Source organism: Misgurnus anguillicaudatus, chromosome 10 (assembly GCF_027580225.2).
Source record: "Misgurnus anguillicaudatus chromosome 10, ASM2758022v2, whole genome shotgun sequence".
Taxonomy (NCBI): domain Eukaryota; kingdom Metazoa; phylum Chordata; class Actinopteri; order Cypriniformes; family Cobitidae; genus Misgurnus; species Misgurnus anguillicaudatus.
The window spans coordinates 21,465,797-21,722,634 of NC_073346.2; the positions used below are offsets into that span (position 1 = coordinate 21,465,797).

Sequence of the window (256,838 nt, forward strand, 5' to 3'; positions counted from 1 at the left end):
GCATGTGAAAAAATATAGCATTGAAATTTGGCTCCCCTTGTGATGTCAGAAGGGGATAATATAGCCCCTTAATGTGCTCTATCCAACCACTGCACTGCCATTTAGTGCAGAGATCAGCTCATTTGCATTTTAAAGGACACAACCAAAATGGCACATTTTTGCTCACACCTAAGTGGCAATTTTAACATGTTATAATAAATTATCTATATGATATTTTGAGCTAGAACTTCACACATGTACTCTGGGAACACCAAAGATTTATTTGACATCTTAAAAAAGTCTTGTGAAATGCCCCCCTTTAAGTCAGGTGTGCATTTTAAAAATAATCGGCACCCGTGGAACATTTCTCAATCAGAGAAAATCAGAATAAAGCATCCCACAATATTAAGTAATTATTTATAAAGGGCATCAGCCTTAGACAACCAGTTTAAAGTAACCCAAAAAATTGTCATCTCAGCTATTCTTCTAAGATTTTTAGAAGAAGATAAAAGTTTGGGGAAGTTGGAGAATGTGAAAATGTTAGAGAGAAGCACAAACGCCAACCCTCACACACACACACCTTTGGAATCACACATCCCTGAAGCATTCCTATACTACAAACAGCATGTTTTAACTGAGATGGGCACAGGAGGAAAGTAGAAGAGAGTGCAGAAGTGGGAAAACTTTGCTACAAGTCAAAGAAACGGAGGGCTGCATTCAACTAAAGCCAGAAGAAGGCTGCAAGACTATCATACCACTAACCATAACAGCTGCCATAAATAATAATCTATCATTCCTGCCATTCTAGAGAATACACTTGTTCTGATAAACCCTACTTGTGCGTGCCTGGTCTAGTTGTCTTCACTAACTGCAGGGATGTGGACTGTCACATGAGACTTAACAAACAACTGTAGGTATGCGCATGGCTAGTGTTCACATTCTCCTGGACACTGTTGGAGTAAATATTTAATACCAGGATGTTGCAAAATTCATATTTCTGCGCCAAGGAATGGAAAGGTGGACGTGTATTGTCTGCAGAGTACAGATTGAATGAAGAATGGGTTGATGGGTATAAACCAGAGTGAGATGCTGATAAAACAGCAAAGCTGAGAACTTATAGTGAACTGTGACTTGATAAAGAGAGAAAGAGAGAGAGGTAAAGTAACTGCATATAGAGCTCATAGCGAGTGAAGGAAGCAGATAAATACTTCAGAAATGGAAGAAGTGTCTGGTTATCAGTTCGTATGATTAGATTATGAGGAGTTGTTTAAGAGGAAACACAGAGACAGCCTCTTAAAAACATCAAACAAGCTTGTGTGTGACTGTTATTTAGGGTACCAAAACAGAGGTGGGCAGGGCAGATAATCCATCATACTGTAGATGTTTTTGATAAAGCCATGTTACATATGGAGGTGTCATCATTTCACACCCTGCAATATGATTCACTTTTCATTTGCCTCTGAACCTCTGGATTGACCAGATGCTTATAAACGTGTCAATCCAACTCATTCTCATTAAGTGCGTATAAATAGCATGCAGTGGGAAAAATTGTGCAATACATACACCAAATTCCAATTTTGCGTATGATACGCCAGACTTTCCCATTCACTTAGTACAACACATCGTGTTATTTTATGTATTGTTTTTCAGTTTTTGAAATTATTGTTTGGGATTAGATTTGGTATTTGCTTTAGGATGTCATTTAATATACAGGGGTGATTCTTGCGAATTTAGACTTATGAGGTGTCATGAAACATTTTGATAATAAAAGTAAATGCTATCAAAATAAGAAGCATACAGTTACAAACATCTCTTCATGTACTATTTTACACATAATTTCAAATGACATCATACAAACCAATTTTTTTTACACATTTAAGAGGCAAATTCTCATTACCGTAACGTGTCCATGACTGGATTTGGGTTCTTTGACATGGAAATATTTATAATTAAAAAATCTAAAAAATTCAAAGCTTTAGTGCATGTTATACTATAAACATTTACAATAAAGAAACATGTGGTATTTGGTGATCTTTGGTAAATGAAGAGTCAATAATAAGAAATATAAATGTGTCCAAGAACAATTTTCTCATCCTCTGCAACAATTTCCAATCATTATTTAAACCCTTAAGGAACTAACACTTTCAAAAAAAAAATTGTTGACATAAATTGACACTCAAGATGGCTACCAGCTAAGCAGTTCTTATTTTATCTCTCCAGATAAAAGTTAAAATTTTGTTTGTCATAGTACCTAGACAATTTTTTAGTTCTCATTACCGAAACATGAGTTTGTAAATGCGTATATTTAATGTAATATCATATTGCGGTAATGATCATTTTTGATAATGATAATCTAAAAAATTTAAATAATTGTATTATTATTATTATTATTATTTATTTATTTATAATCCTCTAAAAATAATGGTTATAAGTTCAGACCTTAAAAGAACAGTATGTAGGATTGTGGCCAAAACTGGTATTGCAATCACACAACTGGTGGCCAATACACAAAATGACAACATAAACATCAGTTGAGGGCTTTAACTCCACTTTTAAAATGACAATATCCTGGCCAGACCACTGTTGTCAGTATTTGACAAGTATTTGAAATGAAAATTATTTCTTAATGTCTAGTGACATATCAGGGCCATTTTATGATTAATTGATATTAATTTCTTGCATACTGTTCCTTTAATCTTATATATGCAAAAAATAAAAATTGGCTTTAAAGGCTTTTTAAAAATTCTGATGCTGGACACCTTCTAAATCTGGATTTCGTGAGAATCACCCATATGCTGCTTCATGTTTTTGTCTATTTTTAAACCATGGTCACTTGGAGTTGGGGTTAGAATTGGGTTAGGATGTCATTTTATGTATTAAAAAGTTGTTCTAAATCCAAACCCAAGTGACAATGGTAAAAAAACAGGAAAAAGAACGAAAAACCAATACATAAAACGCACAAAAAGATGGACTAGTGTATCATATGCCTGTAAATTTGTATTGCACGACTTTTCACATTGCGTGCTATTTATATGCATGAGAATGGGCTGGCCAATCTTGTGAATCAGCTCTGCATCCACTGCAAAAAAAGTTTAAAATGTCGTGAATTCTGTAAGGAAATCTAAATATTCTTAAAGCATGTTCAAGCTAACAAAAGAACTCATAGAATAAAAAAAAAACTTTTTGTCAGTGCGCTTAAGAAGATATACTTTTGGATAAAACATCTTACTTTGCACATGTTATCCTAAAATGATCCTCTCTTCATATTTTTTCACAGAACTGGAACAAAAAACGAATCCCATGAAGACAAAAAGGATTTTTCTTTGACAGGTGTTACACTTGGCAAATGTGTGAACCCAGATCATGTGCCAAGCAAACACACTCAAACACAGTCTATCTAACCTGCATCTGTTCCCTGCTCGCCTTTTGCCCCCAAAACAGGTGTTATGTTTTAGAGAGCAGGCCGTGCCATGTGCCTGTTGAGTAAAGACAACACGGGCTTGTCCGCCCCAAGGCTGTGCCACACACACACAAGGAATCATCACAGCCACACTCGCACACACAGACAAGATTAATGCACAAACCACCAGGATTTACCACACCACCTGCCCAAAACAAAAACAAAGCACGATGGGAAGATTAGCAATGACGCCATGAAGAAGCTGTAAGTGTCAGGGACGGTCTGAGGGAGAAAAACAAGCTAGAAAGAATGACTATGAGGGTCGGAGGTGGGCGGCACACAATGAAACTCTACCAACTGCAAGTGTTTGTTTAGATAATGAGTTCTGCAAGTGCTTCTACTTTGTGTGTTTATTTTCTCTTTACACAACCAACCAACAAAACCAACAGCGACAACTCTGTGCTCAGTTCAGATAGTGGACCGTGAGATTAGATCAGGAATGGCGAGAACAGAGGAAAAGAGAGAGGAAAAATATTTACAGACACTTCAGCACTGTGTGAAAAGAAAAAGCTGGGTATGAATAGATACACAATGGAACACAATGGTGTTTGCGTGTGCCTGGAGAAGGAGAATGCAAAATGAAAGATTTATTTAAACAGAAACATTAAAAATAATCAATCGTATTACCTCATTCCATCATTGCCTTTTGAATCACATCGACATTTTGCCCTAATCTCTATATCCTCCAGGTAAAAACAGACTGGTGGAGACAAGACTAGTGTGTCAGGATATGAAGGGTGATGAGTGGCATCACTGATTATACCGCTATTTTAAAAGCAGATGCACAAAATCCTCAAATCAACACATATGCAATGGAAAATTACAGACACCTGACAGCTTTTTAGTGCCGGAGTCATTTTTGCTGGTATTTAACAGGTTTAGGGATTACCTGAGAGCACAGTCATTTAATTATCTAATCTCAATAATGCAATACAGTAATTATCGCTTTAATCTACTTTATATAAACCCACATGCTCCATTATGGAAACAATGCCTTGAAAGGTTAAAAGACGAAACATCAAGGCTGCAGGGCTTGGAGCCGCCAGCGACGGTGGAGGCCAGACAAAATCTACACAGTAGCAAGTGAACAAACAGCGACACCTCCTCAACCAGCATTCTTTACATTCTCCTCCATCATCCAAAGACATGTTTATCTTTCTCCCATGCTTTCAAATTACAGGGTAGAGAAAAGGAGAAGGGGGAGGAGCTCAGGTGTTCTGCAACAGCTGTTGCTCTAAAAAACAGAAACGGAACAAGGATGAGAGAAAATGAGGGAGAGGGGGGGGGGGGGTGTTATAAAAGAATAACTTTGATGAAGGATAAATGCGGAAACTGCTGACTGATTTTGTAAACACTATTGTTTGTACACACATTTACAAATAAATTGGCAGAGTGGGCAGTGTGGACACAGAAAATGACACAGACTCCGCCGCTTGTATATCAGGGATCATCTGAACACACATTTGGTGCAGAAAACAAATTACCTCCCAAACACAAATCCTCTGTGGTGCATTCACACGATGACATACAAAATTGAAACAGATTTTTTTTAAGTTATATTCATAAGACATATTCCCACAATTTGGTAGTAGTTTAAAAATAAATCATGATCTTTGCTTCCCTCTGCTGTTTAACAACAGTAGTAGCCTGGAAGTCGTATTCAGCAATAACGCCTGCTAATGGCTGATAAATGTATTACATTAAGCTTACAGAACTGTACATGAACTGTAGGCCAATTTAACCCTGCTGAAAAAAACAATAAAACCATTACAGAAAATTCTAACGGTTTTATTGCTTTTATTGGGAATTTCATTGGTTATTATGGAATATGGCCCAAAACACACTACAGTATTTTGGTTTTTGTTGGTCTCTTACGGCAGTGGTTCTCAAACTGGGGGCCGGGGCCCCCAGGGGGGCCGCGAGATGGTGCCAGGGGGGCCCCAGTTTTATGACATTTTATAAAATACATTAATTTATCATGAATTCTGTGTAGTTACACCTAAAAAATAAGGCTACTAAACAACAGCAATACTTTGTATAATTTAAAATGTTTTGTTTAATTAAAATGTTAAGTTTTAGAACTGGTTTTGTCATAAATTTTCTTTGGGGGGTCGCGATGGAATGTGCCGTACACAAGGGGGGCCGCATGCTGAAAAAGTTTGAGAACCACTGTCTTACGGTATGTATTGGTTCTATTGGTTCTATGTATTTGGTTCTAATGGAATATGTATTGGTTCTAATGGAATAGTGCCAAAACACACTACACTGTAGTGGTTTTAATAGTAAAATCTAATGGTTCCTATTGGTATTTTAATGGAAACCATTAGATTTTAATTAGATTTAATTTTCTGTAATGGTTTTATTGTTTTTTTTCAGCAGGGAACACAACGACCGTGTCACTTTTGCCCTTTCATTTGTATTCCTTGAAAATCAACCATTGTTGCTAAAGTGTATTAAATAAAGTTTTTGGTGCGTTAATTGTATAACCACGGTACAATTGCGTGGTTTAACTACTTGTACTTGGTCAACTGTAGCAAAACGTCTCGGTTACGTATGTAACCCTCGTTCCCTGAAGGAAGGGAACGGAGACGTCACGTCGTGACCGACGAATTGGGAACCGCTTCGCGGGTGACCTATCTACTTCGAGAACTATCAAAAACGCCAATGAACTTGGCATGCAGGTATTTGCATAATGCCGGCGCCGCCCCGCCAGGTGCGTATATAAGGCACAGGTGCATAATACCAAATCAGCTATATTATTGCTGAGAAGCCGAGCAACAGTGCCCGGCCTGAACAGCACTGGAACAGCAAACTGTGGCGACGGGACGTGACGTCTCCGTTCCCTTCCTTCAGGGAACGAGGGTTACATACGTAACCGAGACGTTCCCTTTCAGTCGGTCACTACGACGTCACGTCGTGACCGACGAATTGGGAATCCCTACCAAAACGCCACTGCAGCTGAACCCTTCCAGTGCCTGCAAAAGCCCTCCGCCCTCCACATAAGGGGCGGAACCTAAGGCGAAATGCAGAAGGCCGGTCACTACCTGTTCCTTAACCCACGATAGTGAAGCAGCGAACTGGGAGAAGCGTCTAAACTGAGCGGAGCTAGAACACTGCGGAAGCCATCCCCTAAGAAGGTTAAATGGATGACATAAAAATATATGAAACAACCGACAGGTTGCTCAAATAAGTCTCTGAACAATACATGGTATGTTGAGAGATGCAGAGCAGGCTCTGCTAAGGAAAAACGTGGAGGATTAGAACCCCACGGACTATACACACAAATGAACCCCACGTAGGGGACAAATGTGGATGCCTAGCCTACACAGGTTTACAGAGAATACATCAGTGATAGGTTGACAGCGGATGCTCCGCAACACCAGCTATCAGGGCGGTGGAGGAGAGGCAAAAACAGTTTTTTAGACGTTTTTGCCCCAATGGCCTTCCATAATGGTGCAAATGTGCAGCACCAAAATAGAGGCTCCAAGCCGACACACGAGCCGACCCTCGGCATTCTTAACTAGTTAGTAGAAAGAACCCGAGTGGAAACCGGTTCGACACGAACACTATAGAATCTTGTGAACGTATTAGGTGTCGCCCAGCCTGCAGCTCTACAAATATCTGTTAGCGAGGAACCGCGAGCCAGTGCCCAAGATGATGCCACACTGCGAGTAGAGTGGGCACGTAAATTAAATGGACAAGGCACATTCTGCTTTTGATATGCAAGGGCTATAGTATCCACAATCCAATGGGACATCCTCTGCTTGGTGACAGCTTTTCCTTTCTGCTGACCACCGTAACAAACAAAGAGCTGATCTGAGGTCCTAAAACTTTGCGTCCTGTCTATATACACACGTAGTGCACGAACAGGACATAACAAAGCCATGGCTGGTTCTGCCTCCTCCAAAGGCAGTGCTTGGAGATTCACCACTTGATCTCTAAAAGGAGTGGTGGGAACTTTGGGCACAAAGCCGGGCCGGGGTCTCAGTGTTACGCTGGATGCAGCCGGCCCGAACTGAAGCACGATTCATCGACCAAAAAAATGCATGAATATCCCCTATCCTCTTAACAGAAGCCAAAGCAAGGAGAGTTAAAGTTTTCATTGTAAGAAACTTAACACTCACACTATGCAGAGGCTCGAATGGGGCTTCCTGGAGTGATTTCAGCACCAAGGACAGGTCCCAAGGAGGAATAGAGGGGGGACGCGAAGGATTCAGTCTTCGAGCGCCTCTGAGAAATCTAATGACTAGGTCGTGCTGACCCACTGTTCTACCGTTTACGGGTGAATGGTGAGCTGATATCGCAGCGATATCGACTTTAATAGTGGATGGTGACAGCCTATTCTCCAAGCGACGCTGGAGATATAAAAGCACAACACTAATCGGGCATTCTCGGGGGTTTTCACTTCGGGAAGAACACCAGACGACAAACAGGTTCCATTTAAGCGCGTAAGCCTGTCTCGTAGACGGCGCTCGCGCAGCAGCAATAGTGTTAGATACCTCTTGCGGTAAATCACTCATATCCTCCGTGCCCCGTCCAGAGACCACACATGGAGGTTCCACAGGTCGGGGCGCGGGTGCCATAATGTGCCCTCTTGTTGAGAAAGAAGGTCCTTCCTCAGGGGAATCTTCCACGGAGGGGCTGTCGCGAGGAGAGAGAGTTCTGGAAACCAGCTCCTGGTTGTCCAATACGGTGCCACCAACAGCACGCTCTCCTCGTCCTCCCGGATTTTGCATAAGGTTTGCGCAATGAGGCTCACCGGAGGGAACGCGTATTTGCGCATGTTTCGCGGCCAGCTGTGTGCCAATGCATCCACGCCGAGCGAGTCGTCGGCTAGTGAATAGAACAGGCGACAATGGGTCGTCTCTGGGGAAGCAAACAGATCTATCTGCGCTTTGCCGAAACGTCTCCAAATTTGCTGAACCGCAATGGGGTGGAGTCGCCATTCGCCGGGACGCGCAGCCCGAGAGAGCGCATCCGCCTCTACATTGAGCGTGCCCGGGATGTAAATGGCACGAAGAGACCTCAAATTCTTCTGACTCCAAGTGAGGAGGTGACGGGCGAGATGCGACAGGTGACGCGAGCGTAAACCGCCTTGACGATTGATGTACGCCACGGTCGCAGTGTTGTCTGTACGAACTAATACATCTTTGCCCCGTAACTCGGTGCTGAAACGGACGAGCGCAAGATATACAGCCCACATTTCCCGGCAGTTTATGTGCCAATGCAGCTGGGGTGTCGTCCAGACCCCCGAAGCCGCAAGCCCATCGTACGTGGCCCCCCACCCCGTGTCTGACGCATCTGTGCATACTATCGCGTGCCTGGAGACCTGTCTCAGAGGCACACCGGCTCGGAGAAACGCACGGTCTGACCACGGAGTGAAAGTGCGACGACACGCAGGTGTAATGATAACACGGTGAATGCCGTGCAACCACGCTCTCCTCGGGACTCGATCGTGAAGCCAACGCTGAAGCGGTCGCATATGAAGCAGTCCGAGCGGAGTTACAGCTGCGGCTGCTGCCATATGCCCCAAAAGCTTCTGAAATTGTTTCAGCGGGACCGCGCTCTTGCTCTTGAATGTATTCAGGCAAGTCAGAATCGACTGTACACGCGCTTCTGTTAGACGAGCTGTCAAATCGATCGAGTCCAGTTCCATACCGAGAAAAGAGATTCTCTGCACGGGGCAAAGCTTGCTCTTTTCCCAGTTGACCCGAAGACCCAAACGAGCGAGGTGTTTTAAAGTTAAATCTCTGTGATCGCACAGCGTCTGACTTGTTTGAGCTATTATTAGCCAATCGTCCAGATACGCGAGAATGCGCACACCTCTCTCTCTCAGGGGTTGTAAAGCCCCCTCCACTACTTTGGTGAATACACGGGGCGACAGAGAGAGCCCGAATGGGAGGACTTTGTACTGGTATGCTCGCCCCTCGAACGCAAAGCGGAGAAACGGCCTGTGTCGGGGGAGAATCGATACGTGAAAGTACGCGTCCTTCAGGTCGATAGATGCGAACCAATCGTTTGGACGAATGCATGGAAATATGCGTTTGGGCGTCAGCATTTTGAACGGCATTCTGTGAAGTGCACGGTTCAGCGAACGCAGGTCCAGGATCGGTCGCAAGCCGCCGCTTTTCTTGGGTACAATAAAGTAAGGGCTGTAAAACCCCGACCTCATCTCGGCTGGAGGGACCGGCTGAATCGCGTCTTTCGCCAATAAGACAGCGATCTCCGCACGGAGGACGTGCGCATCGGCAGCTCTCACCGTAGTGAACCGAACGCCGGAGAATTTGGGGGGACGCCGGGCAAATTGGATCGCATAGCCGAGACGAATCGTGCGTAAAAGCCAACGCGACGGGCTGGGAAGCTGTTCCCACGCCCCCAGATACCGTGCGAGAGGGACTAAAGGCACGATCGGTGTACCCGCGGCGGGCGCAACGGAGGTGATCGCCGGTGTGTGCGTAACGGCCGCACCGACAGCAGTGTTGTGTGTGATAACACTCACCTGAGTCCGTTGCTGGGTGGTTGAGTAAGGGAGGCTCTGCTGAAGACACCTCACACCACTCGATGCACCCTCTGGCGAAGGAGGAGGGAGACGATGGGTTATGAGCCCGTAGCTGTCTCCTACCGGCTGAGAGCGCGGTGGGGTTATGAGCCCGTGCGTCGCTCTCGTTCTCCTCTGATGAGTCGGAGAACGAGGGGGGGTTATGAGCCCTCTCGTATCTCCGGAGCTCATCTGAAGACCTAGAGATGGAAGTGGAATTCGCTCTTTTTGTGGATTTGTGGGTGCCGACTGAAAAGTCGGCGGAACAGAAAAATGAAACAAAAGATTCCCCAACCGGCCCTCCTCCGGTGGGGGGAGTGGTGCCTTCACCATCTCCCGAAGAGCGATCCCCTCCATCTCTAGGTCGCCCGTCTCAGGGCCGCTTTGATCTTCTTTTACCACCCTTTGCAGCGGGCTGAGCGGGCGGGGCGGGCTGCTGACGACCGGTTCCTCGCTTCTTAGAAGAGCCCCGGGGAGGAACGGGGGCGGCCGCCGCAGGACGCCCTCGGCGAGGAGCAGGCTGAGGCGCCGACGTGGATGGGGCAGGCGCAGGACGCTTCCGACGTGGCATGATCTGAGCGATGGCCTCAGTCTGCTTCTTGGCCGCGGAGAATTGCTGGGCAAACTCCTCGACCGTCTCGCCGAACAGGCCGGTCTGGGAAACCGGAGCATTCAGGAGCCGGGTTTTATCAGCGTCCTTCATGTCCGCCAGACACAGCCAGAGATGGCGTTCCTGGACTACCAGGGTAGACATCGCACGCCCGACGGCGCGTGCGGTGACCTTGGTCGCACGAAGCGCCAGATCAGTAGCCGCACGTAGTTCCGAGAACTCCGCCGAGTCGTGACCTCCCGCGTGCAGATCCCTCAGAGCCTTAGCCTGATGGACCTGCAGCAATGCCATGGCATGCAGGGCAGAGGCTGCCTCCCCACAAGCCTTGTAAGCAGCACCGGACAGCGCCGAAGACTGCTTACAGGCCCGTGAGGGGAGAGTAGGCTGGTCCCGCCAGGAGGAAGCGACACCGGCCGGACACAACTGCATCGCGACCGGGCGCTCCACTGACGGGATACCAGTGTACCCCTTGGCATCTCCACCCTCGAGAGAGGTGAGAGGTGAAGGCTGATACGGCCGGTTCCGGGCGGAAAACGGGGTTTTCCACGACCGCGTCAGCTCTTCATGCACCTCGGGGAAGAAAGGCACCGGGGGCGAGGACTGAGAAGCCCTGGCACCCCCGAAGAACCAATCATCGAGGCGGGACGGTTCAGGTGGGGGAGGTTTAGTCCACTCCAAGCCGACCGCCTCCGCCGCCCGAGCGAGCATGGCTGCCATCTCCGGGTCGAACGCAGAAGCCGCAACCTGGCCCGAAGGCGGGAGCGGATCCGGATCGACGTCTGAGGCTGACAACCCCCCCTCCGACGTTACGGTGGATATCGCGTCAGGTGGAGGCTCGACAGAGCGCGAGGACACCGTAGAACACGGGCCACTCGTCTCCATCGGGACCTCCGCTGGCAACGGATCAGGGCGCTGGGAGCTACTGGACGAACCAGCAGACCGACCCAGCACCGTTATACGGAGGTCATCCTTCGCAAGTCTGGTAGCTGCGCCCTTAGCAGCACCAGACTGGGAAGGCGGGGGCCGTTGCCGGAGGAACGACACCCGTCTCCGCAAATCCGCCATAGTCATACCCTCACAGATGGGGCATGAGCTATCACGCAACGCTGCCTCTGCGTGCTGGAGCCCCAGACACGAAAGACAACGCTTGTGGCCATCCTGGGGGGCGATAAACACACCGCATCCAGAAACGGAACACGGACGGAAATCCATCTTTAAAAAGACGACCCCGACCGTGACACGAATGAGTGGCTGTCTTTAAAAAGACACAAAGCTCAAACGTGCTGCTCTTTCAGGGAAATCACTCTTTTGTGCGAGCTGGTGAAACACACAGGGAGAGGCAAACGCACTCACTCGAACTCAAGTCCTAAATTAAGAGACAGAGAGAGAGAGAAAGGGTGGAAAAAAACACTGCGAGCCTCCGCTGAGGTGTCGTTGCCCAACCAACTTCAGCAAGCTGAGACTTTTCTTCCCAGAACAGGATCTACGAAGATCAGATTTGGAATAGCTTCTCGTGAGCAGATGTCTGCCGGCTTCGAAGCAATAAAGCTGATTTGGTATTATGCACCTGTGCCTTATATACGCACCTGGCGGGGCGGCGCCGGCATTATGCAAATACCTGCATGCCAAGTTCATTGGCGTTTTTGATAGTTCTCGAAGTAGATAGGTCACCCGCGAAGCGGTTCCCAATTCGTCGGTCACGACGTGACGTCGTAGTGACCGACTGAAAGGGAACCATGGTTTACTTGATTATTATGTTGGCTACTGCAGTCATGTGTGAAAATCAATTATGGGCAGTTTCCCAGACAGGGATTAGATTAAACCAGTCATCGTTATATAAGGACATTAAGTAGTTAATAAAAAAAATTCTCAAAACAATGACATTACCCTACTGAAAAATCCAGCTAAAACCAGCATAAGCTGGTATCTGGTTTTAGCTGGTTTAAGGTGGTTTATGCTGGTCCTCCCAGCCTGACAAAGCTGGTCATGCTGGTGGGTCAGCTGGTATTCCAGCATGACCAGCTAAGTCCAGCTAGACCAGCTTAAATTGTGACCAAAACACAGCTAGACCAGCTTGCTACACCAGCAAAACTAGCTTAAACCAAGCTGGGGACCAGCTAAAACCAGCTCACCAGCTTATGCTGGTCTAAGATGGATTTTTCAGTAGGGTAATATATTTTAAGATGTGTCAGTGCAAGTTGTTTTCAGTTAAGAAAACTCAAATGTCACAGGTCGGAGTGGACCCGAGATAGCTAAAGGGTCACGCCCCTCCCTAGTTTCCACCTCGAGGAGGTTCCCAAAGCCACCCCAATGACCAGACAAACAGAGTATACTAAGTTTAAAACACAACTTTATTAAATATTTAAAAAGCAAGGGGAAAGGCAGTTTAAAACAAGCTTCTTCTCATCTCCAGGACTATTTCGAATGTGGGGGGGGGGGGCTAGGACTCCTTTCCAGGGCTTCCTTTAATCCGTGGCGCCCTCCGCTTCTCCTGGAGGCAGAACAGGGAGAACACAATTAGTGGCTTGGTCCAGTACTTTTCCACTACCTGCCTAATACTCTCGCCCAGGGCCGTGCACAGACCTTTTGAGGGGCATGTGCTGAAACTGAAAAAGGGCACCCACTCCAAATAAATATCACATAATAATCATCTTAAAAGCTTTATATTTATTCACTATTAATGATTGAAGAAATCACTATTAATGAATGAAAAATGACATTTTATGATAGCTTGGCATTATGCAGTGCAAAGGATATCTGGCCTTGTAAGTTGGCTTTAACAATTTACATCCTGGGTGTTTGTCTTTATTAGGCCTATTTGTAGTCATGTGCTTGTGAAGTGCTCTTGTGTACTCGCTCTTATTTAATTGTAGAATATGTCACGGCCGGGGCGGACCCGAGATAACTAAAGGGTCACGCCCCTACCTAGTTTCCACCTCGAGGAGGTTCCCAAGACCACCCCAATGACCAGACAGACAAGTATACTACGTTTAAAATACAACTTTATTTAAATAGTTAAAAGAACGGGGAAAGGGAAAAAGGGGAAGGACACTTTAAAACACTTTGCTTCTCTCTCTGGTTCCAGACGGGCCCCTATCTGGGGGTTTCCCTGTTGTCCGTGGCGCCCTCCGCTGTCCTGGAGGCAGAACACAAGAGACACAATGAATCAAAAGCTAGATGGCTCCCCGGCTCTGGAACCTTGGCTTCTCCTCGCGGCCTTGCTGTAAGCAGGGGTCGGTTGTCCGCAATAGCATGCGTTACTCACAGACTGGAGCTTTGGAACCTCTCTGCACAGGTTGGTTGGGAGCAAAGGTAAGTTAGCATTCGTAGAAGTGCGTGACTCACAGACTGGGCTTTCTGGTTTCTCCACAGGTTCAAGACTGGGGCTTTCTGGTTTCTCCACAGGTTCACTGAGGACAGAGGTAAGTGGTCATTTAATAACACACGTTACTCACAACTTAGGGCTCTGGATCGTTCTACACAGGATTTCTAGGAGCAGAGGTCAGTTAGCATTCATAGAAGTACGTGACTCACAGACTGGGCTTTCTGGTTTCTCCACAGGTTCACTGAGGACAGAGGTAAGTGGTCATCACATAGCATACAGTACTCACAACTTGGGGTTTAGGACCGTACTGCACAGGGTTGCTAAGAGCAGAGGTAAGTTTGCATTCATAGAAGTGTGTAGCTCACAGACTGGGCTTTCTGGTTTCTCCACAGATTCACTGAGGACAGAGGTAGATGATCATCACATAGCATACCGTACTCACAACTTGGGGTTTAGGACCGTTCTGCACAGGGTTGCTAAGAGCAGAGGTAAGTTTGCATTCATAGAAGTGCGTGACTCACAGACTGGGCTTTCTGGGTTCTCCACAGGTTCGCTGAGGACAGGGGTAAGTGGTCATTTAATAACACACGTTACTCACAACTTAGGGCTCTGGATCGTTCTACACAGGATTTCTAGGAGCAGAGGTCAGTTAGCATTCATAGAAGTGCGTGACTCACAGACTGGGCTTTCTGGTTTCTCCACAGGTTCACTGAGGACGGAGGTAAGTGGTCATTTAATAACACACATTACTCACAACTTAGGGCTCTGGATCGTTCTACACAGGATTTCTAGGAGCAGAGGTCAGTTAGCATTCATAGAAGTGCGTGGCTCACAGACTGGGCTTTCTGGTTTCTCCACAGGTTCACTGAGGACAGAGGTAAGTGGTCATCACATAGCATACAGTACTCACAACTTGGGGTTTAGGACCGTTCTGCACAGGGTTGCTAAGAGCAGAGGTAAGTTTGCATTCCTAGAAGTGCGTAACTCACAGACTGGGCTTTCTGGTTTCTCCACAGGTTCACTGAGGACGGAGGTAAGTGGTCATTTAATAACACACATTACTCACAACTTAGGGCTCTGGATCGTTCTACACAGGATTTCTAGGAGCAGAGGTCAGTTAGCATTCATAGAAGTGCGTGACTCACAGACTGGGCTTTCTGGTTTCTCCACAGGTTCACTGAGGACAGAGGTAAGTGGTCATCACATAGCATACAGTACTCACAACTTGGGGTTTAGGACCGTTCTGCACAGGTTTGCTAAGAGCAGAGGTAAGTTTGCATTCATAGAAGTGCGTAACCCACAGACTGGGCTTTCTGGTTTCTCCACAGGTTCACTGAGGACAGAAGTAGATGATCATCACATAGCATACAGTACTCACAACTTGGGGTTTAGGACCGTTCTGCACAGGGTTGCTAAGAGCAGAGGTAAGTTTGCATTCATAGAAGTGCGTAACTCACAGACTGGGCTTTCTGGTTTCTCCACAAATCACACTGGTGTTATAGGCAAGTAGTTCCTATCCACTGCGCTGGTCAATTCGACACATCGTTATTTTCACACGGAGCCTCTGAGATGAAACAGTCTTAATCTCCAAAAGAAAAGCACAGCACTACACTGCAAGCTTCAGTGAAAACACACAAATTGAAAATCGGGACTCACCCACAGCATCACACGCACACACTCGTTGTGAGGTAAGGACATAGACAGGAAATCTCAGGTTCCTCCTGTGGCTCGTCGGCCGAAATTTCCAACACACAGGGAAGGTGGAAAGCGATCACTTTTGGATTTGTTCTCCGTATACACTAGACGTCCATCAGCTCACCCACGCTTACTCCTCCGGTGAGGCCGGAACTATAAATAGACACTCCAAACACGCACAATGATTTCCCCTCTGCAACGTATTTACAACATCCCAGCTGTACTCACATGTCAACCCGTCTCATGTTGCTTTCTTCACCCAGTTATCCTCGTATAAATTCCTCCTCACGGTAAACATCCACCTCTTCCTATTTCTTTCTTCCCCAAGGGAACTAGATCGTCGCTCTCCAGCCTCCGACACAGCCAACAGCACACCAACACCGGCACCACAGAGAAACACAATCAAGAAGCGCGCCGATTGTGATTTCAAACCTCCTTATATCTGCGGCTCTCCCTCCTCGGTGTCCTATCAGCGATCGCTTCAATTATTGCCCCCACCTGCACCTAATACAGGCTGATTTGGGCTTCGGGACAAACCAGGAAGTTCCGATGTTTTTCTTCCTTTCGGGCGGAACTCATCCTTCTTACCTCCGGTTCCGCCCTTCAAAACGTCACCATGTGACAAATATATTAATTTTAATTTTTCCTCTGCTTACATACATAAAGTTAAATCAAATATGTTTGAAGAAAAAAAGGTATTCTGTTTGGTTTTATAAGCTAATTTTTATTATTTGGTTAACATGTTTATGTATGTGATTGAGAAGAGGGGGAAATAGGAGATTAAAGATCAAAATAGGAGATTATACTACACTATAGCCATACCATTAGCATATTCAACATGTATCTGCCTACCTGGCAAAAACTGTGCTGAGAACCAGGAACCTTGGTCTTTTGAAGGTGCAAATAACTGCATTACTAAATACTAAATAGACTTAACTCTATGCAGTTGATTTCAGAATAAAAAGTTATGAACCATAATCATACAACTCCCTTGACTAATTCAAGGCATAAGGTACATACATATACAATAAGTTATATCCTGATAGCATACTGTAATGAGTGACAGGGCAATATAATGTACATACTTGTATGATCCTTTACACGTTTCTCGTCTCTAACGTTATCCAGTTTTCCTAACTGGGCTTCTGATGTCTTTCTAATCTGTAATGTTTTTGGTGTTTATGTAGGCTAAACATTTACCCGCGTGGGCGCTACTTCTCGCGTGAGATGTGTTGATTTTAGTTAAACGATTGAGACGCGTCATGCAAAAAAAGCGGTAAAAACCCGACCTTGCATTCCGTATTGTTGTCACGGGTGCCCTTCACATGCGTGAACACTTTTTAAAAACTGCTTGCGCTTTGTCAAAAACTCCATTTGGTCGCAGTTTGGAGCCCTTGGTGCCCCCTGATTGCCCACTCGCCCAATCCCGTCTATGGATAATTCGGCTCTGCTCAAATTTATAAAACATGCGCCGTTATAAACATACTAGTGTTTCTTTCGTAATGAAACAGCATTGTACTCAAACAACAAGAAACTTATTTACCGTTGCGAGACGTTCAGCTGCTCTGACTGACTGCTGTGTGGAACTTCAGCTCGCTGCACTCAGGGGGCGGAGTTAAGAGGTTTGACAGACAGTTTGAGCGGATCCAAAAAGATTTCGTTTTTTAATAATTTTATTTGATAAATATATTTGTAAAACACACAGACAGACGTAAATGGTTGACAATAGCATTAATTTATATATTAAAAAAATAATAAAACACATCCAAAAAAAGGGCACTTCGGAGTGTAAGGACAAAAAGGGCATGTGTTCTGCACAGGTTGAGCCCTATCTGTGCACGTGCCTGCTCTCGCCTCGTAAGTCGTTCCCAAGGCTGGCTCTTTTCGCTCCTCTGCAGAGTAATGCTGAAAGCAAAGGTAAGTTATACACCACAAGGTAAGTTATTCACAAGACTGGGGCTTTTCGTTCTCTTCAGGGCAATTACTGGAGCAGAGGTAATGTACACACCACAGAGGTAAGTTATTAACAAGACTGGGACTTTTCGTTCTTCTTCAGGGTAATGCTGTAAGCAAAGGTAGGTTACACACCACAAAGGTAAGTTACTCACAAGACTGGGGCTTTTCGTTCTCTTCCAGATCGTGCTGGGGACAGAAGTACGTTATACACCACAAAGGTAAATTGTTCACAAGGCTTAGCTCACCCAACGCTCCTCCGGGCAGTGGACTTTCACAGTGATGGTTGTGCACAGTGTACCTTCACCCGATCGGCCTCTAGGCGACAAGGGTACTTCACAGTCTACCTGGGCTACTTGGGGGTCGTGGGGACGTTGGGTCAGGCTGCGCGGAGCCGAACGCTTCCCTGGCTCCCCCTCCTTTCGGTTCCAGGGGTCCTGAGCTGGGGCGAACCCTCGACGAGGCTCCGCACACAGATGGTTCTTCTATGCAGATTTATCCACAACAATGACCCTCGGTCCATACGGTGCACATCAATCGCTACTCACTCTGATACACAGCTGAGCTTCACCACTGCCTGCTCTCTGGATCGGCGCGGGCTCTCGCTAGCACCCAGGAGATCCTAATTGAGTTGCCTCCTCTCGTGTGGTCCAGGCCTCAATGTGCTGTTACCTCTTCACGATTTGTACTGGGCCAGGGGCGGCTTCAGTCACTACAAGCACAGCATCACACAGCAAGCTTTAGTGTACACACAAAATGAAAATCACAACTCACCCACAGCACTCTGCACACACTTCGCGTGAATTAAGGACTTGGCCAGCTAGACCCAGACCCCTCGTGAGGCTGGTTGGGCGTTGTTCTTGTCACAGAGAGAAAATGGCACGTAGATATAGTCGACGGACCCCTATATGCTCCTAGTTACACTCTCGGCTCACCCACGTTTCTCTTGTCAGTGGGGCCAGAACTCTGGTGGTTAGACTCACAGCATTGGTTAAGTGAATATACCCGGTAACAATTTCTCAGTGTGTTGCATTCGGTTACTCACATGTAAAGAGGATGCTTTACCGGCTGGTTTTCCCACTCATGCTCCACTGTTAATCCATGGCTCACCCATGTTTCCTTCCGCAGTGGGGCCGGAACTCTTCAACACACTCACAACACACGCCAGGTAACTCTTCTTCTGAATATCTCGTATCAATACATTAACTGCTACTCACGCTTCGTTGTTAACACACTGCCGGTCTTCTCTTCCTATCACAGCTCTTCCGTCGTCCTCGATTTTCAGAAGCGCCAGCTCTGGTGAGTAATCCTCAGAACGTTTGCATATGTCAACACATCCATAAGTCAATATGTATAATATCCTTGTATTCAGCCCAGTCAAAAGTAAATCGCCAAATATTCCCTTCACCCAGTCACCTTCAACCTCTTTCCCTCTATTGAGAGCGCAAACAGGCTTCCGTTGTCTTCCCCAAGGGATCAATGTGGACCAAACACACACGGGTCTGCACAGCAGAAACAAAGCACTTTTCAGTGTGGTGCTCCTTTAATTTCCACAGCTCCTTCCTTTTCACCTCTTTCGGCTGCCGCACTCTTTCCTTTCGTTTTAAGCGGTCCGCAGATCAACGGCGCCCTTCGGCTCCTCCAAGGACGGAGCGTGTGGTTTGGGCCGCCCTAGGCGTGAAGGGAGCTCACCCCCAAAAACAACTCTGTCTCTCTGTGTTTCTTTGAACCTTTTTATGTGTCCCGTCTTCACTCCCTCCTCCAATCATGGGTTGTTACGTTGATTCGCCACACCTGTTGCTCCTTCACTCATAATCTGCGTTGTCAGGGAGACCAGGAAGTAAAATGATGTTTTAAAATCAGGTCCGGGCGGAAACCATCTTCAGGCGGAACCTTTCTCCGCCACTTTTGGTTCCGCCCTACAATAGTCATCCGGTGACACAAACATGTATTTTAGTCTGGGACTAGATTCAAGCCATGGACAGGGATTAGACTTGTCCTAGACTGAAATAAATGTAAGAGCTGTCCACACTGAAAACAGATTGCACTAACATATCTTAAAATACACCAGTGCCCTTTGTTTTGCCTCAAAATGCACACAAGTAATGTAAGGCATGTTTGTTAAAACTAGTTATATTTATTAATTAAACTAAAATCTAGTCCTGATTTAAGATAATCCCTGTCCAGGAAACCACCCCATAGAGCAGGGTTCCCCAAATCTTACACTGGACGGCCAGAGCACTGCAGAGTTTAGCTCCAACCTTGATCAAACACACCTGAGCAAGCTAATCAAGGTCTTTATGATCACTAGAAAATCACAGGTGGATAAGTTTGATTAGGTTTGGACCTAAACTCTGTAGTGCTCCGGCCCTCCAGGGGCCCGTTTCAATAAGGAGGTTCAACCAACTCAGAGTTTAAACTTGAACTCTGAGTTGACTTACTCTGAGATAGGAAACTCTGAGTTTTCGGTTACAGAACAGCGGATCTGAGTTAGTTCAATCGACTTTGAGTTGGTTGACTCTGAGTTAAGCGCGTGCACAGCCACAATGAAAAGCCATCATCAATGGAGCTCAGATATTACGATTTACCATGGCAACAGCACGTGACAAAGAGGTCTTAATCATTTTTACTACTAAAACTGAAAATGTTACTGCAAGTGTACAGCAACTACGAGCATATATTTTAAAGAAGAGTTGTTTTTGTAAATTGCTACTCTAGTAAATGCGTAGATTTAATTTTTCATCACAGTTAAAATATCCGAAGTAAATAAACTGAGGACTGTATGTTATTATATTAATTTACATGCAGATGCAATCCCATGGACAAAAAGATGACAGCAGCTCAGCTAAACATGAAATAGAGCATAATACTTTGGCATATAAGGCTACGAACTTTACAATTGTTTGTCATGAATAAAACAAAAATTCGCCAAGCCGGGATTCGAACTCCGATCGCCGAAACTACGTCTGCCCTAACTACTGCACACAGCACTAACCACTAGACCAGCGATAATGACAAGTGAATATGCAAGAAACATCAAGCCAACTGTATAGATGTAAGAGCACCACAAAGACTGATATTAGTCATATAAGGATATTTATATATCTAAAATGACTGCAAAAAATAATAATTTCGCTCACATAAATGTAAGTGGATATGATAAAAAAAACACTCGTGGTCTCAAAATCCTCTCGCTGTCACGACACGGAAGGGTTGTAAGGACAGGACGCAAACGCAAGGTTCAAAATAAATAACATTTAATAATAAAAACACGAGGGCAGACATGGTGAAGGCAGGAACACAGGAACATTAACACTGGAACAGACAGGGTATCAATGACAATGATCCAGCAGTGAGCAAACAGAAGACAGAGGTATATATACACACAGACTAAATGACAAACAGGTGTGATGAGGCAGGTAATTAATCATGAATGTCCAGGTGATAACAATCGGAACAGAGACAAGACATGACACAGATTAACCGTGACATTACCCTCCCCTCTACGAGTGGCTACCAGACACTCACATAAAACACAACAAAAACAAAGTCTGGTAGCGAGAGTCCAAGGGAGGGGTGGAGGGCTTGGGGACCCTGGCGAAGCCGGCAGCCGCCGGGATGAGACCAACAGGACGGTTGGCCGGACTGCGCCAGGAGAACCGGAGCGATCGCTCCGAGAACCGAGGCAGACGAATTACACCCCTCCTGGGAATCGTCGACGATCAGATGCCCCCGGAAATCATCTCCCATCCCCTCGCGGAAACGGAGACCCTCGGTAGCCACCCCGGGGAAATGATCGGGCGTGGTCCATTCCGGATCCCCCTGCGAGCAGGATGGTGGTCCTCCGAGGGACCGTCAACGACGACTCAACCGTTGGGGGGACCGCCTGGGCCGATCCTCCTCCCGCAGGCCCGCAGGAGCGAGCGATCACTCACGGTGGTCCCAAAGAGACATCGGGGCTGATGGGGAATAAACCCCGATGTCACTACTCCCCCTCGACGAAACTCCTGGGGGAGCCGCCCTCCGTGAACCTGCTGCGTCCAGTTAGGCTGGATCATTCTGTCACGACACGGAAGGGTTGTAAGGACAGGACGCAAACTCAAGTTTCAAAATAAATAACATTTAATAATAAAAACACGAGGGCAGACATGGTGATGGCAGGAACACAGGAACATTAACACATGAACAGACAGGTTATAAATGACAATGATCCTGCAGTGAGAAAACAGAAGACAGATGTATATATACACACAGACTAAATGACAAACAGGTGTGATGAGGCAGGTAATTAATCAATGAATGTCCAGGTGATAACAATCGGAACAGAGACAAGACATGACACGGATTAACCGTGACACTCGCGACATAAATTTAACTTCCTACAAATGAATGCAACATCATCATCTACAGGATTCTCTATAAAAGTCCCTGACAATTTAGTCCCTCTTTCCGTTGCATTCTCTTCTCCTATTTTCTTACCATTTTCGCGTCGGTTTAGGGTTAGATTTACATAATGACATCCCTACCCAAACCTAACTCTAACCCCAACGCCAGGTGACAACTGTTTCTAACCCCAACGCCAGGTGACAACTGTTTAATTTCGCGTACACTGTTTAATTTTGCGTACACTGTTTAATTTTGCGTAATCTAACCCTAAACCGACGCGAAAATGGTAAGAAAATAGGAGAAGAGAATGCAACGGACGTAATAGTATTGAAGTCCCCAGTTCGTCAAAAAATGACGCGAAAGGTATACCCTCCGCGTCACATATTGACGAATGGTCAAGTGTCGTCAAATATTGATGACATGGGGTGAGACTGTGTTAGCTGTACACAGGGGACGCCAGGTAGAAAGCGCACGGGCCTGAACGCTTCCCTAGTTTCCCCCCTCCTCTCTGGTACTGGGGGTACTGAACTGGGGCGAACTCTTGAAGAGGCTCCGTATGGAAATGGTGGATGTGCATGCAACTACCCTGGATAATGACCACGAGGTCACACACAATAGGTGTCGAGCGCTTCTACTCACACAGTCTCACAGATATAATCCCCCACTGCCCTCGCTCGGGACCGGTGTAGGTGGCCGCCGACACACCGGGGGTCCCACTTTGTTGGTTACCTCTCCTTGCGCTGGTCTGACCACAATGCGCTGGTGGCCTCCCACGGATACTCTGGACTGAGGGCGGCACCTATTTTTACCAACACAGCACACACTGCAAGCTTTAGTGCACACACCCACAAAGTAAAGTTCACGACTCACCCACAGCAGTCTTCACACATTTCACGTGACACAAGGAGATGCCCAACTCGGCCCAGGTCTCTCGGGGGGGAATTCGTTGGGCACTATTTCCAGCACAAGAAGGAAAAGGTCGTAGTAGTGGTCGCGGGACCTCCTCGCCGTTCTAAATACACCTCGCTCGGCTCACCCACCCTTCACTTCCAGTGGGGCCGGCCTCTCGATCGATAAACTCACAATACTAATCAGACACACAGATTGGCATCAAGAATACTCCGTATGACAATAGTTGAGGTACTCACGTATAGTCGGGTTTATCCCCAGGAAGAGATCTCCAGCTCGCCTTCACTGCTAGTTCCCGGCTCGCCTACGTTTTCTTCCCCGTAGGGCCGTCACAAACTAGCACACTCACAACACGCTCCGGGTACGCCTTCATTCGTAGCGCTTGCAGAAATGTATACTGTACTCATGTGTTCAGACCCCCACAATACTCCGTGGTTCTCTCGCTGTTTACTCAATCTTATCACGTAGTTTCAACAAGTATACTTCACCAAGTCACCTCTCCTCTCTACTCTTCTGGTTTCACCGTCAACAGCTTCCGCTTTCTTCCCTAAGGGATCGGTTTCCAGCACATGCACAGGCCTGCACAGCAGCGATCGAACGCACCAAAAAGCACCCCGTTTGACTTTTCAAAGGTCTTTTTATACTCTGCTTTTCCTCTTCATTGGCCTATCAGCAATCGCTGCACTAATCGCCCACACCTGTGCGTAATATGGCCTGATTTTGCCCTCGGGGAAACCACGGAAATTCCGATGTTCGGAGTCAGTCGTCCGGGCGGAACCATCGTCGGGCGGAACCCATCTTCCATACTTTTGGTTCCGCCCTCACAAATCGTCACCTGGTGACAGTTATGATTGACGCGAGGTTCAGTTGGGGAATTAAAATCCAATCACGCATTCCGTCCTCGACATCATGGGGCGCGCGCTGCTCATGGCTGTGTAGCAACGCACGCGACCCACACCACGGAGCGCAACTTCCGCTTCCGAGCACTTTAGAAAGTAATGCCTTGAATAGTTTTAATGCGTTGTTAGACGCGACATGTGAACGAACCCTTAAACGTTTAAATCAAAAGAATATAAAAGTGAATAAACATCTTTTTGCGGGCCAGATTATGTTATATTTTTGAAAGGTGACGCGGGCCGCAGAGAGGGAGAGGGCGGGCCGCAAATGACCCGCGGGCCGGGAGTTTTGAGACCACTGAGTTAGAGCCTAGACCAGCTTTAAAAGTGACCAAAACACAGCTAGACCAGCTTGCTAGACCAGCTTGCTACACCAGCAAAACCAGCTACACTTGTTGGTCTTAGCTGAATTTTTCAGTAGGCTACACACACGTAAAAGAATAAAAAAATGCATTAAAATATGTCTACCAGGTGCACTTTGTATATATAATTTTGCCCTCCAGCAACCATATCACCCTGTATCCTGGTTGCCCACGGAAGCTAAATAGGGTTGAGCCTGGTCAGTAGTGGAGAGTGGGGCAAAGTGAGCCAGTGGGTAAGTTGACCCACCGCCTGTAGGCAATACAGATTTGTAGCCATGTGACCACAAATCCAGGTAGCAAGCAACCATATTTCTATTTGGCTAAGGTAGTGTGAGAATCTAAAGATGCCCCTTCCCACCCCCACTATTTACCTTATAATCTAAACTCCATATATCCTGCTTTGTATGAAATTTATGCTTGTATGTGTCACAGGGTGACTATGATGGGGCGGAACCAAAAGTGGCGGAGAAAGGTTCCGCCCGAAGATGGTTTCCGCCCGGACTCGATTTTTAACGACACTATTTTACTTCCTGGTCTCCCTAGCAACACAGATGATGGGCAAATGAGCAACAGGTGCGACAGATTAGCTGGGAACTCATGATTGGAGGAGGGAACAGAGACAAGACATAAAAAGGCCCAAAGAAGCCCAAATGCGGGCACGAGTTCCTTTTTGCCTCGGGCAGACTCGATCACACGCTCCGTCCTTGGAGGAGCCGGAGGGCGCCGTTGATCCACAAAGCGCTTATAGCGGAAGGAAAGAGTGCGGCAGCCAAGAGAGGCAAAAATGACGGAGCGTGAGAATTAAAGGAACACTGCACTGGAGTGCCGGTGTTGGCGTGCTGTCCGCTGTGTTTTGGCTGTGTTGTAGGCTGGAGAGCGACGATCTAATTCCCTTGGGGAAGAAGGAAACAGGAAGAGGTGAATGTTTACCGTAAAGAGGAATTTATGTGAGGATAACTGGGTGAAGAAAGCAACATGAGACGGGTTGACATGTGAGTACAGCTGGGATATTGTATATACGTTACAGAGGTGAAATTATTGTGCGTGTTTGGAGTGTCTATTTATAGTTCCGGCCCCACCGGAGGAATAAGCGTGGGTGAGCTGATGGATGTCTAGTGTATACGAAGAACGAATCCAGAAGTAATCGTTTTCCACCTTTCCCTTGTGTTGGAAATTTCGGCCGACAAGCCGCAGGAGGAATCTGGGATTAGCTGCCTATGTCCTTACCTCACAACGAGTGTGTGCGTGTGATGCTGTGGGTGAGTCCCGACTTTCAATTTGTGAATTTTCACTGAAGCTTGCAGTGTAGTGCTGTGCTTTCTTTCGGAGATAGAGACTGTTTCATCCCAGAGGCTCCGTGTGGAAATAACGCGTCGAACTGACCAGCGCAGCGGAGAGGAATTACTTACCTGTAATATCAGTGTCATTGGTGGAGAAACCAGAAAGCCCCAGTCTGTGAGTTACGTACTCCTATGAATGTTAACTTACCTTTGCTCTTAGCAACCCCGTGCAGAACGATCCCAAGCCCTAAGTTGTGAGTAACGTGTGTTATTAAATGACCACTTACCTCTGTCCTCAGTGAATCTGTGGAGAAACCAGAAAGCCCCAGTCTGTGAGTCACGCACTTCTAGGAATGCTAACTTACCCCTGCTCCTAGAAATCCTGTGCAGAACGATCCAAAGCCCCAAGTTGTGAGTAACATATGTTATGTGATGATCATCTACCTTTGTCCTCAGTGAACCTGTGGAGAAACCAGAAAGCCCCAGTCTGTGAGTCACGCACTTCATGAATGCTAACTTACCTCTGCTCCTAGCAATCCTGTGCAGAACGATCCAAAGCCCCAAGTTGTGAGCATCACATGTTATGTGGTGATCATCTACCTCTGTCCTCTGTGAACCTGTGGAGAAACCAGAAAGCCCCAGTCTGTGAGTCACGCACTTCTATGAATGCTAACTTACCTTTGCTCCCAACCAACCTGCGCAGAGAGATTCCAAAGCTCCAGTCTGGGAGTAACACGTGCTATTGGGTGGCAACTGAACTCTGCCTACAGTAAGGTCGTGAGGAGGAGCCAAGCGTACCAGAGCCGGGGAACCATCTAGCCCCCTATTCATTGTGTCTCTTGTGTTCTGCCTCCAGGACAGCGGAAGATGCCACGGACAACAGGGAAACCTCCAGACAGGAACCCCACCCTTTCACGTCTTGTGGAGTCCCGTCTGAAACCAGAGAGAGAAACAAAGTGTTTTAAAGTGTCCTTCCCCTTTTTCCCTTTTTGCTTTTAAATATTTAATAAAGTTGTATTTTAAATTTGAGTATACTGGTCTGTCTGGTCATTGGGGTGGTCTTGGGAACCTCCTCGAGGTGGGAACTAGGAGGAGCGTGACCCGCGACAGGGGCGGTCCGCTTCTCCGACCTGTGACATATGCATATGAGCATCCTTCTTTTGAGTGGTGTTCTTTCCAACTTCATCCTGTGCCTAAGGTTTCAAATGTATACACTGTATATCGTAATGCAACATGTTTAAAGTATATGTCTGCTTATACCGTGTTCACATAATTGTTAAACACATGCTGTTTAGCTCTGAGCCGGTTCATTCAAATTTCCTCTTGATGATTGATGAGCTTGCACTTGCTATGTTGGGAGGTATTACAACATATCCTCTAGCTTTGCTGCAGATTGGTTGTGGTTGGGTCAAGTAGGGTAGGCTGAGGACATGTTCCAGACCCAACTTCTCTGTTTTAAGCACCACTTCCTTGTACGTAGGTAGAACATAAAACTGTCTAGGTTGTTTGCTAAAAGTGCATGCTTGCAGAGTTAATTTATCATGTGATTGTTTGTCTCGACGGATTTGCTCAATGTGTTGATCACAAGATTATGACAGATGTTACCCAGGTGACTAGCATTTCCTTTCTGTATTCTATATAAGGTGTAGGATGTCTAATAAACTTTGGTCAATGTTTGAACTGCATCTCGGTGTCAGTGTCTTTCATGGTCCCCTGATATATATCAGACTTCTCTGCTTCTCATCTCAGACCTCATCGAACAACCTCAGTGCAGAAAACTAAAGAAACTTTCATACCTCTAGACCTGCTTAGAATTAGATTCTAACAGGTAGAGAGAAGCACATGTTAAAGAGAGAAGAATGATTTTTTTTACAATTTTTTACAACTATTCTATTAAAGTAAAATGTAGATGTATAATGGCTGTTATGTCAAAGCAGATTTATCCAGGTCTAAATATTTATACCATACATATTGGTGATCCCTGCTGGAAAAAACAGCATCAAACCAGCATGGACCAGCATGGGAATTATGCTGGTCTATGCTGATTTAGCTGGTGGTATGACCAGCATGGGATGCTGGTGCTAATGCTGGTTTAGCTGGTGCTAATGCTGGTTTGATGCTGGTTTAGCTGGTGCTAATGCTGGTGGTGATGCTGGTTTGATGCTGGTTTAGCTGGTGTTCGCTAGCAAACCAGCACCAAAACACAACATATGCTGTTTTTTTCAGCAGGGATAGGCTAATGTATAAAACTATGTAAATGATTTGCTGAAGATTAATCTGAATTACTAAAATAGGCAGTTTTTCCCAAAATAGTGGCTGTGGGGCAAAGTCAACCAAATGCTGTGGGGTAAACTCAACCAGCGGTTCACGTAAGGCACTGAAACCACTGAATTTGTTTGGTTAAAAAAATATTTCTGTGCAGTTTCACACAACTGATTTGTTCATTTTTAAACATTTAAGAAAACATATCAGCGATTTTTGTGTGAGCATATGCAGACTTTAGCTTCAACCTTAATCAAACACACCTGAAAGCTAATTAATTTCTTCATGATCTCTAGAAAATCACGTGTGTTTGATTAAGGTTGGAGCTAAGCTCTGCAGGACACCGGCTCTCCAGGATTGGGAGTGAAGAACACTGCTTTAGGACCAAATGCTGTTTCTCTGCTGGAGGATGAGCCAGAGGAGATACTGGAGGACCACAAAGAGCTGGATTATGAGAGTTCAGATGACAGTGATTTTGGAACTCTGAACTGGTGTATGCATTTAGACTGTGTGTCACACTGAACTACAGGTGTGTTTCATGGAAAACATAAAACTATTTGGAAGTGTAATAGATGTCTGATACAGTGCTTTTATTTTAGACAACCATTTCCTGCAGTGTGTAAGCAACATTAGCCTCATAGATTGATGGGAACTACTGTTAAATAAGTTTTTGGATGATAATCCATATCTCCGTTTACAAGCAGCAGGTTAGCTATTAGGTTTCCCCTCCACCTCCGATGTTTCACAGACTACTCCTAAAGTCAACTGTGTTGCTACAACTTGCAAATGCCACAATCCTCTTGCAGTGGTTACTTCACCAAACTGTGCCCATATCATCTTGTCAACATAATGACATTTACTGTAGAAAAATGTGCAAATCTATTTTGCCTGTGTTACACATGTTACTATTATTGTTATATAGTTTTATACTGTATCAAGTTTTTTCACAGTGATTGTGGATACTTTTGGAGTGAACCAACTGTATGCCATTAGATGAAATACTTTCCATAAATGACTGATCAATAGCCTACCCATATTTGATGCATGAGTTAATACTGTTGTTACCTTTTCAATGAAAGGAAATGTTTTACAATGCCATTTTCTTGAGGTAACTATTAAACTGTTTCATATATGTAGGCCTACCTGCAAAATTGTTTGCTAAAGCGTCATTTCCTTTTCCCTGTCTTGAAAATTAGATGTAAAACTACTTTTTTTATTTATGCCTTAAAAATATATGATAGTTTAATACAGGGTAAATAATAAAACGTGTTAATTAGTTAGTATACAGTTGTGTTGTATTATTTATGGCAATAGTTGTTAATCCAAATTAATTAATACAAGTTTTTCATTTCACTGCTGCATAACTTTGTATGTATACTATAAATACATATATTTACGTATAGTATGTGTGAATGCTTTTGGTCTTTGATAAAATGCTTGTCAGCACGGGAAAGTGCTTTGTAAATAAAGTTATTTTTATATGTTGTTTCTATTAGTAAATCAGTGATGGTGACCAGTCCGACTTCAGGGTGTAGCCTACAGCGCCTAGCCCAGCCAAGCAATGGATGGATAGAAATAAATAGCCAGCCCCTAACATTTAGTGCCTAAATTTCAATCTGAAACACAATTATAAATAATGACATTTTAAATGATTTCTTAGCAATATCAGTATCTTTTTCCCCCAATACGTTTACAAAACGCACCTTTTATGTGGTCAGGCTACATGGTTAGCTTAGCAACTAGCATGAACTCATTTGAATTCTAACGTATTATTGTTTGGCAATAGCATGTCTGCAGCAAGTCACTTTATAGCCTACTATAGTTCTTTTGAAACCCTATTTACAACCCTAGTTTGCAAACATAATAACTACATATTTAACAGGCTGTCTATAATACACTGCAACAGGGAAATTATTTGTAGCCTATAGTGTTTTTCATGTCTGGAATATTAAACCCTATGGAAAAAAACAGCATAGACCAGCATAATTCCCATGCTGGTCTGGTGCTTGTTTAGCTGGTCACCAGCATACCAGCACCAATACACAACACATAGCATAGGCTATGCTGGTCTTGCTGGTATGACCTGCATGAGATTGGTGCTGGTATGCCAATGACCACCAGCACCAACCCAGCATGGGAATTATGCTGGTCATCAGCAAACCACCAAAACACATAATTTCCCTGCTGGAAAAAAACAGCATACCAGCATGCATTTAGGGTTATGCAGAAGTGGAACATAGTGTTGTCAGAATTAAAAATTATACATGACAGCAAAGTGAAATTTAATTTGTATCATGTTTGTGATGCTATCTATTAGTGATCACACCAAACAGTACTCCTCATGATGGAAGAGTTCAAGGGCTTTGTAAAACAGTTGGTCTCATCATTGTAGTCCCTTTCCTTTTCTGAATGATGAGACTCACATATATGCATACTTTTTATAGTTCAGATGTCAATATATCAAAGCAAAGCAACTGTATATTTGGTTTAGTCCTATGACAATTTCACTCTGCCCACTCAGCCCTTGTATCACGCATTTCAAAGATATGAAATGGTCCAGTGCATTTGTCAGACATAGTATTCAAATCCTTCATGAATTTTTTTCTTATTTGAATCAAACACTACTGTGGGGCGCTTGGGATATTTGTTTGTCACAAACCCTAACAAAATAAATACTGCAATCGATTGAATTTGTCACAAGGTGACGTTTTGCGGAGGGCGGAACAGAAAGTAGGAGGGATGAGTTCCGCCCGGAAGGAAGCAAAAACACCGGAACTTCCAGGTTTTCCCCGAAGCCAAATCAACCCGTATTAGACACAGGTGGGGTTAATAAGCGTAGCGATCACCGATAGGACATTGAAGAGGAGGAGCTAGATATATAAGGAGCTCTGAAATCACAAACGGGGTGCTTCTCTGTTGTGCCGGTGTTGTGTCGAAGTCTGTTCCCCCTATGTTCCCCCTATTTTTCCCTTCAGTGTAGTGTTTTTATGGCGTTTCTATCACGTTATAGGTTTTATTATTTATATATTTAAAGTTTGAATGGCTACTGAGATGTATATGTGTGCATTTCTGTAATGTATCTGTATTGTTCTTAATGGTAAGTCAATTATTTTTACAGTATGAATCATATTATATGTATAATATTTATTTAATTATGTATGCAAACTAGTGATGGCCAAACGAGGCTTCCTGAACCAATGAGGCTTTCCAGCCCATTGGTTCGCCAAAAGGTTCATTTACCCGAAGCCTCATGAAACACTGTGCTCTCCAGTGACACCTGCTGTGCAAAGCAATGTATCGCACACGCACACAAATCTATTCATTTTGAGCAACCAAATTGTAATGGTGTGGGCTTTTGAATAAAGTATATTAAAGAAAGTATTTTGCTCTGCTTGTGTTAACCTATGTACACACAACTCACACATACACAACTTTGTGTTCAACTATACAGTAGTTCTTGAGTTAGTGATAACAGTGAATGCACAAAATAAAGAAATGAAGAGTTTCGTTGTGTAACCTTGAATTTGTTAAATCATTATTTTATTTTATTATTTTGATTTATGATTTATAAAAACAAAAAGGGAAAAGAACTTATGTTCAAACACTAAGAGTTATTTAGAAATGTTTTCATATGCCTTGTGCATTTACTTCTATGTAATACTTTTTGGTGCATCTGCCCCTTTAAGGGAAGTGCGCATGTGTAAACAAAGAGAGAGAGCGGAAAGTTTGTAGAGTGTGTGCGTTAGGCAGCTGTTCATGCTTCTCTGCCGATGCTTCCGAATAAACATGAAACGTGAATTATTACCGGTGTAACCCGTGTTTATTTATGTTTATCCACGCCGAAGAGACTGGAGTATTACAACAGAAAATAAGGGTTACAGACTGGTGGCAGCGGATCGAAGTTCAAGAGTTTCTGGAAGTTTCACGGCAGTAGCGTTCAACTAAAATGACACATTTCTTTTATTCAACGCGACGCATGGTGGTGAGATATTGCTGAGAGATTTGGTCTGTTTAAAACGATGTTATCGCCGCTGTATACTACGTTTAACAGTGCCTAAACTCACGTAAACATGTCTACCGAGTCTCACGTGCGCTCCACGCGAGCTTCGTCTCCGGATGAGAGTGATGACGATGAAGTAAACACTACTGATCGTCGTGCAGAAAACGCTTCTTCAACTAATCACACAACAAAGGTGCTGCACTTCAAAGTCAATCTTCCACCGTGTTTTCATGGGGACGGTAAGGATAAAGACAGTTTTTCATTATGGAAAGCCCGATTGGAGCTTGCTGTTAAGGCCAGTGCTGATGGACAGACACAAAATCTGGCTGCTATTTTGCCTACTAGATTGAGTGGGGATGCTTTAGCTTACTGGCTCTCACTGTCGCCAGAAACACAGCAAAACTATGAACAGTGTGTTACTGCATTGAATGATGTTTTTGGACGGAAACAGTTTATGCTGCATTTTCAAACTTTTGTCAATGCCAGACCACGTATGCCCAAAGAACCTTTGGAAGTATTTGCTGCTGAGATCACAAGACTTGTTTTTGAAGCTTTTCCTAATTATGGTGAATCTGCCATTGCTATGGAAAGATTCCGACGATTCATTGCTGGTCTTGACCCGGTTCTCCAAGCAAAATGTCATGAACATGGTGCTACTAGCTTAGAGGAGGCTTTAGCCATTGCTTGTAAGTGGGAACGAGCACAAGAAGTTTTTAAACTCGCTCCTGTTTCTCACAGCCACATTTCAGCTCACATGTGCCTTCAACTTTGCCCAGCGGTGAATCCCTTTCTGCAATGGTGTCTACAAAAACAGTGCCATCCTCAGAAAATTCTTCTGAACTAATGTCTGCAGTAAAACAGCTAACAGCAGATGTTAAGACTCTCAGGTTGGAAGTCAGTCAGATAAAGAGACAACATGATCACAGTTTTCAACATGCTTCCTTCAGACAGAGAGGCCACTCACCTGAACGTGGTAGAGACGAGCGTCGTTACTCTCCACTCTTACATCCAAGGAGATATCCATCATCGCCTGCATCATCTCCACATCGTCAAGGTGAGCCTTACTCCTCCAACCACCGAGATGACAGACAAATGGGATACAGAGATCGTCATGTCAGTCCATCTTCACACTACAGTGATCGTCATGTAAGCCCATCTTCACACTACAGAGATCGTCATGTCAGTCCATCTTCACACTACAGCAATCGTCATGTAAGCCCATCGTCACACTACCGAGATCGTCATGTCAGTCCATCTCCTCACTACCGAGATCGTCATGTAAGCACATCTCCTCACTACCGAGATCGTCATGTTAGTCCATCGCAACGTCATCGAGATCTTCATGCCAGCCCTGCTTCGCTTCATTATAACCAGCATGACAGCTCTTCTTTGTATCATCGTGATCGTTATGCCAGCCCAACGTCTGATCATCGAGATCGTCACTTACATAACACTTCACATCGTCAGGATCGTCATGCAACAGGGTGGTCTTCCAACAAATTTTCCAATGAGAAATATGGTCAAAGATCTTCTAGTGACCGCCTGCCCTCTACTGGTGATCATCATGTCAGTTTCGTTGACGGGGATGCAGATCTTCAGGGAAACGACTGGTAGCAGGTACCATGGGCCAGGTATCTGCTGAGTCTATGACCAGGCCCAAGAGCACTGAAGTAACTCATGCTATTCCTACACCTTATGTTTTTGCTGTTATTGAGAACATTGCTGTGCAAGCTTTTGTAGACACAGGTTCAGAAATTTCTTTGATCAGTGAAACATTAAGAATGTCAGTTCCATCTCTCATGTCAAAGCCTATTCAGAAATCTTTTCTTTTGGCAAAATCAGTCACTGGTGATTATCTTGACACTCTTGGTATGTTGCCCATAACTATTAGGCTGGGTGAGGAAGTTTTCTCACATGATGTTCAGGTAGTAAGAAACGCTACACAGCCAGTTATTCTTGGTTGGGATTTTCTTAACAGACATCATGCTATAATTGACCTCAGAGAGAATCATTTAAAATTGTGGAACTGGACTGTTCCTCTTTTGTGTTCACATGACATTGTCCCTCTTAAGAGTAGTGCTGTTACTTTGGAGCCCATTCTGATCCCTGCCAGGTCACAGATGAATGTTTTGGCAAAAATTCAACCTAAAAGTGGTGAAACAGAGTTCACATACAATTATGTTGGCCTTTTAGACCCTGACACACAGACAGTACCAGGTCTTTATGTGGCACGTACTGTAACCGCTGTAAAAGCAGGTGTGACTTGCGTTCGAGCAATGAATCTCACATGTGAAGATTGTCATGTTCCCTGTGGCACGAGGCTAGGTGAGTTTCATTCCTTAGTCACGCAACCGGGTGAAGAATACACAATGCCTGAACCCACAGTAGCTCGGATACAGACACAAAGTGAGCCCTGTCCAAAACCTAAGCTAGACCTCAGTCGCTCTACGTTGGATAGGGAACAACAGATTCAGCTGGAGACTCTGATTTCAAAATATTCAGATGTCTTTAGTGCAAATGAGCATGATTATGGTCGCACTGATTTGGTTAAGCATACCATCCGTACTGAAGGTGCTCAGCCCATTAGGCAGAGGGCTTACAGAACATCACCATCCATTCGAGCTGAGATAGACAAGCAAGTTCAGCAGCTCCTTTCCCATGATGTTATTGAGGAAAGTTGTAGTCCCTGGGCTTCGCCTGTCGTCTTAGTAAAGAAACGAGATGGCAGTTATAGGTTTTGCATTGATTTCCGGAAGCTTAATGCCGTCACTGTAAAAGACTCATACCCCTTACCTCGACCTTCTGATGCTTTAGACAGCCTGTCAGGTGCATGTTGGTTTAGCACAATGGATTTGTCCAGTGGATACTGGCAGGTTGAGCTAGATCCTAATGATAGGGAGAAAACTGCATTCAACACAGGTAGTGGTTTATATCAGTTCAAAGTTTTGCCAATGGGTCTAACGAATGCCCCTCCAACTTTCCAACGTCTAATGGAGTTGGTGCTACGTGGACTTCATTGGAAGCTTTGTCTGGTTTACCTTGATGATGTACTTGTGTTCAGTCGAACTTTCAGTGAACATCTTAGTGGTCTTGAGGAGGTTTTCAGCCGTTTTCGTTCAGCAGGTCTAAAATTGAAGGGTAGCAAATGTCACTTTGCTTGCAGTGAAGTCTCATATTTAGGTCATGTTGTATGTCGCCAAGGTCTTCGGCCAGATGAAAGGAACCTGGAAAAGGTCCGGTCGTGGCCTACTCCCAGAACTGTGACAGAGGTGAGAGCATTTGTTGGTTTGTGCTCCTATTACAGGAAGTTTGTGAAGAATTTTGCTGTGGTGGCTGCACCCCTTCATGCTCTAACCCAAAAAGGTGCTGTCTTCAAATGGTCGAGTGAATGTGAGGAAGCGTTTAGGTCACTGAAACACGCCCTCACTAGTCCTCCCATTGTAGCTCACCCTATATTCACACAGCCTTTTCTACTGTACACGGATGCTTCACAGGATTGTGTAGGTTCAGTGCTCGCTCAGATTCAGGACCAAAAAGAGCGTGTAATTGCTTACGCCAGTCATGCTCTTACCACTTCTGAAAAGAAATGGTGAACTTATGACCGTGAGCTGTGGGCTGTGGTGTGGTCTATCCGACATTTTAAACATTTCTTGTCAGGAATTCCATTTAAGCTAATTACCGACCACAAACCCCTGTTGAACTTGAAGACTGCCTCAGTTGATACTGATCCAACAGGTAGACGGGCCCGTTGGATACTCGAGCTACAGGTTTATGACTTTACCATACTTCATAGAGAAGGAAAGCAGCATAGTAATGCTGATTCTTTGTCGCGGCGTCCTAGCTCGCCTGTGACTGAAACAAAGGCAGTGCAGTGTGTAATTTCCAGCCATACCGCTGCTGAAAGGGTCTCTTTTGCTGAAGTACCAAAGTGTTATGGTGTTCTTCCTGACACAAGTCCAACATTATCAGTTGATTTGGTTGAATTACAAGCTCAGCAAAAGGCTGACTTTTGTCTTAGTACTGTCATAGACTGGAAAGAGAATGGTGATCAGAGACCTCCATTAGGCAGACTCAAGCGTTCGCCTGCCACACTGAGAAAACTTTGGCATGAATTCCCCAAATTGTCAGTCCAAGATGGTGTTTTGTGTCGTAGAATGAAGTCATCTCCTCATAGCCCTCCTAGTTACCAAGTAGTCTTGCCTGAGGTAATCATTCTAACAGCTCTTAAGTGTTTTCACGGGGAGAAGTTTAGTGGTCATTTGAGTGCTGAGCGTACTTTGTTGAGGGCCAGAAAGATATGCTACTGGCCTTACATGTCCAATGATATCCAGAAGTTCTGTGCTGAATGTGTATCCTGTCAGTTATGTTCTTCTACCACTCATCATGAAAGGGCCCCATTGCAGTCAATTAATGCAGAAAGACCATTCCAGCGAATTGCTGCTGACATCACTGAACTACCTGTTACTACACTGGGGAATAGGTATGTTTTAGTTGTAATGGACTATTTTACCCGTTTTGTCAACCTTTACCCTCTAAAAGACCAGCGTGCGACAACTGTAGCACAGTGCATTTTTGAGGATTACGTTAAGCAGCATGGGGTTCCTGAAGTAATTCACACAGACCAAGGTAGACAGTTTGAGTCAGACTTAATTAAACATCTGTGCAGTCAACTTGGCATTGAGAAAACACGTACCTCTCCCTACCACCCTCAATGTGATGGTATGGTGGAGAGACTGAACCGTACGTTGAAACAGCAACTCTCTAAGTACATTTGTGAAAGTGGTGGTGAATGGGACAGATATCTGCCTCAAGTGGAATTGGCATATAACTCTAGTGTTCATTCCAGTGTTAATTTCGTTAACGAAGACGATGACGAAAAATATTCGTCAACGAACCTTTTTCACGGACGAAAACTAAATAAAAACTAAATAAAATCATATTTGATGACGAAGGCTGTAACGAAATATAACTGACACTTTAGTCAACGAATAAAAATAAGACGAAAATGTTAGGGAGGGACGAATGGCGAAGAGATCCAATCAGAGCTTCTCATTTTGTGGGACATTTGGGAAGAAATCCAATCAGAGCGAATCTTTGAGGGTAGGTTGATCTACGCAGGCAGCAGGCAGTAGAGGCATTTCAAAAACCCACGGCAAAGTTCGTTTTCACAACAGGTTGTTTACATTATATTTAGTTGTACAGTCCTCGTTTCCCAGCTTTGGATGATTACAATTGACTTCGCTCGTTAGCAACACGCTAACGTTTTGCGGTGCACCCGGTCCGAAGACATGTCTCATTAACAGCACAAATGTCAGAGCTAGCGTCTAATCTGGTCACACTTCAAATATGACAAGACGACAGCCTGTAAAGACGACTCATCCAGAAATAACTGTTACATGCGAAGGTGAGCATACACGCTAAGGTTATTTTATCAGATAAACCACTGTGTTTTCGCTAAACTTGGTATAACGTAGAAACGAAAGGAATACACATCTGAACTGTATTGATTGTATTGGATTGTCTGAATTATTACTGAGTATAAATATTCAGTGTCCTCAAATTGAATGAAATGTGTAACGTTACTATAGTACAGGGCTATTCAATTAGTTTGTCGTGGGGGCCAGTTCATAAAAAGTATCTTAAATGAGGGGCCGGAGATATAACAGTGATGATGACTACATTTTTTTTTACATTTAAACATATTCATGTTGTATTTTGAAACTGCACAACAACAAAATCAGTGCATTGTACAATAGGCTTTTTCTACAAACATGTATTTAGAAACTGCATTCAACAACATTAGTGCATTGTTAGATGTCAAAGTAGGCTTTTTCTACATCCAGATATGTTCATATGTTGTATTTTAAAACTGCATAACAACATAAGTGCATTGTAAGATGCCCATGTAAGCTTTATTCTACATTTAAATAGGTAAATAAGATCCATATCACACTTATTGAGAATTTAACTCATTTACTCACTTCAGTGCACATAACAAAAAAGTTTATAATATGGAACATAATTGTTTTATGCTGTTTTTTTGTCAAAAGCTAATTATTACAGTAGCCCTATTTAAACTACAACAGCCATCTTAATAATTGGCAAACATTAGGCTACCTTCTAATAAACAGAATATGTTTTTAGATTTCGCAAGAGCAGTAAAATCAGGTGTATGTTTGTCAGCGCGATAAACATACAGTGGTGCAGGTGCTGGCTGTGAGCGATGGGCGATTAACTGTTACTCGTTTTAATTGCATTATTGTGTGAGAACGATCACTCGCATAATATTTGAGCCTTTGTCTTGAATTTTGGAGAAACTGCAGGATCTTTTTGTCTAGTTCACAAAATCGTTTCAACGAGTTTCCTTTATCTTACGTTAATTTAATTGTTTATAATCATAAACATTTCAGACAACAATTATCATAAAAGTTGTTTTAAGCTGAAAATACAACAAATAAAGTTAAAACAGGCATAGAGTCCGGTCTCTTAACTCACCACTGTCAGCTATCGCGTCTTGAGACGCGGGCGCGAGCAGGGGAGGCGATCGCGTTGAACTTGTGGACCAAAGCGCGAATATAAACACGTGACACAGCTGCTCGCACCAGTCACGTGACTCGCGCTCTGCAGCTCATGCTGCATGAAACAGACGCACGCGCATCAACTCGTAACTGTACGGCCCGTTGTCTAACTTACTAAATTTATTTTAGAGATGTCTTTTTTACAGACAACATAAAGGGCCGGATCAAACCACCTTGGGGGCCGGGTTTGGCCCGCGGGCCGCCAATTGAATAGCCCTGCTATAGTAGATGTTGTGGTTTTACATGACTAGACAAAGTGCGTGCGTAAGTGCGTGTGTGTGTCTCTGTCTGTGTGTCTGCGTGCGCATGTCATTTAGGGACAATGCATATCTTTTTCAGGGACCATGTATATTTTTAGGTAGAGCGGGCCTGATGCTTATTTTATGTGATATTATCTTTTGTGAAAAGCCATGGTCAGTTTTTTTGACATTAAGAATAAAATAAAATAAGTGTTTTCTATAACAACCATTAAATCTGTGTCTGTATTGCATATTCAAACCTTAATACCATTCCATAACAGACTAAAAAACTTTAAACTAGACTAAGACTAAAACTCTTATGATATTTTGTCGACTAAAACTAGACTAAGACTAAAAGATTTCAGATGACTAAAATAAGACTAAAACTAAATGGTGTGTTATTCAAAAGACTAAGACTAAGACTAAATCAGAATTTGCTGCTAAAATTAACACTGGTTCATTCCAGCACTGGATTTTCCCCTTTCTTTCTTGCACACGGTAGAGAACCAAGACTACCTGCGGATATCCTTTTGAACTGTAGTCCTGCTTTCACTTCTAGTACGCCAGGCACCCCTGCGGATTATGCTCGTGATGTGACCACGCGTTTGTCCTATGCTTTCAAAGATGCTGCTGAGCAGTCTGCTGCTGCTAAACTAAGTCAGAAACAGCAGTATGACAAAAAGACATTTTTCCACCCACATAAGCCAGGTGACTTTGTGTTTTTGGACGATCCAGCTCAAAAGCAGAATAAGCTGGCTCCTAAATGGAAGGGGCCGTTTAAAATTCTTAGAAGACTGGACAAGGGTGACAACCCTGGTGTAACTTATGAGATCACAGATCCACAAAATCAACAGTCCAGAAAGTGGGTTGTTCATCACAATCGCTTAAAGCCATGTAAGGGTTCTTTTCAACATTTACCTGCTCCTACTGTGCCAGTTTTGGGGCCTACTGTTGTGGATAGTGATAAGGCTCCTCACTCAGTTCCTCTCACTGCATTGTCAGGAGCTTTGCCTTTCCGCCCATCCACCCCGCCATATGTACCTAACAAACCTGAAAAACTAAATGCTTGTGGGTCTAGAACTGACTGTCAATCTCAAACTCTTTCTTCATCTAATTCAGACTTAATGCCACGGCCTAGTGTTTCCCCTACAGTCGCTCAGGTTCCTGTCAGGTCATATCAGGGGACCCTCTTCAGCAGACTCGTAGTGGCCGTGTGGTTAAAAAACCTGTCAAGTTAAATGATTTTGTTTGTTGAGATGGTATTCACATATTGTTTCTCTGTCCTTTCCTGTAAAATGTACTGTCAAATGCATATAACCAGTTTACATATGGTTTTGTGTTAAATAATTGTTTGATCTGTTACAGTTTGCAAAGAATTACAGCATGTACGGGATGTGTTCTATGTCTGTGGAGTGAATTTATACCACATGGCTGTATTTTTTTTGTTTGTTTGTTTTTGTGCTGCAGTACTTATTCAGAGTGTTTATGCACTTAAGTTGTATGATGTTGATTTAGAAATGGGTTATGTACTTTTCAGTATTATATTGAAGTAGAAACGAGGACGTTTCTTTGTCAAACAGGGGAAGACTGTAACCTTGAATTTGTTAAATCATTATTTTATTTTATTATTTTGATTTATGATTTATAAAAACAAAAAGGGAAAAGAACTTATGTTCAAACACTAAGAGTTATTTAGAAATGTTTTCATATGCCTTGTGCATTTATTTCTATGTAATACTTTTTGGTGCATCTGCCCCTTTAAGGGAAGTGCGCATGTGTAAACAAAGAGAGAGAGCGGAAAGTTTGTAGATGCTGCGTCCGAAAACTCAAGGCAGTGACTCGTTGCCTCGCTGCCTCATGAGGAAATGACTTCGGAGTCATGAAGGTAGCTCAGAGAAAGACTTTCGGACACACTTCTAAGGCAGCGTGTTTGAAATTTAAACAGAGAGCGCCTTTGTGATAACTAATCACATATTTGAAAACTACAATACTAATTTCTCGCTAGAAATGCAATTAAAGGTGTACAAAGTGAAAATATACCTTTATTTACACTAAATTGGTGGTCCAGTCGCGTCCTTGGCCGCCATTTTATTTTTTCGAACTCGACCGGACTCGACCAATCACATTCTTAATGTACGTCCAAGCATAGGTATCTCAGGAGACAGGAAGTAAACCAAACATTGAATTCGGACATGCCTTGATGCCTTGCTGCCTTGGAAAGCTGCCTCAGAAGGCAGCAATTTAGAGTTTTCGGACGCAGCCCGAGTGTGTGCGTTAGGCAGCTGTTCATGCTTCTCAGCCGATGCTTCCGAATAAACATGAAACGTGAATTATTACCGGTGTAACCCGTGTTTATTTATGTTTATCCACGCCGAAGAGACTGGAGTATTACAACAGAAAATAAGGGTTACAGTTGCAAAACGAGGTAAATCCATTTTTTTACATTTTTGTCAAAACATGTTTATTATTACGTTATCATGTTATTATTTAGTTTTATGGTGCTACTTAGCTGTATTTTTTAAGTTATGAAGGTTTAAATCAAAACAAACCAACTGCAGTTGCATTGAAATTAATTGGAATGCACAACCAAAAAACATGATTTCTGAACAATTAAAAAACGGTGGTTATCTCGTTTTGCAACGAAACTCTTCAAATTATCGTGAGTGCAGTGCTTATTGAACTGGGGCTGCAATAGTGCAATGCTTATGGGACTGGAAGTGTGGAACAGCAAACTGCAACACGGAAAAGGGTTTACTGGTTTTTATTTAGAAACAAACGTTTTTTAACAGTATTTGGATTGAGGCGGGTTCTGTTTTTAGAAAAAAACATATCACAGGGCACTGATGATGCTGGACAACATAAGAAAATCAGTGCCAGCTTATATAAATTGGGATATTGGACCTTCTGTTTGTTCTAATATCCCAATGGATCCTCAGTCCTTCTAGGTTATCCCTAATACAGCAGCAATAATATATATAATAATAACACTACTAATATAGGCTATAATATAATTACGTATTATAGGTATTAGAACTAGACATATGCTAATTTACTCTAATGATTTACTGAACTAGGCTATGTATAATTGACTCTAATAATCTACTAAACTAAGTGTAATATAATATATAATACAGGCTATGATATATAATGATAACTATACTAGAAACTCACTACAACCTCGCCACTACTCACTACAACCAACACTTTAACATCAATGCAAACGTACTGCAAAACCCACGAGAGGCGCGAGTTTCGAACCGTAAGCGAAACTCAGAATGAAGCAATGACGTATTCAACAGAAAACGAGGCCTCGTTTGTCATCGTCACGTGATTTTCACAGAAACGATAGAAGCCTCGAATCGGGGCTTCATCTGGAACGCCCCTTTTTGCTCGACACAAGCTCCGGAGCCTCGCTTCAGATGTCCCATCACTAATGCAAACATTACATTTTTAAAACAACCAGTAAAGGAAAAAAAGAAAAAGACAGGCTATATTTTAAAAGAAATACCCTAATAGAAAACTGTCAAATGTATGAAATATTTAATAAATTGTATTATAAAATACATGATATTATGCCGTTTTAGTATAACCAATTCAAATCTTTAATCTTTCTAAATGTAACGTGATGAAAACGCTATAAAAGCACTACACTAAAGGGAAACATAGGGTGCGTTCACACGACAAAATTTCGGGAGTGACAACCGTATTTACTTACAGGTGTGAGTTTGGAAGTGTCCTGTTCACACAGCAAATTAAAGACACAAATAGAACACTGCTTGTATGAACGAGCAACCGACCTCAAACCCGTATGCTAGTTACACGCGGCGCCTGTAACCATAGTGACGGACGTAAATATAAAAAAAGTATTATTTATGCAATGGGCAAAACTTTATTTATATATTTAACAAAAACAGCTGGCTGGTGTAAAGCTTACCATTGTGCAGAGTAAAATAAACAAGGGTGGTTCCTTATTAAAATTTTAATTTCCAAAATGAATGAACATAAAATCAGTTTCAGCAACTGCACGTTTTACCAAAGCAGATATATACAATATAAAAGTAATCATAATGACTAATGAAGCAAATCGATCCGTTTTTGCAAGAAATCGAACTTTATTTAAACCATTAACGCAGCCAAATAGGAAGTGCGCTTACGCTCCCGCTCTGTAGGTGGCGCAGAGAGTATTGTGGTATGGTTTACCAACCGCAGGCAAAACCAGCCTCTTAGCGCCACCTAAAGAGCGGGAGTGTAAAAAGCGCACTTTATATGTTGCCACAGTTCTTTATGGATGCTAATAATGTTGTAAACAACGTTCAATATCCTGCAAAAACCGACCGATTTGCTTCACAAGCAGCAAAAAATGCAACCCAGTATCACGCTGAAGCGTGTAATACACACGCTGGTCCATTGGCGGATGCGTGTCAGTGACACGCTTTGCCTCCTCAAGGCGTGAAAATGACACGCATGAATGAAGGTTAAGTATCAATAGGGGGCGATCTTTTCCTCAATGCCAATAACTCTTCACAGACCAATGAGAAGCGATACAGTGCATTATACTAAATTCCCCCGTCTGGATCGGTCCGGGCATCATCCTTTTCTTCAGGTGCGGTCATTTAAGAAATCCTAACGTTAGGCTACAGCAACGTTGTATTTACGTGTGTATGTTCGCGCGCACGCGTGTGGGGGTAATCTATACTCAATCGATATCCTATATGCTGATGTTTTATCGACAGGATCGATCCTCATATAAACATATCGATCCTAATGTGTTTTTAAACCAATAATTGTATTTATTTAGCACGAAATTAAGTGCTTAAATAAGCTTATAAACAGAAGGGGAAGGGTATTTTTGCGATTAATGCGCGTGCACGCACGCGTGTGGGAGTAATCTATACCTAATCGATATCCTATATGCGGATGTTTTATCGACAGGATCGATCCTCATATATAAAACATATCGATCCTAATGTGTTTTTAAACCAGTAATTTTATGTTTAGCATGAAATTAAGTGCTTATAAGCTTATAAACAGGAGGGGGGAGGGTTATTTTTGCGATTAATTTTTAAGGAAATAACTCTTTCTACTGCTAATCTAAACATACTAGACGGAACGAATCAATCAGAGAAAGCATTTGCTGTTGACATCATTAAATAATCGTTAAATAATTCTGATGCTGAAAATTCTGCTCTTATAACATGAATAAATTATATTTTACAGTATTCAAATCGAAAAAACAGATTCCTATTTTAAATTGCAATCATATTTCACAGTATTACTGTTTTTACTGTACTTTGGATTAAATAAATGCAGCCTTGATGAGCAGAAGAGACTTCTTTTAAAAACATAAACAATCTTACCGACCCCAAACTCTTGAACAGTACTGTACATGTAACATTTATTATTATTAGGCTAGTAGTTTATTAAAATTGATCTTTAAAAGTTAAAATGGATTTTGTTATGATCTGTAATTGCGGTTAATAAATTTGTCAGAAGAAAATGTGCAAAAGTTTTTTACCTTTTGGCAGCGCTTAAATAAATTATGGTTTTATCATGGTTACTAATTACAGGTGCAAATTATTTTAGAGGTCATAAAAATGTATTCAGATTTAGCATATTATTGATGCATTCACCTCATCATGATCACACTGCTTTCCCCTAAAGGAAAGTACATTTAAATCCAAGTGCATGCTTTTAAAAGTAACAGTATCAGCGTTATTGACCCTGTATTTACTTGGTATCGGATCAATACCAAATTTTGCAGTATCCAGTGTACTTTCTGTTCTGTGGTGCACAATCTCCACTATCACTAATATTTTATGCAGTCCTGCAACAAGTTGTCGTTCATAACATTGTCACAAGCCTGCAGTAACTAAAATTATTCTGTTGGCTAAACAATACATTTTGAACTATGAATTCAGTTCAGTTCATTTGTTTAGTTTACATGCAATAACAGCAGCATCACGGTTATCATCTTTATTTTGTTACAGTTATATGTTTAATGTGAGAAATCCAGGTAGCCTTGCTGCAAAATAATTTAATATGTTTTTGTTTTCCTTTGTCCAACAGCTCCTGTCCTTACCCACCATTCTTCTTAGGATATCTTTCTACGAAAACCAACGGCTCTTTTAAGAGCCACCTCTGTACTCATCTCTCGCTCTCTCTCTCACGCACACACACACACACACACACACAATCTTTGTCACTCACTCACTCACTCACTCTCTCTCTCTCTCTGTCATACTCTCTTCCAGAATCCTGGTGTATTCAAGTAAGTCTTGTTTTTATCAAATTTAAATCTGGTCCTGTTTTGTTTGTGTGAAAGAAGTACTTATCAAAATCGTTTTGTGATTCTGTCACTCTCTCCTGCTTACTGTATCAATGATAGAAATGCCAGGTCATGGGTCAACAAGGCGAAATTGTATGGTCTGCCATGCAATACTTAATGTGGCCCGCAAAACTTGCAACACATGCAAGAAAGAACAGCCACACAGACTAAGGCTAAAAAAAAAACTAAAACAATTTGATCAGAAGAGGGAGAGCTGGGTGCATATGCAGAAAAAAAATCGGACCACCTCTCATATTCAGGACGAAGCTGTGTTGTTGGTATTCATGTGCTTTTATTGTTTATGCAGGTTTATGTTTATGCAGCCAAATATTGCTATATGTGTTTTAAAATAATATATGTTATTTTGTATATGTGTGTCCTTGTATTTTTAGCTTGAAAAATTGCAGGCCTTGGGATTGAGGGGAGTTTTGCTTTTGTCTAAGCCTGGAAAAAAACAGAATGATTGGGTGTCTGAGGTTTTGGCCCCCCGCTGTCAGCTGAATGAGACATCACATGCATGCCTTGAAAGAATAAAGGGCCTGTATGATATTGTTATTCAAGGTAAGAATATTCATTTTTTATGTCCTTTATTTGATGCTTTCACAAGTAAGTCTGTGGTTGCCTTTTCTTGACTAATAGGTTGCTCAATGTTTTCTAAATAATTCTGTACTTTTACAATGTAGGCTGGACCCCACAAGGTGCCTCAGATCAACTTGATGAACCTTCATCAGCCCCAGTTGAACCCCCCAACAGGACCACACCAAATGGTCACATCAGATCATCAGCAGAAAGCAGTGCTTAATCCCCCAACAGTTACAACGGGACCCCCAGCAGCCCTTATTGGACGACCAAAGTCCCCAATTGGACAGACAGTGTCCCTTTTAACACCCTCATTACCTGGGGAATCCCAGAACCTTGGGAAAACACCCCACTCCCCAGAAGGACCTTCAGCAGGTTCCCCAGTTTCTCTTGAAAAAGGTAAGCACAAAAGGAACTATATGAAGAGTATTGAAACTAAGTTGTAAGCCCCACAAAACCACATTTTTACTTTATGTGACGTGAAACTAAACTTACTTCACTGTGATGACATTATTCCAAACTGACTGTACAAGTTCTTCAGTGGTTTTAGCCTGCTACTGGCAGAACCTGGTTATCCTTAAAGGAATAATTCACCCATAATGCATAATTTATGTATCAAGTGCTCACCGTGTGCTGCCTTCAATCCCTAAAACAAACTTTGAATTGTTCATGGAAAGAAATTTTTACAAATAAAGTCCAGTCTTCATTATAAACTGTGCTTAAATATTTTTACATCTTTTAAATGTTTCCCTGTATTTAACAGATGAAGTTGTGCAAGGAGGGTGTCCTGCTCCCACTACAGTGCAGCCAAATGAAAGGAAAGGTGTGTTGATGTACTGCTTGTCCAACTTTCTATATAACTGACTGCCACAAAATAGAGTAGTATGAGCTGCATTTCCTAGCTTCAGTATTCTGGCAATTATTTGGCAACATAGCATACATAGTCAGAAAGTAACATATATGTTAATAATTGGATAGTTCACTTTAAAATAAAAATTCTGTCATAATTTACTCATCCTCATGTTGTTTTAAACCTGTATGAATTTCTTTTTTCTAATGAACACAAAAGAAGGTATTTTGATTAATGATGATAAACACACAGCAGTAGGTGAGCATAGACTTCCATAGCAGGAATAAAAAAATATGATAGAATTCAATGGGTACCGTCAACTGTGTGCTTACCATTACCAAATATTTTCTTCTTCATTTATCACAATACTTCCAAAATATTTTTTCCTACTGTTCACAATGTGCTGTGTGTTTACCATCATTTCTCAAAATATCTTCTTTTGTGTTCATCAGAAAAAAGAAATGCATACAGGTTTAGAACAACATGACGATGAGTATAATGATTACAGAATTTTTATTTTAAGGGGAAATATCCCTTCGAAGGTCTCTGTCTCACCTTGGAAAAACATTTTGAAATAAAGCCCAGTCTTCATTATAAACTGTGCCTAATTTTATTCCTCATGTGGATGACATGGATACAACATATTACTAATGTTTTTAAATATTTTTTTACATCTTTTAAATGTTTCTCTGTATTTAACAGATGAAGTTGTGCAAGGAGGGTGTCCTGCTCCCACTACAGTGCGGCCAAATAAAAGGAAAGGTGTGTAGTGTGTGTTAATCCATACATTGGGATTGATATTGTGAATCTTCATGAAGTGGTCGTGACCTATTAGGTTTTGGCGATGTCCAAATGCATATGTTAATTTGTTTATTCAACAGTAGGGCTAAAAAACTAATAGAAATTAAATCGAAATCGCAAAATGTTCTACCGCAATTTTCAAATCAAATGAGATGCAATATTTGTTAAAGGCAAGATTTGTTAAAATACCATTTTAAATATTGTGTTGTTACAGAGATGACCTGGCATACACATCATATACTACAGCTCTTTGTAAGATACAAATCTTTGCAAAATCTCTCCATAATCATTTTAATATGTTGTTATTACCTTGTTTGACAGATGAAGTTGTGCAAGGAAGGTGTCCTGCTCCCACTACAGTGCGGCCAAATAAAAGGAAAGGTGTGTTGATGTACTGCTTGTCCAGCTTTCTGTATAGGAGTGTGGACTGAATGCCACAAAATTGATTAGTATGATAATCTGAAAAACAAACTTTTTTGCTATGAGAAAGCGATTAACAACTCCCAGGCAGCACAATAGAGAATAATTTGAATTTATGAATTTAACTTGTCTTTGTTTGGAAATATATTTATCACAACTTCCCAATCCTAAAGTTTGTGTTGATTACAGTAAAATAGTGTTTAATACAACTTCTGTACCATAACAACTACAAAACTGTAACTAAGTACAACCCATGCTAGCTTAATAACCACTTATCATTTTAAAATGGCTTGTTTATTGTAGTGTTTAGCTTTGTTAATGTAATATTTTATTTACGCTCTGTAAATCGGAAGAACTACAAGTAATATGGCTGATTTGTACGCTATGTATGAAACTATATGGCGCGTCTCCTCTGGATACTGTAGTTTACAAACACATTGGAGACGGCTGATTGCTCTACAATATCACTAATACACTGACGTCCTCGCTATATAGTATAATGTATGTTTTGGCTGTAGTAGATTGTTGAAACATATAGTATAGATACATTTTAAAACCCCAACCCTAAATCAAGTCTGGAAAACTTCAAATATGGACGCTGATTTGCACGCTTGCTAACAAATTCATGGGCGCGTCTCTACTGGGAATTGTAGTCTTTAAATACATTGGTATATTCACCATAATTAGAAGTTGGCAGCATTAAACTGATGGTACTTATATGGGTTTTAGGGGGTAGGAAAGACATTGGTATTACCAGATTTTAAAAGTATAATTGGTAAATGGTTAAATATAATTGTTAAATGGGCTATTTTTACTGCACTCTCGGTTGGTGCCTAATAGTGACTGTACTCCTATGATAAGTGAGGTCCAGAGCTGTGTATAACTGTTTATCTCATGTCTGCAGACATCCTTGTTGCTGGATTATAAGCTTTCAAATATGGTAAAATGCTAAGGTTTAAAGGTCAGAATTAGAAATCAGGAGCCATGACATGTTACTCCCCAGGTCAAGACCTTTCCAAGGATGCATTTGGTTTAGCTCTATGACAAAATTGTATTTTTTTGTCATTTCAGTGACACAAGCTGTCCCTGTCCTAGTTTCAGAGAGCACTTTGAATGCCTAAAAATTTTTGTTTATTTTGTTTGTGGGTTATTTTTGACCCATAATGGGTAAATATTGGACAGAACCATGTGTGGGTTATGGGTTAAAAATTATCACATGCTAGGTCAAAAATTATCCAGTGTTGGTTTGTTGTGATGCAACCATGGGGTATATTAACCCAGCATTTGGGTTCAAATAACCCAGCGTCACAGAACCCTTTAAAAACATTTACTCAAACTGTTTGACATGGCCTAAATTGTTAACCTTATTTGCATGATGGCAGGCAAGATCTATGTTGTCTGCCGTCAACTAAAGTAGGTCTTCCCCCATGTCTGTAGTAATGCACTGGATGGTCAGCAGTATTTAAATTGAAGATATAATTCATGTTATTCACTATTTCTACAAGCAGGGATTACCAATCCTGCTCATGGAGGTCCGGTGTATCTGTAGCTCCAACCCTAATCAAATACAACATGTGCAGAGCAGTGGCTCCTCTGGGAACAATTTGAAAATTACTGATCAGGGGTCTCATTTATAAAACTGTGCGTATCCTTACTAAAAGTCTACATACGCACAAAAGTCACAAATGGCATATGCCAAAAAATATTAAGACTTATAAAACAAAGCAATGTTCCCTTTATAAATCACAGATCAACAGCAAATGTCCGTACACGAATCATCCTTGATCCCACCCTACAAGCCCATTCTCCTGTCAAGTTTTCTTTTTTTTAATAGATCACAACTTTTGCATGGGAATTGCCGCACGCATGTTTCCAGCCCTGTTTTGTGCATACACACGTTTTATAAATGAGAACCCTGGAGGGCTATTTTTTGAAGTATTCTACTTTTTGGTTTTACTTGATATTTATTTTATTTTACTTGTTTATGTTTTATCATTGTTTAAAATGTTAACATACATACAATAAGCCAAGCTAATATAAAAAATGTGTAATAAATATTAAAATTGAGGCTATTAGTAGAGTATGCTTTGGCAGGCAACTCACAGGGCAACCTTGTTGGAGACCATGCTTTCAAGTAATACATTAATAATGCAGTCTGTTGTTAAATTAACCAAGATCCCACATATAAGTATGTGTAATCACATTTTGTTTTTAACTAACAATGTATGAACAAGTAAAATCATAATATGCTCATGTTTGGAAACACTTTATTTTTTGTCTTTTACAATAATACCAGTGAAAATACATGAAAAGCAAATTTGTCAATCAAGCCATAAGGCTGAATTTCATAATAAGACTGTGAAGCTCATTTGAAAAGTAGCAGAACAGGGAATAATGTTATCTATCAAATGTGGTTATATACAATTTAAGTATAATCAAAACATATAAAAGTTTTTTTTTCTTTACGATATGTAATATACAATGTGCTTATAAAAACAGAACTGACAGTGACAGATACATTGCCAACAAATACACAACAGTTATATCCTATAATACACTCAATCAAGTAGAGTCTTCACATTTTTGCCTAAATGTGGTAAAGGTCACAAGGTCAGCAAAGTCATCCTGATGAATGTGCTTACAATATTTAATATCAACTTACCCATTAGAAAACTACTGTTACTTTATTTTCAATGATTATTCTGGTTGAACTCTGTTCTAAGACATTGTAAAACACTAACATGACCTTACATCTGACCACATTACATCATTATTACTGCACCAATGCATGTAAAGACAACAGTTTCATAGACACAGTAAGGCACAATAAGCAGTGTTTTAACAGTGATTTTGTGACATGCATGGCTAACAACACCCATTACTTTAAATACACAACTTATGAATTAGGGATACATAACGATTAATCGCGATTAATCTATAGCAGAATAAAAGTTTTTGCTTACATCATATGTGTGAACTGTGTATAATAATTTTTTATAGATAAATGCACACACATGCATTTATATATTTAAAAAATGTTTACATGTGTATATACATTTGTATATTTATGTACAATTTACAATATTAATATTTAATATATACATATATTTTCTTCTTAAAATGATACATGCATGTGTGCATATTTATATATCCATAATTATTATAAACAGTTCACACACATGTGTGATGTATAAACAAAACCTTTTATTGTGCAATAGATTAATCGTTATGCATCCCTATTATGAATACACTAGCCAAATATCACATCAGTGCAATTATTACATGCTTGATAATCTAGACACAGTGGAACATTTCAACAATATAGGATGCATAAAGATTTTGATGTGGTTAATAGGTCAGCATACTAACACCATACAGATATATGCCAAGTCCATTTCCTTTAACGCAGTCCTTTGTGCAGTTGCTATCTGGGAAAACAAGAGGTAGGAAAAGAAGGTTAAGTTAAGCTGTTTTAAGTGTGTAAAGCATTATTAATTACACAAAAATGTGATTTAGAGTAACAGTAATGGGGATATTCCATCAATGCAGCTAATGAAAGCTGTGCTAACTTAAAAAGGCCTTGCTTAAAATAACATTGACTTTCACTGTAGGCTAAAGCCATTTCAATAACACAGTGAAATTTAGCCATTACAAGTCCATGTTGACTTTAACCAAGCCAAAATAGGCATGCATTATGCTCGTGAATGGAATACATAAGCTGCCCTGCAGAGTTAAAGGTAGGGTAAGAGATTTGATCCTGAAACAATTTTAGTTATGCTGGTTAAAAGTCTCCTCACATCCTGATAGCAATCACTATGTTAAGTTGTTTAAATGTATTTGTAGAAATTTATGTCATCTGTGAAAGGCATAGGACCAAAAAATGTTAAACCAATCATAGATTTCGGTCCGAACGGTTGTTTCCTTTTTTGTCCCTCATACGTAAGCGTAATTTTAATGCCCACCGCGCAGCGAGCCCACACAGACACCATACGTCATCGGCGCGTTCACGTGAGCTCACCTCCTGTCTGTAAACAGCGAGAATGGCAAACTTTTCTACTGAATTGACAACCTGTACAGGAGCCACAAAAGAAAAGACATCTTTTATAACAACAACAGCAAAAACTGTCTGGATCAGCAAATAGCAAAAACCCAAATGAACATCGGTAACTTTACTGCTTTACCACGAGATGAAACAGCTGCAGGAAGCAAAGGGTCTGAAAGAGTCGTTGCACTGTTTATTTTGGTAAGGTAGGTACGCGATATGTTTGTATTGAGATGGATTCAGATTCTACTTTGATGAAACATTGTGTTGCTTATGAAATTGTGTTCGTTTATGGATTAGCGTAACGATATAATTACTACGTCTACACAACAGAACGTGTGCTTCAACTAATTCTGATGTAAACACGTTATTGGTTATTGGTTATTTTGGAAGTGTTATTCACTTTGTACTGCAAAGTTTTCTCACTGGTGAATGAGACATGAGATGTGACCGTCTGATCTGTGCGTGTTCATGTGTTTTGAAAGAGGCGTGACTTTGGATGGCGATTTGACTTGAGGGTGGGATCGTGATTTCATTGCTAGGCGGCTACCGTTAGCATTTTCCAAAATGTGTTACCCTACCTTTAAGTACATTTTACGTTTTTAGTCAAACAGATACAGCTTTTCCTCAAACAAATAAACAAATTGTTCCCCTCTTTCCTTCGTCAAAAACTTTAACCAGCCAATAGTTTAGTGACTTGACCAGTTGACTCTGTTACAAGCTGACTGGCTGTTGAAAGATTTGAAAACCAGCAGCTGGCAAATTGACAAGCTGTGTCACAGCGACACTATTACATTAGCTGGCTTGAGTAGAGCTGAGACAATCCAGTTCATATTGCTTTACCCAACTTTCCCCTGTAATTATTAAAACAGCCTTTTCTTGTTGTAAATCCGAACTGGGCTTAAGCCACAGTAATGGAACAGAACTCCCATTTAAATTAGCGAGACTTATCAAAAAGCTTTTCCTTTATCCACTTTGATGGAACAGCCTGTGGTCAATGTTTGAGAACAAACATACATATAAACAAAGAAATTACCTAAATTGTGTTTTCCTCTTCATCCTCGCTGGTATCTGGACTGCTGAGGTCACTTTGATCTTCTTCTTCAACATGTAGAGCAGGGGTGGGCAACTCCTGGTCCTGAGGGCCACAGCCCTGGAGAGTTTAGCACCAACTCTAATCAAACACAGCTAAAAAATCTAATTGAAGTCCTCAGAACTGTTTGGAAATTACATTCAGGTGTGTTCGATTAAGGTTGAAGCTAAACTCTGCAGGACTGTTGCCCTCAATGCCCACCCCTGATGTAGAAGGACAGAGGCCTCAGGACCTAATGCAGTCTTCTATTGTTGGAGGACGATTTGTAACATCTCTGACACCTCTGACAGTCTTCTTCTTAAGAGACAGCAAAGTCCTTCATTTACCTTGTCAAAAATACAAAAAAGATTACCTTAAAGACAAACTAGATATTGAAGCCAAAGAACTTCAATAGAGTAAATTTTTCACCTATTAAAATCTACATACAAGAATGGCTGTCATTTTTCTGTGCATTGTTGTAATGGTACCCGCCTAGATGATTCTGTATAAACCGAGGCAACATGATGGCTCACTGAGGTAATGTAATGCATTAAGACCAAATGCAGAGAAAAACATTTTGTGTTTCAGCCAATGCCTGATAGGTCCTTTTAGTTAACCATTTTCTTCTTCAATATAGTTGTGCTTAAGTACAAAGCAAAAATTAGTGAGTTAGAAAAATTACAGTTAAAATTTTAGAGTTGAACTCAACACCAAAAAAGGAAATTTAACATATTAAGAGTAAACTATTGTTTAGAGTTGGAGTTAATTGAAGTCACTCCGCCACCAGTGAGAGCAGCAATGTGGACAGACTACAGCCCACTGAAGTAACTTGGAATGAGCAGCATAATTTGATGGTGACACAATTTTAACTAAAACAGGAAGTCAGTGCAGAACTATCGAGGACACCCTCCCCTTTTATAAATAACCAATAGCATTTACTTTGGGGCACAGTCTAACAAAGCCACATTTGTAGTGAACAACTATTTTGTTATGTACATACCAAATGACCATGGAAAACAGAGCAATAACCATTCTACTCCATCAAAGTTCTGAGACTAAGGGTGACTTCTTTATTCATACTTTGAATTGACAGGGTTTTTATTTAACTTACCCTCCTCAGCTATCTTGTTCTTGAGTGCAACTGCCAGGCTCTGCAACCATATGCAGTGTTCTGCCATCTCCAACACCACAATGCCCCTTTCCTCTTGCAGTCGCATTGTCAATGGCCATGCTATCGTTTCTTGACTGAAATGTTTTCTAAGAATCAATCAACAGTTATATTTTAATTTGAGACAATATTGCATAATAGCATTATGCATACCTTTTTCAAACTGATACATAATACGCAAACCCCAAAAACCTAAACTAAACACGTACTATGTTCCATGCTTTTGTTTAGTATACTCTATAAAGCAAAACTGTAAATAAATTCTTGTGAGGTATCTGAATAGTGACATACCACTGCCATGAAGGTCACACGGCCATATATGTGAGACACGCTGCTCTCCCCAGTGAGGGAATGCTCCACCACAGCTAGGTCAATGTTTGTGACAGAGTCTAGTACAAGATCATTGTATTTCTGTATCTCCTGAAGGAGCTTTTTGTCATCTGCCAGCTTTCTTCGAAGGTGGTGGCGAAGCTTGCTGCTGTCTAGAAAGACATGTACAGGATTAAATGCTAATTCTGATTTATTCTTAGCCGCTGTATTCTGCTTCTTATGTTATCTATCGATTGTTCTGTGTTTTCCCCAACATCTACTCATGTAAAGCAGCTTTGAAACAATTAACAATTGTGAAAAGCGCTATATAAATAAAACTGAATTGAATTCCATGTATTTGTTGTTGGAAAGTAGGATGTATACATTATCTTGAATTTATCAACCTATTAAATTAGAATAGTTATACACTTCTGATGGTAGAGGGTTTGCTTGCGCAGCATCAAGCTAAGATAAAGCCCCTCAATTGACTGCTGAAGTTCTCTGTGTGTGTAGCTCTGTTTTTAGTTGTGCTGGCCTTGCAGTCTCATGCTGAAGTCTCAGACAAGTCTGATAAACAGTGTCATACAATAATCAGGATTATTGTACTTTGTAAGATTAACAACAGGCAAAGATGCACACAACTAAAGGACAAACAAAACAATTATTAGAAAACTTACTTTTACATATCTTGTGGAAAGTGCCTGATGTAGAGAGATACATTTTTTATGGTTCCAGCCCATTGCATGCAATGTAAGCATGTCCACCTGTGCTGTTGAAAGCAAAATGTGAGGCTATGTTGCTCAATATAAAAAAGTATGCAAAAATATTACAAACACTCTGATCACCTGCTTTGGATTTGGTTGTAAGGGCACAACGTGAAAGGTAGCTGTTCACTTGCTTCACTTCCTCACCAGCGGTTGCTTCTTCCAGGTTCCTACCCCTCCATTTAATCTGTAAATAAAATAGGAAAAATAGGAAATCCATCAATTAATTATATAAAGTAAATAAATAAATCAATAAAAATACTGGAATAAAGACCACCTTCTGTTTCTGCAAAAACGATATGGCTTTCTGTTTCCATCTGATGAAACAGTCAACATTTCTGGCGTGCAGACTGGGCAGGTGAAAGGAGTACCACAGCAGAGCTGGTCTGCTTCAAATGAAGCGTATGAAAACTCCAAGCTGCTGCGCTGCAGTGCATCGCCTTTGATATATCCAGACTGGAAGATATATATAATGAAATGTATTTGCGTTGTTAACTGCTTATGGAAAGAACTTTTATAATATGGTATTAACACTTACTCTTCGTCCACACTTCGTGCGATGCTCCAGCAGCTTTGCGAAGGCTTGTCTGTAGAATCCCGGAGAGATGACCTTGAGTTCTTGAAAGGAGCTCAGGAGGTCCAGTGTGTAAAGTGTGGTGTTGTTTATTGAAGCTGGCTAATATCCACTCCTCAGAAGGTTTTTCAGGTCTGGGGTCCATTGCTGTTTGACAGACATACACTGGCTGATGCAAGTCAAAACCTATTCATTTAACAGTTAGTTGATTTGCACATTGTGAATGGTTAAGAGACACCTCATAAGTTTCTATAATCCCAATATAGCACTCCTTATACCCAACTATTAGAATAATTAGCTAATTCACCAAATTGCTTTGCATCAGCTAACTTTTATTTTGCAGAGAACAAAAATATGAAGATGTCTGTCTTTGTTTTGGTTAATGATGATACCATATGTGTAGCAAGGTTGAAGGCCAGGGAAGAAGGAAGTGAGAACTGGTGAATGATGAACATATCTAAAATCATAAAATAAATAAATAATAACAAACAAAAATAAAGCGGCAGCCTCTCATGGATGCACAAACACACAAAGAACTCAACATAAATTACATGCAGTTTAGACTCCCACTACAGACCTTTGCTTAAGATGCCTTGCTTCGATTGTGGTGTGCTATACAATAAGTTTTGACTCTAATGCAATTGTAAGCACAATGACACAGCACAATAGTGTGAAAAATAGCAAATCTAAAGTGGAAAATTAAATTGTGAATTGTTTTTACCATTGATGGTAATTAAAATGACTGGTTTGCCTGAAAGTATTATGACATTTTTGCGTTCACAGGAGGAGTCTGGTATCTTGACGACTGGCAAAAGGCAAGCTGGCAAAAAGAAAGAAAACCATTCATTTAGATTACCTGTTACTTGGTGCATACACATCTAAACATCACAATTAGGACTTTTGTGACCACATACCTTGCTGTTGAGTACAATATCCATCTCCCCATTTAATGATGCATGTGGTTGGAGGGATGGCTTTAACAAACCCATTAATTACACATTCCCTATTGTGGAGGGGCTGTTTTTTGTGACGTAATACATCACAGTCCCCACAGAACGACTCCTCAGGTAGACACTCTCTGCCCCTAGGTAGAAATAAATAATACATTATTTCAGGTGCATAACTCATCTGGGGTATGATACACTAAACCAAAGCTATTCAAGATTTAGTTGGATTCTAGGTTTGTTTTTTGTATAGGATTGCATAATGGCTCAGTGTTTAGCACTATCACCTCACAGCAAGAAAGTCCTAGATTTACTTTTCTCTTAAATGTCCTTTTTATCTGGTTATCCAAGTTTCTTACTTTCCAAAAAACCATGCACATGCATTAACCTATAAAGCAGTGCAATGGGCATTAATTCTTGGCAAGCCTACCCTAAGTAATTAAAGCTTAATAATATTGAAGACAAACCTTATAATAGCAGGCTCATTGCAATGACAACACAATGGATGACCAACAGCCTCTTTTGCAACAAAGCAGTTAAGGTGGTAGGGTCTTGCTTCTTTCCAGCGCCCCGAGGCTTTCTGCTGCTGAAAAGAACATGATGATGAAGAGTTTATATGAGGCTCAGTAGTAGGACATGATGTCAAAATATCAGAGAACCTACTCATATTTTCTCTGTTAAAAATAGAAAATTAAGTTGTAAGGGACCATTTAGATTAGGACCAATTAAAAGTCAACTGATCAATATTTAGAATAAACACAACATTTCATCATTCAGTATCGAACTGGACCAAATCTTTAGTAAATTGTGTTCTTAATCCATGTACTGCACAGATGATTTTTTTTCTTAATCTACTTTAATTGTATATGTATTTTACATTTAAACTTAAATTTATTAATGTGATTTACCATATTCCTCTTGAGGATTTAGTTTTGCTGAGGGTACAGTAAGTGGACTGGATGACAGAAGGCACTCAACTAGGGGGCATGTGACTGTTAAACAGTACACAGAACAGGCTAGCATACAGGATCTTTTTCAACCTATAAACAGAACCGTTTATGAAATCAGATGCATTTCTGTTAAGCATTTGGTAAAGACATTACCAAGTACTTGGTACAATAGTATATAATAGGTGGTATTCTCTATTATGTATGTTTTGTCATATTGAAATCTTTCAAACTGTTAATACTCAAATACAATTAAAATGTTGTACCGTAATTTGGTTTTGTCCACCATTTACATTTCAATTCCTACAAAACTGAAATAATTCAGATATAACCTGTAGCTGAGGCTTGGCGTCGCCCTCGTCGCCTCTCCCTCGGCTTGCCTCGGCCAACAAAGATCCTTTTAGAGGTCTATGAAGGGTCTCTTCTAGGGCATAAACATTTCCTCTCCACAGCCTCTCTTTGTGTGTTGAAGTGAATATTTCTTGTAAGATTAATAAAGGTACAGGACGTGAAAAACAGGCAACAACTAAAAGGAAACACAGCATAGTATAAGTATTGAAACACTTAAATGAGTATCTGAAACTCATTTCTGAAACTCTGGGGATGAAACCTCTCTTTTCCTAAATATATTACCTTATTTACACATTAAGGAAAATATAATGTATGAAATTTTCAGCACTCATCCATTTCCCATATTTATCATTTATTACTTTAAGTTGCCCCCAATCCATTATGTTTAAGTATAAAGTAACAGGACCTCTAACCTTGGCTTGAACTAGAATGTGGTCTAGTTCCTCTTGGTAGTGGGGATCCTGCGTGTCAGGGGTATATTTGGTGGCCATTGCAAAGCAGACAAGACAGAAAGACAAACACACAGCTGGACAGACAGGTACAAAAAATGCTGTATAGAGAGAGAGGTTGCAAGAGATAGACAGAAAATAATAGAGATAGACAGAGAGATTTAGAGGTTGGCTCTTAAAAGTGCCTTAAGGTTGTGTTAAATCTAGGTTGCAACAGGTAATTCGATTGACAGGATCTGCAGGGAGAACACAAAATGTAAATTATGTAGTGTAGTGGGGGATTCCTATCTTACAAACATTATAAGAAAAATATTAAAACTTTAAAGGATATTAAGTGCAATAGGTATGCGCTTTTGAATATATACTGTATGTGGGGAGGCGCACAGACCTTCTTCAAAATCAGCCCTCAACAAACAACATGTTAGGCCTTAAAAATGTATAATTCAGAACATTTGTAACAGACCTCCATTACACTTCAAAAAGTTTTTTTTTTCCTTGAAACACACATGCATTCAGTCATAATTGACACAGTATAAACACATGTCCTACCACTTAAGAAGCACTCGTTTACACTGCTTCAAAATCACTGTCATCTGAACTCTCATATTCGACTTCTTCATGGTCCTCTGGTATCTCCTCGGGCCCATCTTCCAGCAGAGAAGCAGCATTTGGTCCTAAAGCCTGGCTGTAACATGAGCATATGACTTGAAACTTCTGCTCCACATCTGCATGCCTTTTCTTAAGAAGACATAGTAGCCCCCGATGACCCTCTTCACTTAAACTGCCTAGAAGGAAAAATTAAAAGTGAGGCATGACAATACTTCAGTTGAGTTAGTGTTGTTGAGCTCATTAACGGACTTTACCTAAAACTGCAGACCATTTAGATCCAGCCACAAGGAATGCATAATGTAATACTTGATCTCAAAGTGAGTTACAGCAAGAATGTAATATATTAGCTTCTTACCACTGCTTTTGCCAGAAGACATTTCTGAAATCATTGTCTTAATGTTTCCAGCCAGCTTTCTGAGATAGGTGCAGTGCTGTCTCATCTCCCTTATCACAATGATCTTTTCTTCCTGAAGCCGCACTTTTGACATATACACATCAAAAATCTTCTTTTTGGTGAGGATGTTGCTGGATTCTGAAGTCACACAAATAACATACCTTAAAATATAATAAAAATTTGACCTGTACATTTTAAACAGCAAGCAAAACACAAGAAGTGCATGTACATCCCACAAGCTGGTTAGTTAGGGTGCAAAAATGAAATACAAATTTAATCAGATAAAATGTGGCATATGCTTACAGTAGCATATAAAACTTATAATTAGTTCACACACTGACACACACACACTTTAGGGAAATTACTACTTACCACTGCTGTGCACTTCCCACGGCCATATTAGACTGTCTCCTCCCCCCACAGAGAGCCCACTCTCCACCTTCTCCTCAACGATCCGCTCCTCCTCATCTAGCACCTGCTCATTGTAGAGCTTAATTGTTTGAAAGAGTTTTTTCTTCTCTTCCCACAATTTTCTTCTACGCAAGAGTCGAATTTTGTTGCTGTCTATAAACATTTCAAAACACAGAAAACATGATCCAACTAGCCAAAACTCCTTCTCTATTTGTAGAGGAGTGACCTAATGACGCAAAGACATGCTTGAATTTCCCACAGAAATCCACCAGTACCACTGGAATTAAAATCATTATTACAAGCTTACCATGTTGAATCGAGCTAAGGCAAGCAGAGAGTTCTGAATACTGGCTGGTTATGTACAAACATTAATTTTGATTTTTTTTAACCAAAAAGTGTTACGGACAACAGCTTTAAGAATTAATAAATCATAATGTAAAATATGTAATGATTAATGACTTAAAAGGCATAATTGGCCTAATATCTGTACAATTAAAAGGAAGACATTTTAAAATTAAGGACCTAAAAACACTATAATACCAAAACAATCCAATAATCTGCAAGTAATAAAAAAGAAAAGAGTTTTCAACATACCAGTCTGGTTATAAAGGCTGGCTTTTTTTTGCTGAACCCCAAGAAACATCTGTTCAATTGATTTCTGAAGGCTTTGTTGGTCATCACATCTGGTACCTACAGAATCTTAAAGCAGCAACAATAATACAAGTAAATGATTATGATGTCTTTCAAACAAAACAGGAAAACTCCCCACAAAACAGGACAACTCCCCCTTACTTAATCCCAAAGATAGGCAAATCATGCCAAAGATTTTCAGGTATACAATTGCAGTATTAGTAAACTACTTCGAAGAATGTCCATAAAATACTGTACCGTCAGTAGCCCATTGTCTGACATCATGTACCCACTGATGCACGATGTTCTCAGGACACCCCAGTTGACTGGTCAAATCCTCCAGTTTCTGAGACTCGGCCTCAGCCTTTTTGAAAGTCTGGTGTAAAAAAAAAAAGATGTTTGCCTTTACAATCTTTAAAAGTCTGAAAAGCTTTGTATACTTAACTCAGACATAATATAATACCTTGATGTATCTGCTGGATAGTGCAAGATGAAGGCTTTCCCACTTCCGTCGGTTCCACCCAATAGCATGGACAGTTAACATGTCATTCCTGGCTTTTAACCACAAAATTATGTCCCATTAATGCTCATGGTATTTCAGTTCATCTACACATTGACAATTTTTAATTTAGTATTTATTTTTAATAGTTTTCATTTAAGATAGATGTAATGCAATTTTATTAATGTACTGTATATTACAATATTTACAGCTGTATATTTCCAATATTATGTAATTTTTGTAATATCAGAGTACTAAGTATTAGACAGATAGAATAAAAAATAGAATAAAAAAAAAAAAAACAGTTTCCTAAAATAATATAAATGAGCAATAATTACCAGATTTTGTCATGTACTTCGTTGTGAGGGCACAACGAGACAGGTAGCTGTTTACCATTTCGACCTCCTCCCCAGCAGTTGTGCCAGCACCTTCCTGATTTTTGCCACTCCAGATTATCTATCAAATCAGCGTGGCACTTAAATTATAGCCATACACAGTGTATATTATACAACAAATAAAAAAATGGTATCATAAAGATTTTAAAAGTTATGATAGTATGATGGAGTATGCAGTACCTCACACTTGGTTGAATGAGCCTTGGCATGCATAACAGAAAGGAATGGTCTCATCTGAAGTAAAGGTCTGAGTTCCATCATGGACACTGCCAACTTCTCAAGGTAAGGCCAATATTTGCAAGCAATATCTGTACAATAGAACTGCCCATTTGTGGCTGCTTGAAGCTCCTTCTGCAGGTACAGCGGATACGCAAATATTTCCCCCCTGTACATATTAAGAGCCTTGAGTAGCACTCCGTGTCTGCAAACAACCACCTCAAGGCCCTCTTCATCCAGTTTGCTTGCTCTTCTGGCTGTTTCACGTGCAGCAGACCACTGACTGGCTCCGCAGATCCCTTTGCCGGCAGACTGCAGGACAAAATAATTCTGGTTAAAACTGAAAGTTGATATATTTCTAACTAGGTACTTCATCCATCAGGATGAGTCAGGTTACATCACACCAACTGGTATCTTTGTAATGACTGGTGACAATAAAGGTTTACTTTTAAACTACTACTAAAGAGGAGCTTCAGAAAATACATCTTTTACTTTCTCTACTCTAGCTACACAAACTAGTTGAAAGGCAGGGTGACAAACTGCAGTGTCACTATCTCTTACAAAGATTTGCTATTGACCGTGCTACTAAACTAGACACTTTGGATCCCACACATACCAATATCCAATTTCAAACGACAACACAAGATTGCTTGAAAGAGTGCACCATGCTCAAAGCCTTTGTAACAAACTAAGATACTAGTGTGTATTATATAAGCTTACACCAACTAAGGATACATTATTTAATAAAGTCATACATCATACATTTTAAATTTTGGAATTAAATCAATCATGCAAAAAAACTACACATTTTACTAACACTTTTGATTTTACTCCCGATCTCATCAACAAAATGGTGTACATCAGTGTCCTTAGCAATGAAGGTGCCATCAAAATAGGGTTCCTCTGACCTTAATAGAATAAGAAAAAAACATTATGTTCAGTGTCAGACATTATATATTCTGTTAATTTTACACATTAAGTAAAACAACTACACGTTTAAAACAACTAACCCTTTTGACTGCCGAAATCGGTACACTTTTCTGTTGCCATCTGCACAAAGAGCGAGCATGTTGGGTGTACATGCTGGGCAGGTGAAGTGCTCTACACTGGCCATTCTTTCGGACTGGTACTGGCAGAATGTGTATTCCATGAAGCTTCTTTGGAATACGTCTCCATGTATTTTCCCAGACTGTACATTCAATTAGTAAAGAGTAAAATTAAATAGCTAAACTAATATTCTCCCATCTCTACTTAAGGCAACTTTGATCCACACTGATCTTACCCTTCCAAAGAGACAGGTCCTCCTCTCCAACATCCGCAGAAAGCCTTGTCTCGATAGACCTGGCGCTACAGTTTTCATTTCTTCAAATGAATTGAAGACATCTACTGAAAACAGCGTGTCAGCATTTACAGATGCTGGCCAATAACCACTTTTTATAAGGTCACTCATGTCAGGTGTCCAATGTGCCAAACATAATCTGCACAGCAAGTTTGGCAAGTGCAAATCATACCGACCTAAATGTAAAAAAGTAGAACATTGTAACACACAAAGGGACAAGAATAAATTAAAAAATAAAACCAGTTCATACCATTTATGCAAACCAAAATGATTGCTTTGCCAGCTGATTCTGTGAGGTTCGATGGGTCGCAAGTGCATAATTGGACAGGTCTCACTGTAGGCAATAAACATACTGAAAAGAGAAGTAAAATAATTAGTGAAAAAGCATTAAAAATATGTTCAATTAAAATAATAAAAGTAAAAAAAAACTAATCACTTTACCAAAAAGGTTCAAAACACTACCTTGATTGACCAGTGTATATTTGCCATCTTCTTTTACACAGCACACTGTTGGCTCAATGGGCTTGTAAATTCCCTCAATGCAGGACTCCCTGTTGTGGAGGGTGAGTTTTTTGTGAACATGTATGTCACAGTCCATACATAGCCACTCCTCTGGCATGCAGTCTCTGCAGCGAATGACGGCAGGAGATGTGCAGTGGCTGCAGTTTATTTCCGGAACCACATTGCAGGACAGCAAGCTGTTGATGTTCTGTGACCTTGCTTTCCGCCACTCTTCTTGGGCTACAGATTGGCGTAACCCCCATGATGTGGATGTTGTAGGACACTTATTGGTGCCTTGAACATCTGCTGAGGTCAGAATGTCCTGCAGTTTTTGCATCTCACTGTCTGAAAGACACATGATTATAAAAATAATCATTCCCTTCAAGCTTATTGCTAACTTGCTTTATTAAAGTAAGGTCAGGTGCCAATCTTACCAAATAAGTGTTGAGAGCAGTTTGATTGGGAAACTGTGGGAACCTCCTCAAAAGATGACTCAAAAGGAGTAGTATCCTCACTGCCAACCACGGAAACAACTGAAAAGAAGGGAAACAAATAAAAATGTTCATGTCTTACAAGCATATAATGTTCGTATAGAGACTTAAGGCTATATTAGGCTAATTGACATGTCTGACAATCCCATTAATCTCTTAAAGTTTTTTTCCCTCATAATCTGGACATAATCTTGAACTGTAAGCAGCATGAACCTAATACTGATTGCTTCACCTGCACTTAATATCTTTGGAATTGATAAGCATTACAGTGACTGATGGCACAGTTTAACATACAGTATTTAAAGGAAAATTATTAAAAAGCGGAAACATAAATCCTTTTAAGTTTTAACAAAGAAAATAAATAAAGGAAAAAGACCACCAAACTGTCGTGCACAGCTATGTTTCAAAAGTGACACAAAACCATATATATGTTACCTAACAAATAGCAAGCTGAATTCTGATACAAGGGTCACAGTTATACTTAGTAAAGAAGGATTGGGTGGTGGGTAATCACAAATAATCTTGGAAGACATGGACTACCTGTAGCTGAAGCACGTTTTCTTGTTTCTCCACTTCTGCTTCTTTTTAGCAGTGGACGTCCTTCAACATCTCTCTCCACCCATCGTACATTGAATGTACTGCCTTTAGCAGATGTTGCTTTGCTCTTTGCTTTCTTTGCCTAGCAGGACAGAAAGTGGGCATTGTGTGATAACACTGAAATACAGCCAACTAAGTTCATTCAAATTGTGTGCTCTAATTCCCACTCTTTAGTATTATTAATAATACTGCAAGATCACTGTTTAAAAATATATACTCACTTTGTTTTCAGCAATAAGCATGTCTGCAATAAAAAGAGCATCATCTGCTCTCCCTCTGTCTTGCTGAGCAGCCATTTCACAGATACTATACTTTTTTAAATACTACTATACTAATACTATACTAAACAGATACTATATTAAACAGATACTATGCTATACTAAACAGATACTATACTAAACAGATACTATACTATACTAAACAGATACTATACTAAACAGATACTATACTATACTAAACAGATACTATACTATACTATACTATACTAAACAGATACTATACTATACAGATACTATACTACACTATACAGATACTACAGAGAGAGTAAGGTGAAAGAAAAATAAAGATTAGAGTAACAATACGTGAAGACAGTAAGCTTTAGAAGAAAAATGTAGATAAAGAGAGAGATATAGAGATGGAGAGAGAAAAAGAGAAAGTGTGTGTAAAAGAGAGGCAGTAAGAAGTGTGGCTCTTAAAAGAACCGTTGGTTTTATTTTAAAGATAATATAGGTGGAGGTAACAGGGAAGGATGGTGGGTAAGGACAGGAGCTGTTGGACAAAGGAAAACAAAATCGTAGTTAATTCTCTTGCAGCAAGGCTTCCTGGATTTGTCATATTATACATGCAGGCCTGTAACAAAATAAAGATGATAAAAAGTGCTCTGTGATTGGTTGGGTTCGCATTGTATGTTTAGACGAGCAGGGAAAATGTATTTCCTAAACAATTATTCGCTAAATAGTTTATTTATCTTTTCATTTAGAAGCTTATATTATGCACGGAGGTTATACTAAACAGATAACGTTACATTACTGGTTTAAAAAACACCTTGGGATCTATTTTATTTTAGAACAAAAACCTCAATCGGCCACTCCCTTACAAAAATTAACCGTGGTGTTATTGTGGTAAAAGTGTAGTAACCATGTTTTTTTGGTGTATTGATTACTATCAGCAAAACCATGGTTTTACTACACTAACCATGGTTAAACTATGGTTTTTGAAAACCATAGTTGTCAAAACCATGGTTATTTTGTGGTTACCATGGTTTTACTACAGTAACCATGGTTTTTTGGTGCTAACTGTAGTAAAACCATGGTTAATTTTCGTAAGGGCTGCGTCTTTCTGTGAATTATTAATTAGACAATTAATATCAATTTCGATTTTGACCACAATAACGTTAACAGCACCATAAACGAAAGAACAAATACAACATTCATTATGCAGTCACTGCGGCTTTCTTTGAATAATTATTTAGCCAATTAATATCAATTTCGATTTTGACCACAATAACGTTAACAGCACAATATATTAAAAAGCAGTCCACACAGACACACACACACACACACACACACACACACACACACACACACACACACACACACACACACAAATATAACGTTAAAGCAACGTTAGAATTTCTTAAATGACAGCGCTATAATAAAACATATAACGCTAGCTACCGACCTGAACGACGCGGGAATGTAGGGTAATGCACTATATCGCTTCTCTTTCGTCTGTGAAGAGTTATTGGCATTGAGGAAATGATCGCCCCCTATTGATACTTAACCTTCATTCATGCGTGTCATTTTCACGCCTTGAGGAGGCAAAGCGTGTCACTGACACGCATCCGCCAATGGACCAGCGTGTGTATTACACGCTTCAGCGTGATACTGGGTTGGGCACAGAGAGTGCATACGTTAAGTTTAATTCAGTACATATTTTTAATCAAATTAATTAAACTAAAAAAGTAACTTGAGTTACTTTTTTGAAAAAAACTCAAATATTAATGTGTACATTTAAAAAGTAATGCGTTACTTTACTCGTTACTTCAGAAAAGTAATATTATTACGTAACTCAAGTTACTTGTAATGCGTTACCCCCAACACTGTTGAGAAATATATTTTTGTTGCATAAGGGTATCCCTACCTCACGAAGTGTGTGTGATGCTGTGGGTGAGTCTTGACTTTCAATTTGTGTAATATCACTGAAGCTTGCAGTGCTTTCTTTTTGGAGATAGAGACTGTTTTATCCCAGAGATCCAGTGTGGGCCGTGGAGCCATCGCTGATCCTGAGTGAGGGCGGTGGTGAATTACGTTGGACCTCTGCGTGAGTAATCCTACGAGTATTAACTGTTTGGGCCCAAGGCCCTTGTTGTGGGCAGTCCTCCACATCATCCATCTGTGTGCGGAGCCTCTCCAGAGAGTTCGCCCCTGCTCAGCATCCCTGGAACCAGTACAGAAAGAGTGAGAGCTAGGGAGGCGTTCGGCCCCGCATGCCCTGTCTGCTATGGCCCTGTAAGTCCACTGCCCCCGGGAGAAGTGTTGGGTGAGCAAACCTGTGAGGAAAGACGAAGAGCCTCAGTCTGTGAGTCACTTTCCTCTATGCATATTAACTTACCTTTGTTTTCGACAAATCTGTGAGGAACACAAAAAGCCCTAGTCTGTGAGTCACGTTTGTCCATGAATGCTAACTTACCTCTGCTTTCAGCAAACCTGTGAGGAAACTCGAGAAGTCCCAGTCTGTGAGTCACGTATGTCCTTGAATGTAAACTTACCTCTGCTTTCAGCCAACCTGTGAGGAAACAAGAAAACCCCAGTCCGCGAGTCACGTATGTCCGTGAATGATAACTTACCTCTGCTTGCAGCGAGCTTGTGAAGAGACCTGAAAGGAACCTAGTCTGTGTACCACGTATGCCAAAGCAATCTAACTCACCTTTGCTTTCAGCACGCCTGTGAGGAGAAGTAAAGAGCCCCAGTGTCCGGTGAACTCACCCTTGTGGTGTCTACTGACCTTTAACCGCAGTACGGCCTCGAGGAAGGACGAAAGGTCCTGGGACGCAGATCCTCGACTCCTGCTCCAACACGGCCTGGAAGAGAACCCTGTGGGCGAGCACAGAAAAATACCATCTGAGATACTGGCTCTACGAGTTAGCTGGCAAGTAGCTGAGAAACCCCAAGCCCATTATTCATTGCGTCTCTTGTGTTCTGCCTCCAGGAGAAGCGGAGGGCGCCACGGACAGCAGAGAACCCTCAGACAGGAGCCCTACCCCTTACGTCCTGTGGAATCCAGTCTGAAACCAGAAAGAGTTGTTTTAAACTGCCCTTTCCCCCTTGCTTTTAAATATTTAATAAAGTTGTATTTTAAATTCTAGTATACTTGTCTGTCTGGTCATTGGGGTGGTCTTGGGAACCTCCTCGAGGTGGAAACTAGGAAGGGGCGTGACCCTTTTAGCTATCTCAGGTCCGGCCCGACCTGTGACAAATTGTACCTCAAGAAAACAGTTTTAAAGTAATCTCAGATCAACCGTGTTATGACTATGAATTAAAATACAAAAGTTACATTAAAAATAATAACAGTATCATTGTAGATGGCCCTCAAAGCAGCAACAGTTGAGGGGGGCTGATCACATCCCAATTAGCTTCAAGTAATGTACTGCAGAACTCCAGTGTCCATCCTCTTAATTTTATCATTGTCTGTTTGGGCTGTGCACATATGGGTAAGTGGTTATTTTCAGAATCATCATCTCATTTAGAGAGCTATTATGACACTTCCCTTACCTTGAAAAGCAATAAAGTAATAGACATAGTTAGGCTACTTTGTAAAACTCACAGCAGCATTTACCACAAGCAGAGCAAGACACCAAATCATGAGGCCTGATTCAGGGTCAGATTCACATATGAAATCACAAAAGCATATTAAAACTTGATTCTAGGGCAAAAAAACAGACTAGTTGAGACAAAAGTTGACGAGGTTGACACCTTAGCTCACCTGATATCTCTTAAACGTCTTGTGCTTAAGTATACATAAGTACAATGTAAAGTTTATTATAATAGGATGCTAAAAATATAAATGTAATCCCATACATTATTTTGGAAAGGCATTAGTTTGCAGTAATTTAAGAAAAAGTAATCTACACACTGTTAGTAACAGCTTTCTGAATAGGAAGTGGCAGGACGGCTCCATCCAGGACAAATTAGACACAAACTGTACTATATGTCAATATGTCATAATGAAACAAATGTACAATACTTGGTGATCACTGATGTTTTAAAACTTTTCTTTTGCTCAGAAGTTCACAATGCATTTGGCAACATTTAAATGATGGTGTGATTACTCAACACCTTATGTATTGTTGGTTTATATATGTTGCATACTGAGACTATTTCTGGTGCACTTATGTATTGTTGTTCTTATGTTGCTCTAAATGCTACCTCATTTGTAAGTCGCATTGGCAAGCATCTGCAAAATTATTAAATTTATAAACAATTACTTATTTCCCACCATCAATCTTCAAGTAAAAAAAGCTTTGTATAGAGTTTTCTATCATGTTGCCACTTAAAAATGAAGGTGCTCTAAACCACAGCATTTCCATTGCTTGATAGATAAATGTGTAGGTAAAATATGTGATCAATTAGAATGGATGATTGATTTGTTATTAACAACACAAGACATGCACACTGTAAAAAATAAATTGTTGGCTCAATGAATTATTTTTTAGTAACTAGTTCCACAGAAATTTTACGTTCACTCAATTTCTGTCTCCAAAGTGTTACCTGGATTGATGTTTTTTAGTTGGCCCAAATTTGACTCAAATATAAAAAAGTATGTTGGCTCAATTAGCTTTATAGTTCATTCAACTAAAATGTTTTAATCAGTTGAATCTTTAAAAACTTACAGCAAAGACTCTGTCAATTAAAATTTAAGTATTTACTCAATGTTTTATGTGTTACTTCAATTAATATTTATTATTTGGGATTTTTTTATAACATTTTTAAATGATTTACCAAATAATTTATGCTGGTGTTGTAAACAAAATAATTAACTTCAGTCACATAAAAACAAAAGCTTTTTATTCACTTATTCACTTATCATACAGACTGAACGTACAGAATTAAGTCTTCTTTAAATAGAGGGCATAAAACAGTCCAAAAAGCCTCCAAAGTCAGTCAGAACATCTCCAGGACCATTTAGGAGACTTTCCTCAGCCAGTCCAAGCGGAGACTGTCTCGCTATGTCTCGGTCTGCCTCTCACATCATCTCCGCTCCGGTTTGATAAACAGAGAAATATAAACACACACACATACATAAATAACATGTTTAATATAATAAAGTTTGACGGTGAAAGACTTTATTCCCTTAATAACGTTAATGTTAGGCCAAATTTCCCTCAGCCATCACACATAATTAAACACTATTGGGCGGTTTTCTCGGACAGGGCTTTTCACTGACTAAAATAACTTACTGACATCTCTTAACATATGAGTGCTATTGTTTTGTCTCAAAACGCACGCCAGTATTGTATTATATAAGGTTTGTTTGTAAAAATGTCCCAATTATAATAAAGACCGAGTTCTAAACTCTGTCCGGTAAACCAACCCTATATCCAGGCTTTTTATCTTAACTAAAATAGCTCCACTTTACTTCGGACACATAACATAACACACTTCTAATATATCATTACAAAAACGTCGAGTATTTGCGTCTTTGCCAATTAATATATTCTAAAATTAACATTTAATTACAAACACTTACCTGACGTGAACTTGAGGAAACGGCTGACTTGTGTGTCCTTCCTTGTGTGAAACAGTAAGTGATTCCAGCTGTTGCGTGCGGATTGATCTCAGATAAAAATGACCTGTGATCCAGATCCTTCCGATTTATAACATTTTAAATTCAAAATACACAGACGCACGCGCATACATACATACATACACACGCGCGAGTACGCGCGCGCGCACACACGCACGCACACGGGTACACACACGGGTATATTTAGAAGTTTTAAGATTGTTATGATATTGGGACTATTTCTCCACTCGCACCTTCAGCTCTGAAGTTCAAATTCGGAGGCAGTACGCAGCCCAGTTATAACAAATGTGAAAGATATGAAATATCATTCAACAGCGATATCATTTAAGTGCAATCCTAAAATATGATTTAAAACATACCGGTAAACCTTTTATTATTAAGTATAAGAAATTAAAATGAATTAAATCGCATGTTTAAACGCCACAGAGTTATCAGAGCCAGCAGTCGATTTCTGATGGGCTTGCCGAGGCGAGGCTGCGCTGGGCGGGGTGTGAGCACTTAAGTGTCTGTGATTTTCTGGAGCTCTTCTCCGTCCGAAAGTGTCCGAGCACATTTTTAAATAGACGCTATCTATATTAACCGACCGCATATTTAAACTTAAAGCACATACATTCACGCCTGAACAACTCTTAAAATTACATTTTGTTACCAAATAACAGTAATATTATGAGCATTTTGTTGTCAGGAAACATAGCTGTCATAAGTCCACATATTGACCAGATTTGTCTTAATTAGTTCAGTCAATATAGCCATTCTGAATGTTGACTGAATTTGAAAATAACAATTCACTTAATGTTTTAAACACAGATTTATGTAAACTTAAAATAATATGTCTACTCAACTAAGCCCAAACAAGAAAATTGGTTTAAAAATTATTATTAAAAAACAGTTTTCCTATAAATAATACAAGGATCAACAGCTATGGATGTTTTTTATTCTCTGAGCAAATACATTTTATGTTGTCTTGAATGTTCACCAAGTAGACTTTTTAATAAATAGTGTGTGTGAAAATAAAGAAACCAATGAATTCCTCAATGTTTATTGAAAAAAGTAAAGTAAATAGACTCACTGTACTTAACATCATTACATCACAGTAGGATATAACATCGATTAAAACAGTTATTAACAGTTAAATTGACAATAATTTGGTTGCAAAACAGTATAAACAGTATTCAGTATTAATATCCAAAAAATTGCAAAAAAGCACACCTGAAAGGAGGAGCAATAAAAGGGTCTAGGAAACAAGTGTTTGCTTAAAAAAAGAAAAGAAAAACAAGTTACACAAAGAAAATAATAGTGCTTCTTATTGTATCAGGTCCCCAAGAAGATGCCGAAGCACTAACAAGTGTCCCCATCTGCCACCCACTCCAATGGCCACTTCTTTTCGCTGTAACACAAAACGAAAAAAATGCAATTACATGTTTGGTTCGGCAAATAAACTGTAGACACATTAAAGGAGAACACCACACACTGTAAAAAGTCATTCTGCAGGCTTGTAGATTTGATGAAATTGAATATGTAAACTTTATTTAATAAAATTAATCTCATGTAGTTTGGTAATTTTTTTGTGTTAAAATTCTTCAAAAAGAACTGGAATAAAAACAACTTATTGTTTTTGTTAAGGATTTAGCTATTCTTATTGTGTATCTGCGCATGTAGCGAATACTGAATAAATCCAACGTAATATGAGCCGTTTTAAATTAAAAACCAGTTCAGGTTAATATGCAGGTCGTGAGCGCTAAGCAGACGGATTAAGGAAATATTTCTGTTATTGTGCCAAAAATCTAAGTTTTGAAAGCATTTCAGTCGAGAATGTATGTTTTTTAAACAAGAATATGCAGTTGGTTCATAAAGATATCACTTATTTAAACATTTCCTTCGAGTTTTTGGCAATGGGAGCTCCAGATAATCAGCCGGTGCTTAGGGCTCATATATACCGGACAACAGCGCCTCACCTCGGCCAGTCTTGCTGAAAATCACCGTAGTGTTTGTAGTGTTTAAACTGTGGATAAAATTCATTTCGGGTAAATTTAACAGGCAATCTTTGGTCTTATAAGTATATAAGCAGTGTTTCTTTGTATAATTTGTTTGTAATTTGTAAATATTAATTGCAATAAGGATTAATATGAACTGGGTTTGGACGTAACTTCAGCTTTAGGACCTTAGGAGGTCGCATATCTAGGATGCATTTGTCATCAAGACTGTCTCGTCTGATAACTCTTCTCCACCCCTCTTTCAAAACTTCGATTACGCCTAGATTTCTTAGCACTAATCCCATCAAAATTATTTCCCCTTTTTTCTCTCACTGTTCCACTTCCTTGGCTTGTTTCCATGCTATCATCACTATCCACCATATCATATGCTCCCCACTCTGGTCCATTCAGAACACAGCTGTGCTTACCCGCCATAATTTTCTTCTTATCACTTGATTTTCCCATTCTTGTTAATTCTTCTCGTTTCCAACCTCCAACTGATAAACATGCTTTTCTTTCAGGATCCTTTGTCAAATTTCCGTGTTGTTTTAAATTGATAGTTTTAACCATACAACTTTTATTGCAGTCACCGACCACCTCCAACACCAGCGTCTGAATTCCAAACTCTCCGGAGAACGTACTGCGTCGCTTCTCTTGTTGAAGTTGTTGGCATGGAGGAAATTATCGCCCCCTATTGGTTATCATCCTCTTAAATGCGTGTCATTTTCACGCCTAGAGGAGGCAAAGCGTGACACTGACACGCATCCTCTAGTGCAGTGGTTCTCAAACTGGGGTCCGGGGCCCCCAGGGGGGCCGCGAGATGGTGCCAGGGGGGCCCCAGTTTTATGACATTTTATAAAATACATTCATTTATCATGAATTCTGTGTAATAAAACCTAATAAAAATAAGGCTACCAACCAACAGCACTACTTTGTATAACTTAATATGTTTTGTTTACAGTTTTTTCCAATTGCTAACACACTAAAATGACATAAACAGCACAACTATTTAAACTGACACACAGAGAGCAACACCTCTTCTCAAGTCTCCAAAAGTCTAAACACATTTCCTGCTTTACACACATTTTACTTCACAATGGCACTTTTTAAATGCACTGAACACGGTTCTCTGCACAAGACACAACAATCTGACATAAAGTCACATGTTTGCCTTTTCAAAACACTACCATTCAAAATGACACTACACGAGCTAAATGCCCAATATATGTGCCATCTGCCCAAACACCTGAATGATTAATTGTTAACACTTCAATCAGGATGTAAGCACTAGAAAAGACCACAGGAACGTCATTGGCCACAGAGCCATTATAGATGTTCCTGGCTAACGTGGTGGGAACATCACAATGTGTGCTGCCATCTCCAATATGGATGGTGTCCTCCACCGTCATGCCAACCTTGATACAACACAGCCCATATTCTTACATTTCTAGAAAGACTCCACAACATTCTCATACCATCAGAGTGTATGAATGATGTAGACCAAAGAAACCAGTATGTTGTAGTATGGCACAACGTGAGCTTTCATCGTGTAGCTGTCACACCCAGGGGCTGGCTATGCTTTAACTAAAGCCACGCCCCTTCTCAACTTCCACCTCGAGGAGGTCCCCAAAACCAACCCAATGACCAGACAACAACTAGAGCAAGTAAAATTTAAAACAATCTTTATTTAATTAAATATTTAAAAGAATAGGGGAATGGAGAAAGGGCAATTAAAACTAAGGATCTCTGGCTTCTTCCTCCAGGGGGACTACTGCTACGGACAGGCAGGGGCAAAGGAGCAATGGGGATACAGGCCACTGTAAGCCGGGGGAAGGGAACGTCAGGCTCCGGCCTGGTCCCTGCTATCCGTGGCGCCCTCCTTCTTCCTTCCTGGAGGCAGAATGCAAAGCAGTGTGACTTGTCGAATGGATAGTTCTCTGTCGGTGTACCTTTGTCTCCGTCGCAGAGGGTCCTCGCCCCACGTGTTCTCACGTTTCCTTGTCGTAACGTTCCTCTCTTTCTCTTTCTCTCCACAGGCAGCAGCTGGGGCACAAGACACAGTAAGTTTCCTTGGTTTACTCTCACCTCTTCGCTGTACACAGCCTACGGTAAGTATAAGGTTTCCCACAGCTCGTTTCCTCTGGTGTTCACTCGCTTTCTCTCTCTCTCCACAGGCAGCAGCTGGGGCACAAGACACAGTTAGTTTCCTTGGTTTACTCTCACCTCTTCACTGAACACAGCCTACGGTAAGTATAAGGTTCCACACAGCTCGTCTTCTCTGGTATTCACTCTCTTTCTCTCTCTCTCCACAGGCAGCAGCTGGGACACAAGATACAGTTAGTTTCCTTGGTTTTACTCTCACCTCTTCGCTGAACACAGCCTACGGTAAGTATAAGGTTCCACACAGCTCGTTTCCTCTGGTGTTCACGCGCTTTCTCTCTCTCTCCACAGGCAGCAGCTGGGACACAAGACACAGTTAGTTTCCTTGGTTTTACTCTCACCTCTTCGCTGAACACAGCCTACGGTAAGTATAAGGTTCCACACAGCTCGTTTCCTCTGGTGTTCACGCGCTTTCTCTCTCTCTCCACAGGCAGCAGCTGGGACACAAGACACAGTTAGTTTTCTTGGTTTACTCTCACCTCTTCGCTGAACACAGCCTACGGTAAGTGCAAGGTTCCACACAGCTCGTTTTCTCTGGTGTTCACTCTCTTCCTCTCTCTCTCCACAGGCAGCAGCTTGGGACACAAGACACAGTTAATTTTCCTTGGTTTACTCTCACCTCTTCGCTGAACACAGCCTACGGTAAGTGTAAGGTTCCACACAACTCGTTCTCTCTGGTGTTCACTCTCTTCCTCTCTCTCTCTACAGGCAGCAGCTGGAAATGGCAGACTAGAGGGGTGTTTAAACTTAAATACAGTGGGAACAGCGGACTTACAGCATTTGGTCTCCTCTTACCGAGTCTGGTGGGGTGTGCGGTTTCCACGTAGCGTCGGGGGCGAACCCTCACGACGGGGGCGTTGGTCGCAGAGGGGCGTAACGTCGCACCGTCGCACCAAGGCCGAGCGCTGCCCTCTCCTGTTACCGTCAGGCAATCTCACACCGGACAGGGGTGCCCTTTTGTAGGGACCTCGGGACGGGCGGGATTCCTACACCACACTCTCTGCAACGGTAGGTAATACACAGGTCAAGGTATCCACAATAAACAGTTCCTAGTAGTACTCACACATCCGCTAGTCTCCAGCTCTTCACCGCCGCTCTTCCACAAACCCTGAATGTCTGCACAGAGGCTCGAGTTGGGACACTACTCCGTTACTTTGAACCGGAAGCACACTCACAACATACAGTATATTAAGTTCCACTAAGACCGACTGCCTCTTCGTCCTCCTGGACAAGATGTACGAAGGCGGGGGTTTGTCTGACGAGACACACACAGCAATACACAGCAAAATGCACAGCAAAATGCACAGCAAAATGCACAGCAAAATGATAAAGTGAAAGTTCCCACAGCACAAAGACTCACCCACCACACTGAAGTGCACACAAAGGACGCCCGTCTTCGTTCACTTTGCCCAGGTCCGATGAGCGATAGATGTTGCGGTCTCGTGGTGGTTTCGTCACTGTGGCTGGCTTTAACACAACAACTCTCTCCGGCTCACCCACCACGCTGTATTTAGGGGTAGGGCCGCTCTCCTTCTCACGGAGGTGTCCACTAAAAAGGCAGGCTAATATACACAGCGTGCATGCAACAATATTGTTACTCACAAATCCTGGGGGTTGTGTCTCTTACTGCCCTGTTCCTCTAGTCCACACAGCAGGCAACGTCAACTCACAGTTTCCTTTCCTCTTGATGTATCGTTATATCAGTAACTTCCGTTTGTTCCTCAACCTTTAAGGTCTCCACTGTTCCTCCAACGGACGATCTCAGCCTGAGGAAGAGAGTTTGGACCGCCACCAGTAGCTAGTGATGGTCGTTTTCGAAGCACTGCTTCATGAGGCTTCGAAACATTTACGAATCTTTTGTTTCGAATCAGTGGTTCGGAGCTTGTTTCAAACTGGCCCAAGTCACGTGATTTTAGCAAACGAGGCTTCATTACGTCATAACTGTTTCGAAACGTTTCGAAAATCCGACGATTCACCACTAGGGGGAGTTGATCACATGACCAGTGTCTAATATGTTTCGGTGAACTCAGGCCAGTTTTATTATAAAAGTTCATAAAACATTTATCCTTCTGACTAATAACACTGCCATTTTGTCTATTTATTGTTTATAGACAGATTTAATGACAAAAATGTGCATAATTAAAAGGGTAGTTAGTTTTAATCATTTGTTTGCCCTAAATAAAACTAAAAACACATAATACACTTTTAACTATGTCTAAATTAAGTTAAATAATTTTTTTAACTTATTTTAATAAAAATCTTGCTATTATTTTGTTAAAAAAGTTTAAAATGTTTGGCCATATCTGCTTTACACTATTTTGACCAGCAGGGGTCGCCAGCGTGTGTGGTGTTTCGAACTGCTTCAAAAAACTGAATCAATTTTCAAAGCAATTGGTTCAATTGATTCGAAGCTTCGAAAAGCTTCGTTTCTCCCATCACTACCAGTAGCGCGTCGAGTAAAGTGCACAGCACAACAGTCAGTACGTACCACAAGTACACGTAGCACCAAACAAGCACCCCAAACTGTGATTTAAGCTGATCTTAAATACCATCTTGTATAGCATATCCTCCAATCATCGACCGCTGCTGTTAACTAGGCCCAGCTGCATTCAATTTGCCGATTTTCCTCCTCGCGGCGCTACCGGAAGTTCCGGTGTTCTTCGTTTCCGGTCCGGGTGAAACACTTCCGGCGGAACCAAAATTCCTCACTTTTGGTTCCGCCCCTAAAAGATCGTCACCTTGTGACATAGCTCCAGTCCAAAACTGGTTTGCTGACTACCAAAAATTTATCGTGCAATACCTCCCACTATACTTGCCATTTTTGAACCCCATAGAAGAGTTATATGGAAGGTATATGACCACCTGCCCTTTGTGCGTATGCCTCTTTTGCAGACTATGGAAGAGACATATGATGAGATTGATGTTGGTGCAATTTAGGGATGGATAAGGCGCTCAAGGCGCTTCTTCCCTTGATGTCTGGCAAGGGAATATATTGCCTGTGATGTGGACGAGGCGTTATGACTTGTTTGGTGAAAAATAAAAAAATTCAACAGCATGTGTGTGTATCTGCAAATATTTTTGTGCATGTGAATGTCACAAGGTGACGATCTTTTAGGGGCGGAACCAAAAGTGAGGAATTTTGGTTCCGTCCGGAAGTGTTTCACCCGGACCGGAAACGAAGAACACCGGAACTTCTGGTAGCGCCGCGAGGTGGAAAATCTGCGAATTGAATGCAGCTGGGCCTAGTTAACAGCAGCGGTCGATGATTGGAGGATATGCTATACAAGATGGTATTTAAGATCACCTTAAATCACAGTTTGGTGGTGCTTGTTGGGTGCTACGTGTACTGACTGTTGTGCTGTGCACTTTACTCGACGCGCTACTGGTGGCGGTCCAAACTCTCTTCCTCAGGCTGAGATCGTCCGTTGGAGGAACAGTGGAGACCTTAAAGGTTGAGGAACAAACGGAAGTTACTGATATAACGATACATCAAGAGGAAAGGAAACGGAGTACTGTGAGTTGACGTTGCCTGCTGTGTGGACCAGAGGAACAGGGCAGTAAGAGACACAACCCCCAGGATTTGTGAGTAACAATATTGTTGCCTGCACGCTGTGTATTTTAGCCTGCCTTTTTAGTGGACACCTCCGTGAGAAGGAGAGCGGCCCTACCCCTAAATACAGCGTGGTGGGTGAGCCGGAGAGAGTTGTTGTGTTGAAGCCAGCCACAGTGACGAAACCACCACAAGACCGCAACATCTATCGCTCATCGGACCTGGGCAAAGTGAACGAAGACGGGCGTCCTTTGTGTGCACTTCAGTGTGGTGGGTGAGTCTTTGTGCTGTGGGAACTTTCACTTTATCATTTTGCTACCGTTGCAGAGAGTGTGGTGTAGGAATCCCGCCCGTCCCGAGGTCCCTACAAAAGGGCGCCCCTGTCCGGTGTGAGATTGCCTGACGGTAACAGGAGAGGGCAGCGCTCGGCCTTGGTGCGACGTTACGCCCCTCTGCGACCAATGCCCCCGTCATGAGGGTTCGCCCCCGACACTACGTGGAAACCGCACACCCCACCAGACTCGGTAAGAGGAGACCAAATGCTGTAAGTCCGCTGTTCCCACTGTATTTAAGTTTAAACACCCCTCTAGTCTGCCATTTCCAGCTGCTGCATGTAGAGAGAGAGAGGAAGAGAGTGAACACCAGAGAGAACGAGTTGTGTGGAACCTTACACTTACCGTAGGCTGTGTTCAGCGAAGAGGTGAGAGTAAACCAAGGAAAATTAACTGTGTCTTGTGTCCCAAGCTGCTGCCTGTGGAGAGAGAGAGGAAGAGAGTGAACACCAGAGAAAACGAGCTGTGTGGAACCTTATACTTACCGTAGGCTGTGTTCAGCGAAGAGGTGAGAGTAAACCAAGGAAACTAACTGTGTCTTGTGTCCCAGCTGCTGCCTGTGGAGAGAGAGAGAAAGCGAGTGAACACCAGAAGAAACGAGCTGTGGGAAACCTTATACTTACCGTAGGCTGTGTACAGCGAAGAGGTGAGAGTAAACCAAGGAAACTAACTGTGTCTTGTGCCCCAGCTGCTGCCTGTGGAGAGAAAGAGAAAGAGAGGAACGTTACGACAAGGAAACGTGAGAACACGTGGGGCGAGGACCCCCTGCGACAGAGACAAAGGTACACCGACAGAGAACTATCCATTCGACAAGTCACACTGCTTTGCATTCTGCCTCCAGGAAGGAAGAAGGAGGGCGCCACGGATAGCAGGGACCAGGCCGGAGCCTGACGTTCCCTTCCCCCGGCTTACAGTGGCCTGTATCCCCATTGCTCCTTTGCCCCTGCCTGTCCGTAGCAGTAGTCCCCCTGGAGGAAGAAGCCAGAGATCCTTAGTTTTAATTGCCCTTTCCCCATTCCCCTATTCTTTTAAATATTTAATTAAATAGAGATTGTTTTAAATTTTACTTGCTCTAGTTGTTGTCTGATCATTGGGTTGGTTTTGGGGACCTCCTCGAGGTGGAAGTTGAGAAGGGGCGTGGCTTTAGTTAAAGCATAGCCAGCCCCTGGGTGTGACATGAACAATCTAATACATATTTTAGTATTATGGCAAAGCATACTAAAGAAAAGTGCACTTTTCATTATGCCCAACTGTGTGTAGTTGGTTAGACAAAAATCTGGTAATATGAATGAAGTGTGTTCCAATTTGTGTCAAAGTTTGATTTTGATAATGTTATATGTAGTTTCAGTTGGAGTGCTTCATTTTGCAGGAAAATATGTGGTATTTTGCTATTTGGGTGTGTGGTTTTGTAAATTGTGTTATGTTTTTTGCAGTGCTTTAAGTGGCCCAAAAGAAGTGCCGGTACTCTATTTTTCTTTTTTTTTGCTGACTGGACTTCTATATTGAAGGGGTTTTATATTCAGCAGTCAACAGACAAGCTTGTAAAAAATAATAAATCCTTATATAAGTTTGTGGATTTGCTTGAGCTAAAAATAGCTATTGAACATACATAAAGTGTGCAAAAGGTAGATATATAAGTAAAATTTCCAGCATGGTTAAATGCTAAAACTAGTTGTTCAGATAGAAAGAGCTTAAAAACAAAAACTTTAAAATGACACCAAGACCATGTCTATGGGTTCAAGAATAACAAAATACTGGCAATTTAAAACTAAAAAGTCATCACTTTATTTTTTCCCATTGTTTTCCATTTTGAGGGTGGTAAAACTACTGTGCACGTCGTTCAAATTCATTGGATTTTCGTTGGGCAGTGTCCCAAACCAAAAAGGGCACCAAAGGGGGTGGTACTATTAGTTATATTACTAGCATCAACTTAGACAAGTGATTATAATGGGAAATATAATAACAAGAATTAAAGTGTGACAAAAAATATTCAATATGATTTACCTGCTGGCTTGATGGATCTTTGAATCCATGTTTGCAATGTTGAACTGCCTTTAGAAGCAGCCTCCCTTGCCGTTCTCTGTCTTTGTTTTGTGAAGGCATTTGTGTTTTTTGTATTTTTGCCTACAAAGTGTGCCAACAACAGCAAATTTAGTGTTTATATTAAGTTAGATCTGATCGGGAACATTAAATCCATTAGACAAGCGATAATAGTAAGAATGTGTATATTTTGTTGTTGTTTGCTTGCTAAGTTGTAAGCACTTTTACATTTTACAAATACATAAACAAACTTCCAAATGAGTAATTCTGCGGTTTAACAGCTGATATAATGTAATAAATCTACCTGTTAATGCAACGAACTTCAGAAACTGTCGTCCAGGCAGAGAGTGCACACAGAGATGCTGCGGAGCGGGCGGGAAAACACGAAGTGGATTAGCAGAATCAGTGGATCTTTAGCGATCTTTAGGATCTTTTTATAGATCACAACCTTTGCGTGCGAAATTACGGAGAATAAAATACGGGAGATTTAAGGGAAAATACTAATACAGGAGGACGGCGGGAAAGAAGGGTAAAATACGGGACTTTCCCGGCCAAAACGGGATACTTGACGGGTATGAGTCTCACCTCTCCACACCACGCAGCGCAGCCAAAGGATTAAAACCTCTGATTTAAACAGATGTGCAAATGAGCGTTCCGGTACGCTAAAAGCACGTTCTGGCCTCAGGGAGAGGTGGTGGTACGCTCAAGAGCTATTTTTAGAAGTGGCGGTACTGAGTACCGGCGCGTTCCGGCCCACTTAAAGCACTGTTTTTTTGATAAAACCAGACTAGTTTGCAAAAATGTGTGTTAGCAATTGGAAAAAACTGTAATTAAAAAATAAATTTTAGAACAGTTTTTGTCATAAATTTTCTTTGGGGGGGGGGGGGGGGGGGGGGGGGCGTGAAGGAATGCACCGTAACCAAGGGGGGGCCGTACGTGGAAAAAGTTTGAGAACCCCTGCTCTAGTGGACCAGCGTGTCTATTACACGCTTTAGCGTGATAATGGGTTGGCATGATACATGTTGTGGTTTCCTGTTGGTCGATCTTCTCCTTCCTAATTCAGATACTTGTGAGTCTCGTTTTGTGTCTTTTCTTACACTTGCTGTAATGGAGTTGTTCATCATCACTCTTCTGCATCTTCTTATGGAGGTTCAGTCATATAGTAAGTGATTTATATTTATTGATGTCATTTACATTATTGAGCAGATGCTTTAATAAAGGAACATAAAAAGATATTTGTTAAACAAGAACTACAATATCTGTAGTAACAGACTGCCAAGATCCTACAGTCAGGATTGGGTAAAGATATATCAAAATGTATTTTAAAATAAAATACCAAATACCTTAGTTTTAAATCTATCAAAATAAACCACACTGAAAAAGATATTCATTCAATTAACTACATTTTTAAAGGTAAGTGGTTGCAATTTATTTAAAATACATTTAAACAAAAGTTTGTATTTCATTTTATTTTACTACTGTTTTTGTTTAAATGTAGCTTAAATAAAGTGTACAAAATACAGCAGTCACAACATGCATCAAAATAAACTACTGTATTTTTTTATTTTGAAAATACTAGAAAATACTTTTATAAGGGAGCATCACATTTCTTTTTTTATAATCAGTTTGACTATTTGATCTTCACCATTACCTTAACTCAAAAAATCTGACATATGCAACCGGAAGGGCCCAGTTTGCATTAGCAACCCTGACAAACAAGTAATTCATAAGAAGACTGATGGCATCTGTATTCATAGCAACTAGTTTCGAACTTATTATTCATTTGAATGTTATCATTAGGGCCGTGCAGAGACCTTTGGAGGGGACAGTGCTCAAAGTATAAAAAGGGCACATGTTAGGTTTATTTAAATTACCTTAACAATAATTAAGACACATCAGACCAAGAATAAAGGTTTAAAACTCGCGATATATGCTCAAGCTGTCTCTCTCCGATTCTTTTTCTGCAAGCTCTTTTTATTAGATGGGTTGACACCCAAAAAAAGATAAGTGCAAGACAACATACGTCATGGATTTTTTAACACGTACACACACACATCTGAAAACATCTTTAAACTAGACTATAGGTAAAAACTGTGTTCTAAATAGATAAGCAACTTTCCTTCACCCTGAACTTGAAAAACGCTGAACAAAGTACAGCTTGTGCTCTTCTCCTATCTATGTGGCTAAAAGAAAGAATGCAAAACATAGTTTGTTTACTATTACAGAGAAAACCTTAATAAAAATACATCTACTTGTTTAGTAAAACACATCTATTAAAAAGAAACAAATCTATAAATGATAATAAAATCATTTTCTCCAACATTCCCTCCTGTTTATCATTTATCCTGTTACTTTTTCAGTTACACCCCGCTACCTTCTAATGTACTTTATTAATCTACTATCTTTAATAGGAAAAAATAAAAACATAGCAAACAAAAACATTATATCATTGTATCAGTTTTAACTGAAGTAGTGACTCATGAAAATACTTCATAATCATCATCCACTGCAAAGTTTCCCATAAAATACATGTCTGAAAACGTAGAATGGATCATTTTCTCATTAATTTCATAATACAGGGTAACACACAGCTCAGATACATGCAGATCAGGAACAACACACACTTTCAAAAGGCGTTTACCCGGCAACCTTCCAAACAACCATTTGGAGACACCATCAGCTGTAACATAGTCTTTCTCAACGGCTTCACGAAGCATGGTGAGGTTGTTAATGGGCTGTTTGATTACCTGTCCATCATACATAGGCTGTTATTTCTTCTTTGGTATCTTTCAATGCTGCTATGGTGCTATTAAGAAATACCTCAAATCGACAGTCAATGGTTTCCATTCTGAGCATAAGTTTTCCAGTTCCTAGCCAAGGAAAAAGCGCAAGTCCAACTTTCTGACTGTTGTACCATAGCTTGTAGTCATTGGGGACATCAGTTCCCCACAGGGAGTCATGTTTCTTGTAGAGATCTCGTTTGGTGCGATGTTGAGCTTCCTTCGTGGTGATGATGAAAGAGTGATCTGTTGGTAGGGCGGGGCACAACGGCCCTTCCACCCAGTAGAAAGATGATGATAAGTGTCTAAGCCACACAACCACACAAAATTCATCTGTGGGGTGGTTCCCATGACATTGGGTGCATTGAAATAATTTGTACACACAACTCCTCTGTTAGCTTCGGATTGTCTAATGTCCTGTTTGATTTTTAGTACAAGGCATGAATATGCGTTTACAGTTCTGTTTGGGCACTCTTCCAAGATAAATCTCATCTCCCAAAGTCACAGTGTTCTCATAACAAATAAATTGTGCACTCGGAGGAACGTAGACTGGAACGTACATTTTATCACTAACATTAAACGGTAGGCTCATAAAGTTCTTAAAAGTCAGTTTCTTAATATCCACAGGAGGTGGCAGGCGGTTTTGCAAAGTTGTGTTCAGAAACTGTGGTGAATAAGCTGATAACAGACATTCAGGAAACAGGCCAGAAACGTTTATCACGGGTTCAGGAACTGCATGCGGATTCATTCCTGACCTGGGCATCTTTGAACAGACATAACAGTTTGTGTGGTTTCTACTCAAAGCAGTATATTTTGCATAACGGTACCACATGTTGATCTCGTAGGCGGGGTCTCACACACCAGCATGATTGCTATGATCACAATGATTATTTTCAGAAAATCAGCCATTTCTTCTGTTCTGTGTAGACAGGACAGTGCTAACTAATTTTACCTACAATATCTTCTAGGTTAAACTTCCCTTGCTCCCGTGAAAAATATACAGGGGTCACAAAAACAGTCTTCCGGGCCCACTCACTTACCTACACTTCTCTTACCTAGGTTAACTAAACAACAACTTCACTGCCCTGAGCAGAACAAACCAACTGTTTTTGATGTGGCTGAGATGTATCCACGAAGGTCTTTCTGCAATTTTTACTGCTGTTGGTGTGGTTTTAAGAACTTGATAAGGGCCTTCCCACTTCGAGCTGGAACAGTTTTTTCGTTCTATGACTTTGATGAAGACGTAGTCACCTGGCTGGACATCTGCTTCCTGTATGACAGATAGAGGAGAAAATCTGGCAGTATGTTTCACTTCTCATTTAGAGAAAATAGCTTTTAAATAATCACTAAATTTTTATTCTTCTTCAACCCTCTGCAAAGAGGAGGTTAACAGGGACATTCTAAGCTGTCTTTCAAAAATATTATCTGAATAACTTTACTAAATCAATACAGTTTCATCCATACGTTTGTTTGACTTTTTTTCCTATTCTTTTACCGTGACATTTATTTATTCCACCAGTCCTGCAATTTGTGGATGGTATGCACAATGATTCTTTAAAGTGATATCTTGGTTGTGTCTCTTTATTACCTCATTCACAAAATGGGGACCATTGTCACTATATATTTTCTCAGGAATGCAATCAGTATTTGTATGGACCACTCTGATTCAATTCAATTAAGTCCATACAAAAATTCTGAAAAGGGTATTCTGGTTCCGGGAATTTACCTCTGAGTGGTACAATTCCTTGTGCATTATGCTTTATGCATATGGTTAGGTACATGCTTGACAAAAAATTTTTTAGTAGGAATTAAATCCATAGATTATAAAATGTTCATCTATTACTTTATACTCCCTCCTGTTGAGACATTGGCAAAGCCCATGGCTCAAACAATTAATTATCAGTTATTGACTTTCCCGTAGAGGTCTTCATACCTCTACATTCCCATTGTTTTTCAAATCAAAAACAACAAATAAACAAAAAAACAAAAGACATGCTCTTTTCAAAGCTATTATTTCTCTGCAGCTTCTGCTGAATGTTTATTTAGCAACTGTCTGGCTTTTATAATTTGATCTGAGCTAACCACAGCATATTCTGTGATAGTTTTGCCTGCGCTATCTTTATAACACTAACCATCTATAAACCACACTTCTCTTGTTCTAATGGTTGGTCTTTTAGATCTGGTCTGGCCAAAACCAATTGATCTGTTAGTTCAATACAACAACGAGGTTCTCCTACAATTGCTGGGTTTAGTGTATTACACCTCTGAATGGGAATGTGTGGTTGTGAGATTAGCACGGTGATACAAGACATATGTCGAGCAGGTGATAAGAACTTCAGTTTAGGTTTTTAAAAGTAAAATATCTACAACATATGTAATTAAAAATTTCAAATGGTGAAATAAAATAATTTCAGCTAATACTTCTACACCCATTGCTGCTTCACAAACTGCTTGTACAGGGTGGTAGTGCTGGTATACCATACCATATTTAACTTCTTAGAATAAAAATCTACAGGTCCTAACTTTGTGCCATGCTTTTGTAACAACACAGAAGCCATTAATTTCATTTTTCAACTACGGTTTGCACAAATTGTTTAGTGCAATCAATTAAAGCTAAACACAGTGGAAGAAACTAATTCTTGTTTGATCTTATCGAAAGCACCATTCGCTTTCATTGTCCACTGAACTTCCTCTTTTAATGCTATTTGCAAAAGATCTTGTGCTTCCTCTAGATTTCTCACGTCTAGAGTGTAATAATATTCTGACTGAGAGCTGTTATAGCTGTCTGGGTTTTTATTTATAGAATAAGCTGCTTGCATGTCTCCTTTCCCAGAAATTAAACTAATACATCAAATCTCTTCCTAACAAATTAACAGGGTATTTTGGCGATATGACTACAGGGGCATAAATATCTTTAAGATTTTTGCTATCCCTGAAATGCAAATTATTTTAAATTATTTTTCTTCTTTTTGTCATATGAAATTTTTCTACATGTCTCACCCAGCTTTTTAAATCTGTTAAGCTGGCAGTGTCAAAAGCTACAGTGTTTTCTGATAAATCCAGATGTTTGTGAACGGTAACCCTGCATCTGAACATTTTTTTTCATTGCTACTGATATGGACCCTCTGGATTATCAGAAAACACAATGCCACTATATGCGCTTTTAATTATTTTTCAAAACGCACTGCAAAATCATCTACCATTTCATTCTCTTTTTGTTTAACTTCTGCTAAAGCTCAATAGTTATCCTTTCTCTTAAACATGGTTCTCATGTGTTCCTATATAGGGGCTCAAACGTTTTGTAAGTTGGCATCATTATAAGGTACTGCCTCTCCGTTTACATTTCTCCCCGTGAAATCATCTCTAATTTTTCCATTGTAATTTTAATGCTGCCTGTAAAGCCTGCATTATTTCATTTTCTTTTTGTTCTACCTGGATCATGGGGAAAGTGTCTATAGTAACAGTTTAGCCGTTTTATTTACGGAGGAAAAAGTTAAAGCCATCTGTATTTGCTGTCACAAAGTTTTCTGTGTTTAATGTTTATTTTCCACTAGATGGCATTTGTGTACCTTAGCACTCATTTACACAAGTTACTTTTGGTTAATTTAATTTTGTGTATTTTGATATTTTGATTATTTTCTAATGTGTATTGTGTTTCTATACTGAATTGTTGTTTATTTGAGCAACATTTATTTTTTCTAAGAGATTGTTGGTTATTTTATTTTACTCCCATCATGCCTTTATATAACACTTCCTGGTTTGTCACTTCCTGTTTTGTCAACCACATGAAGAGATGGAGCAATGTAAGCATTGCTAACTTAAGAGTGTTTCTGCATTAAACATCTGTGAAAAAGAACCTCAGCCTTCGCAATGTGACTAAGGGTGGCATAGTAGAACACTTCACTGCATTGGTGAAGGCCAAGATAGGGTGACCACCCGTCCCGCGTAGCGCGTGCGCGCACAGCGTTTGAAGCACAATTCATGCGTCCCGCAAATTGAGACCATGTCACGCATAATCAAAGCTTGCTCAAAAAAAATTTGGACGCTCTATATCCTCGAGCCTAAGGCAGCCAAACGAACATTACTTGACAGTTCAGGCTCGTTCACCACTCGCTACGCGCATGCTACTATTGCCCCTCAGTTGAACCCTCAGACTGGTTGTTAACTTTTTCGTTGTTGTCATGACAGGGCAGTGCGCACACAGCCACGCACGTGCATAACTTTTAGATGCGCGCTTTCCAATTTGAAAAATGGAGAAAGAGACCGAGACTCTGCATCGTCATCATCAATTAAAAAGTGAAGGTGTGGGTACAAGAAAGACTGGGAAAATAAATATTTGTGGCTTAAAGTCCATAAGTCTCCAGAACACTGAACAGTTTTTTTCCTGCGCCTGCCTTTACTAACATGCAAGTTCACCATCCTTCCTCCCCCTTCTCGTTCCGTGAACCTCTGGAGTTGTGAGTTACGCCTTTTTTTAACTGTTCCTGTGTTGTTGAGCAACTACAATTCGTGTTAATCCTATAATTTTATATTATAATTTATTTAAATTACACAAGAGTTAGACAATGTAGAGCAGGTTATCCCACCACAGCATGCTGATGTAGCTGGCCAAGTTGAAGTTGCTGAACAAGTACAACAAACACAAGTCACAGATATTAGAAGAAGTCAGCGTGCACGCACACTTACTGAAAAGGGTAAATCACTCCAAGATGCTAAATTAAATGAATTGAAGAGAAGCTTTGAGCAGAAGTACAGAAGATGGAAATATCACATCAATGGTCTGAAGAGAGCCATCAAGAAAAATGATGAGGCTGAATTGATTCTTGAAGTTGTGAGCACTATTAATAACACACAGTCAGAGGTTGATCATCTCTATGAGAGGATAAGAAGCATCACAAGCCCTGACACAGAAATAAGGAGGAAAAATGACACATGCCTCTCAATTACTAGCATTGCTAATGAGAAAGCGCAACGGTTTCTAAATGAAGATCCTGAGGACATACCCTGGCCTGATTCAAATTCAGTCTTTGAAACTACTGTGTCCACTATCATCTCGGCAACCTCCGGTAAGTCAAAGTCTGTTTCCAAGATGTCCAGTCAATCTTCCTATAATTCTTTGCAGAAAAGACAAGAAGCAGCAGCTGAAGTAGCGGCTACACAAGAGGTGATTAAAATAATGAAGACACAACATCAATATGAAGGGGAAATTAGAAAACTTGAAGCAGAGGATGAAAGGTTAACAGCCGAAAGAGAAGCTCAAGAAAGGGAGATGGAAGCGGAAAATGCTAGAAAAAGGGCTCAATTTATCTCAGAAAGTACTATGAGAAAAATAAAGCTGGAGGAGAAGAAAAAGGAAGTGGAAAGATTGGAGGAACTAAAAAGGCATAATGCAGCACAAGCAAGGCTGCAAGTTTATGTTGAAAGCATCAAAGGTCATGAGCTTGAACAGTGTTCTGTTCCTCTTCAAAGACAAGAAGATTGTACTTCTTATCCAAACATTCCTATTTCTCTTCCTCAGCCGCAAAGGCTCGCTCAAGTCACTGCTCCTTTATACCAACCCTCTTGGTCTCCTCAAAGGGTTCCAATCACAACAGCTCATATCTCCCAGTCAACTAAATTTGTTGATCCAAATGAAGCCTCTAATGATCTTGTGCAGGCACTTGCTGAAGCGATTACAGCCAATAGGATTCCGATTCCAGAACCAGTTGTTTTCTCTGGAGATCCTCTTACTTATAATGACTGTAAACTGTCCTTTCAAACGTTAATTGATCGCAAGAACTTGCCAGCCCAAGAAAAGCTCTTCTTTCTACGCAAGTATGTGAGTGGTCCAGCCAAAAGAGCTATTGAACGACACTTCCTGGTTGGAACAGAGACCGCTTACACCGCTGCTTGGAACATACTCAATGACAGGTTTGGCAATCCATTTGTAGTCGGCAAGTCATATCGTGATAAAATACAGGCATGGCACAAGATTGCTACCAAAGAAACCAAAGACCTCTGTGAATTTGTAGATTTCCTGAGCAGTGTTGAATTCGCCATGCCTTATGTTCAAGGTTTACAGGCTCTAAATGACTGTGTTGAAAATCAAAGGATATCAGCCAAATTGCCAGAATGGTTAAGTTCTCGTTGGAATAGAGCAGCAACCAAGTTTCAAGATGAATGTGGAAGATTCCCTGATTTCAAGTACTTTGTTGAATTTCTCAACAAAGAAGCTAGAATTGCATGCAATCCTATCACCTCACTTTAAGCAATAAAGCCAGCAGAGCAAGAAAGAACCAAGTACACTGATCAAGATAAGTATAAGTTCCAACGGAATCGCAACTCAACTGCCAAGACATTCACCACTAGTTCCAGTGAAAAGACTAGTATTATATGTGTCTTTTGTAAGAGATATGGCCACACTCTTCCGTGTCGGCGTCCACTTGCGCGCAGTGACGGATCCGCAATGAAGGCGGATTGCGGACCCGCCGTGGCCTCGGGCTGCATACGCTCCGCATCCGTGGCGCAAATTCATTCATATATCCGCCGCGGACCCGCAACTGAAAGGATAAAACTAAAGGATAAAACTAAAGGATAAAACCAAAACTATCACTAGGCCTGGCCACTGCAGCAATATAGAACCTTAAATCTGCATTGTCTTGTATTTTTAACCTAACAATATTGTAAATAGGTCTAACAGAAAAGTTTCACTAAAATATATCAATTTATTGTACAAAAGTAATTACTACTCAATGGAAATATAAAATTGCCATTTACATTTATGGACAGTTACAGTTGGGCAAAAAAGTATTTAGTCAGCTACCAATTGTTCAAGTTCTCACACTTAAAAAGATGAGAGAGGCCTGTAATTTTTGTCAAAGGTACACGTCAACTATGAGAGACAAAATGAGAAAAAAATCCAGAAAATCACATTGTCTGATTTTTTTAAGAATTTATTTGTAAATTATGGTGAAAAATAAGTATTTGGTCAATAACAAAAGTTTATGTCAATACTTTGTTATATACCCTTTGTTGGCAATGACAGAGATCAAACGTTTTCTGTAAGTCTCCACAAGGTTTTTACACACTGTTGCTGGTAGTTCGGCCCATTCCTCCATGCAGATCTCCTCTAGAGCAGTGATGTTTTAGGGCTGTCGCTGGGCAACTCAGATTTTCAAATTATTCTTACGAAACCACTCCTTCTTTGCCCGGGTGGTATGTTTGGGATCACTGCCATACTGAAAGACCCAGCCACGTTTCATCTTCAATGCCCTTGCTGACGAAAGGAGGTTTTGAGTCAAAATCTCACGATACATGGACCCATTCATTCTTTCCTTAACTCGGATCAGTCGTCCTGGTCCCTTTGCAGAAAAACAGCCCCAAAGCATGAGGTTTCCACCCCCATGCTTCACAGTAGGTATGGAGTTCTTTGGATGCAACTCAGCATCCTTCTCCTCCAAACACAAGAAGTTGAGTTTCTACCAAAAAGTTATGTTTTGGTTTCATCTGACCATATGACATTCTCCCACACTTCTTCTGGATCATCCAAATGCTCTCTAGCAAACTTCAGACGGGTCCGACCATGTACTGGCTTAAGCAGGTGGACACATCTGGCACTGCAGGAATTGAGTCCCTGGCTGCATCGTGTGTTACTGATGGTAGCCTTTGTTACTTTGGTCCCAGCTCTCTGCAGGTTATTCACTAGGTCCCCCCATGTGGTTCTGGGATTTTTGCTCACCATTCTGGTGATAATTTTTACCCTACGGGATGAGATCTTGCGTGGAGCCCCAGATCGAGGGAGATTATCAGTGTTCTTGTATGTCTTACATTTTCTAATAATTGCTCCCACAGTTGATTTCTTCACACCAAGCTGCTTACCTATTGCAGATTCAGTCTTCCCAGCCTGGTGCAGATCTACAATTTTGTTTCTGGTGTCCTTTGACAGCTCTTTGGTCTTGGCCATAGTTGAGTTTGCATTCTGACTGTTTTAGGTTGTGGACAGGTGTCTTTTATACTGCTAACAAGTTCAAACAGGTGCCATTAGTACAGGTAACAAGTGGAGGACAGAGGATCCTCTTAAAGAAAAAGTTACAGGTCTGTGAGAGAAAGAAATCTTGCTTTTTTGTTATTGACCAAATACTTATTTTCCACCATAAATTGCAAATAAATTCTTAAAAAATCAGACAATGTGATTTTCTGGATTTTTTTCCTCATTTTGTCTCTCATAGTTGAAGTGTACCTATGATGAAAATTACAGGCCCCTCTCATCTTTTTAAGTGGGAGAACTTGCACAATTGGTGGTTGACTAAATACTTTTTTGCCCCACTATAGCATATTCTGTTTTTGTTTAAAAATATTATTTTTGTGGTCAAAACCTAATTTAGTGCTTTATAGGCCCAGGTCAATGCAAACATAAAATACTTGATCTATTAGGCTACAACTTCAATGAAATGCTGCACTATATGAACAGCTAAAACATCTGACAATGAATAACTGGAGAAAGACAAGTTGTTCAACAAAAATGTATTTTTATTATTTAATCATTTCTCCCATTACACGTCTCCTCGTTGCCCGATCTGTTGCCAGGTTGAACACAGCACCTGTAATCAAACAGACAAATATGGTATGTAGCATCCAAAGTCAAGTATGCTTATCATAATAACACCACTGAATGAAGTAAAAGTACATTTTTTTCACTAGAAATGTACTTGAGTAAATGTATCCTTAAAAATCACTTTAAAAGTACTAGTTACCCAAAACTGTAAATGGAATTCGTTACACACCTCTGGTTAAATCACCCTGTTAACAGCCGCTCAAAATAACAGACGAGAAGATTGTCTTTACCAACCACACAGTCACTTTGACTGACACCTGCATTCATTTAGTCACTGACTGACACCTGCATTCATTTAGTCACTGATTAGGTCACATGACATGGCATCTTGCAGTCTGAATCGAGTCAAACAATGATAAATTGCCAAAGATTAATTTTCATTATAAAGAAGATGGCAGATACACTACACCAAAATTGCCAACATGTAAACTTAATAATGCACAGCTAGGGCTAAACCATTCTCCACGAGTGAACATGCTAAAGTTTTCCTAATATCAACGTCATTCCAATCATTAGTTTACAGGATGATTACAAAAACAATGTTTACTGGCACAATTATATCAATAAATCAATACTTACTCAAAAGAGGGTTCAGCTGAACCGTGTCCCAGCAAGAAAATCTCGATTGACAGGTGTGCATCGTTTAACCGTTCAGTAAAGGCGCGTCCAAGGATCCGACATGGGTCCGTTCAGGATCCGCTGTTTGACAGTAGAATTTACCGCGCTGCCGGAGGCGGAGCTGATCCTCTGCGCGGCTCCAAAACGAATGTGACAGTCACGCGGGTTTGGCGACTTGAACGCGGATCCGCATAGGAGTCTCCTGCTGTGTGGGGTCTAGTCACAAATTGAATGGACTACAAGTAAGAGGAATTCAATCTGAAGTGAAAATTAAACTTCCAACAACCTACACTAGAGACTACATACCTGTCAATAGATCTCATATACCAACATGTGAAACCACCAAGAATTGGCCTCATCTAGAACATCTGGCAGATGAAATGGCTCCTGCACTTGACTGTGAAGTAGGTTTGCTAATAGGCTATAACTGTCCTCAAGCCTTACTCCCCAGAGATGTTCTCAGCGGTAACGAAGATCAGCCGTTTGCACAAAGATCTGTGTTGGGTTGGAGTATCATTGGATACAACCATTATGACAGGCAGAACTATGAAGATGAAGTTGGTGTGAGTGACAGGATTATCTTAAAGCAAGTTCTACCAGCTGGTGAAAGATCTCACAAGCTCAAGTCTGAAGTCTGTTTTATACACAGGAACAAGGTTAAGGAAATTATCACTCCAGCAAAGGTACTGAAAGTTTTTGAGTCTGACTTCATTGAAAGGAAGAATGAGGAAGTCTCTACATCACAAGAAGACTTAAGGTTTTTGGCAAAGTTAAACAAAGGCATTAAGCAAACGCAAGATGGACACTATCAGATGCCATTGCCATTTAAGGGCGAGAGACCAGAATTGCCAAACAACAAAGCGTGTGCAGAGCATAGACTCAAATCCTTAGAGAAGCGTTTAAAGAGGGAAGAGCAATACCACAAGGACTACTTGGCTTTCATGAAAGACATAATAGCAAGAGGTGATGCTGAAAAGGTTCCAGAGATGCAGTTAAACAATCAGCCAGTATGGTATATACCTCATCATGGGGTTTACAACCCGCAGAAGCCAGGCAAGATTCGCAATGTCTTTGGATGCTCTGCAAGATTTCAGAATACTTCTCTGAATGAACATCTACTGACTGGGCCTGACCTCACAAATACTCTTGTTGGGGTCTTGTGTCGTTTCCGAAAGGGGCAATTAGCCATTATGTGTGATGTCGAGCGTATGTTCCACCAGTTTTATGTTGCTCCTAAGGATCGGGATTATCTCAGGTTCTTATGGTGGGAGGAAGGCAACATGGAAACCCCACCAACAGTTTTTCGGATGAGAGTCCACTTGTTTGGAGCTGCCGCTTCACCTGGATGTGCAAATTTTGGGCTCAAGTATCTTGCTGCGCAAGGTGAAGGCAAGTTTAGTCAAGCCACAGTAAAGTTTATACAACGTAACTTTTATGTGGAGGATGGCTTGGCAAGTGTGGACACTGAAGCAGAGGCAATCCAGCTTGTAAAGGAAGCTAGGGATCTCTGCAATACTGGTAAGCTCCGCTTGCATAAATTCATCACCAACAGCAAGAAAGTGACTGCCACAATTCCAAAGGGGGAATGTACTGAAGGTGTGACTGACTTTGACTTGGCCCTAGGAGAACAACCTAAAGTAGAAAGAGTGCTCGGAATTCAGTGGTGCATAACTTCAGACAAGTTTCATTTCAGAGTGCAAGTAAAGGGAAAACCTTTTACTAGAAGAGGAGTCTTGTCTACAGTTGCTTCCATTTTTGATCCTCTTGGATTCATCGCTCCCTTCATTCTATTTGGGAAAAGAATCTTACAAAGGATGTGTCAAGACAAGACGGGCTGGGACGAACCACTTCCTGATGACCTCAAGCCGCATTGGGAAGCTTGGCTGCGAGACCTTCATAACCTGTCTTTGGTAAAGATTGCACATTGTTATGTGCCATTATCATTCAAGGATGTCCAGCAATATGAGCTACATCATTTTTCAGATGCCAGTGTGTCAGGCTATAGAGTAGGTTCATATCTTAGATCTGTAAACAAGTCTGGAGAAGTCTACTGCACTCTTGTTATGGGTAAAGCTAGGGTTGCCTTAACAAAGGTAACGACAATCCCCAGGTTGGAGCTCTCAGCTGCAGTGGTCGCCACAAGGATTGGTGATCTGCTCAAAAGAGAACTAGAATTGGATGTCATTGGTGAATACTACTGGACCGACTCCAAGGTTGTCCTTGGTTATATTAACAATGATGCACGACGGTTCCATGTGTTTGTCTCCAATCAAATTCAGCAGATCAGGACAAGCACTAAGCCTAGCCAAAGGGGATATGTTGCTTCAGATCAAATCCCAGCGGATCATGCCTCTCGTGGACTCACCGTAAAGGAACTCATGGGCTCGAATTGGTTTACTGGTCCAAGTTTTCTATGGCAAAAAGAACTGCCTAAGGGAGACATTATGGTGGGAGAAATTGATGATGGAGACCCAGAGATCAAAAGGGCACAGGTTCTTATGGTAAAGGCAAATGAAGAATGGTCTCTTTCAGATCGCCTACGAGGGTTTTCAGATTGGAAGAGAGCAGTGAAAGCTATAGCAAGACTCAAACGTTATGTAAGGGGTGTGAAAGGTTTGGAAGAAAGATCAAACAAATCCACAACACTTGAAGAAAGAATGAATGCTGAACAATTCATAATTCAAGAAGAGGTGTTCAGTGACAAAATCAAGTCACTAAGACAAGGGAAAGAAGTTCATTCAAATAACAAGCTTTACAAGTTAAGTCCATTTATCGACGATCATGATATCTTACGGGTTGGAGGCAAATTGACAAAGGCAGAACTTCACCCTCATATCAAGCATCCAGCCATTCTTCCTAAAAAGCATCATGTATCTCATTTACTCATCAAACACTTCCATGAGAAGGTACAACATCAAGGTCGTGGCATGACCATCAATGAAATCCGGTCCAATGGTGTTTGGATCCTGGGATGCACTGCGTTGCTTTATTTCTATACGTGGCAATGTAAGTCAGCTGCATAGTGATCAAGGTACCAACTTTATTGGTGCAAAGAGAGAGTTCCTAGAGTTGATGAAGCAAATGGACCAAGAATGTGTAAAGGAGTTAGGCTGTACCTTTGTCATGAACCCACCCGCTTCCAGTCACATGGGTGGTGTCTGGGAGAGACAGATCCGTACTGTAAGGAGTGTACTGACGTCCATTCTAGACCAGTCTGCAGCGAGACTGGACAATTCTTCCTTAAGAACATTCATATATGAAGTAATGGCGATCGTAAATAGTCGACCATTGACCTCAGAACATATCAATGATCCTGTGGGACCAGAACCATTGACGCCAAACCATATTCTTACAATGAAGCCTACCATCATTGCACTACCTCCTGGAGAGTTTGTAAGTGAAGCAGGCTTGTGCACAATTCAGAATTGAATTGAGAATGACTCCTAAATTCCAATTCAATTCTTGAATTTGAATTGAATTTGAATTGATGTCAAAAACAGGATCTAGAATTACAATTCGAATTTGAATTAAAGGAAGCAGAATTGCAATTAATACTTAGTAACTAGAGTAACTAGATCTATATCTCGTCCTAAAATGTTTGAGTTTTTGTCTATTGATATCTCTTTCTCCTCCACATCACTCCTTACTGTTATTGCCTGCTATAAGCCCCCCTCTGCTGTTAAGGAGGCCTTAAATTCTTTGGCTGATATACTAGTTGAATTACGGGATCGGGAAATTGTGCTTATGGGAGATCTGAACTGGGACTGGCTCTCTGCTAATTCTGACTGCCTAAAAGAAATATGTAATGAGCTAAATCTTACTCAGCTTGTTTCCTCTCCTACCCGTCCTAATAGAAAATTTCCAGACAAGTCAACCTTAATAGATTTAATCCTCACTAACTCTCCACAGAAATATAAAGCAATAGGGGTATTCTGTAATGACATCAGTGACCATTGCGGCGTTGCATGTGTCAGGGACACCAAGCTCTCTAAATCCAAGCCTCGTATTATCATGAAAAGAAATTTTAAAAGGTTTGTAGAACAAGCCTTTTTACATGATTTAAACTTCTGTGATTTTTCTAGAATTAGTCTTATACCAGATATCAATGTGGCATGGAACTACTTTCACTCACTTTTTCTCTCGATAACTGATAAACATGCCCCCTTAACATGCTATAGAATTAAAGGGCGTGATAATCCCTGGTTTACTAATGAACTGTCTTCACTGATTCATGAGAGAAATGCAGCCTGGGTACTAGCAAAGACCACAAACCTCCAATCTGACTGGACTAACTATAGGTATCTAAGGAACAAGTGTACTTACCTTATAAGAAAGTGCAAATCTGACTTTTACCTTAAATCAATTTCCTCAAACCTAAATAATCCATCTAAATTTTGGAAAACGATAAAATCTATTGAACTAGCACCCAGTGACTCTGTTCTCCCTAAGCATATAGTTAAAGACACCCAACAGATCTCAAACAAAAATGATATTGTTAATGCTTTTAATGATTATTTCATTAAGGCAGGGGACATATTCGAACAATCATATCCTGAAGAAGTCTCTAACAGACAGGTTTTTTCACCCCTCCAACACAATTCACCTGTTTCTCTAGTCAGTGATGGTTATGACTTTGAACCCATTACTTCATCTGCAGTGCTTAAGGCTCTTCAGGAAATTGACACTAGGAAATCAGCTTGTCCTGATGGCCTAGACCCTGCTTTATTGAAACTATCTGCACATATTATAGTGGAGCCTATTACATACATTTTTAATTTGTCCCTGTCTTCAAATGTCATACCAGATGTTTGGAAATCAGCACATGTGCTGCCTTTGCTGAAAGGGGGCGACACCTCCATTCTCGATAATTACCGCCCAATTTCTAAACTGTCGGTACTTGCAAAAGTCCTAGAGTCTTTAGTGAACAACCAACTTAAGGGCTTTTTACAAAATCATAACATACTTAGCCCGGCACAATCAGGCTTCAGGGCTAAGCATAGCACCATTACTGCAGCTGTCAAGGTGCTTAATGATATTATCTGTGACCTTGACAATAAGATGAGCTGTGCAGCCCTGTTTATCGACTTGTCAAAGGCATTTGACACAGTTGATCACTGTATCCTGCTTAAGAGGCTCTGTGATATTGGCTTGGGCACTAAGGCAGTGGGTTGGTTTAGAAACTATCTTGCCAACAGAACTCAAACTGTTGTTGTCGATGGGCATAGTTCTGCCCCACTGGGGGTCCGGCGAGGTGTCCCTCAAGGATCTATCCTTGGTCCAGTCCTATTTACCATCTACATAAACACCATTGCCTCTATAGTAGACAATGGCAAAATACACCTTTATGCAGATGACACAGTACTATATTGTTCCGCTCCCACCCTAGCTCAAGCTTATCAATCACTACAGCAGTCTTTTAATTTGTTACAAGCTACTTTTATTGAACTTAGACTTGTATTAAACGCTGGTAAAACTAAGGTGATGCAGTTTACAAAGTCTCGCACAGCACCCTCATCAACCGCCCTATCCATTTTCACATTGGATGGGAAGTGTGTAGAAAATATTTCATCTTATAAATATCTTGGTTTGTGGATTGATGAAAAGCTTACTTTTAAAGTTCATATTGAGAAATTAGTGAGGAAGTTGAGATTAAAGCTTGGTTTTTATTTTAGAAATAAATCCTGCTTTACTTATCAAGCTAGGAGGAAGTTGATTAGTGCCACTTTTTTACCAGTGTTAGATTACGGGGATGTTGTTTATATGCATGCTGCTTCTACATTGCTGCATACACTTGACACAGTTTACCATGGTGCATTACGGTTCATTACTAACGCCAAATCTCGTACTCATCATTGTCATCTCTATGAGGCAACTGGTTTTAGCTCTTTAGGTTTGCGTAGATGGTTCCATTGGCATATTTTTATTTATAAAACTATTAACGGTAATTTACCAAGTTATCTTAACAGTCTGTTGACCTGGAATCATTCCGTTTATAATCTCCGCTCCGTTAATATTCTGGCGTTAAAAATCCCACGTACAACAACTGAACTTGGTAAGACTGCTTTTAGTTATGCTGCTTCTTGGTGTTGGAACTTGCTCCAAAAAGATTTAAAGCTTTCTGTTTTTATTTCACTTGAACATTTTAAACAATTACTTAAATGTTATAAATTTGAACAATGTACATGTTTTAAATGACCTCTTTGTGTTTTAAATTGTTTTATGTAGGTTGTAAATTTGTATTGTTTGTTGTGTCTGTTTCTGTGATTCTGTGTAATTTGTGTAACTGTTGCTCCAGGGCTCCCTTGCAAAAGAGATTTGAATATCTCAATGGGACATCACCTGGTAAAATAAAGGGTAAATAAAAAAAATAAAAAAAATTCAATAGAAATTCAAAGAAATTCATATACATATTATACAGTAAGTAAAGTGTTAAAAATGAAGCTTTCAGTATATGTCAGATATGATTGCATTACATATTCTATAAATTATATTTGTTTGAACTACTTGTACAGATTACATTAACAGAAAATGTTTTCCCCCAGCAATTAATGTTCAAAACTCTAGTCACATAACAAACAATTAAGTTTGATATTTTTGTAATTGTAATTTTGTGTAACATGATGGAACATGACTTCATTTTCCAGAATGTTTTACTTTAACCAAGTATTTAAAATGGTTTCCAAACAATTTTCCAAAGTAACTTTCCTAACACTGAATGTATGTGAGATTCTTTCTGTTTTGTTTGTGGAATTTCTTTGAATTGCCATGAATTTAATTCCTCTTCCTGTCATTCCAATTCAAATTCAAATTCAACTTCCTGTAAGGCGGAGTCAATTCAATTCAAATTCCAATTCATGAATTGAATGGAGGCCAATTCTAAAATTCTGAATTGTGCACAAGCCTGAAGTGAAGATCTCTATCTTCAGAAGAGATGGAAAAGAGTTCAATTTTGGCTAATGAGTTTTGGTCCAGGTGGAGAAAGGAATATCTATTAAGTTTGCAGCAAAGATGTAAGTGGAATAAGAGCAGGAGAAATGCCAAGATAAATGACATTGTTCTACTTCAAGATGACTTGGCCCCACGAAATCAATGGAGGCTAGCAAAATTAGTAGAAGTCTTCCCAGGAACTGATGGTAGGGTGAGAAGACGTAAACTTCTTGTTAGCGATGCAACACTAGATAGTAAGGGTGCACGCACAAGTAAGCCAGTCTACCTAGAAAGACCTATACACAAAACAGTGTTACTTCTTGAAGCTGATTAAAGGGTTAAGTTTGATAAGAATACATGTATGCTAATGTGTATACGATGCTTCCCCTTGGTGTGTGTAAGTTCCTGCTGATTTACTTGAACATTCAGAACTTTGATTAAGAATCACACATTGTGTGATGCAGAGGTGGAAAGTAACGAATTACATTTACTCACGTTACTGTAATTGAGTAGTTCTTTTGTGTATTTGTACTTTTTTGAGTAGTTTTTAAAATCTGTACTTTTACTTTTCCTTAAGTATGTTTTATTTAAAGAGACACAAGGCAGCATTTTTATGTTAATAAATCATCATCGTAAGTCTGTATATGGTTAAATGACTCATTACATGACGAATGAAGTCTCTCTCGCCCGCCCCTACCGTCTGTAGGAAGAATACCCCACTTGCAAGTTCGCTGTATCCGACCCGGTGTCCTTCAGTCTCGTGAAGTCTCAGATATAGAAAGCATTTACTCCCAGACAATAGGGGGAGCTAGTAGAGAAATAATACTCAGACTTGCCTTGTGTCCCTTTAAAGTATTGTACTTCGCTACATTTTAAATCATATCCGTTACTGAGTAAAAAAATATTTTAAAAAGCAAGGTGATAAAGACGCGCAACGGATGTAAATGGGCGGGGCCCGGGGGAACGAGCAAAAAGAACCATGGAGACGGACGAGACAGGCATGCGCTTATGCAGACCCGCCTCAGTTCAAATCTTATGAAAGAAACCCCTGCTCATATTTAAGCGACCACTTTCCACTGACGCGAAGCGAGTGTTTCATTTCTATGAAAGGTAGGATTCATGCTCTTAAGTACGAAATTGCACGACGCGTTTTTAATACCATGCGCATTATCTTCCGAGGTCTAGCAGCTTCGCGTCAAGTCAAACACAACTTCAAAACGTCCTCGAGAATGCCCATGTCATTAGACATTGCAGAGAGAGAGAGAGCGCGAGAGAGAGAGCGCAAGAGAGAGAGAGCGCGAGAGAGAGAGAGAAGAATAAAGGTCATCAGGTACCCAGGTCAGGGAAGTAAGAAGATAATAAACGTGTCAAATGTATATAGACATGGCACTCATCTCATTATATGCTCATTTAAACTATATATAGTTTAATAAAATAATGTATGTTACCAGCAATACATCAATTACAACCTTACTATAGTGATTGTATTTACAAGCTGCTGACCACCTTCAAAAGTGCATAACTCACATGTAAAAATCATTAAACAATTCCATAAATGTTTCTTACTTTAAAAAAGCTTTTTATTTTATTAACTTTTTGTTTTTGCACTTTAATTGTAAAGATGTTCCTACAATTAAAAACACCTAGTTTGAGCTTTATATTCCCTTGTCGTTTTTGAACTATACTAGAATCCTCCACCTCTTCCCGCTGTAAAAAAAGTAACTTTTACTCTGAGTAAAGTTAAAATGACTTACTTTTACTTGAGTAGATTTTTAGACAAGTAACTTTACTTTTACTTAAGTCAAATATTATTAAAGTAACTTTACTTTTACTTGAGTACAATATTTTATTACTTTTTCCACCTCTGGTGTGATGGTGGGAGTGTATTTGCTGTCACAAAGTTTTCTGTGTTTAATGTTTATTTTCCACTAGATGGCATTTGTGTACCTTAGCACTCATTTACACAAGTTACTTTTGGTTAATTTAATTTTGTGTATTTTGATATTTTGATTATTTTCTAATGTGTATTGTGTTTCTATACTGAATTGTTGTTTATTTGAGCAAGATTTATTTTTTCTAAGAGATTGTTGGTTATTTTATTTTACTCCCATTATGCCTTTATATGTCACTTCTTGGTTTGTCGTTTCCTGTTTTGTCAACCACATGAAGAGATGGAGCAATGTAAGCATTGCTAACTTAAGAGTGTTTCTATCTATATCATATGCCATCCAACCAAGAAAATTTAAGATATAACCCCCTCTCTTAGCTCACAAGCAGGCAAAAGTGTATGTGGATATATTTTCTGTTTATTTAAGAGTTTAATGTGATTGATTTGTTTTCCATGTAACTGAATGTGTAACTGGTGATTATGTTGTGTATTTCGTCTTTTTTATTCAGTTCTACTGTGTTGGTGTTGAAGTTGATGTCTGTATTGGTGTCTATGTCGATGAATGCATTAAACATCTGTGAAAAAGAACCTCATCCTTCGCAATGTGACTAAGGGCGGCATACCATCTTTAAAGGTGTTGATCATGTTACTCTTCGGCTGAGCCACACTGTTATGGTATTATAATACTGGGGAGCTCTATTAATCATTTTGTCTAAATCTGCTCTTGCCCCTGCATATGGTTGGTATATAACATGTGCTAAGGCTTCAGGGGATGGGATTGAATCTGGCTCCAGTGCCATTGTGCGTACTACAGGGGTTGTTTTATTATTTTCCTGTCTACACACCACCATTATTTTTAAACTTTTATACATTATTCTATACTTTTTTCTTTTTTAACCTTCTTGTCTTCTAACACTTCCTTCAAACCATTCTCTTGCACTTAATATTTCTCGTTCAGGTTTGACTTTTTCTTTTCCTGTTTTAAACATTGCTTTCATCTCTAAATTTTTCAACAAAATTTTTGCACTTTTATACATTTAACTTCCCTAAGCATAGATATTTCTTTTTCCACTTCTTCATATACCTCACATTCTGATTTCACATTCTGCATTATTCTATACTATATATTATATATTAGTATACACTTTACTAATTACTCATCATTCTTAAAACATCCACAACAATTTCTAATTTTCTCAAATTATTACTCGATCCACGCAGTTGTCACAGGGTGACGATCGTTTTTGGGGGCGGAACTAGAAGTTGGAGAGTTTTGTTCCGCCCGGAAGCGTTTCCAGCTAGACGGAAGATCGCGAACACCGGAACTTCCGGTAAACTCCGCAAGAGAAAATCAGCAAATTCGATACAGGTGCGGGTGATTAACCGTAGCGGTTGGTGATTGGAGGAAACAACGGATCGGGGAGTATAAAGAGATCGTTCAAAAACACAGTTAGGAGTCGATTGCTGGAGTCATTGCTGCTGTGTGTTGGCGCTGCTGCTGTGTTGTGTTTACTCTTCAGGCTGGGCTGGCGTGGCTGTGTGGGACACGGGAACGCAAAACTGCTGGGAAACTGAAACGAAACAGAGAGAGAGATCGGCGTCATAGTGAGTGATAAATGTTGTGAAGGAAATAAAGGCTGTTGGCATTTCTGGCGTAAATACTGTCCTGCGTGTGTGCATGCCAAATCATATGCCGCTGTGGATGCGGGCCTGCGTGTGAAGAAAATGAGGATAACAAAGCAGATTGTACGGTAACTGTGAGTACAAATAAATACTTTTTGGACATTGGCTGTTAACCTGTTGTGTGCCAGACTGTTTAGTGAAGGAAGGACGGCCCTACCGCGGAGCAGTGTGGTGGGAGTGCCAGAAGAAAGCCAGCTCAGGTGGCTATAGCCCCATGAACATAGACTGAGCCGTGTCATATCGAATCCCGGTGAAGTAGGAGAAGACGGGGTTACTCAGTGTTCACTTGTGGTGCGGTGGGGTGAGTCTGTATTGTGTGGAACCTTTCACTTTGGAGTGGTGCAGTGCCCTTTTGCTGTGTGTGTGTATTGTCAGCCAGACCCCCGCCTCCATCCTCTAGACCGTGGAAAGACGGAAAGGCTGCCGGCATCAGTTGTTGTACCTGTCTAATATAAGCTGTAGGTGAGCCCCGAGTGGAAACACCTATCGTGGTGGAAGATCGGCGGACATTCTGTGGAGTTGGGTTGTGTGGCGAAGAGGTGGTGAAGCGTTTGACCACAAGGAACTGTGTGAGTAACATAAAGGATACACGATTGCTTGCATGTTGTAATTCATAACCTGTGCTTTGCGGAGTGAGGCGGAGTCGATCTCATCTGTCCCGTAGCCTCTTCAAAAGGGTGCCCCTGTCTAGCGTTCGCTAGTTGAGGAAGTGGAAAGGAGAGGGCAGCGCTCGGCTCGGTGTGACAGAGTGAGTTGTCCCCCCGCAGTAGCAGCAGCCGTCGAGAGGAGCCGTTCCTCGACGCCATCATTGTCACCTCGCCTCGAGGCTTTCGGCGAGCTGGGGAAAAACGGTCACTGTAAGTCCACCCTTTTTCACTCACCCAAATGAAACATATGTATATATTGATTGTCCATTAGCCACGGGTGGAAGCAAGACAACTAAGGAGTGAAGCTTTGCTTACATCATACTTACGGTATGTCGTGTCCGCTGGAGAGGTGAGAGAAAACCCCCAGTGGTGTACTTAACTATTCTGTGTGTCCCAGACAGCAGCCTGTGTAGAGAGAGAGAGAGGAGAAGATTATATCTACCATACTTACTGTATGTCGTATCCGCTGGAGAGGTGAGAGAAAACCCCCAGTTGTGTATTTAACCATTCTGTGTGTCCCAGCCAGCAGCCTGTGTGGAGAGAAAGAGAGGAGATGATTATACTTACCATACTTACTGTATGTCGCGTCCGCTGGAGAGGTGAGAGAAACCCCCCAGTTGTGCACTTAATCATTCTGTGTGCCCCAGCCAGCAGCCTGTGTGGAGAAAGAGAGGAGGAGATTATACTTACCATACTTACTGTATGTTGTGTCCGCTGGAGAGGTGAGAGAAAACCCCCAGTTGTGTACTTAACCATTCTGTGTGCCCCAGCCAGCAGCCTGTGTGGAGAAAGAGAGAGGAGAGGATTATACTTACCATACTTACTGTATACCGTGTCCGCTGGAGAGGTGAGAGCAAACCCCCAGTTGTGTACTAAACCATTCTGTGTGTCCCAGCCAGCAGCCTGCATGGAGAAAGCGAGAAGGGAAGATTATTTACACCATACTTATTGTATGTCGTGTCCGCTGGAGAGGTGAGAGAGAGAACCCCCAGTGTGTACTTACCCTGTTTTAGTCAACAGCCTGTGTGGAGCAAGAGACGAAGGAAGTCTTAACGGTAATATATATACCGTGTGTTGTCCTCCGCTGGAGAGGTGAGAGAGAGACCCCCAGTTGTGTACGTGACCGATCCTTGTGCTTTAGCCAGCTACCTGTGGAGAGAGAGAGATACCCGTGATTAAGGGTACGTTCCAGACATACACGTCCGATCCCTTCTCCCCCCCCCTCTTCTATTGGTTCTGGACCACGACCCACCTGGAGAACAGAATCAGAGCATTAGTTTTAAACTTTCCCCCACCCTTCTTGAAGTCATTTTAATTAAATTAAATAAAAGATTATTTTTATACTTATCTGCGCTTGTGTTGTCTGGTCATTGGGTTGGCTTTGGGGACCTCCTCGAGGTGGAAGTTAAACAGGGGTGTGGCCTAGTTACATTTGCGGCCACCCCCGGCTTGTAACACAGTCACAAATTATTAGCAATCAAACATTCTTAGCAATCACAAATTATTACTCGATCTAAAATCATTAGCGATCCTAAATTATTCAGAATCATAACCTATTATTCGATCACACACATACAATTAGCGATCCCCGGGGATTCAAATTGCAATACAACAATGCAACAATACAACTTTCTATTCACAAATTTAAAAAATCACTCAATTTGCCTATTTCAGCATACAACTGGTTTTTGTTAACACCGCTAGGTTTCCTCTGTGTCATTGCTTCAGCACACTAAGCACATCACAAACATATACACACCAAATAACGCAGCAAAAACACAGCAAAAATACAGTAGAATAAACACTTCAGGGTTTATTCTTAACAATTTCTCAGTAAACACTTCTTGGTTTACAACACTCAGTAAATACTTCAGGATTTACTATCAACAGGGCAATACTTCAGGATTCCCTTAAAAAAATAATAACAGAATAAACACTTCTCTACAGTAAATAAAAATTTCGGGATTTTAGCTCTTGGGGCCTAACCCTCTTATTCAGCTATTCGACTGTTATCTGGGACTCTAACCCATAAATATTGGGGACTCTAACCACCAATTCAGCATCTTGGGCCTCTAACCCTCAGCCATTCAACAGTTCCCGGGGCCTCTAACCACCAATTAAAATGCCAATAAATAAAAATTTCGGGATTTTAGCTCTTGGGGCCTCTAACCCTCTTTTGGCTATTTGACTGTTATCTGGGACTCTAACCCATACAAATTGGGGACTCTAACCACCAATCCAGCTTCTGGGGCCTCTGACCCTCAGAGGGTGCATTTGGGACAGACTCGAGCATCACACCGGAAATAGGTAGAGAAGTTGCCCGTCAGTAGCTGTGTCCCAATTCAGGGGCTGCGACCTTCTAAGCATGCGACCTTAAATATGAGCACTCTGTCTTTCAAGGTGGCAGCCTCAGAAGTCCGCGAAGAGAACTGAAATGAGACAGTCTAACCTTCGGACGACCCATAATTGGAGAGGGGGTTCAATCTTCAGCTGGCTGGCAGGAGCAGCCACTGGAGGGTGACGTGACCTGGCAGTGGCTGAGTGGAAGCTGCCAGTGGCAGAGATGGTTGGTCACTTGACCTGCCAGCTCACGTGACCCGCCATTCAGGACAGCAGGACATAGCGGAAACGTTTCTGACTTATTAAAATAAATATGAAATCAGAAAAATATTAATTTAGTTTAGAAAATATGACATGTTGATGTAGATTAAACTATTCAACAGTATATTAAATTAATCAAAATTAAAAATATATGCATCATAAAAATAATAATATTAACACAAAACATAACTTATAATACTAAAACAGTGAAGAGAAAAAATGTTTTCTGAAAAATACACTTTTTTTAATAAAGGTTTTAATTGTTTATTTTAGAATATCCAGCCGTTGCCGGCGCGCAATGAATCTTGGGATATCCTCGGCTGTTAAGGATCCATTCGTTCTATCCTTAACATCGCAGAGAAATGAGGACGCATTTTGAGGCTTCACTAAGCATCCTTTGAATTGGGACGTCCTTACCAGCCTCAAGTCGCGCTGCTGTGACGCAATCGGTCTTAAAATACGTCCTTAGAAGGTCGCAGCCCTTGAATTGGGACACAGTGTGATTCGTACTGTGATTCCTAATGTTGATTCAGAGGCCAGAAACGAATCCAACGGAGAGCAAACGACTCCTAATGTAATAAAGGAAAGTGATTGAAGTGATGTTGCATCATGTAGTAGCGTAGGACATGGAAAACAGATTTTTGACAAGATTACAGAAATAAGAGAAAGTCTTTGTAAGGAAAGTGAGGATGTTCCGACGAATGAAGTGGTTAATATGGAGATGAACAATATGCTGGTTTGTCCTGAGATGGCTAGAGAGGAAGATCTAAGCAAGGATGATACTTTTTCAGATATCTCTGAGATTGGGTCTCAAAATATGGAGGAGATGTACTCGTTGGATGAGATTAAGGATTTTTTGGATACAACCTTTGGTAAAGTGGTAGAGGTGAAAGATTTTTCCCAGATGTAGAAAATTTTGTTTATTCAATTAAAGTACTGCAGCGTACAGTGGGTTATGATGCATTGAGCAAACAAAAGAGATTCAGATTAAAGAAATTTGTTACGAAGGTGAGGAAAAATAAAGGGTCGCCTCTAATTAATAAGTAATGGCTAAAACGCACTGGGTGACTCTTATGTGTTGTCCTTCTGTCTCTGTCCACTTTATATTTCAACTTTTTTATGGAGAATTTAAAAGTGGGCTCTTTAAATATAAATGGAGGAAAAGATAGGGGCCAATTGGCAGTAATATCTCAGTTTTTAAATATAAATCGGGTCAATGTTGTATTTTTGCAAGAGACTCATAGCAATGATGATAACGAAATTGAGTGGAATAAATGGTGGGATGGAAATTTGGTATTAAGTCATGGGACAATAATAGTGCGGGAGTAGCTATATTATTTAAAAAAGGGTTGAATGTCAATATTTTATATACTGAAGAAATTGAAAAAGAAAGGGTACTTTTATTAAAAATACAGTATGGGGGACATGTTTTTGTTCTGGTTAATGTGTATGCCCCAAATAATGGGATGGAAAGAGTAAGAGGTTTTAATCAATTAGATAAAGCGCTTCAAAATTTTGATGATGATACTTGGTTAGTGTTAGGAGGGGTCTGGAACTGTACTATTAATTTTTTAATTGATAGGAATGGTGAAGAGTCACATAAATTACTGTCTACATAATGGGGAAATATGATTTGGTAGATGTGTGGAGAAGAAGGAATATTGGAGTAAGGGAAGACGATATACATGGATGAAAGTAGTAGAAAATCTGGTTAGTGGGGCTAGACTGGATAGGTTCTATTTAAGTTAGACTGGATAGGTTCTATTTAAGTTAGATGGTGGAAAATAGGGTAATGAGTGCATCAATATTGCCGAATGGTTTTTCTGATCATCATTTGATCATTTTTTATTTTAATATTAAGCAAATTTCAAAACCTAGATATTATTGGCATTTTAATGAAAAATTGCTAAAAGATATACTTTTTTGTGACAGTTACCTCTTACACTCTGAGGCTATTTTGGGGATTTTCGCCTGGATTTGGCCTACCCACTTTCAAAAGCTTCTCATACCCACAAGCAGAGGTGCACATACAAAAGTGTGGTATCATTTTACAGGAAACTCTTTGAAATTACATAAAACACTGTTAAAAGTGTTCAACATGGTTGTATGTGTTGTCAGTCCTCTAATAAACACAAAAATAAATAGGCGCTTTTTAGTTTTTTTTTCTAAAGTCTGTATTTAAAAGTGTATAACTCTGGCCCTGAGTGGTAATGAAACCTGCAGACAGTTTTGTTTGATTCCAGCAATTGCCAGCTTACAGAGGAAAAAGGAATTTTTTCTCTATCATAATAAATGCAAAAGTTATTTTACTCCAACTGATGGGGGGAATAATACGCTTTTGGTATACAATTTCTGCCAAAAAACATTTGAAGTGCTCCTATAACCACATACAGTGGAATAAATGCAATATCTTTATATCATTTTGCAGGAAACCCTTTGAAGTTACATAAAAAGCTGCTGTTTGTAAAAAATATTGTTATTTATGTTGTTTTTCATATGATAAAACACCAAATTTTCTTTTTTTATGTTGTAAATACTGTCTCTGATAGTGTATAACTCTGGTTCTGGGTGCTCTAGCAGACTGCAGACAGTTCTGGTTGTTACCAGCAGCAGACAGTAAACACGCAAAAAAAGAATGATCTCTTTAGCATGTCGCATTCAAAAGTTATTCTCATTTTACTGAAGTGTGCGAAAATACATTTTTCATATAAATATTAATTTTTTGTTTTGCACATATAATAAATATCAAGGGATTAATTATGCACACAACCAAAGAAAATGCTGTGAATAGACTCATTTTTTAGAGTAGGACCTAAAATAAAAGATGGTGTATCATTTGTGGCTATATGTGCTATCTGAGGCAGTCCACACTCAAATTTCACATATGTTTACAAAATACGATTTTTTTACCTCATTATTCATTCGACGATTGTGATAATAATAGCTGGATATGTGATAATAATAGATGCAGCCTTATTCCTGAGAGTGAGAGCTTTCATTTGATATAAGGCTTGCCCATGTTTGTCATACTTGAAAAATATGAAATATGTGAATATTTAATGATATTAAAAAATATGGGGGGGGGGGTGATAGTGTAAATTAAGTGTAACTAACTTTCTTACAGTAAAACATATCTCAAAGTGATGCATATCTGCAGAAAGTAGAGAGTCTAAGCTTTCAAACAGTATCTCATATGTGGTACTGGGTCCATGACAGACCATTCAAAATTAAAGGAATATTTTATATTAAGTCAAAATAAGATAATTCTGGACCCTGTACAGGGTCCACAGAGTCAAACAATTAAGCTGTTTTGGGAAAAATGGAAAGAAAAAAAGTGATTTCGAAAGCCTTAGTCAATGGTGGGATGTAGGCAAAGTGCAAATTAAAGAGTTTTGTCAAAATGTTTCTGCTTGCAATTCTATAAATGTGAAAAAACTATACAAAGCTTGCAAAAAGACATTGACTGTTTTGAAGAGGATTTGATAAATAACAAAAGAGTACAGGACAATAGTAGAATTTTAAATAAGAAAAGGAAAGAACTGGGGACTTTGTTACAAGAACAAGTGAAAGGGACACTTGTGAGATCAAGGATTTGTTCAATTAAAGACATGGACGCTCCAACTTCATATTTTTTTTAACTTGGAAAAAAACACTGTTCAGTATAAACAGATGCATCATCTTCGTTGCCCAAATGGAAAATAACAACAAATCCGACTGAAATGAGGAAGTTGGCGGTGGATTTTTATTCTATGTTGTATAGTGTATAGGGACAGCAGATGAAATTTAGCTTTGAAGCTAATTCTGGGGTAGTATCATTACTGTCCATTGTCCCTGCCAAATAAAGAACTAATAATAGTGCTGAGCAGAGGTGGAAAAAGTACTAAAATATTGTACTCAAGTAAAAGTAAAGTTACTTTAATAATATTTTACTTAAGTAAAAGTAAAGTTACTTGTCTAAAAATCTACTCAAGCAAAAGTAAAAAAGTAAGTCATTTTAACTTTACTCAGAGTAAAAGTTACTTTTTTTACAGCGGGAAGAGGTGGAGGATTCTAGTATAGTTCAAAAACGACAAGGGAATATAAAGCTCAAACTAGGTGTTTTTAATTGTAGGAACATCTTTACAATTAAAGTGCAAAAACAAAAAGTTAATAAAATTAAAAAAGCTTTTTAAGTAAGAAACATTTATGGAATTGTTTAATGATTTTTACATGTGAGTTATGCACTTTTGAAGGTGGTCAGCAGCTTGTAAATACAATCACTATAGTAAGGTTGTAATTGATGTATTGCTGGTAACATACATTATTTTATTAAACTATATATAGTTTAAATGAGCATATAATGACATGAGTGCCATGTCTATATACATTTGACACGTTTATTATCTTCTTACTTCCCTGACCTGGGGACCTGATGACCTTTATTCTTCTCTCTCTCTCGCGCGCGCTCTCTCTCTCTCGCTCTCTCTCTCTCTCGCGCTCTCTCTCTCTCTGCAATGTCTAATGACATGCGCATTCTCGAGAACGTTTTGAAGTTGTGTTTGACTTGACGTGAAGCTGCTAGACCTCGGAAGATAATGCGCATGGTAACCCGTCGTGCAATTTCGTACTTAAGAGCATGAATCCTACCTTTCATAGAAATGAAACACTCGCTTCGCGTCAGTGGAAAGTGGTCGCTTAAATATGAGCAGGGGTTTCTTTCATAAGATTTGAACTGAGGCGCGTCTGCATTAGCGCGTGCCTGTCTCGTCCGTCTCCATGGTTCTTTTTGCGCGTTCCCCCGGGCCCCGCCTATTTACATCCGTTGCGCGTCTTTATCACCTTGCTTTTTAAAATATTTTTTTACTCAGTAACGGATATGATTTAAAATGTAGCGAAGTACAATACTTTAAATAAAACATACTAAAGTAAAAGTACAGATTTTAAAAACTACTCAATTACAGTAACGTGAGTAAATGTAATTCGTTACTTTCCACCTCTGGAGTCACTGTACCGCTGAAAAACTTGTCAGTATTGCGAATCATTATCCTGCGCGCCGAGACAGGCTCTCGACGAAGATCATGGCTAATGATGTGCCGGGGGTTTCCGCGACATCCACTCGCAATCCAATGGTGATGACCCCATCTTAAGCCTTCTCAAATGAATATCAACAATCCACGATGGCTGCGAAGCGTCAGGCACAACATATGCTGCAGAGACATGCCACAAGTGCTGTTGTGCTCGACTGGCCATTAAGATGTTGTAAACAGACTAAAGCATCGAAAGTGCCATTAGGGATGCTTCCTGTTCACTGTGTGTGAGGGTTTTGAGTTCGCTTTCCTAAAAAAAGAGCCATGATTACCACTGCTCTCATGAGCTGAGTGTCAGGCCTAACAGATGAGAGAGAGAGAGATGTGTGCCAGGCCCAAAATAATGGATAAAGATAATGATGCTATTGGTCTTACTGCCACTTAAGACCCTTTTCTTTCTTTTTGTCCTTTTCGCTGCGTCTATTTGTCAGTCTCTCATTATTTCTACCAGAAAGACTCGAAGATAGATTAAGAATTGATATGAGTTCATTTAACAGTAGTTAGCAACCAAGGCTGGAATGTAACACAGTACAGTTCTTTGGCGTAGGCCCCGACCATAGTTCAAATCCAGGGGTCACGGATTCTTGCGGTTCCAGTCTGAAGATGAAGACAGGCCAGAATCTAATCCCCAAAAATTGATCACGATGATCGGTACCCACCAGTGTTTCTTAGAGGTTCCTGAAACAGAGATAAGACAAATTGTTATCTACTGACATTGACGGATGCCGTAAGAGGCCATGGGATTGCTGCTTAGGCCGTAGAAGGCAGCAATATGCCAGAGAGAGATAGGCTGGAGAGATAGGCTGAGAGATAGCCCGCGTAGGCTTTAGAAGGCAACAATATGCCTAGTGGGAAGAGCCGCGTAGGCTTTAGAAGGCAACAATATGCCAGACAGAGATAGGCCGCGTAGGCCATAGAAAGCAACGATATGCCTAGTGAGAAAAGGCCGCGTAGGCCTTTGGAAGGCAACGATATGCCAGAGAAATAGCCGCGTAGGCCATAGAAGGCAACGATATGCCAGATAGAGATAGGCCGCGTAGGCCATAGAAGGCAACGATATGCCAGATAGAGATAGGCCGCGTAGGCCATCAAAGGCAACGATATGCCAGATAGAGATAGGCCGCGTAGGCCATAGAAGGCAACGATATGCCAGATAGAGATAGGCCGCCTAGGCCATAAAAGGCAACGATATGCCGAGTGGGAAAGGCCGCATAGGCCATAGAAGGCAACGATATGCCGTGTCGAGAGAGGCTGTGTAGGCCATGAAGGGCAAAGATATGCCAGGGTTAGATAGGCCGTGTAGGCCGTAGAAGGCAACAATATGCCTAGTAGGAAAAGCCAACATTTTAGCTTGCAATAAGATTCACCACCACCAGTATTGACAAAAGATACATACCATTAACATGTCTGTAAATGTTGACCGTGACGTCAGTAGTAGAGGATATCCGTAGAAGGCTGGCACCTTAGGCTTGAGAGCATAGAGGCCGCGCAGGCCGGAAATTAAACCCTTGTTAGGCTTGATAGCAGAGAGGCCGCGTAGGCCGCAGAAGGCAACGTTATGCCAGAGTGAGAATTGATATAAATGGTGCAAAGGCCATGATATAGCATGGTTGAATACGCCACCACCACCAGTAATTGTTTAAGACATACCTTGATTATTGCTTGCCATTATTGAATTGAATGTCATAGTGAATTCCTGCACACGTTGAAATTAGGAGCGCAGCTTCTGATGAAGAGAGACAATTGATGTATGCATGCTTTTATATTGTCATTATAAAAGTAGGGAGAAGATTAGATGGTTACAAACAAATCTGAATGATGCTAAAGATAGCACGGTGTCACTGTCGTGTCTTGTTTCCCCAGTCTTGTACTCTTTATTGAAGTTCTGTAATGTCATCCATGTCTGTAGTTCTTGTAGTTCGTTGGTCCTTGTTCTAGATTGTTTCCCAGGTGTGACTTGTTATCTTGTTTACCCACATGAATATATACAGTCCTTGTGTTTCAGTTGTCCTTTGTCGAGTATAGTTTGCTGTCATCACTTTTAAGTCCTGTATTCTGGTCTTCATTCTGGTTCTGCTTTGTGCACTTTTGGGTTTTAAGAAATAACCATTGCATTTGGATCCGTTGCCTTGTCTTGCCTGCTTCGCCATGACACACAGATGATTATAAAATTCTCCATTTACAATGTAAATTAAGACCCCCCAAAAACTGAGGAGCGGTAGGTTTGTGCAGTTGATAGATGGACATACTCCGAAAGTAATGCCTTCTAGATGAAAGTTTACAGCTTAAACTTTAACTAACCATAATAGCATGATTAAACGTGACAGGTTTGTGCTAACAGTCTTACATGATATGCACTTAAGAAGTTCTGAATTATTTGTTAAATGAAGATCCTCCGCCACACTGTCATTCCAGAAACGATCGATGTCCGCACCACACATGACCGCGGACATGAAACGTGACAACCTGCGTGCACGCCGCAAGTGCGCACGGCCCAATACTAACGAAAGCTTATTTCTTGTACATGTAGCAATAATGCATGTTCAAATCCTTGCAGCGTTTGCAATTAGAGTTCCTGGAAGTAGATAAAAAGCCCTGATGGTATTGCAGGCACTGAAAATAAAGCACTTATAGAACTGCATGCCCATAGTCTGTGTAAAAACATGTATATAGTTTTAAAATAGCTTGCCTCATGTATGAATCCGGTCCGTGCTGTTATAATGGTTTAAATCCTAGCAGCCGGTGTAATGTGGTTATATGGAAAGTTGATGCATGTTTCGCTATTTTCTTGAGGATGCAGAGCAAGTGGATTGTACGCATCTAATTCCAGACAAAGTTCCTTGTAAAGTTATCATTTAGAATCATAACTGCATGATTTTTGGCTTTCCCAGACGAAAGATTTCCATCGTGAAACAGTCATCATGATTTCTATGATCGTGGCTCTTCGTTGGTGGTACAGTGTCGTACGGTGGGAGAAGTTCAAAGACTGACGTTTTCCTGGTCTTGCGTCCAAGATAGCCTACAAGTTTTCTGACAGTGTCAGAAATTCAGCATGATCACCGTACAAAGCGTTTGCTGCTACAAACTTGGAGTGCAAAAATCCTGTGGTGTATTCCAGGCTTTAAACAGAACATAGAATTCAATTAGAAACAAGTTATTTCAGATGCATTCCAATTCTTCAGTCATGTTGGAATTCATTAAAACAGCATATGACGATTATTATTGAATAGTTGGAACACATAAGATAATCGAACACCACTATATTCGACATAACACCACTCGGAGAAATATTTAGACATTATTTCCATTGTGTTCCATGTTAAAACAAGAAGGAAATGTGTTTGTATTCTGTGGTTATATCTGGTGCAGCACCATTTCGGGTGAAACATACGTTGCCCACGTTCAACAGCACTTAAAATTTGAATTACGTGCTGTGATTTAAAAGCTAGCAGTCACATTACATCTTCAAACCAGTGTCCAGACATCCGCTGTAGCCTACCCATGCGCATGCTCTGGGTGCCTGCGTTGCAAACAAGCACAATGCGCTTAAATGGTTTAAACTGACGCAACCTGTCGTGTTCTTAAAGAGGCAAGGCGCGCGTTTTTCGACTTTATAAGTGAGGTCTACTGCATAACAAACAAACTCAACATGAGGGTGTACAGGCTCAACTTTTGTTGAGACATCCGCAGAACGCACACCGACCAAAACAACGGCAAGTCCTCAGGAATAATGCAGCCTTCACATGCTATCGTAATTATGGTAAATACCAAAATCCCACTTGGAAAATGCACATGAACACCCCTCATGTGTTATTTTCCACTGGGCAACTCATTAAATATTTTGATGCCCGAGTAGCTGAGATGAGATTACCTTTAACCTTTCCAAAATGCCGGAGAGCAGCAGAACGTAATGGTAATGGTATTATTTACCGTTTCAGTTTCAATAAATCATCTTCTTGCTGTAGCAGATGAACTAAGCAATCTAAAATTGTGTTACCAATATGACGGTCCGGATGTCCATCTTTCATTTTCCTAATGACAACAAAAGCAATGGTAAATACCAGTTCACAAATGGAAAATGCACTTGAACGCAGCCAACTGGTAAATTCTAGTTCACAAATGGAAAAGGCACTTGAACACAACACGCTGGTAAATACCAGTTTACAAATAGAAAAAATTCATCTTTCCCCTAGCACGTGAAGGCAGCATAACACAATACACCTTTAATTGTATTAAATACACCACACAACCTCAGCTCCGTCTCCATGCCGTGCTGTAAGACATGGTCATTGCCATCTCTCGGTTGTAAAAGCATGTAATGTGCAATATCAGCCAATCCAGTATAATGAATAAGAGAGCTTACCTTAGGAGAAGATAATCCAGATAAATAGATGGCATGTTCAACGCGACCGAGCTCGGATTTGACCGAGATCTGGAATAAAGTCTCATTTGAGAAGTACAATTATAAGTTGATGCGTTTTCGTACTTTATGCATGTACATAAATAACTGCATATCTTAAAGCGCAAAGCTTTAGATAGAAACATTTATGCTGAACCCCGTGCTCAATAAAATTGACAATATGCATTACTGTTGCCATTCGACCACACACACTTACGATTTGCTCAGCAGCAAAAATGTGGGCTTGAAAACTTTAAGCTGTATGACCAGGATTTATTCTCCAATGATATATTAATGGTGTGTCCTACCGTAAGATTTAAAGTTCGTAAAATAGCGTATTCCCGTATCCTTACAGTCTGTAATTAGGTCGGGTGGGTGAAGATCTAACGTAAATGTTTGCCGTTGAGCTGTACAGTTTGCATGAATAACTGTTAGGCATTAAGCAACTTGCCTTATAGTACCGTAGCAGGTATATGACGTTGCAAGAACCTGTTACATGAATAAATGGTACCTTATATTATTTATTTTTTAGAGAAGAAAGGGACAGTTCAGATGAAGCTCGTATACTTTGCGCATTCCTTATTCCAATGAACACACGAGCATTAGACCGCGTCATTCTCCTCTTTGCAGCATATCATGCATTCATTCACGCCGTATTTAATGTGCGATCGAAAATTAAACAAATTTCCGCGAGCAATAGCGGTTCATCCAAGTCGATTCAATGTCTTTGCTTAACAAAACATTCGCGTACGGCTTAAAACCAATAATAAGCGGAGCATTTCGTATTGTAGATGGAAGACAAAGATCCTGTGATGAGGAAGATATCAAGCTTCGGCATTCTTCCAAACCCGTGCAGGTGCAGCGCTTCGCCAATCAATGATGATTACTGACATCTGCTGCGGGCGTTCAGAGTGTGCGACAGTCAATATTATGGTTACACTTTACAGATAATCCAAATGTTCTTGCACTGTTCATAAAAAGAAACGGCCTGTGTTACTGCAGGGTTACACACTTAAGGAAGCTTGCAGACTTCCCTTTTTAAGTCTTTAACCTTCTGTGAGAGCTCCTCGCGATGGTGCAGGTGAAACGAAACGAGATGAGAAAATCCCAGGAAAACAGTTCGAATGCCCGATAAAATCACTCATCATTTGAATCGGCGTGTTTACAGGTAACAACGCTTTAGTGTACATATGCACTGAACATCGAGCGTGTAAATGCTGGCATCAGTATCTGCGAACGCAAAGACAAGTGAGTACGAGGCTTATATACAATCAGAATCAGGAGTGATTGATTGCGCCTTGTGAAATGAATGACGTAACATTCAAGTTTCCTGGTAGAACTTACGCTACGCTACGCTAAGCTAACATTTCTTGCTTTCTCCCCTTCTGCATACAGTAGTTCATACTTCTGAGCACAAAGGTAGATATGTGAGCTATGTGTTAATTGGTCACTGCGATATTTTATCTTTTGAATTGCTCTATTGTGCCATCTCTTCCTGTTCATCAAAATGCATTTATAAATGATTCATTTAAATTAATGAGAGGTATCCATTAAAACTCTCTCTCTCTCTCTCTCTCTCTCTCTCTCTCTCTCTCTCTCTCTCTCTCTCTCTCTCTCTCTCTCTCTCTCACTCACTTCCGGTGTGTGCTGTGAGCGTTTGGGGTGTTGGTGAGGGTTTCACGGAGGGGGAGTTTTTGTTTTCGGTTTCTTTCTGTTTTTCTTCTTTGAAAATTGGATAAAATAAAAGGAATTGAGACATATATTTTTTGGTAGTGTTCACTGAGGCGCCGGAATGGCGTCTTTTCCGACGGGTGGGGAGCCACCTGTTTCGCGGCGGCACGGCGTCCGATGCGTACCTGCTCAGGGCTAGTGGTGTAACTGCCGCTAAGGTAAACAATACAACCGTGCATTGATACTGTGGATCATGCAATATTGAAAGAAAGACTTCTCAATTGTGGGTTATCAGAACAAACAGTTTGCTGGTTTAATAATTATTTATCAGGTAGATCTCAGTGCGTAAAGGCAGATGGCTTCATTTCCAGCCCTCTTAGTATATCCAAGGGATCAGTGCTGGGACCACTTTTATTTATATTATATATCAACAGTCTTGATCAAAATGTTTCAAATGCGAATTTCCATTTCTATGCCGATGATACTGTGATTTACTGCTCTGCACCAACTCCTAATCAAGCTCTTTGTCAGTTACAACTTGCTTTTGATACTGTACAACGTACCTTGTTGGATTTAAAACTAGTCCTGAATGACGACAAAACAAACTTATGTTGTTTTCCAGTGCAAAATCAAAGTTACGTAACCTTCAACCCATCACTACTTCTCAGGGCTTCGAAATTGAGTTAGTATCTCAATATAAGTATTTAGGTATCATAATTGATGACTCACTCTCATTTAAACCTCATATTCAGCAGCTGGTAAAAAAATTAAAATTGAAACTGGGTTTTTATTTTAGAAACAAGTCGTGTTTTTCTTTTGAGGCCAAAAGGAGACTTGTTGCTGCCACCTTCTTGTCAGTGCTAGACTATGGCGATATTATATACATGCATGCGTCCATAACAAGTTTGAAATTGTTGGATACTGTTTATCATGGAGCTCTTAGGTTCATCACGAATTTTAAAGCACTTACTCATCACTGTTCTTTGTATGAGAGGGTTGGTTGGTCTGCATTGTCTACACGTAGACTTACTCATTGGTTCATTTTATCTATAAAGCTATTCTCGGTCTGCTTCCTCCATACCTTCAATCTTACATTAAAAAGAAAGGTACAGGATATTGTCTTCGTTCTGAGGACTTACTAGTTTTATCTGTCCCTCAAGTTCGGACTGAATTGGGAAAAGGGGCTTTTAAGTATGCGGCCCCCTGTGCTTGGAATCAGCTGCAAACAGTTTTGAATCTTAAGGAGCCAGTTTCTTTAGGTGTTTTTAAACTACTTTTAAATGACTTGGAGGCTACTCAAAATGGATGTAAATGCTTTGATTGATTATTGGAATGATCCTTGCTGTTGTTTATCGCATTAGATAATGTATATATGAAACTTTGGATATTTTATAACCTTGTAATTTACTATTTATTGTATTATGTTTTATGTTACATGTTTCATGTTGTTATGTCTGTAACCTTAATGAATTTGTGATGCTGCATGTCTTGGCCAGAACCCTCTTGGAAAAGAGATTTTTAATCTCAATGAGTTTTCTTTCTGGTTAAATAAAGGTAATAATAATAATAACCCTGTAGAGGAGAGTATTGTTGAAAGAAATGAATCACCTGAAAGTGCAGAAATAAATCTAAATGAAAGAACGGTAAATGTAACACAGGAGTATGAGGTCTTGGAGCATAGTACAAATACAATGGTAGAGAAAGAAAGTGAAAATGCTGAAGAGATTGCTATTGAAAATACTGAAAACTCAAATGATGTTGAAAACTGTGAGGATGATGGAATGAAGGATTGTCTGAGTCATTGTCTGAGTCATCTGAATTTTCTGAGGTTGATTTACAGAGTAGAGATGATACATACTCCGTGCAAGAGATTAATGATTTTTTGGATCTGACGTTTGGAAATACAGTTGAAGTAAAGGATTTTTTCCCGGATATAGACAAATTCATATGGTCAGTGGTGTCAATGCAGAAAGTTGTTAGCTATGAGGCCTTATGTAAAAAGAAGAGGTTTAGGTTGAAGAAGATTCTTGCTAAATTGCGGAAAGAAAAAAGAGCTTTGAAAAAATAGTATGCTTAATACACAGGGTAATCTTTATACTTATTTCATGTATCTGTTCTTTCTTTATTTCTATCTCTATATGGAATTTTTAAAATTTGGTTCCTTAAATATAAATGGGGGCAGAGATAGAAATAAATTAGCTATGATTTCAGAGTTTGTTAAACAAGTTGACATAGTTTTTTTTTTTACAAGAAACGCATACAAGCAATGATAATGAGACTCAGTGGGGCATGTGGTGGGAAGGGAAATATTCTCTTAGCCATGGAACCAACATAAGTGCTGGGGTAGCTATTCTTTTCTCCAAAAAATTAAATGTAAATATATTATCAGTAGAGGAAATTGTAAAAGGAAGAGACAATATTTGTTTTAATTAATGTATATGCTCCTAATAATGGACATGAGCGTGTGGTGTTTTTTATGGATTTGAGATCAGCCATTCAAAATATTGATGATACTGTGTGCATGATAATTGGGGGTGATTGGAATTGCACAACCAATTTTAAAGTTGATAGGAATGGAGAGGAACCACATAATCAGTCAAGCATGCAATTGTTAAAAATTATAAATGAGTTTGATCTAATAGACTTGTGGAGAAGTAGAAATATAGGAGTTAGACAATATACATGGGTAAAGATATTGAATAATCAAATAAGTGGTGCTCGGCTTGATAGATTTTACTTAGGGAAGATTTGGAATAATAAGGTCATGAATGTTTCCACATTGCCTAGTGGCTTTTCTGATCACCTTTTATTTTAATTTAAAAAAATTGGTTAAACCTTGTTATTTTTGGCATTTTAATGTCAAATTGTTACATGATATTAGTTTTTGTGAAAAGTTTAAGATTTTTTGGGATAAGTGGAGACTGAAGAAAGATACTTTTGAAAATCTTGGTCAATGGTGGGAAGTAGGTAAAGCAAATATTAGAATTTTTTGTCAAGATTATACTTCACATGCTACAGCATTGATGAAAATAACAATCAAAGGTTTACAAAGAGACATTTTATTTTTGGAAAAGGACGTTTTAAATAATAATGGATTTGTGAATGATGATGGGTTAAATAAGAAAAAAGAAGAACTTGGGTCTTTTTTACATGAAAAAGTTAAAAGAGCACTTATAAGATCAAGAATTTGCTCAATAAAAGATATGGATGCTCCTATAGTGCATTTTTTTTAATCTGGAAAAGAAAAGTTTTTTACAAAAACAGTTGTGCCATATAAGACATCCTAATGGAACTATTACCTCTGACCCTATGGAAATGAGAAAAATTACAGTGGATTTTTATTCTAAATTATATCGTGCAAAGGTTTGTGATCCTGGAAGTATTGCTGACTTGCTCTGTGATTTGCCTCAGTTGAAAGATGAACAAAGAAAGTCACTGGATAATCAAATAACTTTACAAGAGCTTACTGGTGCAATGAGGCAATTATCTCCTGGACGATCCCCAGGAGTGGATGGTATACCGGTGGAGTTTTATCAGACTTTTTGGGAATTACTTGGACAAGATTTAAATGAGCTGCTGATAGACTGTATCAAAACGAAGACTTTACCTACAAGTTGTTGCAGAGCAGTTCTATCCTTAATCCCCAAAAAAGGAGACTTGGGACTTCAAAAGAACTGGAGACCCGTGTCATTATTATGCTTGGATTACAAAATTTTTTCGAAGGCGTTAGCAAATAGACTTAAAAAACATCTGCAAGTATTAGTTCACAGAGACCAGTCCTATTGTATACCAGATAGATCAATTGTGGATAATTTATTTTTATTGCGTGATGTGATTGATTTTAATCAAAGGGACAGTTTAAATTTGGGGGTTCTTTCGCTTGATCAAGAGAAAGCCTTTGATCAAGTTGATCATAAATATCTTTTCACCGTATTGGAACAATTTGGGTTTGGTGATAACTTTACATCTTATATGAAATTGTTGTATTCTGATGCTTTTGTAATGGTTAAAGTTGGAGGTGGATTGAGCACACCTATAAAAATGTCCAGGGGTATTCGACAAGGTTGTCCACTCTCTGGACAGTTATATAGTTTGGCAATTGAACCATTTTTGTGTAGATTAAGGAAAGAATTAACTGGAATTTCAATTCCAGATTCAAGGAGTACATGTAAAATATCCTTGTCTGCATATGCGGATGATGTCACCATGTTTATAATAGGTCAAAATGATGTGGAAGTTTTAACGGGAATCATTGAAAAATACGAAAATGCATTTTCAGCTAAAGTGAATTGGGAGAAAAGTGAGGGATACATCATTGGTAAATGGGAAGAAGCAGGACCTCCAAAACTACCATGTGGTTTACTTTGGGGTAGAGAGGGGATAAAAACATTAGGTATTTTTTAGGGAATGAATATTTTCAGATGAGAAACTGGGAGGGATTGCTGGAGAAAGTGATAGCCCGATTGAAATACTGTTTTGTTGGCAATAAATGGAATTGGCTATTACCACAATTGTCGTACAGAGGTCGGGTCTTGGTCATTAACAATCTGGCGGCCTCTACAATGTGGCATAAAATGACTGTTTTGGAGCCCCCAGTGGAGTTGGTTGGTAAAATACAAAGGACATTTGTCAATTTTTTTGGAGTGGGGCACATTGGATCCATGCTGCAGCACTTTATTTATCTGTCCATGAACGGGGACAAGGGCTGGTGAATATGAGAAGTCGGTTGATGTCTTACAGGATACAAGCAGCACAAAGACTTTTATATCACAAAGACTTGGCTTGGACTCATATTGCAATTTTAATTTTGAGAAAGTAGAAAGTAGGAAAGAAAGTAGGAGGGCTTGGTTTGGACAAACATTTGTTTATAATGGACTTGGAAAAAGTGAGCCTGTCAGAGATCACACCTTTTTATAAATCAATGCTCCAGTCTTGGAAGACGGTTTTTAAGGTGGATCGGAGTAGTGATGACACGGGACACTGGATTCTGGAAGAACCTTTATTTTTCAATCCTATGATCCAAACAAGGCTTTTCTCTTCAGTAAGTGTGTCTGCAGTTTTGAAGCGGCATGGGGTTGTTAAAATTAGACACCTCTTGGACGATGATGGGTGGAAGCTGGTGGAAATTCTAAAAGAAGTGACAGGATTGAAATCTGAACGTCTTGTATTAAAACTCACAGAGGAGATTTGGAATGTATTACCAAGTGGGCACAGAGAGTACATTGAGCGTGGTCGTTTGATGGACTTAAGAGATACAGAAGAAGAATTTCCAATAATCAGAGTGTGACCAGTTATATTGGAGGAGAGAGTGGATGTGAATATGGAATCCATTTTGTCTTTTGATACACCTCAGCTGGACTGTTTTGAATTAGTGTCAAAGAAAGCAATGTACTATTCTTCAGTAAAAGTCACAAATCAAGTTTTTCTCAGGAGGATAAAAGCTTCAAAGTGGCCAGGTTTGTTGGGATCAGACTTCCTCGTTAGGGACAGGTGGAGAGCCCTGTATAAGCCTCCCATAGAGAAAAGTACTGCTGATCTACAGTGGAGGGTTATTCACGGGGCGATAGCTACGGACAGACATGTGGCGCACTTGAATCCAGCTGTGGGTGGTGAATATAGATTTTGCGGGGAACAAGAAGACTTAGAACATCTATTTTTGAAATGTGGAAGATTACAAGGTCTTTTTGAATTTCTTAAAGATTTGTTTATGGATTTTGATGAGGAATTCTCAGATAAAGTATTTATTGGGGGAGTTAAGTATAGGTATTCAATAGGGATGCATATCAATTAATCGCGATTAATCTATAGCAGAATAAAAGTTTTTGTTTACATCATATATGTGTGTGTACTGTGTATAATAACTTTGTATAGTTAAATGCACACACATGCATGTATATATTTAAGCAATTTTTACATGTGTATATACATTTGTATATTTATGTATAATTTATATTATATATAAATATAAATACTTAATATATAAATATATTTTTTTCTTAAAATTATACATGCATGTGTGCATATTTATATATACATAATTATTATACACAGTGCACACACATATATGATGTGAACAGGAACTTTTGTTCTGCTATGGATTGGTCGCGATTGATTGATATGCATCCCTATTATTCAATGAGAAGAATGAAATGCTTATTAAATTATTTGTTGGGCACAGCAAAATTAGCAATATGGAAAACGAGGAAAAATAAAGGGAATCAACTTGGGACTATTGATGTGGAAATGATGTTTAGAAAACTAATGGGTGGAAGAATCAAAATTGAATTTGCTTACTATAAACTGGTGTATAATGAAATGCTGTTTTATGATATATGGTGTTTTAAAGATATTTTATGTGTGTTATTTGAGGGTCAGTTGATATTGAATATATAATTATTTTTATTATTTTCTATTGTGAGTCTGTATGATTTATAAATGAAGAGGAATAAAAGTTGGTTAATCCTCTCTCTCTCTCTCTCTCTCTCTCTCTCTCTCTCTCTCTCTCTCTCTCTCTCTCTCTCTCTCTCTCTCTCTCTCTCTCTCTCTCTCTCTCTCTCTCTCTCTCAGCCTCTCTCTCAGCTCAGGAACAGGCTGTGGAGTCTGAGAACGTGACAGTGTTTGAGGGGGGAACGGCACAGATCACGTGTCGTCTTCAGAACTATGATGGTTCAATCGTGGTCATTCAAAATCCACGCAGGCAGACGCTGTTCTTCAATGGAACGCGAGGTGAGACTGTGAGCTGCAATGTCAACCGACTCAATCACCACCAAGTCTATTTGAATGCTTTAATCTCTGAATAGATCTTATCCCTGATGTTTTTATAGAAAGTAAATTTATTGTGCCTACTTCAATGATTTTAGTTTAGCTTGAAGATTGATTGTTATGGGATAAACGGATTTAATTAGTCAGATAGTTTTAATAGAAGAATATACACAACAAAGTAATGGAAAACAACAGCAATGAGTCGTTTAAATTGATTTTGTACGAATGTATCTGCTACTTATAAAACAAAACAAGCAGTACAAAGACGATGAGATTTAGCAAATGAGGAAAGTTTTAGGTGACATGATACAACAACTTCCTAATCATGTCATTAATAACACTAACAATCTTCATTTAATTATATAATGCTAAACAGATCATTAGTCAATCTCAGTTATCATAAATCACAAACTTTTTATATGTTAGAATATATGAAGAGCTCAGATGCAAAAGCAGCTAAACGCCACATGGTCAAAAATAAGAAGTGATATTAACCTGCTCTCTGCACATATCATATACTTTCGCTTCAAATCTGCTTAATCCTGGCCTCGTCCATTTAGAAATACTGTTTTGTTGGCAAAATCCATTAAACACCACATTGATTCACGGAAAACATTGATTTAATATGAAATGGCCGAAAATAGTGAAGCGTGACTGGAGACTTGGAGATTTTTGGAGATCATGTACTTAGAGGGTTTTGCAGCAAAAGACATCCCCTCCAGATAAACGTGATTTTGCGATCGCATAATTCAATACATAATCAGCCAAAGTCTGTATATTTATACGGGGGCCGCATTTTTGCAGATACGCTGCAGTTCGCTGCATAAATTACAGATTTCCGCACGCAAAATATGCGGGGCTTGCGTGATTTCATAATCACCACATTTTTGTAGCAAAAAGTAACATACATCTTAGCAGAAAGTTGAAAAATGTTGCATTTACTTCACACAAGCGCAGCCATTTCCCCTGTTGCCATGGGAACATTATATGATTGGGAACGTGATTATGTGACGTGAACAAGATTGAAAAGCTGCAAACAGTTGTTGCAAGTTCCCGCAGTTGTTGCAAGTTCCCGCAGTTGTTGCAAGTTCCCGCAGTTGTTGCAAGTTCCCGCAGTTGTTGCAATTTCATCGTATAAAATTGCATAAATATCCCGCATATTCCATCGCATTTTTTAAGAAAACGTGCTGCAAGATCAAGGATTTTTGCCCACAACAATCACAAAAAAACTCACTGAGGACTGAAAAGAGTCAAATTGTTAAATACCAATAAAATGACTGAAGTGACATTTGTGAAAATAAGGCATTTCAATTACTGACTAATAACCTTTTCATTGCCCTTAAAATAAAAATATAAAGGGCTCATTGTAGTTGTGTGTACGTCCTACGGCATAGCCGCCATGGCGTAGGATACGCATCGGTTTTCATATACAGGCTACTTCTGCGTCGTCGTCCGCGGTAACATGCAAACACACATGCAGACCGCTGGTAGGCAGTAACCACGTATGTAACCATAGTAACAGCGCAATCGTCAATGAAAAAGCAGCTTGGCAAGTTTAACCCACAAACGAAGAAGAAACAGCAACTTGTTGTGTATGTTTTAAGAAGACCAGCAGTGATGGAAATAAATAAACTTTTTGTCAGGCAGAGATCCCAAAGCAGATTAACAGAATATTTATTTAAAGGAAAATAATGAGAGTCAATAAACACAGGGTCCGCTCGCTGGAGGATATCCACTCACGTCCAGGCCGATGCCACGTGAACGGAGGGTGATGGGGAATGAGGAGCACTCTCTAGATCCACGCACGTTCGGGCTCCTGCCCCACGAACGGCGGGTGAAGGGGATGAGGAGCTGCATTGGCCAGATACCACATACGCTAATTAACGGCACACACTCGGGCTCCTACCACTCGAGCGGAGGGAGAAAGGGGTTGAAGAGATCCGGGCTGCGGAGAGAGAGAGAGAGAGAGCGTTAAAGGTGCGGGAGCAAACTGTTTGGACAGCTCCAGCGGGGATGACCCGCTCTGCTGGACAGTGACAGAGCCGCGGAGAGTCTCACTCTAGTTTCAGGAATCACAGTCTCTAATATTGACAGATGGAAACAGTCTCTGAAGTCTTCAGCGAGCAGCGTGATAGATCCTGAGCAGCAGAGAGCACAGATTGTAATTGGGCAAATAAACAAAACAATAAACTGGAAAACTGACACTTCTATGACACGACAAGACAGGAAACTAGCAGAGCTAGTAACGGGCGAGTACATACACAGATGGACTTGCAATGAACACAAAAACACACAGGGATTAAATACTGAACCGAATGGCCATGAAATGAACTGTAAGTGAGTGACGCAGGTGAAACAGATAACACTAATTACACCCGTGACTGAGACGCGCACGTGTGAAACTGTCAACACAAAAACACCAACACAGAGAAACCAAAATATAGCAATCAATAAAACCATCATGACACTTTTGTTGCAGTTTCAATTAAATGACTCCTCAACTTAGCCCATCTTTGTTCTCACCGTCGCGAACGGAAATACCTATGACAGTTTTTTTTTACCTGAGGGGGGGGGGTTCTAGTGGACCAATCATAGCGCTTGCGGTCTTCGTAGAACGTACGTGCTATTAAAAATTTGGCGAGGTGCACGTCAGGCTACGCAGAGGCTACGGATAACCTACGGCATAGACCTTACGCACGCCTATAAATTGGACTAAGGTTAACACCTTAACATAAGAGCCTGATAAAATTGCTCATTTACAAGAAAACATACCAGACACACTCAGAGCATTTTGCATTACATATGACATGACATAATCTTGGTTATTAATGGTTGTCTTGCAGCGCTGGCAAGTGTTAAATATATTAAACACAACTTTGGAGTCTATAGCAGTCTCTTTTCATTCTGTTAAGCTTTTATCATCTGCTGGTGCTATCAGTCTTTCTCAAATCCTTTTTAACTGATTACACCTTATTCCTATTCCTTTTTAAAGTCGCTTTCATGTAATAACATCTGTTTTTTTTACCTTCAAGCCATCACTATTGCTCAAATTTGAAATGCCTCTAAGTGATGACTCTCTGTCGGTCTCATTTTACACAACCCACAATGTTTTCATCCATCTCTTTGTAACCCTTGACTCAAGGGAGAACTCAGAAAGCATACGTAATTTAGCAAAATACAAAATGGAGAAAGAATAATAAACGATACAAAAGCTGAAATCTAAAATAGTATCCGTGATCTCTGCCGTTGTGCGCGAACATAATTGAGCCATTTTGTAAATGCTAAATCACCCCTCTTCTGAAGCATTTACTTCACTATATCCAGACATGCTTTTTGCTAATAATCGTTGTGCTTTTAATACATGTGGATTCTGCCCTGTGGCCGTGATGGCTCCCAGCTGATCTTGTGTGCTCTGGTCTGAATGCATAGCAAAACACTGAATTAAATTCTCATCTTGATAACTAATGAATCTCGATAACAGTCTTTTAGTGGGCGGCAGGGTGTAAATATCCCTTGGTGGTCACGGACACAATAGCCTATCCGTGTGCGTCCTTTCTGTAAGATTCATTCAGACTGGCTGGATCTTTGTGGTATGTAAATGAGCCGTGACTAAAGGTGACCCTACTGAAAAATCCAGCTAAGACCAGCATAAGCTGGTGAGCTGGTTTTGGCTGGTCCCCAGCATGGTTTTAGCTGGTTTTGCTGGTGTAGGAAGCTGGTTTTGCTGGTGTAGCAAGCTGGTCTAGCTGTGTTTTGGTCACATTTTAAGCTGGTCTAGCTGGACTTAGCTGGTCATGCTGGAATACCAGCTAGCCCACCAGCATGACCAGCTTTGTCAGGCTGGGAGGTCCAGCATAAACCACCTTAAACCAGCTACAACCAGCTAAAACCAGCTACCAGCTTATGCTGGTTTTAGCTGGATTTTTCAGTAGGGGACACCGGTATGGACAATGCATTGACATTTCCCTGCCTTTTAGCACAGGCAAAGGTATTTATCTTCTTCAGCGTGAGTCTTTTTATTCCTGGCGAATGAAACAGGGATAGAGTGAGTCGATACACATGTCATGGGAGAGCATTCAATTTGTTACTCACAATTTTACAGTACATAGTCAGTAAATTCTCACTTACTTATTCTATCACTTATTAACATGGGAACATCTGTGCATTTCTCCAAACAAGTTTGGCTTTATCCAAATTATTAAAAATGAAACAAGCTGATCTTTACACACACATATTAATGTTCTAACACATTATTAAAGTACATTTTCAGTATAGGTTTCCTTTAACCGGGTAACAAAACAATTAACAATTTAAATCCAATGTATGTGCGTTCGTTTATTTGTTCTTCCGTGCACTTGGAGGACTTTGCTAATAAATCTTTATGCCGTTAAATGGATTTTGCCAACATACCTGTATTTTTGAATGGCCTGAGGCCATGATTTAAGCAAATTTCAAGCAAAAGCATTTGATGAACGTATAATATGTGCCCGGAGCATTGGGCCATTATCTCATGTTTGTATCTCATTGATTCACAAATCTCCCACTTTTATTCGGTTGTTCACTTATAACTCAGTCACCCTCTCTCTCTTTCTCTCTCTTTCTAACTCACATTTTCCAACTTAAAAGTGAGATAAATGCAGGCAAAGCCCAGGTGTTGAAAAAGCCCTCAGCCCATTGAGAGCAGTAATCATCTTATGGATCCAGTGCATAGTGCTGCTATCTTAGAGTGTGCTGATGGCAAAGGGTCATATCTCCATAGCACAGTCAGCCTCTGACAAACAGCTTTAAAAGGAAGTAGGAGAAAAAGCAGTATTTAGCACCAGTCAATACAAAATGAGTTTGTGTGATTTCTATCCCAAAAAGCCTCGTTCAGCCCCTGCAACTGGCATCATTATTTGTTATTATTATCATTTTCTGAAGATTGATTTTTCTTTCACCTAGGTTTCAAAGCACAAATCATTTTCTCCACTATCTTGTCCTAAATCGCTGTGTTTTCTGCCTACTCTCACCGTTTTTGTGTTGTTCTGTGATAAACAATACTTAAACCCTTCACTTTTTCTGTTTCTTCTCATTTTCATCATCTTTTTGTTCTCTTGAATCATTTTATTCTCCATCGGAGTGAAGCTCAACAGATTTCGGGTTTCTAGGGAATGCACATACTCTTAAAATGTGTAGCTTGAATGCACTGCTGTTTTATTGGAAAATTATACGTTGCATTTTTGCATTATAAAATTTTATTGACTTAAAAGTTAAAGTAGTCCCATCTTAATAAAGTAATAAGCATTAAGCTACACCTACAAGCCTTTAAAAGAACAATACCTCTTATCTGTTTTACTATCAAATGATTTATTTACATATCTTCCATATAAACAATCAGGATCTCAGTGTCAGATTGACACTAAATAAATAAAAAAACGAATTTATGTGACTGTAAACTTAATAGTTTCATTGTTGTAAACAATCCGAACAAACCAATTGATTGAAAGAATTGGCATTCCCAGCACTTTTTAAGAATGCAGGATTTTAAAGGGTGTGCATCTGTATTGTAAATATGGGACATAAAATTTTGACAGTGTGACATAAAAATGTTGTATTTTATCGCACCACAGCGCAACTTGTTACTGGAAATAGCTTGTAGTGAAATGACTTGTAACAGCTACACTATTTTCGAAACAACAAGATACTTTCATGCTCCTTGCATTTTGCAGGTTCCCATCTACCTTTGCTTGTTTTTCCTGATACATGTGTATATATTCATATATACCCTTTCTCTATTTCTGTCTCTCAGTGCTGAAAGACGACCGTTTTCAGATGGTCCTTTTCTCGCCGCAGCTGGTGAGGATTACGTTGACTAATGTTAGTGTATCTGATGAGGGCGGCTATTTCTGCCAGCTCTACACCGATGCCACACACCACCAGGTGGCCACGCTGTCAGTGGTGGTGCTTCCAGAGATCCCCACAGTGGAGGTGAAGACCGAGGCGGTGGAGGGCGGAGAGGTGGAACTCACATGTGTTTCTCCACGGAGCAAACCGCCGGCCACGCTGCGTTGGGTTCGAGACCGCAGAGAGATCCCGGGTGAGTGTTTGGGGTTGGCCTAAACTGCGTGGACGTCAAGTCCCCATTAGGATTGTAAAACCTGAAATGACCAACATACAATGAGGACAGTTTAATACACATATTAAAATGGGTTTTTTGTAAAAAAAGGTTTGTGTTAGTGTTAGTGTTATGTTAAAGGGAGAGTTTTTGGGAAAAAAACTTAGTATTAAACAATTAGTCAATGAACAGTACAATGATAAATATAAAAAAGTGTGAGTGTATGGCCATATGTGAAAGTTTTATAAGGAGTCTCTAATCCTTGAAAACATTTATATAGCCTACTATACATCCATATAACATACGAGCAATATATACTTCATATTTATAAGATCACACATACAAATACTCACAGATTCATTCATTCTGTGCAGAAATAACCATGCAGTGATTGAAATCAAACCTATGCTCCTAATCTTATAATACTTTATCATGGATTTCATAGTCAGGGTCAGAAATATACTTTTGTTTTGTTTTGTTTTGATTTTCTGTCCTCACATGTAATTGTCATAAGTTTTAACTAATCTCTGCCAGAAATTTTCCACTCTAATGATTCATGCCATTCTGTCGAGTTTCAAATGCATCTGTCCATCTGTGTCCCTTGCATGTGTGTGCAGAGAAGGGTTTGTCAAACACACACCCACACACTACTGTGCTAGAATCTGGATCCAGGTGCAGCCCAATCTGTGCTTTCCTTTCTTTTCTGTCAACTTTGCTCTGTTTCCTCCTCTATCTCTCCCCTTTTCTCACTGCCATCACATTTGTTGTGTGTTTTTGTTTCTGCTTTCTCTTGGGCTCCATGAGAAAAAAGAAACAGAAAGAGAATGAAACAGAGAGAGAGAAAGAAGGAAATGGCGATAGGGAAAGTGCAGAGTTGGATTTTAGGCTCAGTGCGCTATCAGGGCTGTTAAAATGTAAAGATATATTGCAGGCACAAGATAGATGCTCTTTTCCCAAAACCTAGTGAGCTGCTTACAGAGGCAGCATTTTAAAAACCTTATAAAATCGATATTAGAGTTTTGTAGCTTTTGGCCTCAGTGTGTGTGTCTATATGCTAGTGTGTTTATATAAAGTGATAATTTTACCTTATAAATATTATTTTATTTTAAAATAATATTTTTGAAATAGATTACTTAGGGGCAGATCACAACAAACACGTTCATGGCAGTTGCAGGTGCCTTTTTTAAATATTTTTTTTTATGGGCAGTGAGCGTTATGCGCGCTGTTTATGCTCGCCGAATGCCTTGCGTTTTTATCGCCTGCTGCAGCACATGTTTTTGAAGGAGCACTGAGAGCGGAAAAGTGCCTGACGTCATTCGCTTCTTTCCATTGTTCAATCGAATCCGGGGAGAGGCGGGCCTTTCGTTGTAGTGACGGAAGTTTACAGTTGTTTTGAACAACCAGACTATGTGTCTCCTGTGTGTTTGTGCACCTCTCACCCTTAAACAAAGTCAGACCAAACGTCCTCTTTTTAGAGTTTCTGCTAATATGACAGTTAACACCAAAAGAGTGCTCATGCTTCAATATTTAACTGACCTTTCATTTCTCCAGGTGTGATCTCTCAGCAGGAGAACGGGAAGACTGTGAGTGTGTCCAACACTATCCGTATCCCTGTGGAGAGGAAAGATAATGGAGCGGCGCTGAGTTGCGAGGCGTCTCACCCGGCTCTCAGAGGACAGAAGCGACTTCGTCACTACAGCCTGGATGTTCACTGTGAGCCAACAATGCAGTCATGTTTCCATGACTACTGCCATATTAGACTGATTAGCGGTTGTTATTAGCATAAGCCCCATCTGTTTAAACATGTTCACTTGGCAAGTCTCTAACAAGGTTTGTTTGTTTGTGTTACATCTCGCCTGCTCTGATAAAGGATGATGAAGACGACAGTATATCCCATTACACATCAAGTGTTAAACACTTGAAAAAACGATTCACGATTTAACATTATCTCTTAATTCGTAAATGAGAGAAATTTGGCTTGCCGTCCCTGATGAAGGGTTTAAGCATGACAATCGACTTGAGCTAAATTTCCCCTCTTGGAATACTAAATCAATTAATGTAACATAATATTTGATAATACTTAATAGAAGTGAAATTAATAGAGGTTGGCGTAAGGGTTGTGGTGAGATGCCAGGGGCACATCAGAACTCATACTGTGTGATTATTTTGATAATTTTCATTATCTATCAGTATCTGTAAATCAGTCATTTTAAGTAATCGAATATCCTAAGAAAGGTGAGAAATCAGCCCTGGGGCCTCATTTATAAAAGTGTGACGTAGGAACTGTCCTACATTTCATCTAAGACCATTTCTGAAATGATCGTAAGTGTGATTCAGAGAAAAGGAGCTTACGCAAAAAAAAAACGTGCGTACGCCTCTTTTCCAGATGTGCGGTTTATAAATCACAAATGATCTTAAAATTGTTCCCAGCTGAATGCTTTTAGAACTCCGCCTTGTAAACGCCCCTAATGTAAATCATTAGCATATAAATATAAAATTTTCAAAGACCAAATTCTCTGACTGCTACAATGGCGAGTGGTAAGAAAACATATTTGTTGTCGTTTGCTTAAGTTTTTAATATTTCTAAATTCTAACATGGAAACTTTATTGACATCACTCAAGTTAAGGCGATTATTAGTGGATCTTACAATTCACGGGTTTCATTTAAATATAGTTTTACACGTAGGCTAAACATAATATTTGTGTCTTTAAAGTTTTGTTTCAGTTTGCCATGCGTCCTGCGCGGCGGTGTTAAAATAAGATATTTTCGACTTTAAGATTCAAAGATCGTATCTTAAATTATACAACAGTTCTTTCTGGTTCTCGAATCTGATTGGCTAAGAGCTATACGATATTGTGCTGATAACGGCACTGTAACCGCTTCACCTTTCGTATTATTCCGCCACCTAGTGAATGGAGGTCCTAAAGCAGGCTCATCTTTGAATGGAAAAACACACGCTCTCCGTGTGTCTCATTAGTTTACTAGCTCATAAATCACTCTGTGAATCCCCAATCAGAAGTATTATTCCGTCAAAGATCAGCGCTCTTGGATGTTACGTTAAAGTTAATGGGAGAAATGTCTTGTCACATCGTGTGAACGATTAACACTTGGAAAGCGGAATATAAACACTCGTTTTTTTCTGGAGCTATATCTTTTATCAGAACGTGAAAACACCGTGGAACTGCAGGTAAGCAACACAGCTTTTAAATGTGGACATTGATCATTTACTTTATCGTGACGTGACTATTAAAACATGTTATGAGATATCGCCACTGGTATATTTATAAGCAGCATGCAAAAACATCTCTCTGACACTTATAAAAAAACATTTTGTATAGTACTGACAAGAACAAAGTTTAATAATAATAATCGAGTGCTCGTATCGCGTTAAGAATAAATGAGAAAGCAATAGTAACGTTACACAAGTATAGTTTTATTAACTTTTACCTCGCGCCAAAACAATAACAACACAAAAGACAATAACTGTTAAATATGAATAAAAAAACAAGTACTAGTTTGACCATGACACCAAATACTGCTGATTTGATCTCATTTTGATGATCATAAACAAACAAGGCCAACATGAGAGCCAGGGAATCCCTTTCAGAGATGTAGCCCAGAGAGGGCGGTGGTCAGCGGGGCGAGTAAACACTGATGTCCGCTCATGCTTTGGTTCTCATTCGTACCGAATCTCACTAAGCAAACGTTCAAACAGGCGCTATCTTTACTAATCGACTGGAGATTTAAATATAATACAGATACATTCTCGACCGAACTAATCTTAAAACTACACTTTGTGACCAAGAAACGGTAATATAAAGTAACGGCTTTTCCATCCATTGAGTTAATATGAGATTCAAAGCAGCCGAAAGTGTTACCTGTCATTCTGGCCGCCCTCAAATCCGTGGCGGAAGAAGTAGTTCTCAAACAAAGAGGCTTTTAAAATAACTCCGTTGTTGTTTTCTAGTTTTCGTTTTTCAAACGTGTGCCGTCGAACTGTTGTATAAAAGCAATATCGCTCTCGGAGTCGTGTGATATAGCTCTATATCATCACGGCTGTGATTAGGGCAGAGGCACGAGGCCGCAGGCGATATTGCGATATTGCTTAACTGTCGGAATATATTCCATATGGATTCATTTGGATTTACAGATGTTTAACATAAAAATCAATGCATGGGAATAATCCCTTGGATACATCGAGGCTTCACAATTTAGTTCCTTTCACGTCGTTTTAATCATTAAATTCGATCGGTTTTACTTTCATTAAATAAAGCACATGTTCTGTTACATTTACATGTGCGTTTAACACCGCGAAACAATTTTGCTATATTTTTTAATATTTTTTGAAAAGATGACGAACTAGAAAATCGTTTTCTGAACATATAGCTTGGGCGCCATCTTTTTGCATTAGAATAGGCTTACATTTTAAAATATCAAAATAGACCAACATATTTTGTTTTAAAATATATCCTAAAACCTGGTTAAATTATTTTGGAGTAGCCTAGTAGGCCTTCTCCACAGTTTGTTCATTTTCTGTGTGCATCATTGTTGCATGTTTTTACGGTTCTATCCTGAATAAACAAACAGCGCAGTTTACATGCTTCGTCCTTGTTGCATTAGCTCATTAAGATAATTCTAAACAGATTTCTGTAATTCAAAAAACTCTGAATTGTAGTTGAGAACGTCACGGCGCACTATTAAAACATTGTCGGTTATGTGTCGGTCGGGCCGGGCTCGGACACAACGTGCAGGGGCTTCGGTTATGGTTTTTTGCCCGATCTAAGCTCTAATACAGATGATGTTGACGTTGTAAAAGTTTCGAATATTTATTTATTTTTTATCAAACATATTCAACACTTTTTTTACATTAGCCAGGGGATGAAAGAGAAAAAGAATTAAATAAAAACATGGAAATGCTGACATACATTAATTTACATTTAGCAGCTTTCTTTGTTTATCAGATTATTAATAGATTTTAGGTAGCCTATTGCTTAACTTCTAATAGAAAAATACGGAATAATTGTTTATAATCACCATTTTTACATTTAATTATAATAAACGTTGCAAACAAAAGTAACACATTAATCAAATAATATTTCTTATGTAATAAGATATCATAAGAGAGAAAAAACTAATTAAATATTTTCCAAACAAAGTCTTAAGCAAAATATATGAATTCTAACAAAAGAGCACAAATCTAACCAATTATTATTTTTTTTTTGAATAAGGACAACTCCAAAACAAATGAGAAAACATTTCTGTATGTTGACCACAAAAGGTACAAAACAAAAAGTTTTGAATATGCTTACCTGCAATACTGCAATATTGCCACAAGGAAACGTGTATACGTCAAGTCGGATCCTGACGTGGAGGTAAGTACTTTTCCACGTCAAAGACAAGTTTTATAAATCTGAGCGTTTGAGTGGATTTGAGCGTACGCTTTGGGCCGATTTCCCTCCTTCTGACAATCCTAGCTATGTCCCGAGTATCGCGAAGGTTTCACAGATTATCTTATCAGATTGTCCCTTCATGTGAGGTGTGTTAAGATTGTCCGAACCTGCTCGGAAGAACGTCGGAGCCGCGCCGATCGCGAATCGTAACATGTTGAATATTTACGATCAGAAATCCTGATGTGTGTGGGGAATCCCGAGGATAAACGCGAGCACGCTATTGAGATTATCAAGTGAAACAAAACCATCATCCAATATTAGTTTAATTTATTTATTTTATTTAATAATTAAAGATAATGAATTTCAAACAGAACCAATCATATTATTATAAGTACCTATGCATTCATAAATTGATATAATATAGAACTGTTTTATACTTCATAGTTTTCATTTACTTAATACTAAAAGATAATTAAATTTAAATGGAAGTTACTGAACCAAATCATATTTTTATTAATATAAGTACATACATTTATATAATACGTATAGACGTATTTTTTTAACACAGTGCCTCGTCACCAATCTGACTCCTTCACGCGACTGACTGTCACTGCCAGCCAGCACTTTCAACTGTCCTCCGAGTCGCGGCTGCTGCAACTTTCGCTCTCTTATAAAACAAAATTGTCCTATTGTCTTTCTTGCATATAGATGAATTAGATAAAGTAATAGAAACAATACCATTTCAGCATATTTCGCGGAGGTTTTAACTGAGTGGGATTCAGATTAAGATTAAGGGGCTGGAGACATCAGCACTTTTAAATGCCAGCTGTTTTTCAGCCGAGCGCTTTAGTAACTGTGATACTTCAGCTGTGAGCCGGTTGGTTGCTGTGGTAATGTCCCGTCCCCCCCCCCCCACTGTAATTGGACGACCCTGTGAGAACTGACATTGACGAGCGGAGCTTTTCTCTCAAAGTTTAATATTTTTGAACCCCGAGCGCTATGGACAGTTTTTTTGGTCTTTTTTAATTAATTAATTAAATTATAAAATAATTAATTAAACTATAAAACAATTAATTAAATTATAAAATAAAAAATAAAATAGCAAAATATGTCCCAAATTTGAAAATGAAATGCTAAAATAAAAATTAAAACATTATATTAAATTATTTCATTTTCATTTTTAACTTGATGAAGCATCATTCCGGCCAAATTGAAAAATTTAATTAAATTTATGATTTGACATTTCATTTTCAATATAATCTTGAGTCAAGACTGACAATATTAAAATAAAAAGGCAAGCTTGAAAAGGAATCTTTAAATAAATTATTTAAAAGGCTTTTTATTCATGCCCAAGCAATAATAGGGACAAAATTAAAATGTAAAGTTCAGTTTTAATTTCATGTTCTGTTTTTCTTTTTATTTTCGTTTTAATTTTCGTGTTCATTTTTATTTTCAACTTGTATGCAAATTCAATGTTATTCAGTGGGTGGGGCTTACTTGCTTAAAAAAGGGGGATTGGCTGAAGCAGTTGTTCAGTGCCGCCAACTCAGCGACTCTGTTGCTTGCCAAGTTAGCGACCTTGTTGCTACATCTAGCGACTTTTAGACTCATTTAGCCAAACTTAGCGACTGTTTGGATGAATATTTGCTTCACATCTGTACAGATAGTCTACTGTGTCGATTACTGGCCCACGAGTGCCGGGTGGCGCTGTCACGGTGAAATGTGCGTCTACCCTCTGTGCATGGAGCAACATTTAGACTGTACGAGCTGACGCGTGGATTGTTTACATTTCAAAGGAGGAACAATCATTAAAAGAAGCTGGTCCGCTGTTATGTATGGGCATATTTTTACACATGTGATCCGGTGAGGCGTCAGTCATTCTCATATGCATACACATACAGTATCACGCAGTGTGATAATCGTGCAATACATGCGCCGAAATCTGGGAAGGACTGTATCATATGCTCTCAAAATTGAAATTTGCCGTATAGCACTATAATCACACTGCGTGTTATTTGTATGCATTTCATGAGAATGGACATACACAGCGACCAGTAACTTACTTTTGCAGCGGGCACACCGGAGCAGACTTCAGCCTTTGTGACGGGGTTCAGCTTCGGCCCAGTTTTAAACCCTGCATATTTGTAGGTGGTCCTCATTTGTAACGCTGATTTGTGGGCTGTGACCGTACGGATTTTGTTTTACCGCGGTGAAGAAGCAACAGAATCACGCGGTAGGGTGTTACAGCACAACGTTTCGGTTACGGATGTAACCCTCGTTCCCTGAAGGAGGGAACGGAGACGTCACGTCGTGACCGACGAATTGGGAAATCGCTTAGAGAGACCAATCTGCTTCGAATACTACTAAAACGCCAATGAACTTGGCATTGAAATATTTGCATAATGCTGGCGCCGCCCCGCCAGGTGCGTATATAAGGCGCACGTGCAAACAGGGAAATCAGCCTCTGTTCGCTGAGAAAGCCGGAAGGTGACCGGCCTAAACAGCAGGTGGCAGCACCTGTGGCGACGGGACGTGACGTCTCCGTTCCCTCCTTCAGGGAACGAGGGTTACATCCGTAACCGAGACGTTCCCTTTCAGTCAGTCACTACGACGTCACGTCGTGACCGACGAATTGGGAAACCCTACTAAAACGCCACTAGGGGCTGACCTCTTCCAGTGTCTGCATAAAGCCCTCCGGTTCCACTTAAGGATAGGAGAATTAGGTTTTAAGGCAGAAGGCCGGGCACTAGATGTTCCTTTAACCCACAGTAGTGCCAGCGACTGGGAAGCGCCCTATCTGAGCGGTATAGGGACGCTGCGGAAGCCACCGCCCCGTTAAGGGCTATTGGTGGGCGAAAGTCAACCGTAGTTGAGGTAAATGACAGCCGTGGCTGTGTAAGCAAAGCAGTGCTCTGCTAAGGGAAACGTGGGCTGGTAGGATTAACCCCACGGAATAATACTCACAAAGGAACCCGTTGGGACACAATGTGGGGCCCTGGCCAAACACGTAGGTTCGTAAGAATACAGCTAGTGAAAGGCTGACAGCCAATGCTCCGCAACAAAGGCTGTCAAGGCAGTGGAGAGAGCAAATCAAACCATTACGCATTTTTGCTCTGTTAGCCTTCCATACTGAAACTCAATTTGGAGCCTCAGTCGGAGGCTGCAAGCCGACTTGCGAGTCTGCTCTCCGTGTCCTCCCTGGTGAGGACAGAACACGAGAGGATACAGGCTCGATACGAACATTGTAGAATCTAATGAACGTATTAGGTGTCGCCCAACCAGCAGCTCTACAGATGTCTGTTAGCGAGGAACCACGAGCTAATGCCCAAGATGAGGCAACACTCCGAGTGGAGTGCGCTCTCAAATTAAGGGGCAAGGAATGCCCTGCAAATTATAAACCAGGGCGATAGTATCAACTATCCAATGAGACATCCTCTGCTTAGTGACAGCTTTCCCTTCTGCTGGCCACCATAACAAACAAAGAGCTGGTCTGAGGTCCTGAAGCTTTGCGTGCGGACCACGTAGAATCGCAGTGCGCGTACGGGGCACAACAAAGCCTCGGTTGGGTTTGCCTGCTCCAAAGGCAACGCTTGCAAGCTCACCACCTTATCTCTGAAGGGAGTGGTGGGAACTTTGGGCACGTAGCCTGGTCTGGGTCTTCAGTGAGACAGCAGGACCAAACTAAAAGCACGAATCGTCAACAGAGAATGCATGTAAATCTCCTACTCTCTTCATGGAGGCCAATGCTAGCAGGGTCAGAGCTTTCATTGATAAAAACTTCAGACTCGCAAACTGCAAAGGCTAAATCGGAGACCTGAAGGCTTCAGCACCATGGACAGGTCTCAGGAAAAAAGAGGGAGGGCGCGAGGGGTTTAGCCTGCGAGCGCCTCTTTAAAATGTAATAATTAAATCATGCTGGCCAACTGATCTGCCGTAGATAAGTGAGTGATGAGCAGAAATAGCGGCGATATCAATTTTAATGGCGGAGGGACAGCCTACCATCTAACCCATGTTAAAGATATAAAGCATAATGTTAAAGGGCATTCTCTGGGTCCTCGCGTTGCGAAGAGCACCGGGTGACGAAAAGGTTTCATTAAGCGCGTAAGCCCGTCCTGTGGACGGTGCTCGAACCGCGTCGATGGTGTTAGATACCGCTTGCGATAAATCACCTAAACCTTGCGCGCGCTCAACGACCGTACATGGATATCCACAGGTCGGGGCGCGAGTGCCAAATGTGCCCCTTCCTAAGAAAGAAAGTCCTTCCTCAGGGGAATCCGCCAGGGAGGGCTGTCGCGAGGAGCATTAACTATGAAAACCAATTCTTGGTCGTCCAGTACGGACGATTAATAAAAGGCTCTCCTCGTCCTGCCTGACTTTGCACAGTGTCTGCGCAATAAAGCTCACTGGAAGGAATGCGTATTTACGCACCCCCCGCGGTCAGCTGTGTGCCAACGCATCCACGCCGAGGCTGCCCTCGGTTAGTGAATAAAATAGGCGACAGTGGGTATCGTCCGGCGACGCAAACAGATCTATCTACGCACAACCGAACTTCTTCCAAGTTAGCTGGACCGTCTGGGGGTGGAGTCGCCATTCGCCGGGGGCGCAGCTCGGAAGTGCATACCGCTGTATTGAGCGATCCCGGGATGTAAATGGCACGAAGGGACCTCAGATGCTTCTGACTCCAAAAGAGGAGATGACGAGCGAGATGCGACAGGTGACGAGAGCGCAAAAACCGCCTTAACGGTAAATAACGCAACAGTCGCAAAGTTATCGGTGTCGACAAATACATCCTTCCCTCGCATCTCCATAGCGGAGCGTACAAGTCCCAGATATACAGCGCACCGCTCGCGGCAGTTGGGGTGCTATGCACACCCCAGACTGCAGGCCCGTCATACGTGGCTGAACATCCCGTGCTTAGGGCATCGCATGCTACAGAATGCCAGGAGACCCCTCAGAGGCATATCTTGTTCTATCAGAAATGCTGGGTCTACTATGGGGAAATTTAAATGACACGCAGGTGTAGTGTTTACACAATGTATGCCGGTGCGCCACGCTCTCCTCGAGACTCGATCGTAAAGCCAACGCTGAAGCGGTCTCATATGACGCAGCTCGAACAGTGTCACGGCTGCAGCATGCTGTCATATGTCCAGGAGCTTCTGAAATTGTATCAGAGGGACCGCGTACTTCCCTCGAATTAAACCGAGGCAAGTCAGAACTGACTAGTTGCGCGCTCTTGTAAAACACGCCAATTAGTTGATCGAGTCTAATTCCATACTGAGAAAAAGGATCCTCTGCACGGGGCAAAGTTGCTCTTTCCCAGTCGACCTGATGACTTAAACGAGCGAGATGCCGAAGCATTAACTCTCTGTGTTCGCGCACGTCTGCCAAGAACGGGCTATTATAAGTCAACGTAAATAAAGCAGAATGCGAACAACGCTCTCTCTCTGATATTTTAATGCCGTGACTAACACTTTCATGGAGACACGGAGAGAGAGAGACAGCTCGAATGGTGTACTTAATATTAATATGCCCACCCCACGACGCAGAGCGAAAAAACGGTCTAAGGCGAGGGGAGATGGACACAAAAGTACACGTCTTACAGGTCTAAAGCTGCAACCGATCTGAATATTGAAATACGAGCCTCGGCGTTATCATCCAAAAAAGACCACCTCCGTAGAGCCGGGCGTAAATCAAATCGATCGTAACCCACCGCGTATTTCGGGTACTATGAGATAAAGGCTGGAAAAACCCTATCATCATATCATCATCTCGGTAAGAGGGACCGGCTCGATAATCCTTCGCCAGCAGGACATCGACTTATGCACGCAGTACATGTGCATCGGATACTTTCACTATAGTGAAACGAAAGCCCGAGAATTTCGGGGTTGTGCCGGTAATTGTATTTCGTAACCGAGGCGGATCGTGCGTAAAACCCAACGAAACGGGCTGGGAACTGAAGCCAAGCACCCAGGCACCGTACGAGGAGAATTAACGACACTACCGGTGTACCCGCGGCGGGGCAGCGAGGCGGGACAGGCGGGACTGCCGGTGCGTCTGCCGTGACAGCATAAGCATCTACAGTATGTGTGTGTGTGACACTGACCTGAGCCCGCTGAGGGAAACGGTCGTCCGGTCTCCTCAGCTGAGGACGCAGACTCCGACGGGTTTGCTGGTGGTCCGGTCTCCTGAGTGGAGGGCTCGGACTCCTCAGAACATCCGCTGGCGATAGAGGAGAGGTAGGGTGAGCTGGTGTGTGCCCGCTCACGGCTCTCTCGATCCTCTGGAGACCTGAAGAGGGAAGAGGAATGCACTCTGTGTGTGGTTAGTGGGCACCGGCTAAACAGCCGGTGGAACATATGCAAACCAAGAATTTTCCACCCGACCCTCTATCGGGGGAAGGAGCGAATCACCGTCTCCTGAAGAGTGATCCTCTGCCAATCCAGGTCGCCCGCTTACTGGCCACTTAAACTCCCGATCTCACGGGAAGCGGCTAAGCGGGCGGGGCGAGCTGCTGACGACCGGTTCCCCCCGCGCTGCCGAGATGGGGTCCGAAGAGGGGAACGGAGGTGGTCGCCGCAGGACGCCGACGGCGAGAGGCAGACTGAGGAACCGGCGTGGTGGTTTTTACCAAGGGCAGCTCTCCTTCGCCGGGGCATGACCACAGAGATCGCCTCAGTCTGCGCAGCGGAGCTGTACGACTCCACGGCATCGCCGAAGAGGCCGGTCTGTGAGACAGGAGCATTCAAGAAGTTGTTCTCGCCTGCGTCCGTCAGCCAGACACAGCCAAAGGTGGCGATCTTGAACCACTGTCGTGAACATCGCACGACTGAAGGTCGCGGCCTCCCTCGTAAATCCTTGGTGAACCCGTAGCAACGTTATTGCGTGCAGGGCTAAAGCCTCTCCGCATGCCGGACGGACAGCGCCCGTAACCGGACGACTATCTACAAACACGGGAGGGAAGGGTTGGGTGGTCCCTCCAGGAACGCAGCTGCATCGCAACCCCCCGCTCCACTGGAGGGTCCCTGCCCTTAGCGGCTCCATTGGTGAGGGAGGTGAGGGGTGAAAGCTGAAGCTGAACGGCCGGATGGCCGCAAACCACGTCAGCTCTTCGTGCCGTCGGAAAGAAAGGCACAGGAGCAGAGGACCGAGAGGCCCGAGCAGCTCCGAATACCAATCACGTGGGCGGTACGGTTCGGGCGGAGAGGGGTTAACCCCTCCAACTCTACCGTTACCGCCGCTCGAGCGGGCACGGCCGCCATCTCCGGAACGACTCCACTTCGGAGGAAAATTGGACACCCCTCTGATGCTGCAGAAGTGAACGGGACCAGAAGGAGGTCCAATGGATTCGGCAGACATCGTAGAACACGACTCTGCCGTCTCCACCGGAACCTCAACCGGCTGAGGATGAAAGGCCGGTAGGTGGAGGACGCATCCTCCGTCCTCCTCAGCGTAGTGATGCGAAGAGCGTCATGCGAGCGCTTGACAGCCGCACCATGGCGGTGTCAGCACTGCAAAGACGCGGACAGCATTCCCGTAGAAATGTCAGTCGTCTCCGCAATCCAAGAGGGTTATGCTCTCACAGAGAGAACAAAAACTCTCCACGAGCGCAGCCTCAGAGTGCTTGATGCCCAAGCATGAAGACAGCGCTCGTGACCGTAACTGGAACCCTTATACCTCTCACATCCAAGATCGCACGGACGAAAAGCAATCCTGAAAAGGACGCTGATCTCCGAATATACAAGAGAGTGGCTGTCTTTAAAAAGACACAGAGCTCTCACGTATCACTCTTTTAGGGAAATCACTCTTTAGGTGCTCAGCTGATGATGCGCACAGGGAAAGGCAACGCACACACTAAACTCAAAACAAAAAATATGCAGAGCAGTGGAATACTGCGAGCGTCCGCTGTGTTAGTACTGCTTGTCAATCAACTTCAGCAACCGTTCCCAGAAGAGCAGATAGTAGCTTCTCAGTCAGATAAAGCCGGCTTTCGAAGCGAAAAAAGCTGATTTCCCTATTTGCACGTGCGCCTTATATACGCACCTGGCGGGGCGGCGCCAGCATTATGCAAATATTTCAATGCCAAGTTCATTGGCGTTTTAGTAGTATTCGAAGCAGATTGGTCTCTCTAAGCGAGCTCCCAATTCGTCGGTCACGACGTGACGTCGTAGTGACCGACTGAAAGGGAACAACCCCCCCAGTAAGCAGTAATCTTATACATTATTAAAACAACAAATTATATTAGCAATAACAACATGAAATATGTATTTCTATATGCCGTGACATCACCGCACCGCATTTATGTGCGTAGCTCGTCTTTTACGCTTCAGCTATGGTCAGAACTGCAGCCTATGTTGTGTCCAGTGCAGTGTACAGAGTAGACCCCGAAAGACTCACATAGGGGTGATACTTGTGGGGTGGTACAGACAGCAATGTTCATTTAAAAGTAAGTGACTGTTTGTGTATGTCTGCAATTCATTGAACTGCAGCCTCATCGGATCAGATGTGCCAAAACATGCACATACACAACAGCGGACCAGCCTCTTTTGGTGTTTGTTCCTCCTTTGAAATGTGAACAATGTACTCGAATCTCATCCACGCGTCAGCTCGTACAGTCTTAATGTTGCTCCATGCACAGAGGGCACATTTCACCGTGACAGCGCCACCCGGCACTCGCTGGCCAGCACAATCGACACAGCAGCCCACCTGCACAGACGTGAAGCCAATACTCATCCAAACAGTCGCTAAGTTTGGCTAAATGAGTCTAAAAGTCGCTAGATGTAGCAATAAGGTCGCTAAGTTGGCAAGCAACACAGTCACCAAGTTGGCAACACTGAACACTGCTTTAGCCAATCCCCTTTTTTTAAGCAAGTAAGCCCCACCCACTGACTAACATTGAATTTGCATACAAGTTGAAAAAAAAAATGAACACGAAAATTAAAACGAAAATGAAAAAGAAAAACAGAACATTAAATTAAAACTGAACTTTACATTTTTATTTTGTCCCTATTATTGCTTGGTCATGAATAAAAAGCCTTTTAAAAAATGTATTTAAAGATTCCTTTTCAAGCTTGCCTTTTTATTTTAATATTGTCAGTCTTGACTCAAGATTATATTGAAAATGAAATGTCAAATCATCAATTTAATTAATTTGGCCGGAATGATGCTTCACCAAGTTAAAAATGAAAATGAAATAATTTAATATGTTTTATTAATTAATTTTTCTTTTAGCATTTCATTTTCAAATTTGGGACATATTTTGCGATTTTATTTTTTATTTTATAATTTAATTAATTATTTTATAATTTAATTAATTATTTTATAATTTAATTAATTATTTTATAATTTAATTAATTATTTTATAATTTAATTAATTATTTTATAATTTAATTAATTAATTTAAAAAAGACCAAAAAAACCTTCCATAGAGCGCCGGGTTTCAGCGTGGAAAAAACCCGCTAGCTGTTTGATTATTTGAGAAAAACGCAGAGTTTCCATTGGAATCAATTGAAAACATGCGCCGGCCGCAGGCGTAAAAGCTTTGGTGTGTCCAGCCCCAGCTTGAGTATAATTTTCGGGACAATTAGAGCAGGATTCGGGATTCGGGACAGCAGCTTAGATTTCGGGACTGTCCCAAATTTTTCAGGACTTCTGGTCACCCTACATAGAGGTGTGATGTAGTTTGAAAGAGTGTAAGATATTAGATCCCTGGAGGGCATTTTTTTCACATGGTAGTGACAGCCATCAAACACTCTTGTTAACAAGGGGGCTCATAGAGAGCAGGTGGGTGGGAATGTCATCTTTCATCCCTCCCTCCCTCTCTCTCTCTTTTGCTCTTTCTCTTCAGCAGATGTGTGTAGGTGAGCCTCTTAGCTTTGAAACTCCTCTGCACTTCAGAAAATGGCACTTTCTTTACATATTCCTTTCTTTTTTTCCCTTTAATTTCTATCTTTCTGTTTCCTAGACAGAACACACATATTTTATGAATCTGAGAGTTCCCAACAATAACAAGGTTTCAGCTGGTTTAGGCCGGTATGGTCAGTGGCGGTCCTGGCTAGATTTACGCCCTGGGCGAACCATCCCTTGGCCGCCCCCAGAAAAAAAAGAATTACCCCCAAACCCCGCCACCAACATGTATTATTTTGTTATATGTAATCTTAAATACAAAAAGGTAGCAAGAACACAAAAAAACATGTAATACAGTATAAACACCCACTCATGCACACACGCACGCGCACACACACACACACACACACACACACACACACAGTTGCTGCTGTAGTATCTGAATCCTCATTTTGGCCAGCGGGTGCTCTAGCTCTAAAATATTTCAGAAGTGCCCCTGAATTTACAATTAAGATACAATTATGTAAGTTAGATACACTTATTTCACACATGCATCCCAATGAAAATGACCATAACACACATTTTATTAGTATTTGTTAACATCCTATATAAACTAAGCATACACTACAAATTATTTTAAAAGCTATATCACTGTAGCTTACAAAATGCCATGTCAATGTATATTAGAAGTTATTTAAGTTGACACATATAGCGTAAAGCAATAAAAAATGACACAGTCAGGAGGTCTGTGTGAATTTGCACTTTTTGTGTTGCACACACAAACTAGACTGTGTTGCCTATAGAGTGAATTTAGTTGCATGGCATGATGCCTCAATTTTCATAGTAGCTAGTTCAGCAAAACTAAAACCAAATACAGTCGTATTCTGTGGCTAATAGCAACATATTAGCAAGAGTGCGAGGCTAATATAAATAGCCTATTTCCTACTGTCACTGACGTTGTCACTCATAGAAATCGGCATACCTTTATCTTTTGCCCGTTTCTCCTCATCTTCTTTTCCTGAACTGGGCAACTGAGATGACTACTTTGGTCTGTTAATTTGATCCATGATGAAGAAGATGAAAACTTTGCATTACATCTTGCCAACAACAACGTCCGTTTTACCCGTCAATCAACCGGAGTCACGTGACGTGAGTCGCGTAGATGACTCTACAGAATTTTTTTTCACATAACCCAATTAATTACATGTTTGTATGTATATGGGTCTATGTTAATTTTAGGAATGAAAAATACAATTTACTTGAAAGCAGACGCAGCAGTTTGTGTTGTGTGTGGCCTCTGGCCTGGGATCAGTTATTTGGAAGCAGACGCAGCAGTTTGTGCTGTGTGACCTCTGGCATGGGATCAGTCAATCCCTCGCTCGCCCCCCTTAAGGCGAGCGAGGGACTTGCAGTCGCAAGTTGATTCCCCGCCCCCCTCACCCGTGCCTCTTCTGACACGCACACAACTGTGTTTCTCAGCACTAACTTGACATGGAAATGAGCGGTTTTGATATTTTTTTTTTTTTTTAGGGCGCTCGTGCGCCCTCACATAGATTGCGCCCTGGGCGTTCGCCCACATTGCCCATAGCAAAAACCGGCCCTGGGTATGGTCTTCCAACTTGGCCAAGTTTGTATTTACTGTAACTCGTTTAGCTAGTCGACCAGCTGGTCCCCTACGCTGATCAGTTTAATGTGCCTGAAAACCTTAACCTTGCTCTTAAAATCAGTATACATACATACCAGGCTAAGACCAGGAGAAGATGAAGCATTAATTCTCGGTATTAGCTTATTCAAGCATCACATGCCGGAGGTCATATGTTCAGTGATAGCGGTAGTGAAATGGCTGACTGAAGAAGAGGGAGAGCTGGTGAGATGATGAGTCAGCCATCACCGTGACAGCTCAATGGAATTGAGGATGGAGGAGGGGAGATCTCAATATCTCACTGTTTCGCACTGACAAACATTTTTCCCACCGATTTATTGTCTTGTCTAAAGTGACCACGAAGTGCGAAATGAAGAGCAAACAGCCACTTTAAGAAAGATGGTCGGGGTTTTGAATGATGTTTAGAAAGTTGAAGAGGGTGAGAGAGAGTAGAGAGACACAGCAGAAGTGATGAAACATGCACACACACATATATTGATCTATATACCTTGACAGTGAACTGCACAGTTCCCATTTCAACAGTATAGTATTTTTATATCACCATAATCTGTTCATTCGATATATTGCTGCCAGCGTTAATATAAATAGTTATGAAATTAGTTAAATGTGTTAAATATGTAGCGCATATAAAGTTATCACAACAGTTAGACACATTATCTAATTATAATGTCATGTTTTAAATATGTGACCCTGCCTGTGAAAACTCAGCTAAAGGATTTTTTTTTTAATTTACTGCTTTCTTCAAAAAAGCAGTCCTACGTGTTACGGCTGGCTCATAAACCGCAACATAAAAGAGGAGAACAACAAGTGATTCAAACAATAAACCAATTTATTGTCAACACAAAAAAAAACATTAAACAACATACGTCTAGGGGAAAAAAGAACACGCGCGTGTGGTAACTAAATATGCATAAAGTCTGACACAAACAATCATAGGGAAAAAAAATATAAAGGGGGAAAAATGTATATATATTATAAAAAAATAGAGAGAGCGAGTCTCAGGCGCCACAGATCTTTTATACCCACACCACATAAGAGGGTTGATTACAAATAGAAGGCACCTGTTACCCAACTAACATCTGCACTGTTTAGCAGAGCCAGCAGGGGGAAACAGGGAGGCGTAACACCTCCCCCACAAAAGTATTCCTCCAAGGAATGCAGAAGAGAAAAAAAAACACTTCCAATTATTTCCCCACTCCACTTGGTTCCGGCTTCCTGGGCCCTAGGAAACAGGATAGAAAGAGAAGAGAAGGAAATAGGGAACACAACAAAACATACAATCTTACACTCGAGATAAGGCATCTGCAATGACATTTTCGCTGCCTCGAATATGTTTAATGTCAAGGGAAAATGGTTGTAAAATGAGACACCATCTCATTATCCTCTGGTTGTGATTTTTCATTCGATGTAAAAACACCAAAGGATTATGGTCTGTATAGACCACAATGGGACTAGCCGAAGACCCCAAATAAACTTCAAAATGTTGAATAGCTAGGACAAGGGCAAGTGCCTCCTTTTCAACAACGGAGTAAACTCTCTGATGAACATTAAATTTTTTTGAAAAGTAACAGATTGGATGCTCTACTCCATCTTGACTCCTCTGTAAGAGATCAGCTCCAGTTCCCGTATCACTTGCATCTACAGCCAAACAAAAAGGCTGAGAAAAATCTGGTGCAACAAGCACGGGGGCACAAGCCAACAGAGCTTTAGCTCCATCAAATGCCTGCTGAGCAACAGTGGTCCACTCAAAAGGTACTTTAGTGCTTATAAGGTCGGTCAAGGGTGACACAATGGATGCAAAATTTGGGCAGAACCCACGATAATACCCAGACATTCCCAGAAACCTACGCAATTCTCTGCGATTTGTAGGTACTGGAAAAGCACAGATAGCCTCAATTTTCGCATCAATTGGACGAACCTGTCCATTTCCCACGATCTTACCTAAATAAGTGACAGTAGCTTTTCCAAATTCACATTTTGCCAGATTTAAAGTTAAAGAGGCCTCTGTCAAACGAACAAAAAACTCCCTTATCTGGACTAAGTGGTCTGCCCAGGATGAGCTAAACAAGACCACATCATCCAAATAAGCCTCACAACCAGCTAATCCAGACAACACCTTGTTAACAAGGCGCTGGAAAGTGGCTGGAGCATTTCGAACGCCAAATGGCATAACACGGTATTGGAGGAAGTCATCAGGTGTTACAAATGCAGAAAGTTCCCTTGCCCTAGAAGTCAATGGGACCTGCCAATACCCCTTTAAAAGATCAAATTTGCTCACAAACTTGGCAGAACCCACTCGGTCCACACAATCATCTATGCAGGGTAAAGGATAACAATCAGGCTTAGTGATGGAATTCAACTTACGAGAGTCGTTACAAAACCTGTAAGATCCATCAGGCTTATTTACGAGAAGACAGGGGGAACTCCAAGCACTAAAACTGGGCTCAGCCAAGTTGTTCTTCAATAAGTAAACAACCTCCTTTTTTAACAATTCACGCTTCATAGGATTTACCCTATATGCATGCTGCTTGATTGGTAAAGCACTTCCCACATCAATGTCGTGTTCAATAATGGTAGTGCAACTAGGCACATCAGAAAACAGGTTAGGAAAAGACTCCACTAACTGAAGAATGTCACTTTTCTCAGACTCAGAGAGATGGGGTAAATGATGGATCAAGTTTTCGTACATCTCCGAGTTATCCAATCGTCCCTCAATAATACCTCGGGAAGGAAGATTGACATAGTCATCTCCAATACAATCCAGAGATAAGCCGTTTAAAGAGGAGGTTTCCTTTTCACTCAAATGTGAGGAATCAAACACAGTGGTTACTAAACCAACAGAAGATGCAAGAGGAAAATAAGGCTTTAAAAGATTTATGTGGCAAACCTGTACTCCCTTACGTCGTTCTGGTGTTTTTAACAGATAATTCTGTCCAGAGAGGCATTTTAAAACAGGATAAGGACCTGCAAAACGGGCTTGAAAAGGGTTATTTACAAGAGGCAACAAAGCTAATACTTGGTCTCCAACCTTAAACTTTCGAGACACGGCTTGCTTATTAAATAACCTTTCCATCTTTCTTTGCGACTTTCCCAGCTTCCTTTGGGCAATTGCACGAGCTTCATACAGCCGATATCGAAACCCACTTACGTAATCAAGAACATTTTTAGAGGGTTCAATGGGGATCCAGTTATCAGCAAGAACTGCAGTAGGACCACGAACTTCATGTCCGAAGACCAAGTCATTGGGACTAAATCCAGTACTCTCCTGAATAACTTCTCTAACACCCATAAGCAGCCAAGGCAACCCCTCCTCCCAATCAGAGCCAAGATCCACACAATATGACCGCAGCAATGACTTCAGGGTCTGATGAAATCTTTCTAGGGCTCCTTGACTCTGAGGGTGGTATGCACTGGAAATGTTATGGCTGATTTTTAACTGTCGCAAAGCTTTAGCAAATTGGTGACTCATAAAATTAGAGCCCTGGTCAGACTGGATAGTTCTAGGAATGCCAAACGTTGACATAAAATCAGTTAAAGCTCTGAGAATAGACTTTGTAGTGATGGACCTAACAGGATACACAGCTGGATATCGAGTAGACAAACACATAACTGTAAGTAAGTACTGATGACCTGTCTTTGATCTAGGTAAGGGACCTACACAATCAACAAGCAAATACTCAAATGGCTTTGATATTGCTGGAATAGGTTGGAGAGGAGCCACAGGGATTTTCTGGTTTGGCTTACCAGTGAGTTGGCACACATGACAAGTTCGAATAAACTTGGACACATCTCTTTTTAATTTGGGCCAAAAGAATTTTCGCTGCAGTCGATCATACGTTTTCCGCACACCCATATGTCCAGCCACTCCATCATGAGCTAACCTGATCACAGATTGTCTAAATTTAAGAGGAACTACCACTTGAATATAAGATTTGGTAATTGGTTCAGTTTCACTGACCCACCGTCTAAGCAACAACCCCTCTTTTAAAAAGTAGCAGGAAGGTAACGAAATCTCAATATCTCCTTCAGGACACACAATTGAAAACAAAGATTCAAGAGTTGCATCAGCTAACTGTTCTTGAATCAAGTTCTCTCGATAAACGTTTAAAAGAGAAGACACAAATTTTTCTGATATCCCCTCCTCCTGAGAAACACGTTTCTCAGAAAAGTAATCAGATGAATCCTGAATGATGTTATCAGTTAAGGTCATGCTAAGTGATACATCTTCACCTGTCTCACTACCAACTTTCTTAGAGGGTAAATCACTTTCCTCAGCATAATTCTCAGAACAAACAGGTAAAGTTCCCTCTAAGGTTACCTCACAGTCGGGATTTAAAGAAACTTCACCTTCACACAGTTGGTTGGTTTTTAGTTGTTTTCCTCTAGCTCGGGAAACAGCACAGGTAGGAAACACATGGGGAAACTTTTTCCCACACTCATCAGGAATATCTGTAAACACAGGCTTGGAGACTACAACAGTAGATGGTACAGATTTTAATGTTCCCCAAACATTTCCCTGAGCAAGATCATTCCCCAGTATAAAAGTAACCCCTGGCACAGGGAGAGAAGATCGTACTCCAACAATCACCTCACCAGTTACAAGATCAGAAGAAAGATGTACCTTATGTAAGGGAACTTTTAAGAAAGTCATTTCTATCCCCCTAATCAACACATCCTTCCCTGTTGCTGTCTGACATGAGAGTGGAAGAATTCCCTCTAACAAAAAGGACTGAGCCGCTCCAGTGTCTCTCAAAATTTGCACAGAAACTTTTTCCTCTTGTCCTGGCAGAGACACAAAACCAGTAGTGATAAATGGAGCATACTCTGTATAATGATCCCCAACGTTAGCCTGAGTTGATATCACCTTAGTACACGCAGAATTCTGTTCGTATGCACAAATCTTCAGTGGTTCAAGCCCAACTAATCCAACTGGCTTAGCTGACTTCTTTAAAGCGTTACATTCAGAGATTTTATGTCCTACTTTATGACAATAAAAGCAGACCACCCTACCTTTTTTATCAGATGGAACATTCAAATTCACAGGGGGTACACTTGCCACCGTACCTGATGTAACTATTGGAGGTGTCCACCGATTTCTAAATAACTTTTTATTCTGATCACTTGATGCTCTATCAGGAAAAGAAACTCTGTGAGTCAGAACAAATTCATCAGCTAACACAGCTGCATTTGCTAAGGTCAAGGCCTTTTGTTCATTCAAATAGGTAGATACCGAGCCTGGTACACAGTTTTTAAACTCCTCTACAAGAATTAACTCCCTCAACTGGTTCAAGGTTTCTACCTTCTGAGAATGACACCATCTTGTAAACATCATTTCCTTTTCCCGAGCGAATTCAACATAAGTTTGTTTTTCAAGTTTTTTGTAACCCCGAAATCGTTGTCGATAAGCCTCAGGCACTAATTCATATGCTCTCAAAATGGCGATTTTTACCTGTTTAAAATCTACACTTTCTTCTTCAGAAAGAGAAGCAAACACCTCCTGAGCCTTCCCTGTCAAAACACACTGCAAAAGTAAAGTCCAGACTTTTTCTGGCCATTTTAGAGAAACAGCAACTCTTTCGAAATGGGCAAAATACTTGTCTACATCACGTTCACAAAATGGAGGAACCATCTTAATGTTTCGACCAACATCAAAAGAAGTCTGCCCTACCGGAACGGACTTAGAAGCTTCAGCTTTTTTAACTTCCAGTTCAAGCTCTAGCATTTTCATCTCATACTGCCTCTGTTCACGTTCACTCTCACGTGCATACTCTAATTTTTTCAACTCAAACTGAGCACGCTCACGCTCCTGTTCAAGCTCCAATTTTTTAAACTGAACACGTTTTTCCCATTCTCTCTCTTGCAATACTTGAGTATCTTCAAACGATAGTTTCCCAGTTTCAAACTGTGTTAGTAGTTGTAAGGGACCGGTATATGTCAAAATTTGATTGATTTATGACCCCCTTTGACAGGGGGCGGGACAATCAATCAAAAGCTGTACAATCTGTCCAGGTTTGAGAATCGTATATCAAGGGCTTTAGACAGCGAGTATCCTGCGCGTGTTTTACGATGTGTCAATCAGCTCGTTGTTATTCCTGTGTGTGTGTGTGTGTTTTATGTCAAGCCTATGCTGTCATGTTTATTGCTGTCAAAAAATAAAGTTTATAGTTTTAGACTGCGTAGTTTCACAAGCGGTCCAGTGCTGTCAGCGATCTCTCTCTCTCTCTCGCCCCCACTGCGCGTCTCGCCCCAGCGCGTCTCACAGCGTGTGTGTGTGTTGTATAAATGGGTGTTATAAGATAGGCTTGTTTAAAACAGGTTATAGGTTTTCAGTGAATGAAAAGACTTTGGTTCTGTCTTAACCGTTAAACAATGGCTGGCGCATTTAATACCCCTCCGGCTTCTGGTATGGAGATGGATGAAGATGTGACTTTTGCTAGAGACTTTTAAAACCGTGATGGTAAAATGCAATACGGTCCACTCTGAAGAAAAGTAAAGTTTTATTTTAGATTTAGGGAAGTCTTGAACCAAGTCTCTGATTAAAACTTTTGAGTGTAACATCACAAATATTTAATATATTCCGTATACGTGTATAGTTTAACCATTCCCTTATGCCATAACCTTAGGCGCCGTCAATACTTCTTTCTTTAGACTAAAGGAAATTTATTTTAACCTAAATAAAAGTTTATTCGTATCACGAAGTCCGTGAATGTCCATGTGTGAATATGTGTATATTATAACGAATCTTATATTGTCTGCTCTGACAAAAATAAAGTATTATTTTAGACTTTAAGTGAAGTGGCAGCGCGTATTTTATAGCCTACTGTTTAATATAAACGTTTGTTTTGTCAAAAGTTTCTTTAAAGTCACGCAAAAATCAAATATTTTACATGTATCTGGTTAAACTTAAATCTGCTATTATCTATTTAACTATTTTTCTGATCAGTCAGCTTACAGAAGCTGCTCTTATGATCGTGTGTGTGTGTGTGTGTGTGTGTGTGTGTGTGTGTGTGTGTGTGTGTGTGTGTGTGAGCAAGGAAATACACAGCAGGAGAGGGTTGTAAACTAGTGAGTTAGACACTTTTAAAACGTGTTGGTAAAATGTAATATAAACCGCTCTGACAAAAACTAAAGGTTTATTATAGATTTAGCAATTTCTTAAACAAAGTCTCTTATTAAAACATATGCGCGCACCGACAGTGACGGAGAACTTACACTGATGCGCTCTTATATCTGCCGTTAACAACCTTTTAAACGTTTTAAGACATTTAAGTCCCTCTTATGGTTTCAATTCATTAATGTCACCTAACATCCAAGTGTGTACATGTGTATTTACGATAAATGTAACACGGTACGCATTGTCAAAATAAAAGGTTTCTTGAACATGGTATTCCAGTGCGTGTTTTTTGTCTTGCGAGTGCTCGTCATATTTATTGATGTGAAAAAAGTTTGATGTCTAAGGCGTTCAGTTTCTGGACGGTTGGTTTTTACCAGCGGTCTCTCATTCTCACCACCCGTTATCAACCACCCAGTAGCCCCCAATGTGTCTGAACAGCGGTGGTGTTCAGCGGCCCGTATTGTTCCTAAAACTCCGTGTTGGTAAAATAAGTGTAATACAGCCCATTGACAAAAAGTAAAAGGTTTATTTTAGATTTAAGGTGGTCCACCAGCGCCTTTATGGCAAGCACTTCAGGTTCTAAAAGTTTGTAACACCAAGAATTTGTTTAAAGAAATATACAGTACATGTATAAGCAATGCACCCGAGTCCATAATCTCCGGACGGGTCGCCAATACTATTTTCTTTAGACTAAAGGGTATTTATTTTAACCTAAATAAAAGTTTATTTGCATCACGAACGGCGTGAAACTGTTCATGCACCGCAATCTATTGTTCACGCGCATTAAAGGTCGATCACCGGTGATGACCAGAGAACGAACCGGGTGTGTGTTCATGTAAACTTAGTGGATGTGGTTCTGTCCGCTCTGGCAAAGTGGAGGTTTGTTTTGGATTTGGCCATTTCTTTGGCCAGGTCTCTGATTGAAACAAGTTGCGTTTGCTTGGGGCAGTGGGCACATGCACGCACATATCTGTGGTTTTAAAAATAAAGTTTTTAAAGTTTAAGACATTTAAACATTTGAAAAAAAATCAAACATTTTAGATGTGTCTGAGTAAACTTATATCTAATGTCACATGAGCCGTACCGTGTCACGTTCGTGTCTGTGTGCGTGTTCGTGTCTGTTTATGGATGGGCGTGTTTATGCGATCGTAGCGTAGGGTCGGGGTGTGAGAGGCTGTGAGTGTGTGTGTGTGTGTGTGTGTGTGGTTATCACGTGGTAGGGGTCCCAAATGATCAATGGCAGGAATTTTATGTGACGGACAGGCCCCTAGGTCAGCCTGTGGGGTTAGATACAACTTAGGTTAACATCTATCAACGCATAATAAGCAAACATGAAATTATATTATACCTATGCATTGTTACTCATGTACACACTTGCATATTTTTCTTAAACAAACTTTTGCTTTTCAAACTTAGTCAGTCTTCAGACTTTTGTCTCTTCACACATTTGTTCAAAGTTTTTCTTCGCTAGTGTCAACCCGTGTCTGAGATTTTGTAAACTCATGTACATACATGTGTATTTTTCTTAAACTTTTGCTTTTCAAACTTAGACAGTCTTCATACTTTTGTCTCTTCATACATATGTTCAAAGTTTTTCTTCGCTAGTGTCAAATCCTGTTTGAGATTTTTTTTTGTAAACTCATGTACACACTTGTGTATTTTTCTTAAACTTTTGCTTTTCAAACTTAGTCAGTCTTCAGACTTATGCATACATTTGTTCAAAGTTTTTCTTCGCTAGTGTCAAATCCTGTTTGAGATTTTTTTTTTTGTAAACTCATGTACACACTTGCGTATTTTTCTTAAACTATTGCTTTGCAAACTTAGTCAGTCTTCATACTTTTGTCTCTTCACACATCTGTTCAAAGTTTTTTCTTCGCTAGGGCCAAATCCTGTTTGAGATTTTTTGTAAACTCATGTACACACTTGCGTATTTTTCTTAAACTATTGCTTTGCAAAGTTAGGCAGTCTTCATACTTTTGTCTCTTCACACATCTGTTCAAAGTCTTTTTCTTCGCTAGGGCCAAATCCTGTTTGAGATTTTTTGTAAACTCACGTACATACGTGTGTATTTTTCTTAAACTTTTGCTTTTCAAACTTAGTCAGTCTTCAGACTTTTGTCTCTTCACACATCTGTACAAAGTTTTTTCTTCGCTAGTGTCAACCCGTGTCTGAGATTTTTTTGTAAACTCATGTACACACTTGCGTATTTTTCTTAAACTATTGCTTTTCAAACTTAGGCAGTCTTCAGACTTTTGTCACTTCATACATTTGTTCAAAGTTTTTCTTCGCTAGTGTCAAATCCTGTTTGAGATTTTTTTTTTGTAAACTCATGTACATACGTGTGTATTTTTCTTAAACTTTTGCTTTTCAAACTTAGTCAGTCTTCAGACTTTTGTCACTTCATACATTTGTTCAAAGTTTTTTCTTCGCTAGTGTCAAATTGTGTTTGAGATTTTTTTTTTTTTTGTAAACTCATGTACATACGTGTGTATTTTTCTTAAACTTTTGCTTTTCAAACTTAGACAGTCTTCAGACTTTTGTCTCTTCACACATCTGTTCAAAGTTTTTTTCTTCGCTAGTGTCAAATCCTGTTTGAGATTTTTTTTTGTAAACTCATGTACACACTTGTGTATTTTTCTTAAACTTTTGCTTTTCAAACTTAGTCAGTCTTCAGACTTATGCATACATTTGTTCAAAGTTTTTCTTCGCTAGTGTCAAATCCTGTCTGAGATTTTTTTTTGTAGGCTCATGTACACACTTGCGTGTTTTTCTTGAACTGTTGCTTTTCGGGCTTGGACAGTCTTCGGACTTTTGTCGCTTCATGCATTTGTTCAAAGTTTTTTCTTCGCTAGTGTCAAATCCTGTTTGAGATTTTTTGTAAACTCATGTACACACTTGCGTATTTTTCTTAAACTATTGCTTTGCAAAGTTAGGCAGTCTTCATACTTTTGTCTCTTCACACATCTGTTCAAAGTCTTTTTCTTCGCTAGGGCCAAATCCTGTTTGAGATTTTTTGTAAACTCATGTACACACTTGTGTATTTTTCTTAAACTTTTGCTTTTCAAGCTTAGTCAGTCTTCAGACTTATGCATACATTTGTTCAAAGTTTTTCTTCGCTAGTGTCAAATCCTGTTTGAGATTTTTTTTTGTAAACTCATGTACACACTTGCGTATTTTTCTTAAACTTTTGCTTTTCAAACTTAGTCAGTCTTCAGACTTTTGTCACTTCATACATTTGTTCAAAGTTTTTTCTTCGCTAGTGTCAAATCCTGTTTGAGATTTTTTGTAAACTCATGTACACACTTGCGTATTTTTCTTAAACTATTGCTTTGCAAAGTTAGGCAGTCTTCATACTTTTGTCTCTTCACACATCTGTTCAAAGTCTTTTTCTTCGCTAGGGCCAAATCCTGTTTGAGATTTTTTGTAAACTCATGTACACACTTGTGTATTTTTCTTAAACTTTTGCTTTTCAAGCTTAGTCAGTCTTCAGACTTATGCATACATTTGTTCAAAGTTTTTCTTCGCTAGTGTCAAATCCTGTTTGAGATTTTTTTTTTGTAAACTCATGTACACACTTGCGTATTTTTCTTAAACTATTGCTTTGCAAACTTAGTCAGTCTTCATACTTTTGTCTCTTCACACATCTGTTCAAAGTTTTTTCGTCGCTGGGGCCAAATCCTGTTTGAGATTTTTTGTAAACTCATGTACACACTTGCGTATTTTTCTTAAACTATTGCTTTGCAAAGTTAGGCAGTCTTCATACTTTTGTCTCTTCACACATCTGTTCAAAGTCTTTTTCTTCACTAGGGCCAAATCCTGTTTGAGATTTTTTGTAAACTCATGTACACACTTGCGTATTTTTCTTAAACTATTGCTTTGCAAACATAGTCAGTCTTCATACTTTTGTCTCTTCATACATTTGTTCAAAGTTTTTCTTCGCTAGTGTCAAATCCTGTTTGAGATTTTTTGTAAACTCACGTACATACGTGTGTATTTTTCTTAAACTTTTGCTTTGCAAACTTAGACACTCTTCAGACTTTTGCATACATATGTTCAAAGTTTTTTCTTCGCTAGTGTCAACCCGTGTCTGAGATTTTGTAAACTCATGTACATACTTGTGTATTTTTCTTAAACTTATGCTTTTCAAACTTGGGCAGTCTTCAGACTTGTTCTTAGTTCTATCTGCTCAGACAATATTTTGCATTCATCAATCGTCTTGTTTTCTTTGTAAGCGACATCATATATCTGTGATTGTTTTTGTGAATACAGATTGTTTCATTTCTATAGTTTATGCAACATTTTGGCAAACTCTTTAAATTAGTGCTAGATGATTAAAACAACAACGCAAAGTATGTTTTAGATTTACTTACTAAATCTTTCACGACGAAACAGCGATGATAGCATTATGTCTGAATCTGTAAACTTGTAAAACCACCAATAGCTCGATGTACATAATGAAGACTTCAAAATAATAAAGAGTGATTAAATTAAGATGCAAACATCTACAAATTGGCAATGTTTTTAATCTATTGGTACCATTTTTAAGGCTACATGTCCAAACTATTTCAAACATTGCCAATTTGTAGATGTTTGCATCTTAATTTAATCACTCTTTATTATTTTGAAGTCTTCGTTATGTACATCGAGCTATTGGTGGTTTTACAAGTTTACAGATTCAGACATAATGCTATCATCGCTGTTTCGTCGTGAAAGATTTAGTAAGTAAATCTAAAACATACTTTGCGTTGTTGTTTTAATCATCTAGCACTAATTTAAAGAGTTTGCCAAAATGTTGCATAAACTATAGAAATGAAACAATCTGTATTCACAAAAACAATCACAGATATATGATGTCGCTTACAAAGAAAACAAGACGATTGATGAATGCAAAATATTGTCTGAGCAGATAGAACTAAGAACAAGTCTGAAGACTGCCCAAGTTTGAAAAGCATAAGTTTAAGAAAAATACACAAGTATGTACATGAGTTTACAAAATCTCAGACACGGGTTGACACTAGCGAAGAAAAAACTTTGAACATATGTATGCAAAAGTCTGAAGAGTGTCTAAGTTTGCAAAGCAAAAGTTTAAGAAAAATACACACGTATGTACGTGAGTTTACAAAAAATCTCAAACAGGATTTGACACTAGCGAAGAAAAACTTTGAACAAATGTATGAAGAGACAAAAGTATGAAGACTGACTATGTTTGCAAAGCAATAGTTTAAGAAAAATACGCAAGTGTGTACATGAGTTTACAAAAAATCTCAAACAGGATTTGGCCCTAGTGAAGAAAAAGACTTTGAACAGATGTGTGAAGAGACAAAAGTATGAAGACTGCCTAACTTTGCAAAGCAATAGTTTAAGAAAAATACGCAAGTGTGTACATGAGTTTACAAAAAATCTCAAACAGGATTTGGCCCCAGCGACGAAAAAACTTTGAACAGATGTGTGAAGAGACAAAAGTATGAAGACTGACTAAGTTTGCAAAGCAATAGTTTAAGAAAAATACGCAAGTGTGTACATGAGTTTACAAAAAAAAAATCTCAAACAGGATTTGACACTAGCGAAGAAAAACTTTGAACAAATGTATGCATAAGTCTGAAGACTGACTAAGCTTGAAAAGCAAAAGTTTAAGAAAAATACACAAGTGTGTACATGAGTTTACAAAAAATCTCAAACAGGATTTGGCCCTAGCGAAGAAAAAGACTTTGAACAGATGTGTGAAGAGACAAAAGTATGAAGACTGCCTAACTTTGCAAAGCAATAGTTTAAGAAAAATACGCAAGTGTGTACATGAGTTTACAAAAAATCTCAAACAGGATTTGACACTAGCGAAGAAAAAACTTTGAACAAATGTATGAAGTGACAAAAGTCTGAAGACTGACTAAGTTTGAAAAGCAAAAGTTTAAGAAAAATACGCAAGTGTGTACATGAGTTTACAAAAAAAAATCTCCAACAGGATTTGACACTAGCGAAGAAAAACTTTGAACAAATGTATGCATAAGTCTGAAGACTGACTAAGCTTGAAAAGCAAAAGTTTAAGAAAAATACACAAGTGTGTACATGAGTTTACAAAAAATCTCAAACAGGATTTGGCCCTAGCGAAGAAAAAGACTTTGAACAGATGTGTGAAGAGACAAAAGTATGAAGACTGCCTAACTTTGCAAAGCAATAGTTTAAGAAAAATACGCAAGTGTGTACATGAGTTTACAAAAAATCTCAAACAGGATTTGACACTAGCGAAGAAAAAACTTTGAACAAATGTATGAAGTGACAAAAGTCTGAAGACTGACTAAGTTTGAAAAGCAAAAGTTTAAGAAAAATACGCAAGTGTGTACATGAGTTTACAAAAAAAAATCTCAAACAGGATTTGACACTAGCGAAGAAAAACTTTGAACAAATGTATGCATAAGTCTGAAGACTGACTAAGTTTGAAAAGCAAAAGTTTAAGAAAAATACACAAGTGTGTACATGAGTTTACAAAAAAAAATCTCAAACAGGATTTGACACTAGCGAAGAAAAAAACTTTGAACAGATGTGTGAAGAGACAAAAGTCTGAAGACTGTCTAAGTTTGAAAAGCAAAAGTTTAAGAAAAATACACACGTATGTACATGAGTTTACAAAAAAAAAAAAAAATCTCAAACACAATTTGACACTAGCGAAGAAAAAACTTTGAACAAATGTATGAAGTGACAAAAGTCTGAAGACTGACTAAGTTTGAAAAGCAAAAGTTTAAGAAAAATACACACGTATGTACATGAGTTTACAAAAAAAAAATCTCAAACAGGATTTGACACTAGCGAAGAAAAACTTTGAACAAATGTATGAAGTGACAAAAGTCTGAAGACTGCCTAAGTTTGAAAAGCAATAGTTTAAGAAAAATACGCAAGTGTGTACATGAGTTTACAAAAAAAAAATCTCAAACAGGATTTGACACTAGCGAAGAAAAACTTTGAACAAATGTATGCATAAGTCTGAAGACTGACTAAGCTTGAAAAGCAAAAGTTTAAGAAAAATACACAAGTGTGTACATGAGTTTACAAAAAATCTCAAACAGGATTTGGCCCTAGCGAAGAAAAAGACTTTGAACAGATGTGTGAAGAGACAAAAGTATGAAGACTGCCTAACTTTGCAAAGCAATAGTTTAAGAAAAATACGCAAGTGTGTACATGAGTTTACAAAAAATCTCAAACAGGATTTGACACTAGCGAAGAAAAAACTTTGAACAAATGTATGAAGTGACAAAAGTCTGAAGACTGACTAAGTTTGAAAAGCAAAAGTTTAAGAAAAATACGCAAGTGTGTACATGAGTTTACAAAAAAAAATCTCCAACAGGATTTGACACTAGCGAAGAAAAACTTTGAACAAATGTATGCATAAGTCTGAAGACTGACTAAGCTTGAAAAGCAAAAGTTTAAGAAAAATACACAAGTGTGTACATGAGTTTACAAAAAATCTCAAACAGGATTTGGCCCTAGCGAAGAAAAAGACTTTGAACAGATGTGTGAAGAGACAAAAGTATGAAGACTGCCTAACTTTGCAAAGCAATAGTTTAAGAAAAATACGCAAGTGTGTACATGAGTTTACAAAAAATCTCAAACAGGATTTGACACTAGCGAAGAAAAAACTTTGAACAAATGTATGAAGTGACAAAAGTCTGAAGACTGACTAAGTTTGAAAAGCAAAAGTTTAAGAAAAATACGCAAGTGTGTACATGAGTTTACAAAAAAAAATCTCAAACAGGATTTGACACTAGCGAAGAAAAACTTTGAACAAATGTATGCATAAGTCTGAAGACTGACTAAGTTTGAAAAGCAAAAGTTTAAGAAAAATACACAAGTGTGTACATGAGTTTACAAAAAAAAATCTCAAACAGGATTTGACACTAGCGAAGAAAAAAACTTTGAACAGATGTGTGAAGAGACAAAAGTCTGAAGACTGTCTAAGTTTGAAAAGCAAAAGTTTAAGAAAAATACACACGTATGTACATGAGTTTACAAAAAAAAAAAAAAATCTCAAACACAATTTGACACTAGCGAAGAAAAAACTTTGAACAAATGTATGAAGTGACAAAAGTCTGAAGACTGACTAAGTTTGAAAAGCAAAAGTTTAAGAAAAATACACACGTATGTACATGAGTTTACAAAAAAAAAATCTCAAACAGGATTTGACACTAGCGAAGAAAAACTTTGAACAAATGTATGAAGTGACAAAAGTCTGAAGACTGCCTAAGTTTGAAAAGCAATAGTTTAAGAAAAATACGCAAGTGTGTACATGAGTTTACAAAAAAATCTCAGACACGGGTTGACACTAGCGAAGAAAAAACTTTGTACAGATGTGTGAAGAGACAAAAGTCTGAAGACTGACTAAGTTTGAAAAGCAAAAGTTTAAGAAAAATACACACGTATGTACGTGAGTTTACAAAAAATCTCAAACAGGATTTGGCCCTAGCGAAGAAAAAGACTTTGAACAGATGTGTGAAGAGACAAAAGTATGAAGACTGCCTAACTTTGCAAAGCAATAGTTTAAGAAAAATACGCAAGTGTGTACATGAGTTTACAAAAAATCTCAAACAGGATTTGGCCCTAGCGAAGAAAAAACTTTGAACAGATGTGTGAAGAGACAAAAGTATGAAGACTGACTAAGTTTGCAAAGCAATAGTTTAAGAAAAATACGCAAGTGTGTACATGAGTTTACAAAAAAAAAAATCTCAAACAGGATTTGACACTAGCGAAGAAAAACTTTGAACAAATGTATGCATAAGTCTGAAGACTGACTAAGTTTGAAAAGCAAAAGTTTAAGAAAAATACACAAGTGTGTACATGAGTTTACAAAAAAAAATCTCAAACAGGATTTGACACTAGCGAAGAAAAACTTTGAACATATGTATGAAGAGACAAAAGTATGAAGACTGTCTAAGTTTGAAAAGCAAAAGTTTAAGAAAAATACACATGTATGTACATGAGTTTACAAAATCTCAGACACGGGTTGACACTAGCGAAGAAAAACTTTGAACAAATGTGTGAAGAGACAAAAGTCTGAAGACTGACTAAGTTTGAAAAGCAAAAGTTTGTTTAAGAAAAATATGCAAGTGTGTACATGAGTAACAATGCATAGGTATAATATAATTTCATGTTTGCTTATTATGCTTTGATAGATGTTAACCTAAGTTGTATCTAACACCACAGGCTGACCTAGGGGCCTGTCCGTCACATAAAATTCCTGCCATTGATCATTTGGGACCCCCACCACGTGATAACCACACACACACACACACACACACACACACACAAACACACAGTCTCTCACATCCCCCGCCCTACTCTACGATCGCATAACCCACACATACATAAACTGACACGGACACGCACACAGACACGATCGCTACACGGTACGGATCATATGACATTAGATATAAGTTTACTCAGACACCTCTAAAATGTTTGATTTTTTTCAAATGTTTAAATTTCTTAAACTTTAAAAACCTTATTTTTAATACCACAGATATGTGTGTGCATGTGCCTATTGCCCCAAGCAAAAGTAACTTGTTTTAATCAGAGACTTGGTTAAAGAAATGGCTAAATCTAAAATAAACTTTTATTTTGCCAGAGCGGACAGAATTACATTTATTAAGTTTATATGAACACACACCCGGTTCGTTCTCTGGTCATCACCGGTGATCGACCTTTAATGCGCGTGAACAATAGATTGCGGTGCATGAACAGCTTCACGCCGTTCGTGATGCAAATAAACTTTTATTTAGGTTAAAATAAATACCCTTTAGTCTAAAGAAAATAGTATTGGCGACCCGTCCGGAGATTATGGACTCGGGTGCATTGCTTATACATGTACTGTATATTTCTTTAAACAAATTCTTGGTGTTACAAACTTTTAGAACCTGAAGTGCTTGCCATAAAGGCGCTGGTGGACCACCTTAAATCTAAAATAAACCTTTTACTTTTTGTCAATGGGCTGTATTACACTTATTTTACCAACACGGAGTTTTAGGAACAATACGGGCCGCTGAACACCACCGCTGTTCAGACACATTGGGGGCTACTGGGTGGTTGATAACGGGTGGTGAGAATGAGAGACCGCTGGTAAAAACCAACCGTCCAGAAACTGAACGCCTTAGACATCAAACTTTTTTCACATCAATAAATATGACGAGCACTCGCAAGACAAAAAACACGCACTGGAATACCATGTTCAAGAAACCTTTTATTTTGACAATGCGTACCGTGTTACATTTATCGTAAATACACATGTACACACTTGGATGTTAGGTGACATTAATGAATTGAAACCATAAGAGGGACTTAAATGTCTTAAAACGTTTAAAAGGTTGTTAACGGCAGATATAAGAGCGCATCAGTGTAAGTTCTCCGTCACTGTCGGTGCGCGCATATGTTTTAATAAGAGACTTTGTTTAAGAAATTGCTAAATCTATAATAAACCTTTAGTTTTTGTCAGAGCGGTTTATATTACATTTTACCAACACGTTTTAAAAGTGTCTAACTCACTAGTTTACAACCCTCTCCTGCTGTGAATTGCCTTGCTCACACACACACACACACACACACACACACACACACACACACACACACACACACACACACACACACACACACACACACACGATCATAAGAGCAGCTTCTGTAAGCTGACTGATCAGAAAAATAGTTAAATAGATAATAGCAGATTTAAGTTTAACCAGATACATGTAAAATATTTGATTTTTGCGTGACTTTAAAGAAACTTTTGACAAAACAAACGTTTATATTAAACAGTAGGCTATAAAATACGCGCTGCCACTTCACTTAAAGTCTAAAATAATACTTTATTTTTGTCAGAGCAGACAATATAAGATTCGTTATAATATACACATATTCACACATGGACATTCACGGACTTCGTGATACGAATAAACTTTTATTTAGGTTAAAATAAATTTCCTTTAGTCTAAAGAAAGAAGTATTGACGGCGCCTAAGGTTATGGCATAAGGGAATGGTTAAACTATACACGTATACGGAATATATTAAATATTTGTGATGTTACACTCAAAAGTTTTAATCAGAGACTTGGTTCAAGACTTCCCTAAATCTAAAATAAAACTTTACTTTTCTTCAGAGTGGACCGTATTGCATTTTACCATCACGGTTTTAAAAGTCTCTAGCAAAAGTCACATCTTCATCCATCTCCATACCAGAAGCCGGAGGGGTATTAAATGCGCCAGCCATTGTTTAACGGTTAAGACAGAACCAAAGTCTTTTCATTCACTGAAAACCTATAACCTGTTTTAAACAAGCCTATCTTATAACACCCATTTATACAACACACACACACACGTTGTGAGACGCGCTGGGGCGAGACGCACAGTGGGGGCGAGAGAGAGAGAGAGATCGCTGACAGCACAGGACCGCTTGTGAAACTACGCAGTCTAAAACTATAAACTTTATTTTTTGACAGCAATAAACATGACAGCATAGGCTTGACATAAAACACACACACACACACAGGAATAACAACGAGCTGATTGACACATCGTAAAACACGCGCAGGATACTCGCTGTCTAAAGCCCTTGATATACGATTCTCAAACCTGGACAGATTGTACAGCTTTTGATTGATTGTCCCGCCCCCTGTCAAAGGGGGTCATAAATCAATCAAATTTTGACATATACCGGTCCCTTACAACTACTTGTGTTTGTTTTTCTCTTGACATTAAATCGCTCCCTACACTTGGAGGCAATACCTTACCACCACTACTCTCATCTCCTATAACAAGAACTCCTTTAATTATCAACTGGCTTTTAACAGCCTTTAACAAATCTTCCTTGCGCTTCTTATCACTACTAGTCAAAACAATAGCATAACTCTCTGCAAGTTCTAGAAGTTGTTCTTTGGTGCACCTATCTAGAAACCTTTCAGAAAATTCTACATTCAATTCCTCGTTGGAAGTCATTTTGAACCAGTATTAAAAAAAATTCACACAATGAAGATTAGTTAATAAATTGACTTCCTAAAATATGAAGTGCCAGAAAACATCCTAGACTTAAATGATTATTCAATATTACCCCTATTGACATAATCTTTCATACCGCCTAGCTAAATAATCCACTATAATAACACTAGAACACATAAGATGAATGACAAACCCAAATTCATTAGTTTTATGATTCAAATTATTCTCCACAGACCATAAAGTCTGTTTCAATACCACAATTCCAGTGTTTTAAAGTGAACACAAAATCAAAACCGATTTACACCAGTAATTTTTGTATGACGTGCATCATCCCGCGATGCAGTGTTAATTTACAAATAGTAAACACTCTCGTGTCATACAATACTCAATAGGCTACAACAGTGATTTCACCCCGATAATCATATAACCTACTGTTGTCCCTAACACAAGACTTCCGTGTAAACAAAACCAATGTTTTAACCGGTCTACACAAACGTCCACCTATGTCCCACAATGGCATAACTAGCACATAATACCAACACGCGAGAGAAAAAAAAAATGCTCTCTTTGTAATTTTTTTTAAGCGAAACACAGGGAGAGAGAAAAAAATAGAGTACTCACCAGGATTTCCATTGGCTTTACATCTCCGATATGTCTGCCTGTTGAAACTAACCTAACTAGTCTTCAAAGGACTGCCGGGCTCGAGGCAACTTGAAACGCTAAACCTCGTAACAGCTGTTCCCCAAATGAGTTCAGCTGCGCGAGAAGCGTACCCCCACCCAGGATTTCCTTCCAAAAACTCCAAACAAAATAGAAAGAAATCAACAAAACAACAAACAGCGTTCCGACGGAAGGACCGCGCACAGGCAGCCCAGCTGAAACACTCTAACTAACCGGAGTGCAAGCCGATTCTCAGGAAATCCTGAAGAGACAATAAAAATACTCCCTCAAACAAAAACACTCAAAATCCGGGACAAGACCCCATTTTTATGTTACGGCTGGCTCATAAACCGCAACATAAAAGAGGAGAACAACAAGTGATTCAAACAATAAACCAATTTATTGTCAACACAAAAAAAACATTAAACAACATACGTCTAGGGGAAAAAAGAACACGCGCGTGTGGTAACTAAATATGCATAAAGTCTGACACAAACAATCATAGGGAAAAAAGATATAAAGGGGGAAAAATGTATATTATAAAAAAAATAGAGAGAGCGAGACTCAGGCGCCACAGATCTTTTATACCCACACCCCATAAGAGGGTTGATTACAAATAGAATGCACCTGTTACCCAACTAACATCTGCACTGTTTAGCAGAGCCAGCAGGGGGAAACAGGGAGGCGTAACATACGTAAGGTAATGAACATTCTGTAAAAATATTACCTTGATATCTTAACCCCTAAACTGGCACAAATCCCTTTTAAGTGTGTGGGGGGGGTGAAACTGTGATGTACATCTTCAAATTAATACAACCTCGGCATTTTTTTGGGCTAGAAGCCTAATCTTGGTCATGTTTTAAAGAAGAAATGTAAAGTTTTTCACAGATCTGGACGTGATATAGAAAAAAAATGTTATAGCAGTTTAAATGTTTTTAAGAAATAAAAAGAATGCAATAAATAAATACAATTATAAAAATGTAAATGTTTCACAAAAGTAATAATGTAAGCATGAAGCCACAGGTCTCAAGTAGTTATGATCCAAATTTTTAAAGGGGCCATGGCATGAAAATCTGACTTGTTCCATGTTTAAGTGCTATGATTGGGTCCCCAGTGCTTCTATCAATCTAGAAAATGTGAAAAAGATCAACCCAGTAATTTAGTTTTGGTAAACCATTCTCTACAAGCACATGAACAAATAGGTCGTTGAAATTTGTCTCTCCTTATGATGTCATAAGGAGCTCTTATTATAATAATACCACCCCTTAATCTGCACTATCCAACCACAGCACTGCAATTTAGTGAAGAGAAAAAGAGAAAGAGAGAAAATAATTCACAGCACAATTGAGTTTCAATTTCAACAAACCACCATCATTGTGATCAGTGTTTGAATTTCATTTGCATTTTAAAGGACACACCCAAAACGACACATTTTTGTTCACACCTACAAAGTGTCAATTTTAAAATGTGAAGTTTTAGCTCAAAATACCATATATATAATTTATTATAGCATATGTACTCTGGGGACACCAAAGATTTATTTGACATCTTAAAAAAGTCTTGTGCCATGGCCTCTTTAAGTTAAAATCACCAAAAAATGAGGTTTGTGTCACACTTTTAGTGGTTTTACCAACAACGGCCACTAGGTGTCAACGGTTTGCTGCATACTCTTGTCACAAATTAATAAATTACTTTCACTGCATTATAATTATTGCAAAAAAGTTTTGAAATATGAAAACCACATTCTTAGAGCTTAAACATGATATATAGTTTGTAAGCATTTTTCAAGATATTTATAATAGGATATATAGTTAGGAATATATAAAATGAATATGCATTCCTATGGGGGGAGTTATGTAACAGAAAATGGTGATGCAGCAATATTAAAACCACACTCTTTGAGCTTTCCAATGATATATAGTTTATCAAGATTGTTTAGGTTTAAAATAGGGTATTAGTGTTACAAATATATAATAACAAAGTGGGCCCATCTGTGGACCCATGACATTTTAGAAAATGGCTCTCACTTTGTCATTGCTATACCAAAATGATAATTGAAAACTACACTCTTAGAGCTTTTAAACAATATCATGATTGAATAAGAATTCACATACAATACACTGATGTAAACGTAGGCATCCCGCTGGTGGGACAGTGACATTTCATTTTCATAAATGAATCAATTATTCTCCCTACATAATTTATTTTATAAAAACACTGTTGAAATATCTATTCTAGAGGCTTAGACCTTTCTAATGGTGCATAGTTTGTCGTGATACATACAAATTTACATGTAAAATATTGAAAGTAAAGTCAGGTGTCCCGCTCACGGGGGACGGTGCCAGTTAAGGTCTTAAATATTAAATGAGCGAGGTCATGTCAAAGATTGAAATGAAACGCTGATGGTCCTAATCTTATGTTTTTAAGACAGGTTCACATGCAATGAAGATTTTATAAAAATAATTTTAATTTATCGGAAATAAATCTATTGGCAACTGTAGTACCATTTTTGTGTGTGCTAAAATACTATCTTTGTATGTACACAAGTATATTAAACATTACACAATAATTACATTAAATCCACCTGAGATCTAAAATGTACTTGTAAAATAATGATTTAAATGAATTATTAGAACTGTTAACAGTCTCAGAGGAGATTAACAGCAGGGAGCGCAGCAGCAAGAGAGAAAGCTCAGGGGAAACAAAGTCTTTTCTCTGCCTAGGGCCTCCGAATTATTAAATTCACCCTTGTGAGGAGCAAAGGACAAAGGCGGATGAAAATATGTTTGTCAAAATTTATGCTGACATGCTGTGTGTTTTTATCTAAATGTCATTCTGTACACATTTCTGCGCCTTGCTTATTTATTTGCTTTTACATTTGTGGACACGCTGTCCTAACAAAGCTATTGTGTAACTACTAAGTCATTATATTTTTCTATGGTTGGGATGGTTTGCTACCAACCAAAATTTTACAAGGATATTAAAACCATCCTGGGGAGCAATCAACTGTCGGTGAGGTCCTTCAGTTAACCGTGTGTGTGTGCTGCTTACCTCCACATATGCAGCCAGTTTTAGTGGTCATCCAGTCAGACCTTGAAGCCCTCCGGAGACGTGCTTATGTAAAACAGAAGCAGGACTTTGCTATGATTGACCTCGCTGCCAATAAAAGCCATTACTATCGAACTGCCTGAGAGAGCCACCGAAATTGAAATGAATGGAGAGGAAAGTGCGATGGAGAGAAAGATGGAGGCAGAACCATCGTTGCCCCGCAGGAGAGATGCACAGTAATGAGCTGGAGCTTTAATTGGGAGAAACAACACAGGCGATTAATTAATGAAGTGAAGCTCGGTAAAAAGGGTGAGAAAGTGCGCAAGAAGTAAAATTGCAATTTTGACATTTTAGAAGTCATGATAGGAATATTAAGTGCGCTGAATCACAGGTACGACGACGGTTTTGACGACAAGGATGTGATCTTTCAGCAAAGAGAGGAGAGGTGAGAGATCAATATGGACTACATAGTCGGTGGATTAGAATAGCTCAACTGGTAGCATTTGTTAGTAAGGTTGTGGGTTTGACCCCAGCTAACATACTGATAAATAAGTGTATGAATTGATTGCACTTTAAGTCAATAAGAATTAAAGCATCTGCCAAATTCATAAATATAAATGCAAGATCTACTTACTGTCTCGCTGTCTTCGGTATAATGCTGACTCAAAACTCAAAGATCGACATCTCTAACATCTGTGTTATGAAATGCTAATTAGATTTCAGCCTAAACCGTAATGATATACAGGAAGCAGGAAGAAATGCCTTTTAAACGGCAGTTACGAAAAAGTGCTATAGAAACGCATTGAATGAAAAGCGAGAGTTGAAAAGGAGAGAGGAGCAGATGTAATATAATCAAAGAATCTGAATGATTGAGTATCATGGCTGTTTTGGGATTCTTTGGCATACGTATGGTGTCAGTCATTCATTTTAAATTTAGTATGAATTAAATTGCAAACTCGTATCGTGAATCATTACCTCTGTGTTCGCATGCTGGTTTCACTGACAGATGTGTGCGTCGGCACGTACCAATGACACCCATTGAGAGGAGAGAAAGAGAAAATATAGCATCCTCCTCTTTCTGAACATGCAGGGTGGTCTCAAGATATTGATCTGTGCGGAGTTATTAATCTGTGTGGTCTCATGCCATTTATCCCTCGAAGGGGCCACACGCATACGCGCTCATAAAAATAGTCATTGCTTTGGGTTATATATAAAGATGATAGACTTATATGCAAATGGAAGAAAGAGTAGCTGTGAGCCTATGAGGGGAGCGAGACAGTGCAAGAAAGACTGATGAGACTAGTGCTTATATTAGAGGTGTGGAGGATGGTGAGCACAGCAGAAAGATTGATGATCTTTGGGACGGAGGGATTTAAGATTACAGTGAGACAGAGAGCGGAACCTGGGGTGCGTTGTAACTGCAGTATTTGTCAGCGGTGTTGAAAAGAGGGCTTCAGGAGAAAGTTGCTGCACCCTGCTGGCTGAAGATGTGGAGACCTCTTGACCCCCAACCCTCTCTACCCACACACAGTACATGTCTAATATGTGTCATTTTGCATGTGTTTGCCTCTGCATGAGCTTGTGTTCAGCTGCAGTAGTTTATAAATAACCCTGTATTACTGCCATTCCCTTGTAGTGTCTGTTTCACCCACCTCCCATCCTGGCATTGCTCAACCCACCCCTCCATCCTTCAGGTTTCAAGGCAAGTGTCAAGGTAACCCTTCCTCCATCACCTCACCTCCTCTGCTCATTTTCCCTTCCCTTTCTGTTTCTAACCAAATGTATGTTTTTGGCATTTTCACCTATTTTTAAGAGGCTTTTTGTTATTGTAACTATTAAAGGGATACCATATTTTTCCAGAATATAAGTCGCTACGGAGTATAAGTCGCATCAGTCAAAAATGCGTTTTGAAGAGGATCATAAAATCCAAGCCGGAGAACAGACATTTAATCTGGAAAGGCAGGTTATTCAACTAAACAATAGCACAGAACAGCAGGGTGAATAGGTGTCTGTACATGTTAAAGTAACATAAACAGTTATTTACATGATACACAATAGCATACAGAACATACCTGGGAGGCTGAATTAACACGATAAGCCAAATCAAGTTTAAAAAGGTCCCGAAGTCATTTTGCATCACTGAATCCATTTAATTATATATATATAATATATATATATATATATATATATATATATATATATATATATATATATATATATATATATATATATATATAAGCAGCATAGAGCCGACTCTCTCAGCTGTAGAAGGTAAATATGAAATAATTTTGACGTATAAGTTGCACCTGAACTTAGGTTCCAGGAACCGCTAAACTACAAAAAAAGTGCGACTTATAGTCCGGAAAATATGGTACAGTAGTTCACCCAATAATGTAAATTATGACATCCTTTTCTCATTCTCATGTTGTTTTACAAGAGATAACTCTTTCTTTTACCTTAACAGGTATTGTTTTGAAATAGTGAAACCCAGATAGCAAAATTGCTGTGGCCCAGATCTGGCTCCCATCTGTCACTTTCATCTGGCCCACCTTTGGCATGGAATGATGGCACTTAAGCGGTCCTCCCCTGTTTTCCAGATTTTCGGAATGTTTAAATGTTTTGTTTTTTCCGTACATGTTAAAATTAATGTCTAAATTTTCCATTCTTAATTGTGGTTGTCCAGTGTTTGTCACAAGATGGTGCCAAACAGTAATCTTTATTGATCTTTATTGGCGTGGAGCGATTTTAATCTTACAAGTAGTACCGGCTATGCGTTATTACTTTGGAGCGGTTATTATTTGTTATAGCCGTGTAATAACATTAGTTAATGCTCTAGCTAACATGACAATAAATAATTCTTCCACAGCATTTATTCATCTTAGTTCATGTTGATTTCTGCAATAATTAATACATTTTTACAATAAAAAAGTTGTAATTGTAAACATAGCTAATGCACCATGAACTAACATTAACAATTGTATTGACCTTAACTAACATTAACAATAATTAAGAAATGCTGATAAACTATATTGCTCATTATTCAGTCATGTTAGGTTATGTAAAAAAATTCAATCATATTGTAAAGTGTAACCAAACATAATTCTGCATCATGTGCATCAAATGTCTAACATGCAATAAAGACAAATGTAAAAACAGATAATCCAAAAACATTTAGGAAAATAATTCCTAAATCCTTTATTAATATTGCCCATGTAGGGAACATTGTATGGTACATACCATATCAAAAACTTGAAAGCAATTTAAACATGCAAAAAAAGAAACACACCTGGTGTGTAAAAAATAAATAAAAAAAATAAGTTATAAGTTTCTGACAGTGACAGCTGGAAAAAAGTTCTTTCAAAAAAAAAGTCAGAAATGAAAAATTCAATTCAGCACAACAGAAACTTGGGAACAGGAATCCTCCAAACACAGGCTTTAATGGTCTCCTTAGCTGGGCCCAGCAGAGTCACGGCAGTCTTGCGGGTCTTTAAAATATAAACAAATGAATCAGACCTTTATCGCTGATTGTGCAACACACACACACACACACACGCACACTAAAGTGTGTTTAGAATTGTACAAAAAGGTTTGGTTTTCATTACAAAAAAGAAATTAAAGCCTGTAACGTGCTTGTAGTTTAGACTTGGTCTAAAGGTTATGTATATGAGTGAACGGATTCATTGATTGGGCTTTTAGATTCACTTTTGGTGTCAAAGCAAATACAAAAACACCATTAAAATTTCAGACCATAGTACACAAAATCAATTACACATATAGAAACTAAGTGACTGACTTAGGGGTATCTGGGATACTCTTTTCATTTCTCTCTTTCTATTCTCCCTCCATCTCGGTCACTTGCAAGGTGAAGCCATTTTTAAATAAATATCTCTACCTCTTGATCAGTGGCCATCGCCATAAGTTTGTTCTTTCTGACAGTGGCTAAAATACACAATCAACAGTAACTACATAATGATTTTTTTAACTTAACATTAATATAAACAGTTTGTCAAACATGCAAGAAATGTGACATGTGACACTTGTAACACTTACCAGTAGTTACATTTTTCAGCTCCAACCTCTGAAAAGCTGTTTTGCCATTAATGCCACGCCATTTGGGTTGTTTGGCAAGGCAGTTTGTAAAACAGTGCTTCATAACTCGCCACACAGTATCCTTGATGTCAAGTCCTCCAATGACGCTCAACGCCATAATCTGACAAATATAATTTATAAGCAATGAATACATGGTACCAACACTGTTCACAGTAACCCTACTCTTAAACAATAATAAACATACAATATATAATAATACACGCACGCACGCACACACACAATTAATGTTAGTTTAAATAATTAAAGATGCAGTGTCTAATTTTTAAAGGATCTCTTGACAGAAATGCAAAATACTATACAAAACTATATTATCAGTAGCCTGGGTGCCAGCCGATCTTAGCCCCGCCCACCACAATTGGAAAAACAGGAAGATCGGTCTGGGGATTCACCGTTGAGGAGCTACTATGCGAATACCAAAACCGGCCGACGAATCAAATTGTGAGGGCGGGCTTTATACGATGATGGACAGATGATCAACAGTAACGTATCAACCACGTCACCAAAGAGCGTGTGTGTTCAATCTGTTTACAATGAAATGGCTGCCGCTGGTGAATTCAGATGTGTGGATTCTGACATCGAGTCTGTTCTAAAAGATATCGACAGAGCATTGATTTAAAAAGAGGAACAGAGAAACGCGATCAAGGCATTTGTTTATGTTTTCGCCGTCCTTCCTATGGAGGACAAAGTTAAAGAAGCAACTGAAATTGGTATCACGGCGATGCAACTCGGCGTGCATGACGAGATGGATATAATTAGCGGTCGTTGCCAGCTTCTTTTCGGAAGCCTAGAATCGTGACTGCTGAATAAGTGGAGGGACATGCTAGGCTCCGGGTAGCTATCGTCGTGGATGAAGTTCACCTAACGTACAAATGGTAAGAGATAGTCTTACTGTATGACTTAAATACTTAATGTTGTGATATAAATGAAATGTTGTAAACATAGTAGGTGTTGATGTACCTTCGCTAACTCAGACTTAGTATAATTACAATGATGTTAGTATCATTGTAGCGAAATAACTAGCAGTTCGGTCAGGCTGCTAAAGACGCCATTTCAACATAAGTCACACACTCCGTTGCTCTGATTGGTCGTATGTCTATCCAATTGAGTGCAGAGGCATTTTTCGGTTGAGACACGCCTCATAATTTTAGCACAATGGAGCGGTATCAGACTCAAATTCTGACTAGAATTGAGTATGACAACATCAGGCTATATTATCAGGGGTGTATAAATACCTTTCATAATGAACCGTTATACGGACTACCGGCACATCCAGGAACTTGACTGTAATTTTCGTCACCGCCCCTTTTCGGGGGATAAAAAAGCAGCGCTTCCATTGGCTTCCATTCAAAATAGCGGAACAAAGCAACGTTTTACACAGCCGGCAGGCGTAAATAACTTATGAAATCACTCAGATTAAACATGTTGAGTATTTATCTGTCCATCCTGCCTGCCATAGAGCGCGAAAGGTACATTAACACATTTAATTTGGTCAATATAAAAACCTTTCATTCTCCCAGCGTCAAATTTTGTGTAACAACGCCATCCAGTGATTGCTGGAAATATCGCTAAGCCAGTTAGTTGTATGGCTGGACGGAAAAGTGCACTCATTACTCTAAATATAAAGACATAATAAATAATTACGAAGTAACTTTCAAATACGAAGTAAAATCATTCACTTGCTTCCCTGTTGACTCGATGAGGTACGAGTAAATGTCCGGGTAAGACACCTCTGGCCAATAGGGAGCGTTGTTACACAAATTTGATGCTGGGAGAATGAAAGAGACATGTTTTTATATTGACCAAATTAAATATGTTAATTTATCTTTCGCGCTCTATTGCCGGCAGGGTGGACAGATAATTACTCAACATGTTTAATCTGAGTGATTTCATAAGTTATTTACGCCTGCCGGCTGTGTACGAAGGTTGCTTTGTTCCGCTATTTTGAATAAAAGCCAATGGAACGTCTAGTGCGATTTCCCCCAAAAGTGGGCGTGAACCTGTTCAGAGACATTCTATGACATTGCGCCGGTTGTGCGTATGTGTTTATTGCCTTAGAATGAGACATTTTATCTACATATACAGAGGGTCCCCTTACATGGAAGCCACCATTTTGTGCAGCCATGTTTCTACAGAAGCTCTTAACAGACAAACTTTTTACTAAGTTGTCTCCAACGATGACATGTTTGTCCAGTGGCGGCTACTATAGCTTCTCTGTGTTTTAAAAGCAAGAGGTGAGCAGTGGACTGAGCCATTGGTTGCAATTCGCAACCTCACCACTAGATGCTGCTAAAATTTACACACTGCACCTTTAAAGTATTATTCACTAAAATTGGCTCACAGCATAATACATGCAAATATTAAACCAGACTTCTACTTATTTAGAAACACTATCACAGTACACAGAAACTGGTCTGTAAAATTGTTAATAATCATTTGTGATTTCATTTATTGTCCCCTCTATAAACACCACTACAAGACCAAGCAGTCGCTTTGAGAGTGGGAGTGATGATTAAGGTACGGTGAAACAAGCCAAGACATTGCCTTCAGCCCCAAAAATAAAAGGCCCAAACTTTGACATCCAATCTTCAATAAAGAGACCGCTCAGAAAGCCTGAATCACACACACACAAATGACAAGCCCAGAACCCAGAATGAGTTTTGATATTTACAGTAGTACCAAGTATTATGTCCTTGGAGACCATGCCATTTAAAGATTTTTGTAGAATCAACTTAAAGTCAGCATTTAAAGCAGTTTTTTATGCCATGTCACAATGTTATATGTACCATTTTGTTCTTGAGGTCATCCTCTTCTCGCAATCGTTTCTCCAGGGCAAGCAGGGAGGTAGTATCTTGTAGTGGCAGCATTTCTCTCTCAAAGGGATCCTGCCCACGAGCAGGTTCGCCTGTTTTCTGCATAGTCATTAGAATAAATTTGAGATGATCCATCTTCATTTCTTGATTCGTAATAACTCGATGCAAAAGGGCTAAAAAATAAAGACAATAAACATATAGATGACTCTTTTCCATCTGATGAAACAAGTTTTTTACAAGGATGACTGTAATAAAAAAAAATATTTAATGCATCTGTGAGAGGTATGTACTATGTGAATACATTATACACACACACAAATACATTATTTAATTTATATACAAACAACACCAAAATTGCACAAATCACTTACTAACAAGACCACTTAAGGTAGATGTTCCTGGTCTTTGACCTTCGTTTTCTTGTTGTGGTTCAGAGCTTCTCACACAGCTGGGTTCAGGACTTTTTGAGTGTATGCACTCAATGCTTGTTTCAGACTCCTCAACCTCAGGACTCGCCAGGCTCCAGCTGGGCTCAGGGCTTCTCACAGACATTCTGGGTTCTGGGCTTGTCATTTTTGTGTGTGATTCAGGCTTTCTGAGCGGTCTCTTTATTGAAGATTGGATGTCAAAGTTTGGGCCTTTTATTTTTGGGGCTGGAGGCAATGTCTTGGCTTGTTTCACCGTACCTTCATCATCACTCCCACTCTCAAAGCGACTGCTTGGTCTTGTAGTGGTGTTTATAGAGGGGACGATAAATGAAATCACAAATGATTATTAACAATTTTACAGACCAGTTTCTGTCTACTGTGGTAGTGTCTCTAAATTGCTACAAATCTGGTTTAATATTTGCATGTATGCTTTGATTCAAGTTAGCCAATTTTAGTGAATAATACTTTATTTAAACTAACATTAATGATGCAGGCTAACAATACATTGCTATGTGTGTTCCCATTTTTATACAAATTTCTTCTCTCTTAAGATATATAACTCTGAAATTCTGTGAATTCAAATTTGAGAACCTTAATAAATTCATACAGCATAAATTAATACACCCCCCTTAAAAGTTAAGATCTTTCTCCACTTGTTAGTAAATATAAGACCAATTTGCTGTATTTTTACAAAATAGTTTTTATGAACATGAAAATCACTTTACATATTTAAGACACAAAGAATATCTTAATAAAGTGAGTACAACCCAATGAATATGTTAACAGAAAAAAATTAAGTGTAATTAACAGAATTCACAAGGAAATTAGTCTATCAAATAATCATGCAGGGGCATGGCCACAGGATAAATGCCAAATAAGAGTGGTATTTAAGAGAGAAAACCAATCATTTAAATAGGGGGTGTACTAATTTATGCTGAGTACTGTGGAAGTTGAAAATATATTTTATTTAATACTTACAGCCTTTTCCGTTTTTTTCCGAGTTTCATGCTTCTCTTCCTCCTCTGCAGTTTGCAAGTCTGTGTGCATTTCTGCTTGAGGAAGTTTTAGACGAGCTGTTTTGTAAGTTGCTGGCTGTAATAGTGATAAATATTTTGATTTGATATTAGATATTTAGATTGCGATTTGTCAAATCGCTCATTCAAATTGATAAAAAGTGTGATGTGCATACCTGCTGTGTATAAAATTCTGACGTGGTATGCATCCCATGTGTGTCCAGGCTTTTCCTCACTTCGTATCGATTTAATTAATTCATCGGATTTATAGTGAGCTGGCCATTGGCACAATTCATCATCTTGAACCCAGACTGCTGGTACCACTTCAACCTCTTGGGTTGCAAGAAACTCAACCATGTAAAACATTGCCTAGAACCAGAAAAGGCACAAAGTTAGTATAAACATAAACTTTTCTAATTTTAAATTTAATTGCATAACAAATTAACTAATTATTACAAAGTTTACTTTACAGGGTTTATGAAGTGAAACGTTTGTCAAAAATGTAGCACATACTCAAAATGTTACCTCTGCATTTAACCCATTCCAGTGAATGCATGCACTGCAAGTTGTGAACAAACACACACCAGGGGCCTCATTTATAAAGCGTTTTTAAGCACAGATTTGATCTTAGACCGTGCGTACCCTTAAATCCACTCCAACTTTCAGATTTATAAAACTCGTCTTTGACGTGGAAAAGTACTTATCTCCACGTCAGGTTCCGACTTGACGTACGCACGTTTCCTTGTGGCAGTATTGCAGTATTGCAGGTAGGCATATTCGAAACTTTTACAGCGTCAGCATAATCTGTATTAGAGCTTATTGGGCCCAAAAAAAAAAAACGTGACCGAAGCCCCCTGCACGTTGTGTCCAAGCCCGGCCCGACCAACAAATTAACTGTAATTATAAGCCCGAGCCCAATTTAAACCCGACAATGTTTTAAAAGTGCGCCATGACGTTCTCAACTACAATTCAGAATTGTTTGAACTACAGAAATCTGTTCAGAATTATCTTAATGAACTAATGCAACAAGGACGAAGCATGTAAACTGCGCTGTTGGTTTATTCAGAATAGAAACATAATAAAAAAGTTTTAGAATATATTTTAAACAAAATATGTTGGCCTATTTTGATATTTTAAAATGTATGGCAATTCCGATGCAACAATGTGTCCATATAGGCTCAGGAAACGATTTTCTAGTTCGTCATCTTTTCAAAAAATATAAAACAAATATAGCAAAACTGTTTCGCGGTGTTTAGCGCATATGTAAATGTTACAAAACGTGCTTATTAAATTAAAGTAAAAAACGAATTCAATGATTAAAAGGACGTGAAAGGAACTACAATTTAAAGCCTCGATGTAGCCTAAGGGACATGCGACATTTAAGAGTGATGGGTATTTAAAAAATTCATATAAATTATTCCATTGCATCGATTTTAATGTTAAACATCTGTAAATCCAAATGAATCCATATGAAATATATTCAGACAGTTTATGATACGATCTTTGAATTTTAAAGTAAAAAAATCTCTTATTTTTACACCGCCGTGCAAGAGGCATGCCAAACTGAAACAAAACTTTTAAGACACAAATACTACGTTTACATGTAAAAAATATATTTAAATGGGTAACACTTTACAATAAGGTTCATTAGTTAACTACATTAGTTAACATTAACTAATAATGAACTGCACTACAGCATTTATTAATCTTTGTTAATGTTAATTTCAACAATTACTAATACTTTATTAAAATCCTGTTAACGTTAGTGCACTGTGAATGCGAATTCAATCGTTTTAACATGGACAAACAATTAAACCTTTATTTCTATAAACTAACATTAACAAAGATGAATACATGCTGTAACAAATGTATTGCTCATGGTTTGTTTATGTTAGTTAATACATTAACTTATGTTAACTAATGAACTTTATTGTAAAGTAAAATAAAACCCGTTAATTGAAAGGTCCAATAATAATCGCCTTAACTTGAATGATGTCAAAGTTTCCATGTTAGAATTTAGAAATATTAAAAAGCCATCAACAAAGATGTTTTTTGACCACTGCCATTGTAGCAGTCAGAGAATTTGGCCTTTGATAATTTCATATTTATATGCTGATGAATTAAACTAGGGGCGTTTACAAGGCGGAGTTCTAAGAACATTCAGCTGCGCACAATTTCAAGATCATTTGTGATTTATAAACTGCACATCTGGAAAAGAGGCGTACGCAGGTTTTTTTGTGCGTACGCTCCTTTTCTATGAATTACACGTACGATCATTTCAGAAATGGTCTTAGATTAAATGTAGGATAGTTCTTATGTCCACTTTTATAAATGAAGCCCCAGAGCAGTGAGCAGCTATCCTGCAGTGCTCAGGGAGCAACTAGGGTTCTTTATTAACTCTTTCCCCACCATTGATAAGTTATCTCAGCAATTAAGAGAAAACATTTTCCTGCCAATGATGCTTCCCTGATGAGTTTTTAACAGTAATGTATAATTCCGCTATTGTGCACGTATAGTTCAACAACATTGTAAGCTCTGTGTTTGTTTTAATCATCATTCTGAATCTGATCTCTAGCAAAAGTTCTTTACAAAAATGCAATTATTTCAGCATTTTGCTTAAAATTTGGTAGTTTTGAAGAAACCTGCCCATATTTGAGATGTGATAAAAGAGATAAAGCTTTTTTCCATTTTGTTAGTTTTTTTGAAAGCAGGGAGTCTGTTCTTTCATTTGTATGTTGATACATTTATAGACAAACATTTTCCTGGAAGGCTTTTTGTAAAACGTTTTTTTTTTTTAATCACAAAAAATACTGGCAGGCAACTTTTTAATAAAGGCCGGTGGGGAATGAGTTAATACATGTTCACAATCCAAAATCAATGTGGTATACACACCTATAATGATAAATGAAGGTAGGCTGGTTACTGTAGCTGCTGTCCACAATTGTTGCTCATGATAAATTATGATTTTTTTTCTCAAGATTAAAAGGTTTGCATATGTACAATTTAAAAACCCCAAACAAACTAGGGCAGACATTTAGGATTCATCTACATGAAGAAGCGGAATTACAACAAAACCAACTTCCAAAGGCAGCCTGATGCACTTCTGCATGTTGGTGCTAATTTTGAAACGCATCATATTTGGTGACAGATCTGACACAAAACACATTCCCAACTCTATAGAGTCTATGGGATAATCAAAAAACTGTGCAATGTGCTTGTATTCTTGGCCAACAATGTGTTCTACATTCTCAAAGACAATTATATTTTGAACCAAGAGTATTTTATTGTTCATTCTGATACATCTGTCCCTTTCTGATGTGTTTATGACAAACTCATCCATTACTAGTTCCTGATATTGGGAGACCACTCCTGTAAATCCGTGTGGAACAGGTCCATCCGAGTGCAACTTTTTCATTTTTTTGTGGGTTTTTATAGAGTCCTGATCTTTTAAACTTGTTGAATCAAGTTCTGAAATTCTGCGTACAACTTGCTGAAGTGGTGAGCTAGGTTTTCTAACCAGTCCTTTAATTTTTTTCAGGTAGTTTTCAAAAGGAAACCCTGATATTAAATCTAAATGGCCATGCACCTTCACATCATCACTGAGATGAGTCAGGCCATGTATGTTGTAGACTAAAAATTCTTTCCCATAGAGCTCCCCAAAATGCTGTACAAATGATCTTAGCAGTCTGTTTGCAAAGTCATTTAACAGCAAACAGTAAGTTGGACTTGCCAGGATGTATATGCCTATAGACAACAGCAAAAAATTTTGATACACCTCAGACCTCAGCACATCCCTTAAAACTACAGGACCAGTGTAAGAACTGTCTCAGTTCTGTTGCTTTCCATCGCAATCTCTCATCAAGGGTCCTGGGCCTCCTAGCAAATTCTGAGGGTATGTAACTTTTCAAAGCAAGCAGTTTGCCTGAAATTAAAGACACTTGCCTGTATGAAATACGATAATTCAACTTGCCACAAGTACCCATCCACAAATCAAGTAGATGACGCACCACACCCAAGCAGACTAAATGCATGTAATCATGTGGAAATCCACTAACCATAGGAACACCTGTTTCACAAAATGGGGATTGTCGTACATGATGGTCTTCATCCTCTCCATTTGAAAAAGATGCATCAGTTCTTAATGTAGCATTGAGTTCTGGGAATGTCATGCGATTATTAATGTAAACCCCAGACTGTACCCATTTATCACAGCCACTGTACCCATTATGCGACTTAATACCCTTAATAAAGGCCCTGGCAGGAGCATCACAGATTACGGAACTCACAGTGAAAAAGAAGGTCTTTCCATTAACAACAAAACCAGAGCTCAAGGATTTCAATTCGCAAACAAGATCCTTCAGATATTCTGCGAGTGACTGGGGCTTTGAGTTCCCACTGTAAAGAGCAATCAGCATAGGTTTTCTATTATAAGTCGGGAGCATTCCTAAAATTGGCCAGAACTGTACACCTGAACTTTTAAAAAGTGGAAGACCATCAATGTTTAGTTGTAATTTGAAACAGTGTTGACTTCGGACAACTGACGAAAGCTTCTGAAATATGTGGCTGAACATTTTCTGTATACCAAAATAATGGAATGATCCGCTCCCCAAGGAAGCAATGCTATAGCAAGTCTGTGTTTTGAGTAATGTTCTTGCATCTTTTGGCAAAGAGGGGTGATGGGCTTTCAGTATAGACAAAAGGGCAGACAAAGCAATCAATGAAATGCCAAGATGTGTTGCCCAGTCTCCCAAACAACCCGCTAAATCTTTAGAAAAATCTAATGTAATGTTTTGAATGTATATTTATTTATTGGGTTCTTTGTTTAAATCACTTTAATATAATATATTTAAAATTCAAATGAGAAATCAAATATAAATGACTAAACATAAATTAATAAAGAAGGAAAAATGTTTTTGGTACAATTTTGGTAAAGGTACTAGCAAATTGATAAATGGTTCCTAACTGCTGCTATTATTCATATACATATATCATTTCATTTCATGATGCACAAATGATTAAAACATTCATTGAAAAATAATTAATACTATTTTAAAAAATATTAGTGCACATCGGCTGACGATCATAGCCTAAACAAGCTTCTGCTACAATTATGAGTCATTCAATAAGTGACATTTCAGCACTTGACAAACGGATAGCGACTCGTTAGTAGCACTTAAAACCAGTGTTGTAATGTAACGAAGTAAAAATACTTCGTTACTGTACTCAAGTAGAAATTTCACGTATCTGTACTTTACTTCGCTATTTAAATTTATGTCTACTTTCACTTTTACTCCACTACATTTGCTAGATAAAATGTATACTTTTACTCCGATATATTCCCACTAAGCATATTCGTTACTCGTTACTACAAAATAAAATCAGAAGAAATGTGTGCGACCTCAATAAGGGAGGTTTTGGCGAATCAGTGCTTCTAGATTGATTTACGCACGCTGCGCACACTCTATTTCACGGACACTCTTGCTGGGTCCCAATTCGCATACTATCCGTCCTAAATAGTATTCGAAACTAGAATTACAAGCCCGTAGGCAGGGGGGGTTCGGGTGGTTCGAACGAACCCCCCCTCACTGCCAAAAGGTCCAGAATTTAAGTCGTTTCACGTAATTATTGTCATCATTGTTTTAATCAATGCTTGCGACAAATATTCTGGGTTGTTGTTTCAAATTAATATGATACATTATTGTAGCTGGACGCATGACCGTACCCACCATTGAGGTCCGGATCTCTGTCATTTTCTGACGCTCGTTTTATTTGACTCAACGCTCAGCGCTCGTTTGACTTCTGGCTGCGAAGACCGATCAGCATCAGCATGTGACGTCTTAGCACCGCGAGACTGATTCAATAGTAAATGACAGTATGCTTTTAAATAGATCTCGCGGTAGTGTGATGTCACAGGCCAACAGATCTGAGCTGCACCCCATTAAGTAATATAATGTCAAAATTATTCCGAGATGACAAATAAAATCAAACCAGGCAGACAGAAGTGCAACACAGGGGTCAGATGCGCAGTTAGTGTAAGTGCAAGAAAGATGTAAGTAATCAAACTCTGACTATTATACAGCCGTTTAATGACGAGAAATATGAAATGCAGTGACTGTCAAGGTGACAAGACACTGCAGCTGAGCACATATGGATGTCCAAATTTAATGCGCTGCTTTAACTCCCTCCAGTAATTCACTTCCCGTTATTCAGCATGTTTATTAACAAAATTCAACGTCACTCTTTAATTCTTTAAGATATCTTTTTTTACTGTATGATTCACTGTGTTGTACTGGACTGCTGCGAAGCTTGAACTTGAAAACGCGGCGCATCACGTGCACGGTACAATGCTTCATCCACCGGTAACGCGCGTGCACGGAGTTTAAATGAGCGTAACTGACTGTAACTTCTTTCTAGTGTTGAGCTCTGCTATTAAACGTGAGTTTAAGGTTTATCATGGAATTTTTATTTTCTGAACAACTTTTGCTTAAGTTACTGCAGTTAACAAGAAGCCTTTTGATCATTAACAGACAGTAAATCAGATGTGAGAAGTTTAAAATTAAGGCTTACCTTATGTTTACGTCTTACACAGTTAGTATAATGCATAGGCAAGAAGAATATTAATCTAATGTGGGGTAATGTGAAGTAATCATAGATTCATTTATGCTTTTTTAATAATTACAGTTTTCTTTCATGGGATATGGACCCCCTAAAGTAGCCTTGGCCAACCCATTTATAAAATTCTAGTTCCCTGCATATTATGTATTTCAGCATATTAAAGGCGGAGTCCACGATGTTTGAAAAACGCGTTGGAAAAGGAGACGGGCCGACTACCAAAACACACTTATAGCCAATCAAATCAAATCAAATGCCGGGTTGCGTATGTGTGGGGCGGGTCTATCAACAGAAGGTCCAGATTCTATTGGGGTAGGGGCGTGTTTGTTTAGGTGATTTCAAATATCAACATTGGCTTTCAAACATCATGGACTCTGCCTTTAAGTGTATAATAAGTGTGTTCATATTTTGAATTAATTTAATAAACTAATTATTGATAGCCTTTAGTTAATTCACTAAAATGATTCTATATTCAGTATGCCTATGTTTACTTTACTGACATACCCCAGTGTGCCCATGGTAAAATAATGATTAAAATGTATTCCTAATGACCAACACAAATCTTCTGCATACTGACATAGTTTGAAATCTATAGTTATTTGATTCTTTGGTTTTCTGATATTTTAACATTCATATATAGAGCAGAGAAATTAGATTTTTTTTCCTGGGGTGCATGCCCTAGAAAAATACATAAATGGACCTTGGTATTTATAAAATTCCTGCGTACGGCCCTGCTCATAATTAAATACAAAAGGAGGAGAAAAACTGTAAAAAAGGTCCACTTTTTGAAAAAAAGAACCCCCCCTTTCAATAGGCTGGCTACGGACCTGAATTAGTACGTCCCAAATCGTAGTATGTTGAAATGAGTATCCCAAAGATACCCGGATGGTCTACTATTTCCGGTTGGAATTCGAAGTGCAGATCGATCCACACTCTAATGGCTAATATTGCCCACAACCCATTGCGTGCGGGAGGGAGGAGCTTAACTACACTGACCCTCTTGCGTATTTGTAGTAATACTGTGGCTGTACAAATGTTAACTTTATTACTCCAACGAAACAAACATGGTTACTACATTTTTACTATAGTAAAAACATGGTTCATTTTCATCTGAGTGTTTTTGAGTCATATACATAAGTATAAAATTAACTATAAAATACATAAAACAATAGTTATACTATAAACTTTAAATATTTTGACTTTAAAATAAGTAGTTTTCGTTACACACATTGCACATGAACGTCAGAACCAGCCGCCTCACAAACGACCTGCGTTTGGTATGATGCTCTGCTTCACTCCTCAACTTGGTAGAACACATTGTAAAATGTATTGTGAACAAAAACGATGAGAGAAAAAGATGGAAATAGTAAATAAAATAATATTTGACATAAGTTATAAGAATGAATGAAATATTGTTAACAGTCGTGGTGTGCGTAGCTAGGCAACCACGTTTTCGTTCACGTTGCATGACGTCATAGAAGTACGTCCCAGAACGTGCATACTCTTTTGCTACACACTCAAAAGTATGTACATTTTCCTCACAAAAACAGTACATACTTTTAGGTCGTAGTATAAGTAGGCGAATTGGGACTCAGCATCTATTTTAGCGTAGTGTTGGCAAAGGATGAGGAAGCACAACTGAAACTGCAATGAATGCACCTACTGGAGGACCTCCCGCTATCGTAATCGACCACCCCGACGATGAACAGGGTGAGAAAGCTAACGTTATACACCCGTGGCCGTATTTGTTTTTTTACATTGGAATTAAAAATTCCCGATTACCGAATAAAGTGCCTCTTAAGCCTACCGAAAATCACTTACATTTTGTCATTTAAAAACTCCCCGTCCAACCTGAAGAATCACATCAAGGTACGTTAAAATAGTTATTTAGTAAAGCCACAATGTCAATGTGATTCAACATTAGTTATCATAAGCCATATTAGATAATTATCTGTCTAATGTGATGGCCAGGCACACATGTTTAATAAACGTCAACGTTACACCGCTGATTTTCCCATGGATTTATTTAATTCACAGAGAACTCTCAACTGAAACACGCTTAACTGTTTATGGTAACAGCATAACTGCCGGCCGAATATTCCCTCCGGTAGGCTAATGTTAGATTGAGAAATATTTATTAAAAACTGCTGTTAATCAGTGGCAGGTTATAAAGAAAGTTTAAGGACTGTATTCACGTCTTCAAAAGCATCATAGGTTTTGCCAAACTTGAGATTTCCTTTTATGTTAATTAACTGAGGGGCAACCTTCCGATCTCTCTAATGAAGCCAACACGGAAGTGACTTAAACTGCAATTCATCGACTGGCCGCTTGAGGCTGGCTTCAAAAGGGAGTCAATTCCCATAGACTCCCATGTTAAAAATGGCCAACTTTACAGTAGAAAATAATATGTTTACAGCCTGGTACAAAAAGTGTTTTTGGCCTATATAGCTAATTTTGCCCTTCATGACAACTGTGAGGGGGGTGAATTTTTTTTGTAACTCATCCGTTTAGATATTATTAAGCCTTAAACTTCTGCATAATTAAGGGCGTGGCGCTTGAGTGTCGGTTGAACAGCCACTGCTGTCACTCGCGCTAGGCGGGCGTGGTTTCACCTCAGCTTCACCCATGTCCCGCCTCTTAACCCATTTTTGGTTTTCCGCGAGTAATTCGCGGGGACGCGCGGCCAAGATGGCGACGGCAGGCAACGCCTACTTTAAGCTTCAAAAGCGATCTTCACAAACCAATGGGTGACGTCACGGACACTACGTCCATATTTTTTACGGTCTATGTAATTAACTCAAAACTCAGTGGTTATAGGATAATGTTGTGCTAATGTTATACATTGTGAATGTACGCTTGCATTGTTGATCAAAGTCACATTGCTTTCATTGCCACTCAACGAGTTGGCATGTTTTTCTTAGTAGAGCAGCTAACTTAAAGGGATACTCCACTTTTTTCAAAAATATGCTCATGTTTTGAAATAAATAAGTTATTATTTATTTTTCATTTTTACCCGAAGTTCATACAAAAGTGAAATTTCTGCTTTTTTATTTGATGTCAGCTCTAAAAATATGCTGTTTGCTCTTTGAACTTAAGAGAATTGTTCCTGAAAAGTCTTGGAAAAAAAGATTTTTATTTGATGATTGAGATTAAGAAGATAATGGGAACCCTGAATATGCTTTACTATAAGAAAGCCACAATAAAGTTCACAATCAAAGTTCTAACCGCTTGCTTTAAAAAAAAAAAACTTTTTACTTTTACTTCAAATACTTAAGTACATTAAATATCAGAAAATTACTTTTGATACTTAAGTACAGTATATATCAGATACTTTAAGACTTTTACTTGAGTAATATATTAAAAGACAACTTTCACTTCTACCAAAGTCTTTTTCTAGTATAATACTTGTACTTTTACTCAAGTATTGCTTTCTAGTACTTTATACAACACTGCTTAAAACCCAGCTGCGAGCGATCGTTTTAAGTAGCTCGTAGAAAGCGCAGCTAAGTTCAATCGTTATCGGGAAACCCAGCCCAGGACCATTTGCGACAATAAAAAAAATGTGCTGCAAAGTTAACAAAAACATCTGCAAAATTTACCTGTAGCCTACAACGGACTCGAAAGCTACAGAGAGTAATACTTTGAGCTGTTAAAAGCAGAACAGCCTTTAAGGGAAAGATTGTAAATGGTGGATCTAATATTAACATGTCTTTTTCAGTCAGGATTAGGGTGGAATGGCACAGGCAGACTGCCGGTGTTGTGTCGATCTCCGTTCCCCCTATGTTTCCCTTTAGTGTAGTGCTTTTATGGCGTTTTCATCACGTTACATTTAGAAAGATTAAAGATTTGAATTGGTTATACTAAAAAGGCATAATATCATGTATTTTATAATACAATTGATTAAATATTTCATACATTTGACAGTTTTCTATTAGGGTATTTCTTTTAAAATATAGCCTGTCTTTTTCTTTTTTTTCCTTTACTGGTCGTTTTAAAAATGTAATGTTTGCATACATAATTAAATAAATATTATACATATAATATTATTCATACTGTAAAAATAATTGACTTACCATTAAGAACAATACAGATACATTACAGAAATGCACACTATACATCTCAGTAGCCATTAAACTTTAAATATATAAATAATAAAACCTATAACGTGATAAAAACGCCATAAAAACACTACACTGAAGGGAAAAATAGGGGGAACATAGGGGGAACAGACTTCGACACAACACCGGTCTAAAAACTGAGACCGTTTTGACTTCATTCCGTACACGCTAAGGCAGCTGCTTTTATAAACGGTCTTGTGCTTGTTTATGTCCATGCTAAGTCTGGAACAGTTAAATGTTTCTAATAACAGCGCGATTTCTGAGTGCATTCCAGTCACGGTCTGTATATCAAATGCTTATGGTCAAATAGTTCAATTAGTGCTGCTGTCAAATAAGGCTCACGTTTTTGTTAATTACTGCAAGTTACATCCAATATTATCGGTGCACCCGCTTGCTTTATTTTAGCTGCGTCACCTTAGCAGCTCCACTCCATCCAGCTGGCTTGCTGACGCTTGGCAAATGTTCGTTGAAGAGACACAGATGTTTTAAGAATAAAACCGCGTCATGCAGTGTTTTTAACGATTTAATGGCCAGGTCCGTATGTTTTGGACATGACCTCGGTGTTAATTCGTCTCCCGGTAGAAACCTCCTGAACTAAAAACACTGAGCACCAACCGGAGGTAACGCTGTAAACACACACTACATTAGCTGCACGCCGCTTGCTAGCTATGTTATTTCCAACACGGATTTGTTGTTCACAAAAGCAATTTCATGAAAAAATAATAGACTTGCATACAGTCAACCAGCTGAATTGTCAGGCACTGATAATAACTTAAACGAGGGGTTGTTCTAGTTTACGTTACTGCTACATATTTGCCATGCTATAAATGCTTTAATATCGTTAATATAATATCGATAACCCGGTCTGGCCGCCTTTCAGCGCTGTGACACAGCCCAGCTTTTATTTTGAAAAGATTTTATTGAGGGGGCGTGGCATCACTTTGAAGCAATACTCCTGATTGGCTGACTACACGCGTGGATCGTAGTGACAAACTCTGCTGAATCCCAAACCGCCTACTTCCATACTATATAGTACGCAAAGTGCGCTTTTTACATACTATGTAGTATTGAAGTAGGCGGTTTTGGATTCAGCCATAAAAGTGCCAAAAAGATCTGTAGACGTGTGCAAAAGGATCCGTGAATGCCCTGTGATCTGCAAACACGGATTCAACACTTGCATGCTGAACTTTGCACAGAATGTGTAAGGGGCTGGACACACCAAAACTTTTAAACGCGGCTGAAAACGCCTTGAGGACGCCGAATGCCAGCTGTTTTTCAGCTGAGTGCCAGCTTTCTTCAGCTAAGCGCTTTGGTAGCTCTGATACGTCAGCTGTGAGATGGTTGGTTGCTGTGATACTTGTCCCGCCCCACCTCCACTGTGATTGGACGCCGCGTGAGAACTGACATTGACGAGCGGAGCTTTTCTTCCAAAGATGAATATCTTTCAACTCTCGGTCCTCAGCGCAGAGCGCGGAAAAACCGCCGAGCGCCGGTTTTCAGCGCGGAAGAAAACTGCTAGCTGCTGGCTTATTTGAAAAACGCAGAGTTTCCATTGAAATGAATTGAAAACATGCGCCGGCCGCGGGCGTAAAAGCGTTGGTGTGCACGCCCCCTAAGAATGTCTTTTTACAATGGTTGGAAAATACAAGTTAGACTGTGTTTGTTTGCAAATTGTGAGGAGGGCATTTGTAGATTTTTTTAATGGAAAACAGCGAAACAGTTGTGCCAAAATTCTGAAAACAAATGCAACACAATCTAAAAACAAATAATGACCCTCGTGCGCGGACAAATCACTTTGCATTCGTTTGGGTTCTGGTTGTCGGGTGCGGGTCGATGATTTCTATTTGTGGGTCGTGGAGGGTTGGTTTGCGGATTTTGAATCTATTTGTGGGTCGCGTTTTATATTTGTATGTCATGAAGAGTCTGTTCGTGGATTTTTATATATTTGTAGATCTCGTTTTACATTTGCGGATCATGAGGAGTTTGTTTGCAGATTTAGAACCTATTTACAGATTTGTTTCGTGTTTACAAATTGTAGTCTCTTCATTTTCAACGATTATAGCATTATTTTGTCACAAAAGCGAAACAATAGTGTCAGAATTCTGAAAACAAATGTGACACAATCTACAAATAGAAAATGATATTCATCTGCAAAGCACAGATAAATGCATCAATGTAAATGTCTTGCTGTTTCCAGCACAATACTATTAATGTCAGTCCCGCACCTGCCTCCCTCCCTCCCCTCCTTCTCAAATCTTTTTTCCTCTTCTCCTCCGCCTCTCGCCCCATGTCTCTCCCCTCCAGGTTTTCTTCTTATTCCTGCTGTTTCTGTGTCTCATATTGCTTTTTTCTTTGAGCTTGTCTCCAGCATAAGATATGATTGTTTACAGTGTTGACAGTGCTAACAGTAGACTGAAGGCAAAAGGTCACACACAAACAGTCCTTGCTCTTTCAACACACCCTTTCATCCTTTCTCTCCGTTTTATTCACTCTGCTTATCTGAGGAGTTTTTTCTTCAATATTCCCTAAACCAGATAGAGATACAGTACTGTGGCAATATCATAATATAGCGATCATATCAAATTGTACTTTTAATAAGGATGCATGATATATTTGACCATATCAGTCTCTGTAATATTAGCAGATTTTTATGACCTGTATTGGTCCAAACTGAGTTATATTCTTGCATTGAGTACATGCATTTTTGATGCCAAAAAATGCATGAAAAAATGCATGAAAAAAGTATGAAAAGCAATAAATAAATATTTGATTATAATGTACAGTGCATTTTATATTTTGGTGAAATAAAACAATAAAGAAAAGAAAAACAACACAACAGAAAAACTACATTTAAGAAATCTTGACTAAATCTTGTCTTAATAATGTAAAGCAAAAAAAAAAACTGACAGCTGTATATTTATCATTTAGATTTATTATACACTGTCAAAAATAAAGGTACAAACGCTGTCACTGGGGCAGTACCCTTTACAAAAGGTCCTAATGTGTACCATTTAGGTACAAATATGTATCTTTGAACTACCAATATGTACCTTTGAAGAACTAATATGCACTCTTTGGGTACAAAGGCGTGCCTTTTTAAAAGGGTACTGTCCCAGTGACAACTTTTGTACCTTTATTTCTGAGAGTGTATCGACCCACACAGGGGCGATTCTAGGATTTTCCTTTTAGGGGGGCTCAGCCCCCAGTAAGGGAATATTAAAAAAATATATTATTTTAGTATTACGGTAGGGTTGTATACTACCAACCTTATTGCAATCCACTATTCCATTGTATTCCCTGTTTCATAAATGGGACAAGAAAATTTTCAGTTGGGAATGGAGATTTTTTTACAATGACTTCCTGATTCATTATTCACTGTGCAAATACACAACACACGTTTCCAGTACAAACACATCATTTTACTGTTTTTACTGTTTTATTGTAATTTATCTTAAATGTTAATATTAATTGTTGATATAGACACTGTGTTAAATCTGGGAACAAATTTATACAGATCTAAAATATAGAAAAGGGGACTGACCAACAAGTGATCTACCTTAATACTGAGTTGTCAAGATGCAGTATGATGTGGTTTTCAGGACAGGGTTTAGATTAAGCCAGGACTAGGCCTTAGTTATATTATGATGTTTATGTAGTTTTTACAAGCATATCTTACAAAAATATTACAGGTGTGCATCTTGAGACAAAACAATGTGACTGATGTATTTTAAGATATGTTAGTGCAAGCTACTTTTAGTTAAGAACTAAAACTTAAACAGGCATTTTAGTCTTGAACTAGACTTAAGCCCTGTCTGGGAAACAGCCCCTATGTCTAGTAGGTGAACCCTCAAAAACTTACTAGTAATACACTAGTAAGTTTACCATACCACAGACAAATACACATGTGGCATACACTTTTTAAAAGGAAGGAGTTCAAATGTTGAAATATTAATATTTTAAATGAAACAAACATATTTAATAACCTATACTTTACTTATATTATTAGATTTAAAATTATTATTATTAAGTTATTTTAAAGAACTGCAAATATAAGGTGAAATTGCCATAAAAAGCTTGATTTGCACTTTTGATCCAGTTTTTCCACAAAAAAGTTTTATAAAATGATAAACTTCACAATCACCTGGTGTTTGTTTTGCTGCATGAATTATCTGCTTGACGCGTTAAGAGCAACTGTACATAAAGCAATGCATCACGCCAGCACCTGACTTTGACACATGTAGCGTTAATCAGCAATAATAATATATAGATATGTGCGTTTACTGGTAACTTGACTGACCTGCTCCCTTCTTGGCGAATATTTCTGTGATTTTGCAGCATCTCGCTGCGTCTGTCTCTCTCTGCTTCTCCTTTGGGCTGCATATTTGTTAGATAAAGCCAAAAAGGCAGTGGGTTGCCGCCGTTAGTTCATTTGCTGGCATTTTCGCACCGCGATTGCCTGATTCGTAGATTTTAAGAGGTCCGTCATTCATTCATGTCATATTATTTTCACATGTCAACCTGCGCTGACTGCACGGCGGGCCAGAACAGCCGCCAGTCCGCCTTGCACACACCTTGTACTACTGATGTGTTCGCTCTGCTCGGCCCCCCTGCAGATTGAAAAACGCGCTAAATCCATGCTGACTCAGGGGAGGAGCCGAAACTTGACGCAGCAAGCTGCCTTTTCTAAAGAGTTTTTATAGGTGACTGACGCGATCACAAATTAATGAATCAAATAATTTTTAGGGGGGCTGGGCCCCCCTAAAAAGGGCCTAGTGACGCCCCTGGACCCACATATCAACTATTGCCCACGAAATTATAATTTTGGTATTGCCAAAAACATCAGTGTATTTCTAAATTCCTATATCATGGTTCCTAAACACTGGGTTGATTTCCAACCCACTGCTGGGTCAAAAAGGGATGAACCCAACCTATGCTGGGTGGTTTCAACCCAAAATGCTGGCTTTATTTAAAGGGGACAGAGAATGAAAAACCATTTTTACCTTGTCTTTGTTGAACAATGGTAGTCTACCCGCATTCACAAACATACAAAAAGTTCTAGACATTCTAAACATCTCAGTCTCATAGAAATTCCTCTTTTAGAAATGTCAGCCAGAAAACAGCCCAATCTGAAAAACTGATGCTTATGACATCACAGGTATCTCCCTGCCCCTTCACTTTAAAATAATTGGCTACATTTTTAGAGTGGCAGCAAAGTCAGCCAATCAGTAATGAGATTGGAAGTTAAGCCAGTAGGGGGAGCCAAATAGGGGCAAAACCACTTGTTTAAATTCCCCCACCCTAATGGAGCTATTTGAGAGAGGTTTTTAGGAAGCTTCTAAGGCATTACAGACCCAAACAAAAACATTTTTGTCTACATGTCACATCACAGAACAAGGATAAATACCCCGTTTAATCATTCTATGTCACCTTTAAACCAAATAATTGACCTTTTTACCCAACATTGGGTTGAAAAGAACCAGCAAGTTACTTCAAATAGCCGCATGGCATTACTATCCTGCCACTTTTTCCTAAAAACATGGCACTGTTTTCCTCCTAGCAATTTATCAAGTGTGATAATTGCTGGGTTTAGCCTAGTGGCACAAACCATGACCTCATCATAAGGGACCGTCTGTACAAGTTATCAGTTTCTCGAACCAAAAACACAAAGCTAAGCTTCTAGTATGAAACCACCGTTCCATTTTATCCCTCCATTTCACTTGCCCTCATACACTGCGAAACCAAGCCCTCTATTTCTCCCTCTCTTTTCCCTATTAGGGGGGATTAGCTTTATAATGCTTCAATGGCTGTGGGTAAGTGGAAGGCAGCGAGTCACAATCTCACGGACGCTTGGGGTTTGTGTCTCAAGCTCTGTAGCTCAGAGCAGCCAGTGCGTAAACAAGTCAGAGAGTTCGACGGAGGATCGATGCAGCTCACGGCCAGCTAATCCATCTTATCCCTGTTAGCGTTGTGCACTCTACCTTTAATGATTCCTTTTTGTCAACCTACTCTCTACTGTACTCTTCCTCTCTCTTTCTCTCCATCACTGTATTGTTCTTGTGTAGCTAGCTATGAGGTGATCTATTTGATTGATTAAAACAGAGGGTCACCTAGCGCAGACAATGTTCACACATGCCATTGTCATTGTCAAACCACACACAGTCCATACATGCAGACACTGAGGAGACATTCATTCACGATGGCAGGAAATTATATTTAGATGAGACAAGGAGCTTTATTTGTTAAATGACCATGTTGAGCTTAAAGAGATATAAAACATAAAATGAGAATTAATCCATATCTTGATCATTTTGGGACGGATGGCGATATGCAATAAATATCTGTATTTTTTACAAAGATTTATAAATGTTAACATGCAAGTCAAAGGTTCATGTGAGATGTCACAAACACATTTATTAAAACATGATGAAAATAAAATTCAAAGACATGGTTTTCCTCCCTGTTTAAAAATATACAGCTGCACAACATGCAAGCTGGTTATAAAGTTTACGTCTGAGCTTCTATTGCAAAAAAAGTTAGGGTCATATCAGACCATACCAATATAAGCGGCATTGTTTCATCAACATGATCTCACGGCAAGTCATGTTATAGTCACAAAAAATGTGATTAATTTATTCGCGTCCATGGCACAAAATGCAGCTTTTTCATGCCTTAAGCACAATGTCTTTTTCGTATAAGCCGCAAAAATGTCTATAATATTTTGACTTTCTTTTTGTGTGATTTTATATATTGTTTTCTCGTTTCCCCCCCCCCTATTTTTAAATCATTGTCCCTTGGGGTCGGGGTTAGATTTGGGGTTTGGGTTAGGATGTCTAAAAAATGTAACAGAAAGTGATTCTAACCCCAACCCCAAGCGACAATGGTAAGAAAATAGGAAAAACTACGAAAAAAATACATAAAATTAAACAAAAAACTATTTATAAAAATTTGTGCAAGTTACACGAAAAAGACATTTGTTCTCAAGGCACAAAAAAAGTTTAATTTCGTGCCATGGACACAAATAAATTAATAAAATTTTGCGTGACTATAACATGACTTTTAGTAAGATCAGTCTATGTTTCATCCTGTATTCCTGTGGGAAAAATATTGATATATTATTAAAACTAGATAGTCCTGCCCAGCTCTACATTAACTTACCCTTTTGCCTTTCCAAATCTCAACACCAAAAGAGAAATTTGCATTTTCCAAATAACGATAGGACTCTGAGTGTTAAAGCTTTAATAAGGACTGAAGGATCCTACCTTAGATCCTCACTTGCCGAATGTTTTTATTATTGTGTTTTTTAATGTTTAATCATTTATTTACATAATCATCATAATCATTTTATAATCATTAGTTTTTATCCATTTAATTATTGTATTTGATTATTTCATTTTATCATTATCAATTTCATTATTATCATTTTTATTATTACATTATTGTTTTTATTTATTATTCATTTATTCATTCATTATTATATTTTTGTTTTTATTATATCATTCATTAATTCATTGTATTTCTATATTTTATATGTCTCTTGGTGGTTCAGTTTCACATTTGAAGTTTCATGGAGCTGTTCTGTCTGAGTTGTAAACAAGATAGATAAAGAGAATGTTTATGGAAGCCCAAGGTCTAAGGGATGATGCAGTTAAGCAATTTTGGATATATCTGTGCATGCTGTATTCCTGGTTGGACGAGGTTTGAACATTGAGGCATATGCAACTGAAACTAACTGTCCATCAATAAAACTCTGTTCTATTTTATCATCTAAAACCTCCGTCTCACGACTCTGTTTACGACTCTGTTTATGCTCTCCTCTAGCAACGATTGATCAGTTCTGTATCTGACAGATGCTTTAACAAAGTAAACGTATATTTTCTGACGTGATCTGGTGTCCGGGGCTGGATCGTTTTTTATTTTGTCTGTGGTGTGGAGACCAGATCTAACAGGACGGACTGAAATTGAAGTCACTTTAAACAGGTTTAAAATAATATGAAGAGTAAATGATGACAACAAATTATTTCAGCAGTGCTAATCTTCCAATTACCTACAGTATACATATTAGTGATACAACACAACAACCAGAGCCATATTTACTGTGAGCTTGTTTGTGGACTGCAAGGACTCCTTTTTAACACCCCGTCTCATCTATTATGCAGATAAAGATAATAAGATAGCAACCTCAAATGTGCGTATTTAGAAGTTTTGCATTATCTGTGCTGGGACAGTGTTTGTGACGTGCTTTCATTAAAGGTGTTATGCATTCTATTGTGTCATGTGAGCAGTACATCGCACACACTTAGGTATGTAAGACACTGATCAAACACACATACATGCATGATTCTTTGAATTCAATCAGTGAGACACAGATAGACATAAAGATAGACAGAGAAATACACGTGTCTTCGATCACGTAGGAAAGAAAAATCAAAAAGTGATGAGTTATCAGACAAAATGGAGAAATTAGATTAAATTGAGAGTTTGTCTTAAATCTCCAGAGAAAGATTTAGAAGAATTTTAACAATGTCTCAAAGTGTGCTTACAGTCTGCAACCTCAAACATTTCTTAGACAATTCTTCAAAATTCCAAATTATTGTTATACCTAGAAATTCTTTAAAAACTTATTAATAACCAAAACTGTTGCATTTTCTGTGCTATGAAACAGTATTTTTCCTTTAGAAAGACATCAGTGGCCTTTGCCAATGACAACAAAGGCAGGAAAAACAGCCATCCCACCTCCCTAAAACATTATCTGTCTTTCAGTGTGTATGTGGAACAATCGAACCCAATCTTTGTAGTTATGAGACACCTGTCTTTTATCACTCTGTTAACACACACACAAACAAACACACAACACTTCCACTTGCCCTTCATACATCTATCACTTGCCAAAAAGTCAGCTATAAAGACATGAGAAATTCTAAATTACACAATAACACAGACAAAGCGTCCTGCTTCGTATCCACAGGGAAAACCTCTAAATTTGAAGGGCGGAAAGGACAACAATGCAGTGTCAACAAGGTTACTGGCTTATATGTAGGAAAGCCATTAAGGGGACAGAGATAATAAGGGGAGGATGTATCCCTTTAGATGGACAGAGGTGGGATAGAGGAGGGAGAGGGGCGGCGGGGTGTCGGGATAGGTCAGGTCAAGGACGGGTCTTTGGCCTAAGGAATCACCTCTTTATTGATCGCTTCACTGATTTAAGGTAACACTGCTGGAGGTTACACAGCAGAGATCATAGTTAAGACATCAAAGAAGAGACAAATAACACTCCTTGTTATGTATAGTATGCCCCTCCAGAAAGTATTTTTCATTCGTCATTTATGGTGTCACTACAGGGTAAATGTACTGTAATATGGGACATACTGTCATTATGTGCAAAAGTTGGTTCATATGATGCTGAAAAAACTTTAGAATTTATTAAAAGCTACAGTAAATATGGCAACACCCAGGTATTAATTGTAAATACACTTCAAAAGTTGAAGAACAGAGCAATGCGAAATCTCAGTGAGCCAGAGATTAGGATCACACAGCCATATCTGCATTACAGACATAACACGTCTCAACCTGTAGGAGACAGGAAGCAAAGATACGAGATTGTTTGTGTCAGAGGTATAGAGCTGTATAATTAATGAACAGATTGAGAAAAGTCTATAAACACAAAAAGGTTGCAATTTGACTCTTTCATACATGACGGGATGGGGAAAAACATCCTGCTGAAGACAGAGACATGACCACCCGTGGAATCTGAGTAACCATCTCAGACCGATACTCGCACACATAAATGGTTGTTTTAAATGTGTCACATCGGATGTGGAGTCACAGGTTCCTTAAGGCTACGGATCAGGTGTATTTTATAAAATCTCTTCCTGCACACGCTGCCCTTCAGTAATGCTTTTATCAGTAAACACATGTGCATCTCTCTGTCTGAGGTCTGGGGCATTTTTAAAGGGTACTTCCACAGTGACAGCTTGGGACCATTCATATTTTTTTCTGACAGGGTGGTACACCGATAACCAACATATTCTCTTCCTCATCCACCATCTTCTGCTCATTTGTTCTCAGCCCATTTTCAGTGCATTCTGGGATTGCCTTCTGTATGAAATATACATGCAAACAATGTATCCTAGGGCACTGTTTCTCAACCCTGATCCTCAAGGACCCCCTTCCAGAATGTTTTAGATGTCACCTTAATTAACACACCTGATTTAAATTATTAGCTTGATAGGGAGACATTCTGGAAGGAGGCTGATGAGTTGGTTCAGGTGTTTAAAATAAGGAGACATCTAAAACTTTCTGGAAGGGGGTCCTTGAGGACCAGGGTTGAGAAACACTGTCCTAGGGGACAGCACTTTTTGTAACAGACTTCAGAGAGACAAAAACAATTATTTAAATGTATTTTCCCTTACTTTAAAGCAACACCAAAGAGTTTTTTTTACCTTAAAATAACGTTTCCAAAAAAGTTTCAGTGGTTCATCCACACAAAACAGGGTGAATGGCACTTTCAAATTCGCTTTGCAGCCCTTTATCGGCCAAAACCGCACTAAAGAAGTTTCCAACCGTCGGGTAGCGGTCCTGTAGTTCGAGTTAAAAACTACAAAAACTTGCTTTACGGCAGACCTACAGTCCAATCAGAGCCAGCTATGCTGCAGTATTTACGACAGTGGTAATGAAAAATTACGCTTCTCACCTGTAGGGGGAGCAAAGAGCCATAAGTCTTTAGTGTTGCTTTAACAATAGTACACAAACAACACTGCTGAGATTTTGAACACCCACTTAAGTAACACAATGCTGACGTTCTGTCTTCTCATATCAAAGACATTGGCAGACAAGGACATGGTTCCACTATGAAGGTCAGCAGGCAACTTAGCACCCAGCTGAAAAGCTAATTCACCACTGCTGCAATAAAGACACAAACAAACAAAACCACCATCATACTGATGAACTTGAGATATAGTTGGGGAGCGCGAGTCAGCTTGAATGTGAAAAGTGCGGATGGGGTGGAGACTGGCCAGAATGTTCACAGTCTGCTGAGAAGCAGATAAAGACGAAGAGCGCGACCAAAACAAAGACATGAAGGTGGAAGAACCAGCATTGTATGATCAAAAAAAAAAGATGTTTATCAATAATTAGGGCAGGTGACAAATTATCATTTCAATCTGATTTCCAGCTGGACAGAGAAAGAGAAATGTAAGAGAGAATTTAAAGCCTCCATGTTTAACTATTGCTGAAGTTAAAACTATGGCTTCTAGTAGCGGGTGAGATCTGAGGTTAAAGGGAGGGAGAAAAAAAGTGAAAAAAAAAATAATGAAATTGAACACAGGCTGCTCTGATGCCCCTGGCACAACATCCTCCTCTTCAAATGTTCTGGCAGGATGGACAGAAGCTTGTGCTTGTGGAGATAAGAAGAGAGATAGAGACATAGAGGAGGGTAGTGAACTGAAACCTTGGGTAAAAGAGTGATAAGAACAGAGGCTACTGTCTCCCAGAAAACCTAAATTCTGAAACAAAGACAGAAAGACTAAAACAGACGAGGTTTTGATCTCGTCTATGAAAATAAATCTATGAAACAAGATAAATTTACATTATACTTGGACCCAAGCTGTCACTGGGCTGTCACCTATTTCATTGCTGAAACAAGGTTATTTTGTGTATTTGGTATAATACAATGTGTTCGCATGGTTTCTGGTTCAAAAAACATATTATTTTTCACATACCGTACATTTTTGTAGCTCCAGATTTCATTTGCTTCCTGAAACGCACTGATTCATGTACAAAACTCATTGATTTGAAAAGCGCTGTGTCTCTGATTGGTCAGCTAATCTGTACGTTGCGATTGGCCTGAATACCTCTGACGTCAGCCGGAAATGTTTGAAAGATTCGGTCACAATCTTTTTTCTGATAGTGAAAACTACATACATTATTAAGACTTATTTTCATGAATGTCTCTTGAACCAAACATTTTGTTACAACCAAATCGTAATTTTGATTCTCAAATGATTTTATCTTGTTTTAAGCATATTTGCACTTAAAAACACACAGATTATGAAAATGGTTTTCAGCTGTGTAACCTTAAGTATGAAATGCACATGTAACGATTACAAGATCATACGAAGCTCAACTATGACAACTATTTGACAAACATGATAAGAACAAACATTAAAGGACTGCAGTGTATTCCAAGCCTTTTCTTCTGAGTTGTGTTCTCATTGTCTGACCGGTGAAATATGTTACAAGCGCACGACTGACATGAAAAGACATGTCACACTGTATCCGCTTAAAATCATGTAAACACACACACCGGGTGGAGGTGATGGCAGCTGTCGGCAGTTTAAAGTCACAATAAAACTGAAATTAAATATTCTAGTTTTAGAATATTGTGGTATTTCTTACAAATTACTTATCTGTGAGCTTCATTATTTTTTTCAAGTGCCCTCGTAATCTTAAATCAAAAACATACTGTATATCTCCTCCCCTCCTCGAAACAATCTCTCTTTATTTCCAGTCATATGGTATGGCAGGTGGACGGGGTCCAAGAAAACATCATAGCAATTAGTAAATAGCAACATGACCCAACTTCAAACGATCCAATCAGTTCTCAATTGACAAGTCCAGTCCTACCTTTATTCATTCCAGAAGCCGTTTCACTCAGACATACGTCACCACAGGGAAAATAAGACAATCACTACTTCTGTTTCATGGCGATTTTAAGCTAGAATGATAGTGTCAGTTCAACTCTTAGGGGGCGTGCACACCAAAGCTTTTACGCCAGCGGCTGGCGTATTTTTTCAGTTGTTTCCAATGGAAGCGCAGCGTTTTTTCAAAAAGCCGGCAGCTAGCATTTTTTTCCGCGTTGAAAGTTGAGCTGAGTTGGGAAAAAAGCTGAGCGCCAAGAGTTGAAAAATATTCAACTTTGAGTGAAAAGCTCAGCTCATCAATGTCAGTTCTCACACGGCCGTCCAATCACAGTGAAGGAGGGGCGGGACAAATATCACAACAACCAACCGGCGAATCGTACAACGACTGATAAACAAAGCAGAAGTATCACAGCAACCAAAGCGATCACATGAAGAAAGCTGGCAGTCTGCGTCCGCCTGACATTTTCAGCCGCGTTTAAAAGCTTTGGTGTGCACACACCTTTATTGCTAAATCTTTAAAGGGCTTTGGTGCTAAAACCCACCTGGAGAAGTATGCATGGCCTTAGGCTGTGTCCTAACTCTTGGGTAAGATGTGTATTTTAGTGTGTTTGCTAAAGGTTCTGCAAGGCTTGGTGGCATAGAGTCTGTGTCCAGGCAGGTATAAAGAAGAGGGAACATAGTGACAAAAGAAAGAGGGAAAACAGCCATCTGTCATCTAAAATGGGGGTACGGCGAAAGCGGAGGGGGTGGGGTACGGGGGATAGTCTGCATGTCAGTCACTCATCAGTCTTCACCATCAAAAGTTTTCAATGAGCGAAACGTTCCATGCTTGACAAATGAATGACACCGCAGGGTATCGTAGTCACGCTTTTAAAACGTGTTTCCATCTGAATGCGTGTGTGTGTGTGTGTGTGTGTGTGTGTGTGTGTGTGTGTGTGTGCGTGTGTGTGTGTGTGTGTGTGTGTGTGTGTGTGTGTGTGTGTGTGTGTGTGCGTGCGTGCGTGCGCGTGTGTGTGTGTGTGTGTGTGTGTGTGTGTGTGGTAAGGGGCTTATTGTTACTGCCCCAGAGCAGTTTCACCCACTGCTCCACAAACATGAATACAAGACGCCAACTCTACCGTAACACATAGCACCGTGTGCATTTACAGTAGGGAGTTGATAAAAGCAGAGCAATGGGCAGAATAAGAGAAGTGGAACGAACGAGAATTAGACATAGAAAGAGAGGAAAACTGCAAGCAGACATGCCAGTGAGCATGTGTAAGCTGATCCGTAGGGCAGCGTGTCCAGCTGTCTCTCTGTCAATCCGTCCAGAGCAACACTGTACACCGTCATTCCCACAGAGATCGGTGACTACTCTTTAAAGCCTAAACCTTGCAAAACAAAGTTAAGATTTATGCATAAACCAAGACTAAAATAAAAGTGATCTAGAATCTATAAACAGTACGAACAGTCCTAATAAGTTCATTATACTTAGTGTTCATATAGCTTAAAGTGTTCATATGATGCAAAGGTCATGGGTTCAATCACAGGGAACATAAATACCAATAAAAGACATTTATAGACTGTATGCACTGTCTGTCAAATGCCTAAATGTATTTAGCAAATTAAATGTAACATTACATTTTTATTCATGGCATTCAGCTTACAAATTTGCAAATGAATGAATTTGTACCTAGTCAAATTTCAGTATAGGAAACCATGACAAATGTTTAAAGGAATTGAGGGACCCAGTTGCCCAGCACTTGCAGGAAGCAGATGGACATAGAAGCTGGAATTCTATGGAGGGTGAGGGCAGATCATGGTGTAGAGGAGGTTGACTTTGACATTGATTACACCACCCTGCGTGTTGGAAACGGAATGGTGTGGAGGGTGCCAGGACATGATGCTGGCTGACGCCACCTGGCCATGTAGCAGAGATGGCATGGTTGACATTGGTTGGCAATGTGGCCCTCCCCATGGAAGCACCAACAGGCATCCCCCATCTTTCCCCACCCTCTTTGGTTCTCTCTTATTCATACACTCTGATCCACGGCAGATCCAATCACCATCTGGTACTGTTATGCTGGGACCTCCTAGGCATTCCACTTCCTATTTTTAAATACAGTTAAATTCAAATTCCTATCTTTTTTAAGTCCCTGTTTGATAGTGATCCCCCCACGTATACACACTTAAAAAGTTAACACACTCATGTTAACACACAAACACATCGGAATGTTAGTTCTGTCAATAATAAACACATTCTGCACACACAAACTAATCCTAAGAATTCAAAGTGACCTGTGAACTGCATTTACCCACGATCCTCTCCTGCTTCACAATGCCTCCACCTGCAATATGCTCCCCAATCTGTCCCACTCCTTCATTATTTTCTCCCAATCCAGTCTTTCTTTCCTTCTCTTGTTCCTCTTCATCTTCGTGTGCCCTCTCGCTGTGTCTAATCACTCAGCATTAATACCTGCATTCCGGCAGCCTGAGGAATGTCTTAACAATGTAGCCCTGTCTTTAAACCGCTGCACAGGTACAAGAGGATGTGTGTCTGCGCACGTGCGGCTGCATGTTTCTATGTCTGTGTGTGCGTAAGACAGAAAGTGAAAAGATTCAAATGAATTGAATGGGTCGGAAAAAGATTTAAAAGTCACAGAGTGCACTTACTAAATAAATAAATTAACATGAAATACTGATTTACATTGATTTTATTGCCTGGTTTACTGCAAAAAAAACTAGTTACATTTACTTATTATGTAATGAAAAAAGCAAATAGTACCCTTTAAAAAAGCCCTAATATGTATAAAACATTTAATTTAACGGCAATAGAGTTTATTCTTCAGAAGGAAATGCTTTGTTCTTCCATGGTGTTTTCGCAACCTGATCTCACGAATTTCCGTGGCATAGTCACGGAATTTTGTGCTCATTTTTTCGTGGCATTCTCACGGATCTCCGCATTTTTTCGTGGCCCTGCGGACTGTCTTTTTCCGTGGCATTCTCACGGATTGGTTACTCAACTGTTTTGTCCTGTTTTCTTACCATTTTCTCTTCGGTTTAGGGTTAGATTTACATGAAATGACATCCCTACCCAAACCCAACTCTAACCCCAACGCCAGGCGACAATTGTTTAAAGTTTAGAAAATATAAAAGAATAAATCAGAAAAAATAGTATAAACCAATAGTTAAAGTGACATACTAATACAAACACCAAATCTAACCCTAAACCGAAGCGAAAATGGTTTGAAAATAGGAAAAAGCAGTTGAGTAACCAATCCGTGAGAATGCCACGGAAAAAGACAGTCCGTAGCAGGGCCACGGAAAAATGCGGAGATCCGTGAGAATGCCACGGAAAAATGAGCACAAAATTCCGTGACTATCCCACGGAACTTTGTGAGATCATGTTGCGTTTTCGAGTCGATCAGAATAACACTTGTGGAGATATTCGAGCGTGTTTTTTAAGAGCTATTTTGTTGCGTGGGGCTAACCATAAGGCGAATTCTGGCATGTTTGGTATCGTTGGACTCGGCTACTACTCAGGAAACAAGTCCCGTGAGAATATGTCAATCACAGCCAAAGTTATAAGTGTGTAAAACATTTGTCTTACAACTAGGTGGCGCTGCGACGAAACTGGGCATGCTCTCTCAGTTCCTGAATGGCATCACAAATACCAACTTTCGTGTCAATAGGCTAAAGTTTGGCGAAGATACAGCCTCAAATCCGTTTTTAGCGCTCTACGTAAAATTTGTTGACGCGGTTTACGGAAATGTATATATTTGGTACCTGAGCTGAGGTACCTATGTACTCTTAAAAGTGTACTTTTTTAAAGGGTACCGCCCCAGTGACAGCTTTTGTACTTTTTTCTGAGAGTGCAGAGACAATTAGCAAACAATTTTTTAAGATATCTTACTGTATATTTGGAAAAAAGGGAATTTTCACAACAGAAACAAAGGAAAGAGCACAGTGTGAGAAAGTTGCCTTGAGCTCAGTGAGGTACAGTAACCACTGTTACACACAACCACTGTTTCAAAGAGAATGAGAAAGGGGGTCTCCAGATCTTACATCTGAACCAGAGTGGATCATTTTAATGAACATGTGTCCTCTGTACTCTCTCCACCAGCCCTCCCCGGTGCACTAGTCAATATGCGCCCATACGCCCACTCCTACTCCCACTTTGACTGTTAATTGACTAGGGAATTGTGCGTGCTTGTCGCTATGGTTACTTGGCAGGGAACGGGGGTTAGACTGACCTCCATCTCAAAAATGTTCATCCGAGGTGTGGGGAGAGCGACAGCCGCCACTGCCCTCACCCAACGGGCGTTCCACACCCCATACGGCAAGCCAGGCTGTCCAAAGACACCAACAAACCCCAACAAACATATGCCTAACAGATTCAGTCTACCAATGTGTGTCTGTCTCATCCCAAAATGACTGTCTAATTAAGTCAGTCTTAAAGACATAAAGCCCTGTGTGTTTTAGTGCAGAACCATTTCGTAAGCTTTGCTTTCTAATGAACTAAACTAATCCACCATAAGCCAAATGCCATAGTTGTCTGTATAATTGTCATTTAAGAGCAATTCGTGATTTTGCTAGGAATTGAAAGCAAACAAGAATTTATTGGTCTAATGAAAGCTTAATTTGATTGCACCGATCCCATTTCCTTTGATTACACATAATATCATCATCTGGATTTTCATTTGTGCTAAATTTTAGTCAGCTTGGTTCTCATATTCTAGCTATGGGAAAATATCTTTCCTATTGAAGCAGGTGCATAACGCAAATGACATCTATATCCTCTGTGATTTGTACTAAAAACTAAAATAACATCCAAAACTGATTTCTGGCCATTAATAACCTTTCATTTCAGAGCAAATATATGGTTACAACCTATAAGAAATAACAAGGTAGGAAACTTGAAACTCAATAGGGAATTTAGCCACAGCTGTCAGTCACATGCTGGTATACTGTACAGGGAAATCACTGATTGGATGAGATTATACTGGAGTTAAACCATTGTGAGCTTAAGCCCCGCAGGCCTGAATATGATTATCAAGCTAAGTGTCAATCAGGAGGCCACCAGAATTCGAGTTGGCACCGAGATCCTCGTAGTCCGTCCGACCACCTTCCAGATTAACTATCAGCTTGGGACACTCATTAACCAAAAAACACTACGCCAGCTAATCTAAATCACAGGAATGAGGGGTTTTAGATGTGGAAGAGGAGGAGGGAAAGGGTGAGGAAAAGTGCAAAATCTGTTTTTTATCTAAACTGGTCAATTTTAAAGTCATGTTCATACAGGTTTAAGCAAAGTGAGCACTGAGCAGGTTGCGAGAGCTGACGTTAGATGAAATGAAAGGTGCTGTTCTCCCGCAGGTAAACATGTGCATCCTGAATGAAATGTGATCTGTCACCCAATCTCAGTCTAAATACGGGGAACCCCCAATCTCAAAGCCCTACTAAAGTGTCCATAAGCCTGCTGGTTATCTAATGTCGAGTCCTCCAAATGTGGTTATTTTATAAACAGGTTTATTTATAGAGAAACATGTCATGATTTTTGCAGTAGTTCTTGATGTAATGCGCCCCAGACCCACACACGCACTTACTAATGGACTCATTTAATTTGTTTTCCTCTGCTCAGCAGAACTCTCATTGCTTTCCTCCCTACGAGGACATTTTAAATCACCAGTGGGCCCTGCAGTGCTCCATGGGTCAAGCGCTGTTAAAGCAACAATGCGGCTCGTCAAGCAGTGACCGTTGCGCTGAAGAGGTTAACAATGGTCGGCTAACCATTAACCAGATTAAAAAAACGGCAACATAGTCCCGATACAAAAAAATGTGTCCTTCATGGCACATGCTATGTAAATAGAGCATGAAAGATTGAAAAGGAGACTTTAGATGATAAATAACAGCCAGCACACTGAATACCTTGTTTGTCTTAGTTAAATATCCAAAATAAAACATTAAATTGTAGATCCTGCGTACACATAAGGACACTTAAGACTAAACAGTAACCAAACTTATCCAATAAAAGAACTTTTTTGTATTTTTACAATTGCAATATTTGCTGGAGATTTTGTGTGCGCCCAACACAAGGTTGTGCAAAAGATCAAAAGATCAGGGTTACTATAATGTGTATGTGTGTGATTGTGTAATGGGAACACATCTTAAAGGGTCTCTGGAGTGCGGGGTATTGAATACCTGAGCCTAGGGGTGTGTTCTACTAACCAAACGCCCGTAAGCTAAGGGTTATAAAAGCTTTTTTCTCCCCTGTGTCAGTATACTTTTCTCTAGGGAATGTTTGCCAGCTGATAATACAAGGACAACAAGCCGAGTCTGTGTGAGGAAGAGGATGTTTGAAGAGTCCTTAAAACAAGCAGTGTTTTAACAATTCTGTGTTTTCAGGTAAATCTTGCACATTTTAAAACAGTTTCTGTGGAGTCTAACGGCGAGATGACGCAAATGAAAGAGATCTTTTAAACACTGCTGAGCAGAATCAAACAAGCATAAACTAGCTTGGAGATTCGTGCTGGTCTATAGATGGTTTCAGCAGTAACAACATAAACAAGCCAAGCGGCTGTCGTGGTCCGCACATAACTTCCGGTAAACTTCGCTAAGAATAAATAATAAGAAAGTTCTTTAAACATAGTTTATTTATATAACAAGCAAGGAAACAACACAGATTACCTAGGAAACCAAAACATTTGTTATTTTTGACGAGGTATTTGTTCAAGAGATCAGTTTAGCAACTAGTCAGACCCTTAAAAAAACGAAACCGGAAGTAAAGTTCGGATCCAGACATGTATCGCGTCAGTGCACGTGCGTCCGATGAAACTGTCTATAGTGGTCTTTCAGCAGGGTGGGAAGCAGTCTGTAGTAAGGAATACATGATATATATTTATTATTTGCAAAGCACGTTTTATGTTGGTGATATATAAATGAAGCCGCATTGTAAAAATACTGATTGAAGTGAAATCAAACTTTGATGCTCTCAATCTCACAATTAGATTATGAGACTTTAACCTGGATGCCGCAGACAGGCCACAAAGGTTTAAATGTTTTGAATTTGATGTGCAACAATGGCTGACAATTCCATGAAAAAAGGGCAAAAAATAAAAATATTATTATGCTATATCATCATCCAGTCCTAGCATATAATCAAACCAACAATCTAGTGCAGTGGTTCCCAACCCTTTTCACTTCAAGGCCCCCTAGTTGCCCACAACAATATTTGAAGCCCCCCATTCACTAATTTTTTTCCCAAATAAAATTAACTAGAGCTTACAATAACTAGACAGATTCACTACTAAAATGGCCAAAAAAAGAAACATCTACCATATTTTTCAGTCTATAAGCCGCGTTTTTTCATAACTTGGCTTGTGCTGCGTCTTATAGTCAGGTGCGCCTTGTAAGTCAGTATGAATTAAATTTGACATTTATGAGGCAAGAGACAACATTACCATCTACAGCCGCGAGAGTTCGCCATATGCTGCTTCTTTATTTATGTAATACAATGAATTCAGTAATGTGGAATGATGAGTATGCAAACTTAAGTAGTTGGCTTGTTCGGTTAATTTAGCCTATTCAACCTTCCAAGTAAGTTCTGTATGCTATGGTTTATCGTTTAAATAACTGATAATATTACTTTTAACATACAGACATCTATTCAGCCTGCTGTTCTGTATGCTATTGTTTAGTTGAATAACTTGCCTTTCCAGAATAAATGTCTGTTCTTCGGCTTGGATTTTGTGAAATAATTTCCTAAATAAACGCGACGTATGGTCCTCTGTGACTTATATATGTTATTTCATCTTAATGGCGCATTTTTGACTGATGCGGCTTATACTCCGGTGCGGCTTATAGTCCGGAAAGTACGGTAGATTTTTGCTTGTTTTAGCTTATTTTGATGCTTGTTTTGTCCATTTTTTTTATATTTTAGGTCATCTTGAGGCCCACTTGGAAATCTGCCCCGGCCCCCTTGTTGGAAAACGCAGATCTAGTGTATGACAAAAAACAAGATGTAAAACTACCAAGCTTTTCTCGTAAGCAAAATCCCCAAACACTGTTAGGATAAACAAATCAATTCAGTACTACTAATGTCCATTTCTGGATCGATAAGAGTCTAATAGATGCTGCGATGTACTACAGGATGGGCAATAATACATCATGACCTAAGTTCTTTGCTAAAAAGGGATATTTTCCCCAAAAGGAAACCCATCAGCGCTGAATCCATTAGGAATGCCTGAGAGAGGCTTCAGGATTTGCATTGGCCAATCACCCTGCTGATCTCTACAGCTAAATGGATCAGTCGCACTTAACCCTGTCTCCCCAAAGAGCCCATGAGGTTTCCATTCTCGCTACCATCAGCCCCACGTTCAAGGATGTGCTTCAAAGCACTACCCCAACACACACACACAACAATGCACTTTTCAGTGTCCCTTATATCCTTTTGTACCCCCCGCTTTAGTATCAAACCACTTCAATATCCTTTACAGCCAACACACACAACTTCCTTACACACTGTGTTGTGTTTGTCTGTGTATGCCAGTAATAACTGCCTTGGAGAAATGAAAGAGCAGCGGGTCTACCTGCATCCTCTTTCTCAGCCCTGCCCGAATGCTTTGTAGTGTGGGCAGACTGTTTGATGGCTGGAGGACTGGGCAGGGTCCAGATTTCATGAAAGACCCGAGGGTTGGTGAGGGGCCGAGGTGCAGACGGAAGGGGAGAGAAGAGACGGCGGGGTATTCTTTTCTCTTCTAAAGTCGTGACTCTATCAGCAGTGGTGGTGGTGATAAATTGCGAAAAGTGAAAAGTCTGCATGAATTTACTGCCACCCCACATCCACATACACACGTCTGCCCTCAGTGTCAACCTCTCTGTGTACGAAAGCTAGATATCTATGCTAGGACACGCACAATAGCTGCATGTTAAATGGAGACAACCGTAAATCACCGAAAACATCAATAGTCACCCACTGATCTTCAAACAAAAACCTCCATCATTACTGAAAACAATGAGAGAAACTAATAATCATAGGGGCATTGAAAGAACTGAGACAAAGCTCATCCATTGCATATAAACTATGTGTGTGTTGTGTCTGGGTTTATAACATCTGCAGCAGTGTCTCAACTGAACCAACAAGGGGGTCGTCCTTCACAAGAGGTACTAAACCAGATTCAAAGAGAGGCTTTTTATAGTTTACTATATTTGTTGAACCTATAAAAAAGATGTGATGTCAAGACTAGATTTTGTTTCTAAAAAACTTCACAGGTCCTTCTCGAGAAAGTCAGAACTGTTAAAACATGCAAGACATAAACATTTTATTCATTGGAAATAAAGCTACTTGGCAAGCCTATTTTTGATTTAGTTATATCCTAGTCATTGTAATAATGCTGAATGACATCTAGCATACAGGGAAGTTAAAAGAAACCTATTTTACTTCAGGAAGGAACCTTGAGGCTCACTGATGGGGTTTATAAGATAAAAACGGCTTGGGAAACACTGGCTTAGATGATATTAATGCCAGACTGCTTTGTTTCTCTCTTTCTGAGCTCACATCAAGCTGTAGTGGAGCATGTGGTTGTTCCCGCTTTGTTGCCAGCGAGCTCTCTTCAAACGCCTGCCAGCACGACTGCCGCCATTGGGCCTAAGCTTCCAAAAACAAGCTTTCGTAATGGGCTTTCCAAACAATTAAAGCAAGCCAAGCGCTTTTTGATCATCATTTCAGGCGTTTAAAGAATCACTAAAGCTGGCTCTGATTTTGGTGTTAAATCTAATAGATATGTCATATTATTCAAGCTACAGTTATATTTACAAACAGTCTGTTAAACCACCAAAATCTGAACTATGCATAAAATGTGCCTTATGGTAAACCCCAGTGTGTCATATTGGTTTGGATTAAAACCAGTGTTGTGGTTGCACGAGCAGTTTTTTGGCAACCTGTGTGTCCATCTGTGCCGAATGAGAGATAGCGAAAAAGAGAGAGAATCTGGGGGGTGGCTTGAAGAGTCAGGGGGCGAGATGTAACCTGTCCCCTGCTGAATGCCTCTCATTCCAAGCAGTAACTCCCCCCACAGGCATGAATCACAAGGCTTATGCGAATCTGGGTCCCACAACAATAAGCTGCCTCACACACCACCACCATCCCCAACCAAATGAGTACCTTGGGTCGGTAATGTTGCACAATGTGTAAAGTGAGTTGCAGTAGCCACTGAGCTGTGCGTGTTACCGTAAATGGGTGTGCGTGTCTAGCTGCAGGTGCACGCGCTGTCATAAAGAAATGCATACGTGTGTGAGATGGATATCTACGTGAGTTTTGAGCTCGGAAAATCCACCTCAGAGACACAAGTTTGGCTTTTATCTGCGGGCACAAAGAGCAGGTTTTAATTTGAAGCTTCCTAATACCATAATAATTACAGTTGGCAGCAGGAGGTGATGTGTGTGCGTGCTGGCGTTTGATGCCGCGGAGTTAGGGGAGGCGAAATTTAAGCAAGGAAATGAGCTGGGGAAATAAGCCAGTGATAGACAAAGGAGGGAAGCGCAGTGTTTTTGCACAGCTCTTTAAACTCGGTTGACAAGCTGTCTCAACGATTCTTTCCGCCACCTTCTAACAACCTACTGTGATCAAGCGCATGAAGCCACACACACACCTCACTGAGGTGCACGGTGATACCACCTAGGGATACACACTATTGGGAACCCCTTCAAAAAAGCAAAAAATACAGTCTAAATGCCACCTGAATAGAGTATTGCTTTGTGGCTGAGAGTAAGGGTGGTTAAAGTAACAAGGTCAGGTGAACTAAATATGAGACTGGCCAAGAACCATTTTATATGCTAATCACCGAGCCTTCCGTTATGGAATAGATAGGATAAATTATAAGAAACCAGCAGCAGAAGCCGGTGCCCCTCTGGGCTGGCAGAGGAACGCAGCAAATTGAAATGAATGGGCATGGGTCCAACAGCTTCCATTTGGCAGTTAAACACTACAGCGATGAAACCACTAGAAATGTTAAAACAGGTTTTCCCGTGGATGCATTCATGAAATCGTGTGATATGTCATGTGGTATGATTTGCAAACCACAAGTACACATACAGTCTGGCCACAAAAGTGAGTATGTAGATCAAACGACATACTGTCTCAGCCTATGCAAAGCATTGCAAAAAAAAACTTTGCTTACTAAACAGTTAAGAAAACATAAATACACTTAAATACATAGGCTCACATGAGGTTTTAAAAGATACAGAGGCATCACAAATTGATTAAACACTTCATCTATTTGTTGCTCCACACATACAGTATTTTAACACAGCCCAAGGGCACTGTGCGCATTTATCTCAAAGTAAGTATAGGGCGCTGACTGAGGGATAACATACGTGGGTAAAAAAAGGCAGTAGATATCTGCACCAGAAAGAAGGTGAGAATGCTAGAAAAGGCAGATACACTTGATATGATTGGGGAGTGAGAGAGCCTCAAGAGCAGATAAGATAAAAGCAGGTACCTCTGAGATGGAGAGGAATGCCTGCCTTGGAGGGGTTTTGGATTTGGAGGGGGTTTGGGGGAGTTGGACTGGTGCAGCTGCACATAAATCGCTTTTATTTGCCACATTCAAATAATTAGTCATAATTTGATGTTTTGATACATAGGTGAAACAAATTTTGCAATTAAACGCATACATGTTCAACAGTTCATTAACTTGACTTGCTAAACGAATGTCGTTTAGCAAAGCGGCTTCGGCTGTGCGGTTTACCAAAGTGCTAATAAATTAACCCATTCATTTTTATATGTTAGAAGTTTTAATTGTAAAAACGGTAAGCAGGAGGTTTGTAGCGGGTTGTTGCGCATTTAAGGTGAGATTAAAGGAAGCGCGTCTATCCGGCGACAGTCGCGCAACGCCGACACCTCCGCTCTCGAGCGCAGCGGAGCGACTCCTCAAACCCAATACTTGTCCGAGTTGTTAACCCTTGAACCATTCCCTGATTTAAACAAATCACAAACTTTCAAAGATCACCAACAGCCACAAAAATGATCACAATCTCGTTACTTTGAGGAAGTGTCTCTTTTAACGACAGGCGTGAAGCCCGTGAAGTTGTGTGGGCTAAGTAAAAACCGTTAAAAACAGTCTACACACTTGCGCTCTTGTATCTTCCGCACAAGGTTTTAAGGAACAGGTTGTTGAGGTAAAACATCAGAAAAAACAATTATGCAAATGTATCCATTTCAGAAATGTAAATTGCGTCCAAACATTCAGAAGCACAATCATAAATCAAAAAGTCAATTTTTTAACACAAATGCGCCTTAATTGAGCCGCAGCGAGGCAAACTTGCTTAGGCGCTTTTTTTGTAAAATGACTCGTGTTTGAATCGTTCTTACCTTGCAGTGTTAAAGCAATTAAGGTCCAAAACCTGCAGCGTCCCAACATCGTTCTTTCCATAGTTGCTTTTATTTCAAGTAGCGTCGCTTTAATATTTTTGCGATGTCTCGTCAGTCCGTCGCAGGTCTGTACAACTCCTTCACTCTCTGCTGTCTGCCTTACTCACTCTCTCACACACACTCAGTAGTGCGCACCCCTGTCCTTTTTACTGCAAGAAATCTGATGCGGATGGTGACTTGGTTGATATGCAGTCTACAAAAGGTGACCAACCGCCCCTCCCTCTCCCTTCCCAAAAAAGTGCTGCTAGAATGAGTGCAAACGGACGAGAGTTTTTACGTTGTCTGAAACGCACGTTTTAATTTTTACTTCAAAAATGAATGATTATGCGCAAAGAACAAGATTAAACCTAAGGGGTGTCTTTATATAATTTCTAAATCTTAAAAAAAAAACTTTCACAATTCATCTGCAGATCCTTTCATTCAAAGCAACTTACAATGCATTCGAGTTATAGGTTTAGTAAAATGTGCTGACTGCTCAGTGGAGCTATATGGGTTTTACACAATAGTAGTAGTCTAATGGTATTACAATATTCTGTAAATGCCCCACGCAAGTGTAGTAGGCTACTACTTGTATGTCTAAATTTGTGTTGTTTTTTCTGTGACTAAAGAGGAGTTTCTAATTCAGGCAGGGATGTGATAATCTCACCCCGGCCACTAATTTAGATCATGCATCTCTGTGTCCTATTGGTAATAATAGTTTCTCAGATACACACAAGGTTTCAAACAGACATTTAGAGGATAGTGATAGCAAATGAACTGCTTTATTTTTCTCAGGGCTAAAGTGGGGTACGTGATAAGAAGGAAGGGTGTGGGAAATTAAGAAGCAAAGAAGTAAAGAAAGAATGTGTGAAAGAGAGAGAGGACGGGAGGCGGGGCATAAAGAGAGAGAGAGAGAGATGGATGGATTGATACAGTATGATGTTCAGATGTGTCATAACTGTTACTTTGTGCTATTCTTGGGTCATGACACCACAGCAAAGCATTAAAATGCTCATCTCATAACACTAGCAGTGACTCTTAGCACTTCAAAGTCTATATAGATCCTGCACATGGCATTTCATCCTCAAATTTAAAGATAAGGGGAAATTACAGATTCCTGAAGAATGGAATGATTTGGAATGATTGGAGTTAAAGGTGCAGTGTGTACATTTTAGCGTCATCTAGTGGTGAGGTTGCGAATAGCAACCAACAGCTCAGTCCACTGCTCACCCCTCACTTTTGAAATGCATAGAGAAGCTACGATAGCCACCACAGAAAAACATGTCATTGTCGGAGACAACTTAGTAAAAAAAAGTTTGTTAAGGGCTTCTGTAGAAACATGGCGGCACAAAATGGCTCTGTGTATGTGGATAAAAAAGTCTCATTAAGGTAATAAAAACATATCAGTTCATTATAAAAATGTCTTTATACACCCCTAATGATATAGTTTTTTTTAAAATATTTTTTTGCATTTCTGTCAATAGATCCTTCTAAAAATTACACACTGCACCTTTAAACTTATTGCGTTAAGTTTTTTTTTTTTCAAGAAAAATTGTCAAAAATTGGTTCCTAGCTTTCATTGGGGCAGTGCTCTTTCAAATAGTAGGCTACACCTTTGCACCTAAAGAGTTCATACCTCAAAGGTACCAAATGATTACACATCTGTACCTAAATGCTAGGACTTTGTTAAACAGTACTGCCCAGTGACAGCATGGAACCCATTTTTACCATATTTTCTGACTGTACATATTTTCGGCTAAAAACACCATCAAAGATAAGACAGATTGATATAAACCAACCTTGCTATGATATTAAGCTTCCGTTGTACAGTATGTGATATAAAGTTTCAAAGCCTACTTTACTACTGGTACCAGAGCCAGAATAGGAGAACATTCTAGTAATTAAATCCCACTCTGTGACCTTTCCATGATCCAAACAGTAGTCTTGTAAACATTGACCCAGAAGTGTAGTAGTAATCTAAACTGTGTGAAATCCTTCAAAAGTGTTGTGCTGAGTGTCATTTTCAGGACCATCAGAATTACACTCAAACGGCAGGATGATAAAGCGACGTAATGATAAAATGATGAAAAGGGCAGAGAAGAGGTCAGAAGAAGTCTTTGATTCTTAGGTGTGACTAGCATGAAGCCTCAGGGAACAAGAGATATAAGAACAGAGGAGAGAAACAGAAAGATAAATTGGTGCTTAAGAGACAGAAAGCAGGACTTTAGGCTTTAGTGAATTAGTACAGAAAGAATGAAGGGATAACAGACAGTGCAGCTATAATAAATTGATGTGCTTTATGCATTCTGATGCACATTATGGGTTGTTGCGCATATAAATGCACTTGCATAACTTGCTTTTACATACACCCCATGCAAGCACAATTTGAATTTAAATTCCTTCTTGCTTTAATTTTTCTTTTTACAGATGCACTTTACAGATACGTTTTACCTTCCCCATTTTATTGCACATGGTATTCCTGTCATTAGGAGATGTGACTGAAAATGTGCTTTTAAGAGATGCCTTTTTAACATTGGGCTGCATTTTGCTTAAAAAAAATGAAAAATTGTATTTTCAGTAAAAGCCAAAATGGTACAGGAAGTGGTAAAATTCGGCAGAAACAGTGCTGGGAAAAAACCTTTTGGTCATTGAATGAAAGACACATGAGATACAGTATTTTACAGAAACAAATTTCAAATGATGGTATCAGCAACTGCCAATAAAACAAATATTTCACAAATAAAGAAATATATTGTCATTGTCAAATCCAAATGCAAGAATAAGTTACATTTGAGTCTTTTCCTCACAAAGCTATCATAAGAGATCATTAGGCTTGAAACAATTTTCCAGTGGTTGTGGTTTTTAATATTGTTATTTGAAAATCCCTTTCCACTTGCTACTCAGATATTTATCTGCATAAAATTCCTATTGTGCTTCACAGAAGACAAAACATACAATTGGCTGAATGCCATGATGGTGAGTAAATGATAAAAAAAATTATTTTGATAGGACTATTCCTTTAAATTTCCTAAACTGGATTTACCATCTACATTATGTAGAGATGTTTTGCACCCGGTGCCTGTGGCCGAGAGTATAACTTAAATACAGATGAGACAGATCCACATTCTGCTCTCTTTCCAGGAATCACCACACTAAGCCCACAAGCTGCACATATCCAGCTTTTAGATCTAGCCATAACAGTCTCTAATCATGACGGCATAGTGCCTAGAATTTAACCCAAAAGTTTGCCTTTTACGTGCCAATCATGGCAGCGTGGCACGTGGGCGGGCGTGCTGACATTTCAGCTCTAGGGTTCTTCCTCATTGGGGCCTTTGGAGAAACAATGGAGGCTATCATTCCTGCTGCCCACAACCTGACTTAACATCCTTCTCTGCACACAGAGCTGATTATCATAAACCATAAACCACATAGACCAGAGCTTAATGTGTGGGTCAGAGAACACAGAAGACGACATCTAACTATCAGTAAACACTGCAGATGAAGATTCATCGTGCAGACAAAGTAACAGCCTCATTAAACACAATCAGTGTGTACAGAATACAATTCAATGACTCTATGCTCCATATCGCAGGGGTTTACTGTAAACGCAAATAGGATGACTCACATAATAAAACTGCCGGTGTCATAATCACTACAGTGAAACAGATCACACAAGTTCTTTGTACTGTAATAGCAAAGTTATGTTATTGTGTATACGGCAGCATTTTTATGTTTTACATTTGGCAAGGATTTTCGGATCAGTTACCAGTGCTTATACACTCACCTAAAGGATTATTAGGAACACCTGTTCAATTTCTCATTAATGCAATTATCTAATCAACCAATCATATGGCAGTTGCTTCAATGCATTTAGGGCTGTGGTCCTGGTCAAGACAATCTCCTGAACTCCAAACTGAATGTCAGAATGGGAAAGAAAGGTGATTTAAGCAATTTTGAGCGTGGGATGGTTGTTGGTGCCAGACGGGCCGGTCTGAGTATTTCACAATCTGCTCAGTTACTGGGATTTTCACGCACAACCATTTCTAGGGTTTACAAAGAATGGTGTGAAAAGGGAAAAACGTCCAGTATGCGGCAGTCCTGTGGGCAAAAAAATATTGTTGATGATAGAGGCCAGATGAGAATGGGCCAACTGATTCAAGCTGATAGAAGAGCAACTTTGACTGAAAAAACCACTCGTTACAACCGAGGTATGCAGCAAAGCATTTGTGAAGCCACAACACGCACAACCTTGCGGTGGATGGGCTACAACAGCAAAAGACCCCACCAGGTACCACTCATCTCCACTACAAATAGGAAAAAGAGGCTACAATTTGCACAAGCTCACCAAAATTGGATAGTTGAAGACTGGAAAAATGTTGCTTGGTCTGATGGGTCTCTATTTCTGTTGAGACATTCAGATGGTAGAGTTTGGCATAAACAGAATGAGAACATGGATCCATCATGCCTTGTTACCACTGTGCAGGCTGGTGGTGGTGGTATTATGGTGTGGGGGATGTTTTCTTGGCACACTTAAGGCCCCTTAGTGCCAATTGGGCATCGTTTAAATGCCAAGGCCTACCTGAGCATTGTTTCTGACCATGTCCATCCCTTTATGACCACATGTACACATCCTCTGATGGCTACTTCCAGCAGGATAATACATCATGTCACAAAGTTTGAATCATTTCAATTTGGTTTCTTGAACATGACAATGAGTTCACTGTACTAAAATGGCCCCCACAGTCACCAGATCTCAACCCAATAGAGCATCTTTGGGATGTGGTGGAACGGGAGGGATTATTTAAGCTTTGCTTTACAGAGAAGTCTGACATGCAACTATCTAGTTTTTGGAAAAAATATACATGTACTACCATATTATGCAGGGGTCTCCTGAAGGGATCTGTTTTTTTGTGTGTAAACAGAATCATGTATTTAAGAGTGCATTTAGGATTGCTGTTGTTTAAGCTGCATGTGTAATATTTTTGAACCACTTGCATATGGTCTACTGTCATCCAAAGCGTACAAAGTAATTAATTAAAGGTAGCACATCAAACAAACCCATCCTCTACTTTGAAAACTGTATGGAAAGCATCAAAGCCCAATAAACATCCAATTTTATAAAACATTAAAACAATATTAAAATATTCATACTTTAAATGCCTTGAGAATTTAAACCTTTATCGGTTTTAGCACTCTCTCTTTACACACGTACGCCTGCACTACGCCTGGGGTACAATTCAACATGGACTCAAAAGATTTATGTGTGGGGGTGTCCGAGCTTTAAGGCAAATTACAAAAAGTTACATAAAAAATTATAACTCACTTTCAAGGGAAATAATATAGTTAAATGAAATGAATTGAGAGGTAATTATGCACGAGTCAAAGCGTGACTGTTTATCTAGGAAGCATTTTAATGAGGCAACCAATATGTGCATAAACATGACGCGCTGGCCACACCGGATCTCATAATCTAAACACAAGCAAGACTGCAGTCTGAACCAGCCAGAAAATATAATATTTGAACACTTTCTCAACCCACCCGCAATTTTATCTAACAGTTGCACCATACAGCAGAAATAACAGCGAATTTTGGCTGAGAGATCTGTGAGCTCAGATTTCTAGTCCATCTCTCTAGAGCCAGATCGTAAAAGTGTTTGTCCACCTGTGCATCCATTAGGCAGTGTCTGTGCGTGTTAGTTGCTTTATAGTGGGGCCCCATCTGTGTTCAGTGAGGCCTATTTCAGTGCCAAAGTCCACTGATGTCACCTCCCCCCAAGGGGCCTCATCACATGAGGGGGACCACCAGACTCACCCCCAAACCACCATATACACATTTATATAGTCAACTTCTGCCTTTTATCGATTCAACTACAGTAGCAGGATAATCCACTTGATGTGGGGTTCTTTTCTCGGATACTGGACTAAAACCACTTCAGCCAATAGTCTTTTCAACCTAGCACATAAGGGGACAAAGAATTTGTGTAATGCAGACATGCAAAAGTGATGTATTTTTAATTGTTATCTTTTATATATATACAATATTTCCATCTGTTTTTCACCTATCCATGTTTCATATTTAATTTTCAACCTCGAGTTCCTCCTCTCCCCCCACCTCCCATCTCCTTTACATCACCCTGAATACCCTTTCTTTTTTCAACTCATGCCTGCCCATCTCTCTCACCATCTACTATTACTCATGATGATGCTCATTATTGTATTAACCCCAATGACGCTGCATTCAGGGAAGAGACACTATGACACATGCTCAGGCACAATGGCAAATTGCAAGTGTAAATTGAAGCTTGTTTGGAAAAAAGATTGTAAATCCCATGCTTCTTGCAGTTCTGGGAGGGTGAAACTGAGCACCCTTACTTAACACTGTGATCTGGACTCCTGAGCTCCCAGCATGCCCGCTCATCAGGACGAATGGGGCAGTGCAGTGGAATGCCCACGTGTTCTTTTAATCAACTTACCAGCTGATTTACCATGGCTGCCAGCAGAAATAGATTGTTGCGGAGATCTGCAAAAACATTTTTTGCATTATTTAAGCATAAAGCAAAGTCTTTGCTGTTTTCAAAAGCCAAGGGCAGCATAATGTAATTTCACTGCAGTAATTTCTTGAAAAGGGTTCAGACTTAATTAAGTGCTAAGGCATGGAAGTATAAATCAATAAGAATCATAATCAATATTCAGCATATGGTGAGGCACGGTGTCCCATAGGAGAGCATATGTGTGCGACTGTGGGTGTGTGATCATCTGGCTCGGTGGGTTTGTGAGCTTTGTTTCTGTCCCTTTGATCAGGCAAGCAGGTCGCAGAGACAATCCAAGCGTCTGTGTGAGCCCCTGCACGGACACACAGCTTTACATTCACTATTTGAAAGCTTGTTCTGAATTCAGTATGAAAATCAGATTATAAAAACATTAAGATATTTTAGAGATATTATAGAACATATAATTGTCAATATAAAACATATTTGTCATATTTCTGTGAACTATTCAAATCCCTATGTCACAAGCATGAATACATAAATATTATAATTACATTAAAATGTACACTCACCTAAAGGATTATTAGGAACACCATACTAATACTGTTTGACCTCCTTTCACCATCAGAACTGCCTTAATTCTACATGGCATTGATTCAACAAGGTGCTGAAAGCATTCTTTAGAAATGTTGACCCATATTGATAGAATAGCATCTTGCAGTTGATGGAGATTTGTGGAGTGCACATTCAGGGCACGAAGCTCCCGTTCCACCACATCTAAAAGATGTTCTATTGGGTTGAGATGGTGACTGTGGGGGCCATTTTAGTACAGTGAACACATTGTCATGTTCAAGAAACCAATTTTAAATGATTCGATGAAGCGATGGACATGGTCAGAAACAATGCTCAGGTAGGCCGTGGCATTTAAATGATGCCCAATTGGCACTTAGGGGCCTAAAGTGTGCCAAGAAAACATCCCCCACACCATTACACCACCAACACCAGCCTGCACAGTGGTAACAAGGCATGATGGGTCCATGTTCTCATTCTGTTTACGCCAAATTCTGACTCTACCATCTGAATGTCTCAACAGAAATCGAGACTCATCAGACCAGGCAGTATTTTCCAGTCTTTAACTGTCTAATTCTGGTGAGCTTGTGCAAATTGTAGCCTCTTTTTCCTATTTGTAGTGGAGATGAGTGGTACCCGGTGGGGTCTTCTGCTGTTGTAGCCCATCCGCCTCAAGGTTGTGCGTGTTGTGGCTTTACAAATGCTTTGCTGCATACCTCGGTTGTAATCAGAGCCGGATTAACCCAAAGGCAAACTAGGCAAGTGCCTAGGGCCCGATTGGCGGGATGGGGCCCAGACAGAGGGGGAATTTTTTTTTTTTTTTTACAAATGTCCCATCTACAATTTCGCCGCTGTCGGGCGGGATCCCCGTATCTCCAAAACCATTATTTTTCAGGAAATTAAAAAAACGCCGTATTTTTTAAGTTATTAAACATTATTTCAATTAAAGACGAGCTTTATGGCTCGGGAGCAGAGAGATACGAGCTTATGCTCTCATTGATAAAAATGGTACGGACACAGACGTCGCCGCTGCCAGCAGTGTTCAACAAATACTGCGGTCACATTGAGCCTTAAAGACGATGCTTCAATAGTTAACCAAAGCTGACTGTAGTATACATCTTACTAATCTCGATTTTAAAGGTTTACGATCTTTAAGTGATGCAATACAAAACAAGATGAGCGGACTGCTGTCTAATAAGTGGAAATGAATCTGCTCGCAAACTTACCTTCGTGGCTCACGGGCTTCCTTCTGCACAGAAGCATTACAGCTATCGAGTTTTAATAAATGTACTTAAACCTAACTATTTTCACTTGTTAGTGCCTAACAAACAGAAGTATTATATTAATTAAACAGCCATTTTATCTCCAATAAATAAAACATTTACTTGTGTTTAACATTCACAAAATAATTTAATGGTGGTATGCAAAACATTCAATTTAATTCAAAATTCAATTCAATAAAAACATTGCTGCTTGTGTTTTACATGCACAAAATAATTGAATGGTGGTATCCAAAACATTCAATTTAATTACAGTATTATATTAGATACATTTTAAAACTTCAATGCATGTATTAAGCCTAGTAATACGTTAATATTTAAAATACATCAATAACTGATATCATAGGTTAACACAGATAAAATCATAGTTAAGTCTTTCTTTATTAAGCCCATTACTGAGTGTATTTGTGTTTGTGAGTTTATGAGTGTTGTTGTCTGAGGTGGTGACTCGGATGGGGACGCCAGTCATCAGAATGGTTGATTTTCAAGTTCATCGTTCTAATCTGTACCTGACAGAGTTCCTTTAAGGACACAGACATGGTTGCTGCAAAAAATAAATAAATAAAGGAAAAACCATAATTTCCCTACGTTATATAAGGCATGTTTGCGTATAATAACGAGGCAAAAAAAAAACAGTTCCTTGCATAATAATTCATGACTGCAATGGCAGAACAGCGGGGTCAAGATTTTTTTTCTTTAAGCCCCACAAAAATCATGTTAGATACCAAACATGATAACAAAACCAATGGATAGTGGCTAACTAAGTCAAATGCAAGTGCTTTAAATTCACTTCACAAACGTGAATAGCGTAAAGAAAAATCTAGCAGCCTCAGAAACGATTAGGGTGACCAGATGATATTGGCTGAAATTCGGGACGGGGGGGTCAGACGTAACGGGGGGGGGGGGGTTCATCCAATAATAGTTTTATATATTAATTTTATTTAATAATAAAAGACAATGAATTTCAAACTGAATCAATCATATTAATATAAGATCATATGCTTATAAATAAATTTATATAATACATATAGTATTTTATACTTTATACAATAATAGTTCATACAATAATAGTTTTCTTTATTTTACTTAATAATAAAAATAAGGAATTTCAAACTGAAGTTACTGAACTAATCATATTTTTATTAATATAAGTACATGCGTATACATTTATATAATACGTATAGAAGTATTTTTTTTAACAAAGTGCTTTGCGTGCCCTCGACCAATCTGACTCCTTCATGCGACTGACTGTCACTGCCTGCACTTTCAACTGGGGCACGTTCAATCTCACACCGGTGCGCAACGTTTTGCTACGGTTTCCGGGTTGAACGACATGTTTCCTTGAAACGGTGTGCAACGGAATGCAACAGGTTTTAGAATTGTTTTCTCTTGTTTGGTGGGTGTGTCAGAAATGTCAGCCCAATCAGCGGCAAGATGTATAAAACCACGCGATAGTAAAGAGACAGCTCGCTCAATGGGTTCAAGTTGGAATGTTGTCTTTCATTCTGGACACCAAGGTCAGTGACTGTAACATCGAGGGTATTTTACAGTATTAAACACACATTTATAACGATTTGATCAGTCCTCAGAAACATTTAAAAAAGAACACAAAGAATGGCCTCTCAGCTACCGTAGTTGCAACGCTTACGTCATCACAACAGAGTGTTCAATGCATCACCGTTTCTGTTTAATAAACGTTGTGCAACGTTTTGTCGGGGCTGAACGCAGCCCTGTCCTCGCGGCTGCTGCAACTTTCGCTCTCTTAGTCAACTCTATAAAACAAAAAGGTCCTATTGTCTTTGTGCATATAGATGAATTAGATAAATTAATAGAAACAATACAACGTCACCATATTTCGCGGAGATTTTAACTGCTGCCAGCAAAATGAGAGCCTACAGTATAAAAGCAAGATGCTGCAGCCAATGAGCAGCCGGCGGCGGCTGGCTGCAGCCAATGAGCAGCTGGCGGCGGCTGGCTGCAGCCAATGAGCAGCCGGCTGGGGCTGGCTGCAGGATGACTTAACCTCCTCGCTCATGTTTTATCAGACAACTACAACTCAAGATTTTGCTTTAGTATAATTTTCGGGGAAATTAAAGCGGGATTCGGGATTAAGATTTTGATTCAGTATGATTTTCGGGACAATTAGAGCAGGATTCGGGATTCGGGACAGCAGCTTAGATTTCGGGACTGTCCCGAATTTTTCGGGACGTCTGGTCACCCTAGAAACGATACATTAGAGTTTAGCACTACCATTACTTCGAGATAAAACTGTTATACATAATATAAAAACTGTTATTATATAATTCATATAACTGAAACATAAATAACCAGTGTTTTGAGGACATTTACCTCAGTGGACGTGTTGCTCGCCGAGGATTTCGTTGCGATTCTCAATCTTGAAGAGAAATATGCAGCGAAGCTCTCCCGCGGATTACTGACACCTATTGGTTATTTACTGGTACTACTGCCTTAACAATGACACTCCCAATGGATAAGGTGACGATAATTTAATAGCATTTAATAGAGCCGTGTAATGACGTATAAATAATACATTTAGCAAAAAAAATTGTCTGATAGACTGGTTAATATAGACCCCTTCACGGTTCACGTCACAGGCTGTTCCCACTGCGCATGTCGGGGTCAGAAAAGTCATTACAGCTGATTGAGTTGCGTATTATTCGGTATCGTCAAAAATGCCTACTTACGTCGGGCTGTGAAAATCGCACGAGGTCTTCCGTTAAGTTTTCGCGATTCATGCAGAATCTCAAAAACAAAAAAATACAACATCTGCGTCTGCAAGCAATTAACGTGCAGACTGGGACAATGCAAAGATCAAAGAGGCTTGTGTTTGTAGTGCTCACTTCATTTGAGGTAAGTCATCATTTTTCAGCACTGTTAGATTAAATTATAAAGCCTAAATGGTATGAACAGTTCGACCCCGTGCTGCGTGCGCACCCGATAATCATTCAATGTTTACAAACCTTGAAGGGGTCTATACAACACATGACTTAATTTGGTATACAAACAACCAATTTGTAAGCAAAGACTAGGCTATGTAAAATGTGAATTCACTTTTATTAGTAGGTAAGTTTCAGATTTCAATTCATAAATAACCTCAATGGGGGGGCCCAAAAAATGCAGCCTGCCTAGTGTAGTCCATTTATTTAATCCGGCTCTGGTTGTAATGAGTGGTTATTTCAGTCAAAGTTGCTCTTCTATCAACTTGAATCAGTCGGCCCATTCTCCTCTGACCTCTAGCATCAAGAAGGCATTTTCGCCCACAGGACTGCCACATACAGACTGTTTTTCCCTTTTTACACCATTCTTTGTAAACCTTAGAAATGGTTGTGCGTGAAAATCCCAGTAACTGAGCAGATTGTGAAATACTCAGACCGGCCTGTCTGGCACCAACAACCATGCCATGCTCAAAATTGCTTAAATCACCTTTCTTTCCCATTGTGACATTCAGTTTGAAGTTCAGGAGATTGTCTTGTCCAGGACCACACCCCTAAATGCATTGAAGCAACTGCCATGTGATTGGTTGATTAGATAATTGCATTAATGAGAAATTGAACAGGTGTTCCTAATAATCCTTTAGGTGAGTGTAAATAGCATGCAATGTGAAAAGTCACAAACTGTGTATTTTATATAAATTTTTATATGATTACAGTATATCAGATTTATTTATGGGCCAACATAGAACATTGATTTAGTTGTTTATTTATTTTATTTTCAAGTGCAGCGAGTAGTTTAAAGGGCACATATTTTATATATGCAAAATCCACTTTAACAAGGTTTGGACCAAAATTGCCAGTGTGTGAAAACAAAACAACCCTACAATTTCTTTTTTAATCCCCATTAAACCAAATCAGTCTCATCAGACATGCTGGTTTGGTGCTCTTGGTAATCTGACACAAAAACAAAGCCCTGCCCACGACCAATGACTGACTGGTTATTTTAACCAAAAACTTTTCTAAATGTGTTTTTTTAACTTGTAGCACTAATGTAGCTTAAGATACTATTGTCTCGGACTGTATTTACAGGAATCAGATCTATTTTCCTCTAAAAGCTCTCACTGTCTGTTGGTAAGGGAATGAGGAGCTGTCGCTGATTTGCATTTAAAAGTACAGACATGACAACAGCGCTTTTTTGCTCCTAGAGGCATTTTGGACACCAAATAATAAAAAATAATGAGTTGTACCTTTCTGGGGTCAAATTGGACAAAAATGTGCACGTCAATGTGTTTCACGTGGGTTAATCCAGCTGAGATAAAACTCTTATTGTTATGATTATGATATTATTTTATTTATATAATATTATTATGATTCACAGGATAAATATATTTACAGTATAAATGTTCTACAGTAAGAATTTGTTCATTTTAGAATTTTTGTTACAGTGGATATACCTAATTCCAGACATTTTGGCATTTTTAATAATTATCACAATGTATTAGGGAAATCATTCAATATGAAGTGGTTAATTTATGAAAACAAGTCAGTATTTAGGAACAGAAATAAAATCAAATAAATAATTCTTCATTCATTCTACAAATTAAAAATAATTAATATTTTTAAGCTACAGAAGTGATTTTCCTTTTGCCTTCTGTTGTTTGATTAACATAAGGACACAAACATAAGCATATTTCTTAAGACTAAATAAGCATGGTCCTTACACAAATCTTTCTTTCTTAACTGTTTGTGATTACTTTTTAGACATAACTGACTGTTTTTATGAGAATAATTGCCAAGACTCTTGTATTTCGAGATAATTTAGGGTGTATGTGTCCTGTCAAGCGCAGATAGATTCGGTGTTTATGTGCATTTTAAAAGCGTGCGCTTGTGAGTGTGTGTCTGTGCATACAGATAACAGCCTACTTTAGCATCTTCTTTTACTCAGATTGTTTAAAATGGCTTGAATGCTAACATTTGCAAGATTTAGAAACACATGCACATGAAAATCTTTCTTATTTATTTCTGAATAATGTGATTCTTATTAAAGAGAATATTATCATTTATACGTGATTTCTTCTGCTTTCCCACAAAAATATTTTGTGTCTCTTCTGTTTGGGTGGGCCAGCTGTCAATCTGAGTGGGCCAGTGCCACCCTGCCCCTTATGTAGCCTCACCACTGACACCAGATCTTATGGGTTCCCCAACAAGTCCCAATTTAACCCCTGTCTCACATACTTCATAACCACCAACATCTGACTCACTTTCATACTTCACATCCTCATCCACCCTCTGAAATTATCAACAATAGTTTGATTATTATGTCATAATGACCCAGTGACAGATTAGTTATTCTGTCATGGTGACCCACCGCTCAGCACTTCCTGGTAGAATGATGCTGGCTATGAGCAATCTGACTCAGCATCTCTGACTCGTGCCGGACTGAGAAAAGATGACTTCACACTGCAGTCTACAGAATGTGCGCTACTGTTGGCAGGAATATCAAAGAAAGGGGGGAAATGCAAGAACAATCGATCTGTTTACAAGTAGAAATAATAGATTTTCTCTGAGTGCTTTTTAAAAGCATACAATCACAATCACACCCTTTCTCTTTCTTGCCTCCCTTCTTTCTCTCTCTTATATTTTACTCCTACCCTCCTTTGTTGTGTAACTCCTCCTGTCGGGTTGCATTTTTTCCTACGGGATGATCCATTCTTCATCAACATGCAAAGTGGCTGTGTTCCAGCTGTGAACAAGGGATTGAAATGGAAATAGAAGAAAGAGAAAGAACAGATTATCCTCCTCCAGCATTTGTCTAGCTTTAGCTCAGAACCGGACTATGTAGACTGCTACAGTGCAGTGCCCAATGCAAATGTTTGAGAGATGAAATTGCACTAACAATGTTAAGTGCACATTAAAGAATGGTAATTAAAATGTCTTTAATGAATATTAAAGCTATTAGAAGTACAGAACAAGTTGAAATATTATTTTGTGGCCTTGGGCAAGTGTATAGTCACTATGAATCTGTCAGTCACTCACAATACCACAATATTAACTCTAATTAGAGTATTCTTAAAAGGTGTATCGGAGGATTTTCTCGAATTTGAGAAAAGAACCGCCTTCTCCACTTTTTTAAAGAATGCAGTTGCGCAACACTCCTGATTGACAACTAGGAGGACCAATAGTCTTGATGAACCAACCGAAAAAAGAAAATCCTCCGCAATACCTTTAATGTATCAATGAATAAAATAACAGCAATACAAGCCATTTATCCAGTCCCCAAACAAGTTTGTCTTCTGCAGGGTTGCGGGGACAGGAGAACGTCCTTCCATCTCAGGTCACAGTAACCTTTAGGGTACACCCTGAATTGAAGGCAACACTCTAAATTCTGCTGGGTTATTTTTAGCCCCATGCTGGGTAAATATTGTACAGATCACATGTTGAGTTACAAATAAACCTATGCTGGGTTGTTGTTGACCCAACCATGAGTTGAAACAACCCAGCATAGGTTTATTTGTTAGCCCAACATGTGATCTGTACAATATATACCCAGCATTGGGTTAAAAATAACCCAGCAGAATTTAGAGTGAATACAAATGACATTATAAACCATCAAAGCAAACATAACTTATGATAACCAACGTAATCGATTATTTTTGTACAATTCTATTAAAGGGATAGTTCACTTTAAAATGAAAATTCTGTTATCATTTACTAATCCTCATGTTGTTCTAAACATGTATAATTTTATTTTTTCTGATGAACACAAAAGAAGATATTTTAAGAAATTATGATAAACACACAGCAGATAATGACCATTGACTTCATAGTAGGAATAAAAAATATGATGAATTTGATGGGTACTGTCAACTGTTTTATCACAAAAAAAAAAAAAAAATAATAAATAAAAAATTCCTACTATGGAAGTCAATGGTCACTATCTGCTGTGTGTTTACCATCATTTTCTCAAAATATCTTATTTTGTGGTTATCAGAAAAAAAATTCATACAGATTTAAAACAACATGAGGAGTAAATGATGACAGAATTTTCATTTTAAAGTGAACTATCCCTTTAAAAAAATTGAAAAAACCTTGTTGATGGAAAATGTATTTTTTATTTCTGTATTGACACTGTGTCCATCATTTACATTCTAAAATGCTGGGTTATTTTTTTAACCTAGCATTGGGTAAAATAAGACAAACCCAGATGTTGGGTTAAATTAATCCAGAAAATGTTTACAATTGAAAATAAAATTAACAAGCCCAGCATTTTGTATTAAAACAACAAGGGATAGTTCACCCAAAAATGAAAATAATGTCATTAATGACTCACCCTCATGTCGTTCCGAACTCGTAAGACCTCCGTTCATCTTCAGAACACAAGATGTTTTATATTTAGTCCGAGAGCTTGCTGACCCTTCATTAAAAATGTATGTACGATACTGTCCATGTCCAGAAAGGTAATAAAAACATCATTAAAGTAATCCATGTGATATCAGTGGGTCAGTTAGAATGTGTTGAAGCATCGAAAATACATTTTGGTCCAAAAATAACAAAAATTACAACTTTATTTACAGTCTTTTATTTATTTGCTTCATTTAGAGTCTGAGGGAGACGCATATAAGTTTGAAAAAAAAAACGTTGCAAACAAGTCTGAGGATAACGCGTTATCCGCGTCACTGCAGTAACATGACTTGAGTCTTGTGCACGCGGTTCACAACAGAACCGGAAGAGAAGACAATGCTGAATAAAGTCGTAATTCTTTTTTTTTGGACAAAAAATGTATTTTCGATTCTAACTGCCCCACTGATGTCACATGGACTACTTTGATGATGTTTTTATTACCTTTCTGGACATGGACAGTATACTGTACATAGATTTTCAGTGAAGGGTCAGCAAGCTCTCGGACTAAATATAAAACATCTTAAACTGTGTTCCGAAGAAGAACGGAGGTTTTCCGAGTTTGGAACGACATGAGGGTGAGCTATTAATGACATTATTCTCATTTTTGGGTGAACTAACCCTTTAAGTTACAACCCAACAGTCTGGGTTTGTCCTTTGAAAATAATCCAGCACTGTTCAGAGTGTAGGCTAGATAATTATACATGCTGATACACCACTCAAAATATACAAATTAGCCACAACATTTACATATTTGCATGAGTAAATTTGCAAATGTCTTATTATGATGTCACAACACATTAAACTACGATAGGCGAAAGTATTCTGACATCACAAAATGCACTGAAGCTAATTTCTCGGTCAAAATATGAACGCAAAAACCCAACCTGCTCAGTCCTAGATAAAACAGGACAACAAAAGGAATAAAACATGTTATCGATAAAAAAAAAGGATTGTGCAGGCAGCAAGAGCTGAGTGGCAGTTACAATTGCAGGTGGCAGAAAATTTTAATGGGCAGGGATTTTTGTACCCACCCAACCATTACTCCCATAGGGCAATGAATAGTATTAGCGCAATGTTATTCATGAAATGCTGTGTGTGTGTGTAGTGCTACAGATTTAAAACACCATCAGACATGAGACAGCTGTAAAGGAAGCATAGTGGCTGTGATGAAAAATGAAAAAGAGGGTCATTCATATATCAAAAGGCAGGAAAGCAAGACTCCCTATTACTGTAGTACAGAAGTGCCTCAGGCAAACGCATAATGTAACACTAAATATCTGTCTGTAACAGTTGAGCAGCACTAACGCTGGTTCAAACCTTTCATCTGCATCTGATGACAAGAGTATGCAGATGGGACAGAATGAGACGCTAATTTACAATCTCCAAAACAGTTTGCTCTATAGCGTACGAAGTGATTCAAGTAGCCTGCATTAGATACCTCACATCCATCACGAAGTAGCACTTAAAGGTCTTTTCTGCCCCTTAAAAAGAAGGGGATAGTGTACTGTATGTGAGACAACTTGGCATGCTAATAGATGTGAGAGCAATGACACAATGTCTTCTTTCTGGAACAGTGTCCTAAAATTTCACTCTCCTGACTTTGAACGTAGCATTAGTATTCTATGCCTGTTTTTTTCCTGAGTGTTCTTCAAAAACGGGCGACAGGCACTGTTCTGTATCCAGACAGCGGTCTCAATGTCCCAGTGTGGCTCTGAAGCTCTGTACTACCTGACAGACAAGCACTATGACTGTAGATGGAACATAAAAGATCTCAGTCCCAGTCTCACTCGGTCCAGCACTGTTCACTTGGTTCAGCTGTATGGTCATGCAATCTAATGACTGTATAAAAAACAAGAAATAGAATGAGAAAGGGTAAAAGGACAAAACACTGTTGAAAAAACAGAATGTTGTGGATGTTGGTCCTCAGGAGTGCAAGGTCAACCAACCAGCATCATCAGAAAGATTATGCTGGTTGACCAGCATTTTTGCTGATGAACAACAGTACAGGTCATGTCTATGACGGCCCATCAGCTACACTAACACACAACAGGCACTGGCTGCTACCAGAAATGGTAAGATTTTAAATCTTCTTTACATAATTAATTCCCGCACATTCAATATAAACAATAAAGTAAGGTGATTGTCTAAAACGGTGTATGTTTTTAGTAATGATAACAGTAAATGGGGCTCATTTGCATTTAAAGAGACACACACAAAAACAGCCCCTTTTCCTGCATACCCCAAAAGAGGGCTTCTCAACATGGTAAAATAAATTATCTATAGGGAATTCGGACCTGAAACTTCACAGTCATATTCTGAGTCATATTCTGGGGACACTTAAAGGAATATTCCATTTTCTTAAAAGAAAAATCCAGATAATTTACTCACCACCATGTCATCCAAAATGTTGATGTCTTTCTTTGTTCAGTCGCGAAGAAATTATGTTTTTTGAGGAAAACATTGCAGGATTTTTCTCATTTTAATGGACTTTAATAGACACCAACAATTAATACTTAACTCAACACTTAACAGTTTTTTTCAACGGAGTTTCAAAGGACTATAAATAATCCCAAACGAGGCATAAGGGTCTTATCTAGCAAAACGATTGTCATTTTTGACAATAAAAATAAAAATATCCACTTTTAAAGCACAACTTCTCGTTTAGATCATGCGCTAGCGTTACCCGACGCAATACGTCATCACGTCATCACGTCAAGAGGTCACAGAAAGACGAACACGAAACTCCGCCTCAGTGTTTACAAGTGTGTTGAAAGAGGACCGTTCCTACGTTGTTGTATGTCAACTGATACTAATTAATGTCTTTGTGTCAGTTTATTGCTTACAATGGTCCGCAAATGTGCGTTTTATATGTAACACGTGACCTCCCTACGTCACTACGCATTTGTTAGGTCGCGCTGGACCTGACCTAAACGAAAAGTTGTGGTTTAAAAGTGTATATTTGTTATTTTTATTGTCAAAAATGACAATCGTTTTGCTAGATAAGACCCTTATGCCCTGTTTGGGATTGTTTATAGTCCTTTGAAACTCCGTTGAAAAAAACTGTTAAGTGTTGAGTTAAGTGTTAATTGTTGGTGTCTATTAAAGTCCATTAAAATGAGAAAAATCCTGCAATGTTTTCCTCAAAAAACATAATTTCTTCTCGACTGAACAAAGAAAGACATCAACATTTTGGATGACACTGTGGTGAGTAAATTATCTGGATTTTTTTTTTAAGAAAATGGAATATTCCTTTAAGACTAATATTACATCTTGAAAATGTGCAATATTAGGTGACTTTAAGTAAGGAATAATTAACAAAGGCTGTTTAATTATTTGAACATAATGCACACCCCAACAAGAAGTTTGTGTTTTGAGGATCGTGCTGAATGAGATCTCTATCAAAATTCCTATAAAAATGGAATTATCTCAGCTTTTTGCTCAAAATTTGTTGTTTTTGAAGAAGGTGATTCAAGAGAACTAGGTCGGATGAAACTTTTTTTAGTTTGAGAGCAGAGGACCTGTCTTTTCATTTGATATATTGTATGTTTATATATTTAAAGAAGAACATTTTCTGGAAGGCATTAAACTTTTGTGAAAATCATGAAAAATGTTGGCGCTGGCTGGCAATTAAAAAAAAAACGCTGGCGAGGAAAGAGTTAAAGGTGAGATATCATGAAAATCTGACTTTTTCTATATGTTTAAGTGCTATAATTGGGTCCCCAGTGCTTCTATCAACCTAGAAAATGTAGAAAAAGATCAAACCAGTAACTTTTAACCCAGCGCTGCAAGCATGTAAAAAAATATAGCATTGAAATTTGGCTCCCCTTGTGATGTCAGAAGGGGATAATACAGCCCCTTAATGTGCTCTATCCAACCACTGCACTGCCATTTAGTGCAGAGATCAGCTCATTTGCATTTTAAAGGACACAACCAAAATGGCACATTTTTGCTCACACCTACAAAGTGGCAATTTTAACATGTTATAATAAATTATCTATATTTTGAGCTAGAACTTCACATACGTACTCTGGGAACACCAAAGATTTATTTGACATCTTAAAAAAGTCTTGTGAAATGCCCCCCTTTAAGTCAGGTGTGCATTTTAAAAATAATCGGCACCTGTGGAACATTTCTCAACCAATCAGAATAAAGCATCCCGCAATAATAAGTAATTATTTATAAATGGCATCAGCCTTAGACATCCAGTTTAAAGTAACCCAAAAAATTGTCATCTCAGCTATTCTTCTAAGATTTTTAGAAGAAGATAAAAGTTTGGGGAAGTTGGAGAATGTGAAAATGTTAGAGAGAAGCACAAACGCCAACCCTTACACACACACACACCTTTGGAATCACACATCCCTGAAGCATTCCTATACTACAAACAGCATGTTTTAACTGAGATGGGCACAGGAGGAAAGTAGAAGAGAGTGCAGAAGTGGGAGAACTTTGCTACAAGTCAAAGAAACGGAGGGCTGCATTCAACTAAAGCCAGAAGAAGGCTGCAAGACTATCATACCACTAACCATAACAGCTGCCATAAATAATAATCTATCATTCCTGCCATTCTAGAGAATACACTTGTTCTGATAAACCCTACTTGTGCGTGCCTGGTCTAGTTGTCTTCACTAACTGCAGGGATGTGGACTGTCACATGAGACTTAACAAACAACTGTAGGTATGCGCATGGCTAGTGTTCACATTCTCCTGGACACTGTTGGAGTAAATATTTAATACCAGGATGTTGCAAAATTCATATTTCTGCGCCAAGGAATGGAAAGGTGGACGTGTATTGTCTGCAGAGTACAGATTGAATGAAGAATGGGTTGATGGGTATAAACCAGAGTGAGATGCTGATAAAACAGCAAAGCTGAGAACTTATAGTGAACTGTGACTTGATAAAGAGAGAAAGAGAGAGAGGTAAAGTAACTGCATATAGAGCTCATAGCGAGTGAAGGAAGCAGATAAATACTTCAGAAATGGAAGAAGTGTCTGGTTATCAGTTCGTATGATTAGATTATGAGGAGTTGTTTAAGAGGAAAGACAGAGACAGCCTCTTAAAAACATCAAACAAGCTTGTGTGTGACTGTTATTTAGGGTACCAAAACAGAGGTGGGCAGGGCAGATAATCCATCATACTGTAGATGTTTTTGATAAAGCCATGTTACATATGGAGGTGTCATCATTTCACACCCTGCAATATGATTCACTTTTCATTTGCCTTTGAACCTCTGGATTGACCAGATGCTTATAAACGTGTCAATCCAACTCATTCTCATTAAGTGCGGATAAATAGCATGCAGTGGGAAAAATCGTGCAATACATACACCAAATTCTGCATATGAAACGCCAGACTTTCCCATTCACTTAGTACAACACATCGTGTTATTTTATGTATTGTTTTTTCAGTTTTTTTTTTTATTATTGTTGCTTGTGTTTGGGATTAGATTTGGGATTTGCTTTAGGATGTCATTTAATATACAGGGGTGATTCTTGCGAATTTAGACTTATGAGGTGTCATGAAACATTTTGAAGCACACAGTTACAAACATCTCTACATGTACTATTTTGCACATGATTTCTCATGACATCATACAAACCAATTTTGTTGTTGTTTTTTCCACATTTAAGGGGAAATTTTCATTACCGTAACGTGTCCATGACTGGATTTGGGTTCTTTGACATGGAAATATTTATAATTAGAAAATCTAAAAAATTAAAAGCTTCAGTGCATGTTATACTATAAACATTTACAGTAAAGAAACATTTGGTATTTGGTGATCTTTGGTAAATGAAGAGTCAATAATAAGAAATATAAATGTGTCCAAGAACAATTTTCTTATCCTCTGCAACAATTTCCAATCATTATTTAAACCCTTAAGGAACTAATACTTTCAAAAATAATTGTTGACATAAATTGACACTCAAGATGGCTACCAGCTAAGCAGTTCTTATTTTATCTCTCCAGATAAAAGTTAAAATTTTGTTTGTCATAGTACCTAGACAATTTTTTAGTTCTCATTACCAAAACATGAGTTTGTAAATGCGTATATTTAATGTAATATCATATTGCGGTAATGATCATTTTTGATAATGATAATCTAAAAAATTTAAATAATTGTATTATTATTATTATTATTATTTATTTATTTATAATCCTCTAAAAATAATGGTTATAAGTTCAGACCTTAAAGGAACAGTATGTAGGATTGTGGCCAAAACTGGTATTGCAATCACACAACTGGTGGCCAATACACAAAATGACAACATAAACATCAGTTGAGGGCTTTAACTCCACTTCTAAAATGACAATATCCTAGCCAGACCACTGTTGTCAGTGATATAAGTATTTGAAATGAAAATTATTTCTTAATGTCTAGTGACATATCAGGGCCATTTTATGATTAATTGATATAAATTTCTTGCATACTGTTCCTTTAATCTTATATATGCAAAAAAATAAAAATTGGCTTTAAGGGCTTTTTAAAAATTCTGATGCTGGACACCTTCTAAATCTGGATTTGTGAGAATCACCCATATGCTGCTTCATGTTTTTGTCTATTTTTAAACCATGGTCACTTGGAGTTGGGGTTAGAATTGGGTTAAGATGTCATTTTATGTAACAAAAAGTTGTTCTAACCCCAAACCTAAGTGACAATGGTAAAAAAAAAACAGGAAAAAGAACGAAAAACCAATAAATAAAACGCACAAAAAGATGGACTAGTGTATCATATGCCTGCAAATTGGAATTTGACGTATGTATTGCACGACTTTGCACATTGCGTATTTATATGCATGAGAATGGGCTGGCCAATCTTGTGAATCAGCTCTGCATCCACTGCAAAAAAAGTTTAAAATGTCTTGAATTCTGTAAGGAAATCTAAATATTCTTAAAGCATGTTCAAGCTAACAAAAGAACTCATAGAATAAAAAAAATAAAAAAACTTTTGGTCAGTGCGCTAAAGAAGACATACTTTTGAATAAAACATCTTACTTTGCACATGTTATCCTAAAATGATCCTCTTTTCATATTTTTTCACAGAACTGGAACAAAAAACGAATCCCATGAAGACAAAAAGGATTTTTCTTTGACAGGTGTTACACTTGGCAAATGTGTGAACCCAGATCATGTGCCAAGCAAACACACTCAAACACAGTCTATCTAACCTGCATCTGTTCCCTGCTCGCCTTTTGCCCCCAAAACAGGTGTTATGTTTTAGAGAGCAGGCCGTGCCATGCGCCTGTTGAGTAAAGACAACACGGGCTTGTCCGGCCCAAGGCTGTGCCACACACACACACAAGGAAGCATCACAGCCACACTCGCACACACAGACAAGATTAATGCACAAACCACCAGGATTTACCACACCACCTGCCCAAAACAAAAACAAAGCACGATGGGAAGATTAGCAATGACGCCATGAAGAAGCTGTAAGTGTCAGGGACGGTCTGAGAGAGAAAAACAAGCTAGAAAAAATGACTATGAGGGTCGGAGGTGGGCGGCACACAATGAAACTCTACCAACTGCAAGTGTTTGTTTAGATAATGAGTTCTGCGAGTGCTTCTACTTTGTGTGTTTATTTTCTCTTTACACAACCAACCAACAAAACCAACAGCGACAACTCTGTGCTCAGTTCAGATAGTGGACCGTGAGATTAGATCAGGAATGGCGAGAACAGAGGAAAAGAGAGAGGAAAAATATTTACAGACACTTCAGCACTGTGTGAAAAGAAAAAGCTGGGTATGAATAGATTCACAATGGAACGCAATGGTGTTTGCGTGTGCTTGGAGAAGGAGAATGCAAAATGAAAGATTTATTTAAACAGAAACATTCAAAATAATCAATCGTATTACCTCATTCCATCATTGCCTTTTGAATCACATCGACATTTTGCCCTAATCTCTATATCCTCCAGGTAAAAACAGACTGGTGGAGACAAGACTAGTGTGTCAGGATATGAAGGGTGATGAGTGGCATCACTGATAATACCGCTATTTTAAAAGCAGATGCACAAAATCCTCAAATCAACACATATGCAATGGAAAATTACAGACACCTGACAGCTTTTTAGTGCCGGAGTCATTTTTGCTGGCTTTTAACAGGTTTAGGGATTACCTGAGAGCACAGTCATTTAATTATCTAATCTCAATAATGTAATACAGTAATTATCACTTTAATCTACTTTATATACACCCACATGCTCCATTATGGAAACAATGCCTTGAAAGGTTAACAGACGACACATCAAGGCTGCAGGGCTTGGAGCCGCCAGCGACGGTGGAGGCCAGACAAAATCTACACAGTAGCAAGTGAACAAACAGCGACACCTCCTCAACCAGCATTCTTTACATTCTCCTCCATCAACCAAAGACATGTTTATCTTTCTCCCGTGCTTTCAAATTACAGGGTAGAGAAAAGGAGAAGGGGGAGGAGCTCAGGTGTTCTGCAACAGCTGGTGCTCTAAAAAACAGAGACGGAACAAGGATGAGAGAAAAGGAGGGAGAGAGAGAGGGGGGGGTGTTATAAAAGAATAACTTTGATGAAGGATAAATGCGGAAACTGCTGACTGATTTTGTAAACACTATTGTTTGTACACACATTCACAAATAAATTGGCAGAGTGGGCAGTGTGGACACAGAAAATGACACAGACTCCGCCGCTTGTTTATCAGGGATCATCTGATCACACATTTGGTGCAGAAAACACAGTACAGTAAACAGCAACTCAAATTACCACCCAAACACAAATCCTCTGTGGTGCATTCACACGGTGACACACAAAATTTAAACAGATTTTTTTTTAAGTTATATTCATGAGAAATTCCCACAATTCGGAATATGGACCGCAGTAGTAGTTTAAAAATAAATCCTGATCTTTGCTTCCCTCTGCTGTTTAACAACAGTAGTAGCCTGGAAGTCGTATTCAGCAATAACGCCTGCTAATGGCTGATAAAGGTATTACATTAAGCTAACATAACAGAACTGTACATGAACTGTGTAGGCCTATAGTTTAACACAACGACCGTGTCGCTTTTACCCTTTCATTTTTATTCCTTGAAAATCAACCAGTTTTTTTTAACAGCTAAAGTGTATTACAGTTTTTTACGATTGCTTACACACAAAATCTTTTCATGTCACACGATTCTTGAAACCTCTCACTCAAAGTGCAAAACTACATTTTTATTTAAATCTTCAAAACCATAAGCTATTTCTCAGCCTTTGACTCAGTTTTCAATTGCATAAAACACTTTTTTCAAAACACTACACACAATTCTCTACCTAAAACACAAAGATCTATGAGGAAGTGACTTGATTTCCTTTTCCAAACACAACCAATCAAAATGCTACACTTATTCACCAGGTCACACAGACACACTCACATGTGCAAACACTAAATGCTTAACTGATCACTAACCAATCACTGCTTTGCTTTACAGTAGTATAGATAGGCCTATAAATAGGTCAAAGGTCAGATTACCTGTTTTGGCAATCTGCATCTCACCCCCTGCCAATTTCTGGACCGGGACACCACACAAAATTTACTGTATTCTACTGTAAAGTATATGATTTTGGTTTACATGTTTATAGTTTTGTTGTATACAACAGTAATGTTTGGCCTAATAAATATTTTCTGTTTCTACATTGCATTGGCGCTTCCGGTGTACTTGTTACCCCTCTCAGCAGATTACTTTCACTGTAGAACATTGTATTGAAATGTAGATATAAGCCTATGAAAGACCAAAGAGCTTTAGATTTAGAACAGCAGTGTTTACATGATATATCCAAAAATGTATTATTATGGAAGAACTGTTTGCCATTTGATGCAAATGCTTGATTCTGACATGTGTTTGTGGTATTTTGAATGCAGTGTTGCGTTTTGAAGGAGATATGTGCTACTTTGCATTTTGTGAGCGCAGTTTTGAGAATTGTGTGTAGAGTTTTGAAAAAAGGAGACTTTTGAAAACGTGTGTAACCAATTGGTAAAAACTGTAACCAAGTTTTTTTTTTGTGCGTTAATTGTATAATACAGTACAATTGCGTGGTTTAACTACTTGGACTTGGTCAACTGTAGCAAAACCATGGTTTATTTGATTATTATGTAGGCTACTGCAGTCATATGTGAAAATCAATTATGGGCAGTTTTCCAGACAGGGATTAGATTAAACCAGGACTAGTCATTGTTATATTAGGATATTAAGTAGTTAATTTATTTCTACAAAAAAATAACTTTTTTACTGGTGTGCATCTTTAGACAAAATAATAGCACTGATATATTTTAGGATATGTCAGTGCAAGTTGTTTTCAGTTAAGAAAACTCAAACATGTTTTTTAGTCTGGGACTAGATTGGACTAGATGCATTTGTTTAAAGCAAAGCATTTATTTACTTACCAGGCTACAGATGAAGCGCTTACGCCTTCTAACATCTCATAATCAGTCATCATTTATGTCCAAGAGACTCAATAATAATCTGTTACATTTTAATCCTTTAATTTTTCATATTAAAAAGCGTTTTGTGCTGCTGCGCATCCTGGTATGTGATAAGCAAACCCGCGTTGTCATTCTGTTAATACTGTATGCGCAATTGCCATATAAAAGACACTCGCGTCGCGCATTGCGCCGGTTGTATAATAGAGTCCAACATCTCTCATGAGCTAGTGGACGAATGTCCAGGGAGTTTAGAATTTCTGTGTGTGCATGCATCAGCGAAAGGTGTGTGAATCTTTTCTGGGTCATGGTGCTGCGTACCCATGTCTTCCAAAGACGAAAGGCGAAGAAAGTGCGCTCGGATGAGGCCACGGATGGGTAGGCAGACAGTAATAAAATTAAAATCCAAAATACACGTAATAACCTACGTGTGTCAAAAATAATTTCCTAAAATATTCATAATATATAAATTGTGCAAAATATTTTTACTTAAAAAAATCTCTCTCTCGCCAATAGGGGGTGCTGCACCCCACTTCCAACGGCCATGAATTACACAATAAATTAATAACATAAAATAAAGTTGTTAAAATGCTAAAAACAAAGTTGTGACTGCTATATGCTAGTTAATGCTATATGCTAGCATTTAGGCTGAAGTTCTACTATTGACGTTAAAGTTACGTTTTGCAGGTCCATAGTGAAAAAACCCCACAACTTACAACTTAGAAACATTCATTAACAATCTCCAAACAATTAGTTGTTCCTTCCCTGCTGAAAAAACAGCATCAAACCAGCATGGGAATTATGCTGGTTTAGCTGGTGGTCACCACCTGCTGGTTTTTTTAGCAGGGTTAAAGGAACAGTATGTAGGATTGTGGTCAAAACTGGTACTGCAATCACAAAATTGTGGCTAAAACTGGTACTGCAATCTCACAACTGGTGGCCAATACACAACATGACAACATAAACATCAGATGAGGGCTGCAACTACACATTTTAAATGACAATATCCTGGCCGGACCACTGTTGTCAGTGATATAAGTATTTGAAATGAAAATTATTTCTTAATGTCTAGTGACATATCAGGGCCATTTTATGATTTAATTGATATACATTTCTTACATACTGTTCCTTTAAGATATGTATTTTCGTCTTGTACAGACTCAAACATACAAGATGTTTATTAATGTGAGCTACTGGCATGAGCCTCATAGCAGATCTGTGGCAACATTATTATTCATGACCCCTCCAAATAGGGTAAAAATTGTCAATTTCATTCAAAGGACACATCTTAGTGTTGTAAAATAGACATGTAAAAAAACGTTTCTGGATAATATTTGCACTTAATAAAGTCACAAACCTTCTATGTAAATATCAAAGAACAATTTAACATTATTTTAAATGCATTTTTTGGCAATTACATTTAAGAAAAGTGTGAATTTTTAAACTATGTTCAGGTTTAAACAAAAAAAATTCAGTGGGTCAGTATACCTTTTCACATAGATCAACTTACCCCTCAGCTGGGGCAAGTTGAGCCACAAGAGCACAAGAAGTCACCCTTTCAAAGCCCTTTGTTTTTAAGGCATTTCTATCATTTTATTTAACATGAGACATCCTTAAATAAAGGTTGATGTTTTTGTTTGACTTCTGTCTAATTTTTTCAGGCAGAGAAGGAAACATGTAAAAATCGTCTCATCTTACCCCAATCTCCCCTACTTGGATGAGAGACCTCCTAGGAAAACTAGGATGCTGCTGGTAGAGGTGTTAGTGAGTCCAGCAGGGGGTGCTCACCCTCTGGTCTGTGTGGGTCCTTACAGCCCTGTATAGTGATGGGTACACTACACTGTCAAAAAGCACCGTCCTTCGGATGAGACATTAAACTGAGGCCCTGACTCTCTGTGGTCGTTAATAATCCCAGGATGTCTTTCGAAAAAAATAGGGGTGTGCCTATTGGCCTACTAATCATCCCTCATACACTCTGTCTCCTCCCCATTATTAAGCTAGTGGGCGTTCTGGCGCAAATGGCATTCAGGTGGATGTTATACATTGGTGGTGGTTGAGAAGAATCCCCCCTTTCACATGTAAATTGCTTTGAGTGCTGCAGAAAAGCGCTATATAAATGTAACGAATCATCATATTATAATGTGCACCAAGTGAGTTTGACAGAAGAACCCATATTAATTTATGAACCGTTATTTGTCGGTTAATCATTTATAACAATTCAGAAATATCATATAATGTATATTGAAAAAGTATATAAATGAACATGTTTTGGTGATGAGTAATGGGGTAAGACTTCAGTTCCGAAATGGTCTCCTGCCCTAGACCAGGGATTTTCAAAGTGGAGGTCCAAATACAATTTAATTCATTAGATATTTATATCTCACGCTACCTGAAGTATATACCAAAATAAATGTTTGTTTCTTTCTATTGTGTTTTTGTGTCCTCTTTATCTTACTGGGGTTCATATTCATTGTAAAGCTGTAATGAAGCAAGATGTTAAAATTGCTGCCTGTAGAACAAGACACATTATATATAAAAAAGTTTGTCTTCAGGTTTATACATCCAGGTTTTCTCTGTGTAACCAATTATATTCATTATACATAAAAATATTTTATATATTTTAAAAAAGATCCCTATCCTTGTCATAATAAAGTTAGAAAATCTCTGCCCTAGACAGCCACACGATGGCACTGTTGACTTCAGTATACAGCAGACACACAGCACTGCTCAAAGTGCCATTATACTGCATTTATGCTTTTACTGCTTAAAATTTCTCAGCCAAAATAAACAGCAGGGAAGACAGACACTTGTCTTGATGACTAAATCAATCAGCACCCGTGGCAAGAAGTGATGAAATTAATACAGCAGTTTTGTTCATCAGATTCCTGGAACAACATGCAAGCAATTTGCATGATTCACTTTCGAGACCAAATTAATGCACAATATGATTTAATGACTCAAGAAACATCATGCAGTCGCTAAAACTAACAAACTTACTCAAACACATTTTTACAGAGCATTAAGATAAAGACATTAGGATGTCAAAGTACTTGCATGGTTCGGCTTAGGTATCTCAAATTAAAACAAAACACTGGGTTGAGTTTCTCACAAAAGTTTATTGTACACTTTATAATTTCTTGCTTGCAGCAGCAACCTGTAAAAGAACAGGAAGAGACCACAATTAACAGACATAAAGTCAAATGTGCAGTTAATCTTTAAATCACCCCTAAAAACCTTTAGAAATGAACCAACAGCTTAAAACATTTAGCTTATCCAGTACTGGGTCTGAGATTAGGAGAATTAACAAGTAGCCAAGTATATAAACAGAGCTCTGGAAGATGTCAAAAAAGCAAAAGATAAAGCCAAGGCAAGCGCAACAAGAAAATCACGTTAACTCATCTGAATTCAGCTCATTAGGGGTATCAAGCAAAATAAAACGCGCCATACGGCAGACCAGCGAGCATGAAATTCAATCGGCTTGTTTACTTCCTCCAGCACTGGACTGGCACACACCAGTAGCTAGCGGGAGAATGAAGGACCAGTGGAGGACCAACACACAAGCAAACGCTTTTTGGGTGGTATGCATTTTTTTTCCTTCAACACTGTAAACTACCGATTTACAACAGCAAATGCATTGTGGTTTTCTTAACCTGAACCTTCAAGGTATTTAAAAGCTTCTAGAACAGGTTGATAAGATTGAACAAATGGATCAGTTCCTTCATGCTGCGACCCATTTATCTTAATTACTGAGAAAATAGTGATTATAGGGCTGAATGCAAAGAGCATTTAATGAGAAGCTGTATTTCATTTCAATTCAGAACCCTGATTAGCACACTAGCAAAAAAATAGAAAAATCAAAGTTACGAATGCTTACCTGCCCAGCAATTCTGTCCAGGTCTCTGGTCCCCTGAGGGGTCAGTCTACGCCCACTGGTAAAAAGAACCAATTTAAAAATAGGTTAAAAATCCACAATTACGCATCACACCAAAGAAACATAGATTACATAGATGTAGTCAAGCAATCAATGCAAGTGGTATAATACACATTACTAGAAATGTAAAAAGTTGACAAAGCCCAAAGAAAACTGTACAATGCCAACCTACTGAAAGTTACTGAATGGCACTCACCCATTGGGGTCTTTCTCCACCATCTTAAGGCTTTCAAGGGCCTGGAGCACTTTACGGGCCACGTTCTTGGAGCCCACGCTGAAGTGAGAGGGACACACACCGTTCCTCTTACGCCCGCCGTAAATCTTGGTCATAGCGCCCACACCAACACCTCCACGTAGGTACAGGTGACGAACTGTGGAGGCTGAGAGAGAGGAGAGATAGGGTAAGAGAATTGGACTTGCTTAAACCTGAAGATAACCAAGCAATGAGTAGCCACACTGTTCAGTCTAAGACGAAAAACTGCTGCAAGTCATACAGAAAAAAGCAGCTCACATCCAAAATCTCTAACAGCCATTTTTTAAAGACTAAAACTCAGCTCTTTATTTTCTACATTGTGTTAATGGCACCTGTGATGAATATCTTACTGACAGAAGCACCATACACCACAAAATGCTGACACGCACTAACATCAATAACAAAGCCTAACCTGCCACAACAGCTTGCATTCAAAATCCATTTTTAAGCAATTCTAAGAAACATTGTGTCCCTTAACTCATCTTTAAAAACATTTATATTGTGCTCAGGACATTCTCACACAAACAGGAGTTATTTTAATATAAATCCACAAAAATCAAAAGAAGAGTTAAGAAAATCCATGGTTTAAACAAAAGGGACACGAAGTCAAATTTTACCCTACTGCAGTTAAAATACAATTTACAGACATCCCAAAACAAAAATGATCAAAGATAAAAAATGTACATTACAGCGAATGATGTAACGACTAATATTAAGACGAATTCACATTGATCACACAAAAACACACTGTTGGTTGGAGTTTGCTGGATCATTGTGATTTGGCCTTTACAAGTCTGTTATCAACTGGCAGTTTTACAACAACAGGGTATTGAAGAAAAATGTCATGTGCGACAACTGAAAAAAACGAAAATTGTATAACACATTCTTTCTGGGAAAAGAAAGCATCACTCTCCCCGTCTCTCTCCTATCTGCAATATTCTACAATGTTAACTACATGCATTTTTATGGAAGTTTTAAAATCATTTGGTTATTGCAAACCATTGCATACTGCAACACTCAACATGTGCAACATTATGATTATTTCGGTAAATCTTGCAGCCCTACTATAGATAAAATTATGGTTTACTGCATATAATACAGAATTTACCACACCCACACTACGCCTTTTTACGCACTTTTTCACTACGCACCCGAATTTACAAATAAGCACATTACCGTAGTGGAGACTTCAAGATGGGAAATAATCGGGTTAGATGTGGGAGACATCCAAAATGACAACCATTGGTGTGCCTCCAGGTAAAGTGTTGGGAAATGCTAAACTAATACACTGTATAAATGAACTAACCATTTCTCTTAAATATTTTCCTTTACAATTATTCTGATTAACTTTTGACAGATATAATCAAATATATCAGAAACCTTCAAAATGAGGCCAACGTCTAATACTTGGATCAAATTAATGTGTCAACACACCCCATCCTTGCTCTTCATGTTTAGATCTCCACTAAAGTTATCATAAGACTGAATTAATTTTCTGCCATGAAGGAATAATTGAATAATTTAAAAAGTCGTTGAATTATTTGAAAATAATGAACACTTGGGATGTCAATTTATGCAATTTTCCATATTCGATGATCGCTTAAATTAACAATCAATCGAATAATCGTTAACAGTAATAGTGCAATAAGTCTTTACAGCATTGGCATATAGCCAATGACATAAGTGTGACATGCTAGTAGGATTATAAAATGAGTCAATGTAGTTGGTGCTTTGATAAAAATCATCAATTTAATCTCGTAATGAAATATAATAATAGACACAGTATAACTCCACCTCATATGGGCACTTTGCACAGTCGCATGCAAGTCTGTGCGTCCATGACAAAATAAAAGTTTCATTATCATCATGTTATTTTTCTAGTTGTTCACCTCACTTTCCGAGCCGTTGATAGACAGTTTCTTGTAATTGTATCCAAGCAGCACACAAAGGGCACTTTTCCCATTGTCACCTCAGCTTAGACCTGCAGCGTACTTTCAGCAAAGATACTTATATTATGAAGATTTCAACCTTCCATCAGAAAACCTGCAACAATGTTTAGCGTGTAGCGCCTCAGCCAGTCAATAATGATGATCAATGATAAATGTTGCAGGCGTTCAGAATGTAAACTGAACATTAACTGTTATTTACAGTTTACATTTTACTTTCTTGCCAGAATTTAAGATTACATTTTACCATATTTGCACTTTCTGTATCTGACCCTATCAGATCCACTGCAGATGCCATTTCGTTGCGTTAGCAGACAGCCTCGTCTCGCATGATGTTAAAAATCCCAGGTGTGTGTTTGGTATCGAGCAACATTGTGATCATGGCTAGTTTAACTTCTGCACGCTTGTTTAAATTTTTTTCACCGGCTGTATGTGCTTTGCAGTGCACAGACGTGCTTGCTTTCGACAAATGTTAAGTTTTATAAATTTAAATCTTAACAATTAACCAAAGATCGATTAATTGGTAACATCCCTAATGCACACCCAAGGTGGTAATGTGGCACAACGCAAAGCGGGGTGTGCATTATTTTCAAATAATTCAGAGGACCGGAGTCAATTATTCCTCTTATACCACAGTTACCACAAACATTGCTTGGGTGACTATTTTTAAGACATGTAAAAGGTCAGGAGTGCGGTTTACAGAAAAATAATTAACAACCATGGAACATTTCTCAGCCAATTAGTATAAAGCCTTAAACAGCCATGTGTTATAATTTCCATTAATTCTTGCAACAGATGAAGACTCACCAGCTCTGATGTAGAACCAGTTGTCATCGCAGGGAGCCAACTCTTTATGCTTGGCAAGCTTAACAATGTCAACCCAGTCTGGCACCTTTACCTTTCCTGACCTGTAAAGACATCGAGTTTCAAAAATAAGACAAACAACCAATGCATTTTACTAATAAGGTCCAAGCCATCGACGCAGGCATGTGAATACAATCTTTATTGACCAGCGTGTTATACTCACTTCTTCAGGAAGGCAGCCAGCGCACGGACAAACTCCTGCTGGTTGACGTCTTTCACCGTTACACCACCGCCTGGCATCTGAAACCACAATTAAACAAACTGATTAAATATCACAAAACCTTCCGAATCATAAAAACAGATATTGGTGGCTCTCTGTTCTACATTTAGAAATAAAATCTTTTTGAAGAGACACCCGCTCATCTATCCGGCGTGTTAGCCGTGCTGCTAACGACCACGTTTATACCAACGCGGTAAGCATCACAACAGAGCGTATATCCAAACCACACCGAGTAACAAATAACACGGCCGTTGTGTTGGACTACACAATGTCGAATTGTATTCATTCATTTTTGACCTCGGAATCGATGTTTAAAGTGAGACATATTGGACATACCAGGCCTCAATATGTGCATGGGCGCAGCCATTATGCATCAGAGCTTCTTAGCGTGACATGCGATCTTAATTGTTCAAAAATATTGTTTTCTGCTATATTTTAATGACTGTTTGGTGTAATTTGGGGTAAATACGAGTATTGCTAAAATAACGAAATGTTTCTTGGAGCGAACTACTGGCAAACAATGCTTAAAATCCACTTTATTGCACAGAAAGAAACGGAGAATGTTTTACCTTGCTTGTGGACAGCAAAAGGAAGAGGGACTTGCGGGGTTTCCGAGGCGTGTTAACAGGGGCGAATCACGCTCGGTATCGCGAGATTTGAAAAGACCGTAATGAATCTAGTGAGAGGTAACTATAATTTTTACCGTATTATTTACAAGATTTTATTAGAAATTATGTCCATTGTATTGACACACTGATAATATAAATACAAAAGAACGAAGTGGGTACATTTTGCAATATGAGTGCAACGTTACACTATACAGAATTGAGATTATAAAACAGCAAACACACACACACACACATCTATATAACGGTTACCGTATCTATCCATCCAGGCAGGCAGGCAGGCAGTCAGACTATTGAATTATACATAAGATTGAATTTGTATTTTGCTACAGCCTTTTTTTAAGAAAAGCAATAAAGCAGACTTATTGAACCGTGGCTGACTATTATTTTATATCCTGCTGAGAACTGAAAAAGTTCTTGCTTATTGAGCCCTAAACTTCCAAACAGATAAGCTCTCCTTCCACAGTTTTTATCTCTGTTTTATTCTCTTTTTTATACTGTGAGCAGTGCCCCCCCCCCCCTTGTGTGCATCCCTTTGTGCCCCCCAATTAAAAATTAATGACATAAAACATCCAAATCTTAGAATTTGAATGAAAGAAACATCAAAGGATACAAAGTAGTGCTAATGTTAGTAGCCATATTTTTCTAAGGTTACATTCATGGTGAATGTCTTTTTTAACTGTACAAGTACCATCTCGTGCCCCCAGTTTGAGAACCACTGCTGTAGAAAGAGTGTACACATCTGTGCTGGTGTTGATTGTGTACTTTGACATCTTTATGTGTTTTTGGATGAAATGGATGTTTATTTATGGTGGTAATGCAATCCTTTGTACTGATCTAATGGAAAGGGCTGTTCTGCTCACGCACCTGACTGAACTGATAAATCTACACAATGCTAGAGAAGGCAGAAGATGAAGTCAGAATAGATTATGAGTATGTTTTTACTCTGTCCATCAGCACACAAGACCTACACAGCATGCTAAAGGCAGAGGGATTTAATAATGAGATAAATAGTAAATGATTACTCTAGGCTAGAAAATTCATATCTTGTCCAATTAAAGTCATTCTAATAACTTACTCTCACCTGTTTTGCTTTTTAATTAGCACATTTCCTATTCTTTTAGTTCGAAGAGGACCACGTATCCATGTGTTTGTTGTATATCAGGGCTTATAGTTGATTAGCTGGAGAAATTAATTGTGCGGCGAGTGAAGTGCAAAAGAATTACAATGGGAGCCACACAATGAGACGACTTCTAACTTTAACACCATTAATTATTTCAGCTAATCAATTTGTGAGAGTAGGGAAAACAATGAGAGAGGAACAGACCCAATGGCCCAGCCCATGCTTGTGAGGAGCAGGGGATTAAAAGATTGCGCAATCATTGTTCATTACTATAAAGCACTCATGGGCATTCTGGAACTGATTACTGTCGCTGGCTGTTAAAAAGGTCAAACTCATTATGATAAGGAGACAGGTGGCGTATTGAAGCGTTTCCAGGGATATTTTAACAGCTTTTTCATCTGGATATATATATTGCTTATTGTCTAAGCACAAAATGAAATAACCTGTCTGTCAAAGCAGCGACTGTGGCAAGTACGTGATTAGTTTGTCCCAGTAGCTGTAACCGTGTGCATGATTCCTCTGGCTGCTGTTCCACACACTGTGGATTCTCATTACGCTCATATACGCTGTGTGGATGCTCTCTGTCCCAGCAAGACTCTGCTAACCTTTTCAACGATGTGTAAACCACAAATGCCATGAGAAATCTCTCTGTCTTTGTACTGCCATTGCCTGATATCCTTTTTTAATCCTACCTGGAGTGCTGACAACTGAGAACACACGACTGACCGGAGCCCCTGCGAGTTACAGACACAAATAACAGGGAGGGATTAAATGTGAAAGTTTGGCCTTTCGACTGCTTTTGAGATATAGCTGAGCCCCACTCATTTACATTTATTCATTGGGCAGAGGCTTTAAATCAAGGTGATATATAAACGAGGAATAGTTCAGCAGAAATTATTTCATAATTCATGAAGGGTCTTCAACCTTTTCAAGCCAAGGACCCCTTGGTGGAGAGAAAGAGACAGTGACATTCTGTTAAATATATAGCCATGGAAAAAATAGGAGACACTCCAGTTTTGCATTTATTGATCATTTCTAAATGTATTATTTCTGTCCAAATTATTATTTTACTTAATCACATATCAATAAATAGTAAATATGGAAGAACTGAAAATAATCCGAGAAATGTTATTTTCCCCCAACTGTATAGCTATGTGATTTAAAGCCTATAGCCTAAAAATATATGGCAATATTATTATATTATTGTGTTTGCATACTTTATAGGGTGCTTTCCCGGACAGGGTTTAGATTAATCCAGGACTAGGCCTTATTAATATTAGGTAATTTAAGAAGTTTTTACAAACATACCTTACAAAAAAAAACACTACAGGTGTGCAGCTTAAGACAAAATAATGTCAACGAAATATGATAAAATTAAACAGGACAAGGTGTTTTTCAAGGTGTGGTATTCATATTACAAAGTGATAAAAATCACTGATGAGCAGAATCATGTAGACCCCTTCAAGGTTTGTAAACTTTGTAAATTGAATGACTATCGTGTGCGTGCGCAGCTTGGGGTCAAACTGTTCATAACATTTAGGCTTTCTAGTTTAATCTAACAGGGCTGAAAAATAAAGACTTACCTGAAATGAAGTGAGCACTACAAACACAAGCCTCTTTGATTTTTGCATTGTCCCAGTCAGCACGTTTAATTGCTTGCAGCCACAGATGTTGTATTTTTTGTTTTTGAGATTCTGCAGGAATCCCAAAAAACTTAACGGCAGACCTGGTGCGATTTTCAAAGCCCATGACGCAAGTAAGCATTTTTGACGATACCGAATAATACGCAACTCAACCTGCTGTAATGACTTTTCTGACCTCCACATACGCAGTGGGAACCGCCTGTGACGTGAACTGTGAAGGGGTCTATACATGAACATTAGATTTTAACTCTTATAAGCCCTAATTTCCCTGTTTACACTAAGGGTACTTGGGGGTCAAAATGACCCCAGAAATTGATAAAGTGATTACTAAAAATAGATACATTTTTGTTTATACAAATAATATATTTTTTGTTTACTTTCCTATATATATTAATGCTGTCTTTTGGGAGATATGAAGTACGTTTGCATGTAGCTTGAATGTAAAATATCAAAAATTTATGAAAAATTAACATAAATTATTATCTAAATTTGATTAAAATTGATTCTAGATATGGAATTTGGCCATCTGCTGGTTAGAAAAAAAGATTAAAGAATTACAGTTTAGGAAATAAATCATTTTGAGCAGAGGACCATAGAGACTTTAGGGACATAGGGATAGGGAAAATTAATTTCACTGGCTGCTCACATCACTACTTTAGTAATAATTTTGTGAATTTATGTATATATAAACATTAGAAAAGAATTTAAAATAAATATTATTTCAAATAGTAGATTTTTGTAGTTTTTGATGCATTTTGAAATGTTTGTTTTTACAAAATGCCACAGAAATTTGACTAAATGTAAGAGTGTGTGTGTGCGTGCGCGTCTTTATGTGTGTGTCTGTGTCTTTATGTGTGTGTAAGTGTTACTGTGTCTTTGTGTGCATGTGTGTGTGTGCGTGTGTGTGTGTGTGTGTGTGTGTGTGTGTGTGTGTGTGTGTGTGTGTGTGTGTGTGTGTGTGTGTTGGAGCATGTCTTTTTGCATTTGTGCTCTAGTACCGGGCCTTCTTCAGGGTGGAAATTTTCACATTTATTCTGGATGCATAATTTTTTTTTAAATCCCATTCATTTTCAATTGGGGTCATATTGACCCCCAAGGACCTATTTTGTAAAAAAAATTCTTCAGAACAACCGAACCAAGCCCAGTTTTTTCTATGAATATTGATCAATAATGTAGAAAAGTCTTATTACAAAGTCTTGTTTCACTGAGACGAAGAGAAGCATTTTTTTTAAATAAAGAAAAGTGACTTGGGGGTTATTTTGACCCCAAGGGACTTCTATGGGTTAATATTGTAGCGAATTAGCGGGAGGAGGGAAATAACGTTATCTGAAACACTATGAACCTCCGACCGAAACACTACGGGGATTCCCAAGGGAATCTTAGATTTTAGCTCAAAAGGGAATATGATGTATAATTAACTGTAATTAATTATACAAGTTTATCAGGTTTTACCTGGCGTAGCAGAATTAATAATAACAATTAATTAATATGTTCGTCCACCGAAGACATATATCCATAATCGTATATTAACGTCTAAGAAATGTTAATTTCATGGCCTTTAAAATTAACCTTCTCACTGATTTACAGTGCTACTCGCAGCGTGTAGCTGGATCAAAAGGCAGAAATAGTGACTTTAATTTCATGAGCATTGAACACAGAAACAATTCAATTGTGAAAATGCAAACCGGTTTTTTAACTATAAAATGAAGTACACATAACGACTAACTAAACATACACACATACAATAACATAAAACATAGATGAGAAAGAGAAGATTGAAAAAGCTAGAGAGAGAGAGTAAAAGATTGGCAAAGCACTATTGCTTAACATCTGCACAAACCATCGGAAAATCTCTAAGTAGCGCCTTACTTTTCATAAGGGGTAAAGCTTAAACATCAGCGAGTAAAACAAGTTTATACTTGAATTTGGCTCTTTATGTTGCGTTGCGAAGTTTCTGCTGCACGCGGTGCGAGCAAGTAGAGAGAGAGAGAGAGTCCAGATGTGTTCGTAAGATGTAGTCCGTTAAGTTGTTTCGTAGGGCGGATTGGTCCGCGTGGTTTTCCGAACTCTAGCTCAAAGTGCAAGCCAGGAAGACTGTCCCGAAGAAAGACAGGGCTCAGAGAAAAGATGATGAATCCGAGGGACTCTTGTTGAGTCTCAGCGAGTTTCCAAACTGCGCTGGCGGGTTACCTAAGTAACCGGGCGATTGAGCGCTCATGAGTGAACTAAGCCACTGACTGAGATACTGAGCGAATCGTTCGAATTGAGCTATTGAGCGATGATCAATGAGCAAATGAGCTATGAGCAATGATGGCTTGGGCGATAGGCCGTTTTGACCTTTCACACGCCCAGCCCATTTTGGGTGTACGACCAATGTGTGAAGTGTTCGGTCGCGCGGGGAAACAAGCCTTTGTTCTTTCAGACATCACATTTGCGTAATTGCATAATGATAAAACTTTGTTTCCATAACTCTTCAAATCGATACTAAATGACATTGATGCGGCTTATGGTAATATGATACATAGAAATGATTGGGAAATAAAGAGTAGATTAATTTGATACTAGACAAGACATGGGTTTAAGATCTCGTTGAATTATAATTTCATACCTAAGATATGAACCATGCTACAGTGAACAAAATCTAACTAAAGTGTTAACACACAGTTACATCACACATACATGATCATGCAGTAAAGGGATATAACATATATATACATTTAAACAGCTCATTGTGATCTTTAAATGTGGTTTCATCACAGACATATCGTCTGTGCCCCCCTGCTGTGTCTCTGGCAATGGGCAGAATGGTGGAATTCCTTTGAAGACTGCATTTGTTTTAATTGTCGCCCACTTTACAGCCTTGATAGGTGGTAGATATCTGGGTGATTGTGTTATCAGGACACAGGGTTATCTAAAGTCACAATTTTAGGGCTGTTTACGATCCAGACGCCAAATGGCCTCAATCTGACTCCGAGCCATTTGCTACAATATGAAAGAGACAAATAAATATTCTTTGGTTGAAGTTAACTTATTATTGTAAACACGCTATTTTTCTGGATGAAGACATCTGCCATAATTCATTAATTTTCTTTGCAATGACCCTTCCCACACATTTTATCCCACACAGCTCTCTCTGTCTCTCTCTCTCTCAGGTGTTGTGTATGCTGTGTGGCTATAATCCCTGTTTAAAACTCTATTAACAGTGCTAATGATAGGAGTGAGTGTGAAAATGTGTATGAAGGCACGTTCCACTGCAGCTGGTATAGGAACCAGACGCTAGAGCTTTGCATTGGTTTGGTTAGATCAGCGGGTGGTGTTGTGAATATTGAAAATGCAGAGTTGTTTTAACACATGGTTGATTTTAATATGGACAGTTTGTAGGCTAATTTATTCCCAGCGGTTGTATTTGTCCACTCCCTTTTTTATTCAAATATACTTTGAAAGCAACCCTAAATTTTTTAAAAGCATAAATATGAAGGCTTGATTATAGGCAGATTTTTGTGTTCAGTGTTGGCTTGCTGGGTAACCTCAGTGATCACTGCCTTTGGCCAGTTCATTGTTTTAAGGTCTCCTTGCACCTGGAAACCTTGTCCAGAAAGAAGATACAGCTGGACCTGGACGAATAGCCTAAAGCAAATGATAACATGCCTTTAAAACTGCACTACCTGATAACTCTGCAATCGGAAAGTTTTGCCTTATGAAAGCTTCTTCTCAAAGTTTCAGGCCACAGACAATATGCTAAGTCCAGTCTCATTCCATGGTTCACGTTACTGTATTTGTTATTTCTCTCTGATGGTACCTGGATTTGATACTGCTAGTTCTTGCAAGCTGTACTTTATTAAGCTGAGTCTAGTCTTGCTCATTGGCTCTCTGAATTTCCCCCATGGTAACACTTTGCCTGCCCATCCACATCACCCACACTTTCCAGCTCTTCGCACTAAGTGCCACTAGACCCAGCTGGTCTTCTCTGATAGCCTTCATACTTCTCCAGATAAATGGCATTGTGCCCCCCTCTTCTCTTCACCACCACATCCCACCAGTAGGTCCAGTCCTGCTGTTATCCGTGCCCAATCTGACTACCATATCTACAGAGAGAAATCTGTGGAGGGTGCACTCTGTTCAGTGGTGGATTTTTGTTTCTCTGGCCCTACTAAAGGCAAAATATCTCCATGTGTGTGATGTCATTTGATGTGAAGAGCGCACTGAAACAGTTATTTTTGTCATATAAAATATTGATATCTCAATTGTTTGTCCTATACAGAAATGAGAATATATGGAGAGGAAACAGAAACTTTTGCTTTGAGTTTTGAGTCTTCAGAAACAGATTCCAGTCATATTGACGGTTTCAGCAGTAACAACATAACCACGCAGCTTTTGTGGTCATCATGTAACTTCCGGTAAACTCTGCGAAGAATAAGTAACAACAAAGTCCTTTTAAAGTAGTTTATTTATATAACAAGCAAAATAAACAACACGTAGATTACAACCAAAACATTTGTTATTTTCGACAAGGTATTTGTTTAAGTAATATGCGCCTATAAACGGGACAACAACGCAGGTGTGCTTATCACATACATGGATGCGCAGCACCACAATAACGTTTTTAAATATGAAAAATTAAAGAATTAAAATATAAAGGATTATTATTGAGTCTCTTAAAGGAGGACCGATTATAAGACATTAGAAAGTGTAAAGAGCTGCTTCACCTGTAGACTGGTAAGTAAATAAATGCTTTGCTTTAAACAAATGCATCTATTTTTAAATGTTTTTAAATGCTACCCCACGGATTTATTGTATATGATGGCTTTGTACCTGTATGGAGGGATGAGAAACATTTTTAAGTAATGCTTTTTAAAAAAAACATGTTGCTGTCTGAGTGCTGAAACAGCTCTTGGCACGTTTGTTCTTTATCATCACGTTTGTACAAACCTTTTCTTGCATATTTGCAAATTATTTTATGAGATTACAATGACTATGTAGGATATCAATACATTTACAGCAATTAAAAGCCTGCTATTTTTACTTTTATGACTGAAAAAAAAGTTTTTTTAAAGGTTTTTATCCAAAAAAATTACAAACAACACATTTTTTTTTACATTATTCTTAAACTGGTGGTCTTCTCTCTTCGTTTAATTTTTCAGTTTACAAATTCTGCTTTCTAAATAGGGATTAGGCATGGTGCCAGGCACAACTGGCTTTAAAGGGGATGAGAGCTGAGACTCTCATTGGTGTATTGTGCGTTACGCCCAAAACACACCCATTACTCATTATGAGAATATGAACAACCCTTTTAGGCCGTGCGCTTGGCGCATGAACCATTTTTTCCGTCGTCAAATTAGCAAAAGTGGAATCGGACACACCCGTTTAGATCGTGAGCTTTAGACAATGCGCTTAGATCGTTAAATAGGGCCTCTTGTGTGTTCACATACGTGGACATTACATTTTTGGTTGTTTGCACTAGAATACTTAATTCTGTGTAACTGTAACATGTTGTACACACGTGGACACTTACACTGCTTCATGTTCAAAGAAAAATATTTGGTTGTATTTATTGGTTCTTCCTAACCCCAAATAGCTGGAAGAAAAAAAAGACAAACCAAGTAACGGGTCTTAGGAAGTTAATATAGTCTTAGATTTGCTCATAAGAGTTCTTATTTTCACTTTATGAGCAAATTATCTTGCTATGTAGTTCACATTGAATGTATAACGCCATACTCTCTTTCTTGTTTTCATTTCCTAAATGAAATCTTCAAAAAAAAGCTATCCATAGCTATTAAAGAGCAACATTTGACCAACAAAACATTTCCTCTGGGCTTTAATGGATTACATGTAAATCTGTTCAGTAGTTGAATAATACAAACCCAATATTAGCTCATCCAAGATGTCAGGCATTTGCATGATAAACTTGTCAATTCCTGTCATGTTGCAAAAACCTCTCAATAAATATTCCATTATTGTCATGCCTGATATCAGTAATATTCCATGATTATGGTCAAAAGGAATAACACCGAAATGGGACCTCAGAGGACTGTTAGATGAATGCCATCAATAAGTTTAAATATACTAATGCATAATTAAATACAGCACATTTAAATGCATCCCATCAACATTCAAACCCAACGTACCCTTTTGGTTTGATCTAAAAGTTTAATTAAACGACTTTAATAGCATATCAAGTGGGAAAGACTGTATGAATGCATTGCGATGATTAACCACTTAATAACTCCCGTGCAGGGAAAACAGGATTCCATAGCTGATTAAATGCACACTTCTTATGTGCAGCTTGAATGAAAGCCCTGTTTCACACTAATTGGATTATTCGTTTTCCTCACTTTTGTCAGTGCCGCTGTGAGAAATGACTCCTTTTTTATCTGTATATTTGTGTTGATCTCCCCCCATCTTACTCTCTCTCTTTCTCTCCCAAACCACCCATTATCCATCTGTTTCAAGCATGAAATGCTCAGTCTAATGTCACTTTATACCCAGTTTGTCTTTTTAACACTCCACAGGCTGAACTTTGAGACTGTAATTTGTCTGGTGTTTTTTTCTTAATTTCTTGATTACCATCTTTCACT

General features: G+C 39.4%; 4 protein-coding genes across 7 annotated transcripts; 1 reads left to right on the forward strand and 3 right to left on the reverse strand.

Moving 5' to 3' along the window:
- Positions 1-49,697: 49,697 nt before the first annotated feature.
- LOC129450999 (uncharacterized) lies at positions 49,698-63,700 on the reverse strand. Of its 4 annotated transcripts, none has more exons than XM_073872097.1 (28): positions 63,496-63,700; positions 63,023-63,406; positions 62,811-62,912; positions 62,504-62,736; positions 62,232-62,410; positions 62,039-62,129; positions 61,186-61,533; positions 60,949-61,066; positions 60,575-60,666; positions 60,370-60,487; positions 60,076-60,180; positions 59,032-59,208; positions 58,617-58,852; positions 58,032-58,303; positions 57,600-57,748; positions 57,229-57,360; positions 56,788-56,906; positions 56,291-56,460; positions 56,098-56,196; positions 55,769-55,833; positions 55,341-55,523; positions 55,080-55,258; positions 54,884-54,989; positions 54,716-54,807; positions 54,021-54,211; positions 53,673-53,818; positions 52,784-52,908; positions 49,698-50,875 (listed from the first exon to the last, which is right to left on the reverse strand). In XM_073872097.1, exons 1-13 carry the CDS (start codon positions 63,638-63,640, stop codon positions 58,635-58,637), a joined length of 2,310 nt encoding a protein of 769 aa, XP_073728198.1. In that variant the 5' UTR covers positions 63,641-63,700; the 3' UTR covers positions 49,698-50,875; positions 52,784-52,908; positions 53,673-53,818; positions 54,021-54,211; positions 54,716-54,807; positions 54,884-54,989; positions 55,080-55,258; positions 55,341-55,523; positions 55,769-55,833; positions 56,098-56,196; positions 56,291-56,460; positions 56,788-56,906; positions 57,229-57,360; positions 57,600-57,748; positions 58,032-58,303; positions 58,617-58,634. The 4 variants fall into 4 exon arrangements, with proteins under 4 accessions (XP_073728198.1, XP_073728197.1, XP_073728196.1 ...); XM_073872096.1 differs by having other exon boundaries at positions 54,716-54,802; positions 57,600-57,793; XM_073872095.1 differs by having other exon boundaries at positions 57,600-57,793.
- Positions 63,701-81,051: 17,351 nt separating this feature from the next.
- On the forward strand, positions 81,052-171,920 carry LOC129447981 (cell adhesion molecule 4-like). Its single transcript, XM_055209979.2, has 6 exons — positions 81,052-81,171; positions 123,450-123,608; positions 129,433-129,720; positions 131,290-131,451; positions 171,061-171,138; positions 171,889-171,920. Exons 1-6 carry the CDS (start codon positions 81,117-81,119, stop codon positions 171,903-171,905), a joined length of 759 nt encoding a protein of 252 aa, XP_055065954.2. The 5' UTR covers positions 81,052-81,116; the 3' UTR covers positions 171,906-171,920.
- A 685-nt stretch (positions 171,921-172,605) lies between these two features.
- LOC129437268 (uncharacterized) lies at positions 172,606-213,640 on the reverse strand. Its single transcript, XM_073872102.1, has 7 exons — positions 213,503-213,640; positions 177,962-178,154; positions 177,751-177,864; positions 176,716-177,068; positions 176,318-176,517; positions 173,475-173,634; positions 172,606-172,909 (listed from the first exon to the last, which is right to left on the reverse strand). The coding sequence occupies exons 3-7, from the start codon at positions 177,777-177,779 to the stop codon at positions 172,872-172,874; spliced, it is 780 nt and encodes a 259-aa protein (XP_073728203.1). The 5' UTR covers positions 177,780-177,864; positions 177,962-178,154; positions 213,503-213,640; the 3' UTR covers positions 172,606-172,871.
- A 29,113-nt stretch (positions 213,641-242,753) lies between these two features.
- On the reverse strand, positions 242,754-247,518 carry rps19 (ribosomal protein S19). The gene is made up of 6 exons (XM_055211764.1): positions 247,441-247,518; positions 246,815-246,891; positions 246,595-246,695; positions 243,785-243,968; positions 243,532-243,586; positions 242,754-242,811 (listed from the first exon to the last, which is right to left on the reverse strand). Exons 2-6 carry the CDS (start codon positions 246,889-246,891, stop codon positions 242,785-242,787), a joined length of 444 nt encoding a protein of 147 aa, XP_055067739.1. The 5' UTR covers positions 247,441-247,518; the 3' UTR covers positions 242,754-242,784.
- Positions 247,519-256,838: the final 9,320 nt, after the last annotated feature.

Coding starts and splice junctions, on each gene's coding strand:
- rps19 (XM_055211764.1), bottom strand. CDS start 246,891: ATGCCAGGCGGTGGTGTAACGGTGAAAGACGTCAACCAGCAGGAGTTT. Junction 243,587..243,784: donor GTGGAGAAAGACCCCAATGG/GTGAGTGCCATT, acceptor TCTTTTTACCAG/TGGGCGTAGACTGACCCCTC. Junction 242,812..243,531: donor TGGACAGAATTGCTGGGCAG/GTAAGCATTCGT, acceptor GTTCTTTTACAG/GTTGCTGCTGCAAGCAAGAA.
- LOC129447981 (XM_055209979.2), top strand. CDS start 81,117: ATGGAGTTGTTCATCATCACTCTTCTGCATCTTCTTATGGAGGTTCAG. Junction 81,172..123,449: donor TATGGAGGTTCAGTCATATA/GTAAGTGATTTA, acceptor TCTCTCTCTCAG/CCTCTCTCTCAGCTCAGGAA. Junction 123,609..129,432: donor GTTCTTCAATGGAACGCGAG/GTGAGACTGTGA, acceptor TCTGTCTCTCAG/TGCTGAAAGACGACCGTTTT.
- LOC129437268 (XM_073872102.1), bottom strand. CDS start 177,779: ATGAAACTCGGAAAAAAACGGAAAAGGCT. Junction 176,518..176,715: donor TACCTTAAGTGGTCTTGTTA/GTAAGTGATTTG, acceptor TTTATTTTTTAG/CCCTTTTGCATCGAGTTATT. Junction 172,910..173,474: donor GCTGAAAAATGTAACTACTG/GTAAGTGTTACA, acceptor TATATTTTAAAG/ACCCGCAAGACTGCCGTGAC.
- LOC129450999 (XM_073872097.1), bottom strand. CDS start 63,640: ATGCTTGTAAGACATGAACATTTTTATTTGTTTCCCTTCTTTTCAGTT. Junction 62,130..62,231: donor CGATTTCGGCAGTCAAAAGG/GTTAGTTGTTTT, acceptor TATTCTATTAAG/GTCAGAGGAACCCTATTTTG. Junction 61,067..61,185: donor CTCATTCAACCAAGTGTGAG/GTACTGCATACT, acceptor CTGATTTGATAG/ATAATCTGGAGTGGCAAAAA.